General features: G+C 40.8%; 2 protein-coding genes across 4 annotated transcripts in view; one reads left to right on the top strand and one right to left on the bottom strand.

Annotated features, from left to right (window-relative positions):
• POU4F2 (POU class 4 homeobox 2) overlaps positions 1-1,662 on the bottom strand; it is a 3,485-nt gene extending 1,823 nt beyond the window's left edge. Inside the window, exons 1-2 of the mRNA XM_080673881.1 lie at positions 1,207-1,662; positions 1-753 (exon numbers count right to left, since the gene is read on the bottom strand). The exon at positions 1-753 is cut by the window's left edge and continues 1,823 nt beyond it. Of these exons, the coding sequence (XP_080530007.1) occupies positions 1-753; positions 1,207-1,485 (1,032 nt within the window). The 5' untranslated portion in view covers positions 1,486-1,662. The remainder of the gene's footprint in view (positions 754-1,206) is intronic.
• A 75,114-nt stretch (positions 1,663-76,776) lies between these two features.
• On the top strand, positions 76,777-286,383 carry SLC10A7 (solute carrier family 10 member 7). 3 transcript variants are annotated; one of them, XM_080672621.1, is made up of 12 exons: positions 76,777-77,114; positions 83,230-83,312; positions 90,305-90,441; positions 94,379-94,454; positions 153,505-153,543; positions 234,353-234,388; positions 247,011-247,094; positions 254,304-254,469; positions 256,182-256,233; positions 264,311-264,384; positions 282,269-282,414; positions 283,946-286,383. In XM_080672621.1, the coding sequence occupies exons 1-12, from the start codon at positions 76,904-76,906 to the stop codon at positions 283,973-283,975; spliced, it is 1,134 nt and encodes a 377-aa protein (XP_080528747.1). In that variant the 5' UTR covers positions 76,777-76,903; the 3' UTR covers positions 283,976-286,383. The 3 variants fall into 3 exon arrangements, with proteins under 3 accessions (XP_080528747.1, XP_080528748.1, XP_080528746.1); XM_080672620.1 differs by lacking the exon at positions 153,505-153,543 and having other exon boundaries at positions 76,788-77,114; XM_080672622.1 differs by lacking the exons at positions 234,353-234,388; positions 247,011-247,094; positions 254,304-254,469; ... (2 more) ...; positions 282,269-282,414; positions 283,946-286,383 and adding an exon at positions 225,152-225,288 and having other exon boundaries at positions 76,779-77,114.
• The last annotated feature ends 1,975 nt before the right edge of the window (positions 286,384-288,358 follow it).

The raw sequence follows: 288,358 nt of genomic DNA, 5'->3' as shown, positions 1-288,358 counted from the left end.
GCGCTTCTTCTCTGCGCCGTTGAAGAGCTCGGGCTTGGTGAGCTTCTCGCGGTGGGACTTCTCGGCCTCCTCGAGCCACGCTTGCAAGATGGGTTTAAGCGCGATCATATTGTTGTGCGACAGCGTGAGGGACTCAAACCTGCAGATGGTGCTCTGGCTAAGCGAGCCCACGCCGGGGATCTTGAGGTTGGCCAGCGCGGAGCCCACATCCGCCTGGGTCACCCCCAGCTTGATGCGTCGCTGCTTGAAGCGCTCGGCGAATGCCTCCAGGTCCCGGGGATCGGCATCCACGTCGCTCATGCAGCCCATGTGGGAGGGCAGCCCGTGAGTGTGGGCCATGCTGAGCGCTGCTTGATGCATGGGGTTCATGGTAGCCATGTGCGGCGCATGAGCTGGTGTGGATACCACCGCGCCGTCGGGGCCCGCCATGGCACCCAGCGCCAGCCCGGGACTCAGGTGCTCCAGCAGCTCTCCCTCCAGCGCCTGGTGCGGCTGATGGTGGTGGTGGTGGTGGTGGTGATGGTGGTGGTGCGTGCCCGCCAGCGCGGACGGGTGCGAGATGGGCACCGATGAGGAGGAGGCAGAGGACGTGCACGGGATGGTGTTCATGGTGTGGTAGGTGGCGTCCGGCTTGAAGGGGCTGTGGTGGGGCGGGTGGTGGTGGTGGCTCTTGCTCTGGGAGACGATGTCCACGGCCGCCAGAGCCTCCGCGCGGGCCAGCAGACTCTCATCCAGCCCGCCGAATATATTGCTCTGCAATTGCAAGTAAAAGGCACACATTACGCTCAACAGGGAATTGTGCGCGCGCTCTCCGGAAGCCCCGGCCCTTCTCTCCACACCGCTGCCGCGCTTACAACATTCCCAGGACGTTAAAATAATAATAATTAGTAGCAACAGTAATAATCCTGAAAATTGCAGGTGAGGAGGAGAGGCAGGAAGCCACCCAGAGAAACTGAGCGTGCACGAGGAGGAGGAATGCGAGCCTGCGAACACAACACAACACAGCACAACACAGCACGCGCACAGGCAACATCCCAGGTCATAAAAATTAATATGAAAGGAAAGACCCGCTGAATACATAAGAGAGGGGGGGAAATTGGTTGGAGGTGTGGGGTGATTTGCTGTGCAGACATGAAAAAAACATCAAGCAGATAAAGGGGGCTGTCAAAATGTGCCTCTAAGCGGTGATTATGCAGAAATACGCACCGGTGGGGTTGGAAGACACGCTCTTCGCATCGCCTCGGAACCCCCGCCGCCGCCGCCGCTACCACTGCTACTGGAGCTACTGCTCCGGCCTCCGCCGCCACCGCCTCCGCCACTGCCGCCAGCATTGCTGGAGCTGCTGGGAGAGCTGGCCGCGGGCGCCGCAGGAGCGGAGGAGCCGGGAGAGGCACTGTGCAGTGCCGAGTACTTGGGCTCCACGTGCAGGCTGCTGCCGTGCGGCATGCTGAACGCCTGCTTGCTGTTCAGGGACATCATCATCATCTTCCCAGCCGGCCGGAGCGCTGGTCCGTAGCACAAGAAGTGACCCCGGCTGCCGGGAGCCTCCCGAGAAGTGCTGGTCAAGAGCGGCAGCGGGGACTGGCAGTGTAAAGTTGCGCTCACCCGCCGCTGCTCCAAGCTTGGCGCGTCTTGCCCCGGCTACGCGCTCCTCTGCTGGCTCCGGCGTCAGTCTGATCGGGTGCTAGGCTCCGCTAGGCGCTAGCTGCAGACCTGGGCGCCCGAAACTGCCCCCGAGCCTCGCGGCAGCGGAGTTATACTCCCCTCTCCCTGCGCCTGCCCCCGCACGCCCTCCCGCCCTCCCTCCCGCGCGCCTCCGCCCTCCCCTGTTCCAGTCTATCTTCGCCCCTTCTCCGCCTGTGCTCCCTCCAGGCTCCGACCCTTTCAGCTCTCCAGATACCCGCCTCCTGCTTCCCCGCCGCGCCCTCCACCTTCCCTTTGGGCTCCAGCCCGCTCCGACGCCACCGCCCCTTCTCGGCGCCCGCAGCTCTCACTTACCTTAGTGTCCTCTCCACCCCACCCACTGGCCAGGTCTACACTCCAGTCCCGGGGCAGTTCCTACTTAGGAGCTGGCCTCCGGCACCTTCTGGAGACCCACCTCACCGGGAAACCAAACTCCTAAGTAAAGTTGCGGGCCAAGCCAACCTCGAGTGGGGTTTTCCTTAGACTACTAAGAACGTCTCTTACCTGGCTGCCTCCCCCGCCTCCTGTTTACCGCTAAGTTCCACGCCTCCGCCCCCACTTGGCCCGCCCCTCCCCGCAGCTCTGGTGACCCAGATCCCAGGGTCCCAGCCACACTGGTGGACCCGGATGCTGCCCTCGACCGGGTTCCTCCGCGCTGCTCTGCGCTTCCGTCCGATGCGCGCAGTGGTTGGTGATCTGCTCTGCACCCCCTCGGCCCGGCGGGTGCCTGGTGCCCAAGAGACCGGGGGTCGACAGGGCTCAGGGCTTTCTCTCCCTCGGCTTGTCGCCGCTCTCAGCGGATTGGACGGCCTCTGAGCAGGCTCGGGTCGCCTGTGCGCATGCGACTCCCCCCTCCGCCCCTTGTCCCCGCGTACTCCCCCAGCACGACCACCGACACACACTCCTCTCCACCCTCTTTTCTTTCCGACGGATCTTTCTCCTCCTCCTCCCTGTAACCAGTTCAGTTTGAGTTGGGTCTTGGGCGGATCCATGGGCAAACCCTGTCATTGAATTTATTCTTCTTCATTAGCCACAATCAAAGGAGGAAGGGGCAAATGACAGAGGGAGAGGTAGGGCCAGAGATCAAAAAGCGCATGTGCTACTGAACTCCCCACACACATCCCAACACACACACACACACACACACACACACACACACACCACCCTCAGGGGCTGGCACAAGTCCCACTTATCTTCATTTCCACAGCCACTCGGTGAAGAGATAGCCTATTTTTAGCCAACACTTTTGTCCCAGTGGGTACCACTTTTCTTAGAAGTGGACACACACTCTTCCAATTGTAACAGAAGGAGACAACCTCTCCTACACACACACACACACACACAAACACACACACACACACACCAGCCTTCCTCTCCTCCCCGCTCTGGTGCCTTCTCTCTACTTTCCTTGGTGTTGGGAGCTGCTGTCACCTCCCCAGAGCGCAGAAGGAGCGGGGTGCAGGCGAGGGTGAGAAGGTCCCGACGCTGGAGCCGACGGGTGGCCCAACCAGGACGGGGGTGGCTGGGAGCAGGTGCAGGCACACAGTGCCTGGGGAAGGCGAGCAGGTGCGAGAGCAGGCGGCAGGCCTGAGAGGCGCTGGCGCGCGCTGGGACAAAACAGAGTGGGAAGAAGCGTGGCGAAGGGGGGCCATCGAGTGGTCAGCACCCGGAAGCCCTGCGGCAGCAGCAAGAAGGGGGCCGCTGGTTGGCCCCTGACCTCAGCTGGGCGGGACGGCAGGTTCAAATTGGGAGCATAGACCTTGCTACACGCCAGGACTGGGAAGACGCCGCAAACAGCACGCGATGGGATCTGTCCATGGTCCTTAACCCCCTTGCGCTTTCCTGTGCTACTCCCAGGTTTGCCTTTCTCCTCCCTTCTGTGGAGGAATAAGTAAATAGTAGCCAAAGGGGATTCCTCCTACCTTCAGTAGCTGAACCGAGGGGCCTGGGCACGGGACTGGAGAGGGGTTGTTGACATAAATGAATGTGGCTTGCCCGGGACGGTTCAAGTAAATGTTTAGGTGTTTAATTTCTATATCAACAACAGCCAGGGTAATTTTCAAGGAAATAAAAAAAAATGACATTGTACAGCTCTCACTGTCTCAAGCTTCGAGAAATGAAATAAATCAAAGTTAAAAGCTTGAGTATCATTTAATTATAGTGCGAACAGCGCTTTGAAAGAAGTAGAGCAACATCTCTAAACAAATTATGACTGGGCCAGGAAGGAATTATTAGATTGAAATTTCATTTAGGCTCGGGAGACACCGCGCTTCACTGTGTAATCTGCTATGCCTCATCTGATTTGTATGCTTAATTCAGCTTGACGAATTTATTAGTTTTCATAATAGTGAAAATATTGAGCAGCACTATGGGCTAATGCATTGTATGTACTATAAATTGTATGTCATCGTAGAAAGGCTGAAGTCTATAGAAATCTTTTATTAATGCCAGCATTGGAGGGAGGATTTTTGTTCAAGCCTTGGAGAGGAGGTTCACACCAAACTCCACTGTTGCTGTGTCTCACTTGCCCATTAACATATTGTCATACTAATTAGACTACTTCATCAGTGATATAATTTCAAACTTTAAATTATGTTCTAATTAACAAGGGTTGTCCAATTTGCTTAATCTTCAAAAGGCTTTGGATAGTCTAATTAGTATAAACTGTTGAGCATCTCTAAAGCCTAATAAAAAAGCCATTAAAATATTTTGGGTATGTTTTCTCTCAATTCTGTGTACGGGTAACATGGCTCGTAAGAGTGCAGGAAGATAGTAACTGAAAGACAAATATATGCATCTACCTAGTTTCCCCAGATTACAATACTAAGTGAATCACAGGAGAAACTTTGGGTATTGCATCTCCTAAACAATCTGTTTGTGTGTTTAAATTAAGGTGTAAGAATATCAAGAAGACTCAACACACACACACACACACACACACACAGCACAAACAATCCAATTAAAAAATGGGCAAAGAACCTGAATAGACACTTCTCCAAAGAGGATATATAGATGGCCAATAGACATATGAAAAGATGCTTGACATCACTAATCATCAGAGAAATGCAAATTAAAACTACAATGAGGTATCACCTCACACCCGCCAGAATGGCTACTATCAATAAATCAACAAACAACAAGTGCTTGCAAAGATATGGAGAAAGGGAAACTCTGGTGCACTGTTGATGGAAATGCATATTGGTGCAGCCACTGTGGAAAGCAGTATGGATTTACATCAAAAAATTAAAAATGGAACTGCCTTGTGACCCAGCAATTCCATTTCTGGGAATATATCTGAAGAAACTTTGATTCACAAAGAACATATGCACCTCTGTGTTCATTGCAGCATTATTTACAATAGCCAAGAGTTGGAAGCAGCCCAAGTGCCCATGAGTAGATGAGTGGATGAGAAAGCAGTGGTACATTTATGCAATGGAATACTACTCAGCTGTAAAAAAAAAAAAAAAAAAGAAGGAAATCTTACCATATGGGACAGCATGGATGGACCTGGAGAGTATTATGCTACGTGAACTAAGCCAGTCAGAGAAGGACAAGTACCATATGATTTCACTTATATGTGGAATCTTATGAACAAAAGTAATTAACAATATAGAAACAGACTTATAGATACAGAGAACAGACTGACAGCTGTTAGAGGGAGGAGAATTGGAGGGCTGGGTGAAAAAGATGAAGGGATTAAGAAAAAATTAAGGAAAAAAAAGAGTATCAAGGAGAAAAAACCACATGGGGAAAAAATTCTTCTCTTTCATTAGGTGCCTAATTAGATGTAAAGTGAAAAGCAACCCTGAGGAGTTTCCCAAGCATTGTTGTGGCAACAGTCTGCTGAACTTGGATTGCAAAATCAAATATTGGGGGTGTTTGAACCTCTCCCTGTCCCCTCCTCCTTTATTGAGCTTAATTACTTGCAATAGTTGTTTTAATGTATGTTGTCACCTGGGAGTATTGAGAAATGCATATCGTTAATATGAATTAATCTTGATTTTAATAGCAACTGACAACTGATCTCCAAAATGCTAAACACTTGTCACCATTTCAGATGGTAAATAAGGTAGTATAATAAATTCATGAAATAAAGAGGGGACTGTTGAAATAACTGGAAAAAAAAACTTTGTTTGATATGGAGTTTATTGACTGAAACTATTTTAAGCAGGACAACTTCCAAGAGAATATTTCCTGATGGCTAAAATCCATATAGCCTTAAATTAATTTCAATATAATTTTTTTAAATCTTTCAGATGTTTCTCAGTGATATCTCAAATTCCAGGCAGAAAAAAAAAATGAAGCTCTTCATGCTAATTATCAAGTTGAGATAAAAATGTGTAGTTGTTGAGCAGTTCAAGAGTTTACTTCCTTATATTCCCTTCCCCTGAAAAACACACTTTTAAAAAAAACTCCCAGAGTTAGATTTCCCCTTTTCTCACCTAAAGTGAAAAATGAACAGCAGTAATTGTGTTGCATTAGTGGGAAAATGCAATACTGCCTTCATCACCAGGTCTTGCATTCTTGCAATCATTCCTTCCATGAGTGTCCAGAACACCAACATATTTGCAGTGATGTCAAGAGAACCCATTTTCGTTTTGCCCACAGGCATAAGTGTGCAAGCTGCTCACCGATGAAGAAAGACTCGGGGCCTCCCAGCGAGTGGAGGTCTTCTAAAGCACTGGATAGTTGGGAATAAACCCAAGGGGTGGAAGGAAATGGCCCAGTATCTGAAATCTTCTTCATATGACCTCCACATACACTTTTATGCCCAAGCACCTATCCACGTTGGTACCTCTGCCCACCTACAGACTTACCTACTAAACCAAAAACAAAAAAAGTTACTTTTAAAGCACAGAAATGAAAAAATGGATAAACTGTGGGACCATGAGAGGAGCACCTTTCTTCTTGCCAAGCCTCTGCTTGACAATAGCTTCCATCCCATCTGCTGCCAGAGGCGGACAGAGGTGACCTGCTTCTCTCCAGGTGGGTGAGGAGCCGCTGGAGATTCCACTCAAAATCCCGGGTAGTGGGGCCCCAACCCCGAATTCACCCGCAGCCATCCCAGGGGAGAAATCACTGTCTCCTCATTTACTATTAAAATTTTAAGCAGTGCATTCATATTTTACCGGAGCTAATATGTTTTATTAAATTTTAATCCGTAAGGGCAGTGTGATTTCTTTGTATTTCAATCAGAATTGAGTTGGATTGCAAGGAAGATTTCTTAAAGGACAGGTCTGACTCTATTCATGCACCATTTCAATCTTGGGTAGACAGAACTTGGGGGGAGGAAAAGAATAGACAGCGCCCCACCCCCGCCCTGCCACCGCCCCCCCCCCACCCCCCCACCCCACCCCTGTCTCCTCTCCTCAGGGATCCAGAATAGAATCGGACGCCCTGAGCTCTCTCCGGACTCCGAAGCTTGGGGCTGAAGTATAGGAGGTGATTAGAAGCCTCCATGGCCTCGTCTGCTCCAGGGAAAGAAAAGAAAAAATAAAAGAAAGACAGAAAAGAAGGGTTTTATCCTTGAAATTGAGACTTCTGGGCGCGCAGAGATTGCTGGCCGCAGAGGGAAGTGCTGGGGAAGGCGCGCTCTCCGGGTTTCCTGCGTCCTGAGACTGGGTTACATTCCGGAGTGACACGCGCATTTTGCTCAAGCATCTTTCCTCTTCCAAGCGGTCCGCCAATGCTGCTGTGTTTGTCTCTGATGTTCCCTCCCCACTGTCTCTCCTTGAGCTCCAAGTCTCCCCGCTTCGCTCAAAGGTGTCAGGCACCCTCTCTGCCCAATGGCAAGGCCTCCTTCCAGTGCCTTCCTGGCTAACTCTCCCTCTCCGCCTCCCAATGCGAGCGGCCAGCCAGCGTCTCCGGAAACCTGGCACCTGGCGGTTCCCAGGCCCTTCTAGATCGAAACCCAGGCTTGCAGCTTCCAGGCCTCCCTCCTATCAAGACCAGGCAGGACGATGGGAGGGGAACAAAAGCAAGTGGCTATTGGTGCTCTGGAGGGCGCGCTCTGGGGACAGGAACAGACTTGCTCTGGGGCCAGGGGCCAGGAGTCGTCAGACAAGCCACGTGGGGCTCTCCCTAGGTAATTCTGGACTGAGGAAAGTGGCTGGGCAAGGGACAAGGGGTGAGCAGAAGCAAGGTAGAAAGGAAAGCAACCGTTCCCTCTGTCCCTGGTGGAGGGAAGGAAGCAGAGTTCAATTTCAAATAAAGCAGACAGAGAGGAGGGGGACGCAGGACGCAGCAAGCCCGGGTCCGCTGGATGCCCGCGGGGCTGCCAGGTAGCTTTGCTGAAGCTGGTTGTGGCGAGGAGCCCGCACGCAGGGCACAGCTGATTGGACTCACTGGAGTCGACCAACCTTGGGAGCAAACACAGCAGACTCCAATGAATTACAATCTGCCCCAGGGAAGGATTCAGTCCTTGATATCCAACTCCGCTGGCCCTAGAACGCTGGGGGCGGAGCGGTGCGGGGGGGGGGGGGGACGCAGATTCACACACTGAAGCACTGGACACACTCAGACACGCTCACACACCCACGCACGCAGGCACACAACGTGCTAAGAGTCACGCACACTCACTCGGACGAACACCTGCTCCCCACTCCACCCCGGCTTCTCGAGCCTCTTTAGAGGGAGGGGACAGACCTCACTGTTCCATCTACAAACAAGCACCCCCGTGTTTACCTGCCCCGACAAAACAGTTAATTTTTGTTGCAGTAAATTTTCCTGGCCCGTGTGTTTACTTGTTCCCAAAGTTAAGTCCAGTCACGAAATCAAAGTTAAGGCATAGAAACAATCAATGAAGATTTTGCAACCCATGGCGCCTTGCGCTTCCTGGAACTAAAATAAATGCAGGAAATCGAAACTTAATTACTTGAAAGAAATCCAGAAATCCCTCTGCATAATGCATCCAGTCATTTTTGGTGGCATTTATGTTCGATGCAGTGTTTGTTAACGCTATGCTTTTCACTAAGATCTGGCTCCCTTCCGGGACTCCTTGGGGGCCACTGTACCCCACAACGGCCAGGAGTTTTGCCTAGCACTAGGCGGGGTCCCCCTCCTTCCACTGCGCACAGCTGAAGTAGTAACATTTCTTTTCAGAAGTCGTCAACTGTAATGGTCCAAGAACCCCTGGCTCTGATGGCTCTGTGTAAGTAAAAAACAAACAAGAAGTCTCACCCAGTCTCTCTCCGTTTAGCTCACTAGGGCTATTATTTGAATTTGTGTGAGTTGTTTCATACTAGATCTGAAACCAGGCCCCTTAGTAAATGCAAGACAGGGCCATTTCTCCGAGGGAATAGGGCACCATCGAAAAGTTCCATTCTGCTGGTGATGGAAAAATTGATTAAAAGGTGGATTTTTTTCCTTCTCGCCAGGGAAGTGCTTTCTCTCCCCAAGTGCCATTATCTTCCTAAGGCACAATACTAGAACGTTTGTTCTGCCTACACTGTTCTTCAGGGTACTTAGCTGGACCACAAAACCTGGACACTAGTTTCTTCCTCTGGTATCTGTTCCTTTCAAACTCACTCATTTCCTCTTTCTCCTGTGGTTTCTAATCAAGAATCTTCATGTCTATAAAGTGCCAAAGGACCTTCATCTGGCGCCACTAAATAAAGCAGGTGCTCTGTGTTCAGCCTAAAGATTCTGGCTAAGATAAAATCAAATAACTTTGGTACATGTTGTGATGCTGACATCAGGTACTTTGGGGAAGTTTAGAAATTTGGTGATGACCAGTGGCGTGGCCAGTGAATTGGTAGAACAGGATAGTCCTTGAGTTTATTAGCATGGTGACGGTGACTCCAGAAAGACAAGCTTTCTCATAGATACCTTGTGGAAATCTGAAGTAATGTTATGAAAGAATGAAAAATACATTGGGGAACAGCTTGGCAACTGAAGTACATTTTGATTTAACTTACATTAACAGAAATGTAATGTAAAAGTGAAAGGATCTAACAAAACCATTAATAATTAAAAAATAATTACAGATAGTCTGTCCTTACTATTCATAACCACTCAACACTTTAGACAAAGAAAACGGAATACTCTTAATGGAAATGAAATGTGAGCAGACTGCCAATGAGAAGTTAACCAAGGACTGAGCATTTGTGAAAGGAGAGGGTTTCCTTGTTTTCCCCACCTGCATATTTTAATTCTCTCAGAGTTAGTTTGGACCTTCCTCTTCCATCAGCATATAAACCAAGTGTCAGAGTTTATACAACAGAAATCTCTTGAGTAATAACAATACAGACCTTATTGAATTCTGAAGATTGGGGGCACCAGATGGCTTGTCTATTAACCATCCTCATTGACAAATATTTATAGGTGCCTAGGAGATCCATGTCTCTGTAATAGATTTTGGTTGGACAATCCCATCCCACAAGAGTTTCATAAAACAATGACCCTCTAAAGACAGAGGTTTGTTCCCTTTCCCTCTTTGTGGTCATGTGGGAAAAAAAAGATTAATCATTCTTTATGGATTCAATGTCAACATTTTTCTTATACTCCTCATCCAAGGAGTTGCATCCTAGTATAAAAAAAATGTGTGAGTGTATTTTTCTATTACCTAAATTATATTTATTTTCTTTCCAGTATGTATTTTTCAGTGTCCAAAGTCTTTAGAATAGTGTTCTACACATAATCATACAGTAAACCATCAATCATATGCTAGACCTTTAAAAAGGTGTTGGACGAAAGATATAGCAACTCCATTCTGGTTTTCCCTTCATATTCCTCTTTATTTTGTTTGCGAGACACACGGGACTGCCCCTAGAGTGCTCTGTTGAAGTGTGGAGGATCTGGGAGGAAATCAAAGCAGCCTGAAAGAAAGCAGACTTCACTGCCTCTTTTCAGAGATAAAGGGAAATCTTACAAAAGGAGAGATTTGCAGACAAAAAACTGGAATTCAATGAAGTCATGGCCGAGGCATTTGCTGGGAAGCCACCAGGAAGTGGTGACCTGCAGCCTATGTCAAATCTTGTGCATCTAAAGCATTTGAAGCCTCCTTCCTTCCTTCCTTCCCTCTCCCCACATGAATTAGAAACAGAACAGCATGACTTTTGTAAGAAACAAACAAATAAAAAAAAAATAAGAAGAAGTTCAATAGATTGACTACAAAGCTTGCAAATACTTTCTAGCTATATAAATATGAGTTGTGTGCATTTAGCATGTTAGATTCCTTGTAGGCATGCACTCTCAATTTTTTAATGCTGCAGAAGGACATTACTACAATGCCAACAAACTTACCTTTAAACCTTCATTCTTTCTTGAAATTTTACATATGGCCTATGATTTGCCTGTAAATCTCATATATACAGAATGTGAAAATCAACCATAGAATTAGAATATTTGTACCCCAATATGTGCTATTATCTCCCTCTTTCTTTCTCTTTTTTATATGCCTAGACAGATCATGCAGACAGCACACGTTCAGCTAACATGTACTCTGGAAGATGCTATAGCCTTGTGCCTTGACTAGTTTTTCCCTGATATACATGTGACTTAAACTGGCCAAGCATCATGACAAGCATGCTGTATTTTAAAGCATTAAGATCACTCTTCTTCAAAACACACATTCTATATACTTTGTGATGGCATGTGCTCATTGCGCTTTTTCTTTACCTTTCAAGGGCAAGGCTGAAGTAGGCATTATCAACATTCTCCTTATCTGGCATATTTCTTTCTCTTTCTTGTATTGCTAAGTTAATTTTTTTTAATTTCAAATTTTAAATTACAAAATATTTTAAGCTTACCAAAACCACACACACACATACACACACACATTGTCAAAAATAGAGAATAATACATGGCCAAGATATGAAAACAACTTATATGTCAGTCAGTGGATGAATGGGTATAGATGATGTGGGATATACATAATGGAATATTATTCAACCACAAAGAAGAAAATTTTCCTATTTGTAACAACATGAATAGACCCTGAGGGCTTCATGCTAAGTTAAATAAGCCAGACAAAGAGAAACACTGTGTGATCTCACCTATATATGAAATCTTTAAAAGCTGGAGAAAAGGAATGCTGTATTAATCATTTCTTTTTATCCTATATTTTTGATGTTTTGACATTGTGGGGTCTTCGTTGGAGAGAGACCACCCCTCCTAGAGTTAGCTAATTCCAAGAGATAGCAAATAACTTGCCTGTGAATGTGGCTTTTACATACACACGAACTAATCCAGAGCCCACATGCCCAGCAACTTCCTGTATGGAGCTCTGCGCTCAGGGCCACTTACCACTGCTCCAGTCACCCCAGACAACCAGGGCCGGTCCCTGAGATCCAGAGCATGCTGAAATTACTCAAACTAGTCCATCCTAAACCTACTTTCCTGCCTCACCCATGTTTTTCCTGTGGAAACCACAATAAAGGCTCTTGCCTACATTCCCTCTGACTCCCCCTGTCTCCTGAACAACTTTGGTGCCTCGCCATGTGGCCCCATGGCAACGTATGACCCTCCTCTAAGGAAAGGAGAAACAAGTCTTTGTTTCAATGGTGTTCTGACTTGTTGGCCTCAATAGTAATAAACTCTTATTTTAAAACCGACTCTTTCACTCATTCTTTTCACTCAGAACTCTCAGTGGGGCTTGTGTTGTCTGGCATTTTTCAGTCATCCATGCCAATGCCTCCTCCTCCATTCCTGCCGTTAATTAAGAACTGATCATAATGGTTTTCTCCTGCTCTGCTGCAGGAGCTGTAGAGCACCTGACTCCAACTGCAGTTCATTTTCTCTGCCCTGGAAATGGAAGCCGGAGGAGGTGCCTGATTCAGCGCCTTCCACTGGAACCTCCACCCCTTGACTACTAGGTGATCGCTGATTGGGTGAAGAAGGTTCTGGTGAGCTAAGCAAGGAGTGGCCCATTCCAGGGAGGTGTTATAAGGAATCACTGAGACATGGGAGAGCTGATGGGTGTCTCTCTCTGAGTCTGCTCACCACCCCTGCCTAGTGGACTGCAGAGCCAGGTAGGGAAATAACTAGTGGGAGGCTGTCCTTTAGTTTCCTGCAAACAGAATGCACTATGCAATGCTTGGGCCTGTCTTCCCAGCTGAAGTCCACAACACAGTGTGCTTTTTGGTGAGGCAGGCTCTCCAGATATAATGGAACCAGTCCCACAATGTGTGTCCTGTATGCAGGTCTTGCTCTTATAAGCAGTTGAATTTGGGGCAGGTGTGTAGTCTTTTCTTTCCTCCTCCTCCTCCTCCTCCTCCTGCTCTTCCTCCTCCTCCTCCTTTCAAATCCAAACTCTATCTTTATGTAAATCTCCTCTTAAGACTTTCAAACATACAAGTATCTTATCAGTTTAATCTTCTTGACAAATCTTCAATTGGAATATCTGACTTGCTTCAGTTGACTGCTATCATCCTAGGATCCCCCTTCACCATCATCCTAGGGATTCCCTATTAGGTTAAATACTGTTTCCCAGAATCTCCATTTTCTCTTTAGGTTGATTACCCATGCTTCCTGAGAAAGTGCAATGAGAGATTTTTTTAAAAACCACCAGGTTTATGCTGTTCCCTTGGGGATAAAACTCATGGTAGTTGTGTTGCTGTGGTTGCTTTCTTTTCTAACCTAGTTGATTCCCACAAAGTAAGTTCTCACATAGAAGCCGGTTCCTTGTGTAACACCTAAAAGGCTGGAATGTTGGACAAATGCTCCAATTTTTCCCCTCCTCGGGGAGAAGCCAGGATTTGGGTTATTTAGTCTGTGCTAACTTGGGGAAAGGTCGATGGCCAGTGAGTGCATGCTGGCCCAAGCCATAACTTTTGTGTTCTGTGGCTCCCATCCTGGAGCAAGACTCAGGCAAGACAGAACCAATCCCTCAGGCAGCCCCTCAAAATGTTAGAATATTGAATAGGTGGACCAGTCCTCTCGTGATTCCATGGTGCTATAGTGGGGGGGAGATATGGCAAGATGGTACCATGCATTTTCTACTTGCTTCCATGCAGCTGGACTCATGACCAATTGGGGAGTGGGAGCCTCTCAACTGGTCTCTGAATTTTTTTCCAAAGGAAACTGATCCATGTGTTGTGTTGAATCAGTGTATCCATGTGGGGAAGGAAGCCTGGGCTTTCTATTCTGCCATATTTCTGACAAGTCATATTGGGTTAGAGCCCACACTAATGACCTTATTCAAACTTTACCTCTCTAAAGACCCTCTCTCTAGAAATAGCCATGTTCTGAGGAACTGGGGGCTATGATTTGTGCATTTTGAGAGGATATAATTCAGCCAATAACAATGCTACAACATGGATGAACTTCTAAAACATTATGCTAAGTGAAAGAATTCAGACAGAAAAAGTTATACAGTATATTGTGTGATTCTCTTGTGGAGACAGACTGTAGATTGATTGTTGCCAGAGGCTGGGAAAGGCTAATAGTGAGTGACTATTTATTGAGTATGGAGTCTCCTTTGGGGTCAATAAAATGTTTTGGAACTGGAGAGGGGTGACAATTGCACAACCTTGTGAAAGTACTGAATGCCACTGAACTGTACACTTTAAAATGGTTAATTTTATGTTATGTGAATTTCATATGTTTAAATGAATTTGTGAATTTGATGTTATATGAAAGTGCATGTGTGTTTATCCTATATAATAAAAGCCTAAGATGCTAAGTGTCTGGTTGTTCATTGAACCAATCAAAGCATAATATGCTAATGATATGCTAAGGCTGCTCAACCACTCGCTATGACGTGCACTGACCATGAGGGGGCAGATGCTCTAACTGGTAGGTTAGCTTGCTGCTGGGGTTCAGCCCACTGGGACTGAGCGAAAACTGAGCCAAACATGCCCTGGAGCCCTCCTGTGGTCCCTCCCCAGCTGCATACCTCCCTGGCCCCAATCGTGCACTGGTGGGGTCCCTCGACCTGGCCTGTGCCCTCTCACAATCCAGGACCCCTCGGGGGATGTCACAGAGCCAGTTTCGGCCCGATCCTGCAGGCCAGGCTGAGGGACCCCACTGGTGCACAAATTCGTGCACCAGGCCTCTAGTGTGTTTATAAAGAGATAAAGCAATATGGCAAAAGAATAACAATTGGTAAGGCATAAACTTTTTTGTAGGTTTAAAGTTTTTCAAGTAAAATTTTAGAAAAACTGAGAAAAGAGTATTTTTTAAAAGCCATTCCCATCACTGTGAGCTTCTCCCTTGCAAAGGCAAAGGATGATGGTTTGTCAGCATAAAAGAAGTAAAGTCAATTCTTAAAAAAACAAACAGAAGTGAGCGATCAAAGAAAAACACAGGTATATTCGTGCAGACTATCTCTCTGATTGAACTTTTCCCCATAGAATGTAATGCCTGTTAGTGTTGATGCCCAGATTTTATAAAATGTGTGTATCTCTCAATATAGTATTTCCTGGCACATGGTATATGGGAAAAGTTTATAGTTACAGTAAGCTAAAAACAAGATTTTAAACAAAACAATGCATAGAAAGAGTGTTTCAAATAATGATGAAACAGAGAGTATGTCTCAAATATTGCTGAGGCAAAGAGGTTCTCATAACATCACACTCAGTGTGAGTCACTCCTTGATGTTGTGTGTTTGTCCTGAGCTTGTTTCCTCAGGGATTTCTAAATTTTGGCAAAAGCAAAGTTTAATTTTCTAAAGTAAGTCCTCCAAAAGTTGAGAAAGGGAAGAAAATCTTGGAGAAGGAAGCAATGGAAGAGAAATGCAACCTCCTAAAAAACAATTGTTGACAATTTGCAGTCAACAAGAAGCAATGCTTAAATATTTCATATCCTGACATGATAGTTTGTTACTGACACATATGCCTTTTATTGGTCTTAGCTATATTTCAGGGGAAGGGAGAATGATAGAGAGATAGAAACATTGTCCAGAGAAACATCATTGATCGGCTGCCTCCTGCATGCCCCCTGCTGGGGATCTAGCCTGCAAGCTGAGCATGTGCACACAAAGATAAAAGGCATTGTTGCTTATAAGAGTGAAAACAGGAGACATTGAAATGTCCAATAACAGAGAAATAGTTTAATAATCTGTGGTACAACCATATTATTAAATAGTATCCAGCAACTGTAATCATGCTTTTAGAGAATATTTTATTGACATAGGAAAATATGCTATATATATGAAGAAACAAGCAATACCAAACAATAATTGTTTTTGTTTGAAAGAAGTATATAGATACACAGAAAACAGTGAAAAAAGTGTTAATTTTAAGTGTTGCACTGTGAGAAATTTTAATTTTCTAAATCATCTGTGATGAGCTTTTATTTATTGTATCACTAAAATTATATGTGTGTAGCTTGGAGAAACCAAGATGGCGGCATGGGTAAGCACCTAAACTGCTGCCTCGCACAACAATTTCAAAACTACAACTAAAAGACAGAACGGACACCATCCAGAACCACAGGAAAGCTGGCTGAGTGGAAATTCTACAACTAGAAGGAAAGAGAAAAGCTCACAGAGAATTAGAGGTACGGCAAAGGGTCTTTGTGCGCGCAGAGAGGAAGGGTGGCTGAGAGCCTGGCTGACTTTCTCTGGCAGAAGGGGGAAGGAAGCCCCGGACCGCACTGAACCCCAGTTCTGACTGCACTGAACCCCAGTCCCGGGCAAAACCCCGTGGACCCAGGCTCATACAGGGGGAGTCTGGACTGTCAGGTAGAGAGAAAGGCACCCGGAGACTCAGAGACCTGGGGGAGACCCGGGGGAGCCCCGGCAGGCAGGGGTCTTGAAGCGTGTGCGCCAGTGTGCACAAAGGCTGCGGAGATTGCTACAGGCTTTCCCTAGTGGAAGGGAGTCAGAAGCTCCTGACTGCACTGAGCCCCAGTTCTGACTGCACTGAACCCCAGTTCCAGGCGAGCCCCTGGGGACCCACGCTCTTGTGGGGGGAATCTGGACTCTCGGGCGGAGACTCGGGAGCCGGGGAAGGCAGAGGTCTGCAGGCGTGCACGCGCGCAAGGGCAAGGCTGACTTGAAGCCAAGACTGTCTGCTCTGCCCTGAGACTCCACCCCATCCAAGCTGAGCACAGAGGCTATTGCAATTTGGCAAGTCTAATCCTATAAGGCTGTCTCCAGCACCGAACTTCTCCCAGAGTAGACACAGCGGATCTTTACAGCCAACTGGCCTGGAGGTCAATTCCTCCCAGTGATACCAACAACAATCAAGACTTAACTACAACAAGGCTGTACACACAGTCCACAAAGGGATGCACTAAGAGTATCCACCTCAGGTTAACTGGGGAGGCCGACCCACTGGGCCATATAGGAAACCTAGCACACAAATCTACCTTACCAACTCAAGGAAGCAGTGAAAATGCGGCGTCAAAGAAACAGATCACAAACGAAAGAAATGGAGGAAAACAAACGACTGGATATAGAATTCAAAACCACGGTTATAAGGCTTTTCAAGAATATCCTAGAAAAGGCCGATAAATATAACGAGACCCTCGAAGATATGAAAAAGGACCAACTAGAAATTAAACATACACTGACTGAAATAAAAAATATTATACAGAGACCCAACAACAGACTAGAGGAACACAAGAATCAAGTCAAAGAATTGAAATACAAAGAAGCAAAAAACACTCAACCGAAAAAGAAAAAAGAAAAAAAAATCCAAAAAGTTGAAGATAATGTAAGAAGCCTCTGAGACAACTTCAAGCGTACCAACATCAGAATTATGGGGGTGCCAGAAGAAAAGAGAGAGCAAGATACTGAAAACCTATTGGAAGAAATAATGACTGAAAACTTCCCCCACCTGGTGAAAGAAATAGACTTACAAGTCCAGGAAGCGCACAGAACCCCCCAAAAAAAAGGAATCCAAAGAGGACCACACCAAGACACATCATAATTAAAATGCCAAGAGCAAAAGACAAAGAGAGAATATTAAAAGCAGCAAGAGAAAAACAGTTAGTTACCTACAAGGGAGCACCCATACGATTGTCAGCTGATTTCTCAACAGAAACTATGCAGGCCAGATGGGAGTGGCAAGAAATTTTCAAAGTGATGAATAACAAAAACCTACAACCAAGATTACTCTACCCAGCAAAGCTATCATTCAGAATTGAAGGGCAGATAAAGAACTTCACAGATAAGAAAAAGCTAAAGGAGTTCATCACCACCAAACCAGTATATGAAATGCTGAAAGGTATTCTTAAAGAAGAGGAAGAAGAAAAAAGGAAAGATAAAAATTATGAACAACAAATACATATCTACCAACAAGTGAACCTAAAAATCAAGTGAATTAAAAACCTGAGGAACAGAATAATCTGGTGAATATAATAGAATCAGGGGCATAGAAAGGGAGTGGACTGATAATTCTCAGGGGGAAAGGGGTATGGGGGCGGTTGAGGAAGAGACTGGACAAAAATCATACACCTATGGATGAGGACAGTGGGGGGGAGGTAAGGGCAGAGGGTGGGGTGGGAACCAGGTGGAGGGGAGCTATGGGGGGAAAAAGGGGAAATAATTGTAATAATCTGAATAAAGATTTATTTTAAAAAAATTATGTGTGTGTATAGACTTAGATATAGTTATAGATATAACTTTTCCAGGTTGCCTACTTTTTCATGTGATTCATTTCCTCTCTTATTTAAAGTGCTGTAACTAAGTGATCCATCCATGGAACTCATTCACTCTCACTAGCTGCATTGAATGTTTATACATTGAAAATGCTATTTAATTGACTTGAGAAGGATATATTTTGCCATCTAAGTTTTGTAGTACATCTCTGAAATGGGAAAAATCTCACAGGCTCATCTAGAGGAGCCAGTGTTAACTATCACTCACTTAGCCAGGGGTCCCACAGAATACTCCTCTAAATATGGTCTAAATCATTTCAACTGCCGTCCATATTGCCTCTTGTTGCCTAGGGCTGAACCAAGATGCTTCCCAGGTAGCTAAGAGATAGGACAAGAAGGTGTGTATTATCAGATTCCTTATTCTCACCCTTTTCAATGCTTTATTATGGAAAAGAATGTTCACTTGGTTAGTTTAAGGAAAGAAACCCACTTTGTTAAGAAAGTTAAAATAGCATCTCAGAGGCAGAATCCATTATATTCTCTACCTCAATTTCCTTGATGATATATACTTGGAGAACTTTTGTAAACTAGTTGCTGTTATTTTCACTTAAAAAAAATAACACACCAGGATGACCGGATTTATCCTGAAGATGGTACAGTAACTTCAATATTTGATCACCCCATTAGCTGCAAACACATGGCATAAATTTATAGGTAAAATATAAGAAAAGAAAATCCCATAGTTGTATGATGAGGAAGGAAGGTTAGTGGTCCCACCCTACAAGCTAGTAACTGGGAAGGAACAAAGAAAGCATTTACCCAGAGTCAGGCAGCTTCTGGTTCTTCAATTAGAGAACTGGATTCAATTACCTACACCAGTGGTCGGCAAACTCATTAGTCAACAGAGCGGCAAACCGTGGCTCGCGAGCCACAGTTTGCCGACCACTGACCTACATGTTACGTCACATTACATTTCATGGCAAAGTTTTGGGGGCAAACTGATGCTATTATATAGTCTTAAACTTTCAACAACTAATGAATACTTTGTCATGAGCCATACACGTAAGGTTGACTGGTGGGTTGGTTTTAATCTAAGGCAGAAGTAACGTAATCTATATTTCTCTCTTTATCATCTCTTAATATCCTTTACTTAATTTCCTACACATTATTAATCTAAGTTCAAATATTTCTTCAATTGAAACTCCTCATGGAAGAACCTTAAATTTTAAAGAAACCATCAGTGATAGTATAATGCAGTGAATTTGTATTTGAGGTTCATATATTGGATTAGTACTTCATGTACCATCATTTGAACTGAAATATGTTATCTGAGATATATTAAAAATTTAGGCATTAAAAATGTGTTCTAGTAAAATTTTCAACGTACAAAGCATAGGACAGAGACTATGTCCAGGGCCAATTTTACTAATAAATTTGAAAATATTCAGCAATATCTTTGTGTTATTTATTCCTCCCTGAAAGTTATTTTGGCACTTACACAGGTACCAGTGCTGTATTTTACAATATTATTTTGAACAGAAATAATTCTGAAAAGAAGCACGATAGCATCAGAATAGTAATGTAAAGAAACATGTTTTCCCTTAAATCTCAATTCATTTTGTGTAAGAGTCAAGCCTCTAAGTAGATCATTGGCGTTGTGGCACCCTTAAGCGAATGGAGTTCTGTCACAGTGAACACACACACATACGGAGTTTGATTCCAGTTGGCATTAGGTGTTTCAGTGCAAGTTTAAATTTTTCTTCCCCTTCCAGATAAGATGTTAGAAAACCCCAGGTGGTAAATTCATTTTAATTTTGTTTGTTTTCAGCCTTCACTCCTCTGGCAACTTCAGTCCCTTGCCAAAGAACTGTCCCTACTATTTGGCCCAGTTGTTTTCTGGCAACACAAAAAGGGAGTGGAAATCACTGGAGATTTTTTTTTCTGAGACCAGACATGTGGGGTTGCAGCAGTTGGCAGCTTTTGATTATTCTCCACTAACAAACACTTCCATAGAAGTTTCAGGGCAGCACATTTTGTTCACTGAAGACTTCCCTCTAAAGGCATTTCAGGAGGAAAATGGCCTGTTATACCTCTTGAAAAGAACCGTCTGGATCCTCTGACTTCTCTCATTCCTTCTCCCTATCACTCTATTCCCTGTCTCCCAGGACCCTCCTGTTCCATCCCACCCTCCTCACAGCCAGCTCTCAAGAAAGGCTCTGACACATTCATTCACATTAAGGCATAATTGACTTACTGCTATACCAAGCAGGTAGCAAGAGTCACCTTTTCAGGGGAACTCTGCACTTTTATAGAGTTCCTGAAAGTAAATCTCTAGCTGTAGAGTGTCCAACATTAGCAAGAAGATAATGGAGAAGTGGAGAAGAGACCCTGAAACCATATAATGCAAATTCTACCTATTTGTAAGGATCCACCCTAACATGATACAAAGAGGCTCAACTACTTAGATCTGATTAGCAACACAAGCAGAAAATTGACCTATTGCCAGTTGAACTTAAACCTGTGAACAGGTAATACCTAAAACTAAAGACCATATTGAAGTATTGTCTTTTTTTTCCTTAAACTTTATTGTTGAAAGTATTACAAGTCCCCCCCCTTTTTTTAACCCATTGACCCCTTCCTCCCACTTCTGCCCCCTCCCCAGGCCATCCCCCGCACTATTGTTTGTCCATGGGCTATGCATATCTCTATTATAAAAACCCCATGGCTGTGACACCATCACGCCTTCACGTCAGGACCAAATGCCAAAAGGCACCTGCTGAACGTCATATGACTTCTTCATGGAAACAAGTAAGTGTTGTTCTGTTCAATTCTCATCTTCCAATGAAGGTCAATTTAAGTGCTCCTGAGAAGGAAAGGTTAGGGCAGTAAACTATCCTTATCTCCATCCACAACTGTCTTCAAGGTGGGCGGGGCTGCGAGCGCAGCGAGGTGTGTTCAGCGAGGCGCGTGCAGGTAGGCGGGGATTTGGCACTGGGTCCCACTGTGCGCCAGGTCTGGGTCTCGCGCAGTTTCGTGTGGTGGGCCTCTAGTATGCATATAAATTCTTTGTTTAATCTCTTTTAACACACTTGCAAAAGGAAATATATGTTTAAGGTATCTAAGTATCTACATGCATATAAGGTTGATGAGAGATGACACATTTGCAAAAAGAAATATGTATTTAAATGTTATCCATGTTGGCTTTAGTCATTCATTACTCTTTGCCATTTTTATGCATCGAACAACAGAGCTAGAGAAAAACATGACTTTAAAAAGGTGAAAATAATAAGGAGAAATATAACTGGAATTCTTCCTTAAGGAGAGCGATTTGGCTACTTGTGCAATTTGAAATGGCAGCAATTAGTTTCTTAGGGGACCTAATCACTTGCATGAAGAGGAAACATATCATTTTAGATACAGAATCAGCATTTGATTTGATCAGCAAATCCCTATTTGAAGAAAGAAAAATAGCTTCAAGGCCTGGGCGGGCCAGAGTAGTGAACCATGCATGTGAAATGCCAGCCTTTGATTAGGAATATAAATAATTATTAGCTTATACCACATGGTGCTTCTCCTTGTCCCTCTCTCATGCTCTATATCTGCAGGGTATTTTATAAAATGTAACTGTGCGGGAGAGGGCAAGCTGGCCAACGGGCCTGGTCCTCACTTACCTCTTGTTAACTCTGAGTGCCTTGCTTCCATGCAGATACCTGTTGTCAGAAGGTAAGAAAACTCATAGGTATCCACTGTAGCCAGAACACAGTAACATTTTGAAGATACTAAGGCATCTTGTTTCTGATGCCTTCGTTTTAAAGTGACAACTAATTGTACATTCAAAAACGAAATGTGGACATATTCCATTTTAGGTTATCATGCTTTCGTGCCAAAATTTCCACTGGGATTGTACGGCCTTTTTTTCTAGACTTTTTTATTTATGGAATTAATTTTAATCAAGTAATTTGTATTCATCTCCAGTGATATAAAGCAATACTACAATCTCTGTTTCTTAGTAAAAGAAACACAGAGTGTATTTTGTCTAAACATTTTTCTGAGCACCAAAACATTGAAATTTGATGGTGAGATTTTTTGAATGTCAGAAATGTATTCTATTCTTAAATTTGAAGAAACTCTGCTTGACTGTGTAGACATACATCATAGTGTGGAAAACTTGAATGGTTATTCAGAAACATTAAACATATCTTCTCAGTCTGTTTCCTTCCCTGACAATTAGTCTAAATACTGTAGGTGCACAATTGACTATGTCAATTGATGAGATGGATTGGAGGGTTAGAGAGCCTTTGTCCATGGGGCATGGCTTTCTCTCTGTATCTGAGGATTCAAATGTCCAGCCAAACTTCCCAGTTTCATTAACATCTAAAAGAATTATGTTTGTTCAGTTCTTTACTAAGACGACAAATGGATAAAATGTGGGTGAGTAGTAATCTGAATAAGAAATCAGCAATGACGCCCAGTGTGGATTGTTGTTTACCTCCAAGCCCTGGTCTTGTGGGCATGGTCATTTACAGCCCAATGCCAGTCAGGGGCTCCTTCACGGCCCGCTGTCCTAGTTCTGTGTCTCTGACTCACCATTTATTCCTTCATTTACTCTGACCCACATTTGTCTGGCCACTTTCAAACACTAATATTCTTGAGTAATTGTAGAGAACTGGAGTCCCTTTGTCTGCTACTTTTCTAAGTACCTTCCTTAGAGTATAGGCTTTCTGTTTCTTGGCAGAGTTAATTCATTTCGCCTTCTCTGTTTCTAATCCTGGCACTGATTTCCATTGTTCAAATGCATACAATAAAGACACACAAAAGGGTTACACTCTTTCTCCCTGATTTTTCCCCCTCTTCTCATATGCTTCCTGAAACATAGAGAGAGATTTTATAGTCTACCATGGATATAGCTAGGAGGAAAAAGAAATCTTTAAACCCATAACTGTATGGGACACTTTTCTCATCATTCGAAATTTTAGTTTCTTCTCGAGGGAGTGTATTCCACAAAGGAGGAAATTTGGTGGGTATATGGATAGAAATGATCATTAGCAATGTGATTCAGGTTCTTTAAACACACACAACCTTTATATTTCAGAAGTAGAATACATCTTTAGGAAGTTCAACTTTAGATGTGTAATATGGAGGTTTTTAACATGGAAATGGGTTTTAAATACCAAGGACAAACATATTTATGTTTTAAAACATTCTCAGTGTGGCCTGCACTGGAAAGAAGATAAAAACGAAAGTTTAAAGTGTCATATATTCTTCATGCCAATCATTCAACTATCCACAATTAAGCTAATCCAGAATTAGCTTTAAAATCTGCCTTTTCAACCAACAGTATAATGAAACATGTCAAAAAAGAGTGGGCTATATAAATATTGTTTCTAAGAGCTGTCCATCACTATTTCTGGCAATGCTTGGATTTTAAAAAAAAGGAAACCTATCCATCAATAGGTTCTGCATGACTTGCAATGCCAGAGCACCTTCAAAAAGTATTAAGGAAGCCAATAAATCAGCTAAGATGATTTTCAGATGATGAGGATGGAAAAGGTCTCCAGGTGCTTCTTGCTCATCTTGGGACACTGATTACAGACCCAGAACGTCTCCTCTCAGCCTCTAAGTGTTCATCTGCTCTGCTCGGCGCCCATCTGATGTTGTTCTTTTTTTGTTTGTTTGTTTGATAATTGTTAACTTCATGAGCAGCCTATGATGATGAATATGTTTTGCATGGGAGAAGTTTAGACTAATGTTGAGGTTTAGACTTCTTATGTGATTATTAAATAAAGGATATTAATGGTGTCCTTCAAGTCTTATTTGTTTACTAATTTTTCATCATTTTACCTGTCAGTCATTAGGAGAGAGGTGTTGAAATCTCTCATTATAACTGTGCATTTATCAGTTTCTCCTATAATTTCATGCATTTAAAAGTATATTTGGAGATCAATTTATTATTAGAGACATATTACTTAACTGTTATATCACTCATTATTATGCAATGAACATTTTATCATTACAGAATGACATCTCTTATCCTTAAAAATGATTTTTCACATAAACTCTATTTTGTATGATATTAATATAGAAATGCTGGCTTTCTTTTGGTTACATTTTTACTTTTTAAAAATTGATTTTAATTGTTTTCTGTTTCTTTGTTTTCTCATTTCATTATTTACTCCATTTTTATTCTTTTAGGAGTCATCCTTGAAGTTTTACCATACTTACTTAGCAACCTGAAAAGCTTAAAGCTAATCAACATAGTAACCCCTCTTCAAGAAAATAGAAGCGACTTAAAATAAATTTATTCCAATTCTCCCTCCCCAAATTATATGGATTTGTTTTTAACATGATAATTGGCTTCTCTGTGGAGAGGGAGGGTGAGAAGGGCAAGCATGCATACACAGAAACCAGTCAGCAGGCCTTGGCACTGGTCCAGGTGAGCAATGATGGCAGCTGAGATTGATGGATTGGCTGCAGTAAGACAATTAGGTGCCATTGCTTCCCACAAGAGGATGGAATCAGAGTACCATCTTGTATAATGTAGCTGGTTTCAATGTGTATTACAGTAAATAATAGCTAATATTAATTGAGAGTCTGTATTGGCTGGGGTGGGATTAATTTGATCCAATTAAATGGATTTATCCTTCAATCTACACAAAAAAATCTTGTAAGATAGATTTGTGGCTTCACCTGGAGAGAGGCCCAAGGTTACCTTCCCTAAGGCATGAGGAAGATAAGAGGTGAGGCCACAGTATGGACAGCTGAGCCAAAGGGCTGCGGTTGGCCTGGGAGGAAAACCATCCCCTTGAGAACCAGCGACCTGAAATCGCCTGCGTTTGTGTGCTTGTTTATACTCCATTTCAAAGTAAGACTAAATGTCCTTATTTTTCTCTTGAAACAACAAAGTATGTTAGAGAATTAGAATCATCGTACAAATAGAGGCTCTTCTTTTCTTCTTTTTCACTATACTCGAATAGAAAATAAACATTCAATTTCTCTGTGAATATACCCCACTGTTGCATAAAGTATGAACCTCTATCTATTTAGTATCTATTTTGCATTTCATGGTTACCTCTAAGTTTAAATAATAGATACTTAAAACTATCTTTTGTATTTAAAAGATATAAAAAGTTGTCTGTCCATAGTAAACAGTTTGGGGATGATAAATATTGTTTAAAAGTGATAAGAATTGCCAAAACCGGTTTGGCTCAGTGGATAGAGCGTCGGCCTGTGGACTGAGGGGTCCCGGGTTCGATTCCGGTCAAGGGCACATCCCCAGTGGGGGGTGTGCAGGAGGCGGCTGATCGATGTTTCTCTCTCATCGATGTTTCTAACTCTCTATCCCTCTTCCTTCCTCTCTGTAAAAAATCAATAAAATATAAAAAAAAAAAGTGATAAGAATTTTAGTAAGGCCCTGACCGGTTTGGCTCAGTGGATAGAGCGCCGGACTGTGGACTCAAGGGTCCCAGGTTCAATTCCGGACAAGGGCATGTGCCTTGGTTGCGGGCACATACCCAGAGGGGAGTGTGTAGGAGGCAGCTGATCGATGTTTCTAACTCTCTATCCCTCTCCCTTCTTCTCTGTAAAATATCAATAAAATATATTTTAAAAAAAATTTTAGTGAGGTATTGATTATAGGTAGTCCCAATTTATGAGTGAGCAGGTTTCCAAAATTGGTTTCAAATCTCATTTGCATTTCTGTGTAAAACAATAATTATAGTCAGCATTTATCAAGGGCCTACTATGTATTGGGTGCTTTACAAATATAATGTGTTAATCTCCCAGAAAATACCACAAAGTATATAAATTACTTCCATTTTACAGACAAGGAAACTGAAACTGAAAGAGGTTAGTAACTTACTGACAGTCGTACAGCTTATAAATAGCATAGCAGCATTGGGATTTTAACCTAGGCCTCAAGAAGTCTAGCACACAACACAATATACAGATGATCTATCATAGAATTGTACACTTGAAACCTATATAACCTTACTAACCAATATCACCTAATACATTTAATTTAAAAAGAAGTTTGTTGAAGTCATAAATGCAGCTTTAATATTACTCCTAAGAAGTCAGGGTTTGCCTACTCCCCTAAGCTTTCCCAAACCCTGAGCCTTTATTGAGCTGTGAACCTTTCTCAGTCCACAGCCCAATTCCCTGTAAGGTTGGAGCAACCCCCAAACTAGAAATTCTCCAACCCCAGATCTGACGGAGAACCGGATCAGGGCTGGGTGGAGAATCAGCATCCGGGCAGCCAGCTGTGGGTCAAGAGGAGGCTCCAAGAACAGCTGGAGGCATGAACAAAGTGAGAGACTGGGCCACAGGGTTTACATTTCCAGTGTGGGAGGTGGAGGCAGGGACTTGGGTGAGGGCAGACCTGTAGCAGATACTGGCTGAAAAGGGCTGTGTTTGCAGGCAGCATAAATAGAAGGTTGGGAGTCATTCTGTGCCAGAAGGACACAGCAGTTTTCTTTAGATTCCAGCTTTTATGTATGGGGATTATCTGTATATTTGTCCTTTCCTTATCCCTCCCAAGATATTCTGGGAAATAAACGTATTTCAGCAAAATGAAAAGTAAAGAAATTTGGTAGAATTATTTAGCACTAAGTCTCCCTGCCACCTGACTTATATTTTATTTTTTTCTACTCTTGTGGCCCTAGGTTGTACAGAAAAACAAATCTAATTTACTTTTGTACTTTCTATAGTGATCTAGACATAATGGGTGTTCAGTAAGCATATGATGAAGGGAATCGAATTCTTGATCACCAACATGATAAAGTCAGGAATTCATTTTCCTAATAGACTAAATTAAAAACTTTTGAAGACAGGTATACAAAGGTGGACAGCATTGCAGTACATTAGCAAGGCTGTGTCTGCTGGGTTTTTACTTTAAGTAAAATGTTTCCAACTGCTTCTATGTAAAAATCATCGATAATCTTACCATCTTTCTGCTAAAACATCAGTCCAACCTGCCAATCGTGGCCTAACCAAGGTCTGGTCGCTTACTTAAGCCTTCAGTCCTCTCTTACTGTGGTTTCTGCCCAACCTGTCAGCAGACTCAACAACTCTACGCCTGCTGTTCATGTCCTCTGTTAACAATGATTAAATCCTGAGGTATGTATGTGGATTTTGCCCAGGTGAACAGTGGCCTCCTATCTGAGCAATGGGAAGGCCCTGAGTTGAATGAACTTCATCACAGCAATGAATTTCAAAATTCTACTTGCAGTTAGAGTGAAATAAAATGGAAATATGGTTTAGGAACTCACAGAGTGCGTATATTGGTGGGGCCAGTGTACTTCAACTCTTGTGCTTGGCTCTGTAAGTAAGCTGGTGATTTTCTCCTGCTTACCCTGCTGTAATAGTCAGGTTTAGGGGTCCTGAGTCACACTAACCAAGCAGAGAAGAGCCAACACATTCATTTAAGAAACGTATAACTATCAAAGGCACCAGAAAGTTCCCTAAGAGAGCCTACTCTGCTTTCATAGGATTATCTACATGGGAAGCCAATTATATTCAAAGGGCTATGTAGGGAGTGTGAAATTGGAGCTAGGGATATTCTTAATGGTTAGTGTTATTGAGTTGTGATAGGTTAATTTATCCACTTTGAATAGAATTAATTTAATTCCGTAATTGTTGAGCATCCTCCAGAGCCCTGTGAGGAGGACCCAGCATTGCTGATGGCCTGTCAGTGCAGCCCCTTCCCTAGTCAGCCCTGGAAACAATGGCAAACACTTCATCTCTGACTCTCCCTCTCTGAGCTTCCTGCTGCCACAGCCTTGATGGTCCTTTCCTGGGACCAGTCAGGATGCAATGTTAGGTTAAAACTTTCTAGACTGCATTCCAAGCATGCCTTCATGTGACATGTACATCACCCGGATGGAACTTGTGTCCCCACATCTCCTTATCAGTACTTTACAGTCCTCTTAGATTACTACTATAGTTGGTAATTTTATTGGTTATGTTGACTTACTCCTTTAAAATAGAGTGATTATTCTTTTTGAAAAGTCACTTTTTTAATATATGCAATACATGCACATAGTATAAAATCCAATGATACAAAAGAATGTAAAGTAAATTCTCCACTTCCCTTCCACCTTTGTCATCTTTTTATTTTATTTTTTACCTCCTTCCAAGTTTTTTATTTCTGCTGCCGAAGCCTGGGAAGGGTGCTTAAAAAACACATTCCAAATTAGGTCCTTCTCATGTACGTTCTCCCAACACCCCCATACTTCCCTTATTATTAGCACATAACCTCTTGCTTCCTTTTTGTACGTATTACGGTATACATTGTCAGCTCCTTGAGGAATGGGATATTCTGCTATGTTTTATTCCCAGCATCTAGCACAGTGAATATACCTAAGTATAAGGTACAATAGATATTTGTTGAGTAAATAAATATTATCAGTAACTGACATTTACTGTTTACCATAAATGGAACAAGATGTTGTACTGTTTATTATAGTGTATGGATATGGGTCAGTGCCCCACCCATATTTCCTTTACTATTTTGATGCACATAGGACCAACTTCTAAATGTATTTCTTTGCCTGAGGGCTTTCTCTGACCACCAGAACCCTAAATGCAAGGGAATTAACGAGCTCCTCCCACCACCACCACCAGTAGCCCTCAACCAATGACTGATGGGAAGTGGATATAAATACCCAGGTTCCTTTCTCCTCAGGGTGGGATAATTCTGAAGCATGTCTCCTACATTTGCTTCCAGGATTTCAAAGCAAGATTAAATCCCAGTTACATATAATGGTAACTTGTTTGAAAATGTGTTAGCTGACAATGTCCTGAAATTAACATTGTTGTCTCTAATTGGCCTAACTTGGATCATGTGCCCACCTGAACAATCACTACCCCTGCTCTGATTGGCCAGACTTGGGTCACATGTCCATCTTTGGCATCAGGGATGGAATAAATTTCACCAGAATCATCAAGATTGAGAATGAGAAAGAAAAGAAAATCAGAGGCCTTTTTCAGAAAGTATGGTGGTTAGAGGTAGAACAGACAAAGAACACCCATATTCTATTACAGAGAAAGAACTGAGACTCACTGCAAAGAAAAAAAATTTTTCATTAAGATTTATAGCTGGTCTGAATTATTTATCAGACCTCCTAAGGAAAATAATATTTTTCTATTTTAAACTTTTCCTGAGAGCCTAAAGTGAAAGATTCTTTTTATAAGTAAGATAGATATTTTTCTTTTGGGGGGGTGGGGACATTATAATATCCACCCCAGTGAGTCCACAGGTCAAGCATTTGGCTCTTACAAACATTTAAAAATATTATTTACCTCTGCAAATATATCTGACAGGATTTTTCAAAATAATGTTTAAAGAGTTTTCAGAAAGAAAGAGATAGCTCTGGTGACATCTGGCCATAGAAAGTTTGAGGTGCCAGAGATTTTACACACTTGAAGTTTCTCACATTAAAAGACCTAAAAACCTCTGAGTTCTCCTCCCTAAAGTACCTCTTATTTGCTATTAGTTAATTCCTCAAACTTAAAGGATTTACCTTCTCACTGAACATTCTTATTCTTTTATTCACCTACTTCTACTGTCCTAGGAATGCCAGATTTCTTAGCAATTCAGCATGTTCAAATATAAGAACAATAATATCCCCCATCTTCAATTTAGAGTTTAATGAGTTATGGAATCTCTGGCTCTGAGAAATGGATGGGTAGCTCAATCTTACCTCCACCCTAGTTATTTATTAAGTCAGCTCTTAAATTGAGATGCACGATGGAGGTCTGTCCTCTGAACACACACTCTCTGTCTTGAGCGGGGCAAACAGGAAGCCCATCTACACTATCCCTAAAGAGTTCAGGGAGGGCAAAGTCACTTATTCTTTCACTGACCCATTGGCATTTTACCCCTGTCTTCGGAGATCAACTTCAAGATGGGGCAAAGAAAACGACTGTATCTTAAAGATGAGGTCTGCTTCCTGGGTCTGTAGGGAATGATTAGAAAGAGATGACCAGAAGGAAAGTTCAAACCATCCCTCCAAAGCTGATGCAACATAAGAAATCAAATGCAAAAACTCCAAAAGAGAAGGAGAATCGATAGAGAACCCTTTAGTGAAATATTTTAGAGCACAGAGGATTGGATTTAAAAAAAGAGAGAGCCGAAACCGGTTTGGCTCAGTGGATAGAGCGTCGGCCTGCGGACTGAAGGGTCCCGGGTTCGATTCCTGTCAAGGGCATGTACCTTGGTTGCAGGCACATCCCCAGTAGGGGGTGTGCAGGAGGCAGCTGATCGATGTTTCTCTCTCATCAATGTTTCTAGCTCTCTATCCCTCTCCCTTCCTCTGTAAAATATCAATAAAATATATTTAAAAAAAAAAAAAAAGAGAGAGAGAAAATATTTGTCAAAGCCAATATATACAAAATAGCGATATTTGGCATGCAATGTTATATTTTAGACACCCCTAGTAGAGAAAGCCTTCTGTTCCCCTCCAGGGCTGGCTTGGCTTGGACATTTATGCCCTCAGGGTGATTGACAGGGGAGGGAGGTGGTGGGATAGGGGGAGGAGGTGGCACTGGGTGTGTGTGTGCACAACTCAGCCCTGCTAAACTTCAATTGTATCAATGTAAAGAAGAATTTCTTTTTAACAGAAAGAAAAGACTTTGTGGAGCTAGTAATTGTTGGAATGAAATTCCAACTTGACATCTGTTCCAGATTCACCTGGAGCTGTTGCTTACTTACTTAGAGGCAGCTTGTGACATGGCAAAGCACAAGATGTGTGAGAGAAGGAGCTAGGAGAACTGAACCTCTCCACCCCACCTCCACACCCCCCAGCTGAGTTATGCTGGTGGTTACACAATCATTCTCCTCTCCACAGCAGTGTTCTTGACTTTGGTTGCAAATTATAATCACGTGGGAGCTTTGCCTTCACCGGTTTGGCTCAGTGGATAGAGCATTGGCCTGAGGACCAAAGGGTCCTGGGTTCAATTCTGGTCAAGGGCATGTTCCTTGGTTTCAGGCTCCTGCCTGGCCTGGGCCCTGGTGGGAGCTCATGCAGGAGGCAACCAGTCGATGTGTTTCTTTCATATCAATGTTTCTCTCTATCTTTCCCTCTCCCTTCTACTCTCCCTAAAAATCAATGGAAAAATATCCATGGGTGAGGACTAACAACAAAATAAATAAGTAAATAAGTAAGTAAGTAAATCCTATCTAATAAAGAGGGAATATGCTAATTGACCATCACTCCATCACAAAGATGGCTGCACCCACAGCTGAGGCCAAGTTCCCATAAGGAGCCTTAACGAGCAATCAGCAGGGACCTGAGGCTATGCCCTCCCTGACCCCCATGGGACTTGACAGGGGACCTCAGGTCACGCCTCCCGCCTTGGCACCAGGCTGGGGGACCTCAGGCGACACCCCCACCCAGTGGGGCTTGATGGGGACCTCAGGCCTCGATCCCTGCCCCAGCGCCAGGCCAGGGGACCTAAGGCCAAGCCCCCCACCTGGCGGGGCTGGATGGGGGACCCCAAGATGTGCTTCCCATTCTGGTGCTGGGCTAGGGGATCTCAGGCTGCTCCCCCCGCCCAGCGCCAGGCCGGGGGACCTCAGGCCGCACTCCCCACCAGGTAGGGCTTGACAGGGGACCTCAGGCGGCACCCCCTGCCCCAGCATTGGGCAAGGGGACCTGAGGCTGCGCCCTCCTGCCTGGCGGGGCTTGATGGGGGACCTCAGGCCATGCCCCCCATCCAGCAGGGCTTGATAGGGAATCTCAGGCCACGTCCCACACCTGGCAAGGCTTGACGGGGGACCTCAAGGCACGCCCCCCGCCCTGATCTGGGCTGGGGGACCTCAGGCCACGCCCCCCCATCCCTGCGCCGGGCCAGGGGACCTGAGGCTATGTCCCCTGCCCGGTGGGGGCTTGACAAGGGTGGGAATGGCCAGTTCTGGATCTAGCCCAATGTGTGTGTGTGGGGGGGGCAGCCGGGTCTGGATCTCACGTGATTTTGAGGTGCATGTGGGTGAGCAGGGACTTGACTCTGGGTCCCGTGGTATGGCCCAGACTCTGACAGGAGGAAGGTTTTCATATACATTTTACTAATTTTCTTTCATCTCTGACACTTCTATTATAGAGAAAGAGCAAACAGCAATATTAAATTATTTCCTCTAATTAATCCCCTTTTAATGTGCACGAATTTCGTGCACCAGGCCACTAGTAAGTAAATAAAAAAGAATCACCAGGGAGCTTTAAAAATCCTAACATCCAATCTATACCCTAGACCTCTAAGAATCTCTAAGAGTGAGATCCAGACTTTAATAGTTTGTAAAGCTCACTGTTGACGCCTGGATACCAACAGTGAGGGGCATGCAGTCAGCATCTTCCTTGGAAAGGTCTTTCTGTTATCATTGTAACATCTACCTTCCTTATAAATTATATCCATGATTTCAGTTCTTCTCTTTAAAACAATTCAGAATAAATCCAGTTCTCTTCTACCCAACAGCAACCTTCTTCACAGACACACATATACTCTGCATTCCAATTAATGTTACTGTAATGTGTAAAAAGCCTTACATATCTATTGTCATTTGGTCCCCATTTTGTCTCAGCAAAGTAGGTATTAATTTATTATTTCTATTTTACAACTCATTAAGGTGAGGTTCAGAGAAGTTACCACTGGAGCAAAATCATACCAATAAGTGCCAGAGGCCCAGCTTGAGCTGAGGCCTCTTACTAAATCTGTGATACAGACTCTGTATGTTTGTTGATACATCTAAGATGACATTGGGGTTGTTGTTTTTTACCAGCTTTATTGAGATATAATTCACATGCAATGAAATTTAAAACATACAATTCAGTAGTTTTTAGTATATCCGTAGATTGTGCAACTACCCTAACAATCTAATTTTAGAACATTTTCATCACTCCAAAAAGAAACCCTGAATCCCATTAGCAGTCACTATCTCTTTCCTCCTCACTCCAGCCTCTGGAAAAATATGTTCTGTTCATACAATGGAATAACATTCAGCTATAAAAAGGAATGAAGTACTGACACACGCTATAAAATGAATGAAACTTGAAAACATTATGGGAAATAAAGGAAGCCAAGTCACAAAAGATCACATATTATGTGATTCCATTTATATAAGATGCCCAGAATAGGCAAATCTATTAGAGCCATTAGCTTTTGAAAAAAAAAAGTTGTGGTAAAATACATATAATGTAAAATTTATCATCTTATCCATTTTTCAGTGTATAATTCAGTGGCATTAAGTATACTTACAGTGTTGTTCAACCATCACCACCATTGATCTTCAGAACTTTTTTATCATCCCAACTGAAACTCTGTGCTCATTAAACCATAGCTCCCCACCCTCTCCACCTGCAGACCTTGGCAACAACCATTCTACTTCCTGTTCTATGAACTTGACTGTTCTAGGCACTGCATATAAGTGAAATCATGTATTATTTGTCCTTTGTCTCCTGGATTACATTACCTACAATAATGTCTTCAAGGTTCATCCTTGTTGTAGCGTGTGTCAGAATTTCTTTCTTTTAAGTTTGAATAATATTCATATATACACATAAGAAGTTACATATATATGAAATTACATATATAAGTAAATATATATAAATTACATATATAAATAATATTTTTTTATCCATCTCTCAATGGACACTTGGGTTGCTTCCACCTTTTGGCTACTGTGAATAATGGTGCTATAAACTTGATTGTACAAATGTCACAAGTATCTCTGAGATTCTGCTTTCAATTCTTTTGAGTATATGCCCAGAAGTGAAATTGCTGAGAAATGGTAGTTTAATTTTTACATTTTTCGAGGAACGACAATACTACTGCCCTTCGATTTTGTGAGCAGTCCATTTACTTACTTTACATAAAAGCTTCCATCCGATTTACCATTTTGTATGGACCAGGCCAAACCTGCCTGTGAGCCATTCCAGGTCCCAAACAATGAGGTGAGACACCAGCATTCCACTTCCCACCACTAGCACTGCTTTTCATAAACTCTCAAGTTAATGAAATGTCTCATTTTTTAAAAACTCAGTGACTCAAACTGATTTCATTCTCAGTTTGTTGTCTGTTGACTTGAAGGAAAATCTGAAAGTAGTACTTCATTTTTAATAATCCTGTGAGTCAGAAACTTTTCTCCTTGCCCATGAATGTTTACAGAAAAGCCATTTATGAATAGGTGGCTTCTGCATGTGGCCCAAACAGTACGTAATACACTGAATTTTAGTCAGAGAGGATTCAATTTGCATCCCCTAATGGTTTAGCTACAGTCATGCCTCAAGGCATAAGAATAGACTGGATTTTGTATCACTTTATTTGTCTGACTCATGAGGGAAAAGGCAGATTGAAGCAGTTTCTGAAATGGAAAGGAGAGAAGTACTACCCATTTTCCCTACCCTCAAGTGCTTTCTTCCCTCCCCCCCCCCCCCCCATGTCATTTTCCCTGGGGAAAAAAAAGATATTCATAGCCTTAAATTCCTCAATTTATCACTAACATTTTCTTTGCAGAAGCAATGGATAGAAAACCACCAGGTGGAGAATCCAAGATGGCAGCAGAGCCAGTGGAAGCTGCGCTCACCTCCTCCCAGGACCAAACTGGAATTACAGCTAAAAAAATAAAGCAATCAACCTGAATAATCAACTAACGACTAGCTAAAGAAAAATCTTATAACCAAGGATTTTTAGAAGAAGCCACATCGAGACTGGTAGGAAGGGCAGAGATGTGAAAAGGGCTGGCCCAGCTGAGATTTTGGAAGGATACTTCAGCTGCAAAGGTTTCCTCTGAGGAGCACCAGGGCCAGGAAGGGGTCCCCACATAAAATCTGGCTGTGATAAGCAGCGGGGTTTCTGCCTCAAAAAGAAGGTAAGATTTGGACAATGTGAGCAATCTAGCAAAGAGAGAAAGCATATATGTGAAGACCCCGAGAGCATACATTTCATGTTCTAGGACCAGTAAGGAGGCCAGTGTGGCTGTTGCAGAGAGAACAAGGGAAAGAGTAGAAGGTGATAAAGGTGAGAGAGGTGAAGGGGCCAGATAATGGAGGGCCTTATAGGTGATAGTGATGGGAAACCTTTGAAAAACTTGCCTTAATTTTTTTTAAGATAATCTGGCTACTATGCTGAGAATAGACTATAAAGGTAAGAAATTATGAAGAACAAGGCTTTTATAATCCAGGTGAGAGGTGAGTGGTTTGAGCCAGAGAGATCATAAAGCAGGTGGTTAGAAGTGGTCTTATTCTAAATATATTTTAAAGGTAAAGCTACCATGTTTAACAGATGGACTTATGTGAGTTTTTTGAAAAATAAGAGTCAAGGATTACACCAAAGTGATTAACCTGAGCAACTGGTGGGGACAATTGCCAAACACCGAGGTGGTGAAGGCTGCTGGAGGCGGTGACTTCGGGAGGAATATCAGAATTCCACTTTTGAATATGTTTAGATTAAAATGCCTATTATACATGTATCCAGTTTAGAATGTCAAGTAACAGTCAGATATGTGATTCCAATGAGAGAGCTTTGGACATTAAATCCAGATTGGTATAATTTGTTGTGTGTGGGCTTTTAGTCATTGTTTGTAATAAAAAGAAAAGGTTGGGAGCAGACAGTGTCAGTCATAATAACCCCTGAATTATTCCAAGGAATTAGACACTCACACAATTATTGAAAAAGAGTGAAGGTCAGGACAAATTTTCAGGGAATCCAGAAATATAGGAATCAGAGAAGCCCCCTGATAACCCCCTTCCATTTCTCAATGAAGTAGGACACAGGTTGAGTGCTGAGAGTGAGAGGGGTGAAGAGGGACGAGTATGGATTTTGAGAAAATATTCGAAGTTGAATTGGTCATCAAAAAGAGTCTTCTGAGCTGACTCATGATTAGTCAGATGAATACCCAGGATTATGACATAATCTATTTCATGGTATTTTCCTTCCTCAGAGAGATTCTACGGACATTTAAAGTAGTTCAGTTTAGAAGTTCTTTCAGGGGCACAGCTGCACACTGGTTGCCAGTAGGAGATGTAAGCAGATTTTCAGCCCATCCCAGCGATCTGATACATTAGGTCTGGCATGAGGTCCAGGAATTTTTAACAAATACTGTCGATGATTTTGTCCACTGTGATAAACACCACTCTGAGTTGCTTGCAGACTAGAACTGTTGATAGAGAAACAGCTCCTGAGAGTTAGGGCTGCTCTTGATGGGTGCTAGGAGCCACTGCCACCAAAGAGCAGCCTTGAGAAGCAATAGATTGCTCAAGTATCAGAGAGAAAAAAGTTTTCTTATAACAAAATGCTGAAGACTTCCATTATTCTAGAATGCCCTCCATTATTTTAGAATGATTCACCCTTAAGGAAGAAGTAGGTCAGTTCTTCACTCTCTATCTAACAGTTGGGGAAAAGTGGCCCTTTGTTGTAATTCTTTTAAAAAAATGTATTTTTATTGATTTCAGAGAGGAAGGAAGAGGGAGAGAGAGAAACGTTAATGATGAGAGAGAATCATTGATTGGCCGCCTCCTGCACGCCCCTCACTAGGAATCCAATCCTGCAACCTGGGCATGTGCACTGACCAGGAATCAAATAGTGACCTCCTGGTTCATAGGTTGACGCTCAACCACTGAGCCCATACCAGCCGGGCCTTTGTGTAATTCTTAATTAAGAGAAGAAATAGCCATTCTCTCTAGAAAATTTCCTCAGTTTAGCTCCTAAACTATGGCCTTTGAATCTTCTACAAAATTTTAAATAATAACCTGGTCCTCAAGTGTCTTGATGGATGATACATCCCAGAGAAACTTAGAAGATATTTCCCCCCAGGGCTGGTATTATTAACTTTTATTTTTTTTTTTATTTTTTTTTTTTAAATAAATCTTTATTCAGATTATTACAATTATTTCTCCTTTTTTCCCCCATATTTCCCCTCCAGCCATTTCCCACCCCACCTTCTGCCCTTACCTACCCCCCACTGTCCTCATCCATAGGTGTATGATTTTTGTCCAGTCTCTTTATGAACCCCCCCATACCCCTTTCCCCCTGAGAATTATCAGTCCACTCCCTTTCTATGCCCCTGATTCTATTGTATTCACCAGATTATTCTGTTCCTCAGGTTTTTAATTCACTTGATTTTTAGGTTCACTTGTTGATAGATATGTATTTGTTGTTCATAATTTTTATCTTTCCTTTTTTCTTCTTCCTCTTCTTTAAGAATACCTTTCAGCATTTCATATAATACTGGTTTGGTGGTGATGAACTCCTTTAGCTTTTTCTTGTCTGTGAAACTCTTTATCTGCCCTTCAATTCTGAATGATAGCTTTGCTGGGTAGAGTAATCTTGGTTGTAGGTTCTTGCTATTCATCACATTGAAAATTTCTTGCCACTCCCGTCTGGCCTGCATAGTTTCCGTTGAAAAGTCAGCTGACAGTCGTATGGGTGCTCCCCTGTAGGTAACTAACTGTTTTTCTCTTGCTGCTTTTAATATTCTCTCTTTGTCTTTTGCTCTTGGCATTTTAATTATGATGTGTCTTGGTGTAGTCCTCTTTGGATTCCTTTTGTTTGGGGTTCTGTGGGCTTCCTGGACTTGTAAGTCTATTTCTTTCACCAGGTGGGGGAAGTTTTCGGTCATTATTTCTTCAAATAGGTTTTCAGTATTTTGCTCTCTCTCTTCTTCTGGCACCCCCATAATTCTGATGTTGGTACGCTTGAAGTTGTCCCAGAGTCTTCTTACATTATCTTCAACTTTTTGGATTTTTTTTTTTGCTTTTTGCTTTTTCGGTTGAGTGTTTTTTGCTTCTTTGTATTTCAATTCTTTGACTTGATTTTTGTGTTCCTCTTGTCTGTTTTTGGGTCTCTGTATAATATTTTTTATTTCAGTCAGTGTATGTTTAATTTCTAGTTGGTCCTTTTTCATCTCTTCGAGGGTCTCGTTATATTTATCGGCCTTTTCTAGGATATTCTTAAAAAGCCTTATAACCGTGGTTTTGAATTCTATATCCAGTCGTTTGTTTTCCTCCATTTCTTTCGTTTGTGATCTGATTCTTAGACGCCGCATTTTCACTGCTTCCCTGAGTTGGAAGATTTGTGTGCTAGGTTTCCAATTTGGCCCAGTGGGTCTGCCTCCCCAGTTAACCTGGGGTGGACACTCTTGGTGTACCCCTTTGTGGACTGTGTGTACAGCCTTGTTGTAATTAAGTCTTTATTGTTGTTGGTATCACTGGGAAGAATTGACCTCCAGGCCAGTTGGCTGTAAGGATCAGCTGTGTCTATGCTGGGAGAAGTCCGGTGCTGGAGACAGCCTTATAGGATTAGACTTGCCAAATTGCAATAGCCTCTGTGCTCTGCTTGGATGGGGTGGAGTCTCAGTCTTGGCTTCCCATCAGCCTTGCCCTTGCTAGCACGTGTGTGCCTTCAGTCCTCTGCCTTCCCGGCTCCCGATTCTCTGCCTGAGAGTCCAGACTCCCCCCACAAGAGCGTGGGTCCCCGGGGGCTCGCCTGGAACTGGGGTTCGCTGCAGTCAGAACTGGGGCTCACTTCAGTCAGAACTGGGGTTTTGTGCCGTCAGGAGCCTCTCACTCCCTTCCGCTAGGGAAAGCCTGTGGCAGCCTCCCGCAGCCTTTGTGCGCACTGGCGCGAGCGGACTTTCAGTCTTCCGCCTTCCCCGGCTCCCGAGTCTCCGCCCGAGAGTCCAGACTCCCCCCACAAGAGCGTGGGTCCCCAGGGGCTCGCCCGGAATAGGTGTTCAGTGCAGTCAGAACTGGGGTTCAATGCGGTCGGGGGCTCCCTTCCCCCTTCCGCCAGAGAAAGCCAGCCAGGCACTCCGCCGCCCTTCCTCTCTGCGCGCACAAAGACCCTTTGCCGTACCTCCAATTCTCTGTGAGCTTTTCTCCTTCTTTCTAGTTGTAGAATTTTCACTCAGTCAGCTTTCCTGCGGTTCTGGATGGTGTCCGTTCTGTCTTTTAGTTGTAGTTTTGAAATTGTTGTGCGAGGCAGCAGTTTAGGTGTTTACCTATGCCGCCATCTTGGTTTCTCCTGGTATTATTAACTTTTAAAAAATATATATTTTATTGATTTTTTACAGAGAGGAAGGGAGAGGGAAAGAGAGTTAGAAACATTGATGAAAGAGAAACATCGATCAGCTGCCTCTTGCATACCTCCTACTGGAGATGTGCCCACAACCAAGGTACATGCCCTTGACCAAAATCAAAACTGGGACCTTTCAGTCCGCAGGCCGACACTCTATCCACTGAGCCAAACTGGTTAGGGCATAACTTTTGACTATATTTGCCCAAATAGAAGATGTGGGCAGAGATAATCATATGGCATTTTTAAAACTGCAAATAAATACCAAGCAGATTAACTTTATGTGATAGTGAAAAGATATTTGGGGCTGATTTCCTTATAAAGGAGTTTTGGGTTTTTTTTCCCTAGAGGATTGTTTCATCAAGGTGTAACTGTACTAACATTAAAAAGTGTTTTAAACATTTAATAAAACCATGTCAGAAAGTCCATGGTATATTTTCCTAAAAATTTAAAAATTTCTCCTTATTACTAGCAACCACTTAACAACCCTTAACTATTCGGCTCAATCAATTAAATTAATCCCATGAAATAAAATGTGCTATAGAGATGACATGTGAAATCATTTTTATTCATGGTTAGAGACTATGAAGATTCTTTTGACAAGCCCTTAAAAATCTTGTGGGTGATGTTGAAAACTTCAGTGTACAAGTGCTCATTCAATTTTTGGGGGGAAGGGGGAGCATCCTGATTTGATGAGTCAGTTCTTCACAAAGAACATAAGAATAGCAAACCCCCAAGCTACAGAGAGGCTGCTAGAGTGGTCACATGCTCATTACTGGAATTCTCTAATGCTGAACAACTGAGAAATATGAATATGCAAAGCTCATAGACTCTGATCAGCATCTGCCTCTCTCAGCCTTGCTTCCTCCTGGAAAGGAAGTCACTGCCTCTGGCATTCTAAGCTCTGTGTTCTGAATCCCCAAAACAAGCAGGAGAAGGGAGAGGGAGGGGGTGGGTTTTTTGTTTGTTTGTTTTTATAGCAAAAACTAATTTTGCCTTTTACAGAACACGTGTTTTCAGATAAACATCAGAATTGAACCAGTGACTTGTCATACATTTGCCTACCAGGATTTGGGTACATGATTGTCCCCAAGGTGAAGTAGGAGAAACCCCAGAGGCTAGGCATACTGAATTGTCTTGATAGTCTGCAAATTCTTGCAGTTTTCATTTCTTTCTCTGTTTCTGATTTTTTAAAAATATTTTTTATTATTTAAAATATTACATATATTAGTACATATATCTCCTTTTTTTCCCCCATTGACCTTGTTTCTGATTTTTTTTCATCCAGAAAATAAAAAGCCAAAGCATCATCTGCACTTTATATATTTCCATACTTGTCTCTATGTTCAAGTGTTTTAAAAAGTCCCATCCTGCCAGGCTGGTGTGTCTCAGTGGTTAGAGTGTCAGCCTACATAGGGAAGGGTTGCAGGTTTGATTCTGGGTCAAGGGCACATACCTGGGTTACAAGTTTGATCCCTCTCCTGGTCGGGGCACATGCGGGAGGCAACAAATGAATGTGTTTCTCTCATATCAATGTTTCTCTCTCCCTCCGTCTCTTCTACTCACTCTAAAAATCAATAGAAAAAAACTTCTCAGGTGAGGATTAACAAAATAATAATAATAAAATGCCATGTTATTAAAAAAAAGTCCAAGTACTTTCTAAGAATTATCCATGCTAAGAAACATTAATCTGGAAATAGAGATCTAAATCTACCAGCATCCTTTACATTTTACCTAGAGTCTCCCTGCCCTCATACCCTATCTCTAAACTGCTGAACAGCAACCAAACTATCTTGGGCCAATAGTACCACCTACTGGTCCTGGTGGTAAATTATCTATTGAAATAGCTTTAGCATTTGAAATTTCTCTTCAATTGCAAATTGCATACATCCTTGCTATCTCAGTCCCCAAAGGAAGCCCCAACACCACCCCTCATTTTAAGTCACATGGCATATAGCTCTGTTCATCCCTTTATATGATACAATTTCATATTCTTCCCCACAACACAAACCCTTTCACTATACACTCAAACTCATTGCCATCAGCAAAATTTTTATATCCTCAAAGTCTTCTCTGCATTTGTCCTAACTCTTTATTCTAGATGGAACCTGTTCTTCCTGCAGCTGTGAGTATTCAATGCCAATTCCATATGGTCACCCTTTCCTTCTCCGTAACATTTTTGCTTCCCTTGAAACTCAGACATTGGTCATCCACTGCTCCATGTGTCAATCATCTACACAGACTTCCTAGTCACTTCTCATCATTCCTTGAAGATTCTCATGCTCAATCTGTCACTCTCATCAACTCTATTCTTCTCATAATTTTTGGTGATTTCAATATCATTGAGAAGATCGTTGCCACATTCTCATCTCTTGGGCTCTGGATGTCCTCTTCTCCCATGACCTTGTCCTTCACCTCACTCCAGCTGCCTGCTCTTATGGCCATCCTGTAGTAGTCATCACTACCATTAACTGTACCCCCTTCATAATGTCAACTTCATACATCTCACTATGTATATTCCCATCTCTCCATCTTAACCTCATCATTTTCAGCAGCAGAAGAAACACCTATCTATTGAAGTTAGCATTTGTCCCTCACCTCTTCATGTCCTAATTTACCTCTTTCTTCAATTAATACTGAAGAGTTCAACTTGATAATCGCTACCATGCATATATCCCAATTCCCTTGTTCCACTCTCCTACCATCAACTTGTTCTTAGTCAATCCAAATTTCTACTTACTCTTTCTGGTCTCTGAACTATTGAAGGCAGCTGAATGAAAACATACACCTATGCTGACAAATCTTGCTTCAATCCCTGGCTATTAATCTCAAGTGGACTCTTAACTGTTGCCAGGGAACTCCACTGCCTTTGATGAGTCACTTTCCTTTCTTACTCTCCAAGATGTCCATGTTATCTCAGATGCAACTATTTTGCACCCTTCTTTTCTCCTCAAACTTATAGCACTTTATCCTTCACTCTCACTCTTTTAATGACCTTATTCTTCATTTTACTAAGAAAATAGAGACAATTATAAGAAACTTTCAGATGGTCCCACAAACTTTCCTTCTTCTGTGCTTACCTTCTGTCTTCCATCTGTTACGTGGGATAAATTGTCTCTGCTCCCATATAAGAACAACCCTTCCATATGTAAAATGGATCTCCTCTTCCACTCAAGATCATCCTTCCTGAAGATGCTTGTCTTCTCTACCCATTGATATTTCTCTCTCTCTAACTAGATCATTTTCATATTTATAAACAAAACCCAACCTTGAATACACAAGCCCCTCCAGATGCTATGCCATCCCTCTATTCCCCTTCATAGCAAAAATCTTTAAATGGTGAGCTACATGTGCTATCTGCAATTCTTCTAATATTTTCTGGTGGAATCCAATTAAGCTTGTGTGCTCTACCATTCAAAAGTCTACAGTGACTTCCATGTTGCCAAGCTAATGATTATTTCTCAGTTCTCATCATCCTCTATTACCAGCAGCATTGGTGTCCATTCATCACTCCCTCCCTCTTGAAATATTTTCTTTACTCGGCTCATTTTGTCTTCCTATTTATCTGATCATCCCCCCATTATATCCCAGCTGGTTTCTCCTCATATTCCAGACCTCTAAACTTGAGAGTGCCAAAGTATTGAACCTCCAGATCTTTTCTTTATCATTCACTCTTTACATAATTTCACTCAGTTCTCTAATTTAAATGCCAACTATCTGTGGACAACTCCAAATTTATATCTATAGCTCAGACCTCTCCTTAGAATGCTAGACTCATATAATCAACTTCTTATTTGGTATCATCATATAGAAGTTTAACAGACATCTCAAATTTAACATATCCCAAACAACTCATGACTGCACCCCCTCAAATATGTTCCTCTCCCTATTTTTGCTCATAAAAGTAAATGGCAACTCAATTCTCCCAGTTTCTTGAGCCCAACATCTTGAGTCATCCTTGCTCTCTCCTTACTTTTGTTATGGTCAATTTTCAACATAGACAAAAGTAGGGTAAATCTTGACTCCACATATTTTTGCTCACACTCCATATCTAATCCATCAACAGATTCCATTTGTTCTACTTTCAAGGTATATACAGACCACTTCTCAGCACTCCCACCATCATAACCATCTACCCCATAATTATTAATACAAGAGCCTCCTAACTCTTCTAATGTCTGCCCTTGCCCATATATTTTCAAAGAAAAGCCAGCATTCTTTTGAAATCATATCACTGCTCTGCTCAAAACACTGTTTTCATCTTCAGGGAGAACTAAAGTTCTTAGGATAGCTGTTACCTACATCATCTGGTCCACTGCCACATGTCTTATCACTTCCCCGCTCATGCCTTCTACTTCTATCTGGTCTACTTTCTCATCTAACTCACTGTCTATGCTCTGGCCTCAGGACCTTTGCACTTACCATTTTTCAGCCTGGAATGCTGGTTCTTTAAATTCTTCAAGTCTCTGCTCAAATGTAATCTTGCCAACAAGTCCTTTCCTGAACACTCTACATATTGGCATCTCTTTTTTATGCTCCCACCATCACTTGTGTTTATTTTTCTTCATGTTTCTTATCTCCCTTGACAATTCTTATTTGTCTTATAATTCCACTAAATATAAATTCCATGAGAGTAGGAACTTTATTTTATTGTTTCTTACCTAATCTTTTGAACAGTACTCAGTGCATAATAGGAACTAAATAAATATTTGCCATACAAATATCATTTTTTCTTTCTCTAACCCTTGCCTTTCTATCTCTCCTGGTCTCGGTCTTTCACTGCTTTTCTTAACATCTCTGAGTTCCAAAGTAACATCATGTAGGTCCGAAAAACACAGTCAGGACCCAATTACACAATAAATGTGTGAAGCAATAGGGTGTAGAAATACAAGTCCAGTGGAATGTTTCCCCCATCCCAAGCTGTTCAAATTCAATTTTTAAAATTTAAATAATGCACTCTAAGGCTGCTTTGGCCTGCAGGCCATGCATTTGCCATCCTTGTCCGGGCAGTGCTGTGCAGCTCTTGAGTTAAGGAAAATTTCATAACTTTTGAAATGAAATTTGGCAAAATCCAAACACACAGTAGTCACTTTCAGAATTTCCTCAAGTTTCTTTCCAATAGTTCACCCACATTAAATCAAACCTACTTTTCCTCAAGTGCTAGCATTTGAGGTTTAACTATTTTATTGCATTTTTACTAATATTATAAAATTCCTTTTCCCGTGAATTTTCATATTTAGTATATAGTATTTTATAGAACCCTCACAAGGCCTCAGACCCCCCTAACACAATCATACAGTGACTCTTCTCAAGGGAAGCAAATGGGATTAATGAACTGGGACCCCTGTCTATTTTTCCTAAGCAAGGGAGACCAAATTCTGTGTGCCACTTTCTCAAAGATAAATCATACGAAAGGATACCAAATAATGTCTGAATATCCTCTGTTTAAAGCTCTTTTATTAAAAAACAAAAACAAAAACAAAAAAAACTGGTCGTTTATTTCTGTTTCTATGAGAATGCAGAACTATTTGCTCCGCAATGTCCCCAGAGAGGGTAAGAAAGCTGTGCTGGATGTTCACACAGGGCCAGGATTTCTGCCCTGATTAACTGTTAAAATGAGTCAGAACTCAACCCCTGACCCTACCTTTTCACCTCCTCTCTCCAATCATCACCCAGTTATGCAAACAAGTCATGAATCACCCTCTATTGTTCATCCTCAGGAGGCCCCTATAGGCCCCGCCCCGAATTCCATCATCACGCCCAGGGTGGATCAGTGTGGGTACCATCTGCTCCTTAGCTCTGCATTTGATAAGGAGTAAAGGTCAGAGCTCTCTTGTCCGGTGTTTCCATTCCACTGAAATCTTTAAAAATCATGCATACTCCACCCTGCCTGCTTCATTCTTAATAGTACTCGCAAGGCCCCAACCACCTTTGTTTGCATTTTGGCCTCTGATTTTTAACAGTTTTCATTGGGAAATGAGTTCCAAAGCAGCTAGTTAAAGAGTGAACCGTTGAAACGCAATTCAAGTATAAATTGGGAATATTGCTTCTTGACAAACAGGATCAGATTCCACACAAGAATGTTCTGGTCGGACTGAGTCACTGCAAATGAAGGAGCCGGGAGCTGAGCGCTCCTCTGAATGTTATCAGTGTAGGCGGCTATGCCCTGCCCCCGCCCCTCACTCCCTTCCCCACAGCATTATGAAACAGGTGGGGTTTTTATTCTTCTCGAGATCGGTTCAATGTTAGAGACAAAGACATTTTGCAGAATTAGCCAGGTAATTTTCAAGAGCAGATCATAGGAAGAACTATATAAACATGTCACTCCAAAATGGAGCTTAAAAGAATAGGATTTGGATACTAAGTCCTAAATAAGGAACGAGGCCCAGCTGTGAACTATGCTGGCAAAAAGCCTCACTTGGTATTGGCCCATCTTCCTGAGCTCAGAAGCAACACTGCCTACTTCTGAGCAGAGCCCTAAGATGCAAACAGAAAAGTACAACTATAAGGCTAACAGGAAATTGTGTGTTCTCAGAGGTCAAATTTGCTGAAACTTTTGAATAAGGTACAAAAGGGCAAGAGGACCAAAGACCCTGGTGAAATCAGGACCCTGTCCCCTGAAGCCAATGACTGAGTGGAAAATAATTTCATATCCTCATGCCTGGATTTTAAGTGCAGAAAGCAATATAGTGTGGCAAAAATATGGGACATAAATTTAATAAAATGAGTTTTATGAGATGGAGCACCACAGAGCTTTCCTAATTAAACTTTATCCTCACGTTAGGGCAATTTTCTTTCTTTTGAGACCAGCCTATCCTTTATTTCTTAACTTCCTGTCATTCTTTTTATTGGTAAAGCAATTATTTGTACTAAAACCAGTAGACAAAGCTCATAAAGTGACATTGTTTTGCCCACACTCTGCATCAATGAAAGATAGAAAGAATAAGTATGCATTTTAGAGGGAAAATAAATCATCCAAGTATTACTCATCACAGTAGATTGTGCCAATGATTATAATTTTAAACTAGATTTTCTACATGAAGATTGGGAAAATATCCTTTTTTTTTTTAAATATATTTTATTAATTTTTTACAGAGAGGAAGAGAGAGGAGAGGGATAGAGAGCTAGAAACATCGATCAGCTGCCTCCTGCACACCCCCTACTGGGGATGTGCCCGCAACCAAGGTACGTGCCCTTGACCGGAATCGAACCTGGGACCTTTCAGTCCGCAGGCCGACGCTCTATCCACTGAGCCAAACCGGTTTCGGCGAAAATATCCTTTTTAATGTGAGAAAACAATGTTTACTTTTGGTGACATTGTATAAAATAGATTTTAGATTAAAATATAAACTTATAGGACCAAAGGAAGATGCCCCCCCACAGGTCCTTAAATATATTCTCTTTTGTCAGAAAACTACCTAAACCTGATCAAACTATTTCACGAAAACACCTCATAGTGATTTGCTAGCACCCATAGCTAAAATTGCAATAACAGCTATATCTGCAGGAAAAATAAATTTATGCTAAAAGTTCCTGCAAACTTCTACTATAAAAAAATGAATATCAATTTTCCTCATTAAATATCCTTTCAGCTATTGAAAAGTTCTATACTGAGCACTGTCTATTGGTTAAGTTGCAGTACCAAGTAGAAAGAGATAATTTAAGGTAAAACCCACATAAAAAAAAGCTCTTAGTGACAAACTTGCACATATTGCTTGCTTTATTATATTGGACTAGAGGCCCAGTGCATGAAATTTGTGCACAGGTGGGGGGTGTCCCTCAGCCCAGCCTGCACCCTCTCCAATCTGGGACCCCTCGAGGGATGTCCAACTGCCTGTTTAGGGCAGCTGGCTCCCAACTGCTCACCTGTCTGCCTTCCTGATTGCCCCTAACTGCTTCTGTCTGCCAGCCTGATCACCCCCTAACCCAGGGGTGGGCAAACTTTTTGACTCGAGGGCCACAATGGGTTCTTAAACTGGACTGGAGGGCCGGAACAAAAGCATGGATGGAGTGTTTGTGTGAACTAATATAAATTCAAAGTAAAGGAGCGGAGGGGAGAGCAAGAGAACCGGATAGAACAGCCGGATCCGGCCCACGGGCCGTAGTTTGCCCAAGGCTGCCCTAACCACTCCCCTGCCAGCCTGATTGATGCCTAACTGCTCCCCTGCCAGCCTGATTGCCCCTAACTGCTCTCCCCTGCAGGCCTAAGTCCCCCTCAACTGCCCTCCCCTGCAGGCTTGATCGCCCCCAACTGCCCTCTCTTGCAGGCCTAGTCCCTCCCAACTGCCCTCCCCTGCTGGCCATCTTGTGGTGGCCATCTTGTGTCCACATGGGGGCAGCCATCTTGTGTGTTGGAGTGACGGTCAATTTGCATATTACTCTTTTATTAGATAGGATTAACTTTTGACTAAGATGATGAATAGACAGACAGACATAGATTTACAATAAAGTTCAGAATAATGAGCTCTAGTCCCTTCAAAAATAGTTGTATTATCATTTGGAGAAGGGGACGGGACAGATAACACCATTAGGTACCGTTTTGTTGTTTCTTTAAGATAAAAGACCTTCAGCAATGAGTATAGTGATACAACACACCACATTCTTTCAAGTCAGTATTTCCCAAGAGATCAGTGTATTCTACCTGCTGGGAGTCTATAAGAAACAGCCAGTGGTGTTGGCAATAGCCTTAGAATATTTTCTTTGAAAAAATAAGATAGATTCTGATCTATAGATTACCAGATGCCATATTAGATACAATTGTTATAAGAACACCACAAGAACTTCAAAGCTGCTTGTCCAAGATGAATTCAAAATTCCTGTAAGATTGATTTGCTTTTATTATTTGATTGTTTTTCATGGGGAAAAAAAAAAGCTTTCAGGGATTTTTGCCTTCATGAAGGAGGTGGGGAGCTGTTCAGGGAGAAAGTGGATGTAAAACTAGGAGGTAAATGGAGAAAAGAATCTAAAGAAAAAGACTCTATTCATTACCATTATAGTTTTTCTCCTCAAAGTAAAAAAAAAAATTTAAATATAAATATAGGTAGATTATTTGCTGTGGGCTGTGTTAAACAGAACCTAAATAGCCTGAACTGGTTTGGCTCAGTGAATAGAGTGTCGGACCACAGACAGAAGGGTCCAGGGTTTGATTCCAGTCAAAGGCAGGTACTTCAGTTGCAGGCTCAATCCCTGGCCCTGGTTAGGGCGCATGCGAGGAGGCAACCAATAGATGTGGTATCTCTCAGTCTCTCTCATCGATGTTTTTCTCTCTGTCTCTCCCCCTCCATCCCACTGTCTTTAAAAATCAATGGAAAAAATATCCTCAGGTTAGGATTAACAAAAAACGAAACAAAACAAAAAGAACCTAAATAAAACTGATGCCACATGTGGACTGAATCAGTGTCTTTTAGCATCACAATAGAGACTTTCGTAATTACCAGACACAGAATAGGAACATTTAAAAAGCGATCCAGTGTTCAGGAATATTTTACTTACTATTTTAATAAACCTTTGTTTATGCCTAGAGGTGCTATTAAATTTCCAGCCAGACATTAATATACAGCTCACTGGGGACTGGCATATACACAGTGATTACTGCTGGGCATTTTATTTGGGGCTTACTCACTGCTCTGTTCATATACAGCTACTGGACTGAGAATTCAAAACTAGTTTGTGCTTTGGTAATATTCCAAGATTGTTTTTCTGGCCTAACTGCAGATGAATAGCTACTTATGATGTGGATCAAATAACCACAATAGCAGGCTTTCAAAAATATTTAAGGCATCTTTAGACAACTTTTTTTGTGGTTACAGTGGAGGTTAATTTAATGTTTTTATTTGAACAAGTGACTGAAAATATGGCACAAGAGTCAAAGGTTAAAAGACTATTATACCTGGTAGATCTCCTGGAGGATATGCCAATTTCCACCTGTGCAACATAGGCCAATTATTATGTATTTCAGAAAATCAATCAGAACGTCGCCATGAAACCGGAGTCTGAATGTGTTTGGTACGTTAACTCTAATTATAATAATTAGATGATAAATAATTCATCATGTATCAGTACAGTGTGTTAATGGCATTACATTTCTTTGATGGGTGATCTTGATTTTTTTTCCCAGAACTTAAATATTAAGAATGCTACAAGAAGCTAAGACTTAAAGCTCTAAATTGTTTTAAGTTCATAATGCAAATTGGAACATAGAAATTCTGTGCAATGACTTCAAATGCATCTTCATACTGCTTTCAGGTGCTGGAAGCAAATATCATAATAGCAGCAGGATAAAGATCAAAAAGCAATGCTGGCAAAATGAGGCTGTTTTCCTCTGCTAAATGGAAGGCAGAGAGCAGTCTCAACTTCAGGAATGGGTGGAATAGAGTGACCTCCCACTGTGGCTCTCAGAGCTGTCGGCTACAGTTCTACCAATGCAGCTGCCCAGCGGAGCTTTGGAAATGTGCTAATTGAAGGCCTGTTTCACTTACTTTTTGAATGCAGACAACAAGATCCACGAGCCAGGTAAAACTTGAGTGATGACTGAATTTTTTTTAGCATTACTTATAGTGTAATGAGTCTATAGTAGTTTCCCCCAATTATATGTGTGTATAAACACTAAAAATAAATATTGGATGAAACACAAAGGGGAATGTACACTGTTAACATCTTTTGAGACTGCAATTCTGGACATATTAATATTACAGGCACACAAACACCCTCTCCTAGCAATTTTATAAAAATAAAACTAGCCGTACATGAAGATGCATGTACAGGGAGGTTTAGTGTAGCTTTGCTCATAGTGGCAAAAATCACAGACACAAAGGGAATGCTCATCACTAGGGATGTAGATAAGCAAACTGTGGTTCATCCATACCATGAAATGTTACATGGTCACTAAAGAAAATGTCAGGTATGTATTGGTTGATTCGTAGTGATTTTTACACTACGCACTCAAATGAGAAAAATAGTTTTCTAACATTTTTTTAAGTACTTACCCAAGGATATGTTTTTATTGATTTGAGAGAGAGAGAGATACATCAATGTGAGAGAGAAAAATCTCCATTGACCCATACCCTACCAAACCCTCAACCTAGGTATGTGCTCTGACTGGGAATCAAGACCCAATGAAGTATTAAACCCAAATGTGTTTATGTTCTGACTGGAGAGTCCAGAAATATGTGACAAGACCAAAAAAACCTAAAAGGATTTGAGCTAAGTTCTCGCACCTTAACATTCCTCTCGGTGTCCTCCTGTCCTTGGAGATATAGATGTTCTTTTCTAGGCAGACACCTCTCATATGAGGACTTCGTGCATTTCTGAGAAAGGTCAGAGAGTCCTTTCTGCACCATTCATTTCTCACATCCCTGCAGCTTGAAATATCCAATATGCCAACGTGCAATATTTTGGGGTGGTGTGTGTCCTGAATGAACCCTGTCTCAACCATTTTCTGATCCTTGAGTGTGCACCAGGCCCTGAGTTAAGTGCTTTCTATACAGCATCTACTTTAATGTTTCCGTATCGGGCAGGCTATGTTATGTGTGCATGGCCTGCTTTCTCACTTCACTCAGATCTCAAATGGCAGCTCCTCCCAGCTACCTTCCCTGGTTGCCCTGACTACATTAGGATGCCTAGCCCTGGGCCGGGAGCAGGTGGTTTTCACCCAGAACCTCTGAATCTGTCTAGAACTTCTTAGATGCTCAGTAAATATTTGTTGAATAAATTAATTATTTTTCTTCTCCAATAACATAAGGTCATAAGCCTCAACTTCTTTGTTTCCTTTGTTCTTTCATTTATTCACTTAACAAATATTTATTAAGCACCAACTATATTCCAGGTCTGTTCTAGGCCATTGGAATATGCCAAAAATACATTTCCTGTCCTGGTCAGGTAGCTCAGCTGGTTGGGGCATTGTCTGATACACTAAGGTTGCAGGTTTGATCCCCAGTCAGGGCACATACAGTAATCAAACTGAATGCATAAATAAATGGAACAATAGTTCTCTGTTTCTCTCTCTCTCTCTTCCTCTCTCTCTCTAAAAATCAATCAATCAATCAATAAAAAGTTTTTAAGAAGACAAAGTTTCTGCTTCCTTGGACCTTACCTTTTAGTCATTAAAATCTGAAGTTCTTTTTTTTCCCACGTGGTTTCACTGGCTTCTACAAAAGTCATAACAAATGTAAACACTGTCTTAATTAAACATTTCCATAGTATATATGCTTCTCTCAGTATTACAGAAATTAGGCAAAACATTTCATTTTTTTATAAATATTGAATTATGTACTTGAATAGATGGTTGAAGAGGTAAAATGAACTTTTTATAAGCTAGTAACAAAAATTACTAATAAAACCATTGTCCTTATATAAGATTGTGATAAAGAAATCAGGGCAGAATTCATTTTGGAACCCATTATTTTCTATTCCTTGGGTTGTATCAATAGATTTTAGCACTTAAAAAATGATTTACCCAACCCAAAATATTACATCCCATCTGATTCCTTCTTCTGAAAAATGAATGATATTCAACTGTCTGTGCACAGGCTTTTACCAGGAATCAGGTAATTTGATGTATTTATTTGTTTCTAACCCAGTGCTAACCCTGAGCAAACATGCTCAGATTCAGAAACCACCCCAAGCTTCCTTATCAGTAAACTGGGGATAATAACACCTGCTCTGTCTATGCTACAAATTGTGAGAAGTAAATGAATTTATGTGGGTTTTAATAATTTTCAAGTGCTACATATAATCTATACTAATAAAAGAGAAATATGCAAATTGGCTGTCACCTCATGATGCCAACCAGCCAATCAGGAGTGAGTATGCAAATTAACCTGACAAAGATGGTGGCTGCCCTGCCCCCCAGCCACTCCAGGCCTCTGGGCAGCATGCATGTAGGCATGGAGCAGCTGGGTGGGGCAGGACACCTGCTATGAGGGGGGAGTGGGGGGTGGAGGGAGCTACAAGAGTGGCCCTCTGGCTAGAGCGAAGACTGAAGGCTCCGGCCAGAGTGAAGATGGAAGGCGGTGGCCAGAGCGAAGGCCTGGGTCCCAGGTGCTGGAGGAAAACTGGTGCTGGCAGCCAGGGGAAGGAAGGCCTATTACACGAATCTTCGTGCATCGGGCCTCTAGTCCTATATAATAAAAGGCCAGACCATAAGCATAACAACTGGAATGACCGCTCAACCAGTTGCTATGAGGTGGGGGGCCGGCTAGGGGAACCACGTGGCTGGCGGTGGTGGCAGGGCAGGACAAGGGCCTGTGAGGGGAACCAGCTGGCTGGCAGTGACAGTGGTGGCCAGGGACTGGCGAGTGGGCGGACAATAGCCCTGATCGCATGCTAGGCCTAGGGACCCTACCTGTGCACGATTTTGTGCACTGGGCCTCTAGTAGTATATAAAATATAATTTTTACTTGGTATAATGATCAGAATAGAAAAATGGAGCCTCTTAATATCGGATACATATGTAAATAGTTATAGAATCAGAAATATTAAATTTAGTGATAATTTCCAAATATATTCCATCCCAATGAAATGAATGCCAGACTCTAAGAATAACCAATTCCAAGTCTACATTGGTCTTAAAGACGGTATAAGAACTAGAATAACTCAAGAATTCACTTTACTGCCATATCAAATTTATAATTTTTTTTAGAATGCCAAAAGGCAAGCTCAAGCTGCTAGGAATTCTAATTCTTTTTATATTTTCCTCTTAATACTTTAACCGGGCAGATTAAGATAAATATAAAAAGTAAGGTGTTGTTCAATGTAGATAAAGAGAAGATTTTGATATAACAGCACAAGATTAAAACATCTTGGCATTTGTGGAATAATACCCTGCAGAGGGTAGCTCAGACAGGGAGGACTGGTCCCACAGCTGGGCTTTTTCTTGTTTCACATGCCAACGGCTCTGCTAGAATCCACAGCTATCTTGGACACTGGTTCAGCTCACCTGACCCACCAGGGGCACAGTGGCCTTTGTTCTCTGTTTATTGACACGTCGGCAAGTTTTCCTTGGCTTCTTTCCACATACTGGGTATTAGGTGCATCTTGGGGTTGGAGGCAGACCAACACAATCAGAGGCAGACCTCACCTAGTGTCCCAGGGGTGTCAGGGGCACTTCCTAGAGGAGGAAACACTCAAGTGAATCCTGACAAATGAGCAGAAATTGTGCAGAAGAGCAACCTATTGGGGAGAAGAGAAGACAAAGTGCACCTATGAAAACAGGAAGGGATCCAGAGGACAGGAGGCCCTGTGTGGCATGTCTAGGAGTTTGGGTTCAGTCTAACAAACCAAGAGCACCTTGATTAGCTTTCAGTAGAGCAGTTACAAACTGAGATTTGGATTCTACATAAATAAGGTAACTCCACGGATTTGAGATGAGAGGGGGCAGTGTGATGGTGGGTGGTTAAATAAGGAACCCTATTGGGAGGCTATGTAATAATTCCAATTTTTACCACTGACCTCGGTAGCTACAGGCAGAACAGCAAAATTAATTTCAACAACACGCATCAGGAAACCTTTTAACTTTGAGCATGTCCTGTTATCATGTAGCAAATGACAGGAAGTGAGAGAGAATGTTATCAGCCTTCTTTCTGACTCTGTCAGGATCCCACAGAATGAAACAGTGAGGGGCAGGGATGCAGGCGAGTGGGAGCTGACCCTAGTGCACGGACTTGAGGAAACTGGCCCTCATGTCTAGTCGTGCCTGCCAACTCAGGGGCAGATATGAACAGACATTGTGGCGGTGGACAAGGGCCTTGAGGATTGGAGTGGGAGTGAGGAAGGGTCCCGGATGACTTCTTGGTTTGCGATGCGGGGTGACTGGGAAAGCAGTGTTGTTGAAAATGCTTCGGTTGGCAGTTCTCAAAATAAAGCTTTCATTAGGAAATGAAAGCAAATAAGAGCAAGAGCATAAAAGCACAGAGACATATAATTTTACACAATGTGAGCTTCTATATTAACATTAAGATCTAGCCATGCATTGAAAGGTTTATTGACTACTCAGTGCTTATATTTATCTCAATTCTGTTTGGAATCCCACTTGGCTATTTCTCCTTCTGATTGCTTCAGTACTTCTCACTCAGAGGGAGAGTTTGGCTCATGGATGGGGTCCCTCCAATTGGTAGAAATATATATAGTTGATCAGCTGATAAGATTGCCATATTAGAGAATGAAAGCTTTGTAGGAGATTCCATTGAAAAAGGCAGTTAGAGCAGAGACCTAGGTAACTACCTTTTCAAGGTTTATGTACACCTGATATATTTTACATATGTGTGTATGTTTGTATGTAAATACATATATACACTGAAAATAGAAATGTCTATTGCTTTTTACAACTTTGGATGTAAGGCTAAATCATTTTCTTTGAATTTGCATCGTTCCCAAATAATCACAGTACCCCAATTATGCCCCAGTTAATTAATTACCTGTGGGACAAACGCAGGTGACCGGGAGTCAGCAATAACGGCCTATCCCCTGGTACTTCAATGTCTAGACAGCTGAGCTGAACCGGAACACATGAACACACAAGACAGAATTGGTATGCAATCACACAAGGTTTATTTACCTATTCCTAGTGGGTCCTAGGCTCCAGCAATGGCCACCTGGCAATGCACACCGAAAGACGGACGATGAAGACGAAGATGAAGACAGACAGGCGGCCGCAGTTGGTTCAGGCTCACACAGCAGAGCAGTCAGTCAGGAGCTCGTCTCACGGAGCAACGTGGAGTCCTCCTCTCATCAGGCAGGAGATGTCGACTGAAGAAGGTCCGATGCTTATATAGCTGGTAGTAAACAACTTGTGTCTTATCAGTGTGGGCCAGACGGTGTGCCTTATGCTAGGAGCAGGGCGTTTACACTTTAAGGGCTCAGGGCGTTCACATCAAGATAGTGGGGTGTTCACCAATTTGGAAGTTACAGAGTATTGGGGTCTCCACACAGCAAACATTTCACACAATAATTATTTCATACATTAGAGGGGTTTCCTTATGACCATAACATTATTATAACACACAGCCATATGCATCATCTATAATTTTCAGTTTCCATTTCAGTAAGGTGCAATAAGAACTGTGAAATAATCTCAGTGTAGAATCCTAGATTTATACATTTTCCCAATATTTTGCTGGTGTTTCACCCACGTATATAGACAGTAATTTTTAAGCTGTGTTCCCAAAGCATTCTAGTCTTCATGAGAACAATAAACCTCTTTTCTTTGTATTCATGTCCTATTAGTTTAGGGGTAACATTAAATGAAATAATGTAATTCAAAAACAAGTACAAAAGACAAAAACTAGTTGGGAACAAATACAAATGACTCTAGTAAGAGAATTTCTGTAGTATTCTTGAGTAGCTTCACATTAGCGTATGAGAACAACCCCCAGGCAACTCCTAACTGGAGTTTAGGAATGAGAAAGGTCTGGGTTAAATCCAGACTCTGTAATTTACTTTCTAGCTGTGTCAGTGATTTACTGAGTAAGTTGTTTATTCTTTCTGGGCTTTGGTTTCTTGGAAGGCAGCATGGTAATCATAACTCCTAAATTTCAGTGTTCAACGAACTGCATAGATGAGTTCCTGTAAAAGAGCTCCTGTCTGACACACTGTAGATGGCTCCATAAATACTCATTTCCTTACGTCTTGGTGAAACAGAGATACAAATTTCTATCACCATCACCCCTCCCAACATTTTTTGTCAATAGAGTGCATAATTATCCAAAGTTCTACTGAATAATTTAAATAGACGAATCAAACAGGTTTAATCTAGGGTCTTAGGGTATGTTTAGTGGATTATCCTAATCAGTTAAAAATTCTATAGAATAAAAATCAGTTGGTCTCGTATCTAGAACACAGGTATTTCAAAAGCAACTAACAGGATTAACCCTTCGTGGGCTCACCTACCAGTTTGCTCCATTCCTCCCGTCCATGCCCTTTCTGTAGTGATGACAATAACTGGTAACTGGGGAACTAAGGAAAGAGGGGGGCAGAGAGGAAGGGCCTTCAACACTATAGGCTTATTTCTTAGCCTTCTCTTCCCACACCCCATTCTTCTGCCCGCATGAAAATGTCATTCTCTTGGGGTGATAGGATTATGCCCCCCAACCCTTGACCAGAGCCTGAACATTCATATACAACCCTAACAGGCCTATGTGAATTCTTTGTGTGCTTTCCCAGGAACACTGGGTCTGGTGAAGATGGAGGAGGGTAATATGGGCTATTTTCCCTCACAGAGATGTTATAAGGATAAATGAAATGATATTCATACAGCACTTTAGGATGTTCTTATAAAATGCACCTTTGTAAATATGAAGTATTCTAAAAGGCCAGTGACTGCAACTTCTATTTAAAATAAAAATTGCTGACAACAATTTCAACCCTAGAAAATAAACACATCAGCTTGAAATTGAAGTGCACTTTGCCAAGTAGCAGCAGACTGATCGCATAGCTGGGCCTTTGCTGCAAATAAGGCAAAATGTTAGGTGGATCGCTGTGTACGATTTGTCCGCTCTGCTATGTGGCATCCAAAGTCAATGGCCTGGTCCTGTGTCCTTTGTGATTCGGGAACATCTGAAAGTGTGGCTAAGTCTTAGAGCCTCCAAGTGCATTGCAGCCTATCTGGAGAAAGCTAAGATTAGAGGCGTCTTGAGCATATTGATCTGCAGCAGAATCCAAGCCTGCTTGTGATTAGCTATAGTCCCTTGGGCCACATTAAAGCCATCTCATTGGGATTACTCTAAAACGACATCAAAGTGACTCTGGAAAACCTTCAGCCTGATGACAGGAGGGGCTCTCATCCTTCACATGGTCATGGTCTGTGAATGGGGCCATGTTTCTGGAACATATTTGGAGCTATGTGTATGCAAACACTATATATTACCCACGCATAGTATACTAGGGGATGCTCTAACATTGGCAGAGGGCACTGATGTGTCTTTATCAAGCAAAAGATGGCCTAGGACTACCAGAGATCACACACCAAGGTCACACAGGTGCAGAGGGTGATGACTTGGTGAAGCCTTTGTGTATTGATAGAAGGCCAAGTCAACAAGTACAGTAGGGAGAACCAGGAAGAAAATGAGTCTTGGGAATGCAGCCCTGGTAGACAGCCCAGGCAACTGTGCAAGTGAGCCCTAGCTATGGAGTCCCACAGAACTAAGCTTCACAGACTCAGCACTGGAAACAGAAATTTCAATAAGTGGTAAAGGTCTATGATGACAACCACGGAAACAAAACAGCCTGGTAAAACAGCCACAGCCACAGCAGCTGCAGTGCGCTGGACCCCTCATAACTCCATTCTTTGCCCTCCACTATGGACTTATCCTTAGGCCCTGTTTGCCTTCCTGATCTGTGTAATGGGTGTCTATTTAAAAGTTCACAGAAGAAAAAAATATAACCTAAAATAACTAGTGATTTTGCTACTGTTGGTGATATGGCTACAAATACACTATACAATCTCAGAAATAATGTGCCTGTCATTAAACATTTTGAACTTCAAATTTGGAGATTTTGATAAGTAACTTCAGAGAAGGGGTTAACATTTTGGTGCTTCTTATGTCTATGTTTTTAAAATGAGGGAAATTTTATGGTATCTGCCTTTAAATTTTATGGTTCTGGAAAGGCATTAGATGTCTTGCCATCATTGTATGTTTTTCATTAAAGTCTGTGTGACTTTCATCATATTCTGTTCCAAACTCTATTCCACAAATTAGGATCATTGTTGACTTTTCTCCCATTAAAAACAGGAAGAAGGACAAGAGGGAAAGAATTAATATTTATTAACCATTAACTCTACTGCTAGGTGTTTTACCTGTATTTGGCCCTCATGACAACCTTATGAAGTAGGTATTATTAACCATGGTATGTTTCCCTTGGGAGTGGAAAGCTCATTTGCCTCTCAATAAGATAACATAAAATTTTTATCCAGTTCTTAAAACTAACAACAAAATCATGTCTTTCCTGTGATTTTTGAGAATTCAAGTTTGCCAGATGTTAACCCTACTTCGTGACTATTCTGTTCCATCAATGAAGAAACAGACCTATAACTGTAGTTCGGTAACTTACTTAAATGGTGGATATGAAGTTTGAAGTCTTCAGGTTTTCACTGTCTTACATCCTTAAGTGTTTTAAAGGAAGGCATTTCAAATGGATTTGAGAAGTATATTCATCTGTAATCCCCACTTAGCCTTCACAATAAATCTTGATAGATGACTAAAGCAATCATGAAAAAGTCATAAAGCATGAAAATGGGATCATTTAAAACATGTTTATCCTGTCCCTGTTTATTGTTCTTAGAGTGTTTGGTTTTAGGAAATTCAGCAAGTGGGAATAATACTAGGACATCTGATAGACCCTAGCTGTTAGCAATGTGGTACCAAGTGAGGAGGCATATAATTTCAAGAAACAGAGAGCAAAACAGACTGTACACAAAGTACTTTATCATTGCTTTTCCCTATGTTCTTCTAGAAAGCAAGACAAAAATAGATTTATCTTGTTTTGTGGTTAGTTTCTTCTTAAGGTCTCAACGTTTATACTTTACTGTCTTAGGTTCGGTAGTCTGTGAGTGTAGGCATGTTTCTTATAACATATACTTCAAGTATAGGAACCCATATTGTGAAGAGAACAAAATATTTTTCAGATATTCCCAGCCTTTCATGAAGTTAACTCGGGGAAGAAATGACACATAATCAGAGGAAATGATGATCTTATTATTTTTTTAAGCTATAGTCTTCCTATAAGCCCATCAGAGCAAAGAACCCCAAAATCGCTCTTTAAAAAGAGATTTCAGTTTCAAACCCAGCAGATGACAAATCCAATCTTAGTGCACACTGGGGATTTGTCTATCAAACGCTGATGTATCGCAGAAACATTTATTTTGTAAGTAATGTTAATGATATTCTCAGAGCTCTGTGTTTATTGTTTAACACTGCTATCATTTATTGATGACTAATGGCCAATAAACAGAGCCCCTTGCCTTTCCTCCGGCTTCTCCTCCATATTTATGGATTAGGCCCATTAGTCTCTTCCTGAAAGCCATTGGGACAATGCAGCTGGTACCCAGCAGAAGAAGAGCTGCAGAAAACATTATCTGCTCAAGTAAAGACAAAGAAGTGAACGTGTAAGGAGGATATGCTTTTGCAACTACATAAAAGCACTTAAATATACTTACTGTTATGACCTAAATTAATATTCCTAAATATCTGACAATATGGCTCACCTTTTTATTTTAGCTTCTATCTCTAATAGATTTACTGTTCTCTAATGTGGTTCCATAAGAGACTATGGGAATAAAGTGATTGAGATCATTTTCAGGAAAATAAATGCTAAGGCATTTAAGAATGGGAAAATAAAAAATAGTAAGAAAATTTCTTACTGAAAGTATCTGGTAAAAGAGAGATGATACACACTTCAGAGAAAAATACACCAAAAACATAAAATAACTAAAGCACTCAATTTTAAAAATTAATTTATTTGCCACATGAGTGAAACTGAATTTTTGGATTGGAACCCGGATTCTTTGTCTGCTGGGGTCTTAAGAATGAATCCACGGACAGAGGGTAGTATAGCAAAGGTGGAGATTTATTGAAGAACAAGTACAGACTCCCACATGGGGAGGGGGAAAGAGTACCACTGAGCTCCTTTTCCCTACGGCTTATAAAGGCTGTAGATCTTGGTGCCTTGATATCCCCTCTGATTGGTCACTATCCCCTTAGACTGGTTACTATAGCAACTCCTGAGCTTAAAGGTTGAACCTCACATGGGACATGTGAGGTTCTCCTACCCTCTTTCCTTATTGTTTTCCTATTCCATTTAGGCTTTCTTCTTCTTCTTCTGGATGAAGGGCTTTCTTCCCTTTATTTTGTAAATATAGACCTTTTGCTATTCCCAGTTCCCTCATTCTTTGGAAGTGCACCTGTTGCAGCTTCCCAGCTTCCCTATTCTATGGTGATGAACTCCTTTAGCTTTTTCTTGTCTGTGAAGCTCTTTATCTGACCCTCAACTCTGAATGATAGCTTTGCTGGGTAGAGTAATCTTGGTTGTAGGTTCTTGCTGTTCATCACTTTGAATAATTCTTGCCACTCCCTTCTGGCCTGCATAGTTTCTGCCGAGAAATCAGCTGACAGTCGTATGGGTGCTCCCTTGTAGGTAACTAACCGTTTTTCTCTTGCTGCTTTCAAGATTCTCTCTTGGGAGAAACCAGGATGGCGGCATAGGTAAACACCTAAACTGCTGCCTCGCACAACAATTTCAAAACTACAACTAAAAGACAGAACGGACACCATCCAGAACCACAGGAAAGCTGGCTGAGTGAAAATTCTACAACTAGAAGGAAAGAGAAAAGCTCACAGAGAATTGGAGGTACGGCAAAGGGGCTTTGTGCGCGCAGAGAGGAAGGGCGGCTGAGAGCCTGGCTGACTTTCTCTGGTGGAAGGGGGAAGGAAGCCTCCGACCGCACTGAACCCCAGTTCTGACTGCACTGAACCCCAGTTCCGGGCGAACCCCTGGGGACCCACGCTCTTACGGGGGGAGTCTGGACTCTCGGGCGGAGACTCGAGCTGGGAAAGGCAGAAGTCTGAAGGCGCACGCGGGCCAGTGCGCACAAAGGCTGCGGAGGTTGCCACAGGCTTTCCCTAGTGGAAGGGAGTCAGAGGATCCTGACTGCACTGAGCCCCAGTTCTGACTGCAGTGAACCCCAGTTCCAGGCAAGCCCCTGGGGACCCACGCTCTTGTGGGGGGAGTCTGGACTCTCGGGCGGAGACTCGGGAGCCGGGGAAGGCGGAGGACTGAAAGTGCGCACGCGCGCGCACGTGCCAGTGCGCACAAAGGCTGCGGAAGTTGCCACAGGCTTTCCCTAGTGGAAGGGAGTCAGAGGATTCTGACTGCACTGAGCCCCAGTTCTGACTGCAGTGAACCCCAGTTCCAGGCGAGCCCCTGGGGACCCACGCTCTTGTGGGGGGAGTCTGGACTCTCGGACGGAGACTCGGGAGCCGGGGAAGGCAGAGGACTGAAAGTGCGCACGCACGTGCGTGCCAGTGCGCACAAAGGCTGTGGAGGTTGCCACAGGCTTTCCCTAGTGGAAGGGAGTCAGAGGCTCCTGACGGCACTGAGCCCCAGTTCTGACTGCAGTGAACCCCAGTTCCAGGCGAGCCCCTGGGGACCCACGCTCTTGTGGGGGGAGTCTGGACTCTCAGGCGGAGACTCGAGCTGGGGAAGGCGGAGGACTGAAAGCGCACATGCACGCAAGGGCAAGGCTGACAGGAAGCCAAGACTGAGACTCCACCCCATCCAAGCTGAGCACAGAGGCTATTGCAATTTGGCAAGTCTAATCCTATAAGGCTGTCTCCAGCACCGAACTTCTCCCAGCATAGACACAGCTGATCCTTACAGCCAACTGGCCCAGAGGTCAATTCTTCCCAGTGATACCAACAACAATAAAGACTTAATTACAACAAGGCTGTACACACAGTTCACAAAGGGGTGCACCAAGAGTGTCCACCTCAGGTTAACTGGGGAAGCAGACCCACTGGGCCATATTGGAAACCTAGCACACAAATCTACCTTACCAACTCAGGGAATCAGTGAAAATGCGGGGTCAAAGAATCAGATCACAAATGAAAGAAATGGAGGAAAACAAACGACTGGATATAGAATTCAAAACCACGGTTATAAGACTTTTTAAGAATATCCTAGAAAAGGCCGATAAATATAACGAGACCCTCGAAGATATGAAAAAGGACCAACTAGAAATTAAACATACACTGACTGAAATAAAAAATATTATACAGAGACCCAGAAACAGAATAGAGGAACACAAGAATCAAGTCAAAGAATTGAAATACAAAGAAGCAAAAAACACTCAACCGAAAAAGCAAAAAGCAAAAAAAAAATCCAAAAAGTTGAAGATAATGTAAGAAGACTCTGGGACAACTTCAAGCGTACCAACATCTGAATTATGGTGGTGCCAGAAGAAGAGAGAGACAAGATACTGAAAACCTATTGGAAGAAATAATGACCAAAAACTTCCCCCACCTGGTGAAAGAAATAGACTTACAAGTCCAGGAAGCCCACAGGATCCCAAACAAAAGGAATCCAAAGAGGACCACACCAAGACACATCATAATTAAAATGCCAAGAGCAAAAGACAAAGAGAGAATATTAAAAGCAGCAAGAAAAAAACAGTTAATTACCTACAAGGGAGCACCCATACGACTGTCAGCTGACTTCTCAACAGAAACTATGCAGGCCAGACGGGAGTGGCAAGAAATTTTCAAAGTGATGAATAGCAAGAACCTACAACCAAGATTACTCTACCCAGCAAAGCTATCATTCAGAATTGAAGGGCAGATAAAGAGCTTCACAGATAAGAAAAAGCTGAAGGAGTTCATCACCACCAAACCAGTATTATATGAAATGCTGAAAGGTATTCTTAAAGAAGAGGAAGAAGAAAAAAGTAAAGAGAAAAATTATGAACAACAAATACATATCTATCAACAAGCGAACCTAAAAATCAAGTGAATTAAAAACCTGAGGAACAGAATAATCTGGTGAATATAATAGAATCAGGGGCATAGAAAGGGAGTGGACTGATAATTCTCAGGGGGAAAGGGGTATGGGGGGTTCATGAAGAGAATGGACAAAAATCATACACCTATGGATGAGGACAGTGGCGGGGAGGTAAGGGCAGAAGGTGGGGAGGGAAATGGGTGGAGGGGAGCTATGGGGGGAAAAAGGAGAAATAATTGTAATAATCTGAATAAAGATTTATTAAAAAAAAAGATTCTCTCTTTGTCTTTTGCCCTTGGCATTTTAATTATGATGTGTCTTGGTGTGTTCCTCTTTGGATTCCTCTTGTATGGGGTTCTGTGTGCTTCCTGAACTTGTAAGTCTATTTCTTTCACCAGGTAGGGAAAGTTTTCTGTCATTATTTCTTCTAATAGGTTTTCAATATTTTGCTCTTTCTCTTCTTCTGGCACCCCAAAAATTCGGATGTTGGTACGCTTAAAGTTGTCCCAGAGGCTCCTTACACTATCTTCATATTTTTGGATTTTTTCTTTTTGTTTTTCTGGTTGGGTGTTTTTTGTTTCCTCATATTTCAGATCTTTGGTTTGATTCTTGGGGTACGTTGTTCTACAGTTGAGTTTCTGTATATTCTTTATTTCAGACAGTGTATGCTTAATTTCTGACTGGTCCTTTTCCATTTTTTTTGGCATTCTCATTAAGGTCCTTGAAGGTCTCACTAAGCTCCTCGGAGGTCTCATCAAGTTTCTCAGCGGTTTTTAGAAGATTCTTGAGTAACCTTATAAATGTGGTTCTGAACTCTATGTCGTCCATTAGTTTGCTTTCCTCCATTTCTCTCATTCGTGACATGTTTCTTTGTCTCCGCATTTTGCTGCTTCCTTGTGTTGATGGAGTGGCTTTGTGTGGTAGGTGACCTATAGGGGCCAGTAGCTCAGCCTCCCCAATCACCTGAGGTGGACGCCTTTGGTACACCCCTTTGTGGGCTGAGTGCAAAGTCTTGGTGTAGTTAAGCCTTGATTGCTGTTGGTACACTGGGAGGAATTGACCTCCAGGCCAATTGGCTGTGAGGACCCGCTGTGTCTATAATGGAAGAACTGCTGCGCTGGAGACACGCTATGGTGCAGGACTTGTTTCAATGGGGCTTTGGTGCTCACTGAGTCTGCCTCTTGAATGTATCACTTATGGATGTGAGGAGTTGAAATCTGGTGTCTTACACTGACCACTAGTTACACTGGCTTCTGGATCTCCAATGGGGTGCAGGTCAGCTACTGTCTGAGGCCACCCAGAAGGAGCTACAGCAAGAACTACAGTTTTCTCCTCTTTGCTTGGGGTTTGGAGGTTTTGGAGCTGTCTGACCTGGGCTGCAAGTTTGCTAGGTTAAGCTGCGATAGGGCAGGCCATTCATATGCTAAAGCCGCTGCTTGGAGCTTGGGTGGGTTCATAGATTGTGCAGGGCGGGGTCTCAGGGCGTGACTAGGCTAAGGCGTGGCAAACAGCGATGGCTGCCAGTAAGCCGGCTCTGCGGCTCTGCGTCTCCGACCGTGTCCCCGCGTCCTGCGCCCCAGCGGGACAATAAACAATTGTTCCTGCGCGCAGCCCTGCAAGCAAGCCTCCCTCACTTTCCGACCCCACGGCAGACAGTCCAGCTTCTCCCCTTAGGAGTTTGGGTCCCCCGCATCTCCCCAGAAATGAGTTTGGAGTAATCGGGAGCTTATCTCCCTTCGGGTTGAAAAAAGCAGCGCTCCCAGTCACCCTTCGCCAGCTCTATTCGTGCGTCTCCGAACCTCAGCTTTTCAGTGCTTGTGCACCCCTCAATGCTGTTTGCTCTTTCCTTCTGGTTGTAGAACTTCCACTCAGCCAGCTTTCCCGTGGTTCTGGGTGATAGACGTTTTGTCTTTTAGTTGTAGTTTTGAAATTGTTGTGCGAGGCAGCAGTTTAGGTGTTTACCTACGCCTCCATCTTGGCTCCACTCCAAAATTATCCTTACTCTCTTTAACTTTTCTTATTTCACTAAGCCATATATCTGTCTGCTAAATCTATTTTTCTGTGTGTGTGTCTTTGACCTTTCGTTGGTTTCATTTCTTCCATATTTCCCCTACATTCCAGAAAGAAACAAAAATTGTGTCGAGGATATAACTTTCTAGATGCAGGTACTAAGTTCCACTAATATATTGTTTTGGCTTCAGGTCTTGATGTTGCATTTTCAGGAAAGTGCTGCTTTTTTTGGATTGATGTAGGCAAATTTGCAAATGGGATCTATAATAATAAAAGCGTAATATGCTAATTACACTGGACATCCTAATGGCCTTCCAGATGACCTTCTGGACAAAGCCGGGGCTGTGAAGGCCGAGCTCCTTGCATGAATTTCATGCATCGGGCTTCTAGTTTAATAATAAATTGCTGCTCATACCCTAGCAAAACAGCAAGTTGCACCTAGTAGACAAAACTGGGGAGTTATTTTAGGTTAATAAAGGAAAGCTTAAGTAAAAAAGGAAGCTTAAGAACCTTACCTTTTACTTAACTGAGGTCGTATAGGATGTAAGTTTTGAGGCACAGGAAACAGGAGTCAGAGACCAAGGCATGTTAAAGAGGAAGTTTATTCCGCACTAACGAGCGAGATTCATTACGGAGGAGGGTAGAAAGACCAGGATTAGAGGAGGGGAGGAGAAGGAGGACCTCAGCTGGACTGCCTCGCAGACTGGGAGACAGCAACAGGTGCAGCGATGAACACGCCTTTTGAGGGGAGGAACAGGAAGGGGTTGGGCCCAGGGTGGAATGGGAATGGGTGGGGCCCAGGGCACTCCGCATGCGCTGATTGGTGGTTGAATGTCTCGGGGATGTTCCGGCGGCAGACGCCAGTTACGTCATACTCCGCCCACCAGTTGCAGGAAGGGAGGATCTATCATAGGATACATTGAGAGAGGGCAGCAAACCGTTTTTTTGTTTTTTTTTTTTTGGCAGAGGCAAACTTCTGTAATGGGCCAGAAAATAAATATTCTTGGCTTTGCTGGGTGATGTGATCATAGTTGCAACTACTCAGCTCTACTGTTACAGTAAAAACAGCCATCAGTAGTACTAAACAAAAGGGCATAGCTGTGGCTAGGTTTCAATAAAACTTTACTTACAAAAACAGAATGTGTTTTCATTTAAAGAACAAGGACTTTAGTTAGCTAACCTCTGGTACAGGACAAATAGCAGGCTAGTAATTTGGAGATGTGAAGTTAAGAGTTCTGCTTTGATCAACTGTATAGATTAGGAAACGCCATTGGTCCAGTTACCCAATTTTTTCTCTTTATAGGGGAACACAATTGCAACAGCTCTTGAAGGAGGAAGAAAGTTAACACTTCTTTTTGAGAATGATAATGGTACTTGTTACCTTCCTTGATGTTCAAGTGTTTCTATCCTAAGACCCAGGGTCAGTTAAGAATTCATGAGACAACCTCATGATTGATGGTAGGAGATGCAGGTTATTCAAAATTAATATTTACAAGTGCCTGGATGCTACGGCTCTAACATGTCTCAGATACAGTTCTGGCTGCCAGGTTAGAATGTCTTTCTTCAAATATACAGGGATTGAATTTACCAAGAAAGGTAGGCCAATCATAACAGCAAACTTCAGTCTTTGTTTTCTACTTAACCATTAACCTTATCACTGAACCTGCCCAGCAGGAAGGTGCATGGCCTCCAGGCAGTGATGGAGCCTTTGAGGTGCAAGAAAGCCTATGACTTCTGAAGATGTGTGAAGGTCATTGTGATAAGAGTTTTCCAAGAAGTTGTCATAGAGGATAGCTGTAAAAAGACCACCAGCATGACAGCTGCATGTAACTAGCATACGAATGTTCAGATGAATGTTCAGGTCCTTAGCTGTGTTTAGAAATTCTTCCTGGTCTCAACTATTGCATGCAACATTTTGGAAGGAAAAATGAATTGTTCAAGAAGACAGAGTAGAAGAAAATGATGAAAAGTAATATTTTATTTGACATTGATAACCTCATAATAAATTGTGTAGAAAAAGAAAAACAAAACAACATAATCTATAATTCCATTTGCACTGTGTAAGTTCAGAATATTGTATGAATTAAAGCAATCAATTAGGTATTAGTCAGGCTTAGCAATTCACTTCTTTTTTTATCACTCTTTAGATCAAGAGATTACTGCTTACTTTCTACTTTTCAAAAATGCATAGCATATTAAGATTAGGTTTGGCTACAAGTAATAGAAAACTCAAAGTAATAGTGATATTCAAGATAGAAGTTTGCTGCTCTGTTATATACACACACTCTAGAGGTAGGTCATCCAGAGCTAGTAAGGTAGCTCCAGGATGTTCTGCCTGTCTTGGTGGAAGATGGCTGCTGGGATTTAAGCCTTTATATCTGTATACAAGCTAGCAAGAAGAAGGGTATAAAGAGGTGATTGTCTCCTTCCTTTAAGGATCTTCCTAGAAATCAGGCACTTCCCATTAGAATCCATTCCTGCAACTTTATCACATGCTCATTTACTAGCTACAAAGGAAGCTGTAATCTGTATTTGGCTGCTAGGTGCCCAGCTAGAATCATGAGTTCTATTACTAAGAAGAAAAGGAGAAAATGGCCAGTGGGAGGCTGTCAGCAACTCCTTCCACCCATTCTAATTACACGGCCCTTCAATCAATCAAGTCTATTCTTTGAAGCATGTAGCTTTTGGGAGCTCCATGAACCTAGTTTAATGTATATAGATCCCCTAATCACAGAGACTTAAAGCTCCCCCAATGTCTTTCAAATCTTTGTTATTCTTAAGTTGGACTTAGATCTCCAGTTGATGTCCCCTCTTAGAAGACAATCAGAGATAGAGCTATAGATACTTTTCCAGGAGGAGATAAAAATGCCTTCTGCAGACTTTTAATGTGTTTTTCATTTCTCAGGAATGTGAGGTGGGCAGCCACCCTGTCAATGATCTTTGACTTCCCCTGCCTAGAGGAATGCAGGCAGCTATCTTTTCCCTGGAAACCAACATTAAAAACAAAATTACACAGGTAAGTATTATATACTAATTTTTTCCCGATAACGTAAGGTAAAGTTATATAATTTATTTTAAACAAAAAAGCCCTGTATTATCCATACTGTTTTCTACATGTACATGCCTTTGAATCTTCCCTTTTCACCTCAGTCATTCTTCATTAATGGAGCCATGTTCTGTCTTTGTTTTAGCTTAGCTAGTTTTTCCCAGCGCTTCTGTGATATTGTTATGCACAGAGTTGGCCTTATTTCTTTTACTCTTTCCACCCTTCATCATTTATTAATGAGACAGATTGTGTGATGAAGAGTTGTCAACATTATCATTTTTCTATATTTACAGGTGTAATAACTGCATTGAAGTGGATTTGTCATCTAATAGCCTTAAATGATCCCTCTCTCTCGGGCTGCATTTCCCTCCATTATTTACTGTGCCTCCCAATAGCTTATCATCCACTGCTGTCTACTCTCCTCTTTGTCCTTAATTTCCTGAGACAGATTTCCACTCAAGAGACTGAGAAACTATTAGATGGAGAGTTTCTGCAAACCATGGGAGCATAAGGTCTTCTGCAAAGAGACACGTTTACCCACTATGGGTTAAAGAAAGTAGCATTACTTCCCTGCTGACAAACCCGGTTGCTATCAATGTGAAGAGGGAATAATCGCATTTGAATTGAGGGAATCTACATGCATAACTCTCATTAACACAAATACAGTAGAAGCTAAGTGCCTAAATTCCTGTGCAGAGAAAAGGGGAGTGGTTATATTTCCTAATCCACTGTGAGGCATGGCCTCTTATATTTGAGTTGGAATTTTCATAACTGTTTAATATTAGTGTGTGAGTTGTTCTAGAGAGAACCAATATCAAAGCAGAAAGTAGTACTCTATCTCCGTAAAGCATTTAGCAGCACGGAGAGAAACAGACTACCAGATATTTATTTGGGAAATTAGCTAGCTAGCTACAATATGTTTACAAATTATATGTTTATTGGTGGGATACCATTGTAATTGGCAAGGCCACTATATATCTTTATCTTTGCTCTATTTAGAATAAGTCAGCATTTCCTTTCATGGTAACATTTTAGAGCTAGCAATATCCACTAGTATAAAAAATATTCTCTGATCAAAACAGTTGTTCTTAAATAAGCTAGTTCAAAGATTACATGGCATATCAATGATATGTACTTATGGGTCTTTTCGTTTAATTTGTAATTGTTTCAACTGATGAAAAAGAATATGATGTTTTATTTATTTAACTTCTGAAAAAAAAAAGAATATAAATAATATCACTATGTCCTATATAATTTTCACAAATTATCCACCAGTGATAAATAATTTACAGGGGTTGAGTATTGAACCAAACACTACCACCTAAATTATTTCTATGCATCGCCAGGTAGCCTTTTATTTAAGTTATCTGAATGGAGTTCTGAACTTCCAATCTCCTTTTAAACCCAGGCTAAGACTTAAGAAATTCTGGATGGAAGATGTGGGAATGGATTTAATTAGGAGTATCACAAGGACACAAAGTGTTGCTGAGGTTTAGGTAAATTATTACAGCATAAGCAGCTAACTTAAAACACATGGAAACAACTATTTGTTTGATTTTGAACCCAAGAATTAATAGAGACTAAATTTTAAATTCTTCACTTGTTTTTCATTTATCACTCACTTCATGTTATCAGATATTTATTAGGTTCAGAGACTCATGTGCCTGGTATGGACTTGGTTACTCAAGACCATACTTATATCATCATGGGAGATATTTATGCTGTGTCAACACTAAACACTCACGCATATATGACCCAAAACATATGGTTTGGCTGTGTTGATACTCAGGGTATGTGCTACCAAACAAATGATTTGACAGCATGATATAAAATAAAAACAATAAACTGATCCAGGAATATTTTAACTTCTGACACAGAACAACTAAACAAACATTGCCAACAATAATTTCCATCACCACCATCCATTTTTAAGCATGTACTCCTTGCCAATCTAAATACTTTACATAGGCACTTTTGGGACACATCTCCATGAGGCACTTTTTAACCAAATCAGAGAGGTTGTTACTTGCCCTAAGTAAATGGTTAGTAAATAAAACTGCTGAAATTTGAAAGCAGTTTAATATTTGTTGAATTATTTGAATACATGACTAAATCAATAAATGATCCTAAAGCCCTCATTTCTTAACCATACATGATCATTCTAGGTTTATCAATCAGGTCCTGATTAGTTGGTAAGGAGAAACCTGAATGTATAAACAGACCAGGTTTATTTATTATGTGAGTCCTTTTGAGTTGGTAAAGAAATTTGTTACTTTATCACTTGGAGGTCTCAGTAATGAGAACAGGGTCATAACTAGAACACAGATTTTTCGGACTCCCGGTCCATTGTAGCATCCATCTACTGCCATCTCACTTCCATCCTGTGACACCTATTACAGTGCAATAGCCACCTTCTTCTAGGATACCCTGCAGCTATCCAGACCTTGAGGACAGTTAAAGAATCATAAAACACACCTTTTGTATCACCTACTGTAAGATAGATTTTGCTGTTTTTTTCTCTCTACATTGTAATGCTGATTCTACATCAACTATTCAAGTCAACAAACATTTATTTAATATTATTAGCTGGTGTGGATGATGGTAATGAAAATACCCACAATTCTTAGTCTTTTTTAAAAATATATTTTTATTGATTTCAGAAAGGGAGAGGGAGAGAGATAGAAACATTAATGATGAGAGAGAATCATTGATTGGCTGCCTCCTGCACGCCCCCTACTGGGGATCCAGCCTGCAACCGGGGCATCTGCCCTTGGCTGGAATTGAACCCGGGACCCTTCAGTCTGCAGGCCAACACTCTATCCACTGAGCCAAACCAGCTCGGGCCAATTTTTAGTCTTGAGAAGCTTCCAATCTAGTCGTAGTAAAGTATGTACACACGTAACTTTATGGTCACTGCGAGTACCCCAGGTTGGGCTGCCAGTTGCGAGTTTCCCTCCCCACGACCCGCGTGGTTCAGGGTTCAGGTTCAGGGTTTGGGCTCTGGAGGAGGCCACACACAAATGAAAGAGACTAGACAAGGAAGTATAAATTTGGGAATATTGGGGGCTAGGCAGGAGCCCAACTCAAGGGGAAGGACTCCAACCCGCTCTGGCCTTGCTATCCCTTTTATTAAGACGATGGGATATACCCATAGCCTTTAGGCAGGCAATTCCAATAATAGCCAATCAGCAAGAATTTACATAAAACTACAAGGTGGAAGTCGCTTTAGCTACCATTGTCTCAACTAAACAGTGGGTGGTTGGCTCTGACCTTTCAGAGCTTCAAGGTTGACCAGTCTTCCTGGTTCCTTGTCCACACCTCTCTGCTAGTGAGGACAATGGGCAGCTTCCAACAGGTCACTACGACAAGGGAGCAGGAAAAGCTTTCATAAAAGATGTGAGATATTATGTGGGTCAAGATATGGGGAGGCAATATCACAATATCTTTGACACTGGTTATGTTTCTGATATGTTTACTCATCATCCTAACAGCCCATATGAGGTATTCCCCGTTTCAGATGTGAAAACTGAGACTATGTCAAGTGACTTTCCAAAGTCGCATGGGTATTGCAATAAGTAGTAGAGTTAGGGTTTTAACTTGAGAGCTGGATGCTTGGATATAAACTTTTAATCACTATGGGACAGCGCCCAGGGTTCAGCTGCCTGGGCTCCTGAGGTCTGGCTTACCCAGGTTTGAAGCCTGGTTCTGCCACTTACCAGCCATGGGGAAAACTTACTTGATCTTTCTTCATTTTCACATCTGTAAAGTAATACTTATTGGGGTTTGAATGGCCAACTACAATTGGGGAGTTATCAGAATTAGACCGCCTGGCTGGCCACTAAGAAGATACTTACTGTGGTGGGTTCACTACCCTTCAGGGGCTGTTGCCATGACCACATCCCAGAGCTGATCAAACTCAGGGAGACTCTCTCATAAGCACAGACTCTACTGGGTCTAGTCACCATGTGGGAATATATTAACTATTGCTGGCTTGGAAGATGAAGGGAGCAGAAAACCAAGGAATGCAGGCAGCCCCAAGAAGCAGGAAAAGGAAAGGAAATAGAATTCCTCTAGAAACCTAGAAAGTAAGGCAGACCTGCTGACATGTTTTTAGCCTGGTGAGATCCATTTTGGATTTCTGAGCCCCAGAACTGTAGGAGAATTAATTTGTGTTGTTTTAAGTCACGAAGCGGAAGTCATTTGTTATAGCAGCAACAGGAAACTAATGTAAATGCCAGGATCATTCCCATCTTAGAGCATTTACACGGGTTGCTCACCAGTTGTTCCCTCTGCCTAAAGTGCTCATCTCCAAGATATTAGATCATGGACATTTCTCCCCTCAGGGGTTCCAATGGGGTCTCTGCTTAAATTGTGCCCCTTTAGACAGACTTTCCTGCACCACTCACAGTAGCCTCCTTGTTACTTTATCATGTGGCCTGTTTTACTTTTATCATAACACTTATCACTACTTGTTATTTTTCTTTTTATGCCATTATGGTACTACCCAAGGAAAGCTGATCTTGTCTCTCACTGTTCCTTGTAACTCCAGTATCTAGAAGAATGACCAGCACGAAGTAGGAGCTCAATAAATAGGTGTTGAATAAGTAACTGAGCATTTGTTTCAGGGAAGGCAATGCACATACACTGTCCCAAGGACTCTTTTCAACAGCCTCATGAGATAGAATTCCCACCACCATTTTGTTAAACATAAAGCCCATGAGAGCAATCATAAGGTGTACTGTGTTCTTGGCACATAGTAAGCATTCATAAATATTGTAAGTATTGAGTCACATTCAAAGAGACTGAGTAGCCAATGTAACACAGATTAAAATATTTGCTACATTGATGCCTATAGTTTTCATAATCTGTTGTTGAAGAACCACAGAGCTACAGCAACTCCGTTCTCATGAGCTCAAGCCTCCATTCCACCTGCCTTCTGGACATCTCTAGTGACAATCCCCACTGGCCTTGAACATAAGACATAAACTGAATTTGTAATCTCGTGCCCAAATCTACTTTGTAAAGACTCCCTGGCTGAGCGGATGGCACTGGCATCTATCCGACAGATTCTGGGAATCATTTCAGACTGGTTCACCATTGCTCTAAAGATGACCATCATTTTTTTTTTTAAATATATTTTTTATTGATATTTTACAGAGAGGAAGGGAGAGGGATAGAGAGCTAGAAACATCGATGATAGAGAAACATCGATCAGCTGCCTCCTGCACACCTCCCACTGGGGATGTGCCTGCAACCAAGGTACATGCCCTTGACCGGAATTGAACCCGGGACCCTTCAGTCCACAGGCCGACGCTCTATCCACTGAGCCAAACCGGTTTCGGCAATTTTTTTTTTTTTTAAATAAATTCTTCCTGTTTTAACAGTTCTTGTACAAATTGCCTTTTCTTGCTCCATTGACTTAGTACTCCTGCCTGGACTATTTGTCCCTCTGCTTCTAAAGAATCTCTCCAGAAAAATGAGACATGCCATCACTAGCTGGTTTAACATCCTTCTGTGGCTTCCTATAGTACTTAGTGAACTCCAAGTTGTTTACCACATGAGAAGTCACACACGATCTATACCCTGCCTAGCTCTCCACCCTTCCCACATCCCTGTCCCTTCACTAGCTAGTCTAGCTACCCTGGTCTTTGAATTCTATGGTGTCAAGTTATTTTCTGATCAACTTTCTCCCACCTGCCTGGCATCCTTTAGATCTCAGGGAGGCCCTCCGCATCTAGATGATTTATAACATCCTGTTCTTTTTCTATCTCAATTTGTAATTATATATTTGTTTATATCTGTCCCCTCAACAAGACTATAAGCTCTGGAGGGCAAGGTTTTGTGTCTTTTTTGGGCCACAACTGAATGAGCAGCACTGAGCCATGCCTGGCACACAGTGGAGGCACATTAAATATTTGTTCAATGAACAAATACAATATTTTATTAAAGAATGTGTATCATGTGACTTTTAGAGAAGCAAGCTTTATACCATTTGGTTGGCATGTTTTCAGGTGCCATGGCATGGGTAAACAAAAAGAACAATTGAGGTGCAGAGGCCAGGCAAAAAAAAATGACAGGGGAAAAAAAAATGAGCGAGAAAGAAGTGATAGAATTAAAGAGAGCAATGGAAAAAAGAGAAGGCTGAAAGGGCCTCGCAGTGGGTTGAATGGTGGTCACACCAAAGACAGGTGCACATAAAATCTCTGGAGTCTGTGAGTGACACTGTGTAAGTTTCCTAGGGTGGCCTTTACAAAGTACCACCAGCTGGATGGCTTAAAACGACATTTATTATCCCACACTTCAGGAGGCCAAAATTCTGAAATCCAGGTGTCCGCAGGGTTGGCTCCTTTTCGAGGCCCAGAGGGAAAATCTGTTCCATGCCTCTCCCAGCTTCTGGAGGTTGTTTCCAAGGTGAATCCTGGGCTTGCAGACACATCACTCCAATCTCTGCTTCCAGCTTCACATGACTTTCTCCTCTTCGGTCTCTTGTGAGTCTTCATGTGCATGACCTTCTTAAAAGGAAACGAACCATTGCATTTAGGACCCATCTTAATCCAGTATGACTTCCTCTTAACTAATTACAACTGCAAGACTCACTTTCCAAATAAGGTCACATTCTGAGGTTCCAGGTAGACATCACTATTTGGGGAACAATATTCAATGAATTTGAAAAAAGGATATTTGCAGATTAATCAAGGATCTTAAAATGAGATAATTCTGGCTTATCTGGGTGGGCCCTAAATCCAATGACAAATGTCTTTATCAGACACACAGAAAATGAGAAGACACAGACAGAAGAGGAGGCAATATGAAGACAGAGGCAGAGATTGGAGTGATATGGCCATAAGCCAGCCGTGGGCAAACTACGGCCCGCGGGCCGGATCCGGCCAGTTCGGCTGTTCTATCTGGCCCGCAGAGCCGAAAGAGCGGAGGGTTCTCTTGCTCTCCCCTCCACTCCTTTACTTTGAATTTATATTAGTTCACACAAACACTCCATCCATGCTTTTGTTCTGGCCCTCCGGTCCAGTTTAAGAACCCATTGTGGCCCTCGAGTCAAAAAGTTTGCCCACCCCTGCATAAGCCAAAGAAGCTAAGTAATGCCACCACCAGAAACTGGAAGAGGCAAGAAGGGATTCTCTGCCTAGAGTCTCCAGAGGACATGCAGCCTGGCTAATACCTTGATTTTGGACTTCTAGCTTTCAGGACTATGAGAGAATAGAGTTCTGTTATTTCCAAGCCAGTTAAAGGTACTTGTTACAGCAGCTATGGGAAATTAATCCAAGCCTTAACATAACAAAATTCACACTGTACCAAATTCTTTTACTTTAAGTAACCATTAAAAACAAAACAAACAAATAAAAAACCCTTTCATGAGCTAGATTCTGCTATACAAAGATCAAAGAGTTCTTGGTAAATAAGAATTTGTGAACAGTCATAAAGTTAAACTGGCTCAATTTCTGTAAGCATAATGTTTAATGATCTTTTAATATAAGGGCATATCTTCAATGACTGAGATACATGACTCTTTAACCTAGTAAGAAATTAAGAAAAAAATTGTGTTGTAAACTATCTTTCATGTATGTCCACTTATCTTGTGCCTGCCTACATAATTAACATCAGATTTTATCACACCTCCTGTGCTTTCTCTTTTTAGATTATTTAATGTTAAGTTCTTTTTATCTTGAGGCTCACTTTTTGTTATTCTGCCTGATGTATAATTAGATGACGCTGCATGCTGTGCAACCTTCAACTGCTGGCACAACGCATAAGCCGGCTTAGTTTTTGGACAGCAAGTCATGTTACCAAGATAAATTACTATAGGGAAATACAGGATGAGTCTCTTTCAATCTTTGAATACATTCAGAATTAACATCTGGCATCACTGAACCATCCCCGAAGTCCCTTCCAAACGTTAAGTTCCATAGTTAACCACTGAACCATTAGAGACCAGACTATTTCCAAAACGTCACACAGTATTTTATTTCTTCGTTTGGGTGCATAAGGGGGAGGCGCTGATGGTCCAGCAGGGTCTATGGGTAGGCAGTCGTCCATGAAACTATCAATGTCACTTGGCTGCCAGAAAACACCTGAAGGTGAAAACACCTGAAGGTAGAAACTGGGGGACAGACTCTAGCACGTGGGGCGATGGAAGTTAGGACCCCCTCCCCCCGCACTCTCTACTCGGCCGGCCCTTCACCTCTTTGCCTTGGGGTCCCTGACCCTCCCTGGTAGTCCTGTTTCCCTGGAAGAAAGAAAGACTTGGTCCCCACCCCTTGCAGTCCTCCCACTCTCGGCAGGTGTAGGCAAGGGGGCTCCGGGCAGAGCGCACGCCGCAGGCGACAGACCTCGAGGGCTCCAGCGGACGGACGCCGGAAGGAAGGGATCCAGCGAAGTTGGGCATCGGCTGGGCGCCCAATTTTCTACCCACCCGCGCGGCTACAGCCTCCCCTCGCCGCCACGCCCCCAAGGGAGCCGCTTTTCCGTGCCGCTTGGGGAGCGCGTCTGACTCCCGGATCCCGCAGGGCACAGTGAGACCGAGTGGCCCCTCCCCCTGCGCACACGTCAGCGCCGGCGTCGGGGAAGCGTCGTAACACCCCGAATAAGCGCGCCCCCAAACCCGTTGCACCCCGCCGCAGATGCTGACAGAGAAATTTCTGATTAAGCCCACGATGGCCCTTCCCACAGTCTCGCGGCGAAGCAAAAGAGAACCTCTCCGTAGATGTGTTCCAGGGGCGCTGGCGGCTGTCTGTGCCTATAGGTTTGTTGGAGAGGGGCCCTCGATAAGGCTAGGTGGCTGTGGCGCCTTCCGGCTCTCCCCGCCCCAGTCATTGCTAAGGTTCCGCGAGTCTTGGAACTGGCGAGTCTGTCAGCCCCACCCGGCGGCCAGTCTCTTTTCCCGGACAGCCCGCGCCGGCCAGCCTGGCCCAATGGTTCGCTTCAGAGCCTTCGCGCACGGGAGAGGCGGCCCGAGCGGCTCCGGCTTGTGCGCGTCTATCCGGAGGCGCGTGGTAGTGATGGCGGCGCTCAGTGAGGCTTCCCTGTCACTGGATACTACTACTCCCAGCCCTCCTCGAAGCCGCCCAAGCAACCCCCAGGTCTTCAGTTTACAAGTAGCAATTTGACTTGCTCTGCTGCATGTTAAGAGGGACTGTGGAAAGTGTGCAGACGCCCCCGGGATTCAGCGATCTCAGCTCAAAAAGGAAAAAAAGGCAAACAAATAAACAAAACCCACCCATCCTAACAAACATGAGGCTGCTGGAGAGAATGAGGAAAGAATGGTTCATGGTTGGAATAGTGCTGGCGATCGCCGGAGCGAAGCTGGAGCCGTCCATCGGGGTGGACGGGGGTAAGTCTGCGCCGCCGCACACTCCACTTCGGAACTCACGGGCGCGAGTCTTGGAAAGGAGGGGAGAGACGGGCTTTGGGGAGTGTCAGCCTCTCTCTGGGGCACTGACCCGCCCAGGGTGTCCTTTGGCCCTTTGGCCCTTTGGCCGGGGGCATTTGTCATGCAGAATGGGGCAAGCGACTTTGAACGCAGGTTCCCTTTTCCGCGAACCGTCAGTGAGTCTCCTCAGTGTCAAGGAGTGAGGGGACCGAGACTGGAATGAAACTTCTCTTCCCTTCAGAGCAGCATCCTATCCCACGGATGCTGGGGTGCCAGGAGTTCCTTGTCTGTCTTGGAGTGGGCACCATGACCTTGTCCATTTCTAACCTCCCCCCTTAAAAAAAAAAAAAGTAGGGGAAAAGAAAGAGGCAGGGACACCCCTTCCCCCTGCAGCTCAGACTTTGTGGCCCACATGCTGGAGGGATGCTGTGCCGTGCAGCAGCTCCCCGGCTGAGTGACACGTCGCACACTTTCCTGACGGGACGCCACTTCCGCGTGCTGCGGGCCGGGTGGCTGCACCCCGCGGTGGTCTCACAGACGCAGGCTGTGTGGGGCTCTGTAGGGTGTGTTTTGGCAAGGAAATGTGGGCGGGCTGAAATCACACTCAGATCCCGAATAGTGGGAGCCTTGTAATGTGGGGGGAGGCTTGGGTGGACATGACTGGAGACATCATTAGCCTTTCATGGCCCTTAACCGTCCCCCCTGCCCCCAATCATGTCCTACTTTTCATAAGCATGAATTGAATTTCTTCGATGTACTGTCTTTTTGACCTTGTTTGTCAGTTTCCAGGCTTATTGACAAGGTTTAATACATCAGTCATACAATAGATCAGGAGAGAAGTGAGCGCAGGCAATCTTTTGATGGTCGGAAGTGCTCAGGAGGATATTTGGAGTTATTTGCACCTTGTTAAAACATGGTGTGTGTGTGTGTGTGGGGGGGGGGGCTTGGGGGAAGGATAACATGATCTCTCAGGAGGACAGTGGTTCCTTCTCCCCTCTCCCTCCATTGAGAAGTCGCTTCAGGGTCCATTTAAAAGGAAGGACTTGAACAAAGATTGTGGGGATTAAAACTTTTTTACGTTAGAAATGTCGTTTCCCATTTTCACTAGTCCTCATGCCATCAATCTAGGATAATGCATTTCTTTGTTTAATTTCAAAAGAGTAGAATGTTAAGAGCTCAAAGGGATCTTTAAAGGATTTTAAGCCAACAGGCTACTTTCACAGTTGAAGATCCTGAGGCCTGAGATCAGGTGACTGACCCTAAGATAAGTTAGCTAGGGAAGTGGCAGGACTGGAGACTAGGACTCCCCCTTATTTCATACCAGTTGCAAAATCCATACACATTTTCTTTATTAAAAATCATTAAAAATGAATAACCATTATAAAGAAGAAGCTCTCTGTAATAAAGACATTTTCTGTGTCCTGATTTTTAGCCCAAAGGAGCAGACCAGAATCCACCAGTATTAGATAACAGTTAAACTTACACGATTTCTTTGATAGCTGTCCATGTGTACAAGTTACTTTCTCTAAAACCAAAAGTTAAGCAAACAATTATATAGGCTGTCAGGCTAAGTTCTTGTTACTTCTGTTGAACTTCTGATTGACCTTAAAACCTCTTAAATAAAAATAAACCTCCAAATATTGACAAATAGCACTTTCACTCCACTAGTTAATCCAACAAAAATCTAGGAACAAGGAAAGGAATGGTTGCTATAAATGTTTCTGTCCTATTCTGCTCTTTAGAATGGTCTAAAGCACCTCTTTTTGCTTCTAACTTTTAGTCAGAGTTTCCACTTATGGACTCAGTACATTGATGAACAATTTTCAGAAAAGTTTTCTAGAAATTATAGTAAATAGGAAAAGTTTTTGTAGTCTTCAACTTAAGATGCTCACTTCACTTTTGCCTGGATCAGTACCTTAATGATTACACTCTTTTTTTTTTTTTAATCCTCACCCAAGCATATGTTTATTCAAAAAAATAATAATTTTAGAGTGAGAGGAAGGGAGAGAGAGAGAGAAAAACATCAATCGGTTGCCTCCTGTACATGTGCAACTGGGATCAAACTGCAACCTAGATATGTACCCTGACCAGAAATCAAACCTGCAATCCTCTGGTGTATGGGACCATGCTCCAACCAACTGAGCCACCCAGCCAGGGCTACACTCTTTATTTTTAAGTGTAAGACTTTTACACTTAAAGTGTCACAACTACCATCTGACCTCCCTTTAAAAAAATCCTTAGCCCGGCTGGTATGGTTCAGTGGTTGAACGTGAACCCATGAACCTGGAGGTCACCTGCCCTGGTTGCAGGCTCGATCCCCAGCAGGGGGCATGCAGGGGGCAGCCCATCAATGATTCTCTCTCACCATTGATGTTTCTATATCTCTCTCCGTCTCCCTTCCTCTCTCTGAAGTCAATAAAAACATATTAAAATATTTTAAAAAATCTTTATAGCCAATTAGTGAGTTTTGTAATGGCAGGAAATTTATAGATGTGGGAACCCTAAAGTTAGAGAAGTTGAATGACTTTCCAAATGGGAAAAAGCGTAATAGGTACTAGCCTAGATAATTTAATTCTTAGTTCACTGTTCTTTTTACTCACTTACATTTTACTTTTCAATAAACAGAAGAAGTGTGAAAATAAAGAGCCCCAATAGATGTAAATGTATATAGATGCTGAGGTATTGTTAATCTGTTCATTGAGACCCAGGGAAACTCTGAGCTGTGCACACCTTAGAGCTTAATCAAATTTAACACTGTGTTATTCATTCTTGGGAAGAGAAAGATTTACTTCTTTGGAAGTACAGAGTAACTTTCTCATTTTAATCTGCATCTTAACTTAAATGATTTCCATTAATAATAGATAAACCCTAAAAAGGAAACTGCTTCATTTTTCCATTAAAAGAACATAACCAGAAACATGCTATAAGCTTAAGTACATTGGCATGAATATCTTAGATCAGGTTTAGAAGTGAAATTTACTTTGAAGATGAGTAGATTTTATGAAATAACTAGAGGCTCAGTGCACGAAATTTGTGCACAGGTAGGGTCCCTAGTGGCTGCCAGCTGCCTGCTGCTGACCAGGGTCTCCCCCCCCCCCCCACCCCACCGCTGCCTGCCTCCACCTCTGGCCGGGGCAGGGCCAGCCAGGGGGAGGAGCCGCGGGCGGTTGGCCAGCTGGCCCCGCCCCCTGGTCAAATTCCTGATTGAACTCTCAGTCAAGGGGAAAATTTGCATATTAGGCTTCTATTATATATGATAATAGTTCCTTGCATTCTTAAGCATTCCAAATAGTTTTCTCTCCCTTTTCACCCCCAAGTCCTCATTAAAAAGTGAGTTCTGGAGCCCCCAAATTGCTTCATTTTTTAAATTTTTCTTTTGATTTTACTACCTCATTTTCACTGATAAAGAATTTTTTTTTTGCTTTTGTTTAAAGGGAAAGTTAAAATTTACATTTCCACTTTAGCTCTATAGCCATCTTAAGACCTGGAGCTGATTATTTTGATGACATGGAAGATATAATCATTACCTTGGAGAGGGCCAGGTATCATTTTTAAATAGTAGTTTCATCTCGCACTTCTGTGCAAATATTTACCAAGTTTTTATTGCAGCCCTGGGTGACTTCTAGTTCCGCATTCAAAAGTTGAGCTGTCTATTGGCATCTCGGTGATCATGTCTCAGAGGGGCCTTAGGTTTCTCCAAATCAGAACAATTTCCTCCTTTCCTTTTTTTTTTAAAAAAAAATATATTTTATTGATATTTTACAGAGAGGAAGGAAGAGGGATAGAGAGCTAGAAACATCGATCAGCTGCCTCCTGCACACCTCCCACTGGGGATGTGCCCGCAACTAATGTACATGCCCTTGACCGGAATCGAACCCGGGACCCTTCAGTCCGCAGGCCGACACTCTATCCACTGAGCCAAACCGGTTTTGGCTCCTCCTTTTCTCTTAAAAGATATCTTGTAGGTAGCCCTGGAATACCCTCCCCATGTCTTTTCACAGTTTAGAGTTATTCAGAGATGCATCTAATAAAAAAAACCACATAGTATATATAACCTGTTTCCACGATTTAAAACATTGAAAGTCAAGAATCATTCCACTGAATTACATCAATTAGTTAACAGTTATCATGTGTATTTATGTATGTGCATGTGAACTGTGGGAAGAGTTCTTAAAAAACTCAGTTGTTGGCCAACTAAGGTAGATGCTTTAGCTGCCACAGAGAAACATGCAATCTAAGCAGATGCCATGTGCTGGCTATGGAGGTGCATCTTTAGGTGTGTTCCCTGGCTCTCACTTGCGACCACATTGCTAATTCTGACCCAGCTCACATGGACATTTTGGAGGCACCACTGTGGGCAGAACCACAGTTGACAAGAATAAGGTCTGATAAAAAACAGGAGACTGGAGGAAAATAAAAATGCTACTGGTTTTTTTTAAATGGTATTTAAAATTCCTGGGAAGCATCTACTTTCAAGACAAGCCAGACTCCTTGACTTTAAAATCTGCTTCTGAACCACTTTCTCAGTTGTTGAGGAATTATTATTTCTAAGTGTGAGCTGCTGAGACAGATTCAATCATGGGCATAACAATAATGTATCTTCTTTCAAGTTTTTGAACAGCCTTTACTGCCCTGGTCTGTAATGCCGTTAGCACTTACCTTCTCCCTTTTGTTTCCTTGTCTCAGATCTCAGCGAAATGATTTGTGTGAATGCCGGGTACATAAAAGAATTTATGACATTGTTTGAGGAAATCTTTGTTACTTTTATTCACTGATGTACTACATATACCTAAAATATAGTAGTTGCTCAATAAATATTTGTTGACTGAATGGTGATTTTTCCTGAGCTTGTAGGTGTATGGTGAGAGTTACAGGGAACGGAGGAGCCATGAATGCGGTCCTGTTGTTTTGCTTAAAGGGTGTATTAGTTTCTTAGGATTGCCACGGCAAATGACCACAAACAGGGTGGCTTAAAACAACAAATTTATTTTCTCATAGTTCTGGAGGCTAAGATCTGATCAAGATGTTGGCAGGGCCATGCTTCTACCGAAGTCTGTAGGGCAGACTCTTTCCTTGCTTCTTCTAGCTTGTGGTGGTTGCCGGCCAACCGTGTCCCTTGGTAATATAAACTCTAGTCTCTGCCTCTGTCTTCACATGGCCATCTGTCCCTCTTTTTATAAGAACACCAGTCACTGATTAGGGCCCACTCTAATCCGATAAGACCTCATTTTAATTTGATTATATCTGCAAAGACCCTGTTTCCAAATAAGGTTCTGGAGGGACACAAATTTTTGGAGGGATGCTATTCAACTCAGCACAAGAGGGTTGCATAGAATGTCAAATATGAGATAATCTCAGATTTTCAACTGTTGGTATAAAGTTTAGGGTTGCCCCTTATAGGTACTCACAATGTTAATGCACCTGGGATGATGCCAGCCTAACTTCAGAGAGTAATTTTCTGGAGAGCAGAGATCAGGCCTATGTGGTTCACTATAGTATGCCCAGGCCAATCACAATTTCTTAATAATTACAATCTTAACAACATGTTGTTAAGTACTCTATTACTCTGTATCATCTCAATCACATAGTAAGTGCTCAATAAATATTTGTAGATTGGATACTCTTGGGGAGAACTGAATATATGCATGAATGCAAGCTTTTATTTCTGGTATCCTAGAAGAAATAAAATAATACTTGCTGAAGAGAAAGTAACTTTTTCCATTGAGAAATTCTCTTTGGTTTGGGGACTGATACTGTGGTGGATATCATTAGGAGCTATGTTGAAGGATGTTGACTATCTGCTCTCTGATGTGAGAGAAGTTTATTTTTTAGTTTATTTTTATTCTTCTGGTTCAAGGATACTGTGCTGAGCTGGACAGCCATGGTCCTTGCCTTCTGGAAACTTCTCTCTGGAATAAGATGGCATCACAGCAAATGCTCACCTCTGTCAGGACAGTAATATACCCGAGTCAGCACTAAGAAATAAAGTACCATTTGTCCTTTTCCAATGGATTTGTCTGTCATACTGGAAGACTGGAAACTCTTATCTAACAATACCTAATTTCTCTCTCTTTAGGACCACTGAAGCCAGAAATAACTGTCTCCTACATTGCTGTTGCAACAATATTCTTTAACAGTGGACTATCATTAAAAACAGAGGTACTGTCACCTATGGGGCACATGAAAAGCAGGGAGAAAAATTCAATTTGTATTTAATATTTTGAAGTTTCAGAATCCTTTTGTAAAGCTGTGTGTAGCTGTAGTCTGACGGCTCCACTATAACAGAAGGTAACTTGGACTTCAGCATAGGACTTGTGTTTTGTACGTACGTATTCTACAAACCTTTTAGTCGAGCAGCATGGAACCTGAAGAAGGATGTGTTTTTAATATGGCAGCTGAAGTGATGCATCTCCTTCAGGTCTTCCTCAGATTATTGTGGTAACTATAGTGGTGCCTTCTGTGGCTCCTTTAAGCTGTAGATGTTTATTTGGGCTTCTATAACTTTGTGGATTATCTTTTGTACCCAGGACTGATGCTGTACAAGTGATGCTTGTTAAAATTTTTTAGCTAATTTATATTTTTACAAATGTATATTCTTTGTTAGTACTTGTGGGAACCCCTTTCACGTCCCGCGTGGTTCAGGGTTCCGGTTCAGGGTTCGGGTTCTGGAGAAGGCCGCACACAAATGAAAAGTGACTTGGAAAAGTGTTAATTTGGGAATATTGGGGGCCAGGCGGGAGCCCACATCTAGTGGGAGGACTACCACCTGCTCTGGCCTTGCTATCCCTTTTATTGAGACTATGGGATACTCCCATAACCTTTAGGCAGGAAATTCCAATAACAGAAATTTACATAGGAGAAACAGGTGGAGGCTGCTTCAGCTAACAATGTTTTAACTAAACAGTGAGTGATTAAAACAATTAAGGTTGTTGACCAGCCTTCCCGGTTTCCTGTCCACATCTTTCTATTAGTGGGACAATGATTGGTTTCCGGCAAGTACTGTATAGTTATTAAATATTAATAGATGTTTTGAGGAAATATTAGTACTTTTTATACTAAATCTCACTCTATCATGAAGCCATACAGGTAATGTTATTTATTGATGCAGGTGTCACTGAATATGGGATTCCTTGAAATTAAATATCCAGACATTTTTATACCCGAGATAGGAATGAGTATTATATATGATTCCCTTTTGACTTATAATGGAAAAAAAATAGGAGAAAATACCCATTTGCTTTTGAAGAAATTACATAGAGTTTTAAAAGTCATCATTCTAAGTTGCTTAGTCTTACGTAGACAGGTTAATTTTACTATATAAGAAGGCTTTTTTTTTTTTAAGGAAATGATTTTAAAACATACAATTCTGTTTGTGCATCATATCTTGCCTTTATTTCAAGTATCTTTCTCTTAAGTGTGATTTGAATGAAGATCAAATTTACTTACCTCCTTTTTGATCGTTCTAGTAGCAACACAGAAAAAAAATATGGTTTTACTAAATTTATGTATTCTGTAGTTAGCAGGTTGGTATAAATCTTTCCATTGGGGTCATTTGGGATATAGATGGGATCCATGTGTAGTATCTACGACAGATGAATTGTGTCTCAAGAATGCTAAATATCCTCACTGATTACTGGTCTTCCGAAAATAGCTGACATGGATGGGATTTATGGGATTTCCTAAATATGTCAAATTCCAGTTTTTGTAAATTGCATTGATAAGGAAGGACTGTGATTAGTACTTAGAGGGCATAGGCTTTACCTGTCAACACCAGAGTTCTATTGGTCCTCAAATGGAGACAGAATTTACCACTCCTTTGCTGCTGGTCTGATCTTCCTTGAGGTCTTCCTGCTGGCCTTGGTTAACACTCTTTGTGAAGCAGCTGCCTCACCCAAGTCCTCTCCTTGGGAGGTTGCTCTAACTACGCCCCCTGGTGGCTTCTTAATGGTTACAACTGTTGCTTATGCCATGGGAAATCTGGCAAGAGACGTGATTTCTCTCCTTAGCTTCTTGCTTAACGCTGTTCTGTAAAGCAGCCAACTTTGTGGGATGCAGAAATTGAAGAAGGAATGTCACAGTTATCATCATTTCCCTAAGGACCAAATTCTTCTGTAAGCACCTAGGAAACCTTCAGAGTCATCCAACAAATTTGGATCTAATGATGAACTGCCTGGATCCCTGGGCTTTGTTTTGTATCTAAGAAGCCATCAGAACCATTTCCTCCACGAAAGACCCTTTTGAAACGAATACAACATTAAGTTATTTCCCAGATCCATTTAACTTAAGATGCCCTAGATTGCATCTTTGTGTAATGTTAAACCATCTCTAAGCCCTGCTAATTTCTTGGGCAACTGAACAGTTGTAAGTTAGAAGGTAGCAATCTTGTTATTTGTTTTCTAGTTAATAATCTTAAATTAATTTCAATTGGGACAACTATTTTTGTATCCTGTTAGGTCTTAGAATCGTGCATTTTTGCACACAGAAGACGGTGAGTTATTATTGACTTGAATTTATTTAAAAGCATTTATTGTGGTCCCATTCAAGTTTGATTCATATTGAACATTACTCATACATTGATGTAATGATGTGTATTCTAAATTTGTTTTGCTCATTTATTAAAATTATGAAGAACTCTGTGTTAATACTTCATGCTAAAAAGATTTAATGCTAAATCTTCAGTTTTTTTAACTGTTGATTTCTAGTTTTTGAAATATGTGTTGAAATGGTTTCTGAAATCTTATTATACTGAAATGTAATAATGTCAACATTTGAGATATATTTTATATATAGCTAACTTCAAACCTACAGTTTCAGAGGATTTGTCACTTAACAGACCATGGCAGGACCAATTTATTTAAACAAATAACCTATCAAGTGCCTATCACTACAACACACCGTGCTTGGCACAGGGATAGAAACAAAGACGAGCAGGATTTTATGGTGTTACTTGCTTTTTCTTTTCCAGTGTTACCTTATTTTCTCTTTGCTGTTGTATGAAGAGCTAGAAAATCTATAATACTAGGTTTTTGTGACAGTCTTGAAAATCTTTCTTAGGAAACACTTCATGTCTGTTATTTCCCTGTTGTTAAGAGGCCCCTAATGACCCAATACAGTAGGCTCTTGTGATTCATTTTGATGAGTTCTTACTAATCCATTATTCTGATGTGATATCTATTGTTTCTAATTGTCATTTATTAGGTCATGCAGTAGTCTCTAACTGCATTTTATTTTTCATAACTCTTTTCTGATTATAGAAGTGGTATTTCCCTATTATAGAAAGATTAGAAAGAGTAAAAATAACTGTTCTAACATTTCTGTGCTTTTTTAGTTCTTTTTTCTTAAACATATTTTACATATAGAATGTTTTAAAAATAAAATATTTTTTAAAATTATATATGTATATAGGTATACACAATTTTTCATGTAATTTAGTGCTGTTATTTAATTTTTCTTCACTTATACATTGAAAAATAAAATAATTTACATTTTGTTTACTTTTATGTACATAAATCAAAAGGTACAAAAGTATATAAGATGAAAAGTCTTTCTTACACCACTTTACGAGCTATCTATCCAGTTCTCTAGTTTCTGTGTATCTTTCCAGAGATATTCTATGCAGAACATTCATATGTGTATCCATCCCTTTAAACCAGTGGTCGGCAAACTCATTAGTCAACAGAGCCAAATATCAACAGTACAACGATTGAAATTTCTTTTGAGAGCCAAATTTTTTAAACTTAAACTTCTTCTAACGCCACTTCTTCAAAATAGACTCGCCCAGGCCGTGGTATTTTGTGGAAGAGCCACACTCAAGGGGCCAAAGAGCCGCATGTGGCTCGCGAGCTGCAGTTTGCCGACCACTGCTTTAAACTGTTATTTTATGCTGTTTGCCAATTTACCTTATTTAACTCAGGAACCTGTTTTGGAGATTATTTTATATCAACATATAAAGAACTCCCTGTTTCTTTGTGTATCCTGAAAAGTACTCCATTTTATGAATGTGTCATGATACATTTTCCTGGTCCCCTATTGATGGACATTTAGGTATTTACAAGGTTTTGCCGTTATAAACACTCTGCAAAGGAAACTAAAAACATGTCATTTCCCACATTTTGGTGAAGGGTTAATTCCTGGAAGTGGAATTTATAGGTCAAAATGATACATGCAGTTTAAGTTGTGATAGATTCTCCAAGTACCTAGAATAGTGGCAGGTGCTCAGTAAGTATTTGTCGAATGAAGAAATGAGTTGCCAGATTGCTGTCCACAGTTTACATGCTGATTAAGTAGGGAGAGACCCTGTGCTCTTACATCCTTGTATACAGTTTTAACATGGTTTAGAATAGCTCTTAACACTGTTTAATTCTTACCTTATGTGGTTATTCTCATCACTAGACATTTAAGTTGTTTCCAGATTTTACCATAATGGATAATGCTGTGAGGATCAGTTCTGTGTATAAGTGCTTGTAACCATTTTTTATATCGTTGGACTAAATGCCTAGATATAAAATTTTGGGATCTAAGAATATAAATTGTATTATAGTGCCTGTTATATATCTCCAATTTACTTTTTAGAAAAGTTACACCATTTTATATTTCTATGAGAAGTATATGCAAATGCCTTAATTACAGCATTGTGGCTAATCATTTTATTACAGTTTAAACAATTGAAAACACTCATATGTATTTGGTATTTACTGAATGCCTCTGAGTATATCTGTGTGAGATTTGGTTTCAAAATTGCTGGGAATTCTGGGAACTGCTGGTGCTCAAGTGTCTCTGGGGTGAAACTTCTGATTCAGAGCAAGGATGGCTCCTTTTCTCTTAGCTCTGATCCATGGACCTGGCATGGCTTCTGGTCTGTCCACTGTTTCCCTACATTAGTCCCAGATTGCCGGAAGTTCCTTAGATATCATTAAGGACATCTTGTGACCGAAATGGAACTGCTGTGTGTCTTCACACAGGGAGATAAATAGTGGGAGCCTCTGAGACAGATCCTAGAGGTGGTGGTCAGTGAATGAGTCTGCACTGACCAGTGTTTATTAAACTATAAACTCCGTCTCATGCCTCTGAGGCTGAGGCTCTTGAAAGTCTTGCTTGAACTGGAGGGGGTGGGGTTAGGACATTATTATTACAGTGACTCTCTGGCAACTTTGAATGCACTTTAATGAGTGCCCAAATGTTTTATGTCAGTTTTCTACTTTCTGAATGTGTTTTATTTCCACCGAAAAACCACACAACTCAAAGAAATTCAAATGCAAACACTTGTTAGTTAGTATATATTTAAACCCTCAAATTTAACTGAGTACCTTTTAGCTGTGAGCCTCATCACATGTGCCTGGCTTGTCCTGTTTGATGGGAATCTTTTCCCTCCCTGGCAGTACGATGACACAGGCACAGGTTTATTGGGTTTGACTCCGAGCCTCACTGTGTAGTAGCTCTCAACCTCAAGTTCCTCATCAGTAAAACAGGAAAAAGAACATCCACCTAATGGTGTTGATGTGAGGACTAAATGAGATGACATACATAAAGTGGCAAGCTCAGAGAATGGCATATAACTGCTATTCAATAAATGTTAACAAAGAAATCGAGTAAGTCGATTTTGTGGAAACAGCCGTTTTTAATTATAGAATGTTGTTGAGGGGAACATTTTTAAAAATTATGATCTGTGTGTAGATTTAATAACATCTTGCCAACTTGAGGCCTTTCTAGGTCTGATATAATGACCAGAGGTTAATTATCATATAAAATTGTGATAGGTTCTACTAAAATTTTAAATAAGATTTATTTTTTTTTCAATGGTTAAGCATACAAGTTTGTTACCGTGTCAACAGTTCTCAAATATACCAGTAGGTAGCTTAGCCCTGGTCCAGAATTTTACAAATCTGAATTATTGTGATATATTGTATATTTGAAAGCTATTAGAATATTTCAGAAATTTTATATAAAAATTATAATCTTCATAAATAACTTTATAACCATCAACTTTTTTCTTAAAGTTTGTCTCTTATGCAATAACTTTTCTTTTAAAATTTGTCTCTTAATACTTATGCATAATCTTTTATGCATAGGTAAAAAATGTTAGCTATGAAATAACTACAAATTGATGGATGTAGCCAGACTTATTGTGCTGGTCAATTTACAATATCCTATCTAATAAAAGAGTAATATGCAAATTGACCGCCACTCCAACACACAAGATGGCTGCCCCCATGTGGACACAAGATGGCCTCCACAATATGGCTAGCAGGGGAGGGCAGTTGGGAGGGACCAGGCCTGCAAGGGAGGGCAGTTGGGGCGATCAAGCCTGCAGGGGAGGGCAGTTAGGGGTGACCAGGCCTGCAGAGGAGGGCAGTTAGGGGCAATCAGGCTGGCAGGGGAGCAGTTAGGCATCAATCAGGCTGGCAGGGGAGTGGTTAGGGGGTGATCAGGCTGGCAGGCAGATGTGGTTAGGGGCAATCAGGAAGGCAGATAGGCGAGCAGTTGGGAGCCAGCAGTCCTGGATTGTGAGAGGAATGTCCGACTGCCTGTTTAAACGGGTAGTTGGACATCCCTCTAGGGGTCCCAGATTGGAGAGGGTGCAGGCTGGGCTGAGGGACATGCAGCCCCCCTGTGCACGGATTTTGTGCACCGGGCCTCTAGTCTATATATATAAAAGCCTAAGTGACCAGCTGACCAGCCGGTAGCTATGACGCCCAATGACCACCAAGGGGCAGATGCTCCGACCAGTAGCTATGATGTGCACTGACCATCAGGGGGCAGACGCTCAATGAAAGAGCTGCTGAGCTGCGGTAACTTGGCAGCTGCAGTTCTCGGGTGATGCACCTGGAACCAGAGAGGAGGGAGCCCAATTCTGGGATGCGTCACCCGAGAACCACCCTCTTGCAATCCAGGACCCCTCAGGGGATGTCGGAGAGCTGGTTTCAGCCCAATCCCTACAGGCCAGGCCGAGGGACACCACTGGTGCACAAATCTGTGCACCGGGCATCTAGTATATAAATATTGAATCATCATGTTATACACTTGAAACTAATATAATGTTATATATCAATTATATCTCAATTAAAAAAACAATTTATATGATGTTATTTTAGTACCAACCTTTCTTCAGAAATGGTTTTCTTACTTTTTTTATCTTGTGTCCTTTTTTGCAGGAGCTGACCAGTGCTTTAGTGCATATACGACTGCATCTTTTCATTCAGATCTTTACGCTTGCATTCTTCCCAGCAGCAATGTGGCTTTTTCTTCAGCTTTTATCAATCACACCGATCAATGAATGGCTTTTAAAAGGGTATGTTTAAATATTTTGAAGAGTCTACTTTTTAATTAATTAGTTAATTTTTTAAATTGTCGATGCCGCCCCTTTCCCCCATGTTTGCCCCTGTCCACCCAGTCCCACTCTTCTGCCTTCACTATTTTGTTGTCTGTGTCCATGGGCTATGCATATATGTTCTTGGAGGGTCCACTTTTAATGGGACATCTCTAGTGACATTGTTTCTGTAGCAACTTATGTGTGATATCTTATAAGAAAACAAAAACACTTTTAACATTATTATTATCCTTCATCTTAAGGTTCTAGGAATTTAAAAGAGTTTGGGAATTTAAAAGAGTTGTGTTTCTGGGAATTTAAAAGAGTTGTGTTGGGAGAAAACTGGAAGGGACTAGAGGATGTAAGATCTGTATGTATGTATAAATATAGGCTGTCAATTGGGTGCTTTAACTTTTGTGATTTATCTTACCAAATGTACAGAGATAATGGCTTTAAAAATGTATAGAAAAGAAAAAATATATACAAGGGACAAACATTTTTTTTTCACTTGTTCTGTTTTATGTTTGATTGGGTAGTTGATTTAACAATAGATTTTTATTAGAATCTTTTCTTCTATTAAAAATATTGTCATGTTTATTTAAAGGATTTGATGATTTAAAAAAATTTATTTGAATTGGTTTAGAACTGACCTTATGTTAGCATCATGCTATAATAGTTAAAACACTGAACTTAAAGGCCGAAGATTGCATTCTGACCCTGTGCCTAACTTGCTATGTGACTTTGAGGAAAGGCATTTCATAGTTTTGAACCTCAGTTTCCCAGTTCATAAAATGAAGATAATCATGCTTTTACTGCCTGCTTTAACAACAATAATGGGGGAATCATTTACTTAGCTCTTGCTATGTGCCAGGAGTTATTATAAGTATTGGAAAACCAACACTGAACAAAACGGGCCAAGAGTGAGTTTTGCACATTGAAGAGACTTTGGATGTGATTGTCAGTAAACAAGTAAATAGATGATTAAGATAGAAATAAATGATGCGAAGTAAAGCACTATGATATCGTTAAATGATTGGGTGCACAGGCTGGTGATTAATTTAGATTGTAGAGTTCATGGGGCAGAGTGTTCTAGGCAAAGGAAACAGAACGTTCAAAGGCTCCAAGGCAGGAATAACCCTGGTGTGTCTGAGGGTCAGGAAAGCGACCATGGTGGCCAGAGCCTGCTGACACGGAGGAGGAATACTATGACTTGGGGTTGGAAAGGTAGGCAGAAACCAGTCACTCAGCATTGCAGGCCATGGTAAAGCATTCAGAGTTTATTCTGAGCAGTACAGAAAACCACTAGAGGGAATTAAATGAGAAAGTGGTGTTGTCTGATTTATATTTGCAAATGATTCTCTTGGCTAAACAGCTCAGTAGGGAGAAATGGATGTGTAAAGGATATATTTTAAAATTGGAGTTCTCAGAATCCATGGATGGATAGGATATGGAGAGAGGAGGACAGGAAGGAATCAAGGATGACTTCTGGATTTTGGGTATGAGCCACTGGGTAATTGGTGACATCCTTTACTTAGCTGGAGAGAAGTGAGTTAGAACAAGAGGGGGGAATCAAGAGGGCTGTTTTGGCCAGATTGAGTTTGAGAGAGTGAACATAAAATTTTGCTGAAAAGCATAAAATACCACATAAATATGATGACATCATTTTAGAGCAACAATGTACGAGGTGGGCAAAAGTAGGTTTGTAGTTGTCATACAAATAAATAATACAATAATAATAAATAATACAACAACAATAAGCTCTGTTTCACATACTTAAAACTGAAAACACACTTTTGCCCACCTCTGTATAATGCATATTAAGAACCAATAGTTATCAAGTATCTGCACTCAAGAAATAGGAAGATATTAACTCAGATTGCTTGTATTAAAGGAACTTCCAATTTAGTTCATGTGTAGGACATACAGTATATATATAATAGTGACCAACCAAATGGGGCAGCATATGATTTGTCAGATGAGTGGTGTAATCAGTTAAGGGTAAGAGGTTCAACAAGGGTTGTGTACTCCTAAAGCAGAGATTTCAAATATGAGACATTAATGGAGGAAAGATTAAAAGCTTCTTTACTTCCTCCTTTCCAATTTGGATGCCTTTTATTTCTTCTTATCTGATCGCTATGGCTAGGACTTCCAGTACTATGTTAATAAGAGTGATGAAAGGATATCATTTCTGTTCCTAAGGGAAACAGTTTTAGTTTTTTGCCCATTGAGTATGATGTTGGCTATAGGTTTGTAATATATAGCCTTTACTGCTGTTTGACCCAATGATCCCACTTCTGGGAATATATCATAAGAATCTTGAAACACCATTCAGAAAGAATATATGCATCATGAGATGAAAGTTTTGAGAATTGCTGTTTTGTAGAAAGGAATAAACACATGTCAGCTTGTGTTTTGTTAAATATTTTTGAACTTTGGAAGTGGTTTTAAAGTTTTATTTTTCCCTAAAGACTTTCTACCAAAAAAATGTAAGGAAAGGTACCTGAAATAAGACTCCGGCTAAATTATATACATTTTGGTTATCTTTCAATGACTACACTTACTCTAACTTGACTGTTTTTTTAAATTATATAATACTAGAGGCCCGGTGCACGAAATTCGTGCACGGGGGTGTGTGTTCCTCAGCCCAGCCTGCACCCTCTCCAATCTAGGACCCCTCAAGGGGTGTCCGACTGCCCGTTTAGGCCCGATCCAGGTAGGATCGGGCCTAAACGGGCAGTCGGACATCCCTCTCACAATCCAGGACTGCTGGCTCCCAACTGCCTGCCTTCCTGATTGCCTCTAACTGCTTCTGCCTGCCAGCCTGATCACCCCCTAACCACTCCCCTGCCAGCCTGAGATGCCTAACTGCTCCCCTGCCAGCCTGTTTGCCTCTAACTGCCCTCCCCTGCAGGCCTGGTCACCCCCAACTTCCCTCCTCTGCCAGCCTGGTCACCCCTAACTGCCCTCCCCTGCCAGGCTTGATCGCCCCCAACTGTCCTCCTTTGCAGGCCTGGTCCCTCCCAACTGCCCTCCCCTGCTGGCCATCTTGTGGTGGCCATCTTGTGTCCACATGGGGGCAGCCATCTTTGACCACATGGGGGCAGCCATCTCGTGTGTTGGAGTGATGGTCAATTTGCATATTATTCTTTTATTAGATAGGAGGATTAGGTAGGATAGAGGCCTGGTGCACGGGTGGGGGCCGGCTGGTTTGCCCTGAACGGTGTCCCGGATCAGGGTGGGGGTTCCCTTGGGGCGTGGGGTGGCCTGGGTGAGGGGCCTGTGGTGGTTTGCAGGCTGGCCACGCCCTCCGGCGACCTAAGCAGAGGCCCTGGTATCTGGGATTTATTTATCTTCTATAATTGAAACTTTGTAGCCTTAAGCGGAGCCAAGCCTTCTACTCACTCCGTGGCTGCAGCCATTTTTGTTGGGATTTATTTATCTTCTATAATTGAAACTTTGTAGCCTTAAGCGGAGGTCAAGGCAGGCCAGGGTAGGTGGAAAGCTTGGCTTCCTCCATTGCCGGGGAAACCCAAGCCTCCTGCTCTCTCCGTGGCCGCAGCCATCTTGGTTGGGTTAATTTACATACTCACTCCTGATTGGCTGGTGGGCGTGGCTTGTGGGTGTAGTGGAGGTATGGTCAATTTGCATATTATTCTTTTATTAGATAGGAAAAGCTTAAATAATTTTAAAAATAAAGTCACCCAAAACTATGAATGAAATGAGAGCTTCCCCAGGCACTTACAGTATCTTCTAAGCCATATTGCATCTCATAGAATTGTCTGAACTCAACAGGGCATGTGCATCGATAATCACTCTTCTATTTTCATTTACACAGCTCTGCAATTTTAGAATGAATATAGTGAAAACTATTTATGATTGAAAAATGCTATTTATAATTGCACTTTCTTTTATTTTTCAGTTTGCAGACTGTGGGTTGCATGCCTCCCCCTGTGTCTTCTGCAGTGATTTTAACCAAGGCAGTTGGTGGAAATGAGGTGAGTCAGGGGGCTAACTGTTTAAACAGAAATGGGTGCTGTGCTTTTATTTGTATATTCTATTTTATGACATAAGAGTCATGTAGCAAAAAACACATAACCATAGCATCTTATGAAAGAAGCGAGTTATTTATGTATTAGGATGATGCTGAAATTGATGACAATGAGTGGAATTCGGGATTTCAAAGGAGATGAATGAAATAGGGCTGGTGATTTCTCTACTTCAGTGGGAAATTGGGAGACGGAGGACAAGGAATTCAAGGAAAGGGACTTTCCAAGACTCACAAACTGAGGACACCTGCTATGGCATCCTTAATTCTTTAAAAAATTGTAAGGAATTAAATTTGTGGGAAGGGGATCAGTATAAGTTTAGTGGCTAGTGAATATAATATACAAAGGAAAAATGAAGCCAGCCCAGCTGGTTTGGCTCAGTGGTTGAGGGTTGACCCATATACCAAGAGGTCACTGGTTTGATTCCTAGTCAGGGCACATGCCCAGGTTTCAGGCTCTATCCCCAGTAGGGAGCATGCAGGAGGCAGCTGATCGATGTTTCTCAGTAATGTTTCTATCTCTCTATCCCTCTCTTCTTCTCTCTTTAAAATCAATAAAAACATATTTTCTTTAAAAAAAAAAGGAAATGAGGCCAGATTTCTAAGATAAGTTCAAAAAAATTATCCAGCTGCTAGCTAGCAGACTGTGGCATAGGAAGAGTGCTTGTGTATTAGGATAGCAGTTACTCATTTAAAGATCTACTTATAAGTGGCTCTTCTGAGTTGAAAGGCCCTACAACTTTGTACTGAGGGACTTTGCTTTGTAGTAGCTTATTCCCCCTCTTCCACTTATAGTCTGTCTTATAGAAAAATATACTACTGAATAAGGAAAGATATAAGGTGTTGCCATGTCAATCATCCTTAAGAGTTTGCTTTCTCAGCATCTATTTTCATTTTCATCCATTTTATTAATTTCAAAAATATTTCTTGATCACATGCTATATTCTTTTTAAAAACAGAATTATTGAAGTATTATTGACATACAATAAACTGCACAAATTAAGCAATTCAATGTTTTGACATATGTATACCAGTATATCTGTGAAATCACTACAATGAAAATAGTGAACATGTCCATTACCCTCAAAAGTTTCCTTGTATCCTTTGGTAATCCTTCCCTCCTGTCCTTCTTAGCACCCCCTTTCCCCTGGCAACCACTGATCTGTTTTCTGTGACTGTGCATTAGTTTGCATTTTCTAGAGTTTTATGTAATGGATCATACAGCGTATACTCTTTTTTTCTGTCTTTTTTTTTTTTTATTCAGAATAATTATTTTGAGTTTCATCTATATTGTGTGTACCAATAATTCATTCCTTTTTATTGCTGAGACGTATTGTTTCATATGGATGTGCCACAATTTGTTTATCCGTTCACTTGTTGATGGACATTCAGGTAGTTTCCACGCTGGGGCTATGGACATTTGTGTACAGATCTTTACATGGACATAAACTTCCAATTCTCTTGGGAATACTTAGCAGTAGAATGGCTGGATCATCCAGTAGGTATATGTTTTAGTACATTTTAACCAAGGGAGGAATCACCAATAAGTAGTTATAAATCACCTATAAATAGCTTTTGAATTGAACCATTTCTTTTAATATGCAGGCACTCTCCTTTTTACCACAGGTGCATGTTTATCTTTTTAAGAAATTGCCTAAGTATTTTCAAAAGGGGTTGTACCATTTTACATTTCAAGCAGCCGTGTATGAGTTTCCAGTGCTCCACATCTCAGCAACGGTTGGTATTGTCAGTCTTTAATTTCAACCATTCTGATATGTGTGCAGTGGTATCTCATTGGGGCTTTAATTTAATTTGCATGTTCCAGTGACTAGTGATGGTAAGTGGTATTATCTTTTCATGTGCTTATTTAATATCCATGTCTTTTTTAGTAATATGTTTATTAAATCTCTTGCTTTTTTTTTTTTTTTTTTTAAATATATTTTATTGATTTTTTACAGAGAGGAAGGGAGAGGGATAGAGAGCTAGAAACATCGATGAGAGAGAGACATCGATCCGCTGCCTCCTGCACACCTCCCACTGGGGATGTGCCCGCAACCAAGGTACGTGCCCTTGACCGGAATCGAACCTGGGACCCTTCAGTCCGCAGGCCGACGCTCTATCCACTGAGCCAAACCGGTTTCGGCAAATCTCTTGCTTTTTTTAATTGGGTATTTCATTTTCTTATTGATGAGATGTGAGAGTTTTATATAGTCTGGATCCAATTCCCCCTCATTAGATACTAGTGACCCAGTGCACAAAATTTGTGCACATTAAAAGGGGATTAATTAGAAGAAATAATTTAATATTGCTATTTGCCCGTTCTCTATAATAGAAGTGTCAGAGATGAAAGAAAATTAGCAAAATGTATATGAAAACCTTCCTCCTGTCAGAGTCTGGGGCACACCACGGGACCCAGAGTCAAGTCCCCACCCACCCACATGCACCTCAAAATTGCGTGAGACCCAGACCCGGCCGGCCCCCCACAATTGGGCTAGATCCAGACCTGGCCAGTCCCACCCTTGTCAAGTCCTGCCAGGCAGGGGGCGTAGCCTCAGGTCCCCTGGCCCGGCGCCAGGATGGGGGCCGTTGCCTGAGGTTCCCCAGCCCAGACTGGGTTGGGGGGGGCGTGCCTTGAAGTCTTCCATCAAGCCCCGCCAGGTGGGGGACACAGCCTGAGATCCCCTGTCAAGCCCCACCGGGTGGGGGGCATGGCCTGAGGTCCCCTGTCAAGCCCCGCCAGGCGGGGGGAGCGCAGCCTTAGGTCTCCCATCAAGCCCCTCTGGGCGGGGGTGTGGCCTGAGTTCCCCCGACCCAGCACTGGGGGTGCACCTTGAGGTCTCCCGTCAAGCCCTGCTGGGTGGGGGGCACAGCCTGAGGTCCCCTGTCAAGCCCAGCCAGGCAGGGGGGCACAGCCTCAGGTCCCCTGGCTTGGTGCTGGGGCCGGGGGAGCAGCCTGAGGTCCCCTAGCCCAGCACCAGGATGGGAAGCACACCTTGAGGTCCCCCGTCAAGCCCTGCCAGGCGAGGGGCGTGGCTTCAGGTCCCGTAGCCTGGCACTGGGGCAGGGGTGCGGCCTGAGGTCCCCCAGCCTGACACCAGGGTGGGGGGCGTGGCCTGAGGTCCCCTGTCAAGCCCTGCCAGGTGGGGGACATGGCCTGAGGTCCCCTGTCAAGCCCCATGGGGGCCGGGGAGGCTTAGCCTTGGGTCCCTGCTGATTGCTCATTAAGGCTCCTTATGGGAACTTGGCCTCAGCTGTGGGTGCAGCCATCTTTGTGATGGAGTTATGGTCAATTAGCATATTCCCTCTTTATTAGATAGAATACGCTTTGTAAATATTTCCTCCCAGTGTGTGGTTTGTTTTTTCAATTTCTTACCAGAGTCTTGAAGAGCAGGATGATAGTGGGGGCACTAAAATGAGGTTGGATGCCTTATGCATTTTGAAGGCACAGGATATGCTTATGAATTGGATGTGGAATGTGAGAGAAAGAGAGGTGTTAAGAATGACCTCAGCCGAAGCCGGTGTGGCTCAGTGGATAGAGCGTTGGCCTGCGGACGGAAGGGTCCCGGGTTCGATTCCGGTCAAGGGCATGTACCTTGGCTGCGGGCACATCCCCAGTAGGGGGTGTGCAGGAGGCAGCTGATCAATGTTTCTCTCATCGATGTTTCTAGCTTTCTATCCCTCTCCCTTTCTCTCTGTAAAATATCAATAAAATATTAAAAAAAAAAAAATGACCTCAAAGTTTTTGACTGAGCAGCTGAAAGGATGGAGTTGCTGATATGGAGATGAGTACTGTGAGAGCAGGTTTGGGAGGTATCAGTCTGGTGATAACTAAGAATGCCAAAATCTCAATGGCTACCTGTATAGGTTTATTTCTTGTTCATAGTACATGTCCCATGTGGGTCAGTTGGAAATCTTTGCTGTCACTAAGGAAGCCTGGTTAAAGGAGGCCGCATTTGTATGGAACACAGAGCATTTACAGTTGCCATAGCAGGGAAAGAGAGAGATTGGAGAGTCACCAATGGGCTTTTCACTGTCCAGGCTGGAAGGGGTACATGGCACTTCTGCTCACATTAAATTGGCCAGAACAAGTATATAGCTTCACCATGTGTTGCCATTGATGTGCCCTGAATGAGAAGAGAACTGGATGTTGGTGAATACTCCTAATGTCATCCATGTGGGTAAAGATCAAGAGTTTGTGTTTTATTAAGATACCTATTATATATCCAAATGAAAATGTCAGTAAGCAATTAGAGATACAGAGTTGAGAGTTCAGGTCTAAACTGGAGATTTAAATTAGGGAGTCATCAGTGAGTAAATGGTATTTCAAGCCAAGATTGGAGAAGATCACCTGGGGATAGAGCATAGGTAGAAAAAAAACAGGTTCAAGGGCTGAGCTCTGGGACCCTCCATCATTAAGAGGTCGTGACAGTGAGGACTAACCAGCAAAGGCAACACGCAGTCCTGGATTGTCAGAAGGATGTCCCACTGCCGGTTCAGGCCCGATCCCTCCCGAGGGGTCCCAGATTGGAGAGGGTGCAGGCTGGGCTGAGGAACACCCCCCAAGTGCACGAATTTCCCCTAGTAGAATACGTAATTAGAGAAATGGAAAGAAAAACAAGAAATCATGGTATCCTGAAACCAGATGATGAAAGTGTTTGAAGGAAGAGGGTATGATCAGCTATGTCAAATTCTGCTGATTAAGTGGTATAAGGTGAATTCTGAGAATTGACCCTTGAATTAAGCTACATGGAGGTTACTGGTAACCTTGGCCAGAGTGATTTCTGTGGTATATGGGGGCAAATGCTTGTTTGGAGTAGGTTAAAGGGAAAACAGGAAGAGGGAAGAGAGGAATTAGAGATAAGAGTTATAGACATCATTTTGAGGTCTTTGTGATAAAGGGAATAGAGAACTGAGGCTGTATTTAGATGGGATGTGGGGGTTAAGATTTTTAAGTACAGAAATGACCGCATGTTTCTGTCATGTTGGGAACTGTACAGCAGAAAGGGAGCTGGATGTCTTTTATTTTTCTCAGCATCTGAGAGTCATGACAGGGTAAGTGCTATGAATGTTTGAGATGAGAGGAGAAACGTGCCATTGCCGCCGAGCTGAGGAGAGTGGGTTAGCTGGAGAGTATGGTGGCATTGCAGGCAGCACTGAGGACCCAGCTGAGATTTAGTCATTCAGTTAAAGGGAAGCCAGGCATCACGGTTGTGTGTGTTTTCTTAGCCATATTTAGCTTTTCGGTGTAGGAATAGAATTGGCAGATAGTTGGAAACTCAGCGTTTCATTATTCCAGCTAATTCTTTCACCACTAATTAGTGAGATAGAGGAGTTATAGGAATCAGACTGATTCCTGCTTTGATTTTCTATCACCTTGAAATTTGAGGAAAGTGTTTCTTTTGGAATATCAGAGACTGGTGTTAAGGGTTTAAATGTGTCATTTCTCTCTTTCATTCTAATGTGATTCCCTTAAGAGCCATAGGCCAAAAAACCTCTTTGTTCTCAAATGACTTTTGGCAGAAGTTCAAAGTTCACTCATTTTCTTGTCATTAATATACAGCAATAAAAAGTGTATTTACATGTTCATTCCTCAGTAGATATTTAACTTGTTTACATTAATGTATGCTAATAAGGTTGAGTTTACTAACGTTTCCTTTGTTTTCTAATATCATTGGTCTAGTTCAGGGGTGGGCAAACTTTTTGATTCGAGGCCACAATGGGTTCTTAAACTGGACCGGAGGGCCGGAACAAAAGCATGGATGGAGTGTTTGTGTGAACTAATATAAATTCAAAGTAAAGGAGCGGAGGGGAGAGCAAGAGAACCGGATAGAACAGCCGGATCCGGCCCGCAGGCCGTAGTTTGCCCAAGGCTGGTCTAGTTCTTTAAATGTGTGAATGGTGAGTCTTCATGACTATCAAGCATTGGGGAGTAAGATGCAATTTTTCACAAATATTGAAAATTGAGCTTCAGAAATGAAGCTTGTGAAGTCCAGTTTGGCCGTATCTTCTGATGTGAAATGAATAGACCCTTATACTTATGTCAGATTATGGAAGAAAATGATCAGCAAGTAAAAATAGTAAGTTTAAGTTTAATGTTTTTCTAAAGTAATGTTACAAAGTAACTGAATATAAGTTTTTGCTGAAGTAAATTTAAGGGAAGATTAACCTAGTCCAGTGGTCGGCAAACTCATTAGTCAACAGAGCCAAATATCAACAGTGCAACGATTGAAATTTCTTTTGAGAGCCAAATTTTTTAAACTTAAACTTCTTCTAACGCCACTTCTTCAAAATAGACTCGCCCAGGCCGTGGTATTTTGTGGAAGAGCCACACTCAAAGGGCCAAAGAGCCGCATGTGGCTCACGAGCCGCAGTTTGCCGACCACGGACCTAGTCTGTGGATAAAAAGTGAATTATTGGCGCATGTAAATGAAAAGGTCCAAAAGCTGAATTCAGTGTCAGGTGCCATTGGGTGACGGTTCTGAGTCTACATCTCTGTGATTCACTGTTCTGTCTCCATGCAGCAGCTTTGTTCCTACGAGGGTTTCAACAAGGTAGGAAAATTGCTGGGTGCATTTCCATGTCCTTTCAAACTAACTAGTCTTTGCAGTATTTATGGCATGTAAGAAACCTTTTTTTTATTATTGCACTTCGTGTTACAAAACTTCTTAACATTTAGTTTATGCTCTCATGTATTTACATATACATCTTTAGTATATATACATGTTTAGTATATGTCCTCATGTATAAAAGAACATCTGCGATTATGTAGCATATTTGTACTTTAATGATTTTGGGGTATGTATTCAGACACAATAATGTCGTTTGAAATGATTCTCTTGGTTTTGTTTTGCACAGTTGTTATATAACTTAGGAAGAGATTTTTTTCTGTTACTAATATGCCTTTTATTTTAAAGTTGTTTATTTTCATAAAACTATTGATTACCAAAAGATTTTTGTCATGGGTGGGAAGTGACTGCATCCTTTAAACTCACAGCTTAGCCAAAACCGGTTTGGCTCAGTGGATAGAGCGTCGGCCTGCGGACTGAAAGGTCCAGGGTTCGATTCCGGTCAAGGGCACGTAACTTGGTTGCGGGCACATCCCCAGTAGGAGGTGTGCAGGAGGCAGCTGATCGATGTTTCTCTCTCATCGATGTTTCTAACTCTCTATCCCTCTCCTTTCCTCTCTGTAAAAAATCAATAAAATATATAAAAAAAAACAAAACAAAAAAACTCACAGCTTGTACTTTGGCTAGACATAGCCTTATTACCTTTTGTTGAAGTTATAAAACAACTTCTGTTTTTATAACTTGGGTATTTTTGTTTCAGAGAGCCAACAGAATTTATAGTAACTTCTAACCTCAGAAGGAACTCAATGTACATGCATAACAATGCAGGCGCTGGGATGCTAGCGTATGCTTTAGGTATTAAAGTGAGACTGTTAAGGATGTAGCTGACTGGCAGTCCTATTTTGTGGCTTTTAAATTTTAAACTACTCTTAATTTAAATATTGGAAACAGAGCTAGATTCTTCTTTTGTGATAGTTATTTTTTTATTCCGGTGTTTTAAATGTAACTTTTCAAAAGTATGCTGTTGACATGTTCTGATTGATGAACATGTTGAGAGAGAGAGAGGGTTTAGTTTCTTTCTTTTTTTTGGTACTTTTTCTTAAAAAAAAAAAAATTAAATAAAACAGTGATCAATTCTATTTAAATTGAACCAGAGTCCCTAGTTCATGGAAGGGAAGGCTGAGAAGAGGGAGACAGGATGTGGCTGCAGCAGGTTCTTTCTCTTCGTATCTGGGAGGCAATTCAGATGAGAGATGTGGAGTGTGGGAGGTCTCAGAGGACAAAGGAGTCCCCAAAATGGTATAGATGGATACATGCTCTCTCTCAGGGCCGCACTGTGGCCCTCAGGAGCTGGGGTCCTGCTTGCCCTGTGAAACCTTCTGGCAGTGAAGACTTCACCTCCTACATCCTGGTCTCCCATTCAAGAAGGTACCAGAGCCTTTGCCAGCCCTGCTCCTCCCTAGCACTTCCCAGGACTCCTTCTCCTTTCTTAAATAATCAAAAAAGTAATAAGACTTGGTGAACCCTAATTTTATTTCTAAATATAGGAAAGTAGATAGGTAAAAATGTTTTCTATTTTATTACAACATGGGAGATATAGGATAAGCTCTTATTCTTCCTTTGAAACTATACATTTGTTTGGTTTAAATTTCTGTTCCAAATGTAAAGTTCTGTGCTAAAAACTACGATTTCCCCTCCCCCCAAAGTCTTACAGAGGTTTAAAACCTAATGGCACTTGCCAAGGAAATCATTGTATTAAAATTCAAGAATTAGTAACTTCTGCCTTGTGGTCACTACCACAGAGATTCCTTTTATAAAAGAAGGTTCTTTTTTAAGAAATGGGAAAATCATTTTCCAGAGTTTGGAGAGAAGGTGCTATGTAGCTTTAATGCTACTGTTATAGAGAGAGTTCATTTTTCTATCACTTAAGCTGGTATTTAATGAAAAAACAAGAAAGGTAGGGTTTGGGAGAAGATGCATTATCTTCTTTAACTTCAGTAGTTCTTTTTTTTTTTTCTTTTTTATTTGCTAGCTGATAGAGCAAAGGATTCAGCTAAAAGCCATTGCCTAAAAATAGCCTTATTAGCTATTGTTGAAGTTACAAAACAATTTCTGTTTTTATAACTTGGGTATTTTTGTCAGTATGAGTTCTTAATTCTCAGGTAAAGTTGCAAAGCTGTATAGCTTTGTAAAATATCTGCCTTCAAATATCTGAAGGAAAAAAGAAAGAAAAGCATTAAGAATTAGAATAGATATAAATCAGGGCAAGTTAGGAAGATGTCTCCTGTCATATCTGAGAATAATATTTTATGCCAAGCTCTATGTTATCTGTGTTTGAGGCTGAGCCTGGTAATTTGAACCATGAAGATAAGGCACCTTGAGCACTAATGCAGCATACTGATTATAGGCATGTTATATATCCTGGCTTACTTTTTGTTTCTCAAAATGGATTCCGTATATCACCTCCACTGGCATTACCTGAGGTGATTAGGGGAAAATTCTTATCTTCACCTTAGACGTATTGAATTAGAATGTGTGATGAATGGCCTCAGTATTCTACTTTTTAAAAAATTGTGAAAAAAAAATAGATCTTTAGCCAACCCGGTGTTGCTCAGTGGTTGAGCCTTGACCCATGAACCAAGAGGTCATCTGTTCGATTCCTAGTGAGGGCACATGCCTGGGTTGTGGGCTCAGTCCCCAGTAGGGGGTGTGCAGGAGGCAGCATATCGATGTTTCTAATCTCATTGATGTTCCTCTCTCTCTCTCTTCCTCTCTCTCTAAAATCAATAAGAACATATTTTTAAAAAACAGATCTTTAAAAGGTATTTAAAATACATATACTAGTATGTAGGTTAAAGCATAATAATAATAAACACCACTGTGCTCCATCTCGCTTTAGAAATAGAATGTGATACTTTACCTGTAGTTAAGCACCCACTTTGTGTAGGCACCATTTTTTACTGGAGAAAATAATTAAATAGGAGAATAAGATCTACAGCCTGCCTTTCAGACTCCTGCATTTAGTGTGACATTATACTATTTAAAAATCTGTTTCATGTTGTAAACCTCACAAAAATAGGCAAAACAGAGTAGAATGGCTTTATATTGGCCCATATCATCAAATTGTTGTGTTTTTATTTATTTATGTAGAAGAAAACAAAATGTACCCCAAGTGAGATCAGCCCCACTCAGTGTGTGGGACAGCCAGAGCTTCAGTTTAGGGACCTGAACTGTGTTTGCTTCTTATGGGCACGAGGCTGTCCTCTTGCCTAGTTCAGGGTTAGGACAGTGTGCTTCTTTTAATGTAAACACACTTAGCTGGCATTTTGATTATATTTTACTTATCAGGTTGAAGGTTTTTAGAATTCTTTGATAGTCATGTAAATTCCAAATATGTTTTAGGGAAAGGTCTGATTTCAGGTATAGTAGAAAGGTAACAAGCTAAAAGTGTGTGTGTGTGTTTGTGTGTGTGTGTGTGTGTTAATTTCATCAGTGGGGTTAGTGCCCAAATCTCTTCAAAGACAATTTAAGAATGTCTCCTGAGCAAAGAAAATTATTACGTATGGTGAACTCTTTAAGTCATAGACGAAGGTCATGGCAACCTGAGTATATTTTTGAAAGGTTTCCTATCTGCTTTGAAAGCAAATGAAGCACTCGGTACTAACTTTGAAGTTACAGCTACGAGACAGTTTTTGCTAGAGGTGAAAGATCAAGATATATCACAGTCCAAATGGAGACAAAAGTTCAATTTCTGTCTTATCAGGGAGGCCTGGAACATGTCAGGGTTATTTTGCATTATCAGTGGGGAGTTGATCTTGCTAATCCAATGAATGAAGATATGATTCATTGAAACATTTATAAAGGCGTTTAGAGAAGATCTGATCAACAGAGAGAGAACTGAGAGTGAGTGGAAATCTGATCTGTCAGTCACTTGTCAGCCTCAGCAATCACTTAGCCTTTCTGGGCCTTGTCTCTCTCCTCTGCTAAATGGGGCCGTTACTGCTTTTGCTTGCAGTGGAAGTTCAATGGTGTCTTGGATGAATCTTGTATCTGAAAAAGGCTGGCAGTGTTGAACCCTCTTGCAAGCCTGCTGGCAGATGTACACTGTTTACCCTCGGGGCTCCTGTGCTGTCTGGGAAATGATAACAGGTTTTTCTCTTTGACAGCAGCAAGACATGTCCCATCCTCTCTCTTCTTCCATCTACCTTTTAACTTCAGTCTCATCTTCTGAGTTGGGTTAGCATTCTTAGGATCACTAGAAAGAGTTGAGTATGTTTGTTTTAACTGCTGTAAAACTTGTGTGAAATATATCTAGATTTCCCAGGATTTTTGTGTGTTGATTTAAAAGCCTTTCATTTAATCCCTTCCTGCCTCTCAAATTGTCTTCCATTTCTATCACTTTAACCAAGAGCGTCTTCTTGATGGTTGGCCGTGATTTCCGTTCACCAAATCCAGTGGCCAGTTCTCAGCTCTCATCCTCCGTGACCCAACTACAGCCTTTGACCCATGGCTACTCACCCCCAATGTCCTATGTCTCTCCTCACCCCTTTTCTTCTTGACTGACTCCTTTCCCACCCCAATGGGAGTCTCTTTCAGGGGCCTGATCTTGAAACACCATGTTTAGCATTGCCAGATTTCTGTTTCTGAGTCCTTCTTCTCTCTGGAGTTGAAGTCATTTGACCCCCACTTTTGGGTCCAACTCTGCCACAGACAGATCATCCTGATCTTGGATGAGAAGTATTTGGACAATGCAGGTTTACCACATTGTGGCACAATATCACCCCTTTGCTGCTGCACACCTGACACACATGCCAAAGGATCCAAGCAGGTGTGTTATGTCTACTTTTACCATGCTCACCTGGTTGTCTGAGAAATTCTGTGTATGAGGTAAAGCGTATTTGTGTAGTTATACATATGTTGACGTAAGTAACGTCCAAACTTGTAGAGAATTCTTATGCGTTTATTTGAGCCAAACTTGACAACAGTTGCCGGGAAGCAAAATTGGAACAGATTGAGAAAATGCTCCGGAGTATGGCAGTTTTGCAGCTTATTTTATACATTAGAATACATTAGAATAAAAGGAGGAGACATAAGGAGGGTTTACATGAAATCCTTTGGTGGTAGATTAAGGGCACAGGAGAGAGCAAAGTGGAGAAATTCCTAGGACTGGCTAAAAAGTCAAAATAGACACATGCTTCTTTTACATTGGTGGGTACAGGATAGTTAATAATTAACATTTTCAGCACATGGAGAGGGTGTGTGGGGAGCAAGACAACAATGAGGGGTTCTGTGGTCTCCTGCTCTAGTACCTGCGGTTATGCCTTGAGGGGTCTGGAAAAGAAAATTACTCTGATATTTAAAAGGTATGTTATCGTAGATACATAAGAACAATGCACTGGGCTCACTTAAGATGAAAGCTGACCTTTGTCAAGGCAGCCACAGGCCTAGGCCAGGACTACCAGCCATGACTTGCTTTTAGTTAGGGATTTTTATGTTCAGACCATCCTGTGGTTACTTTCGGTCTGAGTTTGGAAGGCTCACCATGCAGCCTCCCCGCCCCTCCCCCCCGCCCCCCCCCCTCCCCGCCACCTCCCCTCCCGAGCTTGTCAGGTTGAATATGTGACCCCTTTTTTTGTCCACATGAACTAATCTTTTTTTAAGTTTATAATGAGGCAGCCTCTGAAAAATGTTTTCTACTTTTGGGGCCCTCCCTTATCAAGGACAACAGGGACTGATGTGCCTTAACCCTCACTTGAATTTACATTAAGTGCTTGTCAAGCCATCCTAAATACTATTGCATGGGTCCTATGGCGTTGTTAGCATGCATTTATTCTTTCTGTTCTCCAGTTCCTCAGTAATTTTAGTTACCAATTACCCTCTGTAAGTTTGCACACTTGCTGTTAAAGGTGGGCTCCCTAATCACAATTTCATATGAGAAACGAGAGCTGGCATTAACATTAAACGACCTACCATGCTCAAGTAGTCTATAAAGAGAGACATGAATTCTGTTGGTTTGATAGCGTTATCTTTTTGTAAATAAAAAATGAAATCTTTGTTGGAGGAATTATGTGGCTCTCTTTAAAAATTTTTAATTTTCAAATTGTGTTTAAATACGTCTGAGGGTAAAAAAAAAAAGCCTGCTTTAAGAAACCGATTGCCTATGGTTGATGAACTTTTAAACTTTAGGACCAATTCATTAAAATTGATTATCAATAGAGAAAGAGGGAAGAAGTTAATTGAGTTTGAAGCTTGTTTGCTAAATGAGCCTTTTAGCCTTTGGGAGGAACCTCGGGTTGACAGAGCCTCTCAGGATGTGAAGAAGTGCTAGCGCTGTTCCACGCTTTCCTAACTTCTGACGGAGAAGGGAAAAGGGAAAAGGGAACGGCTGGAATGGCTCAGAACTGCAACATCAAATAATTCTGGGAAGCACTCTCACCTGTTGCGGGCAAACCTCCGCTCTGAGTGGATTTAGCTAGCTACTAACCCGAAGTAAGAGATGACTGCGATCACAGTAAGCTCTTGCCATCGAAATAATAAGGCTAGCCAGTGCTTTTATACTACTTGATATGTGTCAATCCTGGTTCCCAGTGCTTTACGTATATTAATTCCTTAATCCTTTTAACAACTTCTTTAGATAGGTACTATTATCATCCCATTTTATAGATGAGAAAACTAACACCAAAAAAAGAATTAAGGGACTTGTGCAGAGTTATACAGCGAGAAAGAGGAGGAGCTGGATGTAAACCCAGGCATTCTGCTGTCAATGCCTGGGTTTCATTGCTGCCAGTCTCGGAGTTAACACAAGGTAGGACAGATGGCACTAAGAGCTCTCCATCTACACATGGCTTGGTGCCCGGACTACCCAGATGAGAAAAATAAAGTTTGACCCACGAGTAGACCAAAAGGCCAGCAGTAAGGTAAAAAGTGATCCCTAAGGAGTTGTGTGGGCCTTGACTGTTATACGTGACTGCAAGCCTCCCCGCAGGAAGCGTTGCCTCTCTCCACCAGACTCCTGAGCTGTTTAGCCCCCAAGACCCATGTAGCACAGAATATTGTAAGTGCCCGTGTATCTCACTGAGCTTTTCGTTAGATGGCGAGGAATGTGTCTTATTCACAGTTGTATCCTCTGTGTCTAGTGCAGTACTTGACGTATACGTATACTGGGACAGTAATGTTTGAATAGATTAATATTTTTGAAAGAATTTGTTTAAATCTAGCCCCATCAGTGTCTTGATTTAAATATGCCTTATTAAGCCAATAATTCATACCCATTTTTACTTTGTCCTTTGTTAAATAGACTTTTATAGAAAAGTCATAAAATTCTATGAAAAATCAAGATACATACTTGGCTGTCTCGTGTAATATTTTTACTTCTCTCAATTATTCACATCTACTGTGCTTTGTCTCAGCATCAGCGGCCCCAGCCGTTTACCTGGTGTCGTCCTCTAGAACGGCTGGAGGAAATAAAAGGCTTCTAATGCTTGGAAGGAAGGAAGAGACTGTTATATGGTTGATTTTTCCTGGAAGGAAATAAAAGACTTCTATAAGGTTGATGCATTTTCAAACCTATTATGTGATGAAAAACATACACAGACATTTTAGTAGCTAAATGGGACCTTTAGTCTTTTTTTCTTTTCCCTTTAATTGGGTGTGAACGCAAACTATCTAGTCAAATAAATTTCTCATGTAGGAAAAATGATTTTGACATTAGAAGCTATTAGTAAATACCTGATTTTTAAAAAATGAATAATGAGGTAAATTTTTCTTATTTAAAATAAATAGTGATTTTTTCCACGGAAATTTTTAGTATATATAGAATTAAAATATATAGGAGAATGCTTCTTTAGGTCATCTATTGTAATAAATAAAATTTAGAATATTTTGCATATCTTATGAAGCACTTTTACCTGTATTTTCCTCTTATAACTTTACAATAAAATATATGAAGTAGATGGGATTGATGTCATATTATCCTGATTTTTGTAGTTGGTCAAGTTAGGATTTAGCGATGAGGTGACTGGATGAAAGTCACACAGCCAGGAAGTGTGGCCTCCTTCTCCAGGACACTTTCATCCCATTATACAGTGTATCAAATAAAACAGCGTAACTCCAGAAATCAGTCACAGAAGAAATAACACCTCTTTTGTTGGCTTCTTATTAAAGGTAGATGGCTTAAAAAAAAAAAAAAAAAAAAAGGGAAGATGGCTTGAAATTTTTCTAAGAGATGAATGTCAGTGTACTATTAACTTAAACAAATTATTGAGCACTTACAATTTACAGAGCACTGAGCTACTATTTTGAGTGGGGAACTAATAAGTGTAAAGAGAATCCAACCTAGTCTGCTTTCACAGAGGTTGGCAGTGAAAAGGAGGAAATTAGCAGGAGCATGAACAGCAGCTGAGTGTGAATGAGCAAGAGGGTAAGGAGGGGCTGGAGAGGTCCCTAGAGCTTGAGCTAGGCCCGGGGTTCTGGTTAGAAAGTCAGTTCTTGGAAGTGATAGGACTTCAGGTCCTCCTGGTGGTTAGGGCAGTTTTTGAGAGCCTTCACAGTGTGGTTAAGATAACAAACTGGTTGGAAGATCCAAGAGAATGGGTCTGATGGGAGGGTTGCTGCTCACAAATCCTGTCCCACTGTCTAGTCGATGTAACAGACTTACCTGCAAGTGGGAGTGAGGAGTGCAGGCTGTCCAAGGAGGCCATGCATTATGCTGACAAGGTTGTCAGCTGCAAATGTTGCTGCCTTATACTTGGTCAGTGGCAGAATTAAAACTTTGCTGTGCCCCATCTATATAATAAAAACCTAAGCGACCATTACGGCGGAACGACCAGAACAACTGGTCACTATGATGCGTACTGACCATGAGGGGGCAGACACTCAATGCAGGAGCTTCCCCCTCATGGTCAGTGCGCTCCCACAGGGTGAGTGCTGCTCAGCCAGAAGCCAGGCTCATGGCTGGCGAGTGCAGCAGTGGTGGCAGGCGCCACTCCCGCCTCCATGGCAACACTAAAGAGAAGTGAGCCGAGCGGTAAGGAGCGAGCAGGTGGGCGGTAAGGAGTGAGGGGTTCCGGACTGTGAGAGGGATGTCCGACTGCCGGCTTAGGTCCAATCCCAGGCCTAAGCCGGCAGACGGACATTCCCCAAGGGGTCCCAGACTGCGAGAGGGTGCAGGCCAGGCTGAGGGATAACCCCCCCCCCTCCACAGGGCACGAATTTCATGCACCGTGCCTTTAGTAGATATATAAAACGTGAATTGAATAACCTAACACTTGGGTGGTGTAGGTGGGTTAGGAGCACAGGTAGGCCAAGCCTGTGTGTCCTACATCATGGCAGCTGTAGAGTTAAAAGAAAAGGTCGCCATCGCCCTAGCCATTGGGAGATTTTCCATAACTATCTCAGCAACTTCCATTCTGTGCATGATGAGAAAGTAAAAGCAAAGCTGAGGTTCCTACTACTCCTCAAACATGACAGGCCTTTTGTCTTGAATTTGCTTTGGTACCACAGATCCAAACTCCACCACCAAGAAGCCAGTTCTACCCAGGAACACAGCAGCAAATAGATCCTTTTCTAGCAAATGTTATTCTGGTATCTGAAACTGTAAGACATCACGGACATGGTTTTTCTTTAAATGTCACTTAAATAAAAAAAAAAAATTAACTTCAGTGTTAGAAACTCTGTTAGTATATACTCACTTTCCTCCCTAAATCCACACCATTGATTAAGTTATAAGATAGCTCCTGGCAATATGTTTATTGTTATCTAGTTAAATGATTAAATTAATGTTGTGTGAACATGTAGCAAATTACAAAACATTATACAGTTATGTTATTGCTATTAGACAACTACTGGCCTTTTAAAAATTTGTGATTGGAAAGTCTATTGGATATAGTTAATCACTGATAAATTCATCATTGCTCTCTCCATAGCTTATATGTGTGACTTACGGTTTGTACTTGAGTTTTGAATGTTGTGTTATTACTTTGGGTGTTAGGAGTTAAATGTGATCTTTCCCACTTTGTTTAGTTTGGTAATCCTGATTTTCACTCTTTTGTTCCTTTTCCTACATTTTTCCCCCAGTAGCAGCAAGGGGTAGGGATTGGGATGTTAGAAAATCATAGACTTCAGTCAAAACCTAAAGTTATGCCTGGTCTCCACATTGACTTAGTCTAAGCCAACACAGATGATTAACTCATTGGTAGATGTCTGATTGATTGATTTATTTAGTTAGTACTCAATTCATACTTAAGGAAATTCCTTGTGTCTGTCGTTTAATTGGATATTATTTTATCATATTGACCCAATTTAAAATTTTTTCTTTCATCATGGTGATTTATTGATAGTTCCCATTCTTTTATCTGAATTGTACTGGTCAGATACCAGTAATAGTAATGAATTTGTTTTTCCTTTTTTAAGGACTCATTTATTATTTATCTACAATAGTAGTTGTATTACCTGACTATCCTGGTTAATATGTGTCAGACACCTCTGGTTGCTGTCTAATGTCCACTCTTTCTTCATCTTTAGAACAGAACCCCAACTTCCAGCTGGGCAACTGCCACGAGCTAAATACCATATGTGCTAGACTTCCTGGCATTCTAGTGGCCATGTCACCCACGTTTGGCCAGGGAAGTGTAAATGGAAGTATTGTATGTTACATCCAGCACATCTTCTTGAAAGTGTGTGGCACAGCCGACATTTTTCTTTCCTCTCTCTGCTTACTGGAATGTTGACTTGTTGACTAGAGTAATCTTAGGCTACAAGACAGCCCGCTAATGACAGTCGAGTAACAAGAATAGTCTCTTTTCCCACAGAGCCACTATGCCAGCCCTGGCTTGCCAATCTCTGGGCTTCTTTGCATGAAAGCAAAGTGAACACCTCTCTTGTGTAAGCTGTTTTTATTTAGTGTATTTTCTTTTGTATTCAGCTAAAGTTAATCACAATTAATATAATATATATGAATATAATTCTCAAATAATAGAATATAATAAAGTATACTGAACACTGGAACTACATTGAATATAATTCAAAATAATGAAATTAAGAAGGCACTTGGAGTGATGAATTAATTCCTAGGTCTATTGTCACCTAATAGTTTATAGTATTGTGAAAAAAACATCTCATTGGTTGTTCTGAATTTGCTACCTCTGTTGATTCTTCTAGAAATTTTGGTTAATATTGAGAAATAGTTTTGTTACTTAGCATAGTACAGAATTCTAGACATCTGATGGAATTTGGAAACATTCTCTCTGGAATCCATTTGCTAATGTGTTCTGGGACTGATTTTTTTTTTTTCATTTCTTGAATTATAATGATAAGAATGTATAAATTTAGTTGTGATTGGTGATGCTTCTCACAAACTTTGTGCATCTTTGGTCAAGAAGAGATACTGAAAACAAAGACCTCTGAATTCTCATTATCGTTGAGTTTTTATATTATTACTAGAGGCCCAGTGCACAAAAATTTGTGCACTGGGGGGTGGTTTCCCCCTCAACCCAGCCTGCCCCCTCTCACAGTCCGGAGCCCTCAGGGGATGTTCTACTGATGGCAGTCTGGCTTCCCTCTAAGGAAGGCGACCAGGCAGATCAGGGGAAGGCGCCACCCCCATCACCCTGCTGCTGCTGCCACTGCCAGCCACTGCGGCTGCTGGCCCTCCTCATCCCTCGCAGTCGCCGCGGCTTTGTCCGGAAGGACATCTGGAAGACGTCCAGTCTGTACAGTCTAATTAGCATATACCCTTTTATTAGTATACATGTTTGTAAATATACTTTTTTAAAAAAATATATTTTATTGATTTTTTACAGAGAGGAAAGGAGAGGTATAGAGAGTTAGAAACATGGATGAGAGAGAAACATCGATTCAGCTGCCTCTTGCACACCCCCCACTGGGGATGTGCCCGCAACCAAGGTACATGCCCTTGACCGGAATCAGACCTGGGACCCTTCAGTCCGCAGGCTGACGCTCCATCCACTGAGCCAAACCGGTTAGGGCTATAATATACTTCTTTTGAAAAAAATTACAGTGAACTATACATATTTCACCAAATTTACTATTTGAACTATTTTGAAGTGTATAGTTTAATAGCATTGAGTATATTACATTGTTGTAAATTTATCACCACCATCCATCTGCAGAAATTTTCATCTTCCCTAGCTAAAACTCCCTACCTGTTACACAATAACTCCCATTCTCCCCTTCCCCAAAGCCCCTGGCAACCAACTTTATTTTCTGTCTCCATGAATTTGACTATTCTAGAAACCTCATATAATAAACTTCATAAAAATCATACAAAATTTTTCTTTTTGTGACTGGCTTATTTCTGTAACATAATTCTTTTATTGGGATATACTTTACTTGGGAAATTATTTAATCATGAATAAATAATTATTGCCTAAGATTGACTTTCTTACATGCATCTTCTGACAATTTTTATCTTCATTGGAAATTACAATAGGTATTAACAGAGTATATGGTGTTATGATAAAATAGGGTATTGGGATCATTAACTTATGAAATACAGTAGAAGGTAGAAGTCACTTTATAGTTATGTGTTTTGAATATTGTAAAGACAATTCAAATGTAAAACAAGGACTTTCTTTTAGCTGTAGGTATGTGATGAGCGCATTAGATATTTTAGCAATTTGGTGATTTTTCTATCTTGTATAAGGATATAAATATTATATTGTACTGTAACATTTGATTTCATATATTACCTGACTATATTAGAAATAAATAAAATGTGATTTTAGGATAAAATATTAAAGTTCACAGATGAAGCAGTTATCCCACTTGGCTTATATTCTATTTGTGTAACAAAAGGTAAATTATTTTTTCTTAGAATGTATAGATTTGGGGGATTGAACAGTAATCCTTAAAAAGGTATTAAGATGTTGATGTATTTGTTGCCTTGGGAAATATATTGATGAGCTGTGTCACTTCAAAAATAACATTTTGTCCTGACCATATCTGTGTGTTTTAAAGCTCATATCACTTCTTCTTAATCCCTCTTGGTTTCCTCAGAGGCACTGTGCAGAAGCTCACGTTAATAAAACCTTTCTGGTAAATCAGTAGCTAAGATTCTTTAAAAAAAATCCCGGTGGAAAGAAGCAGCAGCATGGGAGTTGGCATAATGGGAGGCATGCAACTGTATTTGCAAATCTGAGACCTTATCCCACAATTTTGGTGTAACCCTTCAGCTAACAATTAAAATCTTTGTTTTATCAGCCATCACCCAACCCTAACAGATGGGTGAAGAATTAATCTGATTTGTATTTTCCCCCACAACTTTCTCCTACACATTGTAATATTCTATGATTAACATTCAGTGAATTCTTAAATATGATTGATGGGCCTTAAAGATATAATATATACATTTCATTTAAATTATGCCGGAGTAGGACCACAGAACAGAAGAGCCCCTAAGACCCCTGTAGAAATTTGAAGACAATTTTGATACTCTCGTCCACTGGAAAAGAAATGTGCTAATACCGTAATGTTTTTTCCCTTGCCAGGACCTTCCTTGCCTGGTGTCATTTCTTGAGCTCTCCTGGGAGGAGATTAGTCTAAAACAACAAAGTAGCCAGATGTCTGGTTCTGAGAGAGTCCCAGAGGCCAGGCTGCAGTAGGCAACAGAAACCATGTGGGGCTGAAGATCAAAGATACCTGAGAATTACTTATGGGCACATAGTATGTGTCATTCCCGTTATTAACAGTCTGAGGAAATTTGTTTCTCTAATTAACCCTTTTGTTGGAGTAACCTTAAATTTTAGTGACTGTATTTCCTTTTTTGATATGTGTGCTTTTGAGAAGTGCACATACCAAAAAAGAGATATGAAAAGGCACTCATGTGCTTGATTGAAATCTCTAAGCTGTTATTCGTATCCAAAACAGATATGCTATCCAGTGTGTAATCCGTTATCATGAAGATTGGCCTTATGTTTCGAAGTTAAAATTACAAATCAACAGTCAGGAACTATATGGTGTTTGTGTACAAAGAGCTGTTCTTAAAGCTCCAATCCTTACCTTTGAAGTCATGTTATTTCAACTCTTAACTGCCTCAGAGTGGAGATTTTTAGGTCACAGCTTCCTGGTCTTAAAACGAATTCAGAATAAATCCCAGTGGTGGGAAAGTGGTACCTTATTAATAGTTGACTTCTTTCTTTTCACATTGGTATTATAATGAAATGCTGATTAAAAATTCTTGCTTTCCTTCACCTGTTCGCTTTATAGATCCAGTTTTACATTGTTTCCACATATAAAAATTTGGAAAATAGGAATACATTGGCTATTTTGAGTTAGTCTTCATCCTAAAGCACTTTTAGGCAGAATTTATTCCAAAGGATGTGTAAAACTCTGATGATAACTTTTGATGTCTTAGCCTCTAGATGAGAGTATCAAAAGAGAGAACAAAAGGTTTTGGTTGGCTTTGCCACTTGTTTTTGTGTCTGTTCAGCATCACCATGGAACAGCAAGACTGTGCACAGGCCTTCTTCCTGCATTCCTGAGATACAATCATAAACCACTGTTATCGAGAGCACGATTAGCCAGCTCCAGCAGTGAAGTGCTGCAACACATTCTTTAACATCTAGCAATCTACACTTGGCATAAGAGCTGTAAAAGTGTCTTTAAGTCTAATTGGAGATATGTGTTAGCAATAGAGCGCAGAGATTTCATATTCTTTGTGTAGTGGTCAAGGCTTCCTTTAACTCCTTGAGGAAAATGAAGCTCCTAGCAGCTGTTCATAAGGATTAATTGACTTATCACTCTGTTTTTAGACTTCAGTATTGAAGCAAGAATAAAATTGGCTTCTTGCACAAAGAACTGGAGAGCCAACTGAATTTTTCCCCCCAGAGCAGAATTTGTTGTTACTTCAGTGACAAAGGGTGATCTGTGGTTTCACTCTTACACCTGGGTTCCTGTTACAGGCTACCCGCTGTGAACAATACCACTTGCGGTCACCAGTCTGCTTGTCTGTTTTCTACTTTGAATGCAAGTTGAGTCAATTGTGACCACTGTACTGTAAATAGTTCTAAGTTCCAGTTAATAGCTTACTTCAAGCAAGTTGTATTTAGAGTAACAAATCACCTCCTAGTACCACAGTACTGCCAATTTCTCTACGGAGGGAATGGGAGTCCACGTTCCAGGACTAAGGCCTAGTGGGGGAAGTAGCATCCCACTGTGCTGGGGTTTAGGGGTTGTTGTTGTTCTCCTTTCATGGACCGCCTCACGTGCCTCCCCTGTCCCCCTCACTCGCAAGACACTCACCTCGCAGACACACACACACACACACACACACACACACACACACACACACACACACTTAAAATAGGGAGTTGTTAAGGAGAAAAATCAAAGGGTAACTTATCTTTTCATCTTTCATAAGTTGCCAGTGTTGCTGGGCACTAACCTGATAATGTATTCAGCTTGGGTTACTTCATTGGCTGTTGGTGCTCTCTCCCCCCTACATTTCCCCCTCTATCCCCTACCTTCCCCCCTTTCCTCCCTTCTCCTCATCTCCTATTTACCTTCAGGAGCATTACTGCCAGTATCATCTCTGTGTGGGGCATCTCTCTCACATCACTATGCACAGGGAATTGTTTAATTATGCTTTTTAAAAAATAGATATCAAATTTGAGGAAGTGAAGAGCACTAGTTCTCTATTTCCTGCTTTTTATTTATTTACTCTATCTTCCTTACTCAGTTTTCTTTGTATATTATCTCACCCTCTGCCCTGTCATTTATTGTTTCTCTTTTCCATTTTTTAGTTCATTAATTCTGTTTCAGCATTCTGCCTGTAGCCTTCCAGGATGGGTACTGATTTGAAATAACAGTTAAATTGTAAGAACAGGCAATTAAGATCCCTTTTTAAAATTCTTTAATAACTTAATGCATAATGATTTAGTACTTGAGTGGGTATTGAGGTAGTAATCTATAAACTTTGCTGTGATAGAATTATGTGCTAAATAAAAATGTTCACAATATAGATCTAGTTGGCTTTGTTAGAATATGATGGTTCAATATACATTTTAGTTTATCTTAGCTTCAAAAGCTTTGAAGTTAAGTGTCTAACCTTAATTTTTTTTAATCTATGATGATCTGAAAGATTTTAAGAGCTACTTATTTATTTATTTTTTTACTAGGTTGATAAATTTCTTTAGTTCTAATTTACATGTCTATTTATTCTCTCTCACCTGAGGTTTGGAGTGATGGCCTTGGAACATCTGTTACTGATTAAAATGGTGATCTTGGACTCAGAGTTGCCTGAGAGTCTGAGGTTGCAATGTGATAGGATTAGATCTCAGCAGAGAGGAAGTCCTTTCCTCATCTCTTACCCTTTGACACCGCATGGAGGGACCTGGAGAGTATCATGCTAAGTGAAATAAGTCAGTCAGAGAAAGACAAATATCACATGATCTCACTCATATGTGGAATCTAATTAACAAAATAAACTGATGAATGGAGTGGATCCAGAGACATGATAGCATGAAACGGAGTGGAGAATCTTGGAGGGAAGGTGGGGGAGGGTGGGTGGGTGGGTGGTAGTCAACCAAAGATATTGTATGGGTATATGTATAACCCATGGACGCAGACAGTGGGGTGGTGAGGGTCTGGGGTGGGGGGCGGGGGCTGAATGGAGGAAAAAAGGGACTTATATAATACTTTCAACAAAAAAGATTCAAAATATGTTTAAAAATTTTTAAAAATAAGATAAAAACAAAATCATTCCGAAAGTGCTAAAGAAGATAAAATATCTAGTGCAATTGTGGTGTTAAATGCTGTCTATTTTGTTGCTAATAACCAATTATTATCAGCAAATAAAAATGTGCCTTAAAACAAACAAGCAAACAAAAAAATGTTTTTAAATCTATGATGATCTGAAAGATTTTAAGAGCTACTTATTTATTTACTTATTTACTGGTTTGATAAATTTTTTTTAGTTCTATTTTACATGTATGTTTATTCTCACCTGAAATCTGGAGTGATGGCCTTAGAACATCTTGTTACTGATTAAAATGCTGACCTTCTAACATGATAGAATTAGATAGATCTCAGCGGACGGGAAGTCCTTTCCCCAGTGGCCAATGTGGGGTAGCGGGCTGCTCGAGAGGGCAGTCCTAGAAGGAAAGTTATGTTTTGAGTATAAAAATGATCAGTTCTTGAATCCTTGAGGCTTCTCACTCTATTGCTAAAACAAAGATCAACATTTTAAAAAGAAGAAATAGAAAATTAAGCATTGTCATGGACTGTGTCCAACTGGAGCAGCTGACAGAAAAGTGTAGTACTTTTCCTTTTTCATGTAAGATTTACATGATTAAATATGAAATGAAACTACAGCTGATAGATAATCAGATACCTCAGAATAATGGTGGGGAAGCTGGGTTTCCTGAAGATGCAAGGCTTAGTTATTTTAGCCTGGGGATTTTGCCTGGGGAAAAATGTGTGTGCCTCAACAGCTGAAGGGCTATTCAGGAAGAAACAAAGTAAAATGGCATCTATTTTAACGTGTAATTTTGATATTTCATACTTAATCTCATCCTTGGCAGAAATGTCAAAATACACTCCCATCTCTGAAGCCATATCTATACTACCAAATTGAACTGGTACACAGTGTCCTTCAGAATCAAATCGTTTTCCATAGGGAGGGGAGGGTCCTTTCTGGGCAATTCTCTGAAGGGAAGGGAAGGCTCCAGTAGAAGAAAAATGAATATATGGTATATTTCAAATATAGGAAAATATAGCCTAAAGGAACTGCAGCAGGGAGGGGAGGGACAGGTTTTAAAATTGGTGTTTCATACTTACACATAAATATGGCTTTTTTCACATCATTTGCTATTTCTATTTACTCCCATTTAAATTTAGAAATAATACTTTTCTTCATTTATGGTTAGTTTTCTTTAAATTTTAACCTCATTTAAAATTCAGTAGCTCATGCTAGAAATGATAGTATAGCTATGCCCCCTATTTCCTTCTCTACCATCCTTTAGAGACCAAATTATTCTAGCTGCATAGTTGTTGTTTAAGTTAAAATCAAGTTCTTATTAATAGAATAGCTAGATTTCTACTTTATGTAAATGTCTTTCTTTTGTTTACCCTAGAGTGGAAGCATATACCTTGAAAAGAATTAAAATGGTAAAGTCTACCATTTATCCTGTCACCACATGGCTGTTGGTGACAGGATAAATGGTAGACTTTACCATTTTAATGGTAAAGTTTGTTTTTTAACCAAAAATCAGGTTTCTACATTTGACTTGGAAGATGCATTACATTTAGTCATAATCGAAGAAATTATGAAGAATAAAGAGCCTTTGGGATCCCCAAAAGATCAAAAGGGGATGTGTATAATTTTGCTGTTTAATACATAACTAAGCATTCATATTTATTATAGAGTTTAATATTTTATATTTATACTTCCAACAATGTATAATATATTATAGTATGTTGTTTAGAGACCCCTCAATAGCTCAGGATTTACTCAGAGAAGAATAAAACTAATTTTTTAGTATTTTTTTCCTTTTTTATTTGAATTGTTCCCTGGTTGTTTGGTAAAGAGCAAACAAATTTGTTCCTAATGAGGACATGTACCTTATATAAAAACCTGTGTGGTATGTTTGGAGGTAATCCACAGAACTGACAAATTGTTGAATGGTTACCATCATCTGTTAATGAATGCACAAACTATTAATGCTAAAGTGACAGAGGTAAGTGTGACAGTAAAAATCATTATCATGTACAGAAATGGCCCTTAATATTTAATTTTTGCTTAATTATTAGAATGCACATAAAGCGTATCAAGTTGGTTGGCTTAAATAATAGTATTAGTTCCCTAACACTTAAAATTCATAGAAATGTTAGATAAATGCAACTTTGACTGGAGGATTTATTTTTTATTAAAATAGCCATTAAAAAATTCTAGAAACTCTCTCTCTCTCTTTATTTATTTATTTATTTTTTAGAAATACTTGATCAGTTGAAAATGTTTCCCTAGCCAAATTGGTATAGCCTTATGCTTTTTTGAATACCATTACCTGGAATACTTCCAAAAGTATTTTTTCACCCAAAATGTCAAATTATGCACTTTTTTGCCACCTTTATAAGGGTAAATTTTGTCAAGGAATGGGGCTACTGTATTTAATTCACTGAAGTGAATTATTTCAAACATCTACTTGTGATGTTTTAAGGATCTGTGTAACGTGTAAGTGTTTAATATCTCTTTAGCGGGGGTGGAGGACGTCCAGCCCACGTGCCATGTAAGATCTGTGAAATCATTTGGCCTGGCCCTGCCAAGGCATTAGGGGTGAGTTAATTAAATGTTTGACCAAATACAGCAGGCTAATTTTTAATTTGATAATTTTGTATGGCCCTCAAATGAGGTTATAAATATTCAAATGGCCCTTGGCAGAAAAAAGGTGCCCCACCCATGCTTTAGTGGAATATAGCCGTTGGCTTTTCCTTTTTTGATAGGTATTATGGCTTGTAAAGAAAATCACACAGCTGAGCAGCATTAATATAAAACATAGATTTCATACATGCAACAGTAAAAAGCATACAATGGGCCAGCTTTTTTTTTTTCAAGTCTTCAATAATTGAGATTAAAAAAATAATCTTGGCATATCCCTTGTGATTCCCTCTTCCTTCAGCCAATTGTAGCAATCCAGGTACTCTCCACATGAGGGGATCAGGGTACACAAAGGTAGCTTTTGTGGGAACCTTAGAATATGCTTGGATGTGAATTTTAAAAAGAAGACATTGGGTAGGATTTCCCCTAACTTTGTCTCCTTGAGGAAATAGTGATGCTGCCATTCAGGTCTAACCTACACCTCTAGTCCTCTCTATGGGGGATGAAAGAATCTTTAAATGACTGGTGACCAAGCAGTTAGCTTTATCAACCTGGGCTTTTGAATTTGAAATTTGGTTTTCAGTCTCATTCCTGCCTGCTGCAATGATAAGGCCTTTAGACAATAAGACTTTTAAAAGTTAAAAGGCAATAAGTCAGTCCCCTGGAAACCATGCAGAAACCTAGATTCAACTTGTAAATAAGAAAATGCATTGAGTACATTAAACAGACATAGAAAAATGGATTTCTGTCTTTCGTAGTAAGGTAATTGGGCACCACTGCTTGGCAGGAGCTGGTGCTATTGAGCCGGCTGTAGCTGCCACAGGTTGATAGGCAGGTGATCAGGCAGCTTCCACTAGGGTCTGCACAGGAGGCCTACCTAATATGCTGTCTGCCCTAAGGGCCTATGGGAACACAGTTGGATTATTATGTTAATGCATGAGCCTGCTGCCCTCTTCCTATCCCAGCTGGGTTCCCTGTTGTTAGGAACTGCTTTGCACTGACAGTGGAGTAATATGCTTCATGATTGAAAGGGCAAAGGGGCTTGGAAGAAAAAAAAAAAAAAGAATAGGCCTGCACAGATATGTAAATGAGGGAAGGAAGTCTGTAGGAAAATTTCACTGTAAGCAGATAAAGTATATTAGAAAGTTCTTTTTCTCAGAGTACTCTGTAAAAGCACTCATTTCTTAATTACTTCCTGGACCTGCTTTTCTTCCTAACACTGGTGTCCTGGACATGGCAATGGTTTCCAAAACAGGCTTTTAGGTTGGTTTGTTTCCAACTAAGATGCTCTACCACGTTGGTACCCAGATAGGGTGCTGACGGTGGTGCATTTTTTTGCACTTTCATTACTCCTTAATGCTGGTCCCTCAGTCATTCTACTGTATTTTATAGAAAAGTTGTTATTTAAATGCTGAAATACTTATATTTTATGTTGATGTCACTTTTATTTCTCTTTATTTTTTATGCAGCTTAAACTGAATAAACGTATCTTTTGGGAGTGGGTGGGGATGGAGGTGAGGAAATAGTTGGATGGAGTAGAAGGGTGTTTTGGGGGGTTTCTGAGTTTGTTATGAGTGGTGGTTCAAATTTTTGTTTTTAGTTGAAGTTTTTCGTTTTTTAAATTGATTTCAGAGAGGAAGGGAGAGGGAGAGAGAGATAGAAACATCAATGATGAGAAAGAATCATTGATTGGCTGCCTCCTGCACACCCCACACTGGGGATCGAGCCCACAACCCAGGCATGTGTCCTGACCAGAAATCCAACCGTGACCTCCTGGTTCATAGGTCGAAGCTCAACCACTGAGCCATGCCAGCTGGGCGAGTTGAGATTTTTAATATTGACACCACAACATAGTGAAAAGAGTGTGGGCTTCTGTGTCTACAGACCTGTACAAATCCTGGCTCTACTAATTACTAGCTGTCTAGTTTTAGATACTGGTAAATTACTTCCCTTCTTATCCGCCTTACCTGTAAAATGGGTGTATTATTAATTTTAAGTGAGAGGATAATGAATATAAATCACCCTGTCTGATGAAGGGTAAGTACTCAGAAATACTTGCCATAATAATGGTACTTAATTGTCTTAATGAATTACAGTTATAATTTTTAGTTATTAGATCATTATTCTAATACTAGAGGCCTGGTGCACGAAATTCGTGCACGGGGGTGTGTGTCCCTCAGCTCAGCCTGCACCCTCTCCAATCTGGGACCCTTCAAGGGATGGCCAACTGCAGTCGGACATCCCTCTCACAATCCAGGACTGCTGGCTCCCAACTGCTCGCCTGCCTGCCTTCCTGATTGCCCCGAACCACTTCTGCCTGCCAGCCTGATCAGCCCCTAACCACTCCCCTGCCAGCCTGATTGATGACTAACTGCTCCCCTGCCAGCCTGTTTGCCCCTAACTGCCCTCCCCTGCAGGCCTGGTCACCCCTAACTGCCCTCCCCTGCAGGCCTGGTGACCCCTAACTGCTCTCCCCTGCAGGCCTGGTCCCTCCCAACTGCCCTCCCCTGCTGGCCTGATCGCCCACAACTGCCCTCCCTTGCAGGCCTGGTCCCTTCCAACTACCCTCCCCTGCTGGCCAACCGCCCCCCCCCCACTGTCCTCATCCATAGGTGTATGATTTTTGTCCAGTCAGAACCTTTACATTAAGAAATTTACTGTAAATTTACTGTTAAAATTGCTGAGTATATCCTCCTTCCTCTTAGGATAAATCCCAAACTTTTAATATGGCACTTCTTGACCTGGTCCCCTTGTATCTTGTCTTGCCCTTGAATTTATTCATAAATCACATAAACTTATTTTTATATTATAACTTTAGGGATGAATATTTGTATTTTTAATCAGCATTTTCTTGTGTAGTTATTAGATCATTATTCTAATATGTATGGCTGTGTACATTTTTAATGGATATCAATGGATCAAAGACTTTTTATCTTTTTCTCCAGATTATCTATCAAACTTTTTCTCACCGAGCCTCACCAAATGGGGGTGATCTTACCTTCATTCAGAATTTGAGACAAAAATATTCAGATAGACATTATTTAACCTAAAGGGTCAATACTAGGATATATTCTTTAACAGTAAGCCATACTTCAAATGCTAAAAGAAAATTGAATAGAAAAGAAAGTCTAGTTCAGTCACTGTTTTAGATAGCTTCTGGAGAGACTGTTAGTGTATGCCTACACGTGGGAAGTTTCCAAATATTCCTGTGTAACTGTTTCTAATTGTGTTTTTTAAACTACTGTGCAATTGGAAACTACTTTAAATAGATCCATTTTTTTACTTAGCACTGCCCTGCTGCATGAGATTATGCCTGTGAGGGTGGTGTGTGCACAGTGCCTGGTGCACTGAGGGACTGGGAAATAGTGGGCATTGTTATTAGTGTCCGTGCGTGTCCCAACCAACAGAGCAGCCTGCCTGGGTAATGCTTTGTAGACTTAAAAATAGGAACTTCAGGGAGATACTAAAGGTCAGCAAATGCTTAAAGTCTGGGTCTAGTATAGGCTCCATAAGCTGGTAGGATGGTTACCATATATCTGATGAAAAAGAATCCACATGATTCTTTCTAATTCTTTCTAATAATTTTAACACCTCAGCAAAAACTCTGTAAAGTTTAAGGTAGATACCTGTTATGTTAGAAAAGAGACTTTCTGAACAGGTAATTGTGAATTTGACTTTATCCATAGAGAATAAAGCGAGTAGGAACCAGTTCTGTCAAAGCAATCCTTCTTTGTGCTTATAGCAAAATTCTTTTATATGTCTTTTTATTGCCCATTTAGTTAGTTATGTGTGTGTGTGTGTGTGTGTGTGTGTGTGTGTTGTGGATATGTGTACATATACATGAATATGCATGTGGGTTCTTGAAAATACATATGTGTATGTCTATAGCTATATATAATGTGTATCTACATCTTAGAATCTGATGTATAATTAGGACATTTCAGGAGGAGCTCTAGTAAAGCACATTCCTTAAAAATGATATTTTAGCCCTAACCGGTTTGGCTCAGTGGATAGAGCGTTGGCCTGTGGACTGAAGGGTCCCAGGTTTGATTCCGGTCAAGGGCATGTACCTTGGTTGTGGGCACATCCCCAATAGGGGGTGTGCAGGAGGCATCTGATCAATGATTCTCTCTCATCGATGTTTCTAGCTCTCTATCCCTCTCCCTTCCTCTCTGTAAAAAATCAATAAAATATATTTTTAAAAATAAAAAAAAATAAAACTGAGTTTATTATTTACTCTGTGATGGGCTTCTTTCTATGTATAATAGCTTTGTTTGGGATAGATGTATAACGATGTTCTGATAATAGGTCTACATGATATTGGTGGGAGAACCAGGATGTAAAAAAAAAAAGGTGTAATCAATCCTTTGACTATTTCTCTACCCATCTCACGGTCTTATGCTTCCTCTAAAGGCTTTTCTTCAAAGTCCTAACAATTAGCAACTATCATTAAAACTTCATGCATTCTTTAAAATATCTTTTAAATATATTTTATTGATTTTTACAGAGAGGAAGGGAGAGGGATAGAGAGCTAGAAACATCGATGAGAGAGAAACATCGATCAGCTGCCTCCTGCACATCCCCCACTGGGGATGTGCCCACAACCAAGGTACATGCCCTTGACCGGAATCGAACCCGGGACCCTTCAGTCCGCAGGCCGACGCTCCATCCACTGAGCCAAACCGGTTTCGGCTAAACTCAGTTTTAAAGGAAGTCTGTTTTGAAGAAAATCTATTTAGTCTACTTGCTTTAAACAAACATTTGTCCATTGCTCGGTTTTCTTTAAAGTAGCTCTGGATATGACATGTCCTATACTCCCATGTAGGTTGAAATGTTCTTGAGGACAGGAATCACATCTTATATCTTAAAAAATCATCATTTCTTATACACAGTAGTAGGAGTTTATCAATTGCTTGTTGATTGAATAGTGGGTTGATTTTGGTGATAATACTCAGATTAAGTTCGTGGATCCTAGTGTTCCTTGTTTTCTCTTACCTTTCCTACTGCTCTCATTATCCACTTGCCCTTTGGCAGCTTCATGAAGCTTCTGACTTAGATTTCCAACCTCTGACACCAATGGTAACTGCTCATGGCCACCTTTCTACCTCCATCAATCATCTGTACTTCTCTGCACCCTCCCCACATTGTTATTTGTCAGAGGCACAAGAAAGGCTGGAGTGGGAGAAATGATGACTGGGTTGAGATACACTTCATAGGAAAGATGTAAACATTTTTCCAGAGCAGTTGGTTTCTGCCCTCCTGGTACCATTAGTTTGTCCAGTGACTCTGCTGCCCTTGTGGTTGTGTACCCCATTCAGCCTTTGCTTTTCAGGAGACTTTAGGGGCAACTTTAATGATAATTTTATTCCAAACCCCAATCCGAATTAAAAATGTTAGGACCTACTCTTTCTTTTTCTTTTCTTTTTTTAAATAAATCTTTATTGTTCAGATTATTACAGTTGTTCCTCTTTTTTCACTCAATAGCTCCCCGCCACCCGGTTCCCACCCCACCCTCTGCCCTTAACACCACCGCCCCCCCCCCCCCCCCCCACTGTCCTCATCCATAGGTGTACGATTTTTGTCCAGTCAGAACCTTTCTTAATGTAAATTTACCATTAAAATTGCTGAGTATATCCTCCTTCCTTTTAGGATAAATCCCAAACTTTTAACATGGCACTTCTTGACCTGGTCCCCTTGTAGTTTGTCCTGCCCTTGAATTTATTCATAAATCACATAAACTTATTTTTATATTATAACTTTAGGGATGAATATTTGTATTTTTAATCAGCATTTTCTTGTGTAGGACCTCCTGTCAAATAATGATCAACAAACCCTTAGGTGCACTAAGAAACTCTAAATGATTTTAATACAATAAACAGTCATTTTGTGAAGCAGGTAGGGCTGTCTGCTTGGCGGATTGATCCTCTTTCAGACCCACTGAAAGGGCATATGGCTGCGGGCAAGTCGGGATTTAGACCTCCCTGGAAATGATGTTGAGACCAGGATGAGTTACTTATTTCTCATTTCATAATTTACATTGCTAAGTGTAACTGAGAACGGAGTAAATAATGGTGAAATGACTAATTTTGGCAATGTCATCATATTTAATCTGAAAAAATAGTATTTTCTTTTTATAAAAGTTAACTTGTCTCTGTCATTTATTGCTCCTTTATGTCATCATCCTTGCAGAATTCTTCAGTAACTAATTAAAAACGACGTTGTTTTGCCCTGACGGGTTTGGCTCAGTGGATAGAGCGTCGGCCTGTGGACTCAAGGGTCCCAGGTTCGATTCCAGTCAAGGGCATGTACCTTGGTTGCGGGCACATACCCAGTAGGGAGTGTGCAGGAGGCAGCTGATCGATGTTTCTCTCTCATCAATGTTTCTAGCTCTCTATCCCTCTCCCTTCCTCTCTGTAAAAAATCAATAAAATATATTTTAAAAAAAATAAAAAAAATAAAAATAAAAACGACGTTGTTTTATTAACACCTTCTTTAAATGAACCAGAATGTTTTTGTAAGATTAAAAAGAAAAGGACTCTGTTACTGTTAGCTAAGCTAGATGCTGTTTCATTCAGATGGGCTGTCCATCGGATCGCTGTGGAAGTTTTCTAAAAAATTAAGCTTTCTGAGCTTCACCTTAAACTTGTTGAGTAAGAACCTCTAGGTGTAGATCCAGAGTCTCTGTTTTCTATCAGATCCCCAGAGGATTCGGATGCACAGCCAGGTTTAGGAGCCACTGAACTAAAATAGATTTAGTACTGGGAGCAGATAGGGGGTAGCCTGATAGAAGTAACCCTCTACCCATTTGAGGTAAAATGTAGCTTTTAGAGTACTAATAATCAGTTTTGCTGGGAAGTAAAAAAAAAAAGGCAGAATGAGAAACACCACTCTGTGACTTAGGTACTGTTATTATGTGGGCAAAACATGGGGAGAGTAAAGAGCTGAGTAGGTAAGTTATTTACCGCTGGTCACCCCAAGTAAGCAACATGATCCCAGCTGACCCCGAAATTCCCACTCTTAGCCACTCTGCCCTGCTGCCTCTAAACACACATGTGCTTTTTTTTTTTTTTTTTTTTTTTTTTGGTGTATAATTCATTTTATTCATTGTCAGATTTGATTTGCTATTATTTTTTATTTTTTTTATTATTGTTTTTTTTTAATTTAATAAATCTTTATTGTTCAGATTATTACAATTGTTCTTCTTTTTTTCCCCATAGCTCCCCTCCACCTGGTTCCCACCCACCCTCTGCCCTTACCCCTCCCCCCACTATCCTCATCCATAGGTGTACGATTTTTGTGCATTCTCTTCCTGCACCCCTCACACCCCTTTCCCCCCGAGGATTGTCAGTCCACTCCCTTTCTATGCCCCTGATCCTATTATATTCACCAGTTTATTCTGTTCATCAAATTTTTTTATTCGCTTGATTTTTAGATTCACTTGTTGATAGATATGTATTTGTTGTTCATAATTTTTTTCTTTACCTTTTTCTTCTTCTTCCTCTTCTTAACGAATACCTTTCAGCATTTCATATAATACTGGTTTGGTGGTGATGAACTCCTTTAGCTTTTTCTTATCTGTGAAGCTCTTTATCTGCCCTTCAATTCTGAATGATAGCTTTGCTGGGTAGAGTAATCTTGGTTGTAGGTTCTTGCTATTCATCACTTTTAATATTTCTTGCCACTCCCATCTGGCCCGCATAGTTTCTGTTGAGAAGTCAGCTGACAGTTGTATGGGTGCTCCCTTGTAGGTAACTAACTGTTTTTCTCTTGCTGCTTTTAATATTCTCTCTTTGTCTTCTGCTCTTGGCATTTTAATTATGATGTGTCTTGGTGTGGTCCTCTTTGGATTCCTTTTGTTTGGGGTTCTCCGTGCTTCCTGGACTTGTAAGTCTATTTCTTTCACCAGGTGGGGGAAGTTTTTGGTCATTATTTCTTCCAAGAGGTTTTCAGTATCTTGCTCTCTCTCTTCTTCTGGCACCCCCATAATTCTGATGTTGGTACACTTGAAGTTGTCCCAGAGGCTCCTTACACTATCTTCATATTTTTGGATTCTTTTTTGTTTTTGCTTTAACAGTTGGGTGTTTTTTGCTTTTTTGTATTTCTAATCTTTGACTTGATTCTTGTGACCCTCTAGTCTGCTGTTGGATCTCTGTATTTTATTCTTTATTTCAGTCAGTGTATGCTTAATTTCTAGATGGTCCTTTTTCATATCCTCGAGGGTCTTGCTAAATTTTATCGGCAGTTTCTAGAAAATTCTTGAAAAGACTCATAACCGTGGTTTTGAACTCTATATCCAGTTGTTTGCTTTCCTCCATTTCTTTCATTTGTGATCTGTTTCTTTGTCTCCGCATTTTGGTTGCTTCCCTGAGTTGACAGAGTGGCTTTGTGTGCTAGGTGTCCCATAGGGCCCAGTGGCTCAGCCTCCCCAGTTACCTGAGGTGGACACTCTTGGTGCACCCCTTTGTGGGCTGTGTGCACAGTCTTGTTGTAGTTAAGCCTTGATTGTTGTTGGTATCACTGGGAGGAATTGGCCTCCAGGCCAATTGGCTGTGAGGATCAGCTGTGTCTACAATGGGAGAACTTCTGTGCTGGAGACACCCTTATGAGGCAAGACTTGCTTCAGTGGGGCTTTGGTGCTCACTGAGTCTGCCCCCTGAGTGTGTCCCTTATGGATCTGAGTAGTTGTAATCTGGATGGTCCCACTCTGACTATTGAGTACACTGGCTCTTGGATCTCCAAGGAGGTGCTAATTTAGCCTCTGCCTGAGGCCAACCAGCAGGAGCTACGGAGAGATCTGCAGATTCCTCTTCTTTGTTTGGGGTTTGGAGGTGCCCAGTTGAGGCCCAGCTGTGAAGCAATGCAAGCTGCTGTAGGGCCTTGGGCCTTCTTTTGGATGTTCTGGGTCTCTCTGACTCAGCTTCAGTTTGTTAGGTAAGTTTAGATTTCAAAGGACCAGGCCATTCATATGCAAAAACCTCTGTGCACAGCTTGGGTGTGGCAGGGTCTCAGGGCAGAGCAAACAGCAATGGCTGACCATCGGCCCTGCCCTAAGAGGCCCCCCGGGACTCAGTGTCCCTCGGAAATCGCTGCAAGCACCTCTGAGAGAAAGCCGCCCTCGAGTTCCGCCTGATGCCAGACAGTCCAGTTTCTCCCCGTATGAGTCTGAGTCCCCAGAGTCTCTCCTGGATCTGGAGTTCAGAGCAGTCAGGAGCTTGGGTCTCCCTCCGGATTGATAAAGACAGACGCGTACTCTGTTGCCAGCCCTTTCTGCGCACGTGCCTCCGTACTTCTGCACTTTACTTCCGCAGCTCCTCTGAGTCTCAGTGTGCTTTTTTCTTCCCTTCTAGTTGTTGAATTTCCACTCAGCCAGCCTTCCTGTAGTTCTGGATGATGTCCGTTTTGTCTTTTAGTTGTAGTTTTGAAGTGGTTGTGCGAGGCAGCAATTTCAGGTGTTTACCTATGCCGCCATTTTGGTTTTTTTGGAGGCGATTTCTGGACCTACTCTTTCTTAAAGGTTTATTCTACCTCCCCACCCTCCTCCTGCCCCACTCATTTTAAGTTTTCCCCCAAAAGATGATAACACTTTTGTTGTTGAATATTTTTCTAGGTCTCACAAATCTCTAAATATTAACAAGGAATTCTACGTAACAGGTTATGATTCTAAAATCACAGGGAGTTATATTGTAAAAAAAAAAAAAAAAAAAAACTCTGCATTTTAAAAAAGGCTTGCCTCATACCCTATTGGCCATCCTTCTTCTTTCTACCTTAATATGTTTCTTTGTCCTTATTTTTCCAAATTTACCAGAAATTTTATCTCTAGTTCCAGTTTCCTAATTTGGCAAATCTTTTATTAATGGTTCTCACCACAGTAATATGCTATAGTATTGATGATGATAATAGTTAGTAATGGCTAATTATTTGTTAGCCACTTACTATGCTAATGCTTTACATGAATTGTCTCATTTAATTCTCACAAAATGCTTCCAACTACATACTAATATTACACCCATATTTGGATATGAAAAAACAGGGAGGCTTGAAATGGTTAAATTAAACTTGGAGTTTCTTTAGCTATTGAGCTGGATTCAGACCTAGATCAGTGGTCGGCAAACTGCGGCTCGCAAGCCACATGAGGCTCACGAGCCGCGGTTTGCCACTCTGTTGACTAATGAGTTTGCCGACCACTGACTTAGACTCTCAATTCCAATAATTACAGGCTGTTGTTGTTCCTTGTGATTAAGCCCCCTCTAGTGCATGCCTACACATGGCTGTTTTAAGTGGTAAATTACATGCTGAAACATAGCCCTCTTCTCTCACCAGCCTCCCTCTAGTCTTTGGGTTGCGTCCATACCATTTTTGTGCAATAGGTTGTATCACATTAGGGATAATTATGTCACATAGAGATAGGAGGATGGATCGTAAATAAATGAAAAAACAAACAAACATGCTAACAAGTTTTGTTGTGTTTTTTTTTTTTTTTAACCCTACGTTTCAGGATTGACTGGCTAGGTAGCTTAGCAATTTGGTATTATCTCATACTGATGATCTCAAAGGAAAAAGTAAGAACCAGTCTAACTACTAGTAAAACTTGATAAATAAAACTAGAAGCTGACAGTTGAAGGGAATAAACGGCAACCCTTGAATTTGCCTAACAGCCTGATAAATGTGCAAAAATACCCTGAGGATAAAAGAGAAAAGTTTCCGAAAGGGAACTGTGCATACATGAATAAATCAGATTTTTACTTCACGATAAAGCCTGTCCTTACTGCCGGACACGGATGGAAACATGAAGTAAGCCTGGCTTTCAGCAAGCACTTGGACTTGGCAGAATGAGCCCTGATAGCACAGAATGAAATTTCTTGAGGCATTCTGTCTATCCAAGCATACCACTTGAGATGAAGGTGTCTTCTGAGGCCATGGAAATCCCAACAACTTGTTTGAGAAATTGTACTTGGAATGCAGGTGCTCTCTCCCGGCGTTCCCTCCTAAGGTCTCACGATTGTCCTTTCACAAGAGAGGCTGGTTTTAAAAGTCCCACTTTCACCACTGATTCATTTTACTTATTTCTCTCCAGCACTGAACTCCTCTGAGCTTTATTTTTCACACCTATAAAATAGTATAATGCATACCTCATTGGATAATTTTGAGAATTAAGTGAAATAACACTTATTTTCTGGCATACAGATGATGCTTAATACATGTCAGCTTTTTTTCTTCTGCTTATAAAATGCTATTTTGAAGGGAAAGTAAAGTAAATGAAGTCATTTCGTTATAAATTCCTGGATCAGAAAAACCGATTTTTGTCTCTTGCTCTTGGAGAATTTTATGCATCATCTCTCATTGAAGCTCCTGACTGGGAGTGGGGAGGGGAATGAAATTCAGTTTGATTAATGAACGCTCTTGGAAGGCAGTTTTTAAACTGTGTTGAAGCTAGGTTAAATGAGAGCCAAGTGGGGCCATTTCTGGGGGTTTGGGAGGTGAAGCAATTTGTTTTTGCACTTTATCAGTTCTTTTACTCTTTTAATCTCATTTCTAGTCCCTCAGGTTCCATAATAAAGTCTTCAGCATTATACATTTTTATTAAACATCTTTTTTGGACTCTAATTTGCATTTCAGATAATATAACAAAATGTATGCATTTCAAATATTCACTGCATAACTATGATTAGAACATGTAATCCCTCAAAAGATGTTAATTATAATTTATATTCATCCTGAATTTAATTAAGTGAGTTGGGGATTAGAAAGTAGATGTAAAGAGTAGTTAAGGGAATACATTTTTAAAAGCAACCATATTTTTTGTAAAAAAAAAAAAAGTAAACCTTTTTAGCTTTGAGTTTGGCTAGATAAGGAAAATACAGAAGACAAGGGGAGGAATCAGGGTAAAGGACATGTTGAAAAATTTTAAAACTATGTTCACAATTTGGGTCTTGAATTTAAGCTAATTATGGTTAAAAAAGGAGGGCTGGTTGCAGTAACTTCCTCATTTATATTCTTAGAGTCTTTCAGTACATGTTAGCTCACTTGGTGTCTAATAAAGACTTCAGTTCAAGTGAAATCTTTCAGACCTACAGAGAGTGACTGCAGTCTCTCAATCCAACTGTTATCTGATGCTTCAATCTTCCTTACGATATCTTGGCCAAGGGGGTGTTTTATGAATAATTAAATGTAATAGCACTTTAAGCAGAGATAATCCGCACTTAAGCAGTGTTTGTCTATGGTAACATTTTATTCTTAAATTTTTCTAGGAATGTGTTTTCAATCAATTCATTTTAAGATGATCTAAACATAGTTTTAAAGGTAAAGGTTATTTTTAAGTCATTTATTTATTTTCAAATGTGTCTAGAAGAAAATATTTATTTTATAAACCTATTTTGAATGACTCATGCCATAAACCACTGAGAGAGAGAGAGAGAGAGAGAGAGAGAGAGAGAGTTGTGTTAGTTACACACACTGGCTACCTAATATTTTATTGGCCTCCATAAACGAATAATTTTTTTTTTAATTTCAGTCTTTTGAAATATTCTCTCGGTAGAAATATTTCATGTGAAAATTCAGGTGGTCTTTGCTTCATAAGAAACTGAGCTTCCTTTAAAAAAAGTGCTATTGTAAGTAGGTAAAAGAATACATTTTTTTAAGTGAGTAAATAATAAACTCTGTTTCAAAGGAAATAAAAAACTCTGTTTTTACCTAAGATATTCTCTGAGGCTCTAAGTATTTAAACCTTCATTCATTTTGCTTGCAACCTAAAATCATTCCACATAATTGTCCTCATTTGTAATTCAATTTCCCCCAAATGACTGCTTTGATAATGACTGTCATGGTTTCTTTTTTCTAATAACAGAAAGTATTGTCATTCTTAATGAAATGACTTTTTTGGGGGGAGGAGGGTTAGATTCACATTATCACATAAACATAGTTTTTGGCCAATGGCATATCAAGGGAAAAGGTTATTCTTCATTCACTGTCCATCTCCTAGTCACAGGCAATATTCCAGAATGACTGTAAAAATTTTATATTATAGTACTGATTGAAATTTTTTACTAACTTAAGTTTCTTATTAAAAAATCTGCATGTATTTTTAGTGAATAATCTAGAAAATATAGAAACAAAGAAACAAAAACAAAGAAACAAAACAAATACCATAATACCACTGGAAAGGCCAGAGTTGGAGAAATGATGACTGGGTTCAGATACACTTGAGATATTATATGTGTATCTGTGTATCTTCAAGACCTTTTTATCTAAACATATGTTTAATAAAATGAAATCATATATTTCACACTGTTTTATATTTCTATTTGTCCACTTAACAATATATTGTGAACATGTCTTGTAGTGTTCTACAACATTCTTTTCAAATGCTTATTATTCTCATGTGTGGATGTACAATGATTTACTTCAGCCCTGGATGAGTTAGCTATTATAGAATAATGCTATGATGAAAATTATATTAGCTAAATCGTTTCTTGGATCTGTATTCTTTGTTGTTGTTGTTAATCCTCACCCCAGGATATTCTTTCCATTGATATTTAGAGTGGAAGGGAGGGAGGAAGTAGAGAAAGAGAGGGAAAGAGAGAAAGAGAGAGAAATATCATTGTAAAAGAGACACATCAATTGGTTGCACCCCAACTGGGGTGGGGATCGAACCTGCAACCCAGGTACATGCCCTTGACTGGGATTGAACTCGAGACCCTTAGGTGTGTGGGACAACACTAACCATCAAGCAACACTGGTCAGGGCTGTATTCTTTTCTTAAATAGATTTTTTAAAATGAAATTGGTGGGCCAAGGGGTATGTATGATATTTTTAAAGTTTTTCTGCTTACTGTGACACTTCCAGCAAGGTTATAAAGGGTGTGCAAGGACCTTTTCCCAGAATTCTGATCAATCATATGCATTATTATTATATTTTAAAATCTTTGCTCATTTGATAGTTTCCTCCCACACTACTTTTGTTTTCTCAATGCAGGTTGGTCCCTGTTGGAAAGATGAGGAAGTCACATACTATTTTATAGAAATGTGAATTTTAACATTTAAAAAAATATATATCTTATTGATTTTTTACAGAGAGGAAGGGAGACACATAGAGAGTTAGAAACATCGATGAGAGAGAAACATCGATCAGCTGCCTCCTGCACACCTCCCACTAGGGATGTGCCCACAACCAAGATACATGCCCTTGACTGGAATCGAACCTGGGACCTTTCAGTTCGCAGGCCAATGCTCTATCCACTGAGCCAAAAAGGTCAGGGCGAATTTTTACATTTTAATTACATCTCCCACCCCTAATTTCTGTTGCTCATAGGTGAGTAAAATCTAAAGGGGAACATTTAAAAAATTACTCTATTTCTTTATTTTACTTCAACACAAAGAAATATGCATTGTGGTTGCTGAATGCATTGTTTAACTAGACCTCTAACCATGTCATAAATGGTGCCTGGAGAAGGATCTGGGGACAAGACCTTTCAGCTTTTTTTTTTTTTAAATCACATCTTAAGATCTCGGAAATTCTGAACTTAAGAGTGTTTGGACTATTGTTATTACAGTGAAACCTTTGAGAGTATCTTCTCGGGTAATTTCTTTAGAGAAAGTCACTTACAGATATAAAACGTTTGACCAGAAGAAAGCCTAAGGTTGTCAGAGTTACTTACACACCGTTGTTCAGCTGGGCCTCTTTATTAAATCATCTCTTGGCAGTCCATTAGTTGTGGTGTTATAGCTGTTGCATGGGCCTCTAAGCTAATATACCTTCAATCACTAACAGAATGATAACCTTAATAAAAATTTGAAGTCGATTTAGTGCTTCACTGCTTGCTGACTAGTGTTTTACGTTTTAGTGTGTCTATACAATTTCCGTTCCGTGTATTTTTGATATTCACATATATCTTATCCACGTAGTCTATTAGAGTCCAATAAAGATTAATGGCCTAGAGAAGGAAGAATGTCTGGGAGTTCTTCCTTGTAATCCTTACTCGGCTGCTGCCAGAAACTGTGTGATTGTGAGCAAGTCACTTCCCACACTGAGCTTCTGTCCAGTTGTTATTTGTAAGATTAGGGAACTGGGGAGACACTCTCTAATATTTCTTCCTGTGTTACTCCATTATTTGTAGAAAATTTAAATTATATTCAGCTGAGTGTAATACATTGAAACTTTTTTTTTTAACCTCAGCTAAGCTTTTATAAGAAATAAAAAGAATTGCTCTATTTGGCCCCCTATAAAAATTTGAATAACTAAAATTTAAAAAAAGAAAAGCCACATTACTTAATAGTAAATAATACAGTAGAAAACTCACTTAATGTCAATTAACTTTAAAAGGAAAATTACTATGTAGTAGTAATTACTGAAAAATATGTTTAATTTTTATTTTAAAAAATGAAATGAAATTATGAAAATAAGCTTATTTTGTAATTCAGTCAATAAAATTCCAGTTATATTATAACTATTTACTAATTCTTGGTGTGAATGAAGAAAGAATCAATTATTATTTTGGAGGGTGGGGTATCATTGTAGTGTTCCCAAGAAAATTATATGATGACATGATGTCACAACTCTCCCTCCTATTTATTTTTACAAAACAATCATAAATATACAAATATGCAAAAAGGATTTAGGCATCTTCAATTTTTACAGGTATTCTCATTTAAAAATATATTCTGGCCCTACTAGGTTTGGCTCAGTGGGTAGAGTGTCGGCCTGTGGACTGAAGGGGCCTGGGTTTGATTCTGGTGTAGGTCATATACCTGGGTGCAGGCTCCTCCCCGCCTGGGCCCTGGTAGGGGCACATGCAGGAGGCAACCAATCCATGTGTTTCTCTCACATCGATATTTCCCTCTGTCTTTCCCTCTTTCATTCTCTCTAAAAATCAATGGAAAAAATATCCTCAGGTGAGGATTAAAAAATACATATATATTCTCATGTGCTAGATGGTGGTAGTGGCCAGGAAGAGGTCAATGGGGGAAAAAGGAGACATATGTAATACTTTAAACAATAAAGAATTAAAAAAACACACACATATATACACACACATACTAGTATATATATATTCAGATTAATCTCCTTTCAAGCACCTATCTTGTCAATTTTTTTTCTTACTTGTCATTGTCTTTGTTCTGATTTCATTGACTCAGTGAAATCCTGCATCTTCTGTAGGACTTACAGTTATATTTAGCAACATATTTGCATTTTGTTTGTAATGTATTATCAGGTGTCTAATTGTACCATCTGTGAGGGTAAACCAACCACAACTGAAGTACAGAGATAGATATTATTGTGAAATAGTTTGGGTGTGAGTGTGGGAAGGGAAAATGCTTTCTTGGGAATCATTTTAGAAATGATCAGTTCATTAGTGAACCTTCTCCTGCGATGACATCTCTTGTTTCCATGTATAACCTAAGTTCTTCAGGGACTTGGAAGATGAATAGTTGTATAGTTGACCCTTGGACAATGTGAGTGCTACGGGCAGTGCTACCCCTTTCACCCCCCCCCCCATGCAGTAAAAAATCTACATATATCATTTGACTCCCCAAAAACGTAACTACTGATAGCCTATTGTTGACTGGAAGCCTTACCTTAACATAAACAGTCTATTAACACATATTTTGTATGTTATATGTATTATATACTGTATTCTTACATTAAAGCTAGAGAAAAGATAATATTATTAAGAAAATCATAAGAGAAAATACATTTACAGTATTTATTGAAAAATAATCCACTATAAATTGACCCACATAGTTCAAACCCATGTTGTGCAAGGGTTGACTGTATAATGAAGACTTGCTGGGTCTTACTTAATATGGTACTTTATATCTTTGTAGGATACCCAGGGATTTTTATATTTTCCATCTCCTTTAATCCTAAGAAAAATTTATGAAGTGGATGCAGTTATTCCCATTGAGTAAAATGAAGAAACTGAGATTTAAAGAGTTTTCACAGCTGAGTATGTTGTTTTGAAATCAGGTTTTCTGACTTTATTATCAGTGTTTTTCTAGTATTTCACAGGTGCATCTGTGAAGATTTTAAGTTAAAATAGTTTATTTGACATGAAATCTTTATCATCTTTTAAAAAAGTATAATAGGAGGTTGTATTAAAAAAATAATGTCCCATAAGGCCACAGAGTCTTAAGTATTATCCACAATATGTAACTATTGAAATAATTACTTAAAAAGACATTTTTACAAATTATCAACAGAGCTCTGAATCTTAAGCTTTCATAGGTAGTAAGTAGTGATAGTAACTATAGTTATTATTTGTTTTTATTAAATAAAGACTTATTAATATTTACTTATTGATGTTTCTGTATAAACATCAAAACCAAGTAAATATGAAAAAGCTAAATGATAATGTCACATTTTTCTACTATTTGTTTACTTTTATAATTTTATGATTTTAAAAAGGTTTATGGATGTATAATTTGCAGAAAGAAAAATTCACCCTTTAAAAGTAGTTTGATTAGCTTTGGAAAATATATAAAGAGTATTAACACCACCACAATAAAAATATAGAACAGCCCAGGCCAGTGTGGCTTCATTGGGTGGGCACCGTCCCGTCTACCGAAAGGTTGCCAGTTAAATTCCCAGTCAGGGTACCTGTCCGGGTGGAAGGCTCAATCCCCAGTCGGGGACATGCAGGAGGCAGCCAATCCATATTTCTCTCCTATATCAATGATCTCAATGAAAAGTTAATTCAGAAAAGGAAAGAACTTGCTAGTGAAAATGTGATTTAAAATATAAACTTTAAATCTAGAATTCCAGAAGAGATTGTGTAGTCTCTGGTTCTGATATCATGAAGAATAGGATAGGTTGGTTCTATTTGTTAGTGATTTCAGTGTAGCCCTGTTTGAGGAAAAGTGCCTAGGTTAGATGATGTGCAGAAGCCCACTGCAGTTCTGTGGTAAGATTCTGCAGAATCTGTGCTTAGTTATTTCCCTGAAGATGGTGGGAAAGCTATTTTATTGCTAATGAAAAGCGGATGAAAGAGTTATTGCTGAGGGATTGATCCATTGCCCTCTTAAGAAGCTCTGAGATTCCCAGTCCTAATGGATGGAAAAGAGCAGAAATAACAGAGTTAGGTAGGTGGGGTCTAAAATTTGCAAGAAACATTAGATGGTTTGACATAGGTTGTCACTTAGGTTTTGTGGATGCACTTCTAAACAAAGTGTTAGGGGAATTCTTGGGCAATTTCTCTGTTCGTGTGCTGAGAGCTTAGTTCATGTGTTGGCATTAAATAGAGCGTCCATTAATTGATCAGAGAAGTGCTCCTTGTATATCACTAGGAGGTACTGAAAAAGGCCATTTTAAAGGAAATTTTAGTAGTTGGTTTCTGTGCTGCCATAACACTTTGATCCTATTGATCCTGTATTATAGCCATTATGACGCCGGTCTCCTAACTCCATACTGTGAGCAGTGGTCTATGGGCATTTATTTTTGTATTCTTAGTGCTGAGCTTAATAAATTGTTTAATAGATCTGTGTTGAATTAATTAATAATTAAAGGAATAAATAATTTTATTCCTTTTTGACAGGAGATTGGAAACCCAAAAGACTGAAAACAATGAAACTTCAGGAATAATTGAAAACTTGGCATTTCAAGTAGTATATAATATTTTAAGTAGATTTCATTCAGCTACATCATAGATATTTAAGTGTTTAATATGTTATAAATAAATAGTATGTATTTTAAATTTAATAACTGATATTCTGAGTTACATTCACACTCACAGTTTGTTCCTCTGAGTGTTCAGTGTTAATATAACAAGTAAGACTGTTTAGGTGGATTCTTTTTGGCATTATCCTCAAATTCACTCAATTTTTAGTCAGACATGGCTTGAGCACCTAATATGTGCACAGCATTGTTCAAGGTTTCCCTAAAGATTAAAGAGAGAACCTTTAAAATGTTAGGTGTACTTAACATAAAACATTTATTGTATGCTTTTATACTAATAAACACATAATCAGTACAAAACCTTGAAAATAAGGAAAAAGCACATAAGAAAAAATATCCATAATTTCATTACCCCAACATAATCACAGTTAGTGTTTTGGTATATGCCATTTTTGTATCATATATCTACAAATATCTGTTAAAAATAAGATGTAAAATAGGCAATGTGGGTATAATAGAGAGGGTATAGGGAGATGAGTTCTTTCTAGCTTTGCCACTAGCCAATATGACCTTGGGAAAAATCCTTCATCTCCATAGAGTTCTGTTTCTTCATGTATAATGGGCTTGTCATAGTATCTAAGGGCCCTTCCCACTTGAAAATTCTGATTTCATTGAAATTGAATACCTTTGAAGACTGAGATTTCACAGGAATGAAATTGAAAGTGTGTAAGTCTGTATTCATTTCAATTACGAGGGGGATTTAAAAATACTACTATAAGTATTTTCTGCTAATAGGTTTTCTTATTATGAACCAGTTATATTTAACATAACAGATTTCTCCTGGAACAAGAGCCTCAATCTGAATTGATGAAGTTATTTGAGTTGATAAATACATTTTTTTAGGAAAGTGAAAATAATTCTGGTAAGCCTTTAAGTATGCTACCAGAATAAGAAATACAGGATCACCGCTATTTTAAGTACATGGGGTTTTATAAAAATAAATAAATAAATAAAATAAAATAAAATAAAAAAAGCACACCATGGAGAAAAATCAAAACTGCTGTGTTACTTGATTCTTTTTGCACCTCAAGAAAATTGATTTTGGCTTCCCTTCCCTGCTCCATGCATATTGTGAGCATGTAGATTGGTATGCAAGAAGCATTGTGCATTATGCACCAAAGCTTTAAAAAGTGTTAAAAGGTATCTGGTTTGTCTTAGAAGGGTCAGTTTTCACATTAAACAATCTTTGTTGAACAGTTAAGATGTCCTATTACTTTTACTGTTTCATAGTAGGATTTTTTTGTATGCATTTTAACAGTTATTTAAGAGTCCCCATGTGCTTAGAAAGGAATCTGAATATATGTGCCTTTAAAAAAAAAAAAAGCCTCAGCACAATATAGGTTATTCCATCAATACCATCAAATGACTGGGAGCTGTAGTTGGAACAATATGTAAAAATACAGCTTGTGAAAGATTTCCTTTATTAACTGTCATCATCCGCAGAATATATGTTCAAATAAACGTTGTGTAATAACTAAATTTGAGATTAATAGGCCCCTTAAGAAACAGCGAAGTCATTCAGAATAGTCAGTGAAAAATAGGCTGTAAGACTGTTACATGCACATATTGTCCTGCTTACATGCTCTCTCTGGTGTCATTCCCATTTATCACTGTCGGCAGGCTCTGTTCTCATTAAAACACTCTTGCACAAAAGCAACTTAATTTTCTTAAGAGGAGAAGACACCTGATTCAATTTAGTGCCCAGAAACAGTAACTTGAATATATTTTTTTCCTTGCCTGAATTTAGATGAATAGTTATAAATAAGAATAGCCACCCCCAGTGCACTTCAAGATTAAGGATATTAAATAATTTTTTTTTCATTGGTATCAGGAAATGGACATTTAGAAATAGGGATGAAATGTAGCTAACTCTCAGAAAAGCAGTTGGATGTCATTTACTCTTAACTTGCATATATATGAACAGGGAGTTAAAGTGGTCATTAAAATGGTGACTTTTAATGGTACATGTTCTAAACTTAATCTTTTTTTAAATTGGTGAATGCCTTGTAGCAGTATTATAGTCCTCGTTTAGATTTATTTGTTGAGAAGAAATATTCAACACTGATTTCAGAACAATATTTTACTGCTTTAAAAATTCAGTAACAAAGTACTAGAATCAAAGGAAGAGTGCCCCTTTAATGTTGAGCATGGTATATAAACTTGCATTTTAATTGATGTCCTATATATTTACTTCTGTATTATGGTTCAGTGGAACTTAAATGTAATAGAGAAATGTATAACTCAAATTTTACTTGTTATGAGATTTGAACAGTAAAAATAGTGGTAATTAAATAGTGAATATTAAAATGTCCTAGCAACTAAGATGCTTATCAGAAATCCATTATAATTGTTTTTTAAAGCAAACAGAATAAACTTGTTCCTAATTTTTAAAAAATATTTTGCTTTTCTATGACACTTTGAAAAATGTCTGACAACTAAAAAGACAATATGTTTCCATATTTAATGGAAACCCAAGGATTAGAATTCAATCTTTGATGTCTTTATAGTCTTTTCTTTTTTGAACTGAACCTATGCTTAGAAAGGAAATAAATATTAAGGTCAGTTCTTGTGAATCAGAGGCTGAAGGGATATAAATTCACATAGTTGAGGACCTTTTTTGGGGTAAGACAATGCAGCTTTGATCTCCCAACAGTTATCACCAACAGTCAGTTTTCTTTTCCTTATCTTTTGTGTAATGCTATTGGCAATGGGAACAAGAGATAGGGCCTGATTGGTCCTTTATTATTTTCTCCCTTGTTTAGGAACAAGATTGTATCAGTTAGGTTTCAAAGAATAGAAAATGAGACTGAAAGTAGCTTCAACAAGCAGGGACTCATTTACCAAGATGGCTGTGAGTAAGGGTGCTGTCATTTGTTCTGAGGCTCCATGATGTTAGAGAGGCTGTCTCTGCGTTTCTTTTGGTCTTTCTCTTCTGGTGCAAGATAGCTTTCACAGCTCTAAGGAGGAAGAAGGGAAGAAAGGCAGGGCCAGAAACCAACCTCCCTACCCCACTGCAGCCCCATGCCTGTCAAGCCTATATCAATCCTAATATATAAAGAGCCAGGGGCCGTCACGACCTAAACAACCAGATGGACAACCAAATAGCAGGCTGCATGGGGTGACCAGGTCGGCATGGGAGGCAGTTGGGGGTGACCAGGTTGGTGGGGAGGGGCAGTTGGGGGCAACCAGGCTGGTGGGGGGGGCAGTTAGGGGCAACCAGGCCAGTGGGGGAGGGTAACCAGGCCGGCGGGGGGGGCCGTTAGGGGCGATCAGGCCGGCAGGCAGAGGCGGTTAGGGGTGGTCAAGCTGGCAGGGGGAGCAGTTAGGTATGATCAGGCAGGCAGGCAGGCAGGTGAACAGTTAGGAGCCGGCAGTCCCAGATTGTGAGAGGGATGTCCAACTGCCGGTTTAGGCCCGATCCCCGGGATAGGCCCCATCATGCACGAATTTTGTGCACCGGGCCTCTAGTTTATATATATCTCATTGGTGAGAACTTTGTTTCATGGCAATCCTAGTTTTTCCTTTCCTTTCTTTTTTTTCCCCCCAATTTGTTTTTTTTAATTTGAGTTTCTTGTTTGTTTACTTATTTTTAAATTTCTTTATTGATTACAGTGTTATATATGTGTCTTTATTCCCCCATTACCCCCCAAGCCCCCTCATGCCCTCACCCCCCTGTTGTCTGTGTCCATTGGTTAGGCTTATATGCATGCATACAAGTCCTTTTGTTGATCTCTCTCCCTTGCCCCCACCCTCCCCTACCTTCCCTCTGAGGTTTAATGGTCTGATCGATGTTTCTCTGTCTGTGGATCTATTTTTGTTCATATGTTTATGTTGTTCATTATATTCCATAAATGAGTTAGATCATGTGATATTTATCTTTCTCTGCCTGGCTTATTTCACTTAGCATAATGCTCTCCAGTTCCATCCATGCTGTTGCAAATGGTAAGAACTCCTTCTTTTTTACTGCAGCGTAGTATTCCATTGTGTAGATGTACCACAGTTTTTAAATCCACTCATTTGCTGATGGGCATTTAGGCTGTTTCCAAATCTTAGCTATGGTAAATTGTGCTGTTATGAACATAGGGTGCATATGTCCTTTCTAATTGGTGTTTCTAGTTTCTTGGGATATATTCCTAGAAGTGGGATCACTGGGTCAAATGGGAGTTCCATTTTTAGTCTTTTGAGGAAACTCCATACTGTTCTCCATAGTGGCTGCACCAGTCTGCATTCCCACCAGCAGTGCACGAGGGTTCCTTTTTCTCCCCATCCTCACCAGCACTTGTCGTTTGTTGATTTGTTGATGATAGCCATTCTGACAGGTGTGAGATGGTACCTCATTGTCATTTTGATTTGCATCTCTCGGATGATTAGTGACTTTGAGCATGTTTTCATATGCCTCTTGGCCTTCCTTCTGTCTTCTTTTGAAAAGTATCTATTTAGGTCCGTTGCCCATTTTTTGATTGGGTTGTTTATCATCCTTTTGTTAAATTGTATGAGTTCCCTGTAAATGTTGGAGATTAAGGCCTTATGGGTGATAACATTGGCAAATATGTTCTCCCATGCAGTGGGCTTTCTTGTTGTTTTGTTGATGGTTTCTTTTGCTGTGCAAAAGCTTTTTATTTTGATGTAGTCCCATTTGTTTATTTTCTCTTTAGTTTCCATTGCCCTAGGAGCAGTATCAGTGAAGAAATTGCTTTGGCATATGTCAGAGATTTTTCTGGCTGTGGATTCCTCTGTATATTTATGGTTTCCCGTCTTATGTTTAAGTCCTTTATCCATTTTGAGTTTATTTTTGTGTATGGTGTAAGTTGGTGGTCTAGTTTCATTTTTTTGCATGTATCTGTCCAATTTTCCCAACACCATTTATTGAAGAGACTGTCTTGACTCCATTGTATGTTTGTTCATGCCTCCTTTGTCAAATATTAATTGAGCATAGTGGCTTGGGTCGATTTCTGGGTTCTCTATTCTATTCCATTGATCTATGTCTGTTCTTGTGCCAGTACCAGGCTGTTTTGAGAACAGTGGCTTTGTAATACAGCTTGAAATTTGGTATTGAGATCCCACCTACTTTGTTCTTCTTTCTCAGGATTGCTGTGGCTATTCAGGGTCTTTTTTTATTCCAGATGAATTTTTGGAAAGTTCGTTCTAGGTCTGCGAAATATGCCATTGGTATTTTAATGGGGGAGTGCATTGAATCTATAGATTGCTTTGGGTAGTATGGACATTTTAATGATGTTGATTCTACCAATCCATGAATATGGTATGTTCTTCCATCTGTTTATGTCTTCCTCTATCTCTTTTTTCAGTGTCCTGTAGTTTTCCACGTATAGGTCTTTTACCTCCTTAGTTAAGTTTATTCCTAGGTATCTTAATTTTTTTGGTGTGATGGTAAATGGGATTGCTTTTTTAGTCTCTCTTTCTGTAAGTTCATTATTGGTATATAGAAATGCCATAGATTTCTTGGCGTTAATTTTGTATCCTGCTACATTGCTGAATTCATTTATTAAGTCTAATAATTTTTTGATGGAGTCTTTAGGGTTTTCTATGTACAGTATCATGTCGTCTGCAAATAAGGACAGTTTTACTTCTTCTTTTCCAATTTGGACGCCTTTTATTTCTTTTTGTCTGATTGCAATGGCTCGTACTTCCAGTACTATGTCGAACAGGAGTGGTGAGAGTGGGCATCCCTGTCTTGTTCCTGTTTTTAAGGGAAATGGTTTTAGTTTTTGCCCATTGCGTATGATGTTGGCTGTGGGTTTGTCATATATGACTTTTATTATGTTGAGGTATGATCCTTCTATTCCCACCTTGCTGAGAGTTTTTATCAAAAATGGGTGTTGGATTTTGTCAAATGCTTTTTCTGCGTCAATTGATATGACTGTGATTTTTATCTCTCAATTTGTTTATGTGATGTATCACATTTATTGATTTGCGGATATTGTACCATCCTTGCATTCCTGGGATAAATCCTATTTGGTCATGGTGTATGATCTTTGTGATGTACTGCTGGATCCAATTTGCTAGAATTTTGTTGAGGATTTTGGCATCTATGTTCATGAGGGATATTGGCCTGTAATTCTCTTTCATTGTGTTGTCTTTATCTGGTTTTGGTATTAGGGTGATGCTGGCTTCATAGAAGGAGCTTGGAAGTGTTCCTTCCTCTTGAGTTTTTTGGAATAGTCTTAGGAGGATAGGTTTGAGTTCTTCCTTGAATGTTTGGTAAAACTCCTCTGTGAAGCCATCTGGCCCCGTGCTTTTGTTTGCTGGAAGCTTTTTGATGACTGCTTCAATTTCTACCATAGTTATTGGCCTATTGAGATTTTTTAGAATCTCCCTGAGTGAGTTTTGGAAGGTTGTACTTTTCTAGGAATATGTCCATTTCCTCCAGGTTGTCTAGTTTATTAGAATAGAGTTGTTCATAGTATTTTTTAACAATCCTTTGTATTTCTGTGGGGTCTGTTGTTATTTCTCCTCTTTCATTTCTGATTTTGTTTATTTGGGTCCTCTCTCGTTGCTTCTTGGTGAGCCTGGCTAGAGGTTCATCAATCTTGTTTATCCTTTCAAAGAACCAGCTCTTGATTTCATTGATCTTTTGTATTTGTTTTTTGGTCTCTATGTCATTTATTTCTGCTCAGATCCTTATTATCTCCTTCCTTCTACTCACTCTGGGCTTTTCTTGTTGCTCTCTTTCTAATTCTTTGAGTTGTAGAGTTAGATGATTTATTACCACTTTTTCTTGTTTTTTGAGGTAGGCATGTAGCGCTATTAACTTCCCTTCCAGGACTGCTTTCATTGTGTCCCATAGATTTTGGATTGTTGTGTTTTTATTTTCATTAGTTTCCACGATGTTTTTATTTCTTCTTTGATATCTTTGGTAACCCAATCACTGTTTAATAGCATGATATCCAGCTTCCAAGTGTTTGAATATTTTGGGTTGTTTTTATTGTAGTTTATTTGTAATATTATGCCATTGTGGTCTGAGAAAATGCTTGATATGCTTTCAATATTCTTGAATTTGGGGAGACTTTGCTTGTGACCCAATATGTGGTCTATTTTTTAAAATGTCCCATGTGCACTTGAGAAGAACATATATTTCATGGCTTTGGGGTGAAATGTTCTGAAGATGTCAATTAAGTCCATCTGATCTAGTAAGTCATTTAGGATTGCTGTTTCTTTGCTGATTTTTTGTCTAGAGGATTTATCCAGTGATGTCAGTGGTGTATTAAAGTCCCCTACTATGATTGTATTGTGTCGATCTCTCCCTTGATATCTTCCAGGAGTTTTTTTATGTATTTGGGTGCTCCTGCATTGGATGCATATATGTTTATCAGGGTTATATCCTCTTGTTGTATCAATCCCCTTAGTATTATGAAATGGCCTTCCGTATCTCTTGTTATGACCTTAACTTTGAGGTCTATTTTGTCAGATATAAGTATTGCTACCCCACTAGTTTTTCCTTTCTCATGTGAATTCTTTGTGTCTTACTTTTAAAAAATGGTTTTCTTTTTCGAAGGCATAAAGATTGTTCCTCATAATTTCTTCTTAAACTTTTGCCTTTCAAATCTAGGTCTTTAGTTTATCTAGTATTTTCTTCTTTAGTATATTGTGGAAACTCAGTTTCTCCTGCTTTCCTAACTGCGTTAGAGTGCTGCTGTTGTCGTAGACAGCTTTCTAACATTGTTTGTGATGTTTGGTTGTAAACTCCTACAGTGAGGGCTATTTTATCTGGGAATCCACTTTGGTCTGCATTATGGAAGTGACCTCAGAGATGGTTTGCATTTGCTTCTTTCCTGGCCTTAGGAGTTCCACTGGTTTTCGATCCGTTTTGTCTTCCCTGTTCTTTGAATTAATCACGAGTTTGGGGTTCTTGAATCACTTGGGTAGTATGACTTAAGCCCATGCTCACCCTTGATGCAGGCCTGTGTTCCTTTCTTGACTTTGTAAGTAGAGTCCCTAGTTGCTCTTCCAGAATGGAGTGCCCTTTCTGTTCTGCTCCGCCTGCTACAGGTCTCATTTCTCGGTCTCAGCCTTCGCAGGATGAACCTGTGCTTATTGCTCCGTGGGCATGATCAGCATTCCCAGGAGATTGCAGCAGCCACTCACCTGCTTTCCTTCTCTGGTTTTGACTAACTTCTCTATGTCTAGTACCTTCCTCTGGTTCACTTACACATCCTTCTCCCCCAACCGCCCCAATCCTAGGGAATATAGCATAATGCTCCCAGAACTCTCAGACTGCGCTCTCCTCCTGTGGTAGCCTAGGCAGTACTTTTTTCCGTCATTTAAACACCCAGTGCGGGACAGCAATACTGTTCTTGCTTTCCGGCAATGTCTCCTGTCTCCACTGTTGGCTCTTTTGAATATATTTTCCCCATCCCCAGCTTGGGAGGTGTGGTGGGCAAGGTTGGCTTTCTCCCCTATAGGAGGAAGAAAAAGTCAAAAGACCCTCTAGTCCTAGAAATATCCTTATATTACTCTTCCTCTAGAATTTCTAGGTTGTTACCATATAGCCTGCATGTGAAATGGTCCGTGGCCTAGTTTTCATGTCGTTTTATAAGTATTACATGGATATATATCTTACTTTAGAATAGATACTTACCACACATTCTCAGCTTGGAGCATTATTAGAAATTTTGAAAGAACCATAAATGTCCCCTTTTAACATTTTGGTGAACATTATACGTTGATTGGGGAAGCAGAGTATGCAACAGTGAACACTGGAAGTTTCATACATTAATTTGCAATAAGTTATTCATGTGCACTATAAACAATGGATTTCATGTTTGTTTGTTTTTTATTTAGTGCACTGATGAGAGAAGGATAAAGAGGGGTGTTGGATCAGCATTATGAGTTTCAGATACAGTGTTATAAGACTAAGAAGATGTGGGTAGGATCCAGCGGTGTTCATATATTTGAAGTGCAGTCATGGGGGGGGTGTGGTGCAGGAGGTTAATGGGGGAAAAAGGGGGGGACATCTATAATACTTAAAACAATAAAAATAAATTTAAAAACATAAAACAAATGAAAAGGGGATTAGATATTTACAGAACTGCAGAGCATGGCACATGGTCAGTGCATGGCAGTAAGGAAGGGGAAGATTGGGGCTTACTGTAAGGTAGAACTTCACAACATTTAAAAGCATCCAGCAATGGGAACGCTTGCTTTTATGAGCCAGAGGACCCTCTGTTGCCATTGTTTTCAGGTTTCTTTTTAAAATTTACCCTTTTATTTTACATAACTCCAAGTAGGTTATGAAGAAATGAATTCATTATTGAACGTGCTCAATTTTCCAAAATAATTTAATAAACACAAGCTGTACAATATATTATGAAACATTAGTAAAATACCATATAATGGGTAAAATTGGGCTGATACTAAAAGCAATATGTTATCTAAACATGTGTAATATAAAGGAAGCCAATCTACACAGTATTAAAAAAATCACCTCAATATGAACTTTTTCCCCCAGTTATCATTGATCTAATTACCTATCAGATGTGATTACACCAAGGTATACACTTTGCGGGTAGGTTTCATGAGTTCATTAATGAAAACATTACTGTGCAGGGCATGCAAGTTAGCACAAGAAGTGTTCATTCATACACTCACTCAGTCTTTCATTCAGTAATGTGTATTGAGGGTCTTCTATGAGCCAGCTACTCTTCTAGGCACTGAGGATACAATCTTGTACAAATTAGACAAATTTTTTGCTGTAATGGAACATTCTACTTGGGGAATGGGTAATTAAATTATTTCTAACAAAAGAGATCAATGAAATGCTACATTTAAAAATCAGTGAACTGTCTCAGGTGTGGCTTTTAGTAGGCAGAGGAGAGGAAACTCATATCCTAAGAGAGTCTGCTCATATAACTTGAAGAGTTCTACCTTCAGATCAAATTGTCTTTGGTGGCTTATGTTCCATCTCAGTTCATAGGTTTGTATTCTCTATAGCCTTGTTTGTTATAATACAGAAATAATAGTGGATTTTTGGTTTATTTTCAAAACCAAATATTCACGCACTTGAGACACTCCTGGAAGCAGCCCTCAGCTCCTCCTGTGGCCTCTCACCCCCAGGGCAGCGAGGTGCAGGGGTTGGGCAACCTCAGCTTGTCAGGCAGCCAGCAGGAGATACCTCTAATATACAAAGTAGGGATTGCAATCTTAATTTCATTTTAAAATTAAATATTTATTACTTTTTAATACAAAGGCATTCAAAATGCAAACAATGAATGGCTGAATATCTCCCTGGCCAGATAACCCTTGTGACATATAGAAAAATAACATGTTAGAAACAAAAGCCAAACAGGACAGAAAACAAAATGAAAAATAAAAAGACCTTTGCTCAATCTCCTTCAACAAATTTAACCATAGTTAGTATTTTTTTATCCCTTTTAGAAAAAATAGTGTTTTCTTACACATACATGTGTATGTGTATGTGTGCATGTAAATGTTTACACAATAGAAATGTGATGTCGTGATTTATAATAAGAAATACATATTTGGTCTTCATCCCAGTTCCTGGCACAGAGATCCTAAAACCCTTGGAATTTCCTAAGGGAAGAGAGCAGGCAATGGTGTTTATTGTTGTTAATTAGGTGATTTTTGGGAAGCCCCTAGCTAACCTAAGGATAGGACTGTTTGCAAGGGGAACTAACCTGTGTTAGAGGTTTGGAACTTCTCCTTTGACTCCCAGACCTCTGGGGAGTAGAGAAGGGCTGGAGATTGGGTTCAATCACCAATGGCCATTGATTTCATCAGCCAAGTCTATGTAATGAAACCCCAGAGGGAAGGGTTCCAAGAGCTTCCAGGTTGGCGAACACTTGCAGGTGCTGAGTGTGGTGCACTCAGAGAGGGCATGAGAGCTCTGTGCCCTGCCCCATGCCTTGCCCTGTGCCTCTCTCCCATCTGGCTGCTTGTGCGTTACATCCCTTTATAGTAAAGCAGTAATCTAGTAAGGAAGCTGGTTTCCTGAGTTCTATGAGCTGCTCTGGCAAATTAATCAAACTCAAAGAGGGGGTTGTGGGAACCTTCTATTTACAGCCAGGTGGCCAGAAGCACAGGTGACAACTTAGACTTGTGATTGACATCCAAAATAGGAGCACTCTTCTGGGACTGAGCCCTTAACCTGTGATAGCTGACACAGTTTCAGGTAGATAGTGGCAAATTGCATTGACTTGTAGCACACCTAGCTGGTGTCTGAAAATTGCTATGTGTTGTGGACAAAACCATATTGAAGAAATTACACATACTGTTTTGAAACTTGCTTTTTCACTTTAAAATATCAGTGTCCTTTCATATCAGTATAGGCAAATCAACCTCTTAGCTGCAGAGTATTCCCTGGTAACTAGATTTTTAACTAACTCTATTGCTTTATAGCAGTGGTAGATTTTAAAACATTATTTATGTTACGCATATTTATGTAACTATCATAATAGGAGGGTAACAGGAAGCAAAATAGGATTTCAAAGAGATGCTTACGTTGGGTGGGAGGCTGAAGTCTGTCATTGCTGTTGCTTGGTTGTGGCCTGGTCAGATTCAGTCTTGTGTCTTCCAGTCCTTGGATTCTGCCAGACACATGGAGTAACTTGGTACAAGAGGTAGACTTGGAATGTTTCTGGGAATTCTACTTATTTCAGCAATTCATAGCAAACATGTAGGAGGTTAGGATGAGCTTTAGCAGATTTCTTCCTTAGAAGACTTCAGTCTGTAGTGGGGCAGGAAGGCAGGTAGGTATGTCATTTCATTGTGTGGCCGGTGCCATGGCAGAGGGAAGGCTCATGATGTTGTGGCAGCAGGCATGGGACATTGTGTGTGCTGGAGGAGATGATTGTAATCTTCTTGTAAGGACAATGGCCAAGCTGAGTTGCTAAGATCAGTAGCAGAGGAAGGAGAAAGACACTCCAGGCCAGGGAAGAAAGAGGTAAGAAGACGCATGATGAATTCGGGGAATCACAAGTAGTTTAGTGTTGTAAGGCTATAGAATTTGAGGCAGGAAATGAGATCTCTCTCCAGATGGAAACCTGTATATGGAGAGCCTTGCACATGATACTAAACAGCTGGGTATTCCTCACTAAGTCAAAAGATACACATGTCCCTTATACATCAATTAAATACTCTGAATATATATCATCACTCATCAGAACCCTGGAAAATATAATTCCTTTATATGCTACAAATGCAGGATTGAGCCAACTATTTGCTTAATTATCTATTAATATTGAGCCCTACATTCTTGGGTTAGTGTCTGATCTTACATGATTCTTCAGAGTACCCAAAGCTTTTCACCAGTGACCGCTTGAGCTCACTGCCTGGGAGGACCAAGTGATAGTGTAGGTAAGTGAGTTCAAATACATTACCTCTGTCAGAAAAGCAACTAGGAATAAGTGAGCCTGCAGCATCTTGGAGTACCTAAGATATCTCGTCACTGTCATCACCGTCATTTTATAAAATTCATGAGAACAGCCAATCATATGAAATATATTTCTTGTGTTTGGGTTTAAAAAGAGAACTGGATGGAGTGTGAGTATGGCGATTTGACTAGTAATTGACATTTATTTTACTTGACTTCTGAGCCTTGGTACTTCTAACCATCCATGTTTGTTTTGTTTGTTTTTTGTTTTTGTTTTTAATGCTAGGCAACACCATCAGTTAGCTAGTTTAAGGTTGGGGAAAGGCACTGGAAAGGAGCAAGTTTGGAAGAGAGGAGCTCAAAGGGGAAGGCCTCATTCTTTCCTAAAAATAGAGATCAACCCATTTTAAGCCGATCATAGTACCTGGAAATCAGGGTTCCTCAAACTTTTTAAACAGGGGGGCCAGTTCACTGTCCCTCAGACTGTTGGAGGGCCGGACTATAGTTTAAAAAAAACAACTATGAACAAATTCCTATGCGCACTGCGGGCCCAGGACGAGTCGGCTGCTAAGCAGGACAGGCAGCGGCACCCGGCGGGCCGGATAAATGTCCTCGGCGGGTCGCATGTGGCCCGTTTGAGGACCCCTGCTGGAAATAAACATTGTGGGGGAGTGCATTTTTGTAGAAAGGAAGGCAGTGTTCTTTGTTGATCTCACTACAGCTCATTTCTTTCTACCATTTTACTTCTTTTCCACCCCACATCAAACTTTTTTTCTGAATCATCCATAATGGAACTTCAGGAAGATATGTGTATGTTGCTCTAGTTTGCCATTGCCCCCTGCCCTGTTTTATTTAGCCGAATCTTTGTTTCTTCCACTGCTCCCTGCACAACATGGAACACCATATGCCGTTGTACCTGTCATGAAGCAGAGGGTTCCCTGGTCTGTGCCTATACCTATGTTTATGCCACAGAGGAGGTGTGGTTCAGTGCCATCTTTTATTGATGGGGCCAGCAAAGGAGAAATCTAATGAAATTATCAAAGCTTTGAATTAATTATGAACTTGAACAGGAGCTCTAAGCTCTCCGGAGCCAGGGATCTCATTACCCATGCACTCTCATCGCCTCCTCCTCTGGAGCAGAAGGCATGTCGGCTGCAGCTCCTAGCTCCTGGCTCTGGACTTTGTTCAAACTTGCTAAACTGGCATCATCTTCACACTACGAAGTGGCTGCAAATGTCCATGATGATTAATATAATTCTGCTGTGGATCTTCAGGAATGTCAATAGGTTTCTCTACCCCTCCTTTTGCCTTTTATTATTTTTTTCTTTCTCCTTTCATCAAATTGGATGTTATACAAGTTCCTATCCTTTTTGAGTAATAGGAGAAGCTTTTAGGATTCAGGTGTAGCTTTAAGGAATACCGTGATTGATTTAAAGTTAAGAGCTGTGTTACATCTACTGTGTATTCCCTGGATATTTAGGTAAGCAAAGTCAAATATTTCTTCTTTAAATTTTGAACACCCAATAGTTTTTCTTGCTTATTTCTACCTTAGAATTAATGGAATCGCAATAACTTCCATGGTCTTAAAACACTGTTCATAATTTTAATGTGTGTTGTATGGAGGCCACAGATCTCACTCTGCTGGGTGTATCTCTGAGGACTTCGGCTCCCTGATAGAGAGTAGTTAATGTTTTCTTAATATAATTCTGGTTTTTCACTTCCCAGTAATATGAAATTTTTTATGAATAAATCACCCTCTGATTGTTTTAACTTTAGTAGCAAAATCAATAACAACAAGGTTTCAATTTACTACTGCTGACAATTCTTTGGTACTGTCATATAGGTTCAGAGCATCTCATGCATGCCTTTTCTGCTTGCTTTTGGGACCCATTATTTATGAATTCCTAACCTGCAGCTCATTTATCTTAGTAAACTATAGGCTACTGGCAATTTTTGTAAGCAGTGATTAACTTTGCTTTATAGGGTCAATGTTTTAAGATTTTGAATGGTGGGGGATGGGACAACGAAAACCTTTGCTTTGCTTTTCCTATTCACCTTCAGCAAGTTTTTCCCCCATTTATTTTCTCTATAGGCAGCAGCAATATTTAATTCAGCCTTTGGAAGTTTTCTGGTAAGTAAACATGGTTTAACTTGTCTATTATAACTTTTGTTGTAATATTATCTGTATGAAAGATTTAGTGAAATTAGACTTCTTTTACTGTTTAGTTAAATATAAAAGTGTTTTAATTTTTTTATGCTCCATTATTCGTAATTGGGAGAAAATTAATTAATAAATAAAGAAAAATTTATCTTATAATATAATTGGGGACTTGGGTTTAATATTCCATGTAATGGATTCATGGAATCAATTAAAACACTATGTGTCTCCTTATAGAGGTTATGTCAATATATTGATCATTTAATGAGGTCTTTTAGATTATTATTATTTTGTATCATGGGACTGAGGATTTTGAAAAGGAAACACAACCCAGCTTGTCAGAAAGGGAATGCTAATTTACTTGTTGACATGTCATTTATTTTGTACATTTCATTGTCAAAGAAGCAACTATCTTGGTTTCTTCTGAGAAATCTATGTGAAAAAAAGTTGAAATGAGGAAATTAATGAGTAATTTGCAAGAAAATGCAATATTTTTTGAAAGGCAAACAACAAATTCTATGTAAAAATAGTTCAACTTTCATAAGTAGAACCAATATAATGATAAGGACAATACTATTTTATCATTTTTAATCATTATTTTTAAATAGATGATGTAACAAAGACTTGTTATGAAAGAATGAGAACAAAGCTGAATTTTCTGTTAATTGAATATTTTTACTTATACCCTCCCTAAAACTATGCTGAATTCATGGAAATAAATTAGAAACTTTCTTTTTAGGTACAGATATGTAGTACAGATAATTGAGACTAGAATCAGTGGGGTGTAAACTGGTTCATGGGTCTAGGCAAAATATCAATTGCTTCTGTATAAAATATTCTTGACTTATTGTATGTATTTAAATGGAGTGAAAGCTTTTAAACATGTGATATGTTTAAATATTAATTCTATATACTTCTATACAGATCTTGATGTTTCAGTGTTACAGAGCTTCTACTTATGTAGCTTCTGCAAAATATGTTTAAAATACATCTTATTTTAAAAGACGTAGTAATGTTATTCCCGAAGCTGTATTATGATCGGGTTTTGGAAGAGAGATAATAGTGTCTACTTAATGAAAATAATATCATGAACTACTTATTTTAGATGCAATAATATTTTAAGTCATTATTGCATGTATGGAAGTATTATTTTCTATATGTTTTCACATTGACAAAATAACTTGTTAAAGATGATCTTGCTAGAAGCCAATTTTCATTATATGGTTTGGAATCATATACATTCACTATGGAAACATCATTTCCTAAGCTGGATCTCTTACTCTGTCTGATGTCTAAGATAGTTAAGAAAGTGAGGTTGAGGCAATTGTCTGAGTAACTGAAGCAAAGTATGCTGTCCCTTATTTGGAAAACATGCTCAGTAGGTATAGGTTAAGCTTTGCACTGGCCGTGTGCACAATGAACAGTTCATGGTATTTGTTCTATAGGTGCAATTCTTTGGTAAGGTCCAGTGAAGTCAAACTTGGCCTGGGGAATCTTCAGCTTTTTTTTGTTATGCTTTCTTCTAAGAGTTTGTACATTCTCATTCCTTAGTTTTCTGCTCCTTTTTCTCTCTTCATCTTCTATCTTACCTTAACATAACTAATCAATCAAAAGTACTCATTGATGTCCTGCCACACAGAGGTAGTTTTCTGGAAGCTGTAGGGGGTGCAAAGAAATATGACCCAGGTCCCACTATGTTGTGAAGATGACACATAGACAAAGAAATACAGTGTAAAAGTTAAGAAGTCAAACAAAAGATGTTACTGTGTGATATATGGCTGTCAGATGGCAGAGGGAGTATGCACTCTGAATTCAAAGGTCAGATGGAAAGTTTCGCTGAGCTGGGCCTTAAAGAATGGTAGGACCTAGATGTGGAGAAGAAAGGAGAGGACGCACAGAGCAATGGCAGAGAGGCAGAGTGTGTTTTTTCCATTTTTCTTCTTGCTTCATTTCCCTCCTTTTCCTTTCCCAAAGTTGAAAAGTACCAGAAGGGGTTTGAGAATGAAAATTATGGTTTGGAGATGTGTTTGCTCAAATATTATAAAAGAAATAATTTATTTTTTCACCTTTTCCATCATAGTTATAATAAACCTTGGATTATAAAATATGTATGAGTCTGAACTAAATCAATTCGAATAAGGTTCAGCTTATTTAACAAAAAAATAATAGCAGCTTATACAAGATAGAGGCTATTTCTCTATTAGGTAACATCTGGAGGGAGGCTGTCCAAGTATGACAAACAGGCTGCATGGTCTCCTTGTGGACCTAGACGCCCATTTTCCTCCTCCACCCTCCACAGCATGCAGCTCCCTTCCTCAAGGCTGCTTCAGGATCCAAGATCGCTGCTGGAGCTCCAGCCAAAACGATACCTGGGTAGCCAGGCAAAGAGCGCCCCTAAAAGCTATGTCTGCTTTTTTAAAATAGCGTTCCTACAATTTCAGCACCATACTTGCAGTAATAGTTTATTGTAGAACTTAGTCATATGATTTTACCTAGCCACTGGAGGGGATGGGATATGTGGCAATTTGCTGAGAGCTAATATTTGGATTTCTGTTACTAAGGAAGAAGAGAATGGGTCTTAAGAGGCAGCCAGCACTTTGAACACTATACAGCAGTTGTCAGGAGTTTGAAGAAAGAGATTAGTCTCAGTTGAATGATATGAGAAGTCTTCAGGGAGAAGTTGATGCTTGAATTGGGCTTGGAAAAGGACTTATTTGAACTCCAAATTATAAGCTTCATGTTTTGTTATAATTTTGTTATTCTTAGAAGGGTGGTACATGTTAGAATTTGGGGGGAATTTTCTTTATAAAGAAAACATATCTATCTATTCTTAAAATTTAGTATAATGGGTGGTAGTATGGTTTCTGAGTCAGACTTATCTGAATACTTTACTGAATACCAGCCTAACCATATAACCTTCCCTCTCTGTAAAATGGGATAATGATAGTACCTAAACTGTGCAGTTGTGGTGATGATTAAATGGGGTAAGATGCTTGTATGATGTGGTAGAAATAAGTGACCTAGGTTTTGTCCAAGCTCTGCCATGATTTTGGGTGGGCGTGGCCATGGACATTCACATAATGAAGAAATTGGTTATCTCTGACTTCACTGCTGTGAGTGCTAAAATACATGGATCCAATTATTACTGTCTGGTGATGAGTGACCATTTCTTTTGTATTTACATAATGGAATCTGAAAAGAGTACTTACTTCAGATTACATTAAAACTTTGAATGAAAGGCTTTTATTAGAAGAATTTTTGAAGAAAAACTCTGAGGGCATTCTTGTTGATTTTCAGACATCTGGGTATACCAAGTAAAATATTGTACATATTTATAGCTAGTTTAATAATGTCCCAGGTCTAATTAAAACACAGTGTTTTAAAGAACTAATTGTTACAGAAAACCATTTTTTTAAAAAATGTAGGTAGGCTGGTAATAACCAATGGTAGATGAATTTAATTTACATAAATTTCAGACCAAGAGAATATTTTAAAATCATGCCACAGAGTATTGCTTTAAGTTAAAAAGTTAATGTCATTATCTCCTCCTTTTATTTAAATTGTTTGGCTTACAATAATTATGGAGCATAATAAGTGTTTTGAGATTTCCCTTCATGGGATTTTAATAGCATTTGATAGTCAACCACCCTGAATAACTATAATGTTAACAAAATTATATACATATTTTCTATGTAAAACCATCTACTTCAAGTTTAAACACCTGTGTTTCTTCCTCATCAAAAGGAAGATTAAAAAAAAATAGGTATTAGCTACTTTTTGAAAAATTCCAGATAAAAAATCCTTTCTTTAATTTAAAAAGATTCAACTATGTTGAAAACAACTTTGGTCACATGATTTGTTAGATTTTTAGCATTTTGTCTGGAGGCTGAATTTGGTGTTTCCATGTCTTCAAGAATTATACCTTAAAATTGAAAAGGAAAAGGCAGAACTATTTCTTTTTAGACTCCTCAGCCTAGTTTATTGTTTTTGGTGACTCCTGACCTTAGAGGAAAACCCTAGCAATTCATGGCAACAGAAATGTAAGGATTTTGGAAACAGCTGCAGTTATAAACAAAGTCATCTTAGTGAATGCAATAACACCTAGCATAAAAGATCTTTGAGTCCCTGTTTGCTTTCTAAATCTCTTCATTTAAAGTATTAAGAAATCATTTTCTTTTTTTCTTTTTTTAACATAAATCTTCTCTTAAAATAGGCATTGCTGCAACCAGAAGAAGCTATTCTAAGATGACTAATTTTTTTTCTTTTCATGTGAGATCAAGTGTGAAAGGGACTTGTTGCATTGAGCTGAAGAACTAGCCAGCACATATTTTCATTCCCTTACCTAGTTGTTCTGTCTTTCCTCTTTGCTGTGGCTGGGCCACCATTATCACCCAGCTTTGTAGAAAGATTTGAATAGTTAACTTACCAGTGGTCAGCAAACTCATTAGTCAACGAGCCAAATATCAACAGTACAATGATTGAAATTTCTTTTGAGAGCCAAATTTTTTTAACTTAAAGTTCTTCTAATGCCACTTCTTCAAAATAGACTCGCCCAGGCCGTGGTATTTTGTGGAAGAGCCACACTCAAGGGGCCAAAGAGCCGCATGTGGCTCGTGAGCCGCCGTTTGCCGACCACTGACTTAGACTATTGTGGTTGCTGAGAGAAAGAAATCCCGAACACAAATGGCATGTTTTAAGAACTTGGGATGTATGTTTAGTAATTTCTTTTATTCTTTCTTTCTTGGACAAAAATATACTCAGCCACTCTTAGCACGGTCAGAGAAGAAGCACATCAGCTTTGTTACTCGTTGATGGCTGAGCAGCACTGCTTTTAAAAAACCAGAGCAAGATCTCAAATATTAACATAGAGGGTTAGGGATGCTACCAGAGATGACTCGATGGTTAATTTGATTTTCCTGTAACCTAAATCAAGGATGTCAATTTTTAATTTAATTTATGTTTATAGAATACCCATGTTGTGCAATACTGAATACTATGCTGATATTTTCCCTTAATTTGCTTAAAATCTTAACCAACCCAAGTTATTCAGTTGAGATCTTGGTTTTCCCCCAAAAGTTTATGACTTGTTTATAAAACAGGCTTTTATTTTCGTTGCCAGAACAAACAACTGAATTATTCAGCAGTGTTCAGTATCACCTAATAGGATATTATCTTAAGTTCATCCTTTTTACTGTTAAGGACTTGATAAAACCAAGATTTAAAATAACCTATCTTAGCTTTACCATATCTTACCCTAAGTTCAAAGGACGGGGAGCTGGTTTCCACCTTAGGAAATGGAACCCCTCGTCAGGCCATGCATTTCATTTCCTCACCTCTTGGAACAAATAAACATCATAAAAGCTAGATTGCTGAGAAAGACTACTTTCTCTTTAAAAATACCATTGGCTCCCTAACCAGTTTGGCTCAGTGGATAGAGCATCCGCCTGCAGACTGAAGGGTCCCAGGTTCGATTCTGGTCAAGGGCATGTACCTTGGTTACAGGCACCTCCCCAGTGGGGAGTGTGCAGGAGGCAGCTGATCGATGTTTCTCTCTCATCGATGTTTCTGACTCTCTATCCCTCTCCCTTCCTCTCTGTAAAAAAATCAATAAAAAATATTTAAAAAAAATACCATTGGCTCAGTTAGCACTGTGGCACAAAATAGGAAAGTAAGGTATAAAATTAACCTACAAGTACTGAGTCTGTTCGACTCAAGGCACTTTTCTAAATACTGAAGCCAATATGCAAAGCATAAATACATGAAACAATAAATAACAATCAAAGATTTAAGAAAGAGGGAAGACAGGAACTGCCTTTAATGCAGTGTTTTCCAAATTTCAGGCACCTTTATGAGTTTTATCCTGTTGACATATTATTTGTATTATTAGGTTAAATAAAACTCACTTTTAAAATTTAAATTGATTTTTAAGCAAAACTTTACATCAACACTGTAAATAAAAAAATATTGTCATGAATAGAAGATAACTGAAATTAAATCAAGTGGGGAAAAACTAGTGTTAATTTGTAGCTAACCTCTGCTGTGTATATAAGGCTCTGAGTCCGAGGCCTGTCCTCCTTTTGATAAAACAGTGAAGTTAGAACAAGTACCAAACCAAGAACTGCTCCTTCCTGCAGTCTGGATTTCTTTGAAAAGAGAGTAAGCTTAATCACTTATTCTTTGTCTATGGGTCCTTTAAGTCGTCTTGCCCTGACTCTCTCTTGGAACAGCACTGTTCTTAGACTTTGGGAAGCCCTGTTTTTTTTTACATTTTCATTCACTTCATCCACAGGGAGAATTAAAACCATTTGGGGAGGTCAAATGAGGAAACCCCTAGAATCAGAGACTGTTTCTTTCCTTAGAGTGTTTTCTATATAACACTTGTCTAGAAAAGCAGTATGCATGGTTGCCCAACATGTTCGTAGAGTTAAAAATATGCTGCTATAATGCTTGTGTAAGAAAAACCCGATGATAGCTACATTTGGATGTGTTTCTAAAGCAAACTCTTATGCCAAGTACAGACATTGTAAATAAAAAATGGCCTTTGTTACTTAATAAAAATGTATAGAATCCTTACCTACTCCATTTTAGTAGCATAATGCTCTCTGCTGTCTGACAGGACTTGTGTAGCAAGTAAATGCATTAGTCACAGTGACCATTTTTCTTGCAAATTTGTGACATAGATTTAATTATAGGAATGACCAGCAACTTACAAATCTAATTTTGGTGGAGGCTGAGGCAACTTTTTTTTTTTTTTTAATAATGATGGATTTTTTTAAAGCAATGATTTCATTACTATTTAAAGAAATCTACTGGTTTAGAACTAGCCAATTGACTGAAGTTATTTTATTACCCATTAACAAATGCCATGTGCTTTTATTTTAATTTTTATCAGTTTTTAAAATGTCAGCATTCCCAAACTGGAAAAGTACTCGCTTCTGTACCCATTTAGGTAAAAATAAATAAATATAAATGTGGGGGGAGGGGCAGGATATTTGTAAAGGGCCTCCTAAAAAACATAATACTAATAGTTGATTAAAACTAAGACTACATTTCCTTAATTTGAATCTAATGCACTACAGAACTGCCTAGTGTGTGGCCTTTAGTAGGAGATGCCCAATAGCTAGCTACGAGCTGATGTTAATGTGTTAGATACTTCTCATTTCTCTGCTTCTGTTTCTTCAAAACAAAAATTTGCCATGATTCTTTTGTTTATTAAGCTAATATTTGGGGGACCTAGGGATAATAGTGTGGTGAGCCAAACAATTAATTTTCCTGTCTTTATCTGCAACACAGTTTCTTAAGATGAGCCTATCAGGGCATATGGCAAGGGGTGCAGTGTTGGAGGAGGGAATTACTTCCCCCTTATTAATATATTCACTTCATTGAGTCAGACCCCACTGCGAGTCCAAAATAAATCTGGACACGTGGGAAGAGATGGGAAGGCATCTGAGGATGCATAACTGTATAAACTTGTGGTTTCTATTAACCGAAAAGAACTTCCTTTTAATTACTGGTCTTTATGATGAAAGCAATGTTAGACATCCAGACTCCAGCATGGATGTAGGTTTTCAAGGAAAGATTTAGCACTTTTAAAAATCAGTGGTCTGTGCTGTTGGTAATGGCACGTTATAGTTGGCTGAAATTAAAAAAATCAAACATCAAAATATTTCTTAGCTCTGATTCACTGCATATTGCTGTTTGACTTTGTATCAATTTTATTGAAATATTTGTGGACTTCTGCTAAATTCTAGAACTAAAACAAAACAACAACAAAAAGAATAATGTGTGATTCTTGGCATCCTTGATTTAAATGTCGTTTTTCACAGTGTGATCCCAGATCAACTGATTCTTAATTTCCCTCTGGTGATGGATGGGTGTTTGGGCCCCACAAAGTTTGAGGACTCCTTATTTTACCTATTAAATTTAAAGTAAAATATAGTAGATTATTATCTCAAAATTATTTTTAAAAACTCTCCCATTTTTATTGCACCTCCAAAGAAAACTGGATTTTATTTAAGTTTTTAAAAATTATATGTTTTTAAAAAGCAGTTTATTAGCTACCAGATTTAGCGTTTTAAACATGTCAAAAGCTGATTTATAAAAGTGCCTTACCAAATATAACTTTTATTGTGGGAACATTGTATTAAAAATTAACTTTTAAAAATCTATTATAAAAGTTGTATCTGTTTATTATAGAAGTTTTGAAAAATACAGGTAGAACTAGATATAACTATTATTTGTGTTTTGGCTTGTGCCCTGTGTATTTGATACATAAGTTACAAATGTGCTTATATTTGTGTCTATACTTTATATAGATATATAGATAAGTAGAGGCCTGGTGCACAAAATTTGTGCATGGGTCCCCTCAGCCCAACCTGCACCCTCTCCAATCCAGGACCCCTCAGACATCCCTCTCACAATCCTGGACTGCTGGCTCCTAATCGCTCACTGCCTGCCTGCCTGGTCACCCCTAATTGCCTCTGTATGCCAGCCTGATCGCCCCTCACTGCCTCTATGTGCCAGCCTGATTGCCCCTAACTGTCCCCCCCTGCTGGCCTGGTCGCCCCTAACAACCCCCCACCAGCCTGTCACCCCCAACTGTCCCCCCGCCAGCCTGGTCACCCCTAACTGTCCTCCCCTGAAGGCCTGGTCCCTCCCAACTACCCTCTCCTGCAGGCCTGGTCCCCCCAACTGCCCTCCCCTGCAGGCCTTGTCCCTCCCAACTGCCCTCCCCTGCAGGCCTGGTCCCCCCCAACTGCTCTCTCCTACAGGCCTGGTCACCCCTAACTGCCCTCCCCTGCTTGTCTGGTTGCCCCCAACTGCCCTCCCCGACTGGCCTAGTTGCCCCTCACTGCCCCCCTGCCAGCCTAATTGCCCCCACTGCACCCCCCTGCCGGCCTGGTCGCCCCTAACTACTCCCCCCACTGGTCTGGTCACCCCTAAATTCCCTCCCCTGCTGACCTGGTCACCTCCAGCTTCCACCCCTGCTGGCCTGGTTGCCCCTAGCTGCTCCCCCTGTCAGCTTGGTCGCCCCATGCAGTCTGCTGTTCAGTCTTTTGGTTGTCCCTCACTAACCCCCCTGCCAGCCTGTTCATAGGCAGCCATCTTGTGAGTGTGTGATGGTCAATTTGCATATTACCTCTTTATTATATAGGATTTTATTTTCTGTTTTTCCCCCTTTAATAACATACGTGAGCATTTCTTCATATTCTTATTTCTACCCTGACTTGATTTTGCCTAATATAATGGACTAGTGGCCCAGTGCCCAAAACTTGTGCACTCGGGGGGGTGGGGAGGTCCCCCAGCCTGGCCTGTGCCCTGTCACAGTGCAGGAGCCCTGTGATCCATCTCCCCAAAGAGGTAAGTCCTGCCCACCCATCCAGGGCTCCTCGATGGATTGCCCCAAAGAGGTAGGCTGGAGCCAGGGGAGGCCTGTGGATCCCTGGGCTGAGCCATGGTGGAGGTCTGTGGACCCCCGGTGCAGGCACATGGAGACCCCTGCCGCGACCCCGCCCCCAGCCCTGAGGCTGCAAGTCCCTGCCCACCTGAGCCTGCTGCACGTGCAGCCTGCTGATTGGTCGTTACCGTGATGGTGTCCCAACCAATTTGCATATTTCCCTATTATTAGATAGATAATATCATGTGTAATATTCATTTGGATGAAATATTGCTATTTATTTAGATTTTTCCCCATTGATAGACAATTGGGTTGTTTATATTTGCTATTATAAAATAAAAGTTGCCACAACATTTTTGTGCATAAATATCTGTGGTTCTCCCTTTCAAATAAAATTCCTAGAAGAGGAATAACTGGGCAAAATTCTACAAACTTTTTTTTTTTTTTTTTTTTTTTTTTTTTTTTTTTTTTTTGGTGGTTTGAAAAAATAATTTTATTTTATTTTTTTTTTTTTTTTCAAATTTTTATTAAGGTATTATATGTGTACAAAATTCTACAAACTTTTAAAAGGTTCTTGATATTGTTAAGTTGCCCTCCTTAAATACTGAACCAAATTATCATCCTAACAAGAGTGTACATATTTATTTTCTTTTATTCTCACCAACTCTGGATATTGTTTTCTTTTAGTTTTTTAAAAAGTTTTAACAAACTGATATTTTATCTTAATTATATTTTTTTTATTGAGAAGTTAATCTTTTACTATATGTTTACCAACCATTTAAGGTTCTTCTTATAAATTATTTCTTCATATCTTTTGCTCATTTTTCTTATTAGGGTGCTTATTTTGGTTCCAAAGAGAACTTTATATGTGAGGATATGAATACTCTATTACTTACATTGCAAATGTTTTTCCCTGTTCATCTTTAACCCTTTAAATTTTGAATGTGTATAAGGAGATGATTTTTTTTTTTTTAAATATATTTTATTGATTTTCACAGAGAGGAAGGGAGAGGGATAGAGAGCCAGAAACATCGATGAGAGAGAAACATCGATCAGCTGCCTCCTGCACACCTCCTACTGGGGATGTGCCCGCAACCAAGGTACATGCCCTTGACCGGAATCGAACCTGGGACCTTTCAGTCCGCAGGCCGACGCTCTATCCACTGAGCCAAACCAGTTTCGGCAGGAGATGATTTTTGACTGGCAGAACTTTAAAATTTCTTTAAATCTGATTTATTGAGATACAATTATATATAGAAAAATCCACCCATTTTAGATGTGCACTTCTCTGAGTTGACAAATGTATAGTCACTTAACAACTGACTTACCCAAGATAAAGAATATTCCCATCACTTCACAAAGTTCCTTCTTGTCCCTTTGTGGTCAGTCCCCTCCTCCATCTCGAGCCCTTGGAAACTACTGAGTATTTTTTTTTTTTCTGCCCTTATACTTTTGCCTTTTCCAGACAGTCATATGAATAGAATCCCATTGTATGTAGCCTTTTGAATCTGGCTTATTTTACATAGCATATGTTTTATGATTCATCTGTGTTGTTGTATCTATCTATCAGTAGCTCATTTCTTTCTAATGCTAAATAATACTACATTTGGTATTTTACCAATTGATGAGCTTTGGGCTATTTCATATGTTTGGCAATTATGAATAAAGCTGCTTTGAATATTTCTGTACAAGTTTTTGTATAGACATATGCTTTCATTCTCTTGGGGAAATACCTAGGAGTGGGATTGCTGAATCAAACATAAGTACATGTTTAACATACAAAACCTCCAAACCATTTTCCAAAGTGGTTGTACCATTCTACATTCTCACCAGGAATGTATGAGGAATTCTGTTGCTCCCAAGCCTGGCCAGTCCTAGGTATTAGCAGTATTTTTATTTTAGCCATTTTAATAGTAACATGGTAGTATGTCATCATAGCTTTAATTTATACTTCCCTAATGTTTAATGATGTTGGACATTGTTTTATGTGCTCACTTGCCATCTGTATATCTTCTTGGGGGAGTGTTTGTTCAGATCTCCTGCCTGTTGTTTTATTGGGTTGTTTTCTTATAATTGAACTAGAGGCCCAGTGCACGGATCCGTGCACCTGTGGGGTCCCTCAGCCTGGCTTGCACCCTCTTGAAATCCAGGACCCCTCAGGGGATGTCAGACTGTGAGTTTTGGTCGGATCCCCGCAGGCCAGGCTGAGGGACCCCACCAGTGCATGAATCTGTGCACCGGGCCTCTAGGATAGATATAAGATCTTTGGTTAATCTCTTCCCGCCCTACCTCCACCCCCCTTTTCACTGAAATTCATCATTCTGTTCCATGTTTCCATGCCTGTGCATTGAGTGTCTAGCCCCTGGTGGTTATTGTGTGTCATAGCAAAGAGTCAAATGGTCGCTTAGGCTTTTATATACTAGTATATAGATTGTGAATTTTTAAGTATGTTTTAGATACCAGCCATTTATCAGATATGTATTTTGCAAGTGTTTCCTCTCACTTTCTTAAGAGTGTCTTTCAAAGAGCAGAGTTTTAAATTTTTATCAATTTATTTATATTTCTTTCTTTTATGGCTTGTGCTTTTTGTGTCCTATCTAAGAAATCTTTGTTTAACCTAAAGTGACAAAGATTTTCCTACTGTGTTTTCTTCAAGGAGTTTCATAGTTTTTGTTTTTAATTTAAGGTCTGTCATCTATGAGTTAATGTTTGTATATGGTACTATGTATGAATTGGGATTCATTACTTTGCATATTGTTGTAGAAGTTTAAAGTTTTATGTCTATCAAAAATACTCACCTTTTCCATATGGATATTTACCATATTATAGTTCTTCCCTATCATGTTGTCAAATAAAATTTCACATTTACTGTCCATTAGTTTTATAGTTAAAATGCATATCTAATCTATTTTTTAAAAAGCAAAGCCTATTATATGGGGGTTCAATTAATACAAATCACAGTTTGAAAGCACTTCACCTGATTATTGTATAATGTTTTTAAAAAATATGCTTTTATTAAGTTTAGAGAGAGGAAGGGAGAGGGATAGAGAGAAAGAAACATCAATGAGAGATAAAATATCATTGATTGTCTGCCTCCTGCATGCCCTCCTCCCTCACTGGGAATCGAGCCCACAATCAGGGCATGTGCCCTGACCAGGAATTGAACTGTGACCTCTTCGTTTCTGGGTCAGAACTCAACCACTGAGCCACACTGGCCAGGCTGATTATGATATCGTTTGTTAAAGAAGTCAATTTCTGCTGCCCCTGCTGGGGTTTTATTCTATGTAAGTCCATCTTTGTAGTGTTACTCTCATATCTACCTAGTGACATATATGCTTGTCCTGGAAGACAATTAGATCAGAACTCATGACAGTTAAAAATTGTTTCTCTACCTTAGGATATTACACATGACATTAATACAATTACTTAAAATTATTTGTTTGAAGTGTAAAATGGAGATGTACATGGACTAGTGATGGAAAATTATAGAAACCTCATTTTTTAAAAAAAATTCTATCCGAGGATATTTTTCCATTGATTTTTTTAGAGAATGGAAGAGAGAGGGAAAGATAGAGAGAAATACTGATGTGTTCTCACATCAATTGGTTGCCTCCTGCATGAGCCCTGACCAGGTCCTGGGCCAGGAGGAGCCTGCATGTACTCTTGACTGGAACCGAACCCCAGGCCCTACAGTACTCAGGCTGACGCTCTATCCACTGAGCCTGTGGTTGGCAAACTGATGCTCGCGAGCCACATGTGGCTCTTTGGCCCCTTGAGTGTGGCTCTTCCACAAAATACCACGGCCTGAGCGAGTCTATTTTGAAGAAGTGGCATTAGAAGAAGTTTAAGTTAAAATAATTTGGCTCTCAAAAGAAATTTCAATCATTGTACTGTTGATATTTGGCTCTGTTGACTAATGAGTTTGCTGACCACTGCACTGAGCCATACTGGCTCGGGCATAGAAACCTCATTTTGATCTCTATCCATTTAATTTGCAAATGTGCACCCAAACTAGTGGTAAAATGTGTCTAGCTTGAGGATTGTGGAGTAAGGTGAATAGCTCTCTTAGTAACAGAGTTTCAGATAATAGAGGACTGGATCTAGTAGTCGATGTTTGTGGTTTGGTTTTCTTTTTATCATTCAGGCAATTCTCTTATAAGTAGTTATTTTATAAAATGTTTCTAGGTTTTCACTTGAAAGTTTATATTCTTTTTATCCATGCATTTAGAAGCAATCATGTTTGTTAACATTGTGCTTCTGGTAATTTCCAAGAGCCAAGGCAATGTATCCTATCTTCTTCCTCGCCATCCTGTACATTGTTGTGAGATAAACTGTCTTCACACACTACTTTTGTATGTCACTCACATTCCCCGTGCCTTCAGTGCCTCGGAATTGCCCACCACCTACTTGGCCATTTGGGGATCCTCGTAGAGCAGCCCACCCTCTCTCTCCTCATGTCTTTCTTTCATTCCCTTTTTCACTGTTGATTCCCAACCCCCTCCCCCCCCACCACCGCAACAGTTGGAGCACTTTCCTGCTCCCCCCTGTTTGCTGGAATTATTCTCATCCTTCCCATATCCTATCCATTGCTCCTAAGCCTGGCTGCCCCTGGAAGCAATTTCTCTAACTTTTCTTTTATGGTTCTTTAGTTCTTTTGATGACTTTCCATCTAGATTATAATTGATTAGTATAGACTAGAGGCCCAGTGCACGAATTCGTGCATGGGTGGGGTCTGGCCACCCCAGCCCCAATCAGGGTGGATCGGGGCCAGGCCTGTCGGGAGGAGGAGACTGTGGGAGGTTGGCTGGCTGGCCCGCCCTGATCAGGGCCAGGCCAGCTGCGAGGAGAGGCCATGGGCAATTGGCCGGCAGGCCCCGCCACGATTGGGGCTGTGGGAGGTTGGCCTGCTGGCTGGCCCTGCCCCTGATCAGGCCAGTTTGCTGGCCACAGTGGGCATCATAGTGACCAGTTGTCCCAGTCGTTATGGCGTTCTGGTTGCTGGCTTTTTATATATATAGATTATAACTAGTTAGCTTAAAATTCTAACCTTCTGCTCCATCTCCAGCACTGCCTATCATCTTGCTCTGCTTTTTTTCTAGAATACTTGTCTTCCAACATTTATTTATTTATTTATTTATTTATTTATTTATTTATTTATCTATCTATTATTTATTTAGTTAGATAGTTCTTTTTTTGTCTCCCCCATTTAAATGCAAGTTCCAAGAAGGTATTTGTTTGGTTTGGTTTGGTTTGGTTCATTGCTCTGTCTTCAGCTCTTATAGTATCTAGCACATGGAAAGCACTCAAAATATGTTTGTTAAATGAATAAATAGAATTCATTCAATGAATTTTATTTTAACCTCTCTTCTTAATATATCTAAGATCGTAAAACATCTTGTATATAATATGCTCTGGAAATGCATGCTAATTATTACAATTATATGTTGAATTATTTTTACAACAAGTGCAATGTCACTTTGGTGATTATCTACCAAACTTTTCTTGCTTATATTAAAATGATTTAAAATTGTATGAATTTACTCCCAATAAAAAATGCTCCAGCCATAAGAAATTTATATTGCTTTATATTCACAGTGTAGATTTAAATTGGATGTGGAAACTCATTTCCACATCTAACTTGGATAATGGGTGATTTGTAAGGTTTCTTCTCACAATAACCCCTTAAGAGTAGATTAGGAGAGATTATCCCTATGTAGTAGATTACCACCCCATATGCTCTTATCATTGAAATAATTTTCATTTTTATACATCAGAAAGTTTTCCATGAAAAATTGTTACAACTGTGATTAGTACATATTTTTAAAGAGTTGGTGATTTTTAAATAAGAATCTGTAAGTGCTTACCATTATATGGCATTGTAGATCATTGTTGCACTGTTGGTATTTAAGATATTTTATTATTAAAGTTTATACTTTAACTTGTGAAATATATAATACAATTAAATTGACAATTGAGAGCTGAAATCTAGGCATGACTGATAAGAAATTATACTGTATCTTAGAGAAGAGGTATAAATATAAATCTGAAAAATAGAAGAATCATTTCAATGGTGTATAAAAATAGATCAAATTAATATCTGAGAGGCATTAGAAGTACTTATAAAATAGAAATGACCAAAAAAGAAAGAGAAAGAAAAAATAAAAGGAAAAAGCCAAGGTGATAATGAGGAAGCAGATAACTTGAACTTGCAATATGATATGAGAGCACATGAAAGCTAATACAGTTCCTTCTTCAGAAGCATCTTGTTACAGCCCCTGTACTTCAGTTTCATATGTTTATAATTCACAGTATTGCTTTGACTTTGGTCTTACCATTCTGTCAGAGGTTAAAATTTGTTCAGTGAGATATAGAAAATAATAAAGATGTGACTTGGGCTGGAGGAGTTTTGGGGAGTGACATATATCTCTAAATAATGGAGAAAAGTAGAGACAGAATTTTAAGATACTAAAAGAATCTTATGATAACCTAAAATATACATATTGCTATTTCTATTTGTTATAGCAGCCTAATTAGCCATTCAAAATGCCTGATCAGTAGCTGCTGACATATATGCATTTGGAGCAGGACAGTTTTTGTCTTTATAATAATTAAAGTCAGCAATAGGAAATGTTATCTCTTGTTTACCCCTCCCCCCCAAGCAGATTTACATGTTACTCTTTCTTTTATATTCATTTACTTCTATCTCTTCAAACTGAAGGGGAAAAAATGAGTAATGATCATGAAAAACATTAGAGATATGTAGAGGCTTTCCATCTTTTGCCCTTTAATGCACAGGCATTTTCCTTCAAAGATAGTCGAATCCTGATTATGTACCATTAAATGCCTTTAGAATTTTGGATCCTTACCTAATGTAATTTTAAGCCAACAGTGTTAAAGTCAAAATGTTAAATGTTCAGCTCTAAAAAAATTGAATAGAAACTCCCACTAATGCAGACAAGAGGTTAAAAAAATGTTTAAGTGTGTAGCAGTAGAAAATATCTAGATTAGGAAGAATACTTTCTCTTGCAACAGAATGCAGTTGTCCTTTTGTACGTATTTTCAAGATATATTTGAAAAAGAGCATTAAGCCCTCTCTAGGAACAATGTTAAAAAACAGTCCTTGGTCTTGAACCATGGTCCTTGGTCTTCCGTCATGTCTGGCTTATTTTTGAGATTCTACCAACCTGGTGCCATAATCACTACAGGCTTTCTAGTGAGAAAAATATAAACTAATAAAAAACTCAGATAGCATTATGCATCTCTATATTAGTTTACCTAGATGTTGCGGGCCTTTCATTTCTATATGGGAACTGTAAGTAGTGAGTCACCTAAGTATGTATTTTGACATGTGTTTTTAAAAGTGTGATCTAGTTTTTCTTCTTAAAGACGGAGATATTGGGTGCCACATAGTTCTTAATGAAGTTTTTCTTCCTCCACTGGAAATTACTCTTGATATCTCAAAGATCTGAGACCTCTTTTTTTGGCATGATGTCTTCCCTAAACAGAATCATTTCTAGTAATATTATGTATGGGGTTTTTTGCTTTGTCTATTTGAATTATCTATTTTTAGATATCGAACTCCTAAATTTACTACTTCCTACTTCAGAAATCGATTCTGTGGCTCCATCTCTCAGGGATGGACTCATATTAATCATACTCATAAGCTAATAATACATAAAGCAAACTGTCAATTTTTTAAATTGACAGTGGGGAAAATAATTAGGAGAAACTCTTAGACACTTGGGTTGATGCATTCTCTCCTCATGCTTAAATTCACATGAGAAAATAATTTAATAAGAAGTTTATTTGGTGGGAATGGAATTAGAGGAAGGAGAGAGGTAAGGAGATCATTCCCAAGTTTGATTCTATCAGGTGTTTTAAGTGACTGTGTCTGGCTCCACAACAAGGGTACGTTGCCCTTGGAAACAGACAGGTCCATCATTTGGGCCAGGGATCTTCTTTCCTAGATAGTTAGATAGGTGTTCTTAATAGTTGCTCTTAGGTTCTTTCTCACTGCATTCATTGCTGACTGGTTTTCCCTTTTATTGACCCACCACGCCTTACAGTAAAGTCTTGCTGACATTGAAACCTTTCTAATGTTTTAAAGTGATTTTGCATTTCCTTTATTTCCAAGTTCAGAGACAGGGGAGATACATTGTTATTTTATCATGTATCATCTATATAGCTGATCTGACCAGTATGGTAGCCACAAGCCACATGTGGCTATTTATATTTTAATTAATTAAAATTAAATGAAATTAAACAGTTCTGCAGTCACTTTAAGCACAAATCAGGTATTCAGTAACTACATGTGACTGCTGGTTACTGTTTTGAATAGTGCAGAATGTTGAACATTTTCATCATTGCAGAAAACTCTGTTGGACATCACTGAAGAGAGATGTTTAATTGCCAAACTATCTACATAGTTTAGTATCTAATATTTTTATGTCTTAATTTCTGTATATTTCAGACAGTAGTCCAACTTAGTATTCCAGTCTTCTCTAGTGAATTTGAAGCCTTTTGTATACACCTGTTCAGATTTTGTTGTTAAGATACTAGTTGGTTAAGTATCCAGCACTTAATAATTTTGCTTATTAACAAATGCTCTATGATGAGAGAGAATTATTGATCGGCTGCCTCCTGCACGTGCTACACTGGGGATCTAGCCCACTACCCAGGCATATGACCTGCCAGGGAATCGAACGGTGACCTCCTGGTTCATAGGTTGATGCTCAACCACTGAACCATGCCGGCTGGGCAGCTGATAGCACAATTCTGAAAATGAAATGTATTTTATTAAACACTGCCTTTATAATTATTCAAATTATACATTTTTGTGATACTTTATATATATTATTAATCTTTGCTCCTGTTGAAAATAGTTTTTCTTTTAAAAAAGTTAACTAAGTAAAGACTTCATTTACTTTTATCAATATTATTGACATCTTAGCAGAGCCCTATTAATTTTGGCCAATGGTATGGTCTCTGAATTATGTTCTACAAAATACAAAAATTAATGAAAAAGACTGATGTTTTATAGAACTTAAAAAGTATTATAAACCTGATTGCGAGACAGTTATACCATACAGGAGAAATTTTCCCTTTTGTTCCTGTTCTCTATCTATTTACATAACTATATCCTTCATATTCCTAGTCCTTCCTGAGAGATTTTTGTATCTCTATTTTCAAAGATAAATTATATCTTGGTCTATTGTTAGCTTGACTTAGTATTCTATACTCTTTTCAATACCAAACGGTATTTAAGGGCATGGTGTATACATATCATTGAATTCAGTTGAGTTACATTAAGATGAGTGATAAAGAGAAATATAAGACAATTTCTGTCTAAGAGTAATTGAGGAAATTTCATGCATAAATAAAACATTTGGGCGGGGGGGGGACAGGAAAAAATATTCAAGTACGTAAATGTGTGGTAACACCAATTAAGAAAGGGAGAGCAAGATATGAAAAAGTGAGCACAATAGGATTCCTGAAGGATGTTACATGTGAGATCTTGAAAACTGAGAACAACCCAAGTGGAAAAAGTCAACCTGAGAATGGATATGGCCCAACAAGGGCAAGGACCGTGCCTGTAATGCTCATTGTTATCTCTCTGTATATACAGATGTAAAGGCAAATAGAGAGCCTGATACAAAGCAGATGGTCAATGTAGAATGAATGAATGAATGAATGAATGAATGAATGAATGAATGAATGAAACAGCAGTCATAGGCAAGAAACAGTGAAAAGAGGGATGTTTATTGGAGGAAGCCAATTCTTGTTGGTTAGTGGAAATTATGTGGGACAATATTATGAAGAACCTTGAATGAGAGGCTAAACTTGAACGTGATACCAAAAAAAGGCATTACTGAGAAGTTTTCAAGGAGTATATCATTCCAGAAGTAGTATCTTAGGAGATGTGGCCTGGCAGCAATGTGTGTGTTGGTGCGTTTGTGTGTCAAAGACTAATGTGTAGACTTCTCTGAGTCTAGATAAGTGATGATGAACATCCTGGCCCGAGCCTTTGATTTTTCTTACAAAGAAAGAATCACAAGCACAAAAAAAGGGAGAAACTTTCTTAATCATTTAGTCAATTATTTAGACACCTAATATTAACCTTGTAGCTACTGTATGCAAGGTCCCGATACAGAAGTCTCACTATACAGCTTTGAATGAGGCATTCCTCCCTCCCAGCACTGTGTTAAAGATCGAGTCCCCGAGATGCTTAGTGGAGTGTCTGGCACATTAGCAAAAGTTCATAGTGGTAGCTTCTATTATTATTATTCAGCTCATTTTAGAAAGGGTGCCACCCTGACTCTCTCTATCCCAATGGCCAAAACCCTCTCTGTACTCCTATACCTTGACTTTTTATTTAGTCCTAGATATAGTATTTACCTAAACCTCTGGCCCCTTAAAAACAACATTTTTATTGGAGATTTTGAAACATATACAAAGTAGATTAAATAATATTAATGAATCTTGTATACTCATCTTTCAGCTTCAACTAGGTTAACTTAGACCAGTACTGTTTCCTCTCTACCCCCGTCTGCTTTCCCCTATTTCTACCTATTATGTTGAAGCAAAGCCCAGTCATCAGCTCGTTTCAGCAGGAATCTAATAGCTAAGGTCTCTCTCTTGTGTTGTTTTTGTTTTTTTAAACATAACTTATACTGCCATTTTTTTTTTTTTTACTTAGAGACTTTCACTGGTCAAGTTTTTCATGAAAGAGTCTGGGATATCTATAGAGTAGAGAGGCCAAGATATGCAAGGAACACACACAGACCAAGGGCTCCAAGATCCCAGGATTAATAACTGTGCTGTCATGAGCAAAAACAGACAGTTTAAGCGAGAGAATAATTTTGAGTGAAATGGTTAAGTTGGATTTGAACCTGTGAGTTATGTGATAGTTCTGGGGCATCCAAAGGCAGGTGTCAGGAATGGACATGGTTGCTATCTGTTCTTTCTTCATGAATGGAGGACACATATATCTTAAACCAATACAGAGATTCTTTTAGGTTGACCATTGATCCCCTTCCCTCTTCCTCTTCTTTTTCTTTCTTCTTTTAGACTTCAGATCTCATCCTTTCTGTGTTCCAGCTGCTATCTCTCTAATGCCTCTCCCTCCATTCCCAAACATTTCTTGGTATACTTTGCAGCCTTAGTTTTTCATTAATTATGCTTGCTTGAGTTCATTATGTTAAAAGCTTATTTTCTTCTTAAAAATAATTTTGGCCCTTCTGATAAAACTTAGAGTCAGTGATGATGAGGTGATGAATGAATATTCAAATGGAATATTCAGATTCAATTTTGATTTTATAATAATTTCAGCTGAAGATTTTTTTGAAAGTTAAAGTTTAAGGTAGTATCAAATAAAGTTCCATTTATCAAAGGAACATATAAATGAATGCCACTGATTCTTGAAATTAAATTAAGACCAAAAATGCACATAAGTTAATAACTATAATTCTTTTCTTATAAATTCTTAGCTTTCAATATATCCCTTTCCATTTCAGTTTTGAAAAAAATATAAGCAATTTAACATATGTGGGTGTCATCACATTAATGCTAATATGGGTTATGTGTAATCATCAAGAGCAAAAATCAAGCCCATTTTAGCACCTGATGTAAGCCTCCAGCAGAATTATAAACCCTATAATATCAGAGATTTGTATAAAAAGTGGCTAGGAGCTACTTCAGCTTTATGAGACACTCATAATTATTAGCAGTGGGATCCAGGCTGTTAACACTGGGCACTGTTTGAACGTTTTGTGTTAATTTATAGGGTTGATTACTCCAGCCTCAAGTGGAACCTTAGGAAGGAGAGTCGCAAATGGTAAATCTTTGTGACGGTCCCTGGAGTAGCATTTCCATTTGAGGCTCTGAGTTATGTGGGTCTCAACCCCTTTCCCTCCCCTCGCCCTTTCTGTAGCTCATCATCATCATCATCATCCGTTCAGATAATGCCTTTTCAGAAATCACAGGTCCCCGGGGAGGAGGAAGGGGGGAAGAGTCCTGTTATAAGCACACTTGCTGCAAACCTTTCACCTTGCTGTCAAGGTGACAAATGTTTGTCCTTAAGGGAACACTGGAGGTTAAATCACTGGTGGTTCTCTCACTTATCTTCCTTCCCATACTACCCCAGCTCTTAGCCAAATTTATAGCAAAAGAAATCTCGGAAAATTAGGCTACTCAGAACCTCTATGGACCTTGTTCAAAGATGTGTTTTGTGCAAGCTCAAAGTACTGACTACATTATATAGGGGGGTCTAAGTAATTAGAATTTTCTAAAAGTAATTGTGTAAGTACATTTTAATTTCAGGGCTTATTCCAGAGGAAAAGATTTGGGGAGGGGGGAGCATTTCTATTTTGAGAGAGAATATTGGAAACTTTGCAAATTGAATTGTGATGTCATGTCCAATGACCTATGACATCAGTGTATGTTATAAGATCCTCACATAGAGAGACACCAACACATGCACTAACCCCAGAGATGGAAGTTGCTCAGATTTCTTCATTCCTTTTTTTGGCCCATTTCCTTCCATTCTCCATTTAGCAATGGGAATGATCTCGAAAGATATAAACTTATCATGTAATTTTCCTAATTAAAATTCTTCAATGTTTGTTGGGATAAATACCCAAGTCCCTTGTATATGGATTGTAAGGTCCTATGTGATCTGTCCCTTGCCTTCCTCCAGCTTCAGCCCATCACTGTCTTCTTTCCCACAAGGCAGCTGCCTTGTCCGCACATGTGTAGTTTCTCTAGTTCATTCATCCAACAGACATTCTATTGAGCTCCTACTCCAAAATTATCTAGTTAGCAATGATAACCACAGCTAGAATCCAGTTCCTATTATTTCTCATACACTGTGCTTTCCATTTTAGCCAGACGATAGTCATAGAAAGATGTAAAATTTCTTCCTTTTAAAATATTCTCTAATTTTAACTTTTCAGTACTCCATACCAGCAAAAACATTAAATATGAGTATCTTATTGATAGGTCTCCCTTTTTAGGGACATATAATCTCACCTACTTCATTAATATCTCAGGGAATCTCTGTTACATGGCACAGAGTTTTATATAATGTTGCTTGTAAGGCATCAAGAAATGATTGACTTTTGTGAGACCTACTATTTTTAAAAATATATTTTTATTGATTTCAGAAAGGAAGGGAGAGGGAGAGAGAAATAGAAACATCAATGATGAGAGAGAATCATTGATTGGCTGCCTCCTGCACACCCCCCACTGGGGATGGAGCCCCAAAACGTGGGCATGTGCCCTTGACTGAACCCGGGACCTTTCAGCTCGCAGGCCCCGCAGGCCAATGCTCTATCCACTGAGCAAAACCAGCTAAGGCAGACCTACTATTTTTTTAACAAGGAAGAAAGAAATAACTATATATGCTTGAATGACTCACATAATTAAAATGTCTTGGTATCTTAAAAGGATCATCTCTAGCTATCTGAGAAAATTAGCTTATGTAGAAAATGTTATTCTGTAATGATCCTGGATAAATGAGGTGATTTTTATTCTTGCATATATATTCTAAGGAAATAAGGAAGGTTAGATGGTTCTTCAGAATCCCTTCCAATTCAATCTGGTAGAAATTTTTAAAATTCATGTGTTTAAAACATATTTATGGAGTGTTTACTGTATGTTTAGATCTAAGCTGGACATGAGGAATAGAATGAGTGCTGGAGAAGTCCAGATGGAGTTCACATTCAAATGAGGAGATGGAAAACAGATACAATAATTACATTATAATTAATGTTATGATGGAAATAAGCAAAATGATAATAACCAGAAATTGTTCTGTTAGTCCATTGCTTTTCCTAGCTACTCCCCATTTTTCCTCCTCTCCTAGGATAATTTCTTTATCAAAGAGCCTCAGCCTTTAAGTGATTTTGCTTCAGTCCTCTGTATGAAGTTGTTTAATACAAGACAAATCATGGGAGTCATTGACAGTAAGTAGATTGGTGACAGGCAAAATTGGGCTAATATTTACACTGATATACATAAAACTTTAACATACGTCATGATAGGCAGGCTAAGCCAGATGAACATTGTTTTAATAACAGCACCATAATGACCAGCTTAGAAGAGATATTTGTGTACTTTACAAATGGTGTCTTGTCAATCATAGCATTTAATTTTATTTCCTTTGCACATAAGGCAGGTACTCAGTGCAGAGAAGTGTAGGTGCTGTTATTTTTTGCTGTACAAAATTAATATTAGTGTTTGAAAGAGATGTGTACAGTAAAGAATGACAACATTAATTAGTAACTCATTTTAAAATTGCCTTTTGATAAGATATAGGAAAATACCTTTCAGAAGACCATGTGAATTACTCCCTATCTCTTTTAGGCTGAGTAATACTCTATCTAATAAAAGAGTAATATGCAAATTAACCGTCACTCCGATACAAAGATGGCGGCACCCATAGCCACAAGATGGCAGCGCCCAGTCCTCTCAGCCCAGCTGGAGTCCTCTAGTCCTGGGGGCGGCCGCTGAGAGCAGGGCCTGCTTGGCTATTGCCGCAGCGACCTGGGAGCGGCCAAGCGGGCCCCGCAGACAGCAGAGAACCACAGGGAGCGGGCCTAAGTAGGACATCCCCTGAGGGCTCCTGGATTGGAGAGGGTGCAGGTCGGGCTGAGGGACCCCCCCCTCCCCCAACCCCCATGCATGAATTTCATGCACTGGGCCTCTAGTGCTCTATAATGCATTTTGGGGGTTCGATGGACAGAGTAAAGATAAAAGACAGCCAAGAGATAAGAGCCTACTTCATGGCTGACCGAAGCAGGTGTTGGAAATGCAGATGAGGTGTGCTGACTAAAGACTATACAAATCTGGAGTGAAAAGGCTACTAGTCTGCACACAACGTCTGCACACGTGAGGTTGCAGGGAGTTAAATTATTCATTTTACTGTGGGAACTAGGTCAGGAGTTCAGGAAAGGGTGTCTTTTACATTTAAACTATTTCTCCCCCTTCTTCCTTTTATCTGTACTTGACAAGCAAAATGAACTTCATTTTGTAAGTTTTATTCCAGCAAGTGAATGCCTTACATCTCTGTATGAAAAAAGAAAAGAAAAGAAAAAAAAAACGCCCAGGAACAGATAATTCATAGGTTTAAGTGACACTACAAAACAGTAGAAACTAGAAATGACCTTTCTTCCTCACTCTTGTTATAATGAAAGTTACTAAAGACAAATGAATGTGAAAGTAGCTATCTGATCATCAGCACGAACCTCACTGTGAGATATTAAGTGCCTGCATGTGTGTTATTCTGTGCAGGGTAAGAGGATTAAAAAAAAAAAAAAAGCTATTCCTTCTATAATCTTATAATTAAAAGTGCTAAATTTTTAAAGGTAAAACTGAAATTAAAAAATAAATTTAAAGCAGGGTTACATTTTAAGGGATATGTCACAATTCTTGGAATTATTTCTGCTTCCATTTTGGCTCATTTTGCTTTTTGTATGTGGATTTTTTTTCTAGAGACAAAGTTCATAGCTTCCATTTAATTTTTAAAAATTAAGGACAAAAAAATGATTAAGGACAGAGAATCTGTTGAATGCTTAAATAACCCAGACATGAGGCAGGTTTCCAGGTCTCAGTGGAGTTACTTTAAGAGAACTACGGCTTTTCATTGTTCTATGACCTAATAAAGTTAATTTTTCTTTGATGTATAAGGTGCTATACAGTACGTACAGTATATGGCATAATTGGCTTTATGAAAAAGATATGCTTTTCTTCAAAATATTTATTAGTTTCGAGTCCACAAAATTCAGTTTCTCTCTTGAGGAAGATAAAGAGTCTGTATAGAATGACAAAAATTATGCCTTGTTTTTCTAAGTGGTATTGCAAAGGAGCCATAAACTCTTCCTTCTGCCTCCAAGATTAGGTAGAGCCAATGGTGTAAAGTAGTATAATAGTCAAATGCTTAATATTTACTAGTCCACCCAGAATCTGAATACCCAATATACTTGGACATTTACCTAGTTAAACTGTAATCATAGCAAAATAGTGACAGATATAGAGATGTAGAGATAGGTAGATCAAAAAAGAACAAATTTTCTCTATTATAAAACCATTTTCGGTTCTGCATTGCCTTCAGAGTTACTCCTCTCCTTTAGATGTGCGCGTTTACATAATTTTCCCCCTGTGGATGAAGCTGGCAGCATTTTTCAAATTGATTTTCTATCTGTAATATTCCAACCATATCTCAAACCTCATTAAAGCCCTTTTCATCATTTCTCTGACTTCATTATTTATGGCAGCATCTCAAAATTTAGTTTTCTCAGTAAATTTCATTATTGTGGTTACCAATTCATTATAAAATGATCAGAGGAGGAGGGGGGAGGGAAGAGGAATTGACACATGAGGACAAAGTGAAAGATTAGGACTCTTTGGCCTGGAAAGTAGAAATCTATCAAATCATGAATATTGGTGTGGGTAAGGAAGACATCGACCAAGATGGTAGATCTGGAAACAGAAAAAATGAAAGGGCACTCTTGAAACTCTCTTGAAAAATAAGGAGAGCTACTTAACCGGGAAAGAAAAGTAATTTTTAAAGCTTCGGTTGAGTTTATTTCATGACCACGGGAAAAGGGCTCTGTCCCTGCCCTTTTGTTCATATTTGGCCTCCCTCCTGTATCCGAGTCTTACCTTTATTTGTGTAATTAAGTCATCCATCATCATCTAGAAGATGAACCAAGCCAGCCAGTGATCATAATTTGGGGGATGAAGCGGGGGAGCACAGACGGATGGGAGGATTGCCAGAGCACCGAGGGTTACTAGGGGACAAGAAGTCAGTATTGAGTCAGGAGGGTAGGATAGAGTAGGTCTTTCCAGCCTGGAAAATATTGTTGTCTGCTGTTAAAGTAGCTTATGATCTCTAAGAACCACCCTGATTACAGCCGAATGACTGATGTCCCTCTCTGACTCCTTACTCAGCAAACAGACTGTGGCTGTTCCAAGTCTTGGGATCATTCAAGGTTTGCAACTTCTTTCCTTTCATTGATAACTTCATTTTTTTCTTTATTCTATTTTGGGTATTTTTCTTATTGAATTCCCATCCTTAAACTGCTTCTCCCTCATGCTTTCTCATTTGAATTTAAGAATGTTTCCTGATTTATCTTTCCACCATCTCCCTTTCCCTCCCCGTATCTAATTTATCTTCAAATTCTATTGGATCTACCTTCAAAACATATCTTGAATTCATCAACTTCTTTTCATCTTTACTGTCACTACCCAAATTCAAGACTGTTATGCTGCACTTATTCCCTAATTGGTTCCTCTTCTTCTTCCCTGATCCCCCTAAAATTCTGACTTCACACATAGCTAAGATAGTCTTTTTAGAATATGCACCTGACATCGTATCACCTTACTCTCTCTCAGCTCTTTCCCAGTTTTCAGTGCTCTGATGTCTCTGTAAGATAAAATCTAGGTTCTGTATCCCAACCAATAAGGTCCAGTTATCTAGCCCTGCCTTCCTCCTTGGTCCTGTCTATATCCGACCCCTTACTCATCACACTTCAGCAACACAAATACACCTGTTTTTCCCTCAGGACCTTTGCATGAGCCATACCATCTTTCTGGAACATTCTTTCCCCAGGTCTTCACTGGATTGGCTCCTTGTCACTCAGGTGTCAGCTCAAATGGCACCTTCTCAATGGCCTTTCCTTAGTATCACCACGCCAAGTACTTTCTACTACATCAACCTGTTTTGTCTCCCTCAAACCCCATTTATCATTATCAAGTCTCATCTTGTTCATGTATCTATTGTGCATCAATACCCACTAGAGTGGAAGCTCTGAGAGAGGAGGGTCTTTGTCTACGTTTTTCACTCCAGTGTCCCTGCTGGCACCTGGCACCTGGTATGTGCTAATTAGCTATAGCATAAATGGACCGCTTTTCAGGCTAAAACAAAAAGCCAGGGGATCTGTGAGTCTGATCCGTTAGTGGTTTTGATACGTACTCACAGGCAAGGTTTCACTTTTCCCACCTTGGCTATTTCCTCTCTCCCTTCCTTTCTCCTTCTTCAGGATGCACTTGTCTTTCGTGTCCATCTCTAACCAGCCTTTACAAAGCCACATTTCCTCCTTCTTGGCTTTTACATCAATCAGAAATTCTCTTCTAAGGGGAGTAGTGTCAGCATGCTGTGGTCCATAAAGCTTTCATATTATGTCAAATTAAGGGACTTCCTGATCACTGGCCCAAGGCTGTCTACTTTTCTTATGCCCAGTGTTCATCTGTGGTTACAGCAGTGTCATCTCCTATAGATGCTGCTTTGTTTCCAGTTTTCTTGATCTTCATTTGTTTTCTTTGACTTCTTATGTGGTGAAGAATCTTTTGGGCACTTCTTCTCTTACCATATCTTTAACCAGAAAGGTAACCACATACCTAAACTATAATGGATGCCACAGATTCCATATGAGTGTGTGTAAGTGTACATAACTATTACCATTTTCACATGGCTTTTCCTTCTATCCTAATCGATATTTCATTGCCAAAATAAATATCAAATTATAGGGCACTAATTTATATAAAGAAATGTATTTATTTTTGTCAGTACGTAATAGAAACTGTTTTGTTTTTTTTTTTTAGTTGAGACGGTCCCGAAGAAGAGGGGTTCCACTCATTCAGGGCATTTGCTCATGAATACACATATTCCTTTGCTTCCAGGAATCCCTGGGTGCCCTCTAAGAGTTATTGTGTTCTGCTGGCATGATGTTGCAGACAATACCAATGCTCTATCGATAACACTTTGCACACTTGTGACATTATATCCGTCGGCACTGCCTGAAGAGCTAACTGTGCTTTACAACTCCACCTCTTAAACTCAGGTCCCCAGAGTCTCTGCCCACAACCAATAACTTCTTTTATTATTGTTTCATCCTGGTGAGTTTCTTTTCTGCTTTAGTTTCCACATTTGTTTATATTCTTAAATCATACTCTAGAGAATTCTCAAAGGTGTTTCTTCTGCTCTCCTGTTTTGAAGCTACCTCAGACCTGCTCTCTATATAATGACTGCATACATGGGTTTCCTTCTGCAATCTTTCATTTGCTCTTGAACAACCCAGGACTCAGTGTCAACACCGCTTCAGCATGAGTGGTCTGGTTATACTGAGGGACTGCTCTTGGATGTTCTCACTCTGGGACCCGAAGTTTAGGAGTGGCATTAATGAGAAGCCCCATTAAGCAGGTTGTGAAGGAAAGGTCAAGCTAATTGCTGAAAGTCCTAGGCTGCTGAGAAAATTCTTCCTGGTGTAAACTAGAACACAGTGATGGTTTTGTCATGCTAAAGGTTGTAGTCCCACAGTTAAGAGAGTCAAGTTACCTGTGAGCAGTTATATGTATTTTTGGAATTGTGTTGCAAAAGCAGACCTATCTTTTCCTGAAATTTCCGGTTGACTTCGGTTTTGCTTGTAGTTGTTAAGTTGGAAGGAAGTCCCACAGATGTGTGAAAACATTTCTGACATTATTTTAGTTGACAAATAGCGTGCAAGTGGCCTTTTTAAAAAATGAGTATTATTTAATCCACATTAAACCATCTTTTAGTTCTTACATCAGTCTTAACTTTATTAAAGTCAAAAGTAATGTTTAGGGAGGGTAAAAATCATAAATATGGTTCATAAATACTTAAAAAAACCAATAACGGAGCTCCTATTGAATAGAAATCTCACTTAGAATTGTAGTTTATCTTTGAAAGAAAAACTTCTGGGATTTAGGGTAAACCAGTTTTAGAAAAGAAATCAAATATTATGGAATTTGAAAATCTGATTTGGCATATATTAGATTAATGCCCTATAAAACCCTAAAGTCTGAATTCAGTTTATAGAGTGTTTGACTTAATTCTCTTGTTGTTTTTCCTCTTTTTTTTCCCTGTTATTTATGTTTAAATCTTGGTGACTTTGCCTTTTATGGGTTTAAACATTTAATACTGAATTTCTAAAGGGGCAGGTCCCTCCCTGCTTTTTTTCAGTGAACTTTTGAAAAGGTAGTGCACAGGAATTTTGTTTGTGTATGTGAAATAAATATATACATAATCGCACAACTTCACCAATGTACATATTTTTTGCTTGCAAGTAAGTAGGGATTAAAAAATTTGCTACATAAAAAAGCAAGGTTGATATAGACCTTTTCATATATTCATATCATAATATGTTTGTATTTTTTAAAAATACACTGCAGCTGATTGAACTAAATTTGATTTTGACTTGTGCCACACAACTCTAATTCCTTCAAACACATGTCAATATGCAGTGTATTTAAGATGATGTCAGCAACAATTCTTTCTTTCTTTAGAGTAATGTAATCTAAAACTATCAACCCTTTCTACTTTCATGAGCTTTTGACTTTCATACCATAATCCATGAAATAATGCATTTTATTTAAAGCTTGTGGTAAAATGTCCATCACTGGAGGGAACCTTTTTATTTAAATATGCTCCTTCCATTGAAATAAGCTTTTCTACTAGTATCTGTGTGTTTTTCAATATTGTAAGCCCTTTGAATTACTTTGTTTTAATTAGTTATCTCTTTATTTAAAAGTTAACATAATGACCCCTATTTGTGGTCAAGAATTGGACTAAGCAGGGTGATTAATCTGGGGAACAAAATATCCAATGATTTTGGTCTGGTTGTCTTATCAAATATTTTAATTGGTTTAGAGAGAGAGAGAGAGAGGGTGAGAGAGAGATGAGAACAAAACATCAATTGGCTACCTCCTGCACTCCCCTCACTGGGGATCAAGCCCACAACCCAAGTATGTGCCCTGACCAGTAATCAAACCGGCATCCTTTCTGTGCACAGGCTGATGCCCAACCAACGGAACCACACTGCCCAGAGCACCTTATCAGTTCTCTTTAGACAGACATGAATAAGCAACCTGTTGTAGAGTTGATCTGGGTCAGAAAAAATAAGCAATGATGAATATTGGAAGGATGTGGATGAAAAAAACCTTGTGGATTGACCTATAATGACAACAATCCATAATGTGTAGCAAAGGGAAAACTAACCAGTTTTTTATATCAAATTCAAGAGTCAACTTGGTTTACTTTTATGAGGACATCTTATTGATTTTTATGAATATTAAATTATATAACATCATAATTGAGTAAAGAAAAACAAATGACATATATGGTATTATCTTTAAGTACAGGGTGGGGATGGGGACTTTAGGGGATAAAATATGTATTGAAATATTGAATAACTAAAGTGATAAAACTCTTCTAGCAAAATCATCTGTGCAATGTAAATGCACTTGTTTTTGGTTTTTCACTTAAATTATTACGTTTTCGCACTCAGAAGTATGCCTGATGCTAATATATATTGGGAGCAAATATATATTAGCAGCTGACTGTACTCCACTCACAGACAGTCATGTTATTTATTCATGAAATGAATTGTTCTGTCTGTAATGTGCATCCATCATAAAAAGTGCTGGGGGCGGGGTGGAGGTAGGCAGAATTTAATCAGATGAAGAGCCTGCCCTGAATGAGCTTCTCCTTTAAAAAAAGAGACATGTGCATATAAATATGAAATGCAAGTTAGTAGAAACTGTGCTTTAATGAGGAAGTATGTAACGGAGGGACAGGTGACATGGCAACATGGAGCAAGAACGTAGAGATTTAGGCAGAAAGGTGGAAATGATTGGCGAAGGCTCCATCGAAGTAGAGATGTTGCTCACAGAGCAGCACTCCCTGTCAACATTTCTGATAGAGAATCAAAGTCCATGTATATCTAATATGGCATGGGTTTTGAAAAATACAATCATTTTATACGCATATGAATAAGGAAATGGAAGAATATGATCCCATGGATAAGAAAAGCAGCTTAAAGGAAGATTTCTTTGAATCTTTCCCAGGCCTTCCACATTTCCATCTGTTCATGTGGTTCATATTTATTGTGTATTGACATAGGGCATTCTGTAAGCTCTCTACAAATTTTTGCTCCACACTTTTGTCTTGGTGTCCTCACATCTGTGCTGATCTAGTACAAGTGGCCTTTGTAATTTTTGGCATAAAGTATATTTGTACTCCTTGAAAAATTTTCATGGCAATCTGCCTCATGCCTTTGGCCATGTCAATGCTCATTTACCACTTTATGATAGAATGTGATAAAGGAAGACTATGAAACAAGACCTATTTATTTTGTTCTTCAGTTGCAGCACTGGTAGATAAAAGATTTAATGAAGTAGGATGTTGAAATAAAGACTTAGATCAGGTTTTCTTTCATGTTATAACCATGGATTATGAGAATTTAAAATCTAGGGCTGACCTTGACTGGTCCCAAGAGTCAGTGGAATTGGCCTTTCGTATTAGGCTCAAAAAATTTACAATCATTTAATTAGATTTCTCGACATAATAAAGAGTAATGCTGCCTGTTTAGAGCCAAGAATCAACTCTATTCATTGAGGTAGAACTTCTCTGGGTCTTTGAAACAATTTTACACATAATTTTTTTTCACAAATTACACATAATTTTTCAATGTAATTTTAAATGTGTTTGTACTTTGAAATTGGAATTGGGAGCTGTCAAGCCTACTCTGAATGCTATTGAGAACTGAATTTTCAGAAAGTGCCCTGAGTAAATTGCTCTTACTGATAGGTTTCAGTATAAAGTTAGTTGTACACACTGCATTGCCTTTCCCTAAAGACATGCCTCATATAGTTCCTGTTCAGATTATATTTACTATAGACTGGACTGGACTTCATATAGTACTTAATAATAAGTTATGTCTGTTTTAGCTTTCCAAATCCAGCACTTGAAATGGTTAGGTAGCAACGGATCACAAGCTTTGTTAGTTAGCCTTTTTCTTTGTGTTAGAAATGACTCGTGTGTCATGCACACGTTCATTCAACATTTGCTCACCTCTGTTCCAGCACCAGCACGATACCTTAGTGAACAAGTTAGACATGCTTTCTGCCTTTATGGGGTTACGTTCTAGTTGGAAAGCAAATATTAAGCAACTGATTATGTGGTGTTAACTAAAGATGTAGGATGTGGAGAGAATGTATCAGAGGACCATTTAAGTAAGTTCCTCTCCCGCCATTTACAAGCTTTGTGATCTTGCATATATTTCTTAATCTTTCTGAGACTCATTTTCATATCTTTAACTGGAAATAATTACACTAAATTTATGGGTTTGTTGTGAAACTAAGTGAAAAACAAAAGTATGTACAAAGCTGGGCACAGTGCCTAACATAGTAATATTTAATAATTATTATGTATTCGTTTTTTTATGGGAGGTGGGCTGGAGGGTCAGGAAAGGCTTCTCTGAACAATTAACTTTTAAGCTGAGATCTGAACAATGGTAGAAATTTGCTAAATGGAAAACATCTGATAAGAGAGAACCCCATGTTCAAAGGCCCTAAGGCAGGATTACTCATGATATTTTCAAAGAACTGAAAGAAGGCCATTGTGCCTGGAGCTCAGAAAATGAAGAGGAGGATGGCTTGAGATGAGGCTGAGGTAGGCTGGGGTAGCTGGATCATGCGGGGTCTCGGAGGCCTTGTTAAGGAGGATTTAGGGTTTTTTTCTAAGGGCGATAGGAAGAATTTCCACAGGGGAATGACATAATTAGATTTGAGTTTTAGAAAGATTGTCCTGGCTTTAGTATTGAGAGTGGCTCAAAATCTTTCATCAAGAATTGAGGGTCTGGCTCATTTCTAAAGGGACATTTTAGAGAAGATATTGGTGGATATTTTTGCTAGTATCACTTCTTAGGTATTGGTCCTGGGAAAAGAGTCAGTGACATAACTGACATTGTCAATTCCTCCAGTAAATCTGGTATCATAAGTATGTGAATGAATGTGTATATGTGTTAGTATGTACAAATATGTATGCATACACAAATGTATAAACAATATGAATGTATGTATTAGTGTATATGTACATATGTATGTACATACATAAATATGCACACATGTATGTATGTGTGTTCACTTATGTACACACACATACACTTTTATGTTGTCTCCCAATAGCAAGAGAGCCCAACATGTTTTTCTTTCCTATTTACTGCCTCTGACCATTCAGTCTCAATGTTTTTTTGAGTTAAGACATATATGTGTAAGAGATGAGGGAGAGAAAATATATTTACCAATGCTTTTAATCTATAAGGTATAATGACATAGCAAGATGATTGCTCTTCATGTGAGATTGGAAACATATTGCGTTATGCATTAACGACTTTATAACATAGATTCCAAAATTTCAAGAATTGTAGAGATACAAGAGAATCCTGTGCTGTTCTCTGTGTCATGATGAATGCAGCAGTTATGTATATATACAAGAATAGATCATACTGAGAACCCCCCAAGCTCCGTCTGCAGACAAGTCGTATCTCCACCATGACAAAATTCCCACAAGATTTTGAATTATTAATGTCTTGGAATCTGCGGGATTCAGCAGATATATTCAGGGTTATTGATGGCAGCAAACTTTATCTCTTTTATTTCTGAGGCACATAATGAAATAGGGAGTCCCTCAAATAACCACAGTTAGCGTTTAGGCTAATTTGGTAGGGGCCGGTGGGCTTTAGCCGTAATGTGTACAAATACAATTTTTCTCCCTCACAGCAGATTGCCCGGTAGATAGAGGGAGAGTGACTTGGCACTAATTTATGAACCCTTCCAGCCTTCTCAGTGCAGTTCACCCCGTGAGGGCAAGACACTCTAATTACACTTACTCCACATAATGAGAGCTTTTAATGACAATTGCTTATTAGAGTTCGGATGTTTGGGGACCTTAGAGAAGACGTATTGACTTTCAGAAGAGGGGACTCCACCTGCCTTTTGTGTAGCTCAGTCCTTAACAGCGGACCAGCTGTTCAATGGAACCCAGCTCTACGGCCCCACATATCTGCGTGGACTTGAACTGAGGGGCTGGGGACACTTCTCAACTCAAATTAGGTCAGAAAGTTCAACAGTTCTGTTGGCTTTTAGCAGTGTTTTGACTTTATGCTTTTTTTCCTTGGTGATGGTTGCACAGGCTGTTTTTCTTTTTGGTAACAAGAATAACCTATAGTCCAGATTGCTCTTTTTGGAGACATTGATTTGCACAGTCACAAATGGCTATCTGACATTGTTTTCCTCTTAACACATTTGCAGTGTTCAAACTTGGGCGCAGGGAGCAATATTTAAAAGCTCTGGTATAATTTAATATAAAATATATGTTATTAATAAAGCTAAAAGAGATAATTAAAACTTATTGTACTAAGGGCATGAGTTCATAGGTCAGCATGTCCTTTGTTGAGGAAAGCAGACATTTACTTTATAAGTCAAGTTGACATATTATGTATGTGTCATCATTTTGTAAACAATTAGAAATTTCAGTTTTTCACAAGCAGGATTCTAGCTTCAGAATATCTCTCCATTTACAGTAAAATAGATTGAGGTTTGTTTGTCTATTTCTTTTTCCCTTTCAAGTTGCTCTGAGCATTAGTTTCTCCTAAAGCCCTTCTTGCTTCCATATTCTCTATCATTATAAGCCTTCATTTCCATTTTGAATTTTCTGTCTGTATGTCTGCTAAATCTGAGGTTAGAATTTAAACAAAAAGTACTTGCATGGCTCGGTGGTTGAGCATAGACCTGTGTACCAGGAAGTCACGGTTCAATTCCCAGGCAGGGCACATGCCCAGATTGCGGGCTCAATCCCCAGTGTGGGGCAGGCCTGCAGGAGGCAGCCAATCAGTGATTCACTCTCATGATTGATGTTTCTATCTCTCCCTCTCCCTTCCTCTCTGAAATCAGCAAAAATATATATATTTTTAAAGTACTTGCAATGCAGGTAAGTTTAAACTCAGCAAATTTCAATAACTTACAAGTAACATAATTGGTGAAGTAGGAAGGGAAATAGTTCATGTTTTCTTCACTCCTGCTCAGAACCTTCCCAGTCCTAGGATTCTGATTTAAATAGCTATCTTTTACATATTCTGTATCTTTCCCCACAACTCCCCAATGACTAGCGTACTTTAAGCCTTAATAACTATTAGCTTTAGGAGTACTACAACCAGTAATTGAAACCATAAAACACTAAAATTGCCATTGCCAATTTCAACACAGTTTCTTGTGAACCGGCATGTTTGTAACAAAAAAAAAATCTCATTTTCAGTTATGTACTCATTTATTCAGTCAACGAATGCACACATTTGTTGATTGAGTCCTTTGGGTAAGGTATATAAAATATGACTAAAAGTAACCTTTCAAACAGCAGAGTCTAGGATGCCTTCAACAGATTTTACTACTAAAAGATTACAGTTCAAACATTCGCATTTTAGTAATGTTATATACTGTTACTTTTCATTATCATAATCCCTAAAGAATATGTTTTGAGTTCCCATAAGTTGCATTCAACTAACATTTATTGCATTTATTAAGGTAGGTAAGTGTGCTAAGTGCTTTCACATCCATTACCCGGCAAGTTCTCACAGCTGCCTGTGGAGAAATGGTCACCTGCATTTTATAGCTGAGACTCAGGACGCTGAGGGCCATAGCTGCTAAGTAAGTGATTTTCCCAGGGTCTCGCAGCCAGGAGGCTAACCCACCAGGCCTCCTAATTCCAAACTGGAGTTCGTATCTGAACAATAGCCACCTGCCCCCCACCCCCCACCCCCGCCCCGTTATATCAGAAACTGATTCCCAACCTTGGCCATGAAGACACTAAAATGGGACCATAGAGTCTGAAGTTCTTTCTGAGGGGAAGGGGTTCGTCTACTGCTTGCATTGGCACTACTCACTGCTTTGAAAAGAGTTAGCAGATTCCGTAAGAGTGTATATTCAAACTAAAACACAGCAGTGGTTTGGGAGATTGTTTATGCAGTTCATGGAAATAAATGTTGATTAAATTATTCTAAGCACTAACTTTTTTTTTTTTTTCCTGTTTTCATTAAAGAGCAAAGCCTAACAGTTACTTAGGCATCTGACTGTAAGGGAACTGAAATGATAGCTCAGTTATTTCAGGTTCCACAGTCCTGATCAGCCAGAAAGGCTGTGGTTGGCCCACTGACGGTCAGACCTGTGGCCGCTGGGTGCCAGATCCCTGTTTGAGAACAAAGGCCCTGACACTGGACTCCTGGCCCAAGCTTTTCCCACAGTAACATGAAGTGTTTAATAGAGAAGTCACAGGTTCCCCACCTGAGGGACTTAGGCGGAATTGCCAATTATGAAATCAGATCTAAAATTACCATCACCAGCACCCCTAAGAGCGAAAGCCCCTTAATTTTGCATGTGTCTCACATTTAAACAACCGGTACCAGGAGGAAAGCAATATGTGATGGAAAACGAGGTGCAGATAAAGGAGAATTGAGAAGGGAAGGCTTCATGGTTCACAGGACACTTGAGTTGGGCCTTGAAGCATGGATAAGGTTTGGACATGTGGACCATAGTGGAAGCCCACTCCAAGGAAAGGAAGCAGTAAATGCACGGTGCAGGAAGTGGTGAGAAGTTATTATGCTGGAGAAAGGATCTGTGCGGGCCAGGATAGCAGAAGGTAGAAGAGGACTCATACATACTGAATTATTTAGATGCAAAGTGTCACAACATCATGAAATCTGCACGTAATGGAGAATTTGGAGGGTGGAGGGTGGAGAGAGGTGGCAAGGTGTTAGCAATTGGTAATTAGTGAATATAGGTGAAGGGTGTATGGGTGCTCATTATACTATTCTTGGCAACTTTTCTGGAGGTTTGAAAAAAATTTTTAAGTTGAGGGGAAAAAATAAAAATACATGAGAAACTCTTAGTTAACAAAGAACAAACTTATCTAGTTAAAAAAATGGGCAAAACATCTGACTAGAAATCTACAGAAGAATATAAAAATAGCCAATAAATAAAAAGATGTTCAGTCTATTAGGAGTTAGAGAAATTAAATTCAAACTATGAGAGAACACACATGAAATACTTAGAACATGCCTGGCACCAGAAAGTGCTCCCTTAGGATGAGCTATACTACTTTGCTATTGTCATCAGTAGCATCAGTGTCATCATCGTTCTTTGTAAAGAGCGCAGATTTTGGAGCCAAACTGAGATCAAATCTCAGTGACATTAGCAGTCAGTTGTTATCCTTTCTAAGCCTCAGGTTTCCCAACTATAAAGGGGGACAGTAACTTCTAAGGAGTTGAGAGAAATGGGTGTTTGCTTTTTAATATTCAAAGCACTTAGAGCAATATCTGGATCAAAATAATCATGATGCAAATATTTACTATTATTGTGATAGAGCCAATCAGACTCCTAGAACCAGCTTGAACGAATTAATCTTGTCTAGGGGCTACCATCCCCTTCTGGATTCAGGATTGTAGGCACAATCTGAAGTAGTCACTGAAACAATCACAAATGCTCACTTACACTGTATGATGAGGGAGCAGAGCAAGGCAGATAAGGAGGCATGCTGGGCAGTCAGCTATTTCAGAGGTTTGCGTGCACAAAGCAAGGGTGGGGGCCGTGCAAGGGGGCGGTGGTGGTGCCAAGAGCAGGTTAGAAGGTACCAAGGAAACTTTCATTAATATTGATTAGATTTCTTCTTTCTCTTCACCCCCGCCCCCCAATACTGGTATAATTTTGTCTTGAGATATTCCGGGTTCAAAATAGAGGAGAGTTTCATAAGTCAAGACTGAGTTTTGTATTTTTCTCATATGCAGAAATAGCAAGGTTATGAAAATGAAAGTGAAGACATAAGATGACATCTTATAAGAACTTTGAAATAAATGATATCATTTTAAACACATCGGGAATATTTTTAATCTCTTGGTTTTGAAATTTTTTTTCTGGAAGGATACATTACTATATATTAAAAATCGTTCCATACTTAGGGCTGTTTGGTTCCATTGAGAACATATTTTGTTCCAACTCAATAAAGTAGCTTTATAATTTGGTTTTCAATATGCCATGTTAATTCCTGAGATATTGGGCTCCCTGCCATTCACATGAAATTGAAGAGCACAATTCAAAGTCAGTTTTTAAAATACATAGAGCTCACCATTTAATATTACCCATTCCATGCCTCTCCTTCAGTACGTTTGCGCATTGACTGCCTGCCATGGGTAAGCCCTCTACTCACGACTCAAAGATACAAAACCTAAAATAGCCCCAATGCCACCCTTCCCTTCCCCAACCCTGGGAGTTTACAGTTTACTGAGTGAACCAGTCATGAGAACATGCATTTGCTATATGACATACTAGTAAGTACTGTGAGACCGTGAACCCAATGATGGCACAAAGGAGGGAATGACCCATCAGAAATAGACCACTACACACAGGACCTGAGCATATTTAATTCTACAGGAGAATAAACAGTTACCAGAATGCCCAAATGCCTAGAAATCTGTATCCACTCACAGGTGTTATTTTATCCTGTTGCTGTCATTGCACCATGTATGTAATCTCCATATCATGATAACAGAACCCAGGCTACTTAGGTTTTCTTGCAGAGGTCAAAGCACTACCTTTGCATCCAAGTCTTTTGCTGGATTCGAACTTTATCTCATCCCGGGAGTGTAGAGAGATTGAACATCTCCTCTGACAGGAGGCATTACTCCTTCTACCTTAGAAACCATTATTTTTCTGTGGGTCTTCTGTAAACTGTTGACACCAAATATGCTTCTAAAAGAGTCATTAGCACCTCCTTTTGCAGATTTAGACTCTAGGGCTAGGCCTTTGTCTCAGGGGTTAGCTTCTGGAACAGGGTAGTTTTCAGAACAATTGCCTAGGGCTCTCTTGGGCCTAGGAGTGTGTGGTAGAAACAGAACTTGCTCCTTGGGGGAACTGGAAAAGAAGGCCTCTAGTGCCAGAAGACTTATGGCTTCTTTGTCTGATGAAAGAGTGGCATTGACAAGTACAGAGTGCGTGATAGGGAATCTCGCTTGTCTCCAGTGAAGGTTTTTCTTTAGCAGGTTGTAGCGATTCCAATTGCAAAGTCTGTTTGGGATGAGTTATCTGCCATCTCTCCCTGGAGAGAATGAGAATGACTAATTGAAGCATCCCACAACAGTAATGGAGACAGATTGGAAGGGGAAATGAGTGATTAACCTTGAGCCCCCTCCTGATGCCATGCGTGGTGATGTGAGAGCAGGTTTCTGGGGGGTGCCGCAGCTCCTCACAGAAGTCCACGTTGCTCCTGTAATTAAATTTCAGAGAACTGTTTCCGCCCCAACTTAAATTTCAGATACTTGTTGCTCTGTTTTACATAATGTCATTAATGAAAGCGCATGATTGATGGCTGAAACCCAGGGACAGATTTGCTCAGAAGCTAATGAAACTTCAGCTTCTGGGTCTCTCACTTGCTCGGGCCTCTTCTCAGACCCTGGGACTAACTTTGCATTTCTTTCTTGAAGGAGAGCCCCCAGATTGTATAGGCTTCAGGTCCCACAAAATCCGGATCTGTCCCTGCCGATAAAATTCCAATTAGTATAAATGAGTCATCTGGCATAAAATGAAAAGTTCTCCAAAGCGAAGGCCGGCATTTCCTCACTCCTCAGGGATTCTGGAACTGTTTAAATTTAATAAATGCTTAGATCTGTATCTGCTTCCTCTAAATTATCTAGTTTTTGAAATTCTTGGAATTGAGATGAGCAGGGTACTAGCTAATTATGTGTTTTTGTGAGTATAATGATTATTTTCTAAATATTAGTGTTAGTAACATTAAAAAAAGAAAACTAGAAAAAGCCCTATAACAGTATAAAGGTACAAGTTTATACTGGTGCAATAATTAGACAAAAAGATTAAATGGATTAGTTTTAAAAAAGACTCACAGATTTCTTTTATTCTAAATTGTGATGAAATTCGACCTTGTACCTTTAGCAATACCTAACTAATTTAGTGCCCTGTACATAGTAGGAGGTCAAAAAGTATTTGATGAGTTGAAACTAAGTATATGTTGTGAATTAAAATGCTTTAAAACTTAAGAAAAAAAAGCTAGCAGAATCTGTCTGGTTTGTCAAAAAATAAAATAATAAAACATAATTAGTAGAATGGTTTGTACATTAATGGCAAGTAACTTTGATGGAGCAAAATTCTCCACTTCCCAAGAAATTACATAACCATGCTTTGGCAAGTGCAGTAAACATAATATTGCAAACCTGCTACACTGTTGTAACCTGATTAGTGAGTACAGGGTTAACTCAGGCCTCCTATGTGCCTTGTCTGAAATTTTCACATATGCTTCAAAGATCTGGAGGGCTTTTTTTCTTACTTTTCATTACTGTTGTAGGTTTTGTTTTTCTGATTTTGATAGGGTTGTAGATTGACCTGGAGAAAATATAACTAATGCAGTGTACTTGGCTTCAGACAAAATTTCATTTGACCAGTTATATAGTTGTACCTGCAACTTATATCCTTTGAATAATGTTCTTCCCAGTGAATATCAAATTTTGCTCCAATTTCTTTCTAAGACACAGAAGATTAGCTCTCTTTTTCTTACCCACTCATATTCTTGTACACACACACACACACACACACACACACACAAACACACACACATAGATAGTTATTTGGCAAGCAGATATTTATGTAGTAGGAATCACTGAATGAACTCTGAACTGAATAATTTGTCAAGAGCTGGAGCCATTCTTCAAGCGATCAGGAATCTTACCTCCCTCAGCTAGAAGTAATATATCTGTTTGAATACTCACTGGTCAGATGGTCTAGAAATACTCAGCATAGTACAGTCTCTTGTTACCACGCTCCTTGGAGAGAATAAAAAAAAAAAGATATATATATATATTTAGAACAAAGTACTTAATTGCTAGTATCAAATTTTTAAAATTTTTCTTATAAGTAAGAGGTTCTCCAGATTGGGGTTTTCATTTCCAAAGATGCTTATTTCTCACTTTTCTGATCTCCTCAGCCACTTAGGCAGTTTCACAGGCAATTAAATGAGAGAAAATATTTGTTTGATTTTAGACCAGCTGTCCTAGTTTAGAATATACATTTATTCTACCAGCAATAGCAATTACAATATTAACAGTAACTGGTAACTTTTTGATAGGAGGTCTTGTTTCTCAGTGACTTGTTTATGCTGATGATCTTGCTGAAGCTTCTGATAAATCTGCATCAATAAAACATGTTGCACTCATCGGTTAAGCACAGAGCTGTAGCTGCAAATACACGTGTTAAAGTAAGGATTGTCACTTTTGATAGGAGTAAGGGATAATAGTTGAGAACATTGTTAGCCATCCATGTCACAAAGACCAATATAAACTGTTTGGAGCTATTGGACCAGCAGATAGCTGAACAAATGGGATCCCAATGCTCTTGTGAGCTAGAAGGTGGAATGAAAGTAATTTGGGCAGCATTCCTAAGTCTGCAATTTTGTTTGGCCAGTTCAGACACTCTCCACAGGAAGCGGACATTAAGGTCAGAAGTTGGGTCAAAGCCTTTTAATTGTGAGCCTCCATGATGCCTCTGGGCTTGGTTCAATAACCTGAACGGCTCTCTTTGTGGGCTGAGAAAGGGTATATATATTATGGGGCTCAGGTGGCCTACTAGACTGTTCTAATGCTCAATTGTAGAAGCAGATTATCTGCTTTGCAGATTATCTGATCTTCCATCATCAGCCTTCCCATTGGGCTTTCCGCTGCTAAGGATGGGGCTGGATGTGAAGTGGGAAGTTAGGCGCTGTGGACTCTGTGTGCAACCCGATTAGAAAGCCAAATGTAAATCAATCAACAGGCACCGCTTTGTTAAATGACTCTAGGCTTATTTGGTTTGGCATTTTCTCTATCTTAATCTGTATTCTCTAGAGTTGCCTAAACCCCATTTATTTTACTCTTATCTCCTGGAAACCTTTAGACTAGAAAAAAACTTATCATGCAAAATGGAATTACTAAGACACCTTTCCTTTTTTCATGTTCTCTATAATGTGGTGGAGCTTTACATTGTAATTTAATTTCTTCTCTGGAAATTCATGAAGTCATTCCAGCCTAGGCTGTCCTGGGTGCCCTGGTAATCTCTCTGGACCGTGCCCCTCCAGGCCGTGGTGGTTTACTTCTGGGAGTCACAGGTTCCATGGGTTAGGAAATTGGGCTGGATTGTGAATTACATTTTTATCAAAGGCCAGAATATCATCATCATTCTTCCATGTTTTCTGAAACAGAGAGAGAAACGGACAGGCAGAAGGAGGAAGGGAGGGAAGGAAGGTCAGAGGGAGAGGAGGGAGAAAGAAAACTAACACAATTGATATTTTGTCCAGACGTAAATTATTATAATCTCTGCAGTTAGGCAGGGAGTACTCCTGATCTATTGTTGAAAAGGATGTGTATGCCCTTCTTTGGCATAAGAAAGCATCCCTACATGCTTAAAAGCAAAGTGGCAGACTTGTATGTCCTGATCTTTGTTCTCATCACCAGGTCATGCCTCAGGCCCAGAGTTCTGCTTCCAAAGCCAGTCTTTTCCCCTGAAACACATACTCTCCTTTATGTTCCTCTAGTCCTTGCACAGATGCTCTAAGAATAGAGAGAGCATTGATCAATACCAGCGAGCAAGTCTTTCTGGTTTCAACAACCCCTTCACCTGTTCTTTTTTAAAAATTTAATTTTGATGACTTGGTTTTGTATTCATAGCATGCTTATTTACAATCTGTATTACTTACTTCAATATATACCTGTGAATTTTGAATTTTGTTTGCAGTTTTTAAATATTTTCTTATTCAGCAGATGCTTATTTCTACCTGCTTTGTGCCAGGCACTGTTCTAGTAACTTGGCATAATAATAACAAATTAATAAAACAGTCTTAGACCTCTGTCTTCATGGAGTTTACACCCTAATGGGAAGAGACAGACAATAAAAAATAAAATAAGTTATACAGTTTGTTAAAAAGATGTTAGTGCTAAGGAAAAAAAAAAGAAGAAGAAAAAAGATAAAGAAGAGTTAGATGGGTTAAAGGGGCCGGAAGTGCTGGGGCAGAGGTGGGTAGGCTGCGATTTAAGTAAGTGATCAAGTTGGCCTCATTTCGGAGGAACAGAAGCTTAAGGGCCACAAAGGAATTGGTCTTGGCAATTTCTGGAAAAGAACATTTCTGGCAAAGGGAGCAGCCATGCAAAGGCCCCAAGGTGACAGCGTCCCTCCATGTATATCCAACGACCCTTTCTTCTAAATGGAAACTAGAATGCTTTTCTTAACCTCAGTCTTTCATTATCAAGCTCCTGTCTGTCCTTACTGTTCGTTTTTGAAATATTTTAACAATATTATAAGCAGATGGTTCTTCTCATTGTATCTGTGTTTCTAAATATGATAGTACACTATTTTCCAACATGCAAGGCATCCCTTTAAATGTCTTGCATCTGCTGAGAAATAGAAATCATAGTATTTATTAAATACTGTATTAAAATAATTTTATGTATTGAAACAAATTTAGTTCTTTCAGGAATTTAAATGAGCACGTCTTACTCTTCATAATAGCTATACCTGAAGTAGCTGTGTGTTATAAGATGGAAAGGGAAAACATGTATTGAGCACCTATTATGTGAGAGATACTGTCTTAGGTCCTTTATTTATGGTATCTCACATAAACTCTACAATACGTCTGTGAAGTGTTATTGTCTCCATTTTGTGTAGGGTTCAAAGAGATTATATAATTTGCCCAAAGACTCAAAATAGAAAATGTAGAATCCAGATCCAAACCCAGGTCCATTACAATTCAAGGCCAATGAATAACACCACAGTGGCCCATTTCCCTAGGGGACACCTCATGATAATCTTTGCTTCATGTATTTCCCTCACTTTTCACAGGTAACCAGTCAGTGCATCCTGTTGATTTTAGAACTGAATAGCTATCAAATGTATTCACGTTGCTCTGACTTCACCACCAGGGTCCTGGTTCAGCCATCGTCCTTCACACCCTTGCTGGTGTTCTGGCTTCCAGTCTGAGCTGCAGTTCTCAATCCTGGCTCTTTATTAAAAGAACTTGGGTGGGCCGAAACCGGTTTGGCTCAGTGGATAGAGCGTCGGCCTGCGGACTGAAAGGTCCCGGGTTCGATTCCGGTCAAGGGCATGTACCTTGGTTGCGGGCACATCCCCAGTGGGAGGTGTGCAGAAGGCAGCTGATCGATGTTTCTCTCTCATCGATGTTTCTAGCTCTCTATCCCTCTCCCTTCCTCTCTGTGAAATATCAATAAAATATATTTAAAAAAAAAAAAAAAAGAACTTGGGTGGTTTTTTTTAAATTGGTGATGTGTGGGCCCCACTCTAGACCAATTAAATTAGGACCCTGGTGTAGGGGAGTTTAGACATTTTTTAAAGTTCCTGAGTGATTTTAATGTGTATTTGGAGTTGAGAGCTACTATAATAGAACCTTTCTTAATGTAAATTTACCATTAAAATTTCTGAGTATATCCTTCTTCCTCTTAGGATAAATCCCAAACTTTTAATATGGCACTTCTTGACCTGGTCCCCTTGTATCTTGTCCTGCCCTTGAATTTATTCATTGATCACATAAACTTATTTTTATATTATAACTTTAGGGATGAATATTTGTATTTTTAATCAGCATTTTCTTGTGTAGGACCTCCTGTCAAATAATGATCAACAAACCCTTAGGTGCACTAAGAAACTCTAAATGATTTTAATATAATAAACGGTCATTGTGTGAAGCAGGTAGGGCTGTCTGCTGTGGCGGATTGATCCTCTTTCAGACCCACTGAAAGGGCGCATGGCCGCGGGCAAGTCGGGATTTAGACCTCCCTGGAAATGATGTTGAGACCAGGATGAGTTACTTATTTCTCATTTCATAATTTACATTGCTAAGTGTAACTGAGAACTGAGTAAATAATGGTGAAACGACTAATTTTGGCAATGTCATCATATTGTATTTTGATGACAATTTTGTCATCAAATTGTATTTTTTTCAGATTAACTTGACTCTGTCATTCATTGCTCCTTTATGTCATCATCCTTGCAGAATTCTTCGGTAACTAATTAAAAATGACGTTGTTTTATTAACACCTTCTTTAAATGAACCAGAGTGTTTTTGTAAGATTAAAAAGAAAAGGACTCTGTTACTGTTAGATAAACTAGGTGCTGTTTCATTCAGTGGGCAATAAAGGTGACATGGCTTCCAAGAGGACTACAGTGGAAGCCTCCAGATGGGCTGTCCATCGGATCGCTGTGGAAGTTTTCTAAAAAATTAAGCTTTCTGAGCTTCACCTTAAACTTGTTGAGTAAGAACCTCTAAGTGCAGATCCAGAGTCTCTGTTTTCTATCAGATCCCCGGAGGATTCGGATGCACAGCCAGGTTTAGGAGCCACTGAACCAAAACAGATTTAGCACTGGGAGCAGATAGGGGGTAGCCTGATAGAAGTAACCCTCTACCCATTTGAGGTAAAATGTAGCTTTTAGAGTACTAATAATCAGTTTTGCTGGGCAGTCAAAAGGCAGAATGAGAAATACCACTCTGTGACTTAGGTACTGTTATTATGTGGGCAAAACATGGGGAGAGTAAAGAGCTGAGTAGGTAAGTTATTTACCGCTGGTCACCCCAAGTAAGCAACATGATCCCAGCTGACCCCGAAATTCCCACTCTTAGCCACTCTGCCCTGCTGCCTCTAAACACACATGTGCTTTTTTTATTTTTTTAAATTTAATAAATCTTTATTGTTCAGATTATTACAATTGTTCCCCTTATTCCCCCCATAGCTCCCCTCCACCCGGTTCCCACCTCACCCTCTGCCCTTACTCCCCCACCAATGTCTCATCCATAGGTGTACGATTTTTGTGCATTCTCTTCCTGCACCCCTCACACCCCTTTCCCCCCGAGGATTGTCAGTCCACTCCCTTTCTATGCCCCTGATCCTATTATATTCACCAGTTTATTCTGTTCATCAAATTTTTTTATTCGCTTGATTTTTAGATTCACTTGTTGATAGATATGTATTTGTTGTTCATAATTTTTATCTTTACCTTTTTCTTCTTCCTCCTCTTCTTAAAGAATACCTTTCAGCATTTCATATAATACTGGTTTGGTGGTGATGAACTCCTTTAGCTTTTTCTTATCTGTGAAGCTCTTTATCTGCCCTTCAATTCTGAATAATAGCTTTGCTGGGTAGAGTAATCTTGGTTGTAGGTTCTTGCTATTCATCACTTTGAATATTTCTTGCCACTCCCATCTGGCCTGCATAGTTTCTGTTGAGAAATCAGCTGACAGTCGTTTGGGTGCTCCCTTGTAGGTAACTGTTTTTCTCTTGCTGCTTTTAATATTCTCTCTTTGTCTTTTGCTCTTGGCATTTTAATTATGATGTGTCTTGGTGTGGTCCTCTTTGGATTCCTTTTGTTTGGGGTTCTGTGCGCTTCCTGGACTTGTAAGTCTATTTCTTTCACCAGGTGGGGGAAGTTTTCAGTCATTATTTCTTCAAATAGGTTTTCAGTATCTTGTTCTCTCTCTTCTTCTGGCACCCCCATAATTCTGATGTTGGTACGCTTGAAGTTGTCCCAGAGGCTCCTTACACTATCTTCATATTTTTGGATTCTTTTTTCTTTTTTCTTTTCCGATTGAGTGTTTTTTGCTTCTTTGTATTTCAAATCTTTGACTTGATTCTTGCCATCTTCTAGTCTGCTGTTAGATCTCTGTATAATATTTTTTATTTCAGTCAGTGTATGTTTAATTTCTAGTTGGTCCTTTTTCATATCCTCGAGGGTCTCACTAAATTTATCAGCCTTTCCTAGAAAATTCTTGAAAAGCCTTATAACCATGGTTTTGAACTCTATATCCAGTCGTTTGCTTTCCTCCATTTCTTTCATTTGTGATCTGTTTCTTTGTCTCCACATTTTGTCTGCTTCCCTGAGTTGATAGAGTGGCTTTGTGTGCTAGGTGTCCTATAGGGCCCAGTGGCTCAGCCTCCCCAGTTACCTCTAGAACTTTCTGAGGTGGACACTCTTGGTGCACCCCTTTGTGGGCTGTGTGCACAGTCTTGTTGTAGTTAAGCCTTGATTGTTGTTGGTATCACTGGGAGGAATTGACCTCCAGGCCAATTGGCTGTGAAGATCAGCTGTGTCTTTGCTGGGAGAACTTCTGTGCTGGATACACCCTTATGGGAGAAGACTTGCAAAAACCTCTGTGCTCAGCTTGAATGGGGCGGAGTCTCAGGGCAGAGCAGACAGCATTGGTTTCCTGTCAGCCCTGCCCTAATAGGCCCCTGTGTCTCAGTGTCCCATGGTAATCTCTGCAAGCACCTCTGAGAGAAAGCTGCCCTCGAGTCCCGCCTGCTGCCAGACAGTCCAATTTCTCCCCGAATGAGTCTTGGTCCCCAGAGTCTTGCCCGGAACTGGAGTTCAGAGCAGTCGGGAGCTTTTGTCTCCCTCCCGCTTGAGAAAGCCAGCCGTGCACTCAGTTACCCGCCCTTTCCGCACACACGTTTCGGTACCTCTGCCTTCTGTAGTTCCTCTGAGTCTCAGTGTGCTTTTCTCTTTCCTGACAGTCCAGTTTCACCCCATGTGAGTCTGGGTCCCCAGAGTCTTGCCTGGAACTGGAGTTCAGCGCCGTCGGGAGCTTTTGTCTCCCTCCCACTTGAGAAAGCCAGCTGCGCACTCAGTTGCCAGTCCTCTCCGTGCTTGCGTCTCAGTACTTCTGCCTCCTGCACCTCCTCTGAGTCTCAATGTGTTTTCTCTTTCCTTCTAGTTGTAGAATTTCCACTCAGCCAGCCTTCCTGTGGTTCCGGATGATGTCCATTTTGTCTTTTAGTTGTAGTTTTGAAATTGTTGCGCGAGGCAGCAGTTTAGATGTTTACCTATGCTGCCATCTTGGTTTCTCTCTCACATGTGCTTTTTTTTTTAAAACCATGTTCCTTTTACAGCTCCATTTTTTCTTTAAGATGCTCCCTTTGCTAAGAACCCCTTAATTCCCATCTTCTCTATGGAAATCCTACTTGTCCTACAAAGCCCAGTCTCAGCTTTGCCCTTTCTTTGGCCCCTCCTCCCATCATCTCACTGCCTTTACACCAAACGAATTGTTCCCGACTTTGTATACAAGGAGCAAAGCAAACTAGTATCTATTCACTATCTCCAAGGGTCTCTATCCTATCTAATAAAAGAGTAATATGCACACTGACCGTACTTCCGCTACACCCACAAGCCATGCCCACCAGCAAATCAGGATAGAATATGCAAATTAACCCAACCAAGATGGCTGCGGCCACGGAGAGAACAGGAGGTTTGGGTTTCCCTGGCAATGGAGGAAGTCAAGCTTTCCGCACACCCTGGCCGGCCCAGGCCTCCGCTTAAGGCTACAAAGTTTCAATTATAGAAGATAAATCCCAACAAAAATGGTGGCAGCCATGGAGCTGGAGAGAGCAGGAGGCTTGAGTTGCCCCCAGCGATGGAGGAAGCCAAGTTTCTGCAGCCCTGGCCTGCCTTGGCCTCCGCTTAAGGCAACAAAGTTTCAATTGTAGAAGATAAATAAATCCCAGATCACAGGGCCTATGCTTGGGTTGCCAGGGGGCGTGGCCAGCCTGCAAATCACCACAGGCCCCTCTCCCAGGCCGCCCCACGCCCCAAGGGAACCCCACCCTGATCCGGGTCACCCTTCAGGGCAAACCAGCCGGCCCCCACCCATGCACCAGGCCTCTATCCTATCTAATAAAAGAATAATATGCAGATTGACCATCACTCCAACACACAAGATGGCTGCCTCCATGTGGTCAAAGATGACTGCCCCCATGTGGACACAAGATGGCTGCCACAAGATGGCCAGTAGGGGAGGGCAGTTGGGAGGGACCAGGTCTGCAAGGCAGGGCAGTTGTGGGGGATCAGGCCAGCAGGGGAGGGCAGTTGGGAGGGACCAGGCCTGCAAGGGAGGGCAGTTGGGGGCAATTAAGCCTGCAGGGGAGGGCAGTTGGGGGGGACCAGGCCTGCAGGGGAGGGCAGTTAGGGGTGACCAGGCCTGCAGGGGAGGGCAGTTAGGGGCAAACAGGCTGGCAGGGGAGCAGTTAGGCATCAATCAGGCTAACAGGGTAGTGGTTAGGGGGTGATCAGGCTGGCAGGCAGAATCGGTTAGGGGCAATCAGGAAGGCAGGCAGGCAAGCAGTTGGGAGCCAGAAGTCCTGGATTATGAGAGGGATGTCCGACTGCCCGTTTAAACAGGCAGTCGGACATCCCTGCAGGGGTCCCAGATTGGAGAGGGTGCAGGCTGGGCTGAGGGATACCCTCCCTCCACCGTGCACGAATTTCGTGCACTGCGCCTCTAGTGTTAGATAAATAATACGATGTCTTTGTTATGTGCAGGTAAAATTAAGTTCAAGAATATAGGTGCCATCTCCAAAAAAATCACCAATAAGTGGAACAAGCAGATTTGGACCCCAATCTAACTCCCAAGCTCTTTGCGCCATGACATGTTGCTCTGTCCTGTGACATTTTGTTAATGTTGTATCACAGCATATCTCTCACTGTCATATAATGAACTGTGAGTTCCCTGAGGGCAAACACACTAGATCCATCCTTGAGATCCTAGTTCCAGAAAAAGTGCTGTGCACATACTCTGTCTCGGGAAAGCATTTGATTAATGGATCTTGAGGTTCTTCCAATAAAGCAGTTGTGGAAATTTTTAAGGTGCTAAGCATAAAAATTGGCAAGTGTGGTTAACTTTATTTTCTCCTTCTTCAAAGTATACAGATTACTTCACAAGGCATCCAGAAAATGCCCAATGAACCTCTTAGGGGAGTTACTAGACCTTATTTCTCTGGCCATATGATTTAGTGACTTTATTTGCCTTATGATTTCTCTATTTTTTGAGTAACCATTGGGGAAAATACATAAAGATGAAAGAAAGGAGAAAGCATGTAAAGTGAGAAGAATGGTTTAAAATAATTTTTTTTACAGAGCCAAATTTTCTTCCAAGAGAAGTACCTCTAAATTCTAAGGGGGTCAGGGTGGTGGAGAGGAGAGGGAGATGAAGACAGGAAAGGCTGAATGTTAGAATTACATGCTCCAGAATTCTATATTCTTCTTCCCTTTGTGCCCTGCACTTTTAACACAGAAACACACAATTCTGACTTGACCTTACGTGCCTCACCAATCTGCTCAGGGGACTCCATTTAGGAATATAAGCTGACACCGCCTTGCCTGAGCTTCTTCCAATCAATAACATGGCGGGGTACACATGATACGAATAGGCAGACCGATAAGAAATAAAAGCATATCTGTTGATACAAATGGAGCGATAAATGGACTGGTTTCCATCCAAGGACTTTGAAGGGGAAATCAAGGAGGGGAAAGATAGCCACATGTGAATGTGTGGCAAATTAGGTTTTTTTCTAAAGGGTGGTATCTCTTTCCTTACTTATGTTCAGAAGAAAATGGTCAAGTTCTTCTATGCCTAAAAGAATATTTTTTACTCCCATTCTTGGAACAAGTCTCTTGGGAGTGTGCCTTTGTGACTGTAAAACTACAGTGGCAAAATTGTGTTAATTTGACTGACTAGAAATGTTAACCATATTATATCAAATAACTGCCAGAAATAATTCTCTACCATGCCCTGTGACTTTATTTTAATTGATTTTTTTTTTTTACTTTCAGCTTCTGTGATTTTTGTTTATTCTGACACATGTTTATTAAATGCATGAGGAAAATTGTTTTGCAAATTATTCTTAGTGTTTTTTATCTTGTTCAGATTGGTGGGTTTAACTCTTTTTCTTCAGAATTCTGGCCCCTTTTGTTTTCAGACTTGGTACTGCTGATTTAGCTTTTCGGGCCCACTAATGACATTATTGGCCACATCAGCAGCCTATACAATTAAGCTGTATGCTTAGCAGTTTCATTTGATGTTTCAAAAAGATTTGAAAGTCAAAATTGAATATGATTGATTGCTGTGAAATATGTTAATATTAGGATTCCTGAGCTATGTTGCAGAATAAATAATTTACTATAATAACAAAGATAATGCCTCGAACATTACCCACTTGGTGTTCTATTGGTAATCAGGTCTTAGGAGTAAGCCTCATTTGTCTGTTGTAGAGCCCTCGTAGTATAAGGATCACAAGGTGAGTATTCATAGAACATCATGTGGGATCGTAGAATTTACTTGTCAGTATTAGCAGCAAAAACATATTCAAAAGAGGATGACCTCGTTTCCTTTTTGATCTTTCTTCTGTTTACCCTGATATCTGATGTTTAAATATGATGCTGTTTTGTTATTTTTTTAACTAGAGTCATGGTGCACAAAATTCATGCACAGTGTGTGTGTGTGGGGGGTCCCCTCAGCCCAGCCTGCACCCTCTCCAATCCGGGACCACTCGGGAATCAGGCCTAAACCGGCAGTTGGACATCCCTCTCACAATCCGGGACCACTGGCTTCTAACTGCTCACCTGCCTGATCACCCCTAACTGCCCCTCCACCCCCCGATGGCCTGGTGACCCCCAACTGCCCCCCCTGCCAGCCTGGTCGCCCTCAACTCCCCCCCCTTCCCCGCCGGCCTGGTCGCCCCACACAGCCTGTTCAGTCGTCCATTCACTTGTTTCGGTTGCAATGGTCACTTAGGCTTTTATATATATAGATTATTTTTTATTAAATTTATTGGGGTGACATTGGTTTCTATGATCATATAGGTTTCAGGTGTGGGTTTCTATGTTACAAGGTCTGTATTTTGCATTGTGTGCCCACCACCCAAATTCATATCTTCTCCTGTCACCATATATTAGGACCCCCTTCCCTCCGACAACTACCACACTGCTCTTTGTGTTCACGAGTTTCAGTTTTTTGTTCAAAAAAACTAATAATGGTAATGTTAACTAAGAGTTTTTGAATGCTTACTAAGTGCCAGGAACTATACTACGCATTTGGCACGTATACATTTATTTAATCCTCACAGTAACACTAAGGTATGTCATACTGTGGTCATCCCTATTTTACTGAGGCCCAGAGAGGTTAGATATCTTGCCTGAGGTCACACAGTTAAGTGATAGGACAGGATTTGAACCCAGGATGTCTGGACCCAGGACCTGTTCTCTAATAGAACGTACCTGCTGGAGGCATATTTGTATGTGAGAGATGCAGTCCCTGTCCAAGTTAGCTTACTTTCTCATTTCTGTGATACTAATCAGATTTCTAAAAATTGAGCAAATTTTCTAAAAGACAGATTGCAAAGTAGCCGAGTATCTCCCGAAAGATGCTGCAGATTTTCAAGAAAAGACCCAGGACATTACCAGTAAAGTATATTCTGAGCGGCTCTCAGAGTAACTTAAAGCTGAGCTTGATGCCTAGGAAAAGCTTTAAAAATCCCAAACACCGCATGTTAATTCTGGAAGCAATTTCACGGACTGGAGCATCTTTATTTTCACATGCGATTCTACATACTGGTGGGGGTTCTCTCTTACTGAAGCTAACTTACTCCTATTTTGAAAATTCCTATTTTGGGGAAACTTTCAATTTGTAGATCTCTCACCTGTGACACAAGTTGAATTTACATTTTGTAAAAATGTTACACAATACCAATTTAATATGTAGTGGGCTTATTGAAGATGGAAGGAAGGGGCACAAGTTGTCATATTTTATGGTCTTTAACTAAGTCTGACTCCTTTAGAGTTTGAAGCTGGACAAAATGATCCTTTTTTTTTTTTTTCAGTTAATGCAGTCAATGCAGGGTTCCTACCTATGTAAAAATAGTAACTTGCTAATTTCATGTCAAAGCCCAGAGAGAACTAATTTCTCACCATTGGTTGTCAACAGCTTGGGAGATTTGGGGCAGCTCTGGTTAAGTAGAGCCCTCTGCAGCAGTACCACTGACAGGACATTTGCACCGTTAAGCCTTCCAACTCAGTCAGCTGTCAACACATGGGCACTTTCCAGAGCCACCAGCTCTCACGCAGTGCACTGCCTGCAGCTTGCTGCCAGCTCCAGTTTTACCAAAAGGGTCGATTTCTCTTCTCTCACCCCTGTTCTCATTTAGTGTTAAAACCCGCTTAAAGTCTGCCTTTTATTCTGAAAAGTACACAGGCATGTGTCATCTCTCAAAGCATTGTGATGTTGAGGGAAGGGGCTCCAAAGAAATGCTCGGCTTCTTAGCGAATAGTTAATTAGAAAGGAGGCTGACCATGTTAATTGTGTAATGAATGCTGAAACAAGCTTTCTGGATGCTTTCAAATATTGGTTAAAGATTTTAATACTGAGCAATCGGGTGAGTGTACTGGGGTGGAATTTAAAGGTATGTGTGTGGTGTTTTGTTTTTTGTTTTTTGTTTTTTTAACTGTGATAGATTTTTAATTGGCTTTTGTCGTTTGCCATAGTTCTTTGATTGAAGGCTCATTTGTTATTGACTATCTGTTGTTTAGTTGTTGTTGTTGTTTGTTTTGTTTTTAATGTTTCTCTGCCTGAAGCATAATGGGTAATATAGGGTGGATAGAATAGTCTAAAGAGCTAGAGAATAGGTACAGACAAGCACAGGTGTTGGATAAAGCAATAAATTCTTAACCAATTACCACCAACATAGCACGATGAAGTAGAAGCTTTCGTTCATGGAGGCTCTGACAATTTGATTCTCAGTAATTCTTTATGAGTAAGATTGTAGAAAAGAGCTCCCAAATTTCATCACATGGATAACATTACAAGTGATTTTAAAATAGAAGTGCCATTTAGTGTCTCCATTGAAAAGGACTGCATAAACTATTGGAGTTTTACAGACCTGCACTGTCTGATACATGAGTAACTAACCACATGTGGCTAATTAAATTTCAATTTAAATTAATTAGAAAATTAAATAAAATTTCAAATGTAGGTCCTTAGCCACATTTCAAGTGTTTAATAGCCACATGTGGCTACTGGCCATTGAACTGAACAGTGCACATTGTGGAATATTGCCCTTACTGCAGAAGGTTCTACTGGACAATAATAGGGAAAGCCAGTGGTCCATTGGATTTCTTATCGAACAAGCAACACATCGCAAAATATTTTGCCAACATCTTTTTAAACTAATATTTGTTGAGTGCCTACTAAAAGTCAGGCATTTTGTGGGGGCCACAGGAACAGTAATAATCAAGCTAGAACATCCCTCCCCTCACAGAATTTGCATCTGGTGGAGAAGATAATTAAATAAATATTGGAATAAAATGTGGTAAAGGCTATGATAGGAGAAGATAGGGAGCTATGCAAGTATATAGTGGAGATTTAACCCATCCTAGGGACCTCAGGAGTGCTGATGCCTGAAGTTAGGGAAAAGGGGCGTGGGGAGTAGGAAGTAGAAAAACAATGTTCCGGGCAGTGGGAACAGCATGCACAGACACCCAGTGCAGAGGAAACCTGGGTCATTTAATGAATGTACAGATAAGTGGGGTGAGTGACCTGATCAGACTTATGAACTCTTTCCTTACTACATGCACAACATTGGGAAAGTTATCCTTCCTCTTTAAGCTTCAGTGTCACCATTTAAAAAGAAAGAGAACTATAGCACCACCCTCTTAGGGTTGTTGTAAATATTAAACGAGATCATGCTTACACAGTACCAACCACAGGGGAAGTGCTGTAAAAATCTTAGTTATTATTAACTTAGAGGGACCACCTTCATTGCATGTAGAAAATGGACTGGAGCAGGGCTAGACTGGAGGGGTGGAGACTAATTAGGAGGCTGGTACAGTGATTCACGGGAAAAGGAACATTGGCCTAGAGGAGTAAAGCAGTAGCAGTGGGAATGATGAGAAGCAAATGTATATTGGAAAGTTACTCTAGAAGTAGAATAGAGTCTTTGGTGAGTGACAATGTAGCAAGTGAGAATAAGAGGAATTAAGGATGACTCCTAGGTTTCTAGCTTTGGACCATGGGTGTGTACAGAAAAATAGAAAATCCAAATCCAACCTTGTGAAGTTATGGAAAATCAACTATGGATAGGAATGAGCTATCACTAGCAGCTTTAAAGTAGACTAAAAGTGGCGATAAAGTAGACTGAAAACATTTCTAAATTCCTACCCAGCACCTTTTCAGGGCATCGTACAAACTCCAATAGCAAATACCATTTCTAAGAAAATCAAATTAGAAACGAAGCACATCTCTGCATGGATTGCCCTAGGGCACTTGATATATATCAGTAATGGAGAGTCTACTAATTCTGTATAACTATGTCATATCTACAGTAAACTTAGCTAATAAATCAAGAGTGCCGCATATACTCATCAGGAGTATTGTCCATTAACAGAAAAAGACATGATACATTTCTCAAATGAATCTTCACAGTCACGCCAAGTATAACTGACTTATTAAATGAACTAGGCTCTATCAGTTGCAAGCAGAGAGCAACATTACTGTCACTCATTAACACCCTTTTGCACTTGCTCTGTGAGATCATTCTGTCCCCCTTTTGGGTGAAATTTCAGGAGGAACCCATAGATTTTCCAGGCACTTTCAGGAATTAAAAAGTTCAACCCACTAGAAGAAAACACAAGAGAAGATCTTCTTAAATCCCAAAACATAACTATGTATGACATTATTGATCAATTGGACTTCATTAAAATTAAAACATCTGTTCAACAGAAGCCAACAGTAAGAGAGTAAAAGGTGAGCTACAGAGTCAGAGAAGATATCTAGAATACATATAATGTTTGTTACGTATCCAACAAAAGACTTGTATTCAAACTATATAAATAGCTCATAAATAAAAAATACATAGTGACAGAATTAAAAATGGGCAAATATTTGAATGAAAGATTTCATAAAAGATGATATACAAGTTTTCAATAGGCATATGAAAAAAGACAACATCATTAGTGATCAGGAAAATGCAAATTAAAGCCAAAATGAGATACATCACACATGCATTAGAATGGCTAAACTATTTAAAGATTATCAAGTATTGGTGCAGATTTCTAATAACTGAAACTTTCATACATTATTTAATATTTGAGAAACTGTTTGGCAGTATCTACTCATGCTAAACATATGCTTGAATTGTGACTTAGCAATTCCACTCTCAGGTGTATGTCCATCAGAAATGAGTGCATATGTCCACCGGAAGACATGTTTAAGAAGGCTTATAGAACTTTTTAAGTAAGCCAAAATGAAAAAAAAAATTTAAATGCCCATCCTAAGGGGAATGGATAAATAAATTGTGATATAGTAATATAATAGAACGTGAAATATGAATGGAAATGATGAACCATTGCCCCAACCAAAAACATGATTGACTCTCACAGGCATAATATTGAGCAAATGAAGCCAACACAATTGAGTTCATATTTATTATTTAATGTATATGAAGTTCAAGTTAAGAAGAATTAACCTATGGTGACAACTTTGGCAGGCTGGGTATTGACTGGAAGAAGCATGAGGGATCCTTCTACATTAATAGACATGATTTGTATTGGGATCTGTAGGATCCCTGCTTTTGTCTCCTGTAGGATCAGGCAGAGTGGGGAAGGAAGGATTAGAGATGAATGGACAAGGTCTAATGTGTCTTGGGGTGGTCACCTGGCTTTGAAACCCTCTAGTATGGCACATCATTCTCTTCTGGGGGCACTTCTGTGGGGTTTTTAATTAAATCCATTGGGGTGACATTGGTTAATAGGATCATAATAGGTTTCAAGTGTACACTTCTCTGACATATCATCTGTATATTGCATTGTGTGCCCACCATCCCAAGTCAAATCTTCTTCCATCACCATATCTGTGGGTTTTTCAGTGGTTCTGCTTCACTAGGAACATTCGAACACATCATTGCCTGACAGGGACAGTGATTCTCTGAAAACTCCAGCCACAGATCTTGGCCTTTAGTGGTCTACTTATGTCCTGGTCAGAATGACTCAAGCTCAGTTCTCTTCCTTGGAGCACTTAACCCATAGGAAAACTGACATGTCTTTGCCTGACCATGGAGAACTAGCAGTTTGACCCATTGTAGCCTCTCTCCTCTTTCAGCCTCTCAGCTACAAGCTTCTCTTGAAGGGGACCAGGCCCCACTCACTGGTGCTCTCTTTCCCCAATACCCAGACTTCCGAGGACATGTTCTCTGAAGCTCCCTCACTACCCTGGGTGGGAATCTTGAAGAGGGGAGTGGACAGCTACATAGTCCAATGACAACTGTCCCCAAGAAGTTGCCTCTATTAGTCTTGCTTCTGCCTTTCGTGCATAGCTTGAAAGTGGATAATGAACCTGTGATAGAAAGAACAGTTATTGTTTTAAGCTAGAGGACAAATGAATGGTTTCTGTCCAAAAGAGAAGCAACCGTTTTATCTGTTCTACCTTCTTTGCTAGTTACTTGAGGATTTTTTGAATGAAAAGAAGCATTCTGGAATATTAAATACTGTGCAGTTGTTTTGTTTTTCAATATTCTGAAAAAAACCCATTTCAGATAGAAAAGGCAAGGTTCCTATACATAGTCTTTATCATGCGCACACCCATTCCCATGCACAAAGATTATTGGGACTTTCCTGGGTGACTGCAAATAACTGGGAACCTCTGTGTCCACATCTCAAAGTAAGAGATATTACCTCTGTCTTGTTGCCATGAGAATGAAACAGAAAGGAATTATACCTATACAGAAATATACACATGCAAATAGACACATGTCCATACATATATACTGTACACATATTCCTCAGAACAAAGGAAGTGCACAATAAAGGCAGCTCCTTTCTTCTTTCTTCCTGGACTGTGTAACTTCTCACTCCCTTTCTTTTGTAAAGCAGCTTTCTTTCGTTTCAGGTTTTGGGTAGAGAAGAGAGGGCAGGGCTCTAGGGTTCATTATAAAGAATGTGAGTTCACTATTTGGAAACTTAACAAAGGTGCACTGAAATTAAACCAAAATTGGTGAAATAAGCATAGGCCTAGAATTAGAAAGACCTGAATTCAAATCCCAGCTCCACAACTTCTAGCCATTCATTCATTCAACACATATATTGAGGGCTCCCTCTGTGCCAGTTGATGTAGTGACTGAGGCCACAGGAGGAAAATGACAAACAAGATCCAAGCCTTGTGGATCCCAATCTTGTGGAGTTTTGTTGGAGTGGGGATGGGTGAACAATAGGGGAGACAGACAGTAAGCAAGTAACTAAATATAATGTCAACTGGTGATAAGTTTTGTGAACAAAAATAATGCAAGATTAAGGGAAAAAAGTGGTCAAGGAGGGAAGGTGTGTGTGTGTGTGTGTGTGTGTGTGTGTGTGTGTTTCAGAGTGGGTGGTCAGGGAAAGCCTTATAAGAGACCTGAATTTAGTGATGGGGAAAGATGTAGGAGAAGAAGATAAAAGAGGAGTTTGTAATATTCCAGAAGCCAAAGGAGCAACATGTTTGCAGAAGGAAGAAATCACATGCTGTTGGTGATGGAGTAACATGAGGAGCTTTGAGTAGTCATGTGACCTCTGGACAAGTTAGTTGCCTTCCTGGAGCAAAAGGCAGTAATATATTTCTCAGGATGAAATGATATAATTAATGTAAAGCACCTGTCACAAAATGGACAGGTGACTGAGATTTCCTTCCCACTTCATGTATGTAATAAAATATGAATTTAAATATTCATAGCGAAAGATAATTTTAAATGGCCTCAATTCAGGTTTCCCACTGAATTTGCAAAGTGTTCAATTAACAGTGTATATAAGCCAAAATATGGAAGTCAATAAATTAAACTGTAATGGTTGTGGAACTGAGGCCTTGCCTTTTTTAACAGACTCTATTAGTAACAAGTAGCTAATTTGATGTATGTCATGTTTTTTGTGTCATGTGTCATGTGAATTGCAATGTGCTTAAATATGTTGGAGTTTTTCACATTCTAACGGGCAGAAATCATTTGTTTAGGAAATAGGAGCTGAGAAAATTAAATATTTCAGCATTCATAGGGATCTGTTCTGCTAAATTACAGTTTCCGTGAATGATCAGCAGATTATTCCCATTTCAAATCTAAGAATTAAGGAATTGATTTGATTTTCATCAGTTTCTGGCATTCCTTAATGTTTTAACACTGATTTTTAAATATGCTTTCAATTTTACAGAATTTGGCTGAGTAATATGACATGTGATCTAACTTGTATAGAAATGACACAATGAGACTGTTACACACTCTTTAAAGTAATATAAAATTATGATACCTTTGTCTGGCTACCTCACAGTATTTACATGTCACCTGAGTTATTTTATAAAAATCAGGTATTATAAATTCTACCCAGAAAGTGTTGAAGAATGAGGATGTACTTTCAAGCATATGTGTTTAAATTTACATGGATTTAAATATGTTTTTATGTGCTGTAGTTTCCTCTAGAAGAAATCTATATGCTTTTTGAAAGCATGACTCTTACCCTTAGATGTTTAAAAGCGTGTCAAATACTGTACAGGAAAGGAAATAAAGTCATTTTACTTAAAGTAAATCATTTTTCCAAATTTTCTCAAGCGCATTTATGTAGGTACTGAGAGAGAACAAGAGGTCTTTTTCCCGTTTTTAAATACAAAACACACCAGCTGCTACCCTGGCTACCCACTAGAGAAAGGGAGAATAACTAAATTTCTGCAGCAATGTGCAGAACTAAATTTATTGAAATCCCAGTGAAAGCTTTTGTTGTGCTTGGTATAATAGAGAAAATTCCATAAGATATCTTAGATTGCATTTTCTTCGTGGTAATCTTCATAGTCCGTGTGCTCCCCGGTCAGTCTGTAAACACGCTTCATTCATTTACAGGGAAAACTCACACCTCAGAAGCCAGCCAGGTTTGGGGGTTACAGGGCATTTTATTTCACATAATGTGATTACTCCTTGTTGTAAACACTGAGTGTACTGAATTTGGTTCCGTGAGGTTGGAGCTTGGTGACCCCCATTAGTTATTTTTCCTCCACATAGAAGGAATGAATTTGTATTCTGAAGTGTGTGGTTTTGATGAACTGAAGCCAGCCTTTCTTGTATCTATTTCTGAGGCTTTCTCCTTAGTTATATTTCTGGCTTCACTTTAAGTACTTCTAAAAAATTCATTGTTTCACTTATTATAAGGAGTCAGTATATGTATGGAGGATTACTCGTATTTCCTTTCAGAGATCCCCCTCTTTTCACCTACTCTGTGTTTTCTAAAAGAAGACACAAGAAAATGTTTTTGTTCCCCTTAAGAAATCCCTGGCAGACCCCGACACCGGCTCCGGCTGGAGCTGTACATAATTGATGACTCGGGCCCGCAGACAGCGCCAGTGCACAAGCCATATAGATTACCATACAGTCAGGGGTTTTTGGTCTTTGAATTTTCCATTTCTGAATAGAAATAACTCCTCACTAAATAACTAATATTCCAGAAGGAGTAAGTTTACTCTAGTAATAAATATTCTTCAGAGAACAAAGCATTTGCCAGCCATAGAAGGTTTGGACACTCTTAAGATCCTAACTTTATTCCCCTGTCCTCCACTCCAACCATCTCTCAACGTAGCAATACCAGTAATGTTTGGTTTTGCTGACGTTTTGGTTATACATATTAAGTTTAGTGCTAAGGAAAGTTAAATTCCAAATGTCACTTTTGAGTTATTCCTTAATCTAATTGTCCTTTTTATTTATTTTATTTTATTTATTTACTAGAAGATGAGAAGGCTAGTAGATATAACTGGTTATCTTTTCAGGAGGAATGTGTGAGGTTCTTGTCACGGGAGTAGCATTTGTTATGTCCCATTTACTACGCCTCCCTTTCTTTTCCTTCTAAACACCATGAGCACATGTTCCTGCCTTTAGGCCTTTGTATATTCTGTTCCCCTCCTTCGCAGACCCTTTTGAGCTACTCTTCACCTCCACCCTTCTCTTGGCCATTTCTGGTCACCATTCTGGTCTCACATGTCACCTCTTTAGGAATCCTTCGCAGCCTTTCCTCACTCCATTATGTGGCCTTTGACTTTTTACTTTGCCCCAACTAGATTGTAATATCTAGTTGGAGCAAAGGCAGAGACCAGACCACCCTTATCATTATGTCCCCAGCCTCAAGGATATGCCTAACATAGAGTAGATGTCCCATAATTATGTATTGAATGAAACTACAAAGATACTAAAAATGTAAAATTGAACCTAAATATGATGATATGAGTTGTTAGATTTTAGATGGTAAATTGTTAGAATTTATAGCATTTCTAGGTTTTCATTTTATTTTTTTGTATACTGATATATATCCTTAGGAATGTTGAGATAACAGAAAAAAAAATAAACTTGGATTACAGTTATATTTTGCATTTAAAGACTCATGAGACTAATTTGTAATTTCAAATGACCAGGTTAATATAAATAAAACCTGTGTTAGTTAAGAAATAAACATAGCTGAAATTTTTAAATTCAAATTAAACCAAGTTGGGGAAAGGGGCATATATATTTATTTAATTGTGAGAGTTTAGGCTCTGCTTTATTTTGATTCACTTCCTTTTTAAAAGGGCAAAGAATATTTTCTAAATCAAATGGTGTGCTATCTCATTCTAGATATCTGGAGGAGAACTTCATTTTTGTCATTATTTCTTGAACCACCCTTATACTTTCAGAAAACAGATGCACAAATATCTTTCTCTTTTAATCAAGGAAACATAGAAAGGTACTAAAGTTCTGATGCAAAAGTGGCTGTTTATTGTTGTTGTTCAATACTTTTACAATTCAGAACATATTCTAGTTCCCCATTAGAATCACTTATCAGTTTGCAAATTAGTTTCCTAAAGTTTATCAATTGTTCATTTCTATGGGACATAATTTTGAACTAGGCCCACAAACTATAATATCATGTTATGTGTTGTACAATCAAACTGAGTCCATATCCTGACATCAAAACTTACTGTTTGATCATGGGCAAATTAGTTAACTTCCATGTACCTTGATTTCTGCATCTGCAGGTGGGGGTATAATTGTGCCTCTCCATGGGCTTGTTTGCAAAATTACATTTCACTTGCAAAGTACGTAAAACAGGCATGCTCAATAAACACGGCCTTTTTTTGTTATTATACTTATTAAACAGTTCTAGAAGCAAGAGATCATCTAGTCCTTCATTCAAAAATATTAATTGAGCCTGACTATGCCCCAGGCATTTTACTATGTACAGAGAATATAAGATGCAGTAAAAATAAGTCTGGTCCCTTTTTTGTAAAGCTTATAGACTAGTGGAGGAGACACAGATATTCATTAAGAATCACACCAATACATGTAAAGTTGCAACTGTGATGAGGGCCACAAAGGAGGCCCATGATGTCATGAGAGTGCATATTCAGAGGAAATTGATATTGATAGTAATGCTCCCTTGATGCCCTGAAGGAAAGAAACTAAGATCTGTAGTAGAAGGGAACATATCCCTCATGGAAATGGACTGAGGGCCCTGTGGAGCATGGGAAGTCAGGTGAAGAATGAGGAGAGACGAGATGGAGAGGTAGACAGGAGCACATCATACAGGCTGTTGTAGGCTATGATGGGTCTTTAAGACTATTGGGGAACCAATGAAGGATTGCATTTCAGTTTGGAGAATAAAGGTAAGAGGAAGAGACCCCTTCCTAGATGTATCATGGGTCCCAAGCTAAATTTTTAAATCAAAACATTTGCCATTGTGCCCTAGTTGATCTGGCTCAGTGGATAGAGCATCGGCCTGCGCACTGAAGGGTCCCAGGTTCAATTACAGTCAAGGGCTTGTACCTCAGTTGCAGGCTTGATCCCCAGCCCTGATTTGGGAGCCAGTGCGGAGGCAACCAATTGATGTGTCTCTCTCACATAGATATTTCTCTGTCTCCCTCTCCCTTCCACTCTCTCTAAAAATCTATAGAAAGATATCCTTGGGTTAGGATTAACAAAAACAAAACAAAAAAAACAACAACAAAAAAAAACATTTGCCATTGCTCACTCCTGACTGCCTCTCTACTTCCTCCCCAATCCAGGTTTTTTTCACCTAAGCCCATAGCTCTCACGCCACTGTTTACTCCTCTGCATCAAGCTAGTCAGGCCCACCTTGTCTAGATAAGTGCTTCCTGCTCCAAGATGCTTCTAACAAAGTCTCATTCTGATGGAATTTTTAGATTCACATAAGTATTTAGCACACAGTGGAATTGATTTAGACTAAGATGTGAGCAGCTTACCTCAAAAACAGTGTTCTCAAATTTTTTGGACCTCTTTCCATTCTTAAAATGTGTTGAGGACCACAGAGAGCTTTTATTTATGTAAGTTATACCTATCTGTATTTATGATATTTGAAATTAAAGCTGGGAAATTATTCATTTAAAAAATAACAAAAACACCATGATATGTAAACATACATATTTTTGTGAAAAATAACTATATTTTCCAAAACAAAAAGAAAACCCAGTGAAGAGAGTATCGTTGTTTTACACTTTACAAATCTCTTTCATGTCTGGCTTCAGAGTCTCCTATCTGTTCCTGGATCAGATCTTTCAGTGTCACATATCCTGTAGCCTCTGGAAAACTCCACTGTACGACTGTGAGAGAATGAGGGTGAAAAAGGCAAATAATGTCTTAGTGTTATCATTAAACTAGTTTTTATCTTGCCAGCCCTCCAAACAGTCTTAAAGATCCCATAGGTCCCAGACTGCACTGTGAAAACTGCTGTTCTCGAAGAAGACATGCAATTCGAAAAACAAGATGCTTATTAAGTATAAAAACTCTCCTCTGAGATGGCATTTCAGGCTGTCTGAAAAGTGAATGGAACGAATTCATGATTCCTGGCTCTAATCTTTTTCTGCTTTTCCTCACTTCTCCCATATATCTGTGTTTGAACCCATTAAGTTCTCTGAAAAGTCCAAATGACTTTCAGGGTTAGCCGAGACTCTTGTGGGTGTTTAGACAATATTTGAAATTCCTGAAACATGATCTTATTGCCTTGGTTCCTGGTGTAAGGCTCACTTCCCATTCAAAGTCCATTGTGATTCCCTCGTGGCTTCCGGCTTCCGGCTTCCGGTGAGCATCAGGTCACTCAGCTGCTATGGCACAGCCTCACCTGGAGACTGGAGCCTCACCGTGTTTACCTTTCAGGAAGAATGATTTGTGAGGTGTAGCTAAAGTAACAAGAGGCTTGTTCATCTCTGTGGTCTCTTCCCGTTTAGAAATGATATGATTTTATATTATTTTCTTATGTGACACACAAGCTTTTTCTGAAGACAGCTAAAACGTTTAGGAATGGTGCATCGTTTACAAATGATTTGGGCTTCTCTCAGTGACAGACGAGGAAAAACATTCCTTTAGATGAATTTTGTTGCACTTGTCAAAAATTCATTTTCATTCCTTTTAATCACACCTTGTGCCTATAATGTAAGTTCCACCATCACTATCAGTGTGAATAAATTCTGCCCCTTTTTTATTTGTTTATCATATGTTTCTACTAATTCACTATTAAATACTTCATCTCCACCTCCCTCACAATCCTCAAAGTACATGCAGGGAGAGAAAGACCATGAGGATGGTAAAAGGTTGCTAAATCTATGCTTTTCTTCAAAGCAGAAACTCATCATGCGGAATTAATGTAATCGACCACTGCCGTTTATCTCCTGAGTCATTAGTAATTTCTATCTTTAAGGAGAACCATACATATGTGATAAAAAACATTTTGAAAGGACAGCTGAAACATCATTTGCACTGAAAATTTTAGGTTTCTCCTAAGAAAACGTCACTTATAATAAATGGTATGGGGCATGTTGTGTTTGGTCAGAGGTCACGAATGAGTGGCCCACAGGCCACATGCAGACCACAGATGTGTTTTCTTTGGCCTAAGTGGTGTGTGTGTGTGTGTGTGTGTGTGTGTGTGTGTGTGTGTGTGTGTGTGTAGGTTTTATTTTTCATCTGAATTTGAATGCAGATACTCTATGTTTTTTTCTAAGTTACCCCCCTCCCTATTATCTTTACAAATGGCCTAATGCATACATTTACCTTGTCATTTTGGCCCCGCTGTCAGCATTTGAATTAACAGTTCTACAATAGGTAGTCACATCAGAAAAAATAGAAACAAATTGAAACTAAGACAATTACACTATATACTGTGACTGATATAAGAAATTACCTAATCAAAAATTATTTGACAAGAATATATAATTTCTGATTTTTTTATTCTTAGACATATGAAAAATAACTTTAAAGATAAGTGGAAAATAACACTTTCTTGAGAGGCATGCCTCAAAAATGGCATTGGTTATATAAAGATGTTTTTAATAGCTTAACATAGGAGTTAGGGTATGTGATTATGAAAGGGGCCATGTCATCCTGAAAGAGGTCATCTGTCAACAGTTTGCTTTTTCATTTTGTTGCTTTTATTATTTAGAAGACTGGTTTATCTAGAAAAAAATTTAATGAACATTTAAACATAGAATTAGCCACACAACTAATTCATCAAATGCAGCACTGTACTGCATTGGTTTATGTGGAAGGTCCCACAGCACCACCTAGTGTCTTGTATTTTATTTTGCATAATATTTTTGTAAACTAAAAAATTCTGATCACATTTTAATATCAAATATGGCACTGATATAAATATATGGCTTAAGCAGTATTATAAATATAATGAAACAAAGTAATTCTTACAGGTTTAATTAAAATTTTTAAGTGGAACTCCAAAAATATTATATAACAAAGCTATTATAAAAATTTACTGATAAAAAAGTACTATTTTAAATTCACAACCTAAGACACCCTTTTGAAGGTTATTACATTGTATGTGATCTAATGGGGTTATTGGTAAGTTTTTATGCAAAATGGTGCTCATTCCTTTTACTTTTTTATTTGCTGCTTTATAATAAATTAAATGTCATTTTTTCCAGACTTCTTTTTGAAGTCCATGAATTCCCACTCTTTATAGATTAAATTATAGTTACTAATACCACATACCATAGCTATTATTAGTTTCAAAGTTGTATTACCACTTTTAAAACTAGAATTTTTAAGATTTTTAAAGATAGGATGTTATAAAATACTTATATATTAAAAATAAAATGAGTCAAATAAAAGAATGAGGTGCACTAATATATTCTTCTATAGAAAGACCTCCAAGAAACATAGTGAAGTGAGAAAAAAATAAAGTCATGTGTAAAATACTGTGTATATTATGATTGTCTTAAGAAACCTATGAATTTGAATAACTTAAAGGGACTAGATGGGTGGATACTGGCGTATTATTTTCTTTGGAAGGAGTCTCAAGGAACTGTTAATATCTCTGGAGACAGTGGGATGCTAGAAAATTTCACTTTTTATTTTTTACTCTATACAATTAAAATTTTTCTAATCAATTTCATGGATTACTATAAGATCAACAAGGGTTCTTTGAGTATTAACATTATGAGCTATCTTATTTTTTCTTGTAATATTTCTCTGTATTAAAAACAAATCCTTTTTTAATTAAAAAAAGAAGAAGAAGAAGAAGCCAGCATTATGAAACATGGTAAGCATCTATTTATAGGCATATCTTTTCAGAAGGCTTTATGGCACATTATTTTTTATTGTGGGGTATATAAGTTCCAAAAAGGTAGAGAATTTTGTCAGATTTATCACACTGCTTTCTTGACTTGTAGAATAGTATCTGGCACATAATAAGTGCTCAGTAAATAAATATTGAATGAGTGAATGAATAAGAACATATCACATTGTATCCAAATCTATATAGTAATGAGATGTATTATGGTAGAATTTTACTCTATTTGCATATACATAAATATATATATATTTACATTCTTATATCTAATGTCATTTAAAACATGAACACTGATAAGTGTTATTTTAAAGTTTATAATAGCAAACGGATTCAATTATACTTAGAGATGTTTGTATTATTATCCCTCTCCCCCTTTTTTGGCCTTTTTTAAATAAGACTTTATACTTTTATGTTAGCTATATTTGGAACTTGGTCATAATGAAACTCAATCTAAATGTTTACTAAAGATCAATACTCTCATCATTTACCTTCTATATTTCAGTTACCGGTAATTCTGTCATAGGACCTAAATGTTGCTACTTTAAAGTTCCTGGGATCACTTCTATTAGTCACAAAATGCTAATTACTCATTGTTAAATATACTCAATTCCTAATTACATATTTAAAGCTTCATGACATTTTATAGCTACCTGTTAGTGAAAATCCATTTATAGGCATAAGCTGAATTGTTTTATTTTAAACATATGATGGTTCTTACTGATGTGGTGTGCATAGATTTTTTTCTTTGTCAAAGTGTGTAGAAGTTGCCCTCTACTGGGGAACTAGAAAAATTATGTTGGCATAGATTTCAGTTTCCTTAAAGACTCATAGTTAAATTCATTGATGTGTTTTTCAGATGATCACTTTTTGCTCTCTGGCATGTTTAAATTCCCAAGATATTGAAGTGGTCAGCAAAGTACATTTAAAAATAAGTATCTGATGTGAATAACATACCTACAGCCATTTCTGAGTGGCAACATTGGCTATTCTTTCTTAAAAACTCCTTAGTGACAATACCCATTAGTGTAGCTCCTGAAGTAACTGCGTAGGAATGAGTCTTTGCTGAAACATTAAGGAGAATTCCCTGTATGTAATTATACAAGCAAAAATGAGTCAGGACTGTTTTTAGAAATTCATCATGGGAATTTTGGAATAAAAGTCTAAGTACTAAAAGTTGTTTTTGCTACGTCCTTTGCATTTTTCTGGGTCATAAGATGAAATTTGATTATGTAGAAGTGATTTACTTGTATTAATTATTGAACTTTTTGCGCCAAAAAGTCACATGGTCATAAAATGGAGAAGTCTGTTTACCAGTTCTAATAAACTGACAAGGCATTGCTCTTCCTCGCCTCCTCCATGCTCTCCCTTCGCCTCCAGGAATTGTCAGGCTGTGGGCAGCGCTGCCCAGAGAGGGCCATTGATATTTAATAAAAATAAATACATTATTAAGGAGAAGCCTGTTTCAATTGGCCATTGATGGTAGTGGGGAGGGGTCAGGAAAGAAGACTCACGAAATTTAGCCTGAATATGAAACTCCTGCCTCCTCCTTGGTGATGGTGGGGGGGGGGAGGGGTGGCATGTGGACCAATGGTGCTCCTGTGAGGAACAGACCTTTATTAGGAGCATTGTTAATTCATGCCCTTCCCCTCAGTGGTTGGCAAACTGTGGCTCGCGAGCCGCGGTTTGCCGCTCTGTTGACTAATGAGTTTGCCGACCGCTGCCCTAACTGAAAGCTCTCTGAGTCACGAAGTTCAGGGCCAGTTTCCTAAGCTGTCGGAATGGCTCTGGCTAAGGAATAGTATTAAAACGACGAGTAAACCAGACCATTGATAGATGAGATGAGGCAAGTGGAGTGCAGCTGTCTCCATTCATTTTGTCCATCTTTACACTCAGTATTGATCGTCACAGCTAGGTCTAACAGCAGCGTGTGCTGTCTTTTAGACACATCCACAAGAAGTGGATGTTCTGTATCAAACCCGTTCATTTCTCATGCATAGAAACAGGCTGTTCCTTTTGTTTGTTGCTTGTTTGTGTAAAGGTCTCTTAGGAGTTTGAACACTAGTTTTGATTAAACCATTATTTTTAATGTCTTCTTTACAAGAAAGTGATTTTACAATTTTCTAGAAGTTTATTTTGCCATCTAGAGGCCTGCATTAAACACACCTTCCCCAAATCTCCCCCAAATAAATCACTTTTCATCACCCCCTTCTCTATCCTCAGTGGCCCTCCTACTCTCCCTCTCCCCCATCTTCCACAGCTCTACTTTGCTTTTGCAAAATTTTGCAAAAAAGTTCTCCCATAGCCTTGTTAGCAATTTATGAGCACCTGTTTCATGATTTGATTTTCTTCATAAAACCCTTCTATAATCTGTTCTAATTTTATTATCTATATCGTATTTTTTTCTTTATCCATACGCTAAATAACGGTGCTGAGTAACAGTTTTCAGGTCCTCATATGTGAGTTTTGCTCTACTCAGCTGGTTTATGAGAAGCAGTGGGGTATCAGAAATGAAGAACCAGGCAGGGAATTCAAGACGCTGTGCTAGTCTCAGTGTTTCCACTAACCGAGGCTGTGAGAGACACCACACCCTTGGGCCTAACTCTGCAGTCTGTAAAATGAGATAGCAAATTTTCCCTAAAATTTCTTTCAGCTAGAATTCTCTGCTATCTCTGAATTCTCAAAGAACTCTTAACCATTATGTGGACACATAATGGTGGAGAGGATTCTGGAGCCAGACTGTGTGGCTTGCTTCCCATTCTCCCACCTATACCTTAGGGCAGTGGTCGGCAAACTCATTAGTCAACAGAGCCAAGTATCAACAGTACAACGATTGAAATTTCTTTTGAGAGCCAAATTTTTTAAACTTAAACTTCTTCTAACGCCACTTCTTCAAAATAGACTTTATTTTGTGGAAGACCGACACTCAAGGGGCCAAAGAGCCGCATGTGGCTCGCGAGCTGCAGTTTGCCAACCACAGCCTTAGGGCAAGTATGTCAAACTCGAAGGCCTGCAGCCCGCTGGCAGGGAGTTTGACATGCTTGCCTTAGGGGATTTCATGCACTTTTGTCTGCACACCTCAGTTTTCTCCTCTGTAAAATGGGAATCAAGTCTGTTGAGAGGATGAAGAACATAGAACAGTCCCTGACACACACAGAGAAGGCATTAAATAAAGGTCAATATCTCATGATTATTTCAAGCATAAGCATTTCCAAGCAGTTCAGAAGATGTGTATTTCTCATCAAATACATATGCGGCTCCCTGAGGGAAATACTTGTGGGCACACTTTCAGGCATTCGTTGGTGCAGCAGCATGTTTACTGAGGGCCTAATATGTGCCAGGTACCATTCTGTTACAGGAACCACTGGGGAAAATGGCAGAGACACATTAAATCATTTAGCCAATGGCTAATAAATATTCGGTGCTACTCTGGTGGCCTGAGCGAGGTACTTGGTGCATCCTTTTCATATATTCCTTCACCACTGGCAGATTGTGTTGTGATCTTTGACCTTTTTGAAATTTCTATTACATATTTGGTATTGATTCTCTACCGTCCACTTCCTGAATATCTTTTTAAGTTTCCTACTTTCCTCCTTTTTTTCTAACTTTTCTTCCCTTTGGACCATCTCTTGACCTCTCAACATTTGTTTTTATCCCTTTGGCTGGGGTTCTGCCTCCTGGCACTTCCTACAGCTTAGCCAAGGTCTCTATAAGTCGCTTGTTCCTCAGCTATAATATTGGGAAAATCAACTAATTTATTGGAATTTTAAATTAGATAATGTGTGCAAAGCATTTAGCATCATTTCTAGTACATAAAAGACCTAAATAAATATTGGCAGTTGTTAGGATGGTGGTATTTGGTATCACTGAAGCAGGGATTCCGAAGCAAGGAGTACCATAAGCTTCTATGTAGAAGGTTCCGGCCCTGGGAACCTTGTTTGCCCTTTGGATTCTATGGAACCATTACTGACATTCTAAGAGAGCTGTGCTTCTTGCGTACAATAATAATAATAATCCTCAATAGCCTGCCCCATGTATTCCCAGGGAAAATGAAACTGCAGCACATCGGATTGTAGCTGAGTGCCCACAGTGGAGATCGCAGGCTGAAACGAAACCTGGCAAATATTTCCTGACCCATAAAAGCGAATGTAACAAAAAAGAAACTTGGACTTAATTCCTTTTACTGCCTTTTTGGTCTCATGTATACTCTATAGATAAGCATTTTTAAGAAGCTTCTTCAGAAAATTATTTATTGGGTATTAAATCTAAAAACTTAGAAGACATCGAATTTCACATTGTTATCACTCTTAAGCTGGATAGAAAAAAGCCAAGTTAATTTTTACTAGTTCTAATAAAGGTCTGTGAGTTTACAGAGTCTGAAAAGATTCACTTTTTCAGTTAAAAGGTAATAAGAGAAATTGTAAGTTTCAACCCTGTTTTCAACTTTAACATGTCACAGTATTAGTTCTGACTAGTAACATATATGGTATTTCTCATTCATGTTCTTGCACTTATCCGTTTTCTCTTGTATAGCGCTGGATGTTAGGGGCCTCAATTCCCCCACATTCTGCCTGCTATTCAGCATCCTTAACTTCCCCTCCCACTGGTGCTTCCCTTTGCTTCCATCACCTTCAGCAAAGAGAATCGTCTTCAGATTAGAAACGGCAAATATCGGCCAAAGGAAAGAAGGCTCAGGATAAGCAGACTCCATGTGCTGGCCCAGACACGTTACCTCGCAGAGTGCTGAGAAAATGGATATTTGAGACTGCCGAATGGCTGGTTTTGAAAAATCATAAAGAAAGGAAGTAGAATCAGCAGCTGGCCATGTGCAAATGTCACTACAAATATCAGTGACATTTGCACATGGCCAAAAAGAGGAAGACAGTAGATTTTACACACTATTAACTGGTCATTTGTTTCCAGCCTAGAGAAAAATTGAAGAATGAATCATTAAGAAGTTGTGTTATAAGCAGTTACCAAGGAACAGACTGTGATACTTAGAAGCTGGCATATGTTCACGAGAAATCACACCATTAAAAATAAAAGTTTGTTATACTATCATTTCTTTTTTAAATATAACTGCTACTCCAAAACAATACTTCTGAGCCAGGTCCAGACTACAGCCCGTGAGCCATATTTGACCATGACATTTGTGTACTTACTGTCCGGCTGCTTTCCAGCTCTACCAGCAGAGTTGAGTAATTGCACTGGTCTGTGTGGCCGGTGAAGCCTGGAATAATTATCTGGGCCTGTACCAAATAAGTTTGCCTACCCCTGCTCCAGAGTCTGAATCAGTTCATCTTGAATTTTAATGAGTCTACAAGTTACCTGGAAATCTTGTCAAAAAATATAAATGAGGATACAGTAGGGCAGGGTGGGGTCTGAGAGTCAGCAGTTCCTGACCGACTTGCAGGTGAGGCCCATGCTGCTGGTCCACAAGCACAGTTCAGTCTAGCAAGGACCTAGATTCCAAACAGACATGTATATCAGTTCCCCCATTTAAAGAGAGAGAGAGAGAGAAAATTCTGAGTTGGGAATCACTTTCGTTGGTTAGACTCTTACTCATTTGAATCATAGTGTCCAAGGAGTGCTACAGGATCAGTGTCATCTTAGAGAGACGTTTTCTGGGTCTTTTAAAAATGATCATTTCCTTATATAAGGACATTGGCTCAGTGATGATATTTGAAGGGAATAAGAATGAGCTTGATAACTCAAATCTATAATAATAAAAGCGTAATATCCTAATTAGACCGGATGTGCTTCCGAAGGAAGCCGGGGCTGCGAGGGAAGCCCGGGTCCCAGGTGCCAGAGGGAAGCCAATGACGGCATCCGGGGAAAGGAAGGCCTACACTTGCACGAATTTTGTGCATGAGGCCTCTAGTATTTAGATAATCAATAACAACAGGGTTGGTCTGCTGGACATTTCCTCTGTTGGAAGACAATTCTCCACATGTCTCTCTCATTTCCATATATCTCATGAGCAGGCACTGACTGCCCATGGTTCCCAACTATTTTTTCAAGGATGTTTGTATAGTGAACAGCCCTGAGAGAGAGAGAGATAGCATCTCCCTCTGGAGCAAAGGGCGTGCATACTTTCTGCCCATTACAAAAGATTCAGGTTCCCTAAACTCCACATCTCCTTCCTGTAATGCAACCCACTGTGTGTGCAGACATCCGTCTTTGCTCACCTGCACCACCCCGCTTAACTTGGAGGCAAGGGGAACTGAGGCCAACATCATGCTTAGGCTGCTTGCTCTGCTGTGAGAAATAAGTCCTTTGGCTCTGACCCAGGAGACTCCTGACTTCTTCCAGCAGCCATGAAACAGTGGTAGGCCAACTTATTGTCTTCAGAATTTGGTAAAACCTCAGCACCTTCACAGTTTTAGAGACCCTCTCCCAACAGCCACAACACAGGTTTCCAATCACTGACTTTGCCCTTTCCCTGAAACTGTCTTCCCCTGATGTTATTTTATTTATTTTTTAAATATATTTTTATTGATTTCAGAGAGGAAGGGAGAGGGGAAAAGAGATAGAAGCATCAATGATGAGAATCATTGATCGGCTGCCTCCTGCATGTCCCACACTGAGGATCGAGCTTGCAATCAGGGTATGTGCCCTGACCAGGAATCGAATCTTGGTTCATAGGTCAACGCTCAACCACTGAGCCCCACCAGCTTCCCCTCATTTTAGTAAAACCCTTCACTTTGTGCTTAACATAGAAAATAGAAGCTCTTCAATGAAAGTCCCTTCCACTTTCTGACATCAAGCATACAAGTCTGTCTTCTCTACCCATCTATCCTTTTCTCTCCTTGTTCAGCGAAAGGTGTCAACCCTTCCAGCTGTGCACTGGAACTCCTTCCCGGCTGCTCCTCAGGTAATAGGCACAGTCCCTTTTCTTTACAAAATCTCTATTCCCCTGCCCCTTCTTGGCTTCTTTTTATGAATTTTTAAAATCCTCAAGTTTTTCCTTTTAAAGCAAAGCAAACAATTCAGTCATGAAAGACAACTCCAGGACTTCACGGAAACTTTTCTGGAGTTTTGTTTAAAATTCCATCCCCAAACGACTGAAGTTTTATGTGCTTAGGAGACTCTGGAATCCTTTCCCCCTCAGCACCATGATGTCCGACACATAGTGTGCACTCAGTAAATGCTTGTTTAACTAAATGTATGTCCCTGAGACAAGCCAGCTACCATTCCTGCAATGGGGTCACCACATCAAGGAAGAGGGATTCTTAGCTGTGCAGACTTAGAAACTCGCTGTCATTAGCGTCCCCCAAGGTGGTTGTGTGCTGGGAAACAAACATGTCAGCTAGTGAGTGCGTTCTCTTCCTATCAGAAACCCTACTTGGGAAACAAACGTGTTACTCAACATTTTCCTGGCAAGCATGGACACAGACGAGAGAGGATTACCTGATGTTCTCAGTGGCGGGCGTTGTCTAGCTGAAATAGTCTGACGCAGCTGTCTTCACTGCAGTGCACTGTGCCTGGTAAATAAACCAGAGTGCTCATGCCCACTCCTCCTTCCCTGATGGAGCCATGAACATACTGAGAAAGGGGCTTACTCTGTGAAGGTCTAGTTTTGCAGAGGCAAGTACGGAAGGAGGAGGGGAAAGAGCCTCACCCACCGATCACCCAGCACCTTCTTTCCAACAGCCCTTCTGTAGGCTCCTAATGCCTCTTGCTTTCTCCTATAAAGTTCACTCAACTACTAGTATATATTTTGCCACCCATGTTTATCAGGTCATGGTCTCTGAAGACCATTATATATCCTGGTCGTTTTGTTCAAATGTCAGTATCTCCAAAATATTCCCTGCCACCCCTTTATGATTTATTGTTTAGGCTACACTGGCCAGTCTCACTCATTACATATTGGTTTGACATAATTTTGTGCTTGAGGAATAAACTTTGCTCTAACTTTTTAAGCTAGCACTATATACTGACCACAGGACAAAATGTGAAGACAACCTAGGAATCTCAATTAGCATTAATCTTTTTTCTCTTATTTTTTTAAAGAGAGCTTTGCATCAAATATAAATACAAGGTTCAGAGTAAAGGAATTGGCACAGTATAATTTTCAAATGTTGAAAACATGACTTTCTTACAAACATACAATGAAAACACGCCAAGCATTTATTTACTAGTAACTGAACAATGAGGAACCAGCAGGATGGTAAAGTTGGTTTCAAGGATATTATAGAAATGAGGGTCCATCAGAAAAGTATAGCAAAATAACTTTGCTCATTCCTACGGGGCAATAAAAACATAACCTTTGTGGCTGTTTTTTCTACTAAACATAAGTTATTTCTATCCCAACAGGACAAAGCTTGATATGTTAACATGAACTGTCATAGTCTAGACTCTAATGGCATAGAAAGGACATGCAGTCCTCTTAGGGGCTTATTTCCAAGTTTTGGTCAATTTTTGTTAAGCGAGTGTTGTATACTCTGAGATTCATCTGGATGAGATAATGTCTTAAGAGAGGGCTCAGAATGCTCCCCCAGGAGGGACAGTGGGAGGCCTGGGACTGTTAGCCTGGAGAAAACTTAGTGTGGGGACCCAAAAGCTCATTTCACCATTATTCTTAAATTTGTAAATGTAGCCCTCCCCACCAAAAAAAAAAAAAAAAAAGATTTTAGAATGAGGGATTTTATTTACACCATTCAAAAGCAGCAGTTAATAGGCCACTTAAAGAACAAAGTAAACAAAGAAAGAAAACAGAAACAGACTCTTAGATACAGCGATCAGCCTGATAATTGCCATGGAGGTGGATAGGGGCTGGTAAAAAAGGTGAAGGGAGTAAGAAATACAAACTGATAGTTATACTGTGTAATAACTATGTATGGTGCTAAGTGGGTACTTGAATTATCAGGGAGAACACTTTGTAAGTTATGTAACCACTATGCTGTACACCTGAAACTAATATAAAATGATATTGAAAGTCAGCTGCAATTGAAAACTAAAAATTTAAAAGAAAAGCCATCACAAGGAAGGAGAGGGGCAAGACACGCCCTAAGTTTCTCCGAGGGGAAGATGGGCAGCAATGGGAGTGATTTGGTGTCAGTGTGAGAAAGAGCTTCCTCCTTGTCAAAGAGCTCCAGCCAGGGTGGTGTGTGCCTGGAGAGCAAGGACATTGTCTCCCTAGGGGGATCTCTGGCAAAGGTTCAGCCATCACACCCACAGAGCAAGCAAGGGAGACAGTCAAAGGGTGTCAGACATCAGATGAGGACTGGACCAGGGTAGGTCTGAGATCACTTGCAAAATTGAGACTGTCATTCTGTAGACCTTGAGTTATTGCCTTTTAATTAAAAACTTAAAGCACCTTTCCTAAGGCTTGACATTCAATATCCTGGAGACAAAAGCCTACGGAGTCAGTTTTAGTATCTGTGTGATCACAGTAGTTGTTGTAGCAAAACCTTTTGTTAATACTCAGTGGCTGGGGTATCGGCCAGCTCACGGAAGGGTCTGGGGTTCTATTCCTTGTTCAACCCCCCCAGGACTGGGTGAGTGCAGGAGGCAACCAATCGATGTGTCTCTCTCACACTGATGTTTCTCCCTCTCTCTCCTCCTTCCTTCCTTCCACTCTCTAAAAATCAATGGGAAAAAATATCCTCGGGTGAGGATTACAACCACAAAAATATTGTAATTCACTTCAGTTTTGCCTCTTTTGACAAGTGCTGCTGTTGAGAGAAGTGCATCCACAGTTTTGTTGTTTTGGTTGTTACTTGGGAGTTTGGGGCGGGGGCTGGCGGGGGGGACTTGGGTTTGTATTTAATGGGCTAAATCTCGGTGTCTCCGATTTGATGCTTTTCTCCTCTCCACTAAAGTCATGGAAATATACTCACCCAGTCATTCGCTTCCAGAGGTGTAAATGGATTTTCTGAAGGTTTTTTAAGAGACAATCAAAGCCCATCACTTTGTGACTTGAATTCTTCAGGTATTGCAATCAGAAAGTCTAACAAACCCAACTGCAAGGATGCTAAAACTATGTTTTGACCTTGAATCTGCAGTGAGGGTGGGAGGGGTGGTGACATATTTTGTTAGAAGTGCTCATCCACCACCTCTTGGTTTTAGCCATTGGTGTAGAATTTACTTGGGAAAGAGAAAGGAGAAGCAATCAAATTGAACCTTCAGAGTGTGAGGGAAAATAACAAGTTGATAAGACTTTGCAGCTCCCAATGATTGTTGCTATTACAGTTTAAATTTTTAGGTCACCTTTTTTATCATTGATATTTGCAAAAATCTGACTTAAAAAAGTGCATCAGCCATGACACACAAAGGCTTATTTCTCAATTTGTTTCATGTCAGCAAAAAGACATAATGAGTTTAAAGCTCCTCTCAGGTTTAGTCTTAAAATATAACCCTGAGGAAACAGGGTAAGATTGCAAAGATTTTACTTACACAACTCAGGATCCCAGGCTCTGGAGTCAGGAAGCTAAAGATTGAATTTCCATCATTGCCTCTTTTTATTTCACTCAGTGTCTCTGAGTCTCAGTTTCCTTCCCTAGCAGATGGAGAAATAATAGTACCTAGCTCAGTGGTCGGCAGACTGCGGCTCTGTTGACTAATGAGTTTGCCGACCACTGGGATAGGGGCTTAATCACAAGGAACAACAACAGCCTGTAATTATTGGAATTGAGAGTCTAGGTCAGTGGTCGGCAAACTCATTAGTCAACAGAGCCGCAGTTTACCGACCACTGACCTAGCTCATAGGGTTGTTGTGAAGATTATATAAGGTAACAGACACTAAGCCCTCAGCACATCTTAATTTCCCCATAAACGTTAGCTATTATTATTCTAGTATTAATTCTAATGGCTTCACCAAACCTTAATTATGGAGCTCTTATACGGATTAATGACATCATGGTGGAATCATTCCCATATACAGCTGCAAAGCAGGTTTCGGCGTTGTGTAACAATTCATTCTTAGTGAATGAACTTGAACAGCCATTTTTGAGAAAATAATGAGGAATCTTGAATCCAGAATTAGAAAATGCATCCTATTTGCCAGGAAATTTTGAGGAACAAATATCTAACTATTTTAGGAACAAATATCATAAGTCCTTGGGAGAACTGCAAAGACCCTAATGTGTGTTGGTGACTATACACTTGAAATGTCCGGGCAGGAAAACCTGCAGATCATAGTGCTCTGCCTCCCAGAATAAGGTACTCTCTAAGAATCGGTTGTCAACTAGAGACCAAGGTCTTACAGCAACTAATCACTGCCCACATGCCTCAGCGGAGCTCTAGAAAACTGCACTGGCCACTGAGATCTCCTCTCCAGGGACCAGGGGTGTAGTGGACTCAGTTCTGGATTGGGAGTTGGACAAAGCAGGCTGGAGTCCAGGCTTCACCATTTATTTTCTGTGTGACTTTGGTCTGGTTACTTGGCTTTTCTCAACCCCAGTTTCCTCATCTGTGAAGTGTGGCTATTTTATAACCTAACTCCTTTAAGAGGGTCAGATTGTAAATGTGCATAAAAGTGCTGAAGCCAAATGCCATTAATAGTACTGGTATTATTACCATTACTAATACCATGCCACTATTGCAAAGGAAAATAAGTGGGAACAGGAAGAACATGGGTCCCTATGTACTATATATGACACCAGTATGACTCCTCAAACACAAGACAAATATCCTCAGAGTGGTGATGAGACTCAACCTTCTTCCTGGCTGAAAATCCTTATCCTATGACAGATATACTACCTGTGTCTCAGAAGTATTATTAGCGTTATTGATAATCCAAAATTCACATTAATATGTTTCTATTCTATTTTTTATCTGAATTTAAGTGAATTGACAACAGAAAAACTGCTTAGGTTATAAACTAAGTCTTATCCATTGTCCATATACTAAATTATTTACCAACTCATTACACCCTCGCTTTAAGTTCTTCAGTCATTCGCCATTTGTTGATCGGATCCCAAGCTCCCTCTCTTGACCTGCAAGGCCTTTGGTGATCAATTGCTCAACTTTTCATAGTTTTGTGGATGCCTTTCCCTCTTCCTGAAATATCCTTACCCCTGTCTGCTGGATCTGTTTCCATTAATTCTTATAATTAATGGAACAATGCTTAGCCTATAAGTGGACATTCAATAAATGTTTAAACAAATTGACTTGAAATCCGATTGCTCCTACATAGACTGAAACAAGAGAGTATTTTTGTTTCCACTTGGTCTTGTAAAGTCTGAAATTCCTACTAATGTCTGAATATATTCCACATCATCGAAAGGAAATAGCTCTTATAAATTATTCTGCACATGTAGCTCTCCTAAATGTGCCAATGAGAACTTGTTTCATAGACACTAATGGAGTTGATAAGCCACACTATATGTTTTAGTAAATAGGTTAAAAATGTAACATAAATTAAAATGCTATATTCCCTATTGTCCATTGTAAAAGTTTGCACAATCAAGAAGCATGTGTTCTATTATCCTATCTAATAAAGAGGGAATATGCTAATTGACCATCACACCCTCACAAATATGGCGGCGCCCACAGCCAATAAGGAGGGAATGTACTGACTGCCACGCCCTCAAAGATGGTAGCGCCCACAGCCACAAGATGGTGACGCCCAGTCTCCTCAGCCCCGCTGGGGCAGCAAGTGCGCCACACAGCCAGACCCACCCCCAGACAGGTCCAGCCACTTCGCGCACCTGCCTCTGGAGTCCCCCAGTCCCTTAAGCCTCTCAGCCGCCCAGGGCCAGCCTGAGGCACAGGTAAGCTTAGGATGGCAGCTGCCCAGCCGCCCAGGGCCGGCCCAAGGCGCAGGCAAGCCTCATATGGCGGGTACCCAGCCGCCCAGGGCCGCCCGAGGCTCAGGTAACCAGGGCCGGCCGAGGCTTGTGCTGCCGGCAGTGGCAGCAGTAGAGATGTGATGGGGGCGTTGCCTTCCCCTGATCGCCAGGTTGCCTCCCGCCCCTGAGGGCTCCTGGACTATGAGAGGGGGCAGGCCGGACTGAGGGACCCCCCCTCCAGTGCATGAATTTTCATGCACCAGGCCTCTAGTTTAACAATAAAATAGGCATATGTGTAAATATTCACATGAGTATACTCATATGAAAGTCATGATAGCAATGTTCATATAAGATAGGCCAGTCCCTCGGGGGCCACATCCAAAAGATTGTAGTAACTAATGACAAAAGGACTTCCTAAAGGACTTCTTTCCCAAAAGTAATGAAGCAGTACTGTCCATAGATGTTGGGCAGAGTATACTCTCTGTCTGTCTGCCTGTCTCCCTTTCTCTCTCACACATGCACACAGACTCTTTTGGATTTTAAAGTTCCAAGTAGAATTCATTAATAAAAATATGAAATGTGTTTTGTTTTATAAATCATAGTGAAGTGTGGAGAGATAAAGGAAGAACTAAGGGGCGAATAATAATCTCCTGCTTTCTACTGAAACCTGTCAGTTTACTCCCAAATCAAACACCTGGTTTAAAAGATTTATCTACAAGAAACCTAAAAGTTTGTATCCTGCCTCATCGACAACAGCCTCAAACTGTTCCTTGTCATCTCAGAAAACAAATCTTTTGCTCCTTCCTGCCTAGGGGAGGCCGAGGGACGGAGGTGGTCCTGTGTGGCCGAATTAGATGAAAGACTTGCCTTCCACCATGGAGACATGGAGTCTAATCAAGCGAAATGAGTTCTGAGATCCCAGCTCATTTCCTAGGGGAGATCAGTTCACATTACAAAATCACGACGTCTCATTCATCACAACTGACTCAGTCTTTGCTCAGGAGAGAACCCCAACTGGGACTAAACCACCTGTCTTCCCTTGCAAAGAGGCACTTTATCTGAGTTAGAGCTGAAAGCCTAGGAGTGAGAAAGCTTGCCAGCTTCCACCCAAGTGAAACACATGCAACATGGAAGGCAACTTAAGTTTTGCAAAGGAAGACGAGTTTAAGGAAGATTGGTGGTTGTGGTCTTAAAGATGCCAGATACAAATAATTATAACAGAGATGCTAAGGCATTATGGCGGAGAGAGCCAAGATTGGGGCTCCCTCTTCTTTATCTCCTAGGTTTTATTAAAGGATAAGCATTTCCATGCATCAGAGTTTAAAATGGCAAAGAAAGTGTGCTGATTTCTATGCTGATAAATGATCATCATCTCTTTTATTTCTTTCAGGGCATTGTTATAACACCCCTGCTACTGCTGCTTTTTGTGAGTATTTTGATGTTGTCTTAAAATCTTTTATTAAAAGCCATCTACAATCCTTGAAGAAAGGCCATTAAAATAGAATTGAAATTTGAATCATTTTGTATGACTTTGCATCACATTTTGAACTGTTCTCCCATTTGAGCTGTACCAAGTAATAAGATGTGGACCCAAAGGGTCTCTGTAGCCTCATGATCCAAGGCCAGTGTCAGGGTCCAGTTATTAAACCTCCAACTCCTGGAAAAGTCATGAATTACTAGAAATTAGTGGCCTATGACATAGGTCACAAATGAACTGCTCTTTAGTTTTTCATTAGTAAAACCAAAGTGATTGCTAGTGACCCAGCATTTGATAGAAAGAGCCTTGGACCCAGAACCAGAGGAAGCTTAGGTTCCGAGGCTGACAACCAGTTTCCCCACTTTGGGGAATACTGCCTCAATTTCTTCATCTGTAGTATGGGAAGCAATATTACCTACCCCAGTGTGCCTCCCAGGAATGAAATGTGCTTTAGAAATAAAAAAAAAATACAAGCTACTGGTTAACTAAACAAAAATTGTACAGAAAATAAGAAATGCTAATTAGCTGTCTTATTTCTTTTGGTACTAAGCATATGAGAAATTAGATGAAAAATTATAATAGAAATTAATGTTATCTCATGCTGAGAAAAGCATATGTAATCATGAGTGATACCTAAAATATTTTATGAACTGTGCATTTTTCATACACACATCTCTCAAATATAAATCACTCTACTGATCACTGCAATGGAGGGGGTGTGTTTCTGGGAGTGAAATGTAGCTGTTTAACTAGCACTGTTTGTCAGTGAATTAAAACTATGGGGAAAATTTATTTAATTATAGGGTAATTACCCAAGTTGGAATTCAATTAGAGTAATAGAGTGAGGGACTTCATTTCTTACAAGCTGTGCAGGAAGTGGTGAGGGAGAGATACTACTAAACAGTTGGATTCTGCATCATTCATGAAAGACATTACCTTTAAGTACGAAGGCCCAGCCTTCCCTTCCCTTCCCTTTTTTTCTCTCCTGAAATGCTAGCTTCCTTCTGACCAGGTTAGAGGAGTCCAATAATCAGATTACTTCTCTGAGCATAACAAGCCTCATTCATTTGGACTTCACCAGTTCAGAATTTGCAGCGAGTCCACTTGAAACTGAAGTGAATATTGATTTGCATTTGTTTGAAATACAAGACTTGGTACGTACCTACCTGCTCACCAGATGTGAGGGCCTGGGATCATCCCTCAGTATTGTTTCCGAGACAAGGGTCACAGCTTCCCAGGAGCATCCCCTGCATGCACAGCACGGTCCAGTCTGCAGTCCCGCTGCAGTGGGCCAGAGGACTAGTACAGAGCCAGGTATCTGGTAAGTGTACAGCAAATGGCCATGTAGCCCAGGTTTTCTCCACTGAAGAAGAAATAAAGAGTGGCATCTCTAACTCAAGTGACACTTGAGAAAATCCGGGAGAAGTCATAGCTGTAGCTAGAGGGCTGAGACCTAGGGTAGCACTTTTGAGTATCTCAGAGGCTGGAATCTCTGGGGCCCCATTTTGGCTCATGACTAAAGAACTAGAGGAGTACTTTTTCCCTCTCCTTCCCATCTCCATGCCATAGAGATTTTCTCCATGCATTAATATTATGGCATCATACTATTGCAAGCTTCCCCCCTCTCTTGGACCCACAGACTTGTGAGCTTTAGTTGGTTCAACATTTTAAAATAATAGAGCAACAAGAATAGTGAAAGAAACCCCAAGGGCTTGAACTTAAAAGTGTAATGTTTCCCCCTGAGCCACCTGGGCTGTCACAATAGGTTGTCACAGGCATCATCACCCAACATTGATAGACACTTTTATGTTCTATGACTTTAACTCACATGCACAGTATATAGCACTTTTGTCTCTTTAGGTTGTCATGCAATTTACAAACAGTAGGCATTGCTTAAACACTTGGATTACCAGGCCTCATTTCCTGAGCAGGAAAAAACCCCGAGCAACTTAAAATATGATCACATTCCATAAAAGATGTAGTGTTGTTGTTCTTATCAATACCCCTGTTATGGGTTAAATTGTATCCCTCAAAAAGATGTGTTGAAGATCTAACCCACGGTACCCCAGAATGTGACCTTATATGAAAACTAGTGACCCAGTGCACAAAATTCGTGCACATTAAAAGGGGATTAATTAGCCCTAACTGGTTTGGCTCAGTGGATAGAGCGTCGGCCTGTGGACTGAAAGGTCCCAGGTTCAATTCCAGTCAAGGGCATGTACCTTGATTGTGGACACATCTCCAGTAGGAGGTGTGCAGGAGGCAGCTGATCCATGTTTCTCTCTCATCGATGTTTCTAACTCTATCCCTCTCCCTTCCTCTCTGTAAAAAAGCAATAAAATATATGTTTTTTTAAAAAGGGATTAATTAGAGGAAATAATATTGCTATTTGCCCTTTCTCTATAATAGAAGTGTCAGAGATGTAAGAAAATTAGTAAAATATATATGAGAACCTTCCTCCTGTCAGAGTCTGAGGCACACCACGGGACATAGAGTCAAGTCCCCGCCCACTCACATGCACCTCAAAATTGTGTGAGACCCAGACCCGGCCGCCGCCCCCCCCCCCCCTTTGGGCTAGATCCAGACCTGGCCAGTCCCACTCTTGTCAAGCCCTGCTGGGCAAGGGGCGTAGCCTTGGGTCCCCTGGCCCGGCGCCAGGACGAGGGGTGTGGCCTGAGGTCCCCCAGCCCAGACCAGGGTGGGGGGCGTGCCTTGAGGTCCTCCATCAAGCCCCACCAGGTGGGGGACATGGCCTGAAATCCCCTGACAAGCCCCACTGGGTGGGGGGCATGGCCTGAGGTCCCCTGTCAAGCCCCACCAGGTGGGGGGGGCACAGCCTCAGGTCCCCCGGCCCAGCACCAGGAGGGGGGCGCAGCCTCAGGTCCCCCGTCAAACCCCGCTGGGTGGGCTGCAGCCTGAGTTCCCCTGACCCAGCACTGGGGGTGCACCTTGAGGTCCCCCGTCAAGCCCTGCTGGGTGGGTGGGGGGGGCACAGCCTGAGGTCACCTGTCAAGCCCAGCCAGGCAGGGGGACGCAGCCTCAGGTCCCCCGGCCTGGCGCTGGGGTGGGGGGAGCAGCCTGAGGTCCCCAGCCCAGCACCAGGACAGGAAGCACACCTTGAGGTCCCCCGTCAAGCCCCGCCAGGCAGCGGGTGTGGCCTCATGTCCCCTGACCTGGCACTGGGGTGGGGGGTGCGGCCTGAGGTCCCCCAGCCTGACGCTAGGGTGGGGGGTGCGGCCTGAGGTCCCCTGTCAAGCCCTGCCATGTGGGGGGGGGGGGGCACGGCCTGAGGTCCCCTGTCAAGCCCTGCCGGGTGGGGGACACAGCCTCAGGTCCCCTGTCAAGCCCCACGGGGGCGGGGGAGGGCGTAGCCTCAGGTCCCTGCTGATTGCTCGTTAAGGCTCCTTATGGGAACTTGGCCTCAGCTGTGGGTGCAGCCATCTTTGTGATGGAGTGATGGTCAATTAACATATTCCCTCTTTATTAGATAGCATCGGTTTATTGCAGATGTAATTAGTTTAGGTGAAGTCATATTTCTGTAGGGTGGGCCCTTACTGCGATATGACTGGTATCCTTATAGGAAGAGAAGCCAGAGGCACACAGGGAGAATGCACGTCAGGTGGAAGCAGAGAAGGAGTGTTGGGTCTACACCTCTAGGAACACCAAGGGTTGCTGGGGAAATTCAGAAGCAAGAAGAGATGAGGAAGGATCCTCCCCTACAGATTTCACAGGGAGCATGACCTCATTGATCTCAGACTTAATAGCTTCCAGAGCTGTGAAACAATATATTGTTCACCCAGTTTGTGGTGTTATCCTATATAATAAAAGGCTAATATGCAAATCTACCCAATGGCAGAACGACTGGTCGCTATGACGTGCACTGACCACCAGGGGGCAGACACTCAAATGGGAGCATTAAGGATGTCCTACTGCGAGAGGGCGCAGGCTGGATTCAGGGACCCCCCCCCCCTTCAAGTGCACGAATTTCGTGCACCAGGCCTCTAATGTTACAGAAGAAACTAAAACAACACCTGGAAATTGAATTGTCTTTTTTTAAAATCATATCTTGAAAGGGGGTGTGTTCTCATTCACAAAGGGAGAGTGTGGCCTTCTAAGCACAGAGTTCATCCATAGTAATGGGAGAGAGAGAGGTAGAATAATTCTTATTGAGTAGATATAGTGGGAACTTATTACATAATCCCATGTGAAGAGCATGACTACCTTTAGAGGTAGGTATTCTCCTCACTTTATATGAGAAAACTTAGGATCAAAGAGTTTTTGTAACTCAGTTTAGACTGCACAACTAGTAAAGAGCACAAGCGTTTTCAGTCAAAGTCTGCCTCCCTGAGGCCCCTTCCAGGTGATACTCACACAGCAAGCCTCCCAGGAGACTGGTTTTAAGACATACTGTCAGCACTCAATTACTACTTCCTGAATATTTTTATTCTGGGTAACACAGGAAAGACTAAACAAGGACAAGGCATAATTATTGCCTTGAACAAACTTAAAGTTTATTTGGGTAAACAAGAATAAAGAATAATGAAGACATTTAGAGGGAAAATTAACCGCTATGCTGTGTTATTCAGACTGAGTTGCATAGGAGTTCATGGAAGAGAGAGGTCAGGGTCAGGGAGAGAGATTCGGGGCCGGCCTTGAGGCTGCAGTCTTTATTAGTTTTCCTAGCAAACGGCTACCTGTGGTAAAAAATAATTCTTCAACTTCTGATCCATCAATAGAAACAATGAATACAGCCATTACTGTCATAGGCAGTACTCTACTTTTTGTCATATGTTCCCAATGATGATTGCATAATTGATAGTCATATGTATAAAATGATGACAAAACACTTAAAGAGAAGCTATCCATTTAATTGGCCCAAATGTTTTATTTCCGTAAACGTTTCTAAAGCAAGTGAGGACCAATATTCTCTTGAATCCGAGAGTAGCTTATCTTCTGACTGTGTGTGTAAATCGCACAGAGGTGGTTCTCACACAGGGAGAACTTTTTGAGGAAAAATAATCTGGAGTCTTTGATAAATACCCCTGCCGGGGCTCTCTCCCCCACCCCCAGACTTTTGAACCCTAAAGGGCCAGGAGGAGCACCTGGTACACCATTTCCAAATGCTCTAGCTGGAAGTGACATTGATACACTCCCTTCTCCTTTAAGGACCACTGTCCCGGAGGCCAGCTCCCCTGCTGGTCTGGGACTTCTCAGGCTCCACTGAAGGGAGGGAGGCAGTGACTGAGTGAGCTCAGGCACAGCGCTGCCTCTGCCACACTTTCCCTGCACCTAGCTCCTCCCAGTACCAGCTGCTGGGCTCCCTGAGCAGGCGGGGTCTGCTCTGCACAGCATGAGGAGGACACTGCGTCCTTGCATCACCCTTGCTGAGGGTCCCCCCACTCAGAGCACTCTTCTAGGGGAGCTTCAACATCTGCTCTGTTTAAGGGACTGTTTAGTTAGCAGCAGTAGGCACTTTGGTTCCTGAACCAAACTCATATTGACAAGACCAAATCCTGTGGTCAGGGGATTAGAAGCAAAGATTGTTTCTGGGTGCTTCTGAGGATCTCTGCCCCCAGCCCTCCAGGTCCCCAAAGCCTGTCTTCCCACAGCTTTGCTCTGTGCACCGTGATAAGCCAATTTACCGTTCATTTGGGTGCATCCTACTAAAATGTCTGTGTGGTTTGAGTAACAGTTGTACATTGGGGCCTTCAATTATGGAAGGTAATCTTTTCATTTTAAGTTTTAAATTAGCCTATAACAACAAGACATGTTTTACATATTTTTTATCTTTGAAAAATCAGTTGAAGCCTGTTTTGATCGCTCCTTCCCAGAGAAGGAAACACCATGCACCTAGAGTAAAAAGGGTCCTTTCCCAACTAAATACATGCCTTCCAGGTAGTAACCCAGCTTTAGTTTGATTCGGGCAGCTGAATCAGAATCAACCACATTCTTCACAATCATGTTCTTAATTTTAATAGAAATAAAAGCCAGGTTGACACTGAGCCTGTCAGCTGGTGTACACTTAACTGATCTGTGTGTGGAAGTAGTCAATGTCATTGCATGTGTCCCTGGAGAGAAGGAGCAGCTGGGTGAAAGAAAGGCTCAACTGCAGTTTCTGGGGAAAGATGGAAACCTAGAAAGATTGGGGGCTGGGGACCGGGGACACTCCTGTCGGCTTCTCCCTGTGAAGGAAAGGAGAGAGGTATGGGAGACTACGTCTGTCTGTGGGCACTAGAAAGTAAGGTGCGATAGTAAACAAGTCCCTTCCTTCTTCCCCTTCCCCCAGGACTGGGCTCATGGGTGATGGGTGATGGGCAGGGTAAGGGTGGGCACTGGACAGGAAGTGAACAAGTCCTATTCTGTCTCAAGCATCGTCTTTCCCATTTCCTCGCAAAAAGAGATTTAACATCCGTCATTCCATTGTATACACTATAAATATCCTTATTTTCCCCTGAATGTGGTGCTAATGAAAGCGAAGACCAGTCATCAAGGGTGAATTATTTAATGCAATAATGTTTTAATAGCTGAGAAGAGGCACACATAGTGGAGATGCCTGTGGCTAATGGATTTCCCTGGTAGGAGATAAAAGGCTGATTACACAGCAGAGCAAGGGAAGACCTGGTGCATTAATGACAATTTACAGGTCAGCTCACTTACAGGAGAGATTTAAAACGCACCATCTGTTTTCTAACTGGAGGTTGATAAGTATGATTTTACGGACAGTCAACGTCCCTCCGTCAAGAATTGGTACTTGTTTGTCTTTCTGTGTCTTGTTAGTTTGGCCCCGTAATATTTTACTGACTGGACCCCCAGATTCTTTCCAAATCAAATAGTTTCTGAATTGAATGGATTGATAGCAGCCAACCCTGCTTCCATTCAGCCTTTTCCTGCCAAGTTCAAGTCCTAATGCCCAGAAGACATCATTGTATGTGTTGGATTAACGCTGACGAAGCTACCCTGTTACTAGTCTTGTATCATCGTGAGAGCGGTGAGAAAATGTCACTCAAATAATTTTCTGAACACTGTGGTTGAATTTGGGAACCCCAGTTGAGAAAGGCTGTACCATCAACTCCTGTGGATCGAGTGCCTCCACACACACCCATTTTTTCTTTTTTTTTCTCCTCTTCTTGCTTCTGTCTGCCCTCAGTTCCCCATCTCCATGCAGCCCTAGCCCTCAGCCCGCAGCCCCCACATACTAACGCACTTCCCTTCCTTCTCCCACAGGGTCAGGAAAGGGGGAGCCCACTCCTGCTCCCTTACCCATTTCACTGCTCCTTACCCTCTGTAATTAACATGCAGTAGAGCGTAGGATGAAGTTAGAGACTGTGGAGCAACACTTAGGGGTTTGGATCCTGGCTCTGACACTGTTAGCTATGGTGACCTTGACCAAGTCTGTTCTGTGCCACTCTTACCTCATGAAAATTGGGGTACCGGTAAGACCTACCTCAGGGAGTTGCTCTATTAAATTATTCAACACACATTAAGCATTCAGAGCAGTGTCTGGCACATAGAACATGCACAATTTTGCTGCCATTGGTGTAATTAGGACAGTTGTGTGGGAGACCAGCCCACCGATCCTTGCCTGGGCCTTTGAATTCAGTAGGGCCTTGTAACATACCTGAAGTTGGAAGGATGGGAAGGAAAGAAAACGTTGCCAGGCCTCTTTTTCTACCTATGAATCGTGGTCAATCTAGTTAAGCACCTGCTATGTACTAGATTAGTGATTCTCAAAGTTGGAACCCCAGCTCTGCAGCACCAGCCTTTCCTCTTCCCCAGAGGTTCTGAAGGTGGGGGCCAAGCAGTCTCTGTTTTAACAAATCCAACAGATGCTTCTGATGTGCTAGTGTAAGAACCAGTGCCCCAGATGTAAAAACATAGCCACTCTGCTGGGCACGGGGAATGTGAACTTGAGTAAGACCGTGTCTCTGGCCTTCAGGAGCACACAGACTTCTGGGACAGACAGACTTGCAAACAAGAGCAACTGAAGGTGCTGAGAGGTCCAGTGGACACACAGAGCCACAAAGGAGGGGGTGGCCACATCTGCATTTTGTGGGGAGAGTTTGGAAAGGATTCCTAAAGAAGAAATGCTTGAACTGAGTCTTAGAGCCTAGAACTCTTCTGGTTCTCAGTAAGGAGGGGGAGGACATTCATAGGCAGATGAAGGGTGGACCCCACACAAAACTCAACTTTTGAAACTGGAGAGGAAGGGTTTGTGCTTAGTGCACGGCTGGATCCCCAGCACCTAGGGCGTGCCATGGCTCACAGGAGACACCAGGAACTACTTGAATGAACACAAAGCTCCTAAATTTCACATGTTTGATTTTCACTGAATCACTTCTTTTCAGCATAAGATATTAAAACAAATCAACAAACCTACTTGTGAGTTTCTGCTTCACAGCACTATATTCCTGAAAGAAATTAACCGATGACTGGATTGTTTAAGGCACTGTGTCTTGAAGCACAGGTTGGCAGCAGGAGGTAGGTCACCACTAAAGCTGTGCTACCTCGGTAGCTCAGTGAGGCCCAGAGCACTTGCTTGACCAAACAAAGTGTTTCTGAACCTGCAAGTCTATCCAAGTGAGAATTATGGATGCTTCTCATAAACACACTGGTCTTCACAACAGAAACCACGACAGGTTCCTCATTAAAGTGTGATGAGCTGAGTACCCCAGACAGCATGCTTCCTTCTGCTTTAGTTAAGGTCAGCTCTGCATGCAGAATGGCTGGGTCTCGGGCTCTTCCAGGCATGCTCTCAGGAGCCACCCTGTGCCAGCATTCGCTCTTCTTTCTTCTGGATGCCAGGCATGCTTCACAGTGTCAGAAACTTCCCCAAGGGTCCCCTGCATCTCCACACTGGCCCAAGACCTGTCTGGTGGCCAATTCGAAAGCTAGGACTTGTGCCAAATTAGAGCCCTGCGCTGAGGTTCCCTTCCTCTCGGAGCCACTTCTAAGGGAGCCCTCCTGTGGGATTGCCTCCCAGCATCCCTGCGGACCCAGCCTGGCTTTGTGTAACCTGTTAATGACATCTCTGGCTAGCTTGCTCTGGCCTCTGATCTGACAAGGCCTCAGAGGAGGGCAGCTCTAGCCCGTGTTCCTCATCTAGTGCATCTAAGATCATAGGCACCGCAGAGGACAGAGAGACCTGGAGACCATGGCAACCGCTCCTCACCCCGTAGCCCTCTCCACTGTCTCCAAACACTGGAAGCTTCCAAACACTGACCGTGCAAATGATGAATGGAAGTTAGAATACATGGCATTCTTAAAACCAAAGTTGAAATGGATTTTCCTTTACTTCTCTTATGCCCAATTTGATCTTTTAGATCAGGGGGAACCTTTTTTCTGCTAAGTAACCCCCCAAATTAACTTAGTAATGAAGCCACAATTTTACTTTTTTCTCCATTTGATCTCTGAGTTTACTGCTGTGCAGGAATACTCTATGGCTAAGCAAACAGCCTTCCCAGTGTGGGAGAGCTGTTGTCACAGAGCGCATTTGGCTGAACGCTGGCTTGAATGTGTTTTAGAAGCATAGTCAATTTCATATCATAAAGCAGCGATTAGAAACCTCAGTTTTCACATCTTTAAAAAGAGGGAATGGAATGGGGCTACAAGTCTCTCCCAGCGTTAAGATCTGTCAATTTTAGGTCTTCTCCTCCGGAGCAGCATTAAGGATCTAAGGAGGAGGCGGGGAGAGCTGAGGGCAGAGAACAGGCCGCCCTCACTCTGCTCCACACACTCACACTAGACGCACACACTCACACAGAGACACACTCATAGACACACACGGAGACACACACTCACAGACACACTCACACAGAGATACTCACAGACACACACACTCACAGAGACACACTCACACAGTCACTCACACAGAGACACACTCACACAGAGACACACACAGACACATTCACAGAGACACACTCACAGACACACTCACAGAGAATACACTCACACAGAGACACACTCACACAGAGACACACACTCACACAGAGACACACACACAGAGAGACACACACCCTTAGACACACATTCACACAGACACACACACTCACAGAGACATACACTCACATATACAGACACATATGCATTCACATTCACAGACACACACAAATGCACACACTCACAGAGACACAGTCACACTCAGACACACATACACACACACACACATTCACATCCTTCTTCACATGGCTATCGTCATGACTGTATGCCCTTTGTGTCTAGGTGTACATATGAATTAGTTGTGTTACTAGTGATAAACAAACAGAGAAAAAATGCCATGTGAGTTTTATAATACCACATGATAATATTTTTATATACTAGTATACTTAAGTTTTGTGTTTTTTTAACTTTAGGAAAAATGGGTATGGTTTTGAATAAGAGTCTGTCATTTTTTAGCACGCCATGTTTGCACATTACTTCATTTCTGTTCTACACAAGTTTATTCATCCACAAATGCATTCTCTGTGCCAGTTACTGGGTTAAGCACAGGGATGGCAGAGGGATGATCGCTTGTGACATGGTTATTCATTAAAATACCTTGAAAGTATTGACTTAATAAAGTTGAGATAGAAAGAGGAGCAGGGCCATGTAAGATCATCCATGAGCTTCCAGACAAGAATCATCACCTTTTAATAGATAGTTATTATTACTTTGACTACTACTGGCTGTCTCCGAACTTTGTAAACCTATGGATAGACCATAGAGCTAGATGTTTTGAACTTGAAAACTTTGTTCTTTAAAGTGTATTTTTCTGTTCATCTAGTGCTTCAATTTCCTGTAAGATATGTTTTTCTTTATTTCAATCCTTGCCCCAGGGGCATCCTTGGAATTGATATTTGTGAAGAGAATATATTTGTTAAGTACCTTGTGCCTCCAGGACATTGCTGCTCTGAGATAGTCTGAAATTAGATTTTACTACTCTGGCTTTGCATTAAAAGAAACCTCTAACAGCCATGTAGCATTTGCTACATCAGGAATCCTATCTGCTCCTCACCAGTTCCACGTTTCCTGCTTCCCTCTCTTCATTTCGTTCGTGTGTCTCTGTCAGGGAGGAAAGGGCTACAACTTATGAGTTAAACCATTGGCCAGTGGCCAGTGTTGAAGGGAGTGTTGAATGAGTGCCAGCACCAATGGGCAGGACATACATTCTTGGCCTTTTGAATGCATCTAAATTGGGCTGGCGATAGGGTGCAGAACCTGATAAACTACTCCAGGGTGGAGAAAGGTTTTGGTGAGTCAGTTCACACAGAATCTGATCTCACATTTCATCCTGAGCTACTGGCTTCATTGATCTAAAGATTTGATTTGTTTTATTTAACATTCTATGCCCTCAGTCATCACCATCTCAATGTATTTTACAAAAATGATTTTTCCAAAAGGTATTTCCAAGTTTAACTAAATGTAGGTAACTATGGAAATTAAGGTTTGATCTGTAGGGGGAGGGTGACAACAAGTTTCAAGGGCCAGGGAGCTCGGTAGTGATGGTTTGAGAGAATGTGATGGCAGAAGGGAGTTATGAGAGAGATAAACATCTATGGAACAGGTTAGTATTTTGTCAGGTTTGAAAACCAGAAGGAGGTTTGAAAAACATTCAAGTTCATAGGAAGACAGCAGTTCTTGGTGGTTGAGGCTAATGTGAAGGTGCAACTGTGTTTGTAGACAAACTCCATCTTGTGCTGCTGGCTCTTATGAAGCTGAGAATGCAGTAATTAGCAAAGAAAGAGCCAAAATGTGAGGAAGGGTTAAAAAATAGAAATTATGAACAGTGCTAAGACATGCACATTTGGGAGAGGTATACTGACATTTTAAGTTGAAAAATAAGTCACGTTCAGGATTTCCCATTTGCTAGACTTTGTGTAAGAAAAAAATTTAAAGACTCATTGCTTTTGTTTTGAAGGAGTAAGAAAGTTAGAAATATTTCATTTTCATAACTAAAAATATCACCTTGATAAGAGAATAAGATATACTTGTTTGTTTTAGGTAGGTGATAGGTAAAATGGTAATCACATAAACTATGATTATAGGTGAAATATCATGCCATACAATTATAGACACTATGAACACAGAATTGCTTTATTTTTCAGAATTGGATTTCATAATAAGCTATCTCAGTTCATTGTAAAACAATATTATTGTTTGTCCTCAAACTTAGTGTCCCAATAAAAATTGTATACTAAACTACTAGGAGTCTATTTTGTGTTAAATTTTAAAAACTTTTAAATAACTTCACTTGCTCTTTGTATATAGCTACGAAATTTTGGGTGCATTATGAAAGAATTATCTGCCGAAACTGGTTTGGCTCAGTGGACTGGAGGGTCCTGGGTTCGATTCCGGTCAAGGGCATGTACCTTGGTTGCGGGCACATCCCCAGTGGGAGGTGTGCAGGAGGCAGCTGATCGATGTTTCTCTCTCATCGATGTTTCTAGCTCTCTATCCTTCTCCCTTCCTCTCTGTAAAATATCAATAAAATATGTTTAAAAAAAAAAGAATTATCTTATTGCATGATTTATCTAACTGCACTATTTGCTCACTGGTTCCAAGTAACTCTAACTCCTCTTATATTTTTGTTTAACAGCTCGGTTCATCCTCTTCGGTGCCTTTTACATCTATTTTTTCTCAGCTTTCTGTGACGGTTGTGGTTCCTCTCATTATCGGACAGGTAAGGTCTCCAATTCCATCTGCTCTTTTCTTTATAGATCAAATTGTGAATTCTTACAAAACGTCAGGACAATTGAGAAAAAGATAGAGGAAGAGATAGTTAAATGAAGATATAAGACTGTGCAACACAGGTTTTATCAATCACAATATTCTCATCGTTGTTTTTTTTTAACTTAATAACAATATGCTTTACAGATAGCTATAGAAAGGGACACCTGCCCAGAATCTTGATTTTTTTTTTTAACATTTATTATCCCTTCTTTAGAGCTATGCAGCTAGCTTGAAACATTTAGCAAACCGTTACCTTGTTCTGTGACCTCCGGCAAGGTCTCGGCATTTGGGGCCATTGCTGGAAGCAAGCATCTGTCTTTGGCTGCTCAGAGCCTCCTCCAGCAGCAGGTATCCTATTTGTGATCATGTAGTTGGTAAAATAAACATTTAATTCTATAAGCTCTTACATTGGATCCTAGAAAACTTACTTTCCTTTACCATTCTTATTGAATTGGACAACAAAATAAATTCGTACAAATTAATTTCTTGTAACAAGGTTATAATAACCATGTAATTTAATTATAAGATATAGGTTTTAAAACAAGGTTGTTTTTCTGCTCACAGGTAGCCACAGTAAAGAACGACAGAATTTAATGTGCTACTAAATGAGTGAGTTTTAGGAAAGAATATGTTTGTATGATTAAGGGCATAGACCTGGGTTTAAGAGCAAGTAGGTTCTAGACTTAGTTCTACCTCTTATTTGCTGTGTGACCTTAGGCAAATCATTTGATCTCCTTGGCTCCAGACTCACAACTTATTAAATCACATAATATTAATGCCCATCTTAAAAGGTATCCAATGACATAAGGATGCATATTAAGGTTTTGTCATTAAAGAGCCTGACACAGGTAAATACTCCATAGCATCTGTCATCACCATCACTATCAAATTCCCTACAAATACTACACAGAAGGCAACTCTTTGAAATATTAACTATAAAAAATCGTGTATATATATATATATAGACATGTAGTATTTACAAGCTATCTTGGGTTAGGGTCCCTGGGAAACAGACACTAAGACCAATGTTTCTATGCGGGGAAGTACCCTGGGGCTCAACACCTTCGGGAGAGTGAAGGAAGGATGGGATGAGGAGGTGAACTGTGAATCAATCCTGTGGTGGCCTCAACACGTCCCAGGGGTGCCCTGGAGCTGGGAGGACCCCTCAGACTGTCCTGCCTACTCCAGAATTCCTATCTTGATACTCCTGTCCCTCCCACTCCCCATGGGAGGTGTGCCCTTGGGTGAATCTGCTCCCTGAGCAGCAACTCCCAAAAGAGCTCAACTGAGATCTTTCAGCCAAGCAAGCAGCCCATTCCTGAAGGGATGGAACTGAGTGGCTCATCATAGCATCCACTATACAGGCACTGATCTTTTGGTTTTATTTTCATTTTATACTTAGAAAAGGGACTGAATTTAGGATAAGGGGGAAGGATTTTAAAGCACTCAGAAATACAATTTAATTAAATATGATTGATACTTGAACAGTGCTGATCACAAAACAGGAATCTGAATAAATATTATTTCCCCCATCTACCTCTCTAACTTCTTTGCCACATTTCCTACACTCTAGCCTTCCTGTCTTTTTCTCAATTCCTGCTTAATTTTTCTATTTAGAGTGTCTTTCTACCCACCATCCCACCCCAGCTCATTGTTCATTTGACTCTTTAATTCATATATTCTTTGAACCACCTATCTGATTTCCTGATTATCTTTATTGCAGCACCTCATTTGATTCCTTTCTTGTCCTTTTTCACTACTTTCTTATCATTTGTTTCCCTGTTAACTATTTGTCTCCTTGATTAGACTATAATGAGTATAGGAACCATATTTATTTTGCTTACCATTACATACCCAGAGCATAGGCCCCCAATACATATGTGCTGAATGAATGAATGAATGAATGAGGGAGGGATGTAATGAGTGAGAGTTCTATGATCAGTGAGTGAAATGTTGTGTCTTATAGAGACATAACAATACCTACCTGCCCTCCTCAGATCTAGACAGTTTACTGTGATAGTATTAGTTTAAACCTATACTTATTTTCTTGGTTCTGAAAATAATTTCATATACTAGCCAGGGCTCATACATTCTTCTCTTAGTGGATCTTGGAAATATGTCTGTTAATAATAAATGTTCGGCTTAGAACATATGGACAAAGAAAATATCTTTGTCAGTCATTCACCTGTTTTTTTTAATGCAAATGGCTATATAATTTATATAATTAAGAATATTTAGCCAAAGAGAATAATAAATTATTAAATTTCTTGCCCTTTACATGCTCAGTAGTAAGGTATTACTGTAAATTATAAAGTAGTAAAGGTAGCCAAAAGTAGTATAAGTGGTTTTTTAAAAGTACTCTAGGTATCAAAGTGCCTATATTTACATCTACCGCTCCCTCCTATATTCTAAGATAACCGTCACACCCCAGCCTCCACCTGTAGAAACCACCTCGCCTCTTGCCTCCCCTACATCCTTCCTTCCATCGAGGCAGGCAGTGCCCCCATTTCTGCCTCGGAAATCTCATGTCTGGCATCTTCACATCCACACCTTCATCCTTTCTTGTCTAAATGCACCTCCCAAACCTGTCTCTGCTGTGAGCCTTTTCCAGTTCTGACCCAAGGTCTTTGCTGCCTCCGGGGTGGTCCTAAAAACAAATCAGGTCAGGTTATTCCTCTCCTTAAAGCATCCTGCTGCCCATTGCTGTGTGGCCCACACAGCCCTTCATCCTCTGGCCCCAGCCTGCCTCTCCACAGTCACCTCCCGCCCCTTCATTTAGACTCCTATTCTGCCATATGCAGCCCCCCCTCCCTGACCAGGCCCTTCACGGCCCCATGCCTTTCACCTCACTGTCCCATCTTTCCTGCCAGCAAACTCCTACTCATTCCTCAAGACTCGGTACAGAGACGCCCTCTGACGTGCAGTCCACCTGCTCTGTCTCCCCAGTTCCAGTTCCCCCAGGGTCTTGATGTATAGTATTTATCAGGGGAGATTATACTTGATCTGTGAGCCTCCTGGAAGCAGAGACTCTATTATAATAAGTATATTTAATAGCATATTTCATCATAGGATGTGAGCTATATAAAAAGATTGCCTGAAGACAACTCTGAATTTACCTTCATGGAGTCCCCAGCAGCATCTCCCCTGGGTCGCCAGCTTTGCTAGAGAGAAACACATAGTTGGTCTCACCTTGTTTTAAATTCTTGAGCCCAGATTTAAAATGGCATACAACACTTCCTAGACGTCTCACTCGACTTCTTCATAGGGTTACTCCACCCTGTCCTATATTTTCAAGCCCCTTCTACTTCCCCATACACTCTCCCCCTCGCCCATTGCATTCGGGGCTCACTGCCTTTGCTTCTGCTTCTCAAACAGGCCAGCCTCGATCCTGCCTGAGACACTGCATTGTCGGTTCTTGTGCTTGTAATACCTTCTCCCTCTCCCTTTCAGAAAGGAAAGACCTTTCCTCATCCTCGCCCCTGCCCCCACCTTGCTCGCTATTGTCCAGTGTAAACCTCTGCCTAACAGGATAGTATCTGCTTCTTGTTTGTTTGTTGTTTTTGCTTTTTATTTATCTTCTCTAACCAGAAGGTGAGCTCCATGGACCAGGGACCCCTCAGGAGAGAAAAGTCATATTCCTGCCAAGCCAGCTAACTAGCTTTGGAACATTTTATGCAAGTTGTTTGGGCTCTGTGAGCCTGTGTTTTCAGCAGTAAACTGAGCAGGATAATATCTGTATGACCTTTCTCATTACAACACGATGAAGTAATAGTGGGAAAGAATATTCAAAAAGTTAAGTAGATGATGGGTGCTTACTGTGTTCACTTATTATTGTTGTTTATACTTTTTACGAAGTATACTTTTTACAAAATATACATTGGATTTGATTTTATATCCCGACTATACATTTCAACAGAATATTAATGAAGAAACAAAACACTTTATGAAAATTGATGGAGTCAATGGAATAGAGGATAAAAATTGGAGAAACAATCTGAAGCCACCTTGAAGAAAAAATACATTTTAAAATTCAGACCTAACATGAAAAATTACCCACCTTATATCCCTACTCAAAAATCAGTTTATAGATCTAAACACCAGTAGAGGAAAAGGCAAGAAAATACCAGGGGAAAAAAACAAAACGGAAACTAAAGTGATACATATTACATTTCTTGGTTATCTCCAAATATGGGCACTTGTCACCTAAGGTGTGTTAGTCTCCCAGCTTGCGTCGTGCGGGTCCTGCAGTAATTGATATGTGTCTCAACTTGTTAGAAGTACAGGGATACAGGGATTCAAGTTTCTCTTTAACCGTTACTGGTGCTTAGTTTAAAATAAAGAAAATCAAATACAGAAGGTGAGACAATAAAATAAAAAGCCGTGGAAGATTTTTCCCTTCTCTCTCCATAGGAAAAGGCAAGCAAGTTCATGAGAATTTGTGACGTGGCTTTGAAAGCCTGAGTTTCTCTGAGCACTGAGAGCAAACGAATGAGCACAGATTCTGAGGAAAGACTCACTGGCCCCCTCACCAGAGTGCCTTTCCCCTCGTCTGCACTGTTGTTTTTCCCCAAAAGAGGGAATTCTCAGGCACCCATCAGGTTGTGCTGACCATCTCAAGCAAAGCCTTATTTCCTGTAAGGTTTTAAACATTCCTGTAAGCAAAGAAGTTTGGGGAATTACAACATGACATGGATTCTTGACACATGGAGAATGTATGGAAAGTGAGAGTGGCTGAACTAAGAGAAGGAGAGGTTTCCTGGAGTTTATATCCAAATCAATCTTTAAGGCAATATCAGCTCTACTTCACCCAGTCGCTTATGAAGCATTTTAACACTTTACTGGCTACACAGGCCCAACACAGCTGCTTTGTGAATTTAATTTGAGAGGAAGATGGAAAAGCTCTATAGAGCCTGGCAAGGTATAAAATGGTTTACTTAGAAAACACAGATAAATATCACGGCAAGACTAAAAACAGTAAAGACAATCTGTTTTCCTCTCGGGGTATTGTCTCACATGTCGGTCTCTCCATTCCCCAAGTGCTGGTTGTTTTCTTTATCGAGATTAAGTGTCCAGGTCCAAGCGCTGACGTGTTCAGAAGAAAAGCATTTTAGGGAGGAGGACGCAGGACTCAGGGGCCTGTACTTGCCACATTGAAGGAGGCATCCCCACTCGGAGCCCGTGAGCACTTTGTAATGAAGAAAGAGATGATTAAGGCTAACCACGTCCATCGCTGCTTAGATTAGAAATGTGTCTTGACTTTGAAAATGCCTTTGACTTTCCGGTTACACCTAACTCACATGTGTTTGTTTATTTTGTCAGAGGGGCGATGGTGGGAAAGAAAGACACTTTCATGTTTGGAATTAGAATCATACATGCTATAACCTACTGCAGAGAGATCTTTGTGTTTTTAATCATTTTATTTTAAAACAAGATTGGAGGACAGCATCAGTTTCAGTAACTCCATGTCATTTCCATTTATTTTCCCTCCCAAATGAGTTGAGTTGTACTAAATTTGGGCAACTACCAGGTTTATGCTACCAAACACAATAGATTAGGAAGTGACCTTTTAAATGAAGTTCCTCTGTAGCCTTCGAATAAGCAGCCAGCCCCGCCCCTCCACCACCACCACCATACATACACACACTGTAACACATGAACATGGGCCATCTGGGTACCTTGAACGCTATTATCCTAAATTTACACCATTCTAATACATCAGTGCCTAGCACTGTGTGACAGGCCGCTCTTATTTCCCCGTACTTCACCACACTGTAACGTTAAAGAAAGAAACGAACACCAGATAAATTACTATGGTTTGGTATCACTTCTCAAAAAAAACAACATAATTTTTTATAAATTCAACTATAAATTTAATTACAAGATCTACTTTTTAAAAAAAACTTGACTCCTATTTATACTTACATGACACTCTTTCCCCTTCATCCCACCCCACCCGAGCTTCCTCTCTCTGTCTTGTGCCCACGGTCAGCTTTCTGCCAGGACTCCATTTACTAAGACTGATTTCACTCACTGAGTCCTGGAGAACAGACACGGTTTATTGAACAGCCATTTGCTCAAAGGTTTGTTCTGAGAGTGGTTTGTTTTGTTCCTGAGTACCTGTGAAGGTATGCCCCCTGGCAAATTAAGCCTTTTTAGTGGCAGTAGAGGATGGCAGAACCCCATCAGCCTTGTCAGGAGAAGTCCCCTGACCTCATTATTGCTAATGGATCATGGTAATTCAGCCTGTTGTGAAGTCTCATGTTCAATTATGCAGGATAATGAGTGACTCAAAACGTAATATGTCTCAACTGGGGTCCCTATTATAGGGCTTGTTCAGCTTCTTTCAAAAGTAAAGGGTTTTAAATAGTGGTTCACGCTTCTGTCCCAATGAAAGTTATCACCAATATTCAGACTGTCCTGATTTTAAATATCTGGTTCTAAAATATGAGAGGATTGCTCTATAACTTTATATTTCACTGATCCTTTTTGTAGGAAAGTTAGGGCAGGTTTATTCGTTGTTAAGTGTTAATTCTGGAATTCTGAAAGCATGCAAATGGCATTTGTCTTTGGCTTCACAAAAACTCAAGATATTCAGAGTTTGAATTATTTAAGCTCCCACAACACATGCACTTTTGCTTTTCAAGCATGAGTTATAATTTAATTAAAAACTTCTGGTGCGTTGCTAACATTTTAAATATTAATATGTTCCATGGATCACTTTCTATTATCTGCTGTCTTGAAATTCTTGAAGATGTCAGATTTTTAAGATTCCCAAAGTCGCACTCAGAATTGTCTGTTGAGGCAAAGGGGACTGTGATAATTACACACATCATTAGGATGAACAGAGGAGATAAACTTTGGGGAGGCTTAATGGGCATGTCTCGGTGACAGTAGCAAAGAGCATTTGGCGTGATAAAGGATGGATTTGAATGCACTTAAAAACATGCTCTTATTATGGACACCAGTGGAAGCTGCACCACAAACGTTACGTTCCGCAGAAGAAGAGTGGGGTGGCAGGGATGCTTTGAAATCCACTGTGGCCATCATCCAAATTACTTTCTTTCCTTTCTGTCTTCCTGCTGTCAGAATCGCTTTGAGATGCCCAGTAACACTCCCTGTCTCTCTGAAAAGAGGCCACCTGTTGATCTCTGTGTTTCAGATTGTCCGAAGGTACATCAAGGACTGGCTTGAAAGAACGAAGCCTCCTTTCGGTGCTATCAGCAGCAGTGTGCTCCTCATGATCATCTACACCACCTTCTGCGGCACCTTCTCCAACCCGAACATTGACCTGGATAAGTTCAGCCTTGTGGTCATACTGTTCATAAGTAAGTGGGAGAAGGGAGACCTTTGCTGTCCCCTCAATAACAAAGCATAGCATGTATGTTCCCCACCTTCATTTTGAATGTTAATTTGATTAGAAAAGAATACTTAGTTTCATACTATATGTGCTCAGTGACTTTACCAAGTGTATCTGTTTTTTACAAAGACATCAGTAATAATACATATATGACTTATTCTCCTATGTCCTTTTATATCTGATTTGCAAGGGTTGATGGACAGAGGTCATAATATCTGTCCAATTCAAATGTTAAGTTGAGCACTTTTTGCCAATTTTATATTATTATAACTTGAGCTACTCTTATTCTTTATCATAAATCAAAAGTAGGATTTCTAATATATACTACTAGTAGCCCTGCGCACGAATCCATTCACCAGTAGGTCACTGCCACCCTCCTGTAGCTCTCTGCCCGCTGCCCTGCCCTCCTGTAGCTCCCCCCGCCACCCCCTCCTAGCTTGCTGCCCTGCCCCCTCCTGCAGATCCGTGATCCGGGTGTTACATGGTCCGTCGTTATGCCTCACGGTGTAACGGATAATTAGCATATTCCTCTCTTATTATTATATAGGATTATTTTATAACAGTTGGTTGAAATGTGAATATTTACATCATCTTCCTATTACAGTATACCCAAAGTAATATCATTTCATTATAAGAAGTAGCAGACTATAAAATGCTTACCTACTCTGCTCAAAAATTCATTTATGTGTTATCTATGGCTGCTTTCAATTAGAAGGTAGAATGGAATAGTTGCCATAGAGACCATATGGCCCTCAAGCCTAAAGTATTTTTTAAGATTTTTATTGATGTCAGAGAGGAAGGGAGAGGGAGAGAGAGAGAAACATCAATGATGAGAGAGAATCATCGATCAGCTTCCTCCTGCCACCCCACACTGGGGATGGAGCCTGCAACCCGGGCATGTGCCCCAACCGGGAACTGAACCGTGACCTCCCGTTTCATAGGTCAACGCTCAACCACTGAGCCACGCTAGTCGGGCCCTAAAATATTTTTTATGTGGCCCTTTGAGTAAACTTTGCTGACTTCTGCTCCATACTAGAGATGGCAGGAAGGGAGGGGGTGTCCCTACTCTTTAACCACAGAAGAGGCCAGTCTGGATTTAAAGGTCATTTAATCCTGGCTGTTTTTGACTGCTCAGCCTCTATCGAGGCACAGGCAGAGCTCAGGACAATATTTTAAAATGTAGTAAATAATTAAAACATGGGCTGTTACCCAAAAAAAAGAAAAGAAATGAAAAGAAATCTTATGTTCTATTTATCCTGTAATACCAAAGACAACTTTTGGTAATTGTAATATCGAAGAATCTTATGTTATTAAAAATCAAGATGAGTTAATCCAAAATATTTATTATGTCCTACTACACTTATGCTATTTGCTATAAATATTCATAGTATAAACCAGTTGGCTCTAAACTGAACAGATTTAATAACCAAATCTTAAATCAAACAAGGTTTTAGATTTGCCGTGAGTAGTAGACCTCATGGATTGTACCTGGGGATATCTTCAATAAGAACAGGTTGAATCCCACTAATTTAAATGCTTGTATTAGTTCAGCAATTTATGCTTGTTTGTTTTCCTATTTGAATTCCCGTTAGTTTCAGATCAAACTAAGCGCACCAATAAATATGCTACCGACACTGCTTTTAGAGTGCTAATGTAGACTCAATCCTTTTTTCTCCCCAGTATTTTCTATTCAGCTGGGTTTTATGCTTCTAACCTTCATCTTTTCAACAAGGTAAGTGATTTGGTATTTTTTGTCATTTGTGGTTTTCTAAATGAAGACGCATGCTCTTGACTTGACTTCTGTGCCACCATGCTGTTGCAGTTTTTCTCCTGCCCGCCTGGCCATTCCTTTCCACCTTGCTCCTGCCGTCCTCCAGGGGAGACCTTAGGAAAGGACCTGCCCGTGGCCCTTGTCCCCTCTGTTCACATCGTGTGCTTGGGAGCTCCTCCATTCGACTGGCTCGAGCTGTGAGCTGTGAGCTGATGAATGTAGAGCCCAGACCTGCCCTTCCGATGTCTGTCCTGAGTTCCAGCATGACTCATCCCTTACCATTTAGATAACTTCACCCTATTGTCTTCATAACAGCTCACACTCAAGATGTTCAGAATGGGCTCCATCTTTTCCTCCAACACTTTCTCTTTCTCATTTGTTTATTTACTGTAAATGGAAAAACCATCCACAGAGGTACTCAGGCTAGAATCCTTCACATCATTATTATTATTTTTTTTATCTCTTGATCCTACTTCAGTAATATTTTTTTGTGCTTCCAACATCACTTCCCTAATTCAGGATTTGTTACCTCTTCTTGCCCTAGTCTATTTCAGTGGATATCTTACTGGTATTTTCACTTCCAGGCCTGACTTCTCAGTGCATTTCATACTGCTTGGAATCACTCAGAGTTCTGACAGTAGTGCTCATATTCCGAGAGTTCATTGGTTATCCAGAGTCTGCAGAGTGAAGCTCACTTTGGGGGGCTAAGGCAAGGCCAGTCTCATGAACCACCACTGGCAATCTTGCTGCCAAAGCTTTAAGGTTGAGGTACAGGCTTTGCTGTCCCTTGAAAGAACCTCCTGCGTTCTCATGCCTTGCCCTTGCGAAGGCTGTCCCCATATAAAAATTGGTCTCCTTCCCTGGTCTTAAAGGCTCACCTCTAATGCAGCTTCTTCCATCAGAAATTATGTAAGCCTTTGGTATGAGAAAGTTACCATAGCGAATGCCAGAAATAAGAAATAATTCCAATCCTACTTGAGTTATAGACTAGATATATGCGTGGATAACTACCTTTCCTGAGTGGCACAGTAAGCCAACCTTAGTCCATTCAAAGAAGAAAGCACCACCAAAGACAGTGACAGAGCATGGCTTCCTGGAAGAGATGGGGTTTGGCCTGGGTCATGAAGAATGGCTAGTTATTCAGCAAACAGAGATGCAGAGAGGGGCTTCTTAGTGGGAGAAGAAACAACAATGCAGATGTGGGGGGACACACACACACCAAAACACGCTGGGACAATAAGAGTAGAGGGAGTTTAAAAATAATACTATTTGGAAAGGTAAGCTTGGGACAGATTGCAAGCCCCTTGAATGCCAGGTGATGCAGTGAGTTGCCACAAGAGAGGGGGCCGGGCTGTTCGTGAGGCCTGCTAGTGTCGGGGCAGCAGAGGGCTCAGGCCTCGAGTTAGGCAGCTGGCCCATGGCACGCAGTATAGCAGGAGCTGATTGTAAACAGTCAATACAGATTTCCTGATTGGTATAATCTGAAGCATTTTTACCAAGCCTGTGTTGTGATTTATGAGTAAGAATAAAGCCTAGAGCCAATGAGTTACCAAGAAAACGTGACTCATTTAGGTAAGTCTGAGAGTAGGAGCTATTTTAAAGGTGGTTTTTTGTTGTTATTGTTTTGTTTTTTGTAAATGGCTTGTTAGGGCACCTCAGAAAAGGCATGTGCCCTCACTGGTTATTTTGCTGGTCCTTGTGGCAGAGTGATCATCGGGCCACTCATCCTGTCCTATCAGACTAGGTAGGATGCCATGCCTGTGAGTGAAGGACTGACCAATTCTTGAAAAACAGAATAGCCACTACTGGGGCTGCTGAAGGAGGTCTGGTGACATCACAAATAGTTGAATGAAAACTGAGGATTTTCAGCCTGAAGCAGACTGGACTTTCATAAGGCCTGTGCCTTCACTGAAGTTCTGTTGGGTTTTGAATGTGCTTGGCCTGGTGTCAGGCATCACATTCTTTGATAAACAAGACTATGGAGTGACTGTAATTGTGCTCCTGGGTAATGGGTGTGTAGCCCCAAATATTCCATTAACATTTGGGGATTTGCAATTGGATAAGATTTAGTAGATGGTTTTCACTTTTTTTTTTTTTTTTCATGCTGAGAGACTTATAATGCCTGGAGATTTTATTGGAGGAATGAAAATTATCAACATTTAGTGAACCCTGTTCAGGGCCAGGCACTGTGCTAGGGATTGTGCATGAGTTATTTCCCATAAGTCTGACAGCAAAGACTATGTTCCTGGGCATTTTTGTTGCTGTTTTGCAGATGAGAGCCCACTCTTGGAGCAGTCTAGTTTAGTAACTTACCCAAAATCAGATGACAGATGGCACACCTAGCATTGAAATCCACTGCCATTGACATTTCCAAAAGCACTGGCCCATGCTTTTTCTACTGCACTAAATAAACTACTTCAAGTTCTTTAAAAATTCATAACACTTGTTTTGGTTAGGGAATTCTTAGAGAATGTTTAACTGAATTCTTCAGGTTTACACAGAAACACACACAAATTAATCAAAGACACCAAAAATTGGAACTAATACCCATTGGTTTATATGCTGTTGAATTTAATTTTCTTTTCCCACTTTTTGTTCCTTTCTACTTAAAATTGGTGAAAGTGGCCTGTGGGGTTTTTTTTCTTACCAATTCAGTACATCTCAAACCAGTCCAATTATCCAGACACAAAAGTCTCAGCATGGAAAGCAGTCTTTTTGTACAGCATGTCACTGACCTCCGAGGATGGAAGTTTAGCTTAAACCTGGAGAGACCCACCTAGGAAATCCAACTTCCCTGCAACACTCTGCTTCCCTGGTTAATACTGCTTAGCCTGATGGACATGGCATGTGAGCCTCCTCTGCTCTGAGTATTTAAAATACACTTGAGAGATATGAGTGTATTCTCATCTCTCTGTCTATAGAATAGTGTTCAAGTTATAAATTCCAACTCTAGAGCCAAACAGACCTGAGTGTCAATCCTGTGTAATAACTGTAACTTTTGTCAATTTCCCCAGTTGTAAAATGGAGACAGTAGTAGTACTATGTCATCAGGGCATTTGGAGAATTGAATAATGTGCACACAAAGCCCTCAGCATAACACCTAGCATATAGTAAGTATTCAGTAAATGTTAGCTACTGCAGAATATTTATTATATCAAAATAACATATTATTTCAAGAACTAATTATGGAAGAGAGGGAATTAGCATTTCTGGTTTTGTAATACATTCTTTTGGATGTTTCTCTGTCACTGTTGCTAGGAAATGAGAATTTATTCATCAAACCAAGACTCAGCCATCCATGGTGACCTACGCTTTCTACAACTTTGGAAAGCTGTCGAAGTTAAGAAAAAAATTTGTTGAAAAGGCTTAGAAAAATAAAGCAGTCATTGAGAGGGAGCCTTTTAAAATATATAAAAGACAGTTTGATAAGCAGATAACAGGAATAGAAACCTAGAATGTCACTAGAGTGACAAAAGAAAGCATTAACAAGGGAAAAGGAAGAAAACAAATATTCAAATATTTGTGCAGGTCTTTTAATCTTTATCAGTACATTTTCAATCCCAGGTCTCAAGGGGCCTCTCTATATAGCCCTGGGAGGAAGGGAGGGCGGGAGGGAGAGAAGGAAGACAACCTTGTGGTTAATGATAAGTCTCTTACCATTTCAGAGATGAGGCAGCAGAGCCACAGAGCTCTGGGTAACTCTTTATGCTGCTCAGCTAATGACAGAGGAGGTCACCTCCTAAAATGAGTGAAAACAAAACACAGGTCCAGAGGTCAACAAAGGAAAGCATTTCACGTGGATGTTCCCTCTAACAGCACTCACACGGGACTCTCTGAGGAGCTTTTCTGCTCCACATTCTGTGATTCTCTCTGTAAAACCTCTGGCATGTTTTCCTTTGTGGGTACTACAGAGGGAGGCAAACGAAATGCTATGTGGGAAACGTGGATGGAAAGCTCTGTAAGAGCGAATAAAGAAACCGGCTGGGAAGGAAAGGAAATGAACATCTCAAGGGAGGCCAGAGGGATCAAAAGAATTATAAAAACAGGATAAAAAGAAAATATTAAAAAGACATAAGGTCGAATCAGAAAATAAATAGTAATGTAATAAACAAAAGTGTGAGCAGACACACTAGAGATGCTAATCGCTGACAGTAGAGTCATTACCGTGTAAGTGCAGAGCACAGTATGGCTGAGGGAAGGTCACTTAACAAGCTAGCAGCTCTCACCCACTACATTTAGTGGTGGGTTTTTGTTTGGTTGGTTTTTCTTTGGTGATTTTTTTTTTAATAATTTTTCTTCTCAGAGGTAAACTTATCTCCAAGACGTGGGGCAGCCTACTTTCTAGTTGTGTGACTTGCAGTTGTGCTTCGAGTTCCCTTTGTGGAAAAAGCAAGGTAATAATACTAGCTACTTAGGAGACTGTTCAGAGAAGGAGAAGTCCAGGCAGCGAAGTGCTTAGAAAACAATCAGCGTTCCCTGCTGTGGTTACTCATCAGCATCAACAACATTGTGAGTGGAGGGCTAGGTGAGCGGCCGCTCTGTTGGTTTTCCCCAAGGTCCGAGATGTGAAGTGGTCTGTTACTTTCTAAATAGGTATAGGCCAGCCCTGTTTAAGGGGAATACTGTTTCTAACCTTAAACATTCCACTTGTATTTACTGATCCTCCCTCCTGACTGCAGGTCCTGTCAACAGAGCCACAGGCCAGTTTCGCCTGAGATCAGTCCTGTCACTGCCCAGTGTGGGCCCGGCTGCGCCTGCTTCCTGGAGCAGAGGCGTTAGCACGTCCCGGCAGACATCCTCCTTAGCCACTGTACATGCTGCTCTGGCCAGTGGCAGCCACGCCAGCTTAAGTCAGCGCCTTCTTGGCCATAGAGATCTAGACACATTGGGAATGTGCTCTAATCTGGAAAGGAACAAATACGAAGCAGAGCAAAGTTCCCCAAAGGAGAGGGTATTGTCAGACTCTGGGAAGAAAACCCAACTGCGCGAATCCAGATGCAGCAGCCACTGGATATAAACAAGGGAGCAAAGAACTAGAAGGAAAGGTCTCCGTAGGGTTGCAGCCCCAGGCATTGCTGGGGCAGTCCACACTCGCCCCGCTGGTTACGCTGCATGGTCTGCAATCAAGGTGGCATTCATTCCCATACAGTTGACTGTACATTCTATCCCCAATCTGCCTACTTCAAGCTTTTCTAATTTCTTAGGTTCCTGGGCCTCCGTGTTACCTCCAATTCTCTATGGATGAGTGAAGTGCCTCACCCTTTACAAAGAAAGTAAAATCTCTGATATAAATTGCCTCCATTTTCCCATTCTCCATCTGGAAATTTTCTGTAGTTTTTACTCACTTTGTCTTCTCTGTTCCCAGCTCAGACCAGAGGAAACAGCCCCTTGGAGGCTAAAACCCCTGTCTCGTCCTCTGGGGCCTCTCTGAGGACCTGGCCTCACCCGTTGTTTCTCCTGCTGCATCTTCCCTCTCTAGGTAATCACATTCCCATGACCCTCTTCTTCTCTTCACCTAATTTCCTGAACACACTCTTCCCTCTCACCACTTCAAGTCAGTGCACCTGGACATCAGCTCCTAGGCTCCTCCCAGATAGCGCTGGGCCCACCCATTCCCCACTTCCCATAATGCCTTGATGCCTTTCTCAGTCCTGCATGCTCAAAGCTTCTCATTTCTTCGATCCTTCCTCCTTTGACAAAGCAACAATAACAGTAAAATAACTAGCAAGTACTAAACATTTGCAGCATGCCAGATTCTAAACAAACATGGGCGTTTATCCTGACAGTGGCCCTCAGAGGCAGACCCTATCATCCCCGTTTTATGTCCAAGCAGAGGATGGTTTGAGTTTAACTTCTGGTGCATTTGCCCCAAAAGCCTGTGCTCTTAAGCTCTTGGGAGGCAACATTTATTTCATAGAGGCCAACACTTGACAAGTTCTTTTAATTCTGTCTTCATGTCTCGTCCCACCACCTCCTACCCCCGCTGTGGTTCTTCCTGCGTCCTTGCGTCATCTTTGGTCTCACACCGTGCTGTGTGATTACTCCTCTTCCTCCTCCTGGCCCCACTTATCAAGGCCACACTCCTTGTCACAAGCCAGTGTCCCTGCACGCAGTCAGCCTGGAGAGCCTGCACATGTCTCTGCTTGTTCTTTTAAAGGCCAGCCCACTAGCTGTTTCCTTCAGGAAGGTTCTTCCTGCTCCATCACCACCCATTTCCTTGCCCAGCTTGAGAGAATCCTGCCCCCCCCCCCACTCTCGTTCTTTCTCTTTTATGGAGTACATACCTGTCTTCCTTTCACATTCGGCCTCCATGATGAGTGAGGGGATCAAGGACTATGTCAGCCACGTAGTACAATGTTTACAGAATAAGAGCGGGCCCTAGCCATTTTGGCTTAGTGGATAGAGTGTCAGTCAAGGGTCTTGGGTTCAGTTCTGGTCAAGGGCATGTACCTCAGATGCAGGCTCAATCCCTGGCTCTGGTTGGGTAGGGAGGGGAGCCATGCATGCAGGAGGCAACCAATCCATGTGTCTCTCTCACATCAATGTTTCCCTCTGTCTCTCCCCCTCCTTTACACTCTCTCTTAAAAATCAATGGAAAAATATCCTCCGGTGAGGATTAACACAAAACATTTAATTTAAAAAAATAAATAATAAGAATGGTATCACAATATAAATATGAGAATGAAATGTGGGAATGGCAAGGCAATCTTATTATACTCAAGTGACATAAATCCACGGAGGATTTTCAGCTGAGGGGGGACACCAAAAATGCAGTTTGGAAAGTTGTTATTAGAAAAAGAGCTGCAGGTAAGACCGTTAGGAAGCATGAGCACATGGGACGTTTCAGAGGTGAGAAGACCAAAGGGTAGTTAAATGCTGTCAACCTAGTAACAGGGGACAGGGATGATGCACAGGAGACGGCCCTTCTCCCTCCAGTGAGTATGTCACAGAGAAAACAGGATGTGGGCACCTGTTTAGGGAAGATTGCTCTCCCAATGGAAGTCATGTATGAGGCTGAGGTTACTAAAGGAAATGGTGGGCTCTCTTTTTGTGGAGCCCTTAAAAACCGGATAGAGTGCTATCCATCTGCAGCTGTATGCATGCCACTGGGTCTAACGCGTCTTTCCATTTGCTGACTCTTGTCTGGGTCCAGGGCAGGGGATGAACAGACTCACTGTGGCTTCACACCCTCATTCTTCAGGAAGGAATCATCTCTAACACGTCAAGGACACAATGATGATAATGACATTTCTAGCCTTTGTCCTGGTCTCTAAATTTTTATAATCTGAAACAGGAAATCTGAATATGGTATTCACCGGTACTGACCCCCATACCATTTAATGAATGGCTTTTGGCTAAGTGAGGGTTTTTCATGCTTAACATACTATATGGCAATAATAGAACATAGCAGTTAAGAGAGTAGGCACAGGAGCCAGACTTAACTTAAATCCTGGCTCTGTCACGCCCTGGCTGTGGGGCGCTGGGTCCCATGCACCTTCTCTGCCTCGGTTTTCTCAGCTGTGAGCAGGGATGGATTGATATGTTTACATGCAGACGCCTGAGAGGAGGCTTGATATATGGGAACTCCTAAAAAATGATAATGTTTTACTAAAACCTGTGATGTTGAATCTTTGTTCATACCACGCGTTTCTCAAAGGACATGTTGTTCATTGAGTGAGCAGTTTTGCAGACAATGACTTTGTCAAGCCAGCAGGTTGCTATCGGGTGATAGCCTAGGCACTTAGCCAGCAGTGCCTCCCAGCACGACTTTCCTGGAGTCCTGCGCCACCAGCTGATTACATATGTGATCTTAGGAGACCTCCACCACACCGTTTTAAAACCGTCTCCCTTCCAAGGATAAGTGACTCGGAAATGATTCTCTGTAAAGATATTCAGACATTTGGGCATAGAATTGCTTTTGTCTCCAGGATTGGTTAAAGGGATATAACACGAAGGTGGGTACTACGTTTGATTTAGGACATTTTAAATAGGCTTTTAATGAAAGTATTCGTAAAGCACTTTTTTCTCTTGCCCCTAGGAATTATTCGGGTTTCACACCAGCAGACACTGTGGCTATCATTTTCTGTTCTACACACAAGTCCCTCACTTTGGGTAAGTGATTCTCACAGACTCACAAACTAGCGTAACCCTCAGATAGTTACATATTATGAGTGTGAGATTCAAGCAGTGCTTCAAATGAAATGGAATGGAGTATCGTCCACTCAGTTAAAGGACAATAGCAAAATGAGAATGGGACGTTGCTTTGAAATACCATTATATGATTGAACCAATTTTGGAGGGCCTAAGTTTAAAAATGTAGGATCTAGCTTAATTTGTAAGGTTTTTGATTCTGATAAAAGATTTTCAGTGTGGAATGTTAATGTTAAAAGCTGGGGATGGGGGTGCACAATGGGCAAAAACTCAGCTTTGGAAGGCTCTAGAGTTGCCCCTGGAAAATATTAACTTATTTTCTGGAAGCTTAGGGCAAGGTGGAAATAACATTATTTCTCTAATTGGATATTGACATTGATTTGAAGTTCATTTCAGAATGTTATGTTGCGTCGATTAAGAAACACATTATCATTATTATTAACTCAATCTGATTAGCATCTAAAGTGAAATAAGTATTTATTTAATGGACAAAAATAGATCAAGAAGGAAAAATGCTGTTTTCTACTTAGCTTTATCCAGTTTAGTGGCATTATCCCAATAACGTGTTTAGGTATCCAGAATCCATGTTTCTAGTCATTAAAAGTCATTAAGTAATCAGAAACTTCATTGAAATATACATCACTCATAAACTCTTTGGGCTAATAGGCACATTGTGGCAAAAACTCATAGGAAAACTCCCTTTCCTTTGGCTCGTGACTCATTGAAGAGAAGGAAGAATCATGACGTGGCTGTGAGTCTGCTCATGTTCAAGTTCAGTCTGAACCTAGAAAACAAAGACATTTCATCATGTTTTTGCTAACCGCCCCCCACCCCCTCATATTTGTCTGACACTCTCACCAAGTTTGGAAAGTGATTTAGAAATTGGACAAACTCTTTGAGGAGCAGTTGCTATCTAGGGCTTCAGTTAATTTTAAATATACTGTTCATACATTGTAGCATGTTTGATAGGTTTTCTTTATAATCAAGATCAAACTGAAGTTGAAAGACCTTTGAAAGCCACAATCCAGTCCTGATTTTGTGACCCTGGACAAATCACTTAACCTCCTGAATCTCAGCTTTCTCATCTGTAAAATGTGGTGGTATAATACTTTGTAAGGCAATTGTAAAGGTCAAAATTAAATATGTTAAATAGCTAGCACAGTGCTTATATGTAACCGGTAGTCAGTTCATGCCAGAACATATGTAAATTGCTATGGGTTAAATGAGCTAGCCTGGAAGAGCTAGTGTGCTTTCTGGCACCTAGCAGGTACTCTTAACTGTATTACTAGTTACTAGTTACTTTTAACTGTATTAGTTATGACTGTGTCACCATTCCCAGTCTGTCTTGTAAATTCTCATGTAACAGGTGTGGTTTAATCGTTGACCTCAACGAAATCATCTGACACTTTTCTCCCCTTGTGGTTATTGTGATGTGATGTCTGGATTTCCCGGTCTCCTAAAAAGTAAGGGGTTGTTATAAAGGTGGGGAGTCCACAGGTGGGTGCCGCAAATGTCTCAGATGTCCCAACTTGGGGTCTCCTGAGCCTGTGTCCTTCGAGCAGATGCTGAGCCACGGCATTTCTGCAGGCCCGCCCCTCCCAACGGGACAATTTTTGGTTTCTCCATGATCTTTGTTCTGGAGTTGGCTGTGTTGAATGATGAACTCTACCCCTCAAAGCACACAGTCAGCATCCTCTTCTTCTCTATAAGCAAAACTCCTGTTCACTCTTGCTTTCTGTCTCTCCTTTCCATAATCCCACAGCCATACTCTCTGTTCTTGATGCTTTCTGAAAGCTAATTTTCAGACAAACAGGTAGGTGCTCTGCACACCAATCAGATGTAGCTGTTTGTTGAAAAGGGTTGGGGGAACTTGGACTTGTTTGCTTTTGTTGTGTCCTCTCCTGAAACAGGTACTTAGATTCTCCAATACAATACTAGTGTAGTTACCTAGGTAACCATGGAATGTAAATCCTTAGTTACTTCTGTAACATGACAAACTCAATCTCTCTTAGAACTATAAAACCTAAATACTCATCCTGACTCTTCCTCTGGTACCTCCCAGGCCTGTTTCCTTAGCTCTAACATTAGAGACTTTAGTTCCAACTCGGCTATTTTATCGTGCCTTGATCACACCTGGCTAGCATTTATAAAAATGGCCTCTGCTGCTTCCCTTGTCTCAGGTGCCCCCTTATTTTCCCATATAGCAAAGGGGCGTTTGGATCCTATTGCTAGAATGGCCTTGCTATACCCTATAAATTTACTGTGTCTGTTTTCACAAGATCGAGTACATGTTCCCCTCTCCTGGTACCCGACATCACTGGTACAGAGGACAGAGGATGTGTCACAACAGTGGCCTAATGCAACTTCTATCTGCATGGACATGAAAGAACATCACACTAAGTGCGAGCAATTCATATTTCAGAACAAAGGAGGAAACTTCAGATAATTTCACTTGGAGCTATACCTTCACCTCACACACACAGCTGAAATACAACAGATTATATCTACTTGGTATTTAGAAAATATATCTATACCTTTGGCAGTCACCGTCATAGTATTCTCCAAGTAGTTTTATACATACACACCCCCGCACACACACTCAGCACCTCAAATAGAATACTTACGAATACTATTCATTATTACATGCAGTATTCGTATTTAAGAATAAATCATTGCAGTCCAAGTGGTACCCATGTAACTATAGAACCAAAGGTGAAAACTTGCGTGAGAAGCCTTCTGAATGCTGTCTTGTATGTACACTCTCGATTTATTTTATTGTTCTTGCTCTTGCCCTGTCTCCATCTCCTGCATGTGCTTGCACCTACACACATGCTGAATTTGATTCATTGCTTTTATTAGTGCATTTGCCAGTGATTGATTAGTTCTTCGTATTAGTACTTTTTCTATTGATTGATTGCAGATGAAGTGACTATTTGACCTTTAATTATGAGGCTTCCTATTGAAAATGACATTGAGCTATGGCTTCACGTAATCCATCTGGAAAGCCTGACATGATGCCATTCCCCGGAGTTTGTTGAGGAAGCAAGAGGAGGCTCCGGAGGAAGCGCAGACTATCAGGGGCTCCGTCGGAAACAATACCACCGGCTTGTCCGTGTGCTCCCATGGTTTCAGCTCAGGGCTGCAGATAATCTTACATTTTGTCAGGAGCATCCCTTGCTGTGGGCTGCCCTAAAGGCCATGGACTCTCCCAGAGCCTCTCCAGCTTGAGGCCGATGTTCGTACCGTAACCAGAGCTGTTTTACACAGCAGAGACCGAGAGCAGCTAGTGCCCTATTAGTGCGCGCACAGTGGGTCAATAGACCGCATCAAGAAAGAAATTCGATGCCAGGTGCCCTGTGAAATTAGTGTTTTATTTGTCTTTTCTCTTGAGTATTCAAGTCACTTTTGTTATCTAGAGTTCTAACAGACGTAGGAAACTTCCTCACCATACCTGGAAAGAGAATGTTTCAGGGTGTTTGAGAGCCTTCAGTGAAGTGTATGTTTTTATTTATTTTTAATGTTTTTAAACGGCAAAATGAATGCATATACTCTGAGAACATGTCAACTGACAATCAGCAGTCCGGTGTGAGGTTCCTGCTTGTTTCTTATTTGCAAAAGCATGTCTCAGTGGCAAGAATGCTATGTAAATGTTAAGTAGAGTGTCATGATCAACACTTATTGCAAGTCCAGTATGTGTCTTGCCATCTGTAGACTCTCTGTACAAAGGCGAATCAAGCAGCTCTTCCTCCCGACATTTATACTCCATCATGAGTCTGTAGCTGAGCTGTGACCAGAAACTATGCACTAAGCAAAAAGAATATAGCTTTTCTGTAGACATCGGCTTCTGGAAAGAGTAGAAAGAACCACAGACCTGAGTCTAGTCAGGATCTAAGTTCCGGTTCTCTCACCAGCAGCTGGACCACATCCCTGAACTGCTGTGGGCCTCGGTTTCCTCGGCTGTGAAATGAGCAGGTGGCCATGAGCTTGAGGTTCCTGCCAGCTTCATATGCCTGCGTCTGCGCTCAGCAGTGGATGTCTCCGTTCTGTAGGACAGCAGTCCCCCTGCTTGATGTGAAAGGAAACAAATACTTAAGAGGAAGGGTTCTGTGAATGATGTTACAGTATTACAGGAAAGGAAATCCAGCTGCCGCTTCTTCCTAAAGTTGAGAAAATACCATAATACTCTGCAAAGTTGTTCAGAGGAGCAACAAAATTTGAGACAATTCTTTTTAAAAAATATATTTTTATTAATTTCAGAGAGGAAGAGAGAGGGAGAAATAGAGACATCATTGATGAGAGAGAATTATTGATCAGCTGCATTCTGCATGCCCCCTACTGGTTATAAGATGGGGATCGAGCCAGCAACCCAGGCATGTGCCCTGTCTGGGAATAGAAGCGTGACCTCCTGGTTCACAGGTCAATGCGCAAACACTGAGCCACACCGGCCGGGCTGAAATGATTCTTGTTTTCAGTTTTACTTGGAAGCTTTTCAAGAAGGTTAAACGATTCCCTGCAACTTGGGCTGAGAGGATCATTTAATAGCATCTAGGTTGTTTTCACAAGAGGAAATGGAATTGAAATACGAAAATTTGCCTTTCTTTTTTCCCTTAAAGCTTATCTGTGATTCCACTTGGCACATGAAGATTATTATCTTAATAAAACTACCCTTCCTACAATTGGGAAGCACTTTTTAAAAGCACTTAACTCATCATGTCATGGTACCTGAACAAGGCAGAATATTAGCAAGTCAGCAATTATTGTCCTGTTTTGCATACACAGAAATGAAAGCATAGAAAGAAACTTAAGAACTTATCCCAGATCTTGTAGAGACTGGAGTCTGGGCTTCCGGACTTCCCGTACCGATTGGATAATAGGGTACAAAAGGGCTTAGAAGGCCAAAGAGTGCTGTGTTACCCCAGCTATTGTAACTGTGAGCTCAGCTTGGGCTTGGATGGCGTTATCAGTTGTTTAAAAAAGAAAATTACCTCCAATTGCATTGCTGGTTATAAGATGGTTTTACTGATTACATTGCTGGTTATAAGATGGTTTTTAAGTACTTAATCTCTATCATTGTTCCCATAAACATATTTCCATGTGGCCCAGTCACAAACTGGCACTCATTCCTTTTATTCTTTCTTAACAAAAGGTTGTGCCCTATTTAAAGTGAGTCTTGATGAGCCAGCCTCCCCCACCGCCCACCCCCAACTTTTGTGAGGCCATGGCTGCCTGTCCTCCATTCCTGCAAGCTGAGAAGCCACAGTGTTGTTCGACAATAGACTACTAACGTGGAAACAGAAGTCAGAGTAAAGACAGAAGATACAAGCTTGTCTTTGGGGCAGAGCCGTAAATGTTTCTGCCCTGCAGTTCGCCCCTGGAGTTACAATTCTGTAAGGAAGGGCAGTTCGGGGACCCCTGCCATTCGACAGACCCTTACAGATGCCCCTGGAGTGGAGGCCCAGTAGATTTTACTACCATGCTTAAGAGTCGGGCAGGGGGAGGATCTGTCATTTGGTGCTATTTTCTGATCCACATGATGTAAGATCACCTATATTTAGATTTTATTAGTTCAGCTTCTGTAACAGTTTCTAAGCCTTTTATTGATTTACTAGAGGCCCCGTGCACGAATTCATGCATGGGTCCCTCAGGGTGGCCTGTGGGGATCAGGCCCCAGGTTGCGCCCCCAGGTTCTCAGCCCCAGCTCGCACCCCCAGGCTCGCAGCCCCGCAGCCCCGCCTGGCACTCCGCCATGGCCTGATGTCACCCCCTCACCCGCTCCACCATCCCGCCTGCAGAGTGATCAATCAGGGCCGGGTCCCCGGCTTCCAGCTGCTGCCACTGGTCGCCATCTGCGGAGCAATCGGCGGGGCGATTGGGCCCCCACTTGCACTTGCCTTGGCCTGGTGCCACCCGCTCACCTGCTCCACCATCCTGCCATGGTCCCGCTCTTATCAGGGCCCATCAGGGCCAGCAGTGCCTCCACTGCCACCCACTGCCAGCGCCACATCGGTGATGCCCTCCATGTTCCGCGCCACCCCCTGGTGGTCAGCACATGTCATAGCGAGCGGTCTAACTCCTGGTTGAACGACTGCCCAAGGGGACAATTTGCATATTAGGCTTTTATTATATAGGATTTGAAACATTATTTCTCTATTATGTTTTCAATAGAAGTAGTAATAATAATAACAGCTGACACTGAGCATTTAATAGGCAAAAACTGTGCTAAATGCTCATTATATGAAGTAATTCACTTGAAAATCCTTTTGTGTTGGCAGTGTGATGTATGACTGGACTGGTCAGTTTAGACCTCAGTGCCAGGGACAGTCACTCAAATGGAAAATTCTCACTGAGGTAGTCAGCTACTATTTTATCAGAGCAGCTATACAAATGCTTGTGTTATATTTATCAACCCAACAGGTGACGTTACTAATTAGCATAATGAATTCAGAAGTAGGTTTTTATTGATGAAATTACTGACTTGTCACTGTCCGTGATAAATTAATTAATGGACTCCTTGATATGCAGACTGCCTGAGAACTTTGAAGACACGTCCCACCCTAGCTGGTTTGGTTCAGTGGATAGAGCATCAGCCTGCAGACTGAAGGGTCCCGGGTTCAATTCCAGTCAAGGGCATATGCCCAGGTTGCGGGCTTAATTCCCCAGTAAGGGGCATGCAGAAGGCAGCCAATCAATAATTATCTCTCATCATTGATGTTTCTATCTCTCTCTCCCTCTCCCTTCCTCTCTGAAATCAATAAAAATATTTTTAAAATAAAATAAAAAAATAAATACACATCCAGTTTGCTAAAAGACTCTAGCAAATTCTACAGTCTGAGGAGCAAGTCCTAGGGCTGTGCCGGATGCTAGACACTGCCCAGTTTTGTGCCCGGCTGCCGTGAGGAGGCTCCATGGTTGCCTGAGGCTGACTGTGAGGTCACGGAGTCCTGCCCTCAAATGAGCTGCACCTGCTCTGAGTGACCCCTTAATGCATGCTGCCAGTGAGAGCACTGGGAAGGTCAGAGCTGGGGCATGCAGGTTGCTTAGAATGTTTTTGTGCTTGACTGCTAATGCACAGTGAGTTAAAAAATGCCTGTGTGGGGTTATCTTAATAATAAAGAGGTAATAAGCAAATTGACCATCACCCCAACACACAAGATGGCCACCCCCATGTGGACACAAGATGGCCACCACAAGATGGGTGGCAGGGGAGGGCAGTTGTGGGCAATCAGGCCAGCAGGGAAGGGCAGTTGGGAGGGACCAGGCCTGCAGGGGAGGGCAGTTGGAGGCGACCAGGCCGGCAGGGGAGGGCAGTTAGGGGCAACCAGGCCGGCAGGGGAGGGCAGTTAGGGTGACCAGGTTGGCAGGAGAGGGCAGTTGGGAGGGACCAGGCCTGCAGGGGAGGGCAGTTGGGAGGGACCAGGCCTGCAGGGGAGGGCAGTTGGAGGTGACCAGGCCGGCAGGAGAGGACAGTTGGGGGCGACCAGGCCGGCAGGGGAGGGCAGTTAGGAGTTGAACAGGCCAGCAGGAGAGGACAGTTGGGGGCAACCAGGCCAGCAGGGGAGGGCAGTTAGGGTGACCAGGCTGGCAGGACAGGGCAGTTGGGAGTGACCAGGCCTGCAGGGTAGGGCAGTAGGGAGCGACTAGGCCTGCAGTGGAGGGCAGTTATGGGTGACCAGGCCAGCAGGAGAGGGAAGTTGGGAGCGACCAGGCCTGCAGGGGAGGGCAGTTTGGAGTGACCAGGCCTGCAGGGGAGGGCAGTTGGGGGTGACCAGGCTGGCAGGGGAGGGCAGTTGGGGGCGACCAGGCCGGCAGGGGAGGGCAGTTGGGAGCGACCAGGCCTGCAGGGGACGGCAGTTGGGGGCGACCAGGCCTGCAGGGGACGGCAGTTGGGGGCAACCCGGCTGGCAGGGGAGGACAGTTGGGGGCGACCAGGCCAGCAGGGGAGGGCAGTTGGGGGTGACCAGGCCGGCAGAGGATGGCAGTTAGGGGCAATTGGGCTGGCAGGGGAGCAGTTAGGCATTGATCAGGCTGGCAGGGGAGTGGTTAGGGGGTGATCTGGCTAGCAGGCAGGCAAGTGGTTGGGAGCCTGCAGTCCTGAATTGTGAGAGGGATCCCAGATTGGAGAGGGTGCAGGCTGGGCTGAGGGGACCCCCCCCCCTACCGTGCACAAATTTCATGCACCGGGCCTCTAGTTTTGATAATAAAATGCAATGAAATTCTAAATCAACCAGGCATAGCGACGTCCAAACTGGCAAGCCTATGTTTTTCTCCTATCACAAGGTTGAGGTGAACATTAAATCAGAAAATAGATATGAGGACGCTTTGAAATATTAAAAGCAGAAGGCTCTAGTATTTCTTGGGTGCCTACTACATGCTAGGCACTGTATTAGGCACATAGATTGCCTTATCATCTCATTTATTCTTCACAGCAATCCTGCACAATAGCTATTATTGATCACATTGTCCACACTAGAAAACCAAGCCTCAGAGAGGTTCCCCCAGTTCACACAGAGCTGGCCCGCAGCAGCTCCTCGGTCCACCTCCAGGATCTCCTGGTGTCCTCTCGCTCCCCCTTGTTACTAGACTCGGCTCTGAACCTGGCCCACCTGGAATCACCCAGGAGCTGTCCAGTAACAGCGGTGCCGGGACCCCACCCCACACCCATTAACTCGGAATCTTTCAGTCATCGTTTTTAGAAAGCCACCAAGGTGATTCTGAGGTGCAGCCGGGGCTGATGGCCACTGCCTTGCACCACTTTTTGTGTCTGCACTTACGTTCCACTGTGTTCTAACAAGACAGGATTATACCTACTTATTTGTTCATAAAATTGGCCATTCGTGTGTACCGATTTGTGGAATCCACAATTCTCTGTGTTATTAGATGCGTTAAGTACTCGGTGGTTAAGAAGGACAGAGGAGATTAAAAAAAAATCATCGTTTCCAGAAATGGCTCCCAGAGTTTTCTTAATTTCTTCTTCTAAGAGTCTTTCACATGCGTTCTTAACTGCCCAATTCATGTATCATTGAGAATAAGTGAAGTGCAGGAGCCAGTGGGCAGGATGCCATCTGGTCAGGTTACACCGTGGAAACCTGAGGCAGCCTTTTTAAGAAAGGTGGATTTAAGAATAAATAATTGATTTCTAATCCCCCAAATCAAAACTGCCTTGTTCTTTTATGTCAGAAGGCACCTTTTCTGAGGTTTGTGTACATCATACACATGGTACCATCAAGAAGAAAGTTACCACTCTAGCTGGTTTCTCAGTGGTTAGAGCATAGGCTCACGGTCCAAAGGGTTTCGGGCTCAATTCCCGGTCAAGGGCATGTACTTTGATTGTAGGCTTGCTCCCCAACCCGGGTCAGGGTGATTGTGGGAGGCAACCAACCGATGTTCCTCTCTCATGTTTCTCTCCCTCTCTCAGGTGAGGATTAAAAATTATATATATCCTCGGATGAGGATTTAAAAATATATATATACATATATATCCTCCAGTAAGGATTAAAAAAATATCCTTGGCTGAGGATATTTAAAAAAAAAAAAAAGAAGAAGAAGAAAGTTATCACCAGAGAGGATTATCAGCCATGTTGCTAATTTTTTTTTAAATATACATTAAAAACAATTATTGTTCATTGGGATCACAGCTTATGCACATTTACCACTTAACTAAGATTTTTGAAGCCTTCTGGAAGTTCCACTGTCCACTATTAAGAGGATTATGGATATGAAACTTTAGGGAAAACTGTTTTCTTTGCCTCAGACTTAAAAGCTTTTTCCTTTATTGATGTGACAACACGCCTAAAACATCCTATGAAACTAAACCAGGCTTTCCAGGGCCATCAGACGGCCGGCTCTGTGTTGATGACCCTGTCCAATACATTCTAGTGACTTTGCATGACTTTTGTCATGTGAAATCTTTGTTTCTATTTCTGATGTTCTCACGTCCTCGAGTGTGAACAGAAGCCAGACTTTCTCTTTAGAAGACAGACGACTCTTCATTCACAGCCTGGAAAAGTGAAAAAGTTATCTCTCTGCCCTCCTGCCCGCTGGTCTCCCTCAACATGGCGATGCCTGCTGGAGACACAGCCGCGTTCGAATGCAGGCTCCTCGCGCAGTTCTTCAGTTCATTCTTAACTCCCTGCTCGCTAATTACTCCTACGATGCTTCCAGACAGGTGAGGGCGCACCTAATCTTCTGAGGCTGAAACCTTCCCTTGGTGGAGTTAAATGTTTCATTCCAGCATCTGGTGAGCCCACTCAGCCCGTTCATTAAACATCTTTTCCCACCAGAACGTGCCTATTTCAAAACACAAGCAACACCAGATGCTCATTTTGGACTAGTTTGCATCTTTATTGACATAAAACTGTCAGCCACGTGGTAGCATTACAGCCCAGGTAACTGAAGGCAAAAACACAAGCTTTGATTTTCCGAATGGGCCGGAAATGCTCGCGAACCCACTTCTATGCCAAGTGAGTTGAAGGCCAGCCACACAAGCCCCTCGTTGAAAGGATCGCCTCTCTCCCTTTCAGACCTTTCCCGTGTAACTGTTACTCTTAGGCCTCACCCTCTGGTGCGCTGTGCTAATGCTGTCAAGCAGCTCTTTGCGCCGAGGCTATGTAACTTGCCCCATGATGGTCACTTGGGAGTTAAGGGGTGGGCGTGGTGTTCCAGCCCAGAGCTTTCTGACTTGGCTGTCAGGCCTCTCCTACTGCACTGCACTGCCCCGTGCAGGCTCCTGGGTAGGATGGATTATCGATCGCTGCATGGAACATCTGTGTTACTAAAAACTAGCTTGCTTTGGGACAATCCTTCCTGAAAGCCTTTTGTAACCAAATTCCAAAACTGCTGTTGGACCTTATCAAAGCATCGTTTCGTGCTCTAGAAATGTTACAGAAAACCGGAGAAGAACCAAGCAATACTTAGAGAGATGGAGTTACATTTATTACGCGCGGGTCCAGAGGAAAATGTCTCTCAAATTCTGGGCCCCAACGTGGAGGAATTTTCCCTACTTATATGTTTTTACCCTCTTTGTCTCCCAAATATGGGGTGTTTCCATCCCCCCTTTGCAAGTTCTTAAAGAGCCCCTATGTGCTGGGGCCTTGAGACCTCAACCAAAGGCTTGGCCTGGTGCCAGCACTGATAAGTTCATCCAGGGAAGGTTTAATGGCTTCTCTGAAGTGGGAGTGGTCTTATTTTCCTTATTATTTAAGCAAGCAAGCATTTACAGAAGCCAAATAGCAGGGTTAAAATTTCAAATAGCAGTTTTTATATAAGATGGATGCTTCAGAAATGCCACAGAATGGCCCCTTCGTTTAGTCATGGAAATAAATCAGTGCCAGCGAGTTTGATTTTCTGTGATTATTTGTCTCCGAGAGAAAGACTGTGGGGTGAGTGTGTGTGTGTGTACATGTGCTGGGGACGGGGACACAGAGCTTGGCATTTAGCGATGCCGGACAAGAGGGTTCGTGTTTCTCAAACTCTGACTGCCTTACTGGACTGCATTTTGATTGGGGAGACCGTCTATCCCATTGGTCGGCAAACCATGGCTCATGAGCCACATGCGGCTTGCGAGCCGCGGTTTGCCGCTCTGTTGACTAATGAGTTTGCCAACCACTGTCATATACTACCCTTTACCTCTTTGCACACAATATGCCACAATTGCCTAATCCTCACAGCTTCCAACTACACGGTAACATTTAGTCTAGTCCAGTGGTCAGCAAACTCATTAGTCAACAGAGTGGCAAACCGCGGCTCACGAGCCGCATGTGGCTCGCGAGCCGCAGTTTGCCGACCACTGGTCTATCCCAATGACTGTTAAGGCAAACATAGGCTTTCCTGAGAGATCCACTGACCAGGGAGAGCAAGAATTCAAGTAACAATGTGTAGGGCATTTGGATAGTAAAGTTATGGATGTTTCTAACTAAGAACAAATGAAACAAAAGTGGGAAATCACCATGACAACTAAAGAGAGAAGCCACTGGACCCCCGATTGGCCAGCAGCTCTCTCCAGAACTCAGTGGAGAGTCGGAGGAAGCACTTAAATGGGAACAAGTCGTGTGAATTCAGGCGAGCGGATCTTTGAAAGACAGGAAATGGTCCAGGTGAGTGGAGTAGACCATCTCTCAGCCACGTGAGAAAGTAAGCGTAATATCAGATTCCAAAAGACACAAGGGGCGTTTTCAAAATATTTCCTCTCCTGCTCCTATTTTTATCCTATAAAATACAGTCCTCCCCAGAGGGTGTGTGTGAACAATTCCCTTTACAGTCCAGTGGAGCATCAGGTATGTGTTCCACATCCTGTCACTTTCAACAGGAAACATTACTTTAGCACCTATTCCTAAATAATCAATCCCTTACGTATTGAGTACCGTCCTGTGCTGTGCTTAAAAACACCATAAGAGAGTCAACGAAAATTATAATCCTTTGCCGGTGTTCAGGGGAAACAAAACCTACACAAAAAAGAGGAAGACACCCACGGGGGCCACCTTCATGGTGCAGAAAAAGACAGAGCGGAGCCCAAGAGAACCCGTGGCAGGATTTAGGCACCTGGTGAGAAAGGACGAGCCCCGGTGGGCTCAGCTTCTACAAAGACAAGGCAGGGCTGGGCCGGAGCCGTGAGGGCAACGGGCAGCGGAAAGTTGGGTTTGATGGAGTTAACATAGCCTCATGGTGAAAAGTAAAGTAGGCTGGGGTCTAAGTCTGCCTCCACCAACCGCCCTGATGTGTGATGGCAGACAAGTCACTTAACTGCTCGAAACCTCGGGTTCCTCATCTTTAAGTGGGAAAACTGCCACCCTCGGCTGCTGAAGGATTAAATGAGAGAACGCAGGCAAAGCACTGGGCGTGCAGCGAGCACTTACTACAGGGGGGTGGGAACAGTGGTTTGCACTGAAATTGAGTGGGTAGAGGATTCGATGAATAGGCTCTGGAAAGTCCTTGTGATTCTTGAGCAGGGAGTGGGCTTTCATTGATATGGGCTTTAGGAAGATGAATCTGACTGGTCTGCAGCATTGATGAAGGGAAGAGTCTGAAGACGGGCTCTGGCAGGAGGCTGAAGAGTCATTTTGGCTTGATTTGTTGAGGAACTGAATTAGGAAGGTGTAGTGAAAGCTGAGGGAAGGGGAATGGTGTGTGGAGGGGAGACTCTGCAGGAGCGTCATGTAGAGCTGGTGGCTTCCTCTGGAGTTGGAAAAACAAATGGGATTAGTCACGGTGATCCCCCAAGTTTGAGTTGTAGAAGCTGGGTAAGCCAGTGGCAGAAAAGGGGATACTCATCCCTTAGTTGGGGGAAAGTTGAGGTAGTCAAGGCCCCAAGAAGGCAGGGACTTTGCCTGTATTCTACTTATGTCCTCAGCACGGGAACAGTAACTCACAGACAGCAGAGGCCCAAAGAGTATTTTTTAATGAATGGATAGATAGATAGATAGATAGATAGATAAGGAGATAGATAGAGAACAGTGTGTACCTACAAGTAAAATAAACTCTAAATAATGATATGAAGTCAATAGTTTTTATATTGTGAACTATAAATAACCCTTTAGTGGGAATTATACAAAGGCCCATGTTTAATCTCTGAAGACGGATATCTGTTTCTCAAGGAAAAATAGAAAACAGTTCATCCAGTAGAAAGTAGTAACTTGAAACTCGAACACTGATACAAAGGGAATATTGTAATTCAGAGAACATAAAATAAACATATTTAAAATGGGGAGGGGGAGGGCCTGTTCCGGTTCATATTGTTTTATCCCTTCCATCCTGGGAACAAAGAATAAAAGAAAAGGATAAAAGAAACCCCTTCCTTGCTTGTTAGAAGAAGAAAGCTTGCACTTGAAGTTCCTACCAGGCAGATGTCTGTTGAAAGCTGTGCTTATGGAAGATGCTGCCGTGTCAAACTCTGTTGGGTAATTTTAGACGAATGTGTCATGTGCGACATGGAAATGTGGCGTGCTGTACATTAGGGATTTCCCAAGTGCTCGCTCGCATCAGGCAGTGACGTGCCGCGAAAGGGCTCTTTATCTAGCCACACGGTGTGCGTGTAGAGCAGTGGGGAAATGCTTTGGGTGGAAATTACTTTAGTCAGAAAAAGAATCCATTTACAGTGTGCGCCTTCTAACATCTTTCAGACAATGCATTGTATTAAAGAGGCACTTTTTGATTAATGTTTTATAAACATTTTCAGCATGACAGCTTAAAGTCCCTGTAAAATTGTAAATGCATGCCTAGTGTTCACTTCCATAAAGTCAGATGCCACCTCATAAAGTCTCGTTGGCTCCTGTCAGCCATGGTGACACAGAATCAGTACCTGGGAGCATTAAAATTAATTTCCTTCATTTATATTACTGCAGTGATTGCGAGATGAAAAGAGTCCTATATTTAAATTTTACTTTTAAAAGAAAACTCTTCCTAGTGAGTTTGGTTTTTTAAAATCATTGCACTTTTTTTTACCTAGTTAATGAATGCAATAAAAATGGAGTCATAGTCAGCACTATGATGGAGTCTGGAAAAATACAAACCCATTCATTCAACGCACTCCTCTTGAACACCTACTGGTTGCTCAGAGCTGAAGAAGAAATGGTCTCAGACCCTAAGAAGCTTAGCTCAGTGAGGAAAACACCCAACGATACCAAGTGCTGGGACCCCGGGCTGAGATGAGCCCCAGGTTTGGTGAGCACAGATCTGAAAGCCAGCCTTGGATGCAGCTTAAGAATGAAGGGCTGAAAGGCTGAGCTGGTCAAGAAGTGGGTGATGGGCGTTCCAGGCAAAAGGAGCTTAAGTGCGAAGGCCCACAGGCGGGACAGGGCATGGGGATGGCGCACGGCTGGGCTGGTGAGGAAGGAAGCACAGGTGCTCCTCATGGCTGAGCACAGAGGCGGGAGAGGGGAGGGGTGGGGAGACACAGAGGGAGTGGGGGCCGGTCAGAAGGCCCTTGTCCCGTATGGTAAACGCCTGCATGATTTGACGTGATGAGACTGTGCTCAACAGTGGTCACTGCGGTGCAGAGTGGAAGGTGGCTTGGACAGGATGGCCTGTCTGGAGGTGGTGTGGGAAGTCCAGCACAGGCAGGAGAGACCTTCCTCCCGGTGAGGTGGAGGGTGGATTTGGGTCCACAGAAGGTAGAGGTCACTGTACACTGGAAGCTTCTTGAGGGTAAGGACTTGGCTCGTCTCTGTCTCTCTCTCTGGGGTGGTCCCTACAGTCGCTTAGTCCCTCATCCACAGGAAGTCACAAGAGCCCCTCCAAGGAGAATGAGCCCACAAGGACTTCTGCCTGGAAAGCTTTCTGCACACCAGGCCTGTTCTGCTTCGAGGAGTTGCAGTCCCCATGGCCTCTGAACTGAAGACCTCGGCGTCTCCCCTGACATGGAGAACTGGAAGCCCAAGTTGCCTGCGTTGCAGTTCCGGCGTCACCATGGGGAAAGTATCCGTTTCCTCGCTAGGAAAACCGTGCACAGGGTAGCTTCATCAGCCTCCGGATTATTGCCAGGCCTAGTTCAGTTAACGTGGGAAAGCGCGAGACGGACGCGCATGGCATCTAGTAAGCGCTCAGTACACGCGAACCATTTTTACCCTTAGCATTGCTGTCTCTCTACCTAATCCGTCACATCCAATGGATTTCCGATGTCTCGGACACTAGGACACCTTGTAGGTCTTGCAGTCAGTTTCTTGTTGACTTACGGTAGCAGCGGCCGCCTGACTGTCTCCCTGGCTTCCCTTCTGTGCCCAGTGACTCTGAGCCCGAGGCTTAGCCAAGGAAGGACACCTCAGGCATTGTAGCCCAGCAGCCACGGTCCTCGAATTTGGGGTCAGAAACCCCTGCTCTGATCACCTTTAGGGGCAAATATTCCCATATTTCATGCGCTCCCTGGAGCCCCACCTTTCCTTCACCCCCATTCCCAGCTTCTCAGCATCATCCCTTTGGACCAAATCATCTTTCCTGGAAACAGGGTGGGTGTGTTCACATCTTCTCCTTTTCTCATCAGAACAACTTTCCAATGTCAGATGTGGCTTTTCAACTGTGAACAGATTGAGCATATTGTTTTTTAAGAGAAACCTTTGACTTTTATATCGACGAGAAGACAGAAACTGTGCAAAAACCTCAACCTGTACTTTTGCAGCTCTGAGGGACGTTATTGGGAAGAGTGGAGTGTTTTCTGTTTACGGCAATGGCATGTGAGGCCAGGAGAAAGAAAGCAGCATGAGAATGCATGTTTAGTAAAGGTTTGAAATTCACCAGAAGCACAAGTAATTAAAAACGCAGAGCTTTCCCTCGCCGGGTTATAATAAAAGGTGGTTTCTGTGCCATCACTGGGTGCTTGGGAGCTGCGGTCCTTTTCAGAAGCTATTTGAAAGAAACGAGGAGAAGGCTAAGCTATTACAGCGATTCAGGTGACAGAGCTGATACACGTTCACACCCATCCTGACAACCGGGCCGTATTAAAACCATCCTATCTAATAAAAGAGCAATATGCAAATTGACCATCACTCCAACACACAAGATGGCTGCCCCCATGTGGTAAAAAATCCTGCCCCCATGTGGACACAAGATGGCCACCACAAGATGGCCAGCAGGGGAGGGCAGTTGGGATGGACCAGGCCTGCAAGGGAGGGCAGTTGGGGGTGATAAAGTCTGCAGGGGAGGGCAGTTAGGGGTGACCAGGCTGGCAGAGGAGGGAACTTGGGGGCGACTGGGCCTATAGGGAAAGGCAGTTGCGGGGGACTCAGGCCTGCAGGGGAGGGCAATTAGGGGTGACCAGGCCTGCAGGGGAGGGCAGTTAGGGGAAAACAGGCTGGCAGGGGAGCAGTTAGGCATCAATCAGGCTGGTAGGGGAGTGGTTAGAGGTGATCAGGCTGGCAGGCAGAAGCGGTTAGGGGCAATCAGGAAGGCAGGCAGGCGAGCAGTTGGGAGCCAACAGTCCTGGATTGTGAGAGGGATGTCCGACTGCCCGTTTAGGCCAATCCTACTGGGATCGGGCCTAAACGGGCAGTTGGACATCCCTCAAAGGGTCCCAGATTAGAGAGGGTGCAGGCTGGGCTGAGGGACAACCCCCACCCCCAACACAAATTTCGTGCACTGGGCCTCTAGTTGGTAATAACAGTTCAACTGCCAGTGTCTGGATTATGTTATGGAAGCTTAATAGATACACACTATAGTCAGCTGCTTACCAAATATGCACACCGTGCCCTTGGTGTAATAGAGTGTAGACTCAGGAAGTAGTGTTCATGTACCTGAATTCCATTAAAACTTTCAATGTGGGTTTAAACAGTCAGCGCTAGTCTTAGAGTTCGCCTGCCATATGCAATGTTGTATAACATGCCTTGAGACCCTTGGCCAAATGAGAACATGCAAAGCCTTTCTTATTTGGCTAAAGTACCCTCCTACTTACAGCAGTGTGTACCATATGTTATCTGACCATATCCTTCCAGCTCTCAAAAGTGAACTTTGGGGCTTTGAAATGGTGCCAGGAAGGCCTCCCTATTTCACGACTAAGCAAGAAAGGATCCATTTTGAACTTTGGCCTCTCTGAGATTTTTCAGCCTTCCTGAAGCAACTCTACTCCACGCTATCTCCTCCCCTCCCCTTGTTAGACAGGCTGCTCATGCAGCAAGAGTTATTGGTGCCCTCAAATACGGAGCACCTTTTGAGCTTTCACTGGTTCCAGGTGGAGCTCAGAGCTTATGTAGTGAAAAGAAGATGAACCGACTTGGTGACTCATTTGAGACCTTCCCTTTCCAGTCCTGTGAACACCCCCGGGGGATGTAGCAATGACCTATTCCAAGTTCCAATGTTAATGGAGAATGTCCTTAATTGATGACAGACTGAATGTGCCTCTTGATTTCCTCCCTTTGTCCATCAGGAATCCCAATGCTGAAGATCGTGTTCGCAGGCCACGAGCACCTCTCCTTAATCTCCGTCCCTCTGCTCATCTACCACCCAGTGCAGATCCTCCTGGGGAGCGTGCTGGTGCCCACGATAAAGTCGTGGATGGTGTCGCGGCAGAAGGTGGGACTCAGGACAGATCTTATTTGGATCCGAATCAGATTGAAATGCTATTTCTGAGTGTTAGCTGTTCACACACTGCATGTTCTCATTCTCAGTGGACATATTTCCTTAACTAAATTTCAATAATGATGCATGGATCCACTTCAGTCTGAGCAGGAGCGTTGAGGTTAAATGTTTTGTATGGTTATAAAAGTACAATTATACTTAAAATGCAGCTTGCAAAGCTCTTTTCCATTTGCTCATACTGAAGGGCATGGTGCAATGGGGTGAATGTTCAGTAAATACACTCAAAGCACATGTGACCCGTGAGCCAGCAGCAGCCGGCTCTGCCCCTGCTCACTGGTGACCTGGGCCACATCACTCCTCTGCCCCTCAGTGTCTGCCTCTCAAGGACTGATGCTGATATCTCCTCCTCAGAGTTGTGGGAGAGCATGTGGCAGGTGTCTGACAAAAGCTAGCTGCTGTGGTTGTCGTTCCTGTCACTGTTGTCCATTAGTGTCTGCAACACTGTTTGCAGCAGCTCCGCTACCCCCGCTGTACAGGTTGGGAAATGGACTCAGAGTGAGCAACTTGCCCCAGGCCATGTGGGTGCTTTAGTCAGTGTTAGAGTTAGGACTTGAACTCTGGTCTCTTTGGCCCCCAAAACCTTTCCCCTGCACCATGAGGACATTCCAGACAGAAGTGCACACTGCTTTTCGAAGATGCACCCTAGGTCCCAGGCTCCTACCTGGAAAGATTAACGCACCCAACACTGTCGCTCGTTTAGTTACTTAACAAAGTGCTAGTGAGTGCCACTCTGCGCTGGGCATGACTCCAGGCCTGGTCCTCCCACTCAGGGTTGGTAGAGGAGCATGTTAGTACCTTATTCTTCACTGTTTACCTATTTTGAAAACTTTCAGTTAGACTTATGCTTACATTTATCGATGTATGTGTGCTTTTTGGACCAGAATTTCTACATATATATTTTGACAAAGAATGAAGAAAATTATCTGAAAATCCTGATACCCTAATAATAATATACAGCCATAGCAAATAGCAAACTAATCAGAGTGAACTTTTCTAAATGTTCCAAAGCCCTGGCATTTGTTCTGCAGATAAGAAGCATTTCCAAGGGGGAGACGACATTGGACAGTGCTGTTCAGCTTCCCACATTGGGGCCACTGTCTAACTTAGAATAAGCCAGAGGCTTAGGGTGTTATCCCTCCCATTTGAGCACAAAAACAAACACAGAGCACCCATCACAAGGGTATCCTCGAAGGCCCTGCAGACAAGACCAATTGAGACCTGCGGCCAACCCCAGTGCACAGGGGACTGTGTGAGTGGCCAGGCCAGGCTGGGGAGGTGACAGCCTGCAGGCCAGAGAGGTGGGTGGGCAATGTCTGTGTCACAGAGGTTTGGGTCAGTGGTTACCTAGTGCTCTCTGGGTGGGCCTCTTCCTTCTCGTGGCATCGATGATCTGGTATTTATTGACACTTCCACTCGGCTCATGGATGCTGTCCAACTCTGACCTGCATCTTCTCCTCTCTTGCAGGGAGTGAAGCTGACGAGGCCAATCGTATAGCACAGGCGGTGCCCGGTCTGCGGCGATGTACATATGTACAGGGTTGTGCACAGTCCTGAGACGCGTACTTGTGAATTTTGCTTCGATGCATATTTTATTTTTTTACACACAGAAAATGATATAACTGTTGAAGTGCCTTAAAAATGTATTTGACAAGAGCGTTATTTCCAAAACTGACTTTGTTGGTTACTGCCAGGGATGGTGCAGTATTTTGGAGTTGTTTATCATAAGTGACAAAAGCCCCAGCTTTGTGCATACAACTCTGTCATGGTTACTGTACTCTTCGAAAGGAGGTCGTACCATCAGAGAAATGCCCTTCCGAAGACGGGGACAACTTCCAAAGTCTTTATCACAAGGACTTTGATTTACTGTGTGATTTTTTTCTACAACTGTGACATGCCTCTTATCAACTCCGCGGGAGTCATAGACTGAAAAGCATAAGTTATCTGCATTCCTTGACATCATTTTTTTAGACATTCCTTCAAATAGTTTCCACACAGAAATTCCTCTGTGCCATGATCAGAAATTGTGATATTATGTGTCTTAAATTTACTATAAGCTGCTTCAAAGAAAAGACCTGATGGTTGAGTTATGAGTCAATTAAGTGACGTTTTGAGGAAAACTAAAAGATATGTTTTTCAAAATCATAGATTTTTCATTTTTCTTCCAATTTAATTTCTTTCCTATTTTCCAACACACTCGCAAACTCATAACAGCCAAATGTGAGACATAAAATTGTTATCAGTTTGAGAGCAACAGCAATTAATGATGGACTATATTCACGTTCCACGACTGAGAAAAACTTTTTCCTGTTACATAGATGTGCTGAGCACAAATCACCCCTTTTAGCGAGAAGCAGCCTGTTACATCCTTGAATTAAGCATACTTACAGCATTTGAGACAAGTTATGAATGAAATTTTCCTTGGCAGACTTGACAAAGGATTGCGACATTAAAAAAAATTTAAATCAGATTGCTGTTATGAATAAATGGAAATATGAAGGTCATAGATGCAAACAGATGTTACAGATACACATTCTTTCTAGCCAAATGGAAAGAAAAGTGGGCACAGAAAATGCAAAACCACTTATTGGCCAAACTATTAAGTAAAATTCGTTCCCAATTGGGCTTCAGCTTTCAAAACAGTATCGAATATTTGCCTCTGCGATGGCTGGAGAGCATTCACTGGACCCAAAGAGAGAATAAAGCAATATATAAAATCAGGGGACACTCTCTCTGCTTCCTGCACATCCTCTGTGACATCCTCTCCATGTGTCTTTCTTGATTTGACAGACAAGATCGGCACCTGGGGTCACACCGGGCCACCCTGTCCTTGGCAGCTGTCTTCTTATTTTGTCAACAAAAGAAAATAATTCCTTAGAAACCTATCGAGTTTATCCATAGTGTAACTTTGTATTCTTGTTACTACCAGGTCTCATCTCCTGTGTGCTTCTTCTGACTCATTTCCGCATCACTGAAGTTCACAAATTTCCGAACAGTTATCCTCGGTGTCAATTCTAAAGCTAGTGCCAGACCTTGCATAAAACTATGCTAAATGGGCTATTTGTCAAGAGTTTTCATTGTCGAGACTTTTGCTTGTAATTTTGCTTGATACTTTAGATGCCTACAAATAATGGAGCTCAGAAAGGTTTTTGTGTTCTGTTCCTGTAAACTTCTTTAAAGTTCAGAGTAAGTGAAATTGAGTAACAATAAAAGCTAGCATTAGAATACTGTTTTTCCCCCCCAACTTATCTACCTCTCTTGTCAAACACCTGTAGTAGGTGTGTGATTATGGGATAAAATTCAACTGAAAATACTATAACATCTTTTGCTTTAAAAAAAAAAAAAGTCTTTTTTTTTTTAAATAATCTACATGGTGAATTTTGGTGGCTTTAGTGATATGTTTATGCCTATTTTTTTTACACAAATGCTGTGGCATATTTTTCCATAAAGAAAAAACAGAATTAAAATTTATTTTTAATTCATGTTTATTGGGATTTAATTATTCATGTCTGAAAATACTTTATTATGTTTATGTACTGTCAAGCTATCTGTTCTATGCATTTGTCTAAGTGTATTTATGAAAGAAATAATTAGATTATATTTATGTTTACCCATTTTTCCACCTGGATTTTTTTTAATGGCTGTTATGAAATTTGATTTTTTTAGTGGGTGATAATGTTTATCTATTCTTATGTTCTTTTCTAAGTTTTAAAATTTTTGTGTTTTTTTTTTTTCAAATTCTTTTCTATTCTGTTTAAATTAACACACCTCTGGCTAATGTTCAGTGTTTGTTTATGCTAAATACCAAATTTTTTCAAAAGGGTTGGTAAAGTAATGAAGTGGATTATTTATGATGAATGGAAGATGAAAAGGATTCTATGATTAAACAAAGAGATGTTTCAGAAATCACAAGAGAACCTGTGTCTTATTGTTAGCCTGATTTCAGATGCACTCCCAATGCCTTCTGAGAACCTGCAGATTTCTCTTGAGTCACCCAAACACTATTGTATCATTTGTGGTGAAATAGACACAAGCTCCACCATCTTCCCAGGTATCCTTCTCAGTACTTTCTCCAGGCCATAAATTTAAAGCCAGAAACAGCCCTGGCTTTTGTATCAGAAATACGATATGTGTTCTCTGCATCAGAGTTGAGGACCAAAAGAGAAACATACCCAGCAGAAGTGATAGATTTTAGGTGATCTGAATGCTTGTTACCCTTGTTATTCTTTTGAGAGATAGAAAAGATGAAACCCTAGAATGCCTTTTCCAAACCCAGTGTTTCCTTATGAGCAAGTTACTTTGTTTGAATTCCATGCCTCTGTTCTTGATTTGCTGTGCTTGGTTAGCAGTCTCTTCTCCCTGTAGGGTCGACAAGTGTCACCTGCCCCACCCGGCTTTCCTGCTTCCCAGAGGGCAAAGCTGGCTCCCCGTGATGTGCCCTTGGAAGACGCCTCCCGTCTTCTCAAACCTTTGCATCATCTGATTGTTACTTGAGGTTTCTGTCTCCTCCAACACAGTCTTCATCTCTATTTTCTTTCTGTGCCTAACGCAGTGCCTGGCTCGGAGTAGCAGCCACAAAAATGTGTATTGATTTTCCAAATTGTGATCTTAATAGCTAGGTCCTCACCTTCAAAATTGTGAGAGCTCTTATTATAGACTCCCTTTGAGTTAGTTATTTTGTTTACCTTGGCTATATACCCAAAGCGAGACTGCTGGGTTATGGGCGTTCTATTTTTAATTTCATGAGGATCCCCCATACTGTTTTCCATAATGACTCTTTCTGCAGTGCTAAACTGCGCCCCCCCAAAAAAGCCTTTAGTCAATCTGCTTTACGCCGAAGCTTTCTGTTTATCTGGGGGGAAATAAAATAAAAGGTTCAACATCCACCAAAAGGTGATATAGAGGAGATAAAATAAAACATTCCAGTAATAAAGACACCAAATCATAAGCGGGCATTTCTATAGGAGATGATGAGAAGAATGGATGCTCTTGGAAATCTTGGAGGAGCATGGGCTTCGCTCTTAAACCATTACATCCAGATATAAATTAAGATGTGCTCAGATGGACTGGGAGATTGCAACACTAGCAGTAACATTCAGTGCTCTGTGGGGCACACATGCCCACCCTGGTGATGCCAAGCTACCAGCATGCTGTTCCTCACGCTGGTGTCAGGAGGGATGCTGGGGACAGCTCTCCCGGGATGAGACGGCCAAGCCCAGCATGCCTCTGCACCACCGGCCATACTAGGTTCTTCACCCAGACTTTGCATTTGACTCTTGCAGCAACCCCAGGAGGAGATGTACTATTGCCGTCCCCACGGTGTAGCTAAGGAAACTGAGTCCAGAGAGGCAAACAGTGGTTGCAGGCCTCACAGCTCCTAGGTGAGCGGAGATTTCAACTCAGATTTTCCTGACTCCGGAGCCCACACGACTAACCACTAAGCAGACTCCTCCACAACCCTAAACTTCGGGAAACTAGCCTGATTCTAAACTCTGAAATCTGCCACCAAGGTTGATAAAGGATGTTGTTCTCCCCTTACGTGGAGTGAATCAAAGCCCCCCTCCCCCCGCCCCCACCTCAGAAATTCCAGACGATCGGAAGGAAGGCCCAGGTTCCTGCATACATCAGGCCCTGCTCAGAGCCCACGGAAGGGAAGGCAGCACACGGTGGACATGGGTCCTGGCCCAGCCCTGTTCCTGCCTCTTCCAGACGTGAAGTCCTGCAGCCGCGCCTGTCTGTGCTGAAGTCCTGGGGTCTGGGTCCACGCGTGGCCCTCGGAGTCCTAGGCGGGCTTTGCCAGCGTGGCTAGAACTCAGCTGTATTTTGCACCAGGACTTTCCTGCCCCGGGACCCCCTGCTATTACCACCTCCTGGGCGGGCC

Source organism: Plecotus auritus, assembly GCF_963455305.1.
Source record: "Plecotus auritus genome assembly, chromosome: 6".
Taxonomy (NCBI): Eukaryota; Metazoa; Chordata; class Mammalia; order Chiroptera; family Vespertilionidae; genus Plecotus; species Plecotus auritus.
The sequence above is the reverse complement of the archived record's forward strand: the minus strand, read 5'-3'. Positions and strand labels throughout refer to the sequence as shown.

Coding starts and splice junctions, on each gene's coding strand:
- SLC10A7 (XM_080672621.1), top strand. CDS start 76,904: ATGTTAAGAGGGACTGTGGAAAGTGTGCAGACGCCCCCGGGATTCAGC. Junction 234,389..247,010: donor CCCTGCTACTGCTGCTTTTT/GTGAGTATTTTG, acceptor TTTGTTTAACAG/CTCGGTTCATCCTCTTCGGT. Junction 264,385..282,268: donor ACACAAGTCCCTCACTTTGG/GTAAGTGATTCT, acceptor TTTGTCCATCAG/GAATCCCAATGCTGAAGATC.